Source organism: Phacochoerus africanus, chromosome 8 (assembly GCF_016906955.1).
Source record: "Phacochoerus africanus isolate WHEZ1 chromosome 8, ROS_Pafr_v1, whole genome shotgun sequence".
NCBI classification, from domain to species: Eukaryota; Metazoa; Chordata; class Mammalia; order Artiodactyla; family Suidae; genus Phacochoerus; species Phacochoerus africanus.
In genome coordinates this window covers 147,305,468-147,593,825 of record NC_062551.1, presented here as the reverse complement: position 1 = coordinate 147,593,825, position 288,358 = coordinate 147,305,468, and the positions used below count along the sequence as shown (strand labels likewise).

The following is a 288,358-nucleotide window of genomic DNA, read 5'->3' as shown; positions in this document are numbered from 1 at the left end:
GTAATATTCCATTGTGTATATGTACCACTTCTTCTTGATGCACTCCTCTGTCGGTGGACATTTAGGTTGTTTCCATGTCTTGGCTATTGCAAATAGCGCTGCAATGAACATTGGAGTACACGTGTCTTTTCAAGTCATGGTTTTCTCTGGATAGCTGCCTGGGAGTGGGATTGCTGGATCAAATGGTAGTTCTATGTTTAGTTTTCTGAGGCATCTCCATACTGTTTTCCACAGTGGTTGTACCAATTTATAATCCCACCAACAGTGTGACAGGGTTCCTTTTTCTCCAACCCTCTCCAGCACTTATTGTTTGTAGACTTTTCGATGATGGCCATTCTAGCTGGTGTAAGGTGGTACCTCATAGTGGTTTTGATTTGCATTTCTCTAATAATGAGTGATGTTGGACATCTTTTCATGTGTTTTTTGGCCATCCGTATGTCTTCTTTGGAGAATTGTCTTTTTACATCTTCTGCCCATTTTTCAAGGGGTTTTTTATATTTTTTTTTTGGTATTGAGCAGTAGGAGGTGTTTATAGATTTTGGAGATTACTTCCTTGTCAGTTGATTCATTTGCAAAGATTTTCTCCAACTCTGTGGGTTGTCTTTTCATTTTGTTTAGGGTTTCCTTTGTTGTGCAGAAACTTTTAAGTTTAATTAAGTCCCATTTGTTTATTTTTGTTTTTACCGTCACTCTAAGAGGTGGATCTGAGAAGATGTTGCTGTTGTTTATGTCAGAGAGCATTTGGCCAATGTTTTCCTCTAAGAGTTTGATAATGTCTGGTCTTATATCTAGGTCTTTAATCCACTTGGAGTTTATTTTTGTGTATGGTGTTAGGGAGTGTTCTAATTTCATTATTTTAAATGTGGCTATCCAGTTTTCCCAGCACCACTTATGGAACAAGCTGTCCTTTCTCCATTGTATATTCTTGCCTCCTTTGTCATAGATTAGTTGGCTGTAGGTGTGTGGGTTTAATTCTGGGCTTTCTAGCCTGTTCCACTGATCTATATGTCTGTCTTTGTGCCAATACCACATGGTTTTGGTGATTGTTGCTTTGCAGTACAGTCTGAAGTCCAGGAGCCTGATTCCTCCAGCTCCATTTTTTCTTTCTCAGGATGTCTTTGGCTATTTTGGGTCTTTTGTGCTTCCAATCAAACTTTAAAATATTTTGTTCGAGTTCTGTGAAAAATATCTTTGGTAATTTAATAGGGATTGCATGGAATCTGTAGATTGCCTTGAGTAGTATAATCATTTTGATAATTTTGACTCTTCTAATCCAAGAGCATGGTATGTCTTTCCATCTATTTGTGTCATCTTTGATTTCTTTCATCCATGTCTTAGAGTTTTCAGAGTACAGGCCTTTTGTCTCTTTAGGTAGGTTTACTCCTAGGTATTTTATTCTTTCAGATGCAATGGTAAACAGGATTGCTTCCCTAATTTCTCCTTCTGATCTTTCATTGTTAGTGTAAAGAAATGCCGTCGATTTCTGTGTATTATTTTTGTATCCTGCGACTTTGCCAAATTCATGGATGAGCTCTAACAGTTTTCTGGTAGTCTATAGGATTCTCTAGGTATAGTATCATGTCATCTGCAAATAGTGATAGTTTTACTTCTTCCTTTCCAATTTGGACTCCTTTTATTTCTTTTACTTCTCTGATTGCTGAGGCTAGGACTTCCAAAACTATGTTGAAAAGTAGTGGAGAAAGCGGACATCCTTGTCTTGTTCCTCATCTCGGCAGGAATTCTTTCAGCTTTTCACCATTGAGAATGATGTTTGCACTGGATTTGTCATATATGGCCTTCATTAAGTTGAGGTAGGTTCCTGCTATGCCCACTTTCTGAAGGGTTTTTATCAGAAATGGGCGTTGGATTTTGTCAAAGGCTTTCTCTGCATCTATTGAGAGGATCATATGGTTTTTATTCTTCAGTTTGTTAATGTGGTGTATCACACTGATTGATTTGCAGAAATTGAAGAATCCTTGCATCACTGGGATAAATCCAAGTTGATCATGATGTACAATTCCTTTAATGTACTGTTGGATTTGGTTTGCTAGTATTTTATTGAGGAGTTTTTCATCTGTGTTCATCAGTGAAACCGGCCTGTAATTTTCTTTTTTTGTGGTATCCTTTGTCTGGTTTTGGTATCAGGGTGATGGTGGCCTCATAGAATGAGTATGGGAGTGTCCCTTCCTCTGAAGTTTTCTTGGAACAATTAGGTGTTAGCTCTTCTCTAAATGTTTGATAGAATTCGCCTGTGAAGCCATCTGGTCCTGGACTTTTGTTTGTTGGAAGTTTTTTTTTGTTTTTTTTTTGTTTTTTTTTTTTTTTTTGCCTTTTTGCTATTTCTTTGGGCCACTCCCGTGGCATATGGAGGTTCCCAGGCTAGGGGTCGAATCGGAGCTGTAGCCACTGGCCTACGCCAGAGCCACAGCAACGCAGGATCCGAGCCGAGTCTGCAACCTACACCACAGCTCACGGCAACGGCAACGCCGGATCGTTAACCCACTGAGCAAGGGCAGGGACGGAACCTGCAACCTCATGGTTCCTAGTCAGATTCGTTAACCACTGCGCCACAACGGGAACTCCTGGAAGTTTTTAAATCACAGTTTCAATTTCAGTACTTGTGACTGGTCTGCTCATCTTTTCTATTTCATCTTGGTTTAGTCTTGGAAGACTTTACTTTTCTAAGAATTTGTCCATTTCTTCCAGGTTTTCCTATTGGTGTATATTTGCATATAATAGTCTCTTATGATCCTTTGTATTCCTGTGATGTCTATTGTTACTTCTCCTTTTTCATTTCTAATTTTATTGACTTGAGTCCTCTCTCTTTTTTTCTTGATAGGTCTGGCTAAGGAGTCCTCTCTCTTTTTTTCTTGATAGGTCTGGCTAAGGGTTTATCAATTTTGTTGATCTTTTCAAAGAACCAGCTTTTCATTTCATTGATCTTTTCTATGGTTTTCTTTGTTTCTATTTCATTGATTTTTGCTCTGGTCTTTATGATTTCTTTCCTTCTGCTAACTTTAGGCCTTGTCTGTTCTTCTCTCTCTAGCTGCTTTAGATGTAAAGTTAGCTTGTTTATTTGAGCTTTTTCTTATTTCCTGAGGTGGGCTTGTATTGCTATAAACTTTCTTCTTATAAACTTTCTTTTGCTGCATCCCATAGGTTTTGGATTGTCGTATCTTTGTTGTCATTTGCTTCTAGGTATTTTTAAATTTCCTCTTTGATCCATTGGTTGTTTAGTAGCATGTTGTTTAGTCTCCACTTCTTTGTGTTTTTTGCAGTTTTTTTGTTGTTGTTGATTTGCCATTGTATAGCATCGTGTTTGGAAAAGATGCTTGATATGATTTCATTTCTCTTAAAGTTACCAAGTGTTGTAGCCTAGGATGTGATCAGTCTTAGAGAATGTTCCATGTGCACTTGAGAAGAATGTGTATTCTGTTGCTTTTGGATGGAATGTCCTATAAATATCTATTAAGTCCATCAGGTCAAATGCTTCATTCAGGGCCTGCATTTCCTTATTGATTTTCTGTCTGGATGACCTGTCCATTGCTGTAAATTGGGTGTTAAAGTCCCTCACTATTATTGTGTTATTGTCAATTTGTCCTTTTAAGGTTGTTATCAGTTGCCTCATATATTGTGGTGAACCTATGTTGGGTGCGTAGATATTTAAAATTGTTAAATCTCCTTCTTGGATTGATCCTTTGATCAGTAGGTAGTGACCTTCCTTGTGCCTTAAAATCTTCATTTTAAGGTCTATTTTGTCTGATATGAGTATTGCTACTGCAGCTTTCATTTGATTCCCGTTTGCATGGAATATCTTCTTCCATCCTCTCACTTTCATTTTGTATGTGTCCCTAGAAGTGAAGTGGGTCTCTTGAAGACAGCATATATGTGGATCTTGTTTTCATATCCATTCAGCCAGTCTATGTCTTTTGGTTGGGGCGTTTAGTCCATTAACATTTAAGGTAATTATTTATATCTATGTTCTTGTTGCCATTTTATTAATTGCTTTTTTTTTTTTTGCTCTTTTTTCTTCCCTTCTTCTCCTGTTCTCTCCTCTTCTGGTTTGATGACTATAATTAGTTTGTATTTGAGTTGATTTTTCTCATTTGTTTGTGTATCATTTGTAGATTTTTGGTTTGCAGTTATTTTGAAGTTTTGATATAAGGGTCTATAAATATATGAGATTGTTTTAAGTTGTTGGCCTCTTAATTGCAAGTGCATCACCAGTGTCCTACATTTGTACCCTCCTCTTCTCATGATTTTTGATTTTGGTGCCATAATTATGCATGGATGATTTCATATATTTACTGTATAGATACCTTTACTGGTAAGCCTTGTCATTTGTGGTATTTTTGTTTCCTGTTGTGGCCTTTTCTTTTCTGTCTAGAGAAGTTCCTTTAGTGTTTGTCATAAAGCTGGTATAGTGGTGCTAAATTCTCTTTGCTTATCTATGAAGGTTTTGATTTCGCCTTCAAATCTGAATAAGAGACTTGCTGTGTAAAGTAATCTTGGTTGGAGGTTTTTTTTCCTTTCATCATGTTAAGTATATCATGCCACTCCCCTCTGTCCTGCAGAGTTTCTGCTGAAAAATCTGCCTATAACCTTATTGGGGTTCCCTTGTATGTTATTTGTTTCTTTTCCCTAGCCGCTTTTTCAGTATTTTCTCTTTGCCTTTAATTTTGGTCAGTTTGATTAATATGTGTCTCAGGGTATTCCTCCTTGGGTTTATTTTATATGGTACTTGTTGCTCTTCCTGGATTTGAGTGAGTGGTTCTGTTCCCATGTTAGGGAAGTTTTCAGCTATTATCTCTTTGAGTATTTTTTCTGTCCCCTTCTCTCTCTCTTCTCCTTCTGGCACCCCTATCATATGAATGTTGGTGCATTTACTGTTGTCCTAGAGTTCTCTGAGACACTCTTCATTTGTTTTCAATCATTTTTCTCTTTTCTGTTGCACATCCATTATTTCCACTAATCTGTCCTCCACCTCACTTATTTGTTCTTCTGCCTCCTGTATTCTGCTGTTCGCTGCTTCTAATGAATTTTTTATTTCAGTTATTTTATTTCATACCTCTTCTTATTTAAGTTTTATATCTTGTGTCTCTTTGCTCAGTGTTTCCTATAAGTTATCCATTTTGCCTCCAGTTTATTTCCAATGTCTTGCCTCATCTTGAGTATCAACAGTCTAAAGTATTTTTCCTGGAGGCTGAGAATCTCCTCATCACTTAGCTGTTTTTTCTTTCTCCCTCATCTGAGTTATAGTTCTCTGTCTTTTCATTTTTACAGGTTTTTTGGTGTGGTGACCTTTTTACAGATAATAGAATTGTAGCCACTCTTACTTCTGGTGTCTGCCCCCCTTGTGGCTGAAGTTGGTACAGGGGCTTGCTGTAGGCTTCCTGATGGGAGGGACTGATGCCTGCCCACTGGTAGGTGGAGCCAGTTCCTATCCCTTTGGTGGGTGGGGCTTTGTCTCTGGATGAGATTAGAGGTGGCTGTGTGCCTGGAGGTGTCTTTAGGCAGCCTGTTTACTGATGGGCAGGGCTGTGATCCCACCTGGATTGTTGTTTGGCCTGGGGCTTCTCAGCACGGATGGATGGGGCCAGATTTTTCCAAAATGGCCACCTCCAGCGAAAGGCACACTGATGAATATTTCCAAGAGCTTTGCTTCCAATGTCCTTCCCCCACAACAAGCCACCTTCACCCCTGTTTTCCCAGAGGTCCTCCAAGAACTGCAGTCAGGTCTGACCCAGATTCCTATGGAGAATTTTGCTTTGCCCTGGGACCCAGTGCACGTGAAAGTCTGTGTGCACCTTTTAAGAATGGGGTCTCCATTTCCCCCAGTCCCATGGAGCTCCTGTGCACAAGCCCCACTGGCCTTCAATACCAGATGCTCCAGGGGCTCTTTCTCCCAGTGCCAGATCCTCACACATGGGAGTTTGATGTGGGGCTCAGAACACTTTCTTCTGTAGGTGAGTCTCTGTGAACCAGTTACTTTCCATTCTGTGAGACTTCCCACCTGGGAGGTATGTGGTTGCTTATATCAGGTAATCGCCCCTCCTACCTCTTGATGTGCCTCCTTTTTGTCTTCTGGAGTAGGATATCTTTTTGAAAGTTTCTGGTCCATTTGGTTGAAGATTGCTCAGCATTTGGTTGTAAATTTTGTTGTTTTTAGGAGAGAAGTTGATCTCCACTCCTTCTATTCTGCCATCTTAATCCCATCCAGTAATATTTAAAATTCTTTCTATCAATTATTAGTCAGTATCCTGACTCAACTCTGTAAGATTCTTTTTTTTTTTTCTTTTTAGGCCACACCTACCACATATGGAAGATCCCATGCTAGGGGTCCAATCAGTGCTATAGCTACAGGCCTACACCAGAGCCACATCAACTCCAGATCCGAGCTGACCTACACACAGCTCATAGCAATGCCTTATCCGAGCCACCTCTGCCACCTATACCACAGCTCACAGCAATGCCAGATCCTCAGCCCACTGAGCAAGGCCAGAGATTGAACTCACGTCCTCATGGAGAAGAGTTGCATTTGTTACCAATGGCCACGATGGGAACTCCCCGAAAGATTCTTTCCTTTCCCTTCTTCCTATGCCTTCTACTTTCCATCTCCTGTCAGTTACACTTTCAGGTTACCTGTTTTGATCCATCTCTTCTCTGAAGGCTGACTCTAAACATTAAAAACTAATATATACTATTTTCATATTTATACCTATGTAAATATCTTTCTCCCATTGGTTTTAGAAGTGTGCTAGACCACACCTTTCTTTATGTGGTCACCGTCTGATCTTATGGCCACTTGAAAGAGAATATACTTTATTAAAAATATCAATGAACTCTTATTTTCAGTGCACACCATTATTTTATTTTGTTTCACATATCAACATGATTTTATTGTACAGATTTTTTTCCCAGGGTTTTAAATGCTATTTTTTTCTCTTTCATTAAAAAGCCCAAGTTTTGGAGTTCCCAATGTGGCTCAGTGGTTAACGAACCTGACTAGCATCCATGAGGATGCATGTTAGATTCCTGGCCTCACTCAGTGGGTTAAGGATCTGGCTTTGCCTTGAGCTGTGGTGTAAGTTGCAGACAAAACTAGTATCCCTCATTGCTGTGGCTGTGGCATAGGCCAGCTGCTATAGCTCTGATTCGACCCCTAGCCTGGGAACCTCCATATGCGGTGGGTGCACCCCCCCAAAAAAAAACCCAAGTTTTAAGCTGTCATATTGTCACCTGATGTAAAACACAGTTCCCAGCCTTCCTCAGTCTCGTATGATGTGTGGCACTTCTAGCCAATGAGACGGAACCAGAAGTGTGGTGTAGGACCCCCCTCACAAAGCTTTTTAAGGAAACTGACTCAGCAGCTTTTTGCTTTCTGCATTTTCTCCTCCTCTAAGCCTATAGCTATGACAGTTAGCATTACACTATTCATCTGAGTATGAAAGCAAAATGCTAGGGCAGTGGGACAGAAAGTTAAGTCCCTAGATCCAAAACAATAATGTGTAGCTATCCCACCAAGTGTACATTGCCTGCCCCTGAATTTCTTTTATGTGAGAAAGTAATTCACCTCTCTTCTGTTTAAATAACTTATTATGTTGTCTACTACATGAAGCAAACCTAATTCTATCTGATATAGATTCGCAGTTTCCAATATCCTGTGTCTTCTTCTTTGCTTTTCTGAGTATGGTCTTGCACTACTTTGTAATAGTATTGCTTATTGTTTTATAGCCACTTTCTAAACCTTTCTATGTTTAGAGAATTCCCTACTTTATGAATCTTGATAGGAGGAAAGAGGCCACTTCACTTTATGAGAGCTGAAAAGACCAAATAATTGCAACTAAGTCATAAACTTTTGCTAGAACATCGTAGTTAATTGCATACAGAAATTGGAAGAATAGAGAATGTGAAAAACCAACCCAATTCTTAAAAGTCTTGCTCTAAGGAGTTCCCATCGTGGCGCAGTGGTTAGCGAATCCAACTAGGAACAATGAGGTTGCGGGTTCGATCCCTGGCCTTGCTCAGTGGGTTAAGGATCTGGCATTGCTGTGAGCTGTGGTGTGGATCGCAGATGCGGCTCGGATCCCACGTTGCCGTGGCTCTGGCATAGGCCAGTGGCTACAGCTCCGATTTGACCCCTAGCCTGGGAACCTCCACATGACATGGGAGCTGCTCAAGAAAAGGCAAAAAGACAAAAAAAAAAAAGTCTTGCTCTAAGAGGGACACACATCACTTTTCACTCACATTCTAATGACAGAGACCAATCATTTGGATTCACCTAGAGAAAAAGTGGCAGAGAAGTACAGTTTCTGAATAAAAATCTGCTGTAAAGAAGGACTATAAATTTTGGAAGCCTGTTAGCCAACTCTGACATAATTTATAACATTAAATATTTTGATATACTGTAATGTATTATCTTTTCTTTTTTCTTTTCCTTGTGTGTTTATATATAGGTATGTGAACTTACTGTTGATGTTCTTGGCCCATCTTTCAATTGGGAAATACATTTGAGAAAAATGCATTTTCTCATTAGCATCCATGACCTCTCTATATCAGTGTAAGTTGATTTTTTTTTTTTTTAGGGCCGCACCCACAGCATATGGAGGTTCCCACCTCAGGGTTGAATTGGAGCTATTCAATTCACAGCCACAGCCACAGCAATGCCAGGTCCTAGCCACATCTGGAATCTACACCATAGCTCATGGCAACACCAGATCCTTAACCCACTGAGCGAAGCCAGGTATCAAACTTGGGTCCTCATAGATGCTAGTCAGATTCACTTCCCCTGAGCCATGACAGAAACTCCCAAGTTGACTTCTAACTGTCATGTTTTTGAAATTTTGCTCCCCAGCTTGTTATTAGTTTATGAATTATATTTATGATTGTTTTGGTTTATAGTATAAATGCATATCAACTCTTTCAGTTTGCAAGTTTTATTCTTCCTTGTTATTGAGTATGTTCTATTTTTTCCTCAGAGATCAAAAAGCTCTACATTAAAATATTCCTATGAGTTTTTATACATTTCAGGTATACAGTATTATAGGTTGGCATGTCTATAAACTACAAAGCGATCTTCTCCAAATATCTAGTTATCATCTATCACCATAGAGTTGACCCCCTTCACCTATTTCACCTCCACTTTAACCTCCCCTTTGCTCTGATAACCACTAATCTGATCTCTCTATCCATAGGTTTGTTTGTTTGTTTTCCACTTCTTTTGTTAAGATTTTGTATATGAGTAAAATCATTCTATATTTGTCTTTCTCCATCTGAGTTATTTCACTTAGCATAATACCTTCAAGATACATCCATATTGTCACAATGACAGGATTCCATATCATTTTATGGCTGATTAGTATTCCACTGTGTATATATTACATTTCCACTGTGTATATATTACATTTTTATCCATTTGTCCATCAGTTCTTCCATATCTAGGCTATTGTAAATAATGCTATAATGAACACAAAAGCTATAACTTTTTGAATTAGTGTGTTCCTGTTCTTTGAATGAATACTCAGAAGTTTTATACCTGGGTCATATGACAGTTCTACTCTTAATATTTTGAGGAACCTCCATACTATTTTCTACAGTGACTGCACCAATTTACAGTCCCACCAACAGTGTACAAGGATTTCTTGTTTTCCACATTCTCTCCAACATTTTTATTTCTTGTCTTTTCAGTAATAGCCATTCTAAAAGTTGTGAGGTGATATCTCACTGTGGTTTTGATTTGCATTTCTCTAATAATTAGTGATATCAGAATATCTTTTCATTTATTTATGCCTTCTTCAGTTTCTTTCATCATTTCTTGTAGTTCTAAGTGTACCAGCCATTAAGTTCCTTGGTTAAATTTATACCTAGGTATGGTCTTTTTGATGCAATTGTAAATGAGATTGTTTTCTTAATTTTTCATTCTGATAGTTGGTTATTAGTGTACAGAAGTGCCACGGATTTTTATGTATTAATTTTGTATCCTGCAACATTACTAAATTTATTTATTAATTCTAGCATTTTCTTAATGAAGTCTTTAGGATTCTCTCTATATAATATCATGTCATCTGCAAGTAGTGGCACTTTTACTTCTTCCTTTCTTATTTGGATGCCTTTAATGTTTTTCTTGCCTAATTGCTGTGACTAGGACTTCCAAGACTATGTTGAATAAAGGTGGCCACAGTGGGCATCCTTGTCTTATTCCTGCTTAGAGGATAAGCTTTCAGCTTTCATCATTGACTACGATGTTAGCTGTGGATTTGGCATATATGGCCTTTATTTGTTGAGTTTACCTTCCCTCTATAGCCACTTTGTTGATCGTGTTTATTTTATTTATTTATTTATTTATTTATTTATTTATTGCTTTTTATGGCCACACCCATGGCATATGAAGTTCCCAGACTAGGGGTTGAATCAGAGCTGCAGCTTTCAGCCTACACCACAGCCACAGCAACACCAGATATGAGCCACATCACAACTGCCACCTATATTGCAGCTTGCATCAATCCTGGATCCTTAACCCACTGAGTGAGGCCAGGGATCAAACCCACTTCCTCATAGACTCAGCATTGTGTTCTTAATCTGCTATGCCAAAACGGGAATTCCAGGAGACTTTTAAATACTGCTTCAGTCCGTTCAGATTTTTTTAATATATATAATTCAATTTTGGAAGGTTGAATATTCTTAGGAATTTATCCTCATTTTCTAGATTGTCCAATTTGTTGGCGTACGAGTGTTTTTAGTAATGTCTTTTGATCTTTCGTATTTCTGTGATATCGGTTGTAACTTTGCTTTCATTGCAAATTTAATTTATTTGAGTCCTCTCTTTTAAAAAATTTTTTCCTTGTTTTATTTTTCTCATTTTTAAAAATTTCATTGAAGTATGGTTGATTTACAATGTTGTGATAATTTCTGCTGTTCAAAAAGTGGAGTTCTCTGTTTTTCTCATCTGCCCAGTTAAAGTTTTGTCAGTTTTGGTTTTTTTAAGAATCAGTTCTTAGTTTCATTGATAGTTTCTAGCTTTTTTAGTCTCTATTTCATTTATTTCCTTCCGTCTACTAATGTTGGACTTCATTTGTTCTTTTTTTTTTTTTCTAATTCCTTCAGATATTGTTTATTTGAGATTTTTCTGATTTCTCATGGTAGGCCTATATTGCTCTGAACTTCCTTCTTATAACTGCTTTTGCTGCCTCCCATAGACTTTAGTATATTGTATTTCTGTTTTCATTTGTCCCTAGGTATTTTTTATTTCTCCTTTGATTTTTTTAAATTTTTTAATTTTTGGTTTTTGGGGTTTTTTGGGGTTTTTTTTTTTTTTTTTTGCTTTTTAGGGCCACACTCATGGCATATGGAGGTTCCCAGGCTAGGGGTCAAATTAGAGCTGCCAGCCTATACCACAGCCACAGCAACACAGGATTGGAACTGTGTCTGTGACCTACACCACAGCTCAGAGCAACACCAGATCCTTAACCCACTGAGTGAGGCCAGGGATCGAACCCACAACCTCATGGTTCCTAGTTGGATTCATTTTCCCTTTGCCATGATGGGAACTCCTCTCCTTTGATTTCTTTGATGACCCATTGATTGTTCAGTAGCCTGTTGTTTAATCTCCATGTTTTTGTGGGTTTTCCTATTTACTTCTTTTTTTGTTTGTTTGTTTGTTTTTTGTTTTGTTTTTTCTAGGGCCACACCCCAGCTTACAGAGGTTCCCAGACTAGGGGTCAAATTGAAGCTGTAGCTGCTGGCCTGTCCCACAGCCATAGCAACACAGGATCCAAGCTGCATCTGCAACCTACACCACAGTTCACAGCAATGCCAGTTCCTTAACCCACTGAGCAAGGTCAGGGATCAAACCTGCGTCCTTGTGGATGCTAATCAGATTCGTTTCCGCTGAGCCACGGCAGGAACTCCCCTGTTTACTTCTTATAGCAGTTGATTTCTGGTTTCATACCACTGTGGTCTGAGAGGATACTTGATAGGATTTCAGTCTTCTTGAAAGTATTAGGACTTCTTTTATAACCCTACATGTAGTCTTACTTGGAGAATGTTCCATGTGCACTTGAGAAGAACATGTAATCTGTTGCTTTTGGGTGGAATGTTGTATATTTATTTATTAATCCATTTTATCTAATATGTCATTTAACTGCAATGTTTTCTTGTTGAGTTTCTGTCTGAATAATTTTTTCCATCGATGTAAGTGAGGGTGTTAAAGCCTTTACTATGTTGTACTTCTTTCAACTTCTTTAAGTCTATTAATATACACTTAAGTATCTTGGTGCTTTTTTGTTGGGTGCATACACATTTATAATGTTTTATCTTCTTTCTGGATTGACCCGTTTATCTTTATGTAATGCCCTTTTTTTAATCATTTATTGCAACTTTTGTTTTATACTGTATTTTGTCTGATATGAGTATAGCTATTCCAGTTCTCTTTTCATTTCCATTGCATAGAATATCTTTTTCCAATTCTTTGCTTTCAGTCTGTGTTTCCTTTCTTCTGTAATGAGTCTCTTGTAGGCATCCTATAGATAAGTCTTTTTAAAAAATTCATTCCGCCTTTCTATGTATTTTGATTGGCAAATTTAGTCCATTTACATTTAGAGTTATTACTGCCCAGTATGTACTTATTGCCCTTCTGTTAATAGCTGCCTGTTTTCTGTTCCTTTCTTCTTCTCTTTTTCTCTTTCCTGTGATTAAGTAGTTTTCTTTCACGTTATATTTCTTATTTTTGTATGCATGCATTTCCTGTAAGTTTTTTCCTTGTGGCTATTGTGAGTTTCATATATAATATTCTGTGTAAATATGAGCCTGTTTTAAGTTAGTAGCATCTTAACTTTGAACACAGTCCAAAGTTTTATCTTTTTTTCATATACCCCACGTTTTATCTTTCGATGATACATTTCACATCTTTTTATTTTATGCATCCCATAGCTAATTATTGTAGTTTTAGTGAATTTAACTGCTCCTGTCATTTAACCTTTATGCTTGTTTTATAAGTGATAGATCCACTACCTTTATTATATATTTACCTTTTCCACAGAAATTTTTATTTTTGTATATTTTCTTATTATTAATTAGTGCCATTTCTTTTCATCTCTAAAGAAGTCCCTTTAATGTTTCTTGTAAGGACAGCTTAACAGTGAACTTCTTTAGCTTCTGCTTATCTGGGAACCTCTTGATCCCTCCTTTAGTCCCGAATGATAACCTTCCAGGGTAGAAAATTCTTGGTTGGAAATTTTTATCCTTTCAGCACTGTGGATACGTTGTGCTACTCCCTTCTGGCCTATAAAATTTCTGCTGAAAAATCTGCTGATAGCTTTATAAGGTTTCCCTTGCATATAACAAGTTGTTTTTCTCTTACTGCTTTCAGTATTCTCTCTAATTATAACTTTAGAATTATAATGTGTCTTGGTGCATGCCCCTTTGGGTTTATCTTATATGGAATTCTTTGGGCTTCCTGAACCTGGATGCCTGTTTTCTCCCCCGGTATAGGAAAGTTTTCAGCCACATTTTACCAAATATTTTTTATGGCCTTTTCTCCATTTCCTCCTTCTGCGGGTCCTATGATGTGAATGTTATTGCCCTCAAGGTACCATAATTTTCACTTTTAAAATTCTTTTTTTCATTTTGCTGCTCTTTCCAGGAGAGTTTGATTCTTTTGCCTTTCAGCTCACTGACTCATTCTTCTACCTCATCTAGTCTGCTGTTGAATCTCTCTAGTGTATTTTTCAGTTGTGTTATGACTTCTGTTTGGTATTTTCGTATATTTTCTGTCTCTGTTGCAGTTCTCACCTTGTTCATCCATTCTTCTCCTGAATTCTGTGAATATGTTTGTGACACTTACTTTAAACTCTTCATCAGATTGATTTTTATTTCCATTTTGTTTAGTTCTTATTCTGAAATTTTTGTCTCATTCTTTCAATTGGAACATATTTTCTATCTCCTCATTAACCTAATTCTCTGTTTCCATGTATTGGGTAAATTATCCATCTCTCCCAGCTTTGAAGGAATGACCTTGCTTAGAAGATGTCCTGTGGGGCTCAGAAATCCAAGTTTGTCTGGCCATCAGAGCCAGGAATTCAAGAGATGTACCCTATGTGGGATGGATGTGCCCTCTTGTTATGGCAGCTATGGCTGCTACAGTATAGACAGGGCTGGCATCTGGACTGGCAATGGGCTTGGCTGCAGCTGCTGTGGTGCTGTGGTAGGTAGGGCTATCCCCTGAACCAGCTGCAGGTCAGAACTGTGGCTGCTGAAGGGCTCTGGTAGGTGTGCTGGCTCCCAGCCAAGCATTAAGGTCTGTCCAGGACTACTGCATGCACTGGTATTTGGCTTATTGCTCCAAGGTGTGAGTCTTGGTTGAGGATCAGGAGCAACTAGGGCTTTCAGTAGGGTAAGCCCTACTAGCACTAACAGGTTTGAGAGAGAATTCCAAAATGGTAGCCTGAGATTGCAAAAATGATTCCTGTCAGTGTCTTAGTCCCCATGGAGCATTCTAATTGATTTCTGCCTCTCTGGTGCTTCAGGATTAGTAAGTAGGTCCCCTTCACTGATGATCCATGCACTCTTCAGTCTGGTGTTTTTGCACTGGCTTTAAGGTCAAGTAAGTCTGCATGAGCCTTCAGTTCTATACGTTTACTGGATACATTCCCTATTGGTTTTCAAAGCCAGGTGTTTTGGGGGCTCATCTCTCCTCTGCAGGATCCAGGGGTTGAGGTGCCTGATGTGGAGTTCAAAACCCTTGCTCACCAGGAAAAAACTCCATACCTTTGTGATCCCTCCTGATTGTGAATTGCTGTGGCTGGAGTGTGGTTTTTTCCCCCTTGTTGAGACTGTATCTCTGCCTCTCCTACCTGTCTGGATGCTGTCTTTTTACCCTTTGCTGTGGAAGCTCTGTTCATCCAGTTTCGGGTCCCTTTCCAAGGGAATTTTTCCATGTGCAGTTGTAGATTGATTGTGTCTGTGGGAATAGGTAAGATGGCTCTTCCTACACCACATTCAAACAAATACCAGACATAAGTAACAGACTGAACAACATAAAACATAAAAACTATCTCTATAGTCTTTAAAATAATTAAAATTTATTTTAATAAATAGCATGAGGTAAGAATTGTGATTAGTTTTTTTCCCAGAGTATCCAATTTCTATAACACCATTTACTCCCTTACTCTTCTTTATGTATTAAGTTTTTATACATACCAATATCAGCATCTGGGCTTTTATTTATTTATTTATTTATTTATTTATTTATTTGTCTTTTTGCTATTTCTTGGGCGGCTCCCGCGGCATATGGAGGTTCCCAGGCTAGGGGTCCAATCGGAGCTGTAGCCACTGGCCTACGCCAGAGCCACAGCAACGCAGGATCCGAGCCGCGTCTGCAACCTACACTGCAACTCACGGCAACGCTGGATTGTTAACCCACTGAGCAAGGGCAGGGACCGAACCCGCAACCTCATGGTTCCTAGTCGGATTCATTAACCACTGCGCCACGACGGGAGCTCCCTTTTTTTTGGGGGGGGGGCTTTTAATTTTTTAATTGACTATTCATTTTGAATCAGTACTTTACTGCTTTTATTCACTTTACTTTAATTTTTAGTGGGCAATTTCCACCAATAGTTATCTTTTTCAATAACTGCTTATTCTTATCTCCTCCTTTTTCCAGACAATTTCTAGAATTATTTGGATAAATTCTTTAAAAGTACACTGTTGGTTAAAATTTTATAAAGTTCATAAAATTATTTGAAAAAAAAATGACATCTTTAAAACACTTAGTCTACCCATCAAGGACAGAAATCTGAGTAAATGAATAAGATTTTCCAAATCCTGAAACATTTGACATGGTTCCTCTTTCTTCACATTCTGTATTAAGCAATTATTTCAAAACTTCATTTCTAAACAGCCCCCAAGATGGAAATGACTCTCATGCAGAGGTTCACTGGTTTACAACTGAGGAAATAAGAAACATGCGTTGTTCCAATTCCATGAGCCAGCTCATTATCTCTGTAGATTTGTGTCCATAAACTCAACACAATCATTTTCCCTTTTTCAGAGAGGATAACATTTTCTCTTTGGCCAGCTTCTATTTATATGTTGGAGTAAGAAGATTGTATCATGCGTGTTTAGTCTTTTAAGCATAGTTTAAAAGAGGAATAAATCTTAAACCATTAGCTCATAAACAAATACCAGACATAAGTAACACACTAAACAACATAAAAAAACAAGTGAAGAGAAATTCGTACAGTTTCAAAACCCAGGATCTACATAAGAAAATAAAATGAGTGAGTATAAAGAAACTAAAACATGTAATCAACGTTCAGCCCAGTGACAAAGGGCAATTTTTTTTTTCTTTTAATATCCCCTGTCCTTTGCCACTATCCAAGGGATGCACACCAATTTAGTTTTCTACTCTGATATAGAAGAGGACCTCCAGTATCGTTCACTTGGCACTTTGTCCATGAGTCAGAGACCCAATGTAGGATTGAATTACCAGGGGTATTCATTTGAGATCAGAGACTAGGGAAATAACCATAGAAATAGATTCAAGTTCCACTGAACTCTTTGGAGGTGAATTCATATTAGAGTTCATCTTTGGAGCCACTGTTCCCTTAACACCCACAGTGGTATTAGCAGGCAGAGATGAACCAAATGTGGGTTTGAAGCCCAAATACAAATACTGCTTCCTTCCACCCCTCAATTTCGGTATTTCTTTCCTGAGTGAATAGTTACATAGACTGCAAGTCCCTTTGGGGAAAGGAGATTCATGGTAGTCACACGGCATGTTATGGCATGATCCTCACCTCTTTCTTCTTTACCTTACCTTCTTTACCTTTACATTCTGTCTTCTCTTCCTTCGGGAGTTCTAGGTCTCAGAGATAACTTGAGTCTGCAAATGAATGAGAGGACGTGACCTTACAGCAGTGGCTCACATTAAGCCTCTGTTTAACAGACTTGATGTGTTTCGTGTCATACGAATCAAGACTTTAACGGATCATCTGTTAAAATTATTTCTGCGACCCTATGATTAATTAACCTTATCTGAGATATTCCTTTAGCAGTTTCTCTAACAGGGACTACTGAGCCCATGTTATCCCCTATGTTAAAGACCATCCTTACTCTGTCATATGAGCTTGGTCAGTCTGGGCTCCAATTTCTCTCATAGTTAGAACTCTTTTGATTACAGGTGACAGAAACACACTTTGAAAAAGCATAAGCAAAAAATTGAATTGATGTACTTCATGTGTTCATGAAACTGAGGGAGGCTGAAGGCAACTAGAAGGTGTGTCTTGATGTTTTTAGGAACCAATCAAGCAATTCTGCTTTGTCTCCAATTGTCAATTTCATTCCTTCCTATGGTGAAGAACATGGTTGTTTATGGCTCTAGATTCACACCTTAACATCTTGGGGAAACAAAAATATTACAAGCACAAGCTGAAAAACCCCTAGGAAAGGATTCTGAATGGTCCAGCTTGAAACATTGAAGCCAGGAAGAGTTGAAAACCAAGCTGCTAGGTTTGAACCCTAAAATACTCATTCACTTACTAGTTTTATTATATAGGGGAAGATACTTAACCTCTCTATACTAAAGTCCACTTATCTTCAGAAGAGTAGTTATCTCATAGGGTTTTTGTGAAGATTAAATGAGTTAAGTTGGATAAAACATCTAGAATAGTGCTTGGTGTATATGTTCAAGCATAAGTTGTGTGCCCACCTCATTGACCAGGGAGAATGTTTATTGCCAGAGTGCCTGGGTAGAACAGATATGGCTGCTAAAGCAGTCTGCACAAGGAGAGCCCATCTTCTACATCCATTTGTGAATGGGTGTCTGCTCAACTGCATAACAATCATAGCAGAGTCTTAGCTCTACCTGGGAGAAGAAAAGATGTAGCTGTAGCTCCTCAACAAAAGGAAGAAAAGTCCATGCATCCCATACAATCTTGGAAGCAGGAAGCGATGGAAGCAAATGACTGGGCCTGCCGCTAAGGACCAGGCTCTGCCACAGTGTGCTTAAAACAAGGGAGTAGTATAAGACTGAAAGCTTAGCATATAGGTGCAGCAAGCTGGAGAAGTACCTTGTGTGTCCAGCAAAGACAGGGCCTCCTATTACGTAAATGACATATAAAAGGAAATGAGAAGAGGGAGCAAGTGCTGAAAGTGACTGCACACATACACAGTAACCTTGCCCAATGGGAAACATGGCTCAGTGCCCTTCCTTGAATCTAACCAGTCAGATTAGCAACTCTTCCATTACTGGAGACAGCATAGCAAGGAGGGTAGGTAAAGACAGAGTAATTCATTGCACTCATTTTTAATATATAATTATTTTCAAATCTATCTTGTCTCTGATAGCATTCATGGATCTCTCTTCCACATTTGGGATTGATGTATAGCTTCCCTTCCTTCTTGTAATTTTTAAAACTATTATTTTTAAATTTTAATTTGAACGATTCAGAGCACTTTAAGATTCACAGCAAAATTAGCAGAAGTTACACAGATTTCCCATAAACCCGTTACCTCCACATCCGTGACCTCCCCCTTTTATTGATATCCCCTACAAGAGTGGTACATTTGTTATAGTTGATGAACCTACATCAGTACATCATTATCACTGAAAGTCCATAATTTACATTAGGATTCACCTTTGGTATTGCACATTCTGTGGGTTTGGATAAATTTATAATGACATGTGTCCACTATTATAGAATTGTACAGAGTAAATTTACTGCCCTAAAAATCCTTCTCCTACCATAAACACGGACTATCTCTCCATTCATTGAGTTCTGCCTTGATATCTCTCATCAGATTTTTATGGTTTTCCTCACATTTGTCTTGTACATACTTTGTTACATTCGTGCCTAATTATTTCATTTTTGCTAATGTAAATGTTATTGTTTTTAATTTCATATTCCACTTGTTCATTGCTGATAAGTAGGTAATTGACTTTTATATGTTAACACTGTGTCCTGCAACTTTGCTATGATTGCTTATTAGTTCCTGGAGGTTTTTGGCATTTCTTTCAGATTTTCTATGTAGATAATGATATTATTTGAGAATAAAGACATTTCTGTTTCTTCTTTCCCAATTAGTATATCTCTTTATTTTCTTTTCTTGTCTTATTGCATTAACCAGGACTTCCAGTACAATGTTGGAAAGTAATGATGAGATGAAACATTTTTTCCTTGCTCCTCATCATAGTGGGAAAGCTTCAAGTTTCTCACAGTTAAGTATGATGTTAACTGTAGGGTTTGGGTAGCTATTCTTTATCAATTAGAGGAAATTCTCCTCTATCCTTAGTTTACTGAGAGCTTTTGTCATGAATGGGTGCTGGATTTTGTCAAATGCTTTTTCTGTATCTGTTGATATAATCATGTTTTTCTTCTTTAGCCTATTGATATGATGGATTACATTTATTGATTTTTGAATGTTGAATTAGTCTTGCATATCTAGGATAAATCTCACTTGATCATAGTATATAATTCTCTTTATATATTGGGGTTTTTTTGGGGTTTTTTTTTTTTTTTGTCTTTTAGGGCTGTACCAGCGGCATATGGAGGTTCCCAGGCTAGGGGTCTAATCGGAGCTGTAGCCACCAGCCTATGACACAGCCACAGCAACATGGGATTTGAGCCTCATCTGCAACCTACACCACAGCTCCTGGCAATGCCAGATCCTCAACCCACTGAGCGAGGCCAGGGATTGAGCCCACATCCTCATGGATGCTAGTCAGGTTCATTAACCACTGAGCCATGGCCGGAACTCCTACATATTGTTGAATTTTATTTGCTAATATTTTGTAGAGATTTTTTGCATATATATTCATGATAGTTATTGTTTGTGGTTTTCTTTTTCTTTTTTTTTTTTTTTTTTTGGTCTTTTTGCTATTTCTTTGGGCCTCTCCCGCAGCATATGGAGGTTCCCAGGCTAGGGGTCCAATCGGAGCTGTAGCTTCCAGCCTATGCCAGAGCCACAGCAATGCAGGATCCAAGCCGCATCTGCAACCCACACCACAGCTCACGGCAATGCCGGATCGTTAACCCACTGAGCAAGGGCAGGGATCGAACCCGAAACCTCATGATTCCTAGTCGGATTCGGCAACCACTGCGCCACGACGGGAACTCCTGTTCGTGGTTTTCTTTCTTGTAATGTCTTTGTCTGGTTTTAGTATTAAGATAATGTTTGCCTTTCAAAATGAGTTGGGAAGCATTTTTTCTGCTTTTATCTTCTGAAAAATATTGTAGAGAATTGGCTTAATTTCTTCCTTAAATGTTTGGTAGAATTCACCTGTGAACCAATCTGGGTCTCTAAATCACTTTTTAGATTTCATTGAATTAATAAATATTTCTTTATTAATTGAACTAAATTAATAATTTCCTTATTACTATGAACCAAACTAATACTTTAACTTTCCTGAAAAATTTTGCAATATTGAATGTGAGATATGGGTGACTGAGTTAATTTTTCTATATTGTATTATGGCTGATTATCCCAACAAAATGTATCTACATATTCTCCCTCTAATTATTATATTGTTTTAAAATTGGAATATATTAATTCATTTATGTCATTCATCCATTTTTAAATTTTTAAATTATATCCTTCTCACTCCTCAAAATAATTTGAAGTAATTTCATATGACATGAACACAGAAGATCATGAAAACAACAGTGATAAATTCCTGTAAGAGTTTAATTTTTTTCTGGAATCTATTCCATTCAATTAAAACTTTTCTGCCCTTAAAACCACGTATTTTGATTCATTGTCATTTCATAACGGAAGACAGTAAAGTATAATGGAAAAAAAACAGGCTCTGTAGGCAAAATGTAGAAATATTTGTATCCCTTTACTAGCCCTTTAATTGGGAGCTCTCCAACGTTCAGACTTCTCAACTGTGAGATGAAACACCTGAAGCCTTTTTTGGCAAGAGGCTATCTGTAACTAAATCCAAAAATAAATAAATAATCTTTAAAATGTATGTAACACTAATTCATCTCTGATCAATCTAATAGTGTTTTTATGATGAATAAATCAGAAAATGTATGTGAAAGTACATTACAAACTGTAAAGCACCAAAAATTATTCAGTCATTATACTGATACAGCGGGTTTTAATCTAGTTGATTTTTATTATCATTTAAATGTCTGTATTCTTGAATTTTCATTTTGCCAAGGGACTTGTCATATTCAGTTAATCTTACTATATAAAGTATCTCATGGGATATTATGAAGTGGTGTTCCATTACATACATATTAACTTAAAAGAATTCTTATCTTAATAACATTATATTTCCCCAAGGTCCCAAATAAGAGTCAGAGCAAATATATCTATTTATTACTTCATTGTTTCTCCCAAAATGTTTTCATAATTTCTTTGAAATAAATCTATCTGAGCCCAAATAATATTTAATTGTAATTTTCAGACATCGATTTTTCATCCCATTTCCCACTTAGGTCACTAGCAGATAGTAATTTATTTGTGAACAACCATAAACTTTGACAGCATCATCTAGGAAGCAGAGCCTGAGATAAAGATAAATTGCTGAAATTTGGGGAGGCACAAGTCCAGAAAGTAAAGCAGAAAGGGCTAAGTGAAGCAAGGAAAGAAGGGATGCAATGCAATGAGACACTTCACAGTGGGCTACAGGAGGTGTAGCTTATGCTCAGGATCGTTCCTGAAGGTCAAGGAGGAGCCATACCTCCAGATGGTCCCAGGGTGATAAAAAGAGAAAGTTATTTGCACAGATCTCTTCAGTTTCTCATTTCCTATTAGTCAAGGCGTACCCCATAGGAAAGTAATGCTCCTGTACGTCTGTGTTGTGTCATCCAGCCTTACAGGGAGCCCAGAAAGTTAAAATGCACATTACAGAGCAGCGTCACATCCAAGTGTGGAAATGGTGAATAAAAACAGTAGCATGTTGTGTGGGTGTGTGACACAGGCAAGTCAGAGCTGCAACTTGGTTCCAGGAAGCTTAGAGAGGTTAGCAAAGGTGTCACAGGCTGGGAAGTAGGTGGCATCATCATCAGAAAGAAGCCATCAGGGCACCTGAGGAGGTGCACAAGATTTGATCCCATATAGATGTGTAGGTGCTCTAAATCATGATAAGATTGGTTGTGAATTATTTCTAATTTACTATCGTTTAGTTTTATAGCCAAGGATTATTAAAATCTGTCATCTCTAGATGTAAGTATTGTTTCTTTTCTTCTGTGTTTTCATTTCTTTTAATTCTCAAATAATTATTTTGTCTCATAGTAGGATGGGTAGAACTAGGAATAGAATTTGTTCTGATATTCATTCCTGAGAAAATAACTCTGTTGGGTCTCCATCAACCATAAATGTTGACCTTCGTTTTAAATATACATCATGTAAATATATATTTATATATATATATATATATATATATATATATACCTACAGGCATTTGTATTAGTTTTAAAGACATACCTATTATATGTCTTATTAAATATAATAAAAAGTTCAGGAGTTCCCATCATGGCTAGTGGAAACAAGTCTGACTAGCATCCCTGAGGACACAGGTTCAATCCCTGGCCTCACTCAGTGGGTTAAGGATCTGATGATACCGTGAACTGTGGTGCAGGTCACAGATGTGGCTTAGATCTGGTGTTGCTGTGGCTGTGGAGTAAGCCAGCAGCTGCAGGTCTGATTTGACACCTAGCCTGGGAACCTCCCTATGCCAAGGATGTGGCCCTAAAAAGACAAAAAAAAAATTAAAAATTTAAAACATTTAAAATGTTCAATGGCATAGACTTTCTTAATCAGTTTCCTTTTTCTTGGTGTACAACTCAACTCTCTTCCCCAGCCCCCTTGTGACTCACCCAAGTAGTAGGCAGGATGTGGGCAGGTCTAGTGTGATCCTCCACGTTCTCTCCCTTGGCTTGCCAACTGACTGAATACAAAAGATCCAGCAGAGGAATCTCAGGCCGCAAGGAAAGTGTACCCCTGGATGGAAGTGGCCCCCTGATTGCCTCAGTGGAACAGAGCCCTGCCTATCCCCCTTCCCATCACACCACACACATACTAGGCCAAGTGTGATGTGAACAAGAGATAAATCTTTGTTAATCCCCTGCTTTTGGGAGTTGTCATAGAGATTGCCTAACCTCTCCAATAAACTTTCCAAACTTTTAAAAAAAAGTTTTCATGAAGAATGAAGTTTCATAAAGTTTACTGGATGACTTTTCAGCGTACACTAAAGTTCTTCTTTGTTTCTTGCGGTCTTTTCAGTTACTCTGCCTTTGGCCAGTGCTTTCTTTTGGCATTTTAACCTTGCTTTCACCATAGGGTTGTATTAGATAATGCCTAAAATAAATTTTGGTCTATTCCTAACATTTTAGCTGGGAGTTTTTGTTATTTGTTTTTAATTACTGTCTCTGAGAAGTAGTATGGCATATTGGGAAATGCCTCATTTTGGAGCCAGAAAGATCTCACCCTGTATCCTGTTTCACTCAACCACCCCAGTGAGTTTGCCATTTAACTGATCTAATTCAGTTTTTTCATCTGGATAATAATGCCTACCTTAGAAGCTTTCTGTAAGTTTTAAATAAGACGTTGGAGTTCCTGTTGTGGCTCAGTGATAACGAACCCGACTAGTGTGCATGAGGATGTGGGTTCGATCCCTGGCCTTGCTCAGGGGGTTAAGGATCTGGCATTGCTGTGAGCTGTCGTGCAGGTCGCAGATGCAGATTGGATCCCATGTTGTTGGGTCTGTGGCATAGGCTGGCATTTGTAGCTCCAGTTGGACCCCTAGCCTGGGAACTTGCATGTGCTGCACATGCAGCCCTAAAAAAAAAAAAAAAAAGAAAAGAAAAAAGAAAAAAGAACTAGATAAATAGATAAAACATTATATATGAAATACCTGATATATAGAAACTTAACAAATTATAGTTATTATTATTATTCTTAATTTGACCATAGTTAATTCTCTCCCTTACTCTGTCTCTCTGTCTCTGTCTCTCTCTCTCCTCCCTTGTGCCCTTAGTAGACTTTGGAATGTGTGCGCACAGAGAAGATAAGTACTATGTTCTGTCTAGATTTCCTCAGGTCAGTCGATTAGTATTCTCCTCCCTCTGATGTAAGACTCTTGACCCTTAAAACAGGTGTTCAAAATCTGAAACCATTTCTTGCTGATTGTAGCCCACTGATGTTATAAATTGCCTGAGATTGTGTATGAATTTATGAACCCCTAAAATTAAATGTGTAGTATTTTATGGAACCATATTTCCTTGGGTGAAAGATATAGCTTTGATCAGATTCTCAAAGGTATCTCCACCCCCCAAAATATGAAGAATCATTCCAATAACCCATCATGTCTCTAAACCACCACTCCTCCAACTCCAATCATCATAATACAAGCTATTTGCCCTGGAAATGCAATCAGTCAGATGTTTTGGTGGCATTTGTATGCTGATCACCACTTCCATTTGATATTCTGTCTTTCCTTGACATCTTGAAACTCTCTCTTTCCTTTCCTTTTGTCCTCCATCTATCTCTTTGAGCATTCTTCTATCTCTGTATCTGGTCTTGCTTTCTCTAGATAGCCTCTGAAAGTAGCTAACAGCAGCAGCAGCAGCAGCAGCATTATTATTATTATTTTGCTTTTTAGGGCAGCACCCATGGCATATGGAGGTTCCCAGACTAGAGGTCTAATCAGAGCTACAGCTGCCAGTGTACACCACAGCCACAGCAACATCAGATCCCAGCCATGTCTGAGACCTACACCATAGCTCACAGCAATGCTGGATCCTTAACCCACTGAGTGAGACCAGGGATCGAACCTGCAACCTCACTGTTCCTAGTCGGATATGTTTCTGATGTGCCATAACGGGAATTCCAAAAGTGGCTAACATGGTAATCATTTCACTCCAGCTACCTTTTCCCTTGACCATCTCTTCCTATGACAAATTCATTTTTACAGCTCCTAATTTCACCTCTTTGAAGATGACTTCTAAACCTGCCCTGGAGAAATAATCTCTCTTTCTAGCTCTAATCCTCTCTCCCAACTGCCTGTTCAGCAGTTTCCTGTGGCTGATCTGCTGATGCTTTGCCTCACAAGTCCCAGAGCAGACTCTTCAATAATCCCCAACCCAGTCTTCCAACTTCTTTAACTCTGCTAACAGTATCACTTTTTCTCCTGACTCTTAGGATTATAATTTTGAAGGCCCATCTTTCTCTTCAGTCCTATTGCTCTATTATATCAATCAATTGCCAATTGACTCCACAATGTCTCTTCAATTCATTCCCTCTTTTCAAAGAGGAGACACATTTATTCTCATCTTTACCATTTGAATAGCAGCCACTCTAGTTCTGACACACATTTTCTTCTCACTTTGACCATTAGCTGAGTTCCTATGCTCGCATTGCCCCATATATCACCAATCTATTCTTTTCCAAAAAGGTTACCCTACAGCATAATTTTCTTATTTTCCTACTGAAAGCCTACCATTGACAGTTTATTATCCTTCTGAATTACACAACATCGCATCCTCTTGCCCATCACAATAGATTATGTTACATAGCTACTACATAGCTTTTCAGCATGGACTCTGCACTGGAACAGGCTTGGGTTCAAATTTTAGCTTTGACATTCCTTAAATAAATATGTAGAAGAGATCTTATGCAATTTATGAGCTTCAGCCTCAAGAGGCCTTGAGGACTCCATTCTTTATGCCTGAAAACCAAAGACTATCCTGGGATGAACCCTAGCTAGCCTTCTGGAGCAGCCATACGGAGGAGAACCACAGCTTCCTAGCTTGGTCCTCCATCTGATTGCCAACTAGTACATGCAATTGAGGTCATCTTGGACCATCAAGCTCCATCTAATCCACAAGCTCACTATAAGCTGCCTGAGTGAGTCCAGGTGAGACTGGCCAAAGAACCCCACCCTACCCCCAAAGACCCCACCCTTCCACAGTTAAGCCCAGTCCAAACTCTCAACCCACAGAATTGTGAGCTAATTAAAGCCACTACGTTTTGGGGTGATGTATTAAGCAGAAAAGTTAATTGATATTCCATCTCACAGGGTTGCTAGGAGTATTCAATGAGATGCTACACGTGAACATGTCTAGAACGGTGTCACACACCGCAACAGACAGCTATTACATTCCACTTATTCTATAAGCCAGGCTAACCTGACTGTTCAGCTGTTACCTAAACTCATCCTATTTCTCGTCTCTGTACTTTGCTTATGAACATTAAGCACTGGAAAAGGTACAGGCGTACTTAGCAGTTATTGTGGGTTTGGTTCCAGACTGATGCAGTAAAGCAAATATCACAATAATGCAAATCACATGAATGTTTTGGTTTCCCAATGCATGTAAAAGTCCTATTTTCACTACACCATAGTCCATTAAGTGTGCAATACCATTATGTCTAAAATATGTATATAGCTTAATTTAAAAATACTTTATTATTAAAACAAAAAAGAAGCAGACTCACAGATATAGAGGACAAACTAGTGGTTACCAGTGAGTGGGGAGAGAGAAGGGGGAGAAGCAATATACAGGTAGGGGGAAAAAGGGGTTATTATGGGATTACATGAATTCATGTGGGTGAAACTTCTGAAAAGTGTAAAGCACTATAGAATTTAAGGAGTCTTTCATTCAATAAAAAAAAAATTTAAAAGAATAAAATCCATGAATAAATAATAAAAACCAATCATAAAAATACTTTATTGCTAAAAAACACTAAATATCATTCAAGCCTTCAGCAATTGGTAATACTAACATCAAAGATCACTAATCACAGACTGTCATACCAAATATAATAATAATGAAAAGTTCAAAATACTGCAAGAATTAGCAAAATGTGACCCAGAGACCTGAAGTGAGCAAATGCCATTGGAAAAATGGTGCCACTAGACTTGCTTACCCCAGGGTTGTCCCAAGCCTTCAGTTCCTAAAGAACACAGTTATCTGCGAAGCTCAGTAGAGCAAGGTATGCTAGGATTCTCTCTCTCAGGTGTATTTCACCCTACTCATGATTCAAGCCTCATCTCAAATGCCTCCTTCTCCATGAAACTTTCTGAAATTTATGACTAGAGAGGAGTAGTAGAACGAATGGGACTTTGAAGACTCCGATTTAAATTCTATCCTACCACTTAATCAGATATGAAATCTTGATTACTTTTTTAAAAAACTTTTTTGAACCCTATCTTCTACACTTATGAAATGAGTTATTCTTAGGGTTAAATGACAATAGAAAGCATGCAGCATTTTGAGTCTAACCTGTATCATCCATTCAATAGATGGTAGCGCCTTTCTCCAAACCCCTCCAGCTCTGCCCCCTAGTACATAGCACGTTCTACATTTGGCTAAATTTTTAAGTACTTATTTTATACTCTACTTAGGTTAAAAGTGTTTTATTTATCTTGGAGTATCTCAAATAGTAATTTGCACATGGTAAACACTCAATAAATATTTATTGCATTGAAATTTTTAAATTGCCAAATTATGCAAGCAGTGGTAGTGGAGGAAGAGCTCATTTTCACCGGGTGGTCAGGGTAGGATTTGCAGAGGACTTGAATTCAAACAAGTTTTTAAAAACAGAAAGGATTTAGAGAGATGGAGAAGAGGAAAAGGGAATTCCAGGACGACGTGAGTGAAAACACAGAGTTGGAACGTGCATGACTATTCAGGAGAGAGTTAGACTCTAAGAGTCTGACTGCAGCTTCAGACTGGATGGCAAGATAGAAATATTGTTCGTTCCATTATAAAAAGCGAGGTAAAGAGCTGGAGAGTCTGCCCATGGGATACCGATCCTAGGATGGCTGGGAAGCTGGGATGGAGATAGACGTAAAGACAGTGGATTCCTGACAATCAAAATAGGACTGTAATCCCTGGAGGCGAAGACCACCTATCTACCTGCTTTGGCTGTCTTTCAAGGTTTATTGTCTTCCCAATTATTTTTCTTTTTCAACTTTCTCAAACTGATCATTGAATGCATCTATTGGAAATGGATCTTTAAGTCAGTCTGCCTGTCAACATTTCAAGAGGAAAAGTAGACTTGCCCTCTTAAGCTGTGCAGCTCTGAAACTCAGACCCTGCCCAGGGAAGACCTGGCCTGAGCCAGAGCGGGCAATGCACAGGGAAGCCATCGGATACGTCCATTCCTCCTGGGAGCCTGGCCTGGGTAAGTGAAGCAGGAGGGAAGTAGGGAAGGGAGGCAGGATGCGTGGACACAGTCAGCGTGAGGCAGGATGGAGGAGGAACTTAAGATCCAAGGACAGGTGTTCCCGTTGTGGCTCAGCGGAAATGAATCTGACTGGCATCCATGAGGTTGCAGGTTCGATCCCTGGCCCTGCTCGGTGGGTTATGGATCCGGTGTTGCCGTGAGCTGTGGTGTAGGTCACAGATGCGGCTCAGATCTGACGATGCTCTGGCTGGGGCATAGGCCGGCAGCTACAGCTCCAATTTGACCCCTAGCCTGGGAACCTCCATATGCTGTGGGTACAGCCCTAGAAAGACAAAAAAAAAAAAAAAAAATCCAAGGACATACCATCAGGGGTAGAGAAGGTGGGCTAAAAGGAGTGGTGAAGACAGGAGAACAGGAAGGAAACATAAGCCTGGAGAGGCCTTAAATGTGTCCTGCTTGCTAGCACATGACTGCAAGTACAAAAGTCGGATCTCTACAACTCACAGAAAGGCCAGGCTCCAGAACATGTGCAAGGGGGCTTAGAACAGGGTCTGATCCATCAGATAAAGGGCAGAAAACTTAGTTCTAGTCCATTCTAATGTCTCTGCTCTTTTTCTAAAATTTTCTTTCTCCCGAAAATTCGAATTTGCCCCCTCAATCCAGTTCTCCACTGAACCTGACCTGAGCGTTCTCATAACCTTAGGGTTAGCATACATCAGCACATACTTAGTTAAACTGTTGGTGAGTGCAAGACTACTACTTAGAGCATTTTATATCATTTCTGTTCTTATAAGTCAGTTTGGCCTTTGGAAACAATTTTTTTTTCACATTTCTGAAAAGCTCGGTGTTTATCATAACTCTCTCAGTAGCAGATGGCGGAGAAAACACACCTTTGATGCCATCTCTCTAATCCCTAGGCACTCCTAGGAAATACAGAAATCTATTTTTAATGCAACCTTTGTTGACAACTGGGCATATCCCTCAGAAATAAATGAATCTGGGAGGAAGTTTGTGAAGACAGGAGGCTGAGTCCAGAAAACAACACAGGCAGAGGTTAGCTTGTGAGAACTCTTGCTTCCTTCTTGGCAGCATGTGTCTCTGCAATATTTCTTTAATGGCTAGGATAACGACAGTGTCTTAGAAAACATTGTGTTCTGGAGTATAAAAACAAGGAGGAATAAATGCGAATAAAACACCGAAAAAAAACCTCTAAAATCCTCTAAATAAAAAATAATGAAAAAGAAAGCCTAGATTCTGAAAACGAGACACTGGAATCACTGGGAGTAGCTGGAGGAGAAGAGGCTCTTTATGGAATGCTAAGCAGGCCTGCCTCCCACTGTGTATCATTAGCCACATCTCTAGGGCCGAAGGAAAGCATCTCAGATCTCCCTGCTGCTCTCCGCATCTCAGCCAGAACTATGGCTGTTTAGTGCCTTGGCTGACTGGTCTGACTTGCCCAAATCAATTGTCCTGCTCTGATCTGAACCTACAAACCTTTCTTGGCATTCAAGGCTGGACTCCAGGGTCACTTCTCGGCTCTCTAGAAATCCCTTTGGCACAGGATGTAGGTGGGCATCTCAGGAGTTTCTTTAGGGTCAGTTCACCACAGATGATGCTTACAGACAATGATTAGCAATCAAACACAGCCCAGAACTACAGATAATATGATTCCCTTTCGGTGAAGTTCAAAGGCAGACAAAACTAATTCATGTGATAGAAGTCAGAAGTGCTACTACTAGGGATGAGTAGAAACTGGGAAAGAGCCAGAGGGAGCCTTCTGAGGTGTTGGGAATGTGCTAGATCTTGACTTGAATGGTGCCTGCATGAGTGTTAGTGTCGTTAGAAATTCATCGATTTATACACTTAAGATTTGGGCACTTTGCATGCAGCTTCCTCAAAAAATTAACCCTAGAACTGGCATATAATCCAACAATTCCACTTCCAGGAATATAGGAATATATCACACAAAGATTAAGTCAAAGAGATATCTGTACCCCTATGTTCATAACAGCATTATTTATAATAGCAAAGACATTGAAACAACCTGTGTTTATCAATAGATGAATGGAAAAGAAATTTGTTTTATATATACATATATATATACACACACACACATGTATATACATGCATATATATTGCACGTACACACACAGTGGCATATTATTCAGCTCTAATGAAGGAGGAAATTCTGCCATTTGTGACAACATGGTGAACCTTGGGGACATCATGCTAAGGGAAGTAAGTCAAGAGAGGGAAAGGCAAACACTGTATGATCGCACTTACATGTGGAATCCAAAACAAAACTTCATAGAGCAAGAGGTCAGGTTATGCTTATTAGAAGCAAATTGCATGAAAGTGGTCAAAAGCTGCAAACTTCCAGTTGTAAGATAGATAATTACTAGAGATTTAATGTACTACATAATGATTATAGATAACACAGCTGTGTGATTTATATGAAAGTTGTTTAGATAGTAAATCCTAAGGGTTCTCATCAAAAGAAAAAAAAATTTTGTATCCAAATGAGATGGTGGATGATGAATCTTAACTTATTGTGGTAATTATTTCACAATATATGTAAGTCAAATCATTAAGCTGTACATGTTAAACCTATAGATTAAAAAAAAACCCTATAGAGTGCTATATATCAATTATATCTCAATAAACCTGGAAAAAAAGACTTGGGCACATTATGTATGGCACTCATCAAATTCTTAAAATTTTTAAAACAAAGGTTATATTGACAATCTAACTAAGTATTTAAGAACATGACTTTGGAGCCAGACAAATTTCGCCTCAAATAATTCTATTTTCTTCATTTAGTAGTGAAGAAAACCTGCAGCCATTACTTTATATCTCTAAGTCTTGGTTTCCTTATGTGCAAGAAGGGATGATAGTGTTTCCAGGGTGTTATAAGGATTAAATGAGTTAATTGAGCAAAATTCTTGGTATATGGTTGGGCAAAGTGTGAAATCTGCTAGAAATGGTATCTATTGTTAACAGTCCTATTGCTAGTACCACAGTAATCTGTGATTAAGGAACTATTATTAAATAATAGTACTAGTTTTATTTATAATCATTAATGAAGTACTAATTATATTGAGGAATTGTTCTATTGGTGCATGGCAGGAAAAGACTTTGGGCAAGAGAATAGTATCTTAGATTATACCTGGATGGCAAACGCATAGACTGTTCCCCTTGTGCCGGGTCAATGGTAAGCATTCCCTTTTGGTCATAACACATTCTTATTCTGAGTTCATCAACTTCAGAATCCTTCCCAAGTGCACTCCAGGCAGGTAATACCAATCAACTGGAAGTGATAATGGCAATGAACCTCTCAGCCAATGCTGATATTTACCTAAAAGGCAAGAACAAGACCTTATGTGACTGAATGCTTGATAAAACTTGTCTGAAAATGCTCTGATGAGGTAAACTCTATAGGCCGCGAGATTAACAGCCTTCGTTAAAGAAGGAAGTATTGAGGAACCAGGATATACTGGCTAGTAAAAGACACTAGGTGTTTGTTAAAAGTAAGCCATCAGGTGGACGTAGCATCCGAATCACTGGCAACCAGAGTCTGGGATGTAGGACAGAGGGCTGGTGTTGTTGAGGAAAGCTGGAGCTACTTGCCATGAAAAAGGAGCAAATGGGGGAGAAACTGAAAACCAATAGCAAACCAAGACTAGAGATCTAGAGCGGCATGAAATGAAGACAAGACGGTAAGTGGAGGTCAATTTAAGGTTAGAGGCAGAAAACGTGAAGTTAAGTCACAACGAGGTCATATAAAAGAAGTGTAGCCAAGACAATCATTAGACCAAAAGCTAGAAAGACAGGTGTGGACCAGCAAAACATGAATTTGGGAGGTGTTGCTAAGGTGGAATATTAAGTTTGCAATGCCTCTTGAATACCCAAATAGAAATGCCAAGAGACTTGAATAGTCAAGACTGAAGAGGCTGGAACTGGAGAAATGAATTTAGGACTTCTCAGCATAGTATCATAAGGCACGGCCCTAGAGTTCCCTGGGGGCTCAGCAAGTGAAGGATCTGGCATTGTCACTGCTGTGGCTCGAGTCACTGCAGTGGTGCAGGTTCGACCCCTGGCCCAGCAATTTTCACATGCTGTGGGGTACAGCCCCCAAAAAGAAAAAAAAAAAGATACCGAATAGGAGAAGACACTAAGTTAGGAAAATATGAGCAATCGATGACCCAGAACAAAGTGAAGGAAGTGATATAACTGGAATCTAATATCCAGCACAAATGAACATCTCCTTAGAAAAGAAAATCATGGACTTGGAGAAGAGACTTGTGGCTGCCTGATGGGAGAGGGAGGGAGTGGGAGGGATCGGGAGCTTGGGCTTATCAGACACAACTTAGAATAGATTTACAAGGAGATCCTGCTGAATAGCATTGAGAACTTTGTCTAGATACTCATGTTGCAACAGAAGAAAGGCTGGGGGAAAAATGTAATTGTAATGTATACATGTAAGGATAACCTGACCCCCTTGCTGTACAGTGGGAAAATAAAAAAAAAATTAAGTTAAATTAAATTAAATTTTAAAAAAAAAAGTGAGGGAAGTGAATTCAGAAAGTGCTTTGAGTGGGGTCAAGCAGTCAGTAGATAAGGACTCTACGTTCCCCACTGGATTTTGCAAGATGGAGGTCACTGACCACCTTGACAAAAGCCATTATCAGTAGAGCCGTAACTACAAAGCCTTGATTAGAATGAGCTATAGAGAGATTTGGGGTTGTTAAAATGAGAAGAGATGAAATGTTAAAAGAAGTTCATGAACGATAAAGTGGCATGCATACAAGAATTTTGTTACCACAAATCATGGAGGCAAAAATACTTAACCTGAAATCTTAAGGCTTGTTGGTACAGATAAGTGAATGGGTAGTGGATAAAGATAGTCAGGTGATGACAGGCGGATAGTGACAGAGGCACATCTTAAGAACACATTAAAGCTGCAAAAACAGTTTGTCTTGCTCCCTCTGGCCCAAGACTGTGCCCTATGAGGAAGCAGCTGAGAGTGGTTGACAAGTGCAGTAAAACCAAGGCAGATCTCTGAGCTGAATCGGTGCATCAGTAAATGCAGAATTTGTACCTTTGCAGGTTCAAATATAAACTTAAGCAATAATCACTGTCTTCAGGAGTTCCCGTCGTGGCGCAGCAGAAACGAGTCCAACTAGGAATCATGAGGTTGTGGGTTCGATCCCTGGCCTTGCTCAGTGGGGTAAGGATCTGGTGTTGTCGTGAGCTGTTGTGTGGGTCACAGACGAGGCTCGGATCTGACATTGCTGTGGCTCTGGCATAGGCCATAGGCTCCAATTGGACCCCTAGCCTAGGAACCTCCATATGCCGTGAGTGCGGCCCTGAAAAGAAAGAGACTAATAATAATAATAATAATAACCACTATCTTCAGACATTAAAATTTGGTTAATTAGAAAGCCATGGACATTAAAAGAAAAGAAATAATGGCATTTGCAGCAACATGGATGGACCTAGGTATTTTCATGCTAAGTGAAGTTAGACAATGAGACACCCAATGGCATATGCTATCACTTACATGTGGAATCTAAAAAATGGACACAATGAACTTCTTTGCAGAACAGATACTGACTCACAGACTTTGAAAAATGTATGGTTTCCAAAGGAAACAGGTTGGGGGTGGGGGAATCGGCTGGGGGTTTGGGATGGAAATGCTCTAAAATTAGGTCATGGTGATCGTTGTACAACTATCAGTGTAATAAAATTCATTGAGTTAAAAAAAAAAAAAAAAGCAAGCCATGGAATCTTCCTGTAACTGTGGATAGTAAATTTGATAATCCATCTAGCACTTTCTTGGGCAAAGCGAGTTATGGATTCCTACTTAGCCCTTCAAATTATTTACTATTTACTCTTAAAATATTATCTCATGCCTGCTACATATAAGGTCCTCTGAGCCAATCTCTACTAGTGAAAATATAGACCAGTCCAATATTTCATAGCATAAAATACAACACTTGTGAGAAACTTGTAACTTTAAAATACTGTTCTGATGAATTTAAGTTCCTCAATAGGCTCCATCCCATTGGGTAAAAGAAAAAATACACTTAAGTGTATCCATCAGCAACATCACTATAGGTTGAATTTGTTTCTTTAATTTAAACTTACTGTCTTTAAAGTAACTACTCACGTTTCGGGGTGCCCTCTTTTGCCCTTCTCTCAAGGTCAGTCTTAGTTGGAGGATAACTTGCCTGTTCTTCTGATGATAGAAGGGCTCCTAATGCCCATCCTGTCCTCTGGGTCTTTGTCAGAGGCAGTGCAGCTGCTCTGCTTTGTCCCTACATTTGGCTGTTACCCACTGCTCCCGTTTTCAGCCAAAGAAACATCTGGGCTCCTCAGTAATGGATCCAGCTGTTTTTATCCTCATATGTTCATGCCTCTGGTACCAGTGGCATCTTGCTACCCTCTCTATCAAGTGGCACGTTTTCTAGTGCTCTCTTGGGACACTCCCCATCCCCCCGCCCCTTCCACCACCACCAACCTCTAGGCATTAGGAATTCTATAGAGGAAGAATTTGGGGCCTTCTGATGTGGCTCATGCCCCTGCTGTCTTCCTCAGCCTTCTCCAGGTAGGCAGCAAACCTAGGAGTTCTCTCTTTGCCATCCTGGGCTCCATGAGACACTAGGAGAGATTTGTCTCCTGCATTGCTGTGCCTCTCTGCCATCTCTGAGTCACAGCTTGATGGCACTGGGATGATTGCCAGGCTACTTCAATCAAATACATGTGCTTGGAGAAGGGCTGCTATTGACTGTGTTTAGAAAGGGGGGGGTGGAGTTCCCGTCGTGGCGCAGTGGTTAACGAATCCGACTAGGAACCATGAGGCTGCTCAGTGGGTTAACGATCCGGCGTTGCCGTGAGCTGTGGTGTAGGTTGCAGACAGGGCTCGAATCCCGCATTGCTGTGGCTCTGGCGTAGGCTGGCGGCTACAGCTCCATTTAGACCCCTAGCCTGGGAATCTCCATATGCCATGGGAGTGGCCCAAAGAAATAGCAAAAAGACAAAAAAAAAAAAAAACACATGTGCTTGTTTTCAAGTTACTCCTCCACCCTCATGTACTGGGGTTTCAGACCAGAGGTGCAACCTGGCACCTATCTTCCCCCTCCACTTTACTCTCCTTTCCTTTTAGGCCCTATTTCTTGGCATCAGAAAGACTGGTTTTGGGGTCTTGTTTTGTTTGGTTTTTGTCCTTTTAGGGCCTCACCCAAGGCATATGGAGGTTCCCAGTCTAGGGGTCTAATCAGAGTTGTTGCCGCTGGCCCACACCAGAGCCTCAGCAATGCCAGATCCGAGCTGTGTCTGAGACCTGCAGCTCACAGCAACGCCAGATCCTTAACCCACTGAGTGAGGCGAGGGATGGAACCCACAACCTCATGGTTCCTAGTCGGATTCGTTTCCGCCACGCCACGAGGGGAGCTGTTTTTTCTCTTTTCTGTCCTCTACATCCTTTCCTCCTCCTCCCCCAGGTGATTCATATGGCCCCTTTTCTGAGGCCAGAATGGCAGATGAAAACTGGAAAACCAAGAAGGGGAAACTCAGGGAAATATTTTTTCTTTTCTTTTTTTTTTTTTTAGAAAACAGCATAATTGTTCTAAAGAACTGAGTATATGAGAGTTGCTTGTCCTAAGGAATTCTATAAGCTAACTGGAGAGGTAAGAGAATACGTTAAAAAAGAGGCAATACATGAGTTCCCGTCGTGGTGCAGTGGTTAACGAATCCGACTGGGAACCATGAGGTTGCAGATTCGGTCCCTGCCCTTGCTCAGTGGGTTGACGATCCGGCGTTGCCGTGGGCTGTGGTGTGGGTTGCAGACGCAGCTCGGATCCCGTGTTGCTGTGGCTCTGGCATAGGCCAGTGACTGAGGCTCCGATTCAACCCCTAGCCTGGGAACCTCCATATGCCGTGGGAGCGGCCCAAAGAAATAGCAAAAAAAAAAAAAAAAAAGAAGCAATACAAAAGCTACAGATGTTAGAGTCCATCCAGAGGTGGGCTTGGCTGGTAGAGCTGACTGGAAGGCAACCATGGAAGCCCCCTCCCTAAATGCTGCTATAATGGACCACCTGGAGAACACTGGGGGAGAGGGGCGGGGGGGGGGGGGATTCAGCAGATTAGCAAAATTCTCAGAGAATTCTGGGCAGTAACTATTCATTGCTTTTTTCTCCCAGAGTCATACTGCCCTGAGCAAAAGGAATTTTAGACAGACTGCCACTTAACAAACTGATAAATATGAACTAACTCCAGCCTAGTGGAAAATATTCTTTATTATTCACATCTTATTTTCAGCTGAGACATAATAAGGATGGGGCACATTCTTCAAGAGTTTTCCAGAAAGGAACTTGAGCTTGCAAGGTCCATTTAGGCTTTTCCCTATGAAGGAATATCCTTGTACAAAGCTATATGTCTATGGCTTATGTTTTGATCGTTCTTCTCTGGGTATTTGTTACTGTGTTGAATGCAGTCACAGCTATACTCCTGGTAATTAGATTTTTCTTTTTTGTTTTAGGTCCACACCACGGCATATAGACATTCCAAGGCTAGGGGTTGTATTGGAGCAGCAGCTGCTGGCCCATGCCACAGCCACACTAATGCCAGACGTGAGCCGCATCTGTGACCTATGCCACAGCTCATGGCAAAGCTGGATCCTTAACCCATTGAGTTAACCTGGTCAATCAGGTTCTTAACCTGCTGAGTCGCATTGGGAACTCCTAGATGTTCATACTTTAATAATACATTAATTCTTCTTCTCTTCATTATTTTTTTATTCAGTAAGTTAGGTCAATATAATATCAAAAAGGAAAATTAAAAACCAAAGAAAATGTGTATGTATGTATGCATATATATAGTATATATATATGTATATATATCTGTGTATCTTTATATGCAAATGCATAGTATATATAACATAAAATATAGGTATGTAGTTAAAAGTGTGTGTAGGTATAAGTATGAAATATATTTACATGACATATACATACATATAAATACACATATACATATCCATACATATACATACTGGGTAAATATAGAAGTACTTAGGTTTATATTGGTTTTGTAAAGTACATACCCACGTTTGAGGCAAGTACAATGTTTTATGCCTCTGAACCTTTGCAAACATTGCTTCCTTCAGTCTGAAAGTTTCCTCCAATCTCGTCGCTTTCCAAACTTCTGCTGATTCTTCCAGAAACAGCTCAGGGTCCACACCTCCAGTCTGGTGCTGTTGTGCTGGATTTCCCCAAAGAATGTCTTCTCTGTGTGTTTTCATCCTTTTATACAGCCATCTCTCCTTCTGGACAATGAGCTCTTTAAGAGCTGGAGCTGAGTCTCATTCGTGTTTGCTCAGCCCCAGACCCTAGCCCTTGGGCACATACTAAGCACTCAATAAACATTTTATGAATGAGTAAAGGCAGCCTGGGAAGAATAATTAAGACTTTGATGTAAAGGGCCAGAAAGCACCTCTCCACCCCCACCCAGGGCGGGAAGGGACTGGAGACTTTTTCTAAGCAGGGCTGAAAGGATGTTGGCCTGTTTGGGGAAGGAACTTGGAGGTTGGAGACCACCTACTTGGGTTAACACGTTGGGATGCCCTGCAAGTAGTTTTTGTGTCTAGACCTTCGAAAAGGAACGTGATAATAAGTGATTACTTTTGGAAAGTCAGAAAAATCCACAAGAAAGTCAACCTCTCTGAGTCAGGTGTGTTGGCCGTGGCTTTGGACACCCCTCCACCTACAACATGGCCACTGCAGGTCATAGAACATTCCCAGGGCCTCATCATTTGTAAGGGGAGAGGACACACAAAGAATAGTGCCTGTCTTATAGGATGAGGAGGAAAGGCAAAATTTTCCCTCAAGCGCTTTCCATGATATTTTAAGTGTGAGTCAGGGGCTGGTCAGGAAAACTGCAACTACGTTAAATCTTTAGACCAGAGGAAATGTCATGTAGGGACTTCGTTACATGGGGGAATCAAAGATCTGAAAGCCACAGAGAGAAGGTGAAGAGATCCAGGGATCAGCCACAGCAGGAAGCTGTGACCGTCCCTACGTTGTGGAGATCAAGGGAGAGGCTAGTGTTACGAGGGGCTCAGAGCTGAGGTCACGCAACAGACGATGAAACCATGTCCAACAGGAACTGGAGCCACGGGGGAGACACAGCTGCTCTTGGCGAAACCGCTAAGCACATCAGAGAGATGAACGCAAATATCTTGGCTTCCTTTTCCTCTGCCCCCCTGCCTTCCACCAGCACCCCCATGTCTGAACACAGGGCTCAGCCCCTTTGAAATAAAAAGCCAAGTAGGAAAATTGGGAGAAATGGATCTGAAAGCAAACACACCATTCATTTGCACCATCAGTTGGGCTTAGTTTTGGCTGTGAGGGGCAGAAAATTCAAACTAACAATGTTTTAAATAAGGTAGAAGCTTGTGTCTTTCTCACATGAAAGCCCAGGTGAGAACTTCAGGGTGATTATGACATTTCATAGCATCAGAGACCCAGGTAGCTTCCATATCCATGCTCCCTTGTGTGTGGCCATGACTTCATGGTCCAAAGGGGATGTGTCCATGTTTCAGGCATCAAGATGGTAGCATGGACATGGAGTTCCCCTCATGGCACAGCAGAAACGAGTCCAACTAGGAACCATGAGGTCGAGGATTCGACCCCTGGCCTCGCTCAGTGGGTAAGGACCTGGTATTGCTGTGAGCTGTGGTGTAGGCTAGCAGCTGTAGCTCCGATTCAGCCCCTAGTCTGGGAACCTCCATATGCCGTGGGTGTGGCCCTAAAAAAAAAGTGGGAAAAAGATTGTAGCGTGGACAAAGAAAAAAAGAGGAGTGTGTGTGTATGTTTCCGGTAGAGCAATATTTTTTTGAACTGTGGGTCATGACTCACTAGTGGGTCATAAAATCAATATAATGGATAACTTTAAAAATGAAATAGAGGAGTTCCCTGGTGGCATAGCCAGTTAAAGATCTAGCATTGTGACAATGGCGGTTAGGGTCACTGCTGTGGCGTGGGTTTGATCCCTAGCTGGGGAACTTCCACATGCCGTGGGCATGGCCAAATACAGTTTAAAAATACAGATTAAAAAGTGAAATAGAAGAATAGATGATATCAGGGTGTTTACCACATAGTAGGTATTTCTACATAAAACTTTTGCTTCAGAAATGTGTATGTGACTGAAATATATGTGACATGATGGAAAATGCATTTCTGGAGTTCCCGTCGTGGCACAGTGGTTAACGAATCCGACTAGGAACCATGAGGTCGCGGGTTCGATCCCTGCCCTTGCTCAGTGGGTTAAGAATCCGGCGTTGCCGTGAGCTGTGGTGTAGGTTGCAGAGAGGGCTCGAATCCCGTGTTGCTGTGGCTCTGGCGTAGGCCGGTGGCTTACAGCTCCAATTGGACCCCTAGCCTGGGAACCTCCATATGCCATGGGAGCGGCCCAAAGAAATAGCAAAAAAGACAAAAAAAAATGCATTTCTTATATAGGATGCTGTCCAAAAAGTTCAAAGCAATCATTATAAAGAAAACTCCTGGGACTGTCCCACTTCCGTTTCATTCCATTGACCAGAACTTAGTCATGTGGCTGTAGAGAATTATAAGAGCTGGCAAAGGTACTCTTTTTTTATAGGCAGCCTTTGCCTGGCTACACTGAGGATTTTATTATTATAAAACAAAGGGAGCTTTGAGCGTCAAGGGCAACTAGGAGGCCCTACCACATTCAGAATCATTGTTAGTGTTTTTACCATTGAATGTTATTAACTAAAAGAACCGTTTCACTCGGAGAGTGATTCTTGGTAGTTTAACAGTGATGACAAATTTGGTGCCAGAACCCACACAGTCTGGGTGTGGATCCTGCTTTGTCATTTAATTTTTTTCATCTACAAAATGAGAAACATTAATAGTGTCTCTCTCATCAAGTTTTTGGAAGCCTGCATGATGATGAAAGTTCCCTGCTTAGCAGAGCACATGTGCCTCCCAAGAGCTCAGGGAGCTCAGATCTTGGGTGTTTACGTCAGCTCTGGTTGGCATATGGGAGGGCACAGTCTGGTGGTACAGTTTTTCCAGCCTCCCTCAGTCCATTCCAAGGTAGAAGCAGTTATTAAATTCATGGTAAGATTGATTCATAGCAGCAGACAGGACAAGGGCCAGGAATGGGTTATCAGTCAGCAATGAGGAACCGTGGAGGCCATCAAACTCTCTGATACCATCTTGGAACTTGACCTTGGGCTTTTCACCGACAGCAGCAGATTGTTACCCACAAAAAGGGGCTCCATTTTTGATCCTTGGACTCCTCTAGGAAAGGCTTCAAGACCTGATTAGGGAAGGCCTTCATCAAACCTTGTGTTTCTCAGCTGTCCAGGCTTATCCTCCACATTCAGAGTCATGTTCTGGCAGACAGTTGGCATTCCATTATCTCAGAAGGAAATTAAGGGGTGAACTAAAAGCAACTTCCAGGGTTCAAGCAGAATGGGAGTAATAACCACAGTACCTGGTCTAGATTCTTTGTTGGAGGAATGAATGAGTGAGTAACCAAGAGAGAGGACATGTGAGCTAACTAGCTTTTGGACTATGACATAAACCTGACATTTTTCCTATTGCTGATGTAGCCCGGAAAAGACAGGTCATGTACATATGAAATCACATTTAGGTTGAATGTCTTTTCAAACGGAAAATAATTGTCTCACTCTTTCATTAAAAATATCTAACTTTTGCTTTCACCTTCTGCATATTATGGTTACTCTTTTAACACCAATTAAACACCCTCCATTGTGCTAAGTGGGAAACAGAACATGTGAGCAATAGCGTTTCTGCTCTCAAGGTGATGAGCAGAGAAACTTGGCAGAAAACTCAGTGCGAAGGATGAAGGTGAATTTGATGTTTCGATATTAATCTTATCGGGGTAGTACTTTTAGGGGATGTTGTGAAAATTCTTAACTTGGAAATATAGGGGGGAAAAAAAGCCTTCATCTACTGGCAGAAGGAAAAGTAAGTGATTTTCCCAGGTTCCTTCTTCATCTCCAAGGAATATCATGTGCCTAACCCAGAGGCCACTCTAGGCAGAACAGTTTGTCCCACATGGGCAGCTAATGCCTTTACATCACTGCCTGGTCCCTGTAAGTGTTTGAATGGTGTTCTACAAACACCAAATAGTCTCCAGATCAGTAAGAAGGCTAAATAGGAAGTGGCCAATTCAAATGTTCATTAATTGAATAAATGTTCACTATTAAGTCTCCACCATGTGTCATTTACTGCTGAGAAGGAAGATATTAAAAGGCTGAAAACAAGCTCCCATGGTGGCTCAGCGGGTTAAGAACCCAACTAGTATCCATGAGGATGCAGGTTCAATGCCTGGCCTCCCACAGTGGGTTAGGTATCTGTCATTGCCATGAGCTGTGGTGTAGGTCGCAGACGCAGCTCGAATCTCGCATAGCTGTGGCTATGGTGTAGGTCAGCAGCTGTAGCTCTGATTCAACTGCTAGCCTGGAAACTTCCATATGCTGCAGGTGCAGCCCTAAAAAAAAAAAAAAAAAAAAAAAAAAGTTGCTTTTCTCCTAAAGAAAGTGAGGAACTGACTGCCATCTGAGAAAGACAGTCAAAGCGTAACCACTGCAATGCAGAATGATAAAGGTTTTGTCTGGGACGGGCTAAGGGAGCCTGGAGAAGAGGCATTTAGGTATATCTACATGAGGGAGAAGCCAGAGCGGTCAGGAAAGATTTTCTAGGGGGAGGTGATTTGACTTCAAGCTCCGAAAATAAGAATGCCTTTGCCAGGTGGAAAGGAGAGGGAAGACATTGCAAGCAGATGAAATCACAAGAGGAAAGACAGGAAGAGAAAGAGGTAGAGCAATGAGGGGTTGTAGTCTGAGATTCTAGCGGCTGGTTTGGGCTGGTGGTGTGGGTGTGTGCTGGGAAGAGGGGAGTGGGGGGAGCGGAGAGACATGTTTAGGTTCCGATCAGTCAAGTCCTTGTGTGCTAAGATTTCCATTTCATCCTGAAGCTTATGTGGGATCCCTGATAAATAACTGAAATGGCATGATTCAACCAGGTTTTTTAAAAAAGGGACTTGAAGGATGAATTTTTTTTTTCATCTTTTGTCTTTTTAGGGCCACACCCACAGCATATGGAGGTTACCAGGCTAGGGGTCCAGTTGGAGCTACAGCTGCTGGCCTCCGCCACAGCCACAGCAACGCTGGATCCAAGCCATGTCTGTGAACTACACCGCAGCTCACCGCAACGCCAGATCCTTAACCCACTGAGCGAGGCCAGGGATCAAACCCGCAACCTCATGGTTCCTAGTCTGGATTCGTTTCAGCTGCGCCACAATGGAAACTCCAAGGACAGCTTTTAAATTTCAACCCTGATGCCCTCCCCTGAAGTCAGGCAGGAAGCAAGTCTGCCTGGTCACTGCTGTGAGTTAAAGGCAAGGACACCCAATATTAAGATGCCTGGTGCCTCCAAGTGAATAAACCAAACATGTCCAAGGTGACATGCTGAAGTAGTGGGTCCGGGGTGGCTCATCAAATGCAGGGACACTGAAAGTGAAAATCTGGGATCAGAGTGAACTTAATTGACCAGGGAAATCTAGAGTGATGAATAGCAGATGAAATCAGAGGTCTTCTAACTTGTTTTACAGGCTTAATTGCAGATTTTTAGTACCACGCTAGTAAGGTTTGCTTGGGCATTTAAGAGTTGGGGTGTGGTGGGGTGGAATGCACATACGATATACAAATAAGCATGTTACTTTTTTTTTTTTTCCTATTCTTGACCCCTGGGGCTATAGGGTGAGGTTACAATGTTCAGCCTACACCTCTGCTAGTTGGAATTCTAGAATTTTCCAGCACCATGGAGACATCCGTACGAAAAGCACTGATAGGCCAACTATCTGCCTTTTGTAAAATTCCTCACTTAGAATTACTTGTTTTTGAAGTTACTAGATCAGTATCTGCCCTTGCTCCTAAGTGTGTGCAATACACTTGCCGCATCCCTGCTCCCTAGCATATGGCAAAGTCCCTGATGGAAGTAAGCGATAAAGATTTTAAAATCAGAATCCTGTTTGCCCCATTTGTCACTAAGTCATTCATATGCAACTTTAACTCTCAAGTTCAAGTCAGCTAGATGACACCGATAAAATCGGAAAGCCATGTCGTTCATGTTTTTGATATTTCAAGATGTTTTGTGGTCAGGTTCTTATGTTTTGGCTTTCATATAGACACGTGTTTATGATTCCACTTTTCTGAGCATTAGTTTTCTCCATCTCAGAATAGATTTGATAATACCAGGCTGTTACGGAGCAGGAAAGCACTGTAATTAAGAGTGATAGCCTGGATTTAAATAATGACACCATCACATGTTACTTGTGAAATCTTTGGGCAAAGAACTCAATCTTACTAAGCCTCAGTTTCCTAATCCATAAATGGGGATGATCATACCTACTAAGTAGGGTCTTTGCAAGGATAAAATAAAATAACCCATTAAAAACCCTTACCGTAATGCCGGGAACCTAGTGAGAGCTCAATAAATGTTAGTTATTGTTATTGTGACTCATAGAGTTTTAGGGATTAAAGAGATAATTCTATTGAAAACACATAGCATCCTGCCTGGGACCTAGTAAGCACTCAGAAAGTGTTGGCTATTGATATTATTTCCAAATACAGTCATGATTTCACTGTGCAAACCAAAGTTAGAGTAATTCATTCGTTTTGTTCCATCTCTTCTATGGCAGCCTTGATCTGTGGTTTAAATCTCTCGTTGCTGTTTCACTTTGTATATTTCTCATCTTGCCTCCCTAGCCAGAGTGTAAACTCAGAGCTAGCAGCACAGTTTCTTGCATATGGTAGATGCTTACCCTACAGTTATTTTGATTTGGTTTATCGATTATTCTATTATTCTTAGCTTTTAGAAAATGTTTAAACTTTAGGTAAGATGGAAAGAACTATACTGCTTACCATGTCCAATCAAGGGATTGCTAAATCCATGGAAAGAAAGTGTCATCTGATTTCAGTGTAACTAGCTGAGAGTCAGTTCTGGCTCTTTGCTTTCTAGGACTGAGCTATGTTTAAATTATTACCATTATGTTTGTGAAAAATCATGGGAGGTCTTGCTAAAGTTCTGAGGGTTTTTTTTTGCTTTGTTTTGTCTTTTTAGGGCCACACCCATGGCATATGGAGGTTCCCAGGCTAGGGGCTGAATCAGAGCTGTAGCCACTGGTCTATGCCACAGCCACAGCAACATGAGATCTGAGCCTCATCTGTGACCTACACCACAGCTCACGGCAACACCGGATCCTTAACCCACTGAACGAGGCCAGGGGTTGAACCTGTGTCCTCATGGATGCTAGTCAGATTCATTTCTACTGAGCCACGATGGGGACTCCTGAGTATTTTTAATTTTTGTCTTATTTTGGTTTTTTAAACTGGAATCTTGGAGTTCCCATTTTGGCGCAATGGAAATGAACCTGACTAGTATCCATGAGGATGCAGGTTTGATCCCTGGCCTCACTCAGTGGGTTAAGGATCTGGCATTGTGTGAGCTGTGGTGTAGTTACAGACACAGCTGGGATCCCACATTGCTGTGGCTGTGATGTAGGCCAGCAGCTGTAGCTCTGACTTGACCCCTAGCCTGGGAACTTCCATATGCCATTGGTGTGGCTCTAAAAAGGAAAAAAAAAAATCCTATGTCAGGCTTTTCCCTTAGAAATTTCAACATCTGATTTAGAAATACTTAGATACTAGATATTTCCCCAAAGAAGACATATGGACGGCCAACAGCCTCGTGAAAAAATACTCAATATTGCTAATTATTAGAGAAAATGCAAATCAAAGCTGCAATGAGGTATCACCTCACACTGGTCAGAATGACCATCATTAATAAGTCTACAAATAAAAACGCTAGAGAGAGTGTGGAGAAAAGTGAACCCTACTACACGGTTATGGGAATGTAAATTGGTACAACCACTATGGAAAACGGTATGGAGGTTCTTCCAAAAACTGAATATAGAACTATCACGTGATCCAGTAATCCTACTCCTGGGCATGTATCTGCACAAAACTTTCATTCAAAAAGATACATGCAACTCTGTGTTCATTGCAGCACTATTCAAAATAGCCAGGACATGGAAACACTATTGCAGCACTATTCAAAATAGCCAGGACATGGAAACACTATTGCAGCACTATTCAAAATAGCCAGGACATGGAAACAACCTAAATGTCCATCCACGGGTGAACAGATTAAGAAGATGTGGCACATATACAAAATGGAATACTACTCAGCCATAAAAAGAACAAAGTGATGCTATTTGCAGCAACATGGATGGAATTAGAGAGTCTCATACTAAGTGAAGTAAGTCAGAAAGAGAAAGACAGATACCATATGATATCACATACATGTGGAATCTAAAATATGGCACAAATGAACCAATGTACAAAACAAAAGACTCGTGGGCATAGAGAACAGACTTGTGGTTGCCAAAGGTTGTGGGGGAGGGAGTGAGTGGACTGGGAGTTTGGGGTTAGTAGATGCAAACTATTACATTTAGAATGCATAAACAATGGGGTCCTACTATATCGCACAGAGAACTATATCCAATCACTTCTGATAGCACATGATAGATGATATGAGAAAAAGAATATATATGTATGTATATGTATATAACTAGGTCACTTTGCTGTACAACGAAATTGACAGAATATTATAATTCATCTACACTAAAAATAATAGTAAAATGAAATAAAAAGAAATATTTAGATACTTTTGAGTTGCTGTTTAGTTCACTCAATGAGTCTGAGTAAAGAATCCCTGCCTTAAATCCATCTTCCATACAATTATAGTGTGATCTTTCTAAAATGTCCCTCCTCTGCTTAAAACCCTTTGCGGCTCCCCTTCCTGAATGGGAGAAACTACAAGTTCCCTGGCCAAGGGCCAACAGCCTCATCCACTGACCCTTCCCACTTACTGCTACAGAAATCCCAAACTTCCTTTCTTCACATTGTTTTATTTTAGTCTTTGTACATTTTTATGCCTTTTTTTTTTTAATGCCTGAGTGACCCCTGCCTGTATTTGGTGACACTCCTCAAGGGAACTTGCTCTGACCTCCCTCCTTTGTTAAATTAACTGCCCCCCCATAGTACCTGATGCCTAAGCTCCTTCCCTAGAGCATTCCATATTATATTCATTCATTCAACAACTATTTCTTGACTATTTACTATGTGCCAGGTACTACTTCAGATACCCAAGCTATGTTGGTAAAACACAAAAATCTTTGCTTCTGTGGAGCTTACAATAAACAAAAAAGCAAACATACCCAATGTTAGATAGTATAGGTACAATAGAGATAACAGGATACAGGATATAGGGAGTTTCCAGAGAGGGTGTTACAGGAGTTACGATCTCTTTCTCTTTTTTCTTTCTTTCTTTCTTTTTTTTTTTTTTCCTGGCTGTGTTCATGGCCTCCAAAAGTTCCTGGGCCAGGGATCAAACTGGAGTAGTGATCTGAGCCACAGCAGTGACAATGCTGGATTCTTCACCTGCTGGGCCACCAAGGAGGAGTTACAGTCTTTTTTTTTTTTTGCCTTTTTTTGCCTTTTCTAGGGCTGCTTCCCATGGCATATGAAAGTTCCCACATATGGGAACTGTGGCCTATGCCAGAGCCAGAGCAACGTGGGATCCAAGCCGCGTCTGCAACCTACACCACAGCTCATGGCAACGCCAGATCCTTAATTGAGCAAGGCCAGGGATTGAACCCGAAACCTCATGGTTCCTAGTCGGATTCGTTAACTACTGCGCCACGACGGGAACTCCGAGTTACCGTCTTATATGGAACTCAATGGAAGGCCTCCCTCATAAGTGAGTCCAGACTAGACTCACTTTACTAGCAGTAAAGTTCATACGGGCAACCAGTCTTGTTCATCCATGGGTCCCTAGCACCAATAAATTGATTGGCACAGAGCAAATGCTCAATAGATGCTTGTTGAAATTAACAGGAGAAAAAAAAAATTGTTGCCTTAGAAATAAGGCTATTTCTTAGAGCTCTATGGATGCCAGTTATTATTACTTCCTTTCTTCTTTGTTTCCTTTCTTTTTTTCATTCTTAGCAGCACAGGATAGAGCAGCAAAAGAACTGAGTTTAGAGTTAAACAAACCTGGATTGCACCCCAGCTTTGCTGCTTACTAGCCTATAAACTCAGGCAAGTTATTTAACTTTTCTGAGCCTCAGGTTCCCTGTGTGTGGAATCATAATAGTCATCTTGTCTTTTCTATTCTGATGCTTAAATGATAGAACATAGGAAACACACTAAGAGTTCAAGAAAAGATATATTGGGTGCCATGTATGATCTACTCTTGGCTGGGTCTCGGTTACTTACATCTATTGCTCTTATTCTCTCATGACTAGCTTCCAATTTGAAGGGGAAAAGGAAGGAAACCTGAGGATTTTTAAAATCGGCAGGAAGAATACAGAAAAACCTGGGAGGCTCTGTGTGCTAGGACCCATGCTCAAGACCATCAGCTCTTTCCATTTATTTAACAAGAAAGCACACTTGCAGAGATCTCAATTCTTGTAGAAGGTAATGAGCAAACGCTAATTTCTGCCCTGGAAGTTACTGAGTCTATTCTCCTGAGCTCTCTGAGTTCGCAGATTCAATATACTTTGTAGCCAGTTAATGTTTTGAATGGGAAGCCTGCCAACACCATTAGGCTGAGAATTTGTTGTGACCTTGACCCTCTTTCCACCTCAGAGCATGCGAAGGGGAATCGTGGTGGCTTGGAAACTCATAGCACATTTTTGGAAATCTGACTAAGAATTCCTCAAAACAGTCTGACATGGAGGTTTTCTGTGGTGAGAATCTTGGCCTGCAAGTACCGTGAGGCGGTCTCTCATTGAAGGGGCTTTGTACCTTCCAAAATATGGAAGAGCAGCCAGCTGAGGAATCTCGGTCCATTCTTCTTTAGCAGTCAAGGCACAGTATTGTTAGTGCTACTCTTTGCACGGAGTGAGTGATTCGTGGATATTTCCTAATTCTTTCAGTTCTTTCATGCAACATTTCTTGGGTTTCTACTTTGGGCCTAGAGATGTGCTTGACAATGTGGCAATGCAAAAGGCCATCGCGGTCCCTGATGGGTGATTCTGCTGTAGGAAGCTATGGGCCACACTTTGAGAAACATTCAGATGGAGAAAACAAACCTATAAATGCACGATTACAAGGCTACATGTTGGAGTTCCCGTCGTGGCGCAGTGGTTAACGAATCCGACTAGGAACCATGAGGTTGCAGGTTCGATCCCTGGCCTTGCTCAGTGGGTTGAGGATCCAGCATTGCTGTGAGCTGTGGTGTAGGTTGCAGATGTGGCTCGGATCCTGTGTTTCTGTGGCTCTGGTGTACGCTGGTGGCTATAGCTCTGATTCGACCCCTAGCCTGGGAATCTCCATATGCCGTGGGGGTGGAATCTCCATATGCCGTGGGAGCGGCCCTTGAAGAGGCAGAAAAAAAAACAAAAAACAAGGCTGCATGTTAAGTGCTGGAGCTTATGAAGCAGAAACAGATAATGAACAAGTGCCTAACCTGGTCACAAGCAAGGAATCCAGGGGTCTCCAGGGGAGAAGCTTAAGCTCTCAGATACCTTTCAGGGTGGTCTCTGGTCTTCTAGGGACAGGTGTGGTGGACTTACTTACCAGTCTTTTCCTCATTTTGTAGTTCAAATAGCTGCAGAGTCAATAGTGTCCTCTCTGTAAGAAGGGATGATTGAACTTGATCCTTAGAGTTCCATCGAGACAAAGGGGAGAAAAAAGTCTGTTATTAATAGAACATGTAGACTTGAACTGCAATGGGAAAGGTCTAAAATCAATTCTCAGTGTGGGGACGGTCTCTCACAAGCCACATTTCTCTGTACTCCACTCTCTCTTCACCGTTTGACTTTCTTAGCTCCTTTTAATGTTTAGCTCCCTCCTTGCTTCAGCTTGCAGAATCATATTCATGATTTATTGGGTGCTTCTATGTACCAGGTACTATGCTAAGTGCTTTATGTGCCTTTTCTCAAAAACTTTGGGTATTACTGTATGTATAGTACAGATGAAGAAACTGAAGCTAAGAGAAGTTAAGGTTTACAGAGATGATGCGGCTAATAAGTACTGTCCTTGAGATCCAAACCCAGGTTTTCTGATTCTAAAATCCATGTCCTTAGCTATCTTGCTATATGGGTGCTTGTGCCTGCATGCATGCATGCGTGTGTGTACACGTGCGCACATGCGTACACATACACACAGAGCTATATATACAACTTTTCAAGAACGAAAATTTGCTTGACCCAGCTCACCTTTTTGCTATGCCTTGAGTGCTATAGATTGGCTATCTGATTTTATAAGCTCACTTAGGTCTAATCAGCTGCCCCTGAAAGCAATCAATTGATGCTGAGAGGAGTTGATGGTAGGGCAATTAAACTTACATGCACTGGAGACATTAAGGAGTAGTTTATCAGGCAACAAACTTTTATTGGTTTATCTACCAATATATATGTGTGTAGTCATTTGTATCCAACACCAGACGAGTAGCTCAGAGCTTGCCATTTGAAGACCCAGGTTTGCACACTGGCACTGCCATTTAAAAGTTGTATTACCAAGAGTTCCCATTGTGATGCATCAGAAACAAATCCGACTAGGAACCGTGAGGTTGTGGGTTCAATCCCTGGCCTTGCTCAGTGGGTTACGGATCTGGTGTTGCCGTGAGCTGTGGTGTAAGTCACCGGTATGGCTTGGATCCTGCATTGCTGTGGCTGTGGTATAGTCCAGCAGCTGCAGCTTTGATTTGACACCTAGCCTGGTAATCTCCATATGCTGCAAGTGCAGCCCTAAAAAGCAATAATAATAATAATGATAATAATAAAAACAAAAGTTGTATTACCTTGGACAAATGATTTTATTTTTCTAGGATTTTTCCTGTTGGTGACCGAGGAAAAGCACAGGGTCCTTCCTGATTATTGAGACTCTATTGAGTGTAGGAAGGGGGCTAAACACTAGAGAACCCAGATGAGTGAGTTACCACCTTGGGGAGCTTATTTGCAGTTCACAAAACTTATGGTGGGGAGGGTCTGTAAAATGCATACTTCAAGACCCAGCCACCTCCTGAGATTCTGTTTCAGTGGACCTGAGGTAGAGCACAGGATTTGCACTGTATTGAGAGCATCCTGGGAGTTCCCACTGTGGCACAGTGGAAACGAATCCAACTAGTATCCATGAGGACTCGGGTTCTATCCCTGGCCTCGCTCAGTGGGTTAAGGATCTGGCATTGCAGTGAGCTGTGGTATATGTCACAGAGGTGGCTCAGATGTGGCACTGCTGTGGCTGTTGCCAGATTCGACCCCTAGCCTGGGAACTTCCATAGACTGCACCTGCGGCCATAAAAGAAAAAAAAAAAAAAAGCGCATCCTAAGGCTCCAGGTAATGGCGACCTAATGAGAAGCAATAGGATGGAGAAAACAGGACTTTTCAATGGATAATCAGTGAGCGCTAAGAGAGGACTGCAGAGCTGGGAAAACCAAAAGAGCAATCAATTCTGTGGGGTCTGGTGTCAGAGACCGCTTCACAGAGGTGAGGTTCAGCTCAGTAGGGGCTTGTCAGGTGGGGAGAAGGGAAGGGCTTTCAGCACCACCAGCAAAGGTGTTTTCTGAGGGTGTTGAGGATTTGGGGGCATAGTGGCTTCAATAAGGCCAAAAAGGCAGATAAGCCAGAGCACAGAGACTTGTTCGCTGTGTTTCTCTCTGATGGAGCATTGGAAACGTTTAGGTTAGTGAGAGACCCATTCAGATTTAACTTTTAGAAATGTGATTATGGAGTTCTTCAGGGGCTTAGTAATTAAGGATTTGGCAATGTCACTGCTCTGGCTCAGGTTCCATTCCTGGCCCAGGAACTTCCACATGCCACAGGCACAGTTAAAAAAAAAAAAAAATTAGAAGAAGAAGAAAAAAAAGAAAGAAATGTGACTTTGTTTTTGTTTGTTATTACTTTGGCTGTGTCCATGGTATGCAGAAGTTCCTGGCCCAGGGATTGACCCCTGCCATAGCAGTGACCCAAGTTACTGCAGTGATATCTGATCTGTAACCTACTGAGCTACCAGGGAACACCTAGAGAGGTGATTTTGGTTTCAGCATGGAGCACAGAAGGATGGGGGTGTGGTGGACTGCGTGAAGACCAGAGCCTGTAGCCATAACACAGGTTGGCCGTGATAAGGAGCTGCAGTCAGCCAATGGGATACAGATGGAGAGCAGAGGATGGATAAGTGAGATATACAGGGAGTGGATGTAGGAAGGGAGGTATCTAGTTTGGAGAGGGGGTGACATCCACCCAGATTTGTGGTGGTGTATCGATTTAGGTGGAAAGCAGGAGAAATCTAAAATGAGTTTGAATTCAAGTATATCTAGTAGAGAAGTCAACAAGCAGCTGGAATTTGGGAAATCCCTCTGAAACGGTAGATAGAGTTTTGTTTAGAAGTTTGCAACATTCTGATGTTGTGGTGATAACTGAAGGCATGAGCATTCTCAAAAAAAAAAAAAAAAGAAGAAGAAGAAGAAGACATAGAATCCCAAGAAGTAGGACTCCAGGAAGTAACTGTACAAAGCGTATGGGCGAAGATGGAGAAACCATTTTGAAGTCGTTTCAGAAGGATGGATTTGAGATGTGTGACAATTTTCGTTATAGTAAACTTGAAGAGCCAAAGATCAATAATGTTAGCTGCCATTTATCACTTTTGTTTTTTGTTTTTCTCTTCCACTTACCACATAGACTAGCATGTTTCCTATCACTAATTAATTATTATGGGCAACGGTCTAACAATAAAAAATAGAAGTTATAGGGTCATCTTGCTACCAAATGTCGGTTCAACTCTGGGATAGAAGACAACAGATAGATTTCTTTTGATCCCATCATGAATTCAAGGATCATTTTTTACAGACTCTACTTTGTGCTTGGTACCGAGTGAAGGGTGGATGATGGAGAGGTGGACTGGTCCTTGCCCTCAATAAGCTTGTCTTTGTTCCAGGATGTGTTATGTAACATGAGCACTGCAGATAATAAATGATGGTGTTCCAAGAGTCCCCTGTGCATCTCTCAAAGGGGCCTGGAATGGAGAGTAACAAAATGAAAAACGCATCGTATAGCAGAGACCACACAGACTGGGGAATTCAGAACTAAGAAACAATCACTAGACAAAAGGGACCAGGGAAAGCTTACAGAAGGTGAGTTTTTAATACAATGTAGTCAGAACAGTACAGCAGAAGGTTTTGCTGTAAAGTGAAGAGAACACCAAATTCAGGTTTGAATCCTGCTATGGCTCTGGAGGTAGCCTTCATCTTCCTGGAGGTAGCCTTCATCTTCCTGGAGGTGGCTGTGTCCTCTAGGAACCCACCAGCAGGAACCTAATGAAGCTTGGAAGGATATCGGTTTTACCACCCCCATCTCCCAGCCCATCCGCTTGTTCTAGGTGCTTCCAACAGGTGATTTCTCTGAGAGCCTGGGCCAGGAGTGAGAAGGTGCCAAGTACTCTGCCTTCCCATGTTTCAGAGGAGAGATTGTGGGGCAAATTCCACCTCAATAGTTTTGTGGGGGTTTGTTTGTTTGTTTGTTTGTTTGTTTTTGCTGTTGATGGGATCCAGTGGTTCATTTCCAAAGAGAGCCTGAAAAAACTCTGTCCTATTTAAGAGCAAGAGCCTCGGATCTGCTTAAATTCTGGATTTGCTTCTTATCCCCTGGGTGACCTTCGGCAATTTATTCCACCTCTCTAAGCCTCGGTCTTTGTTGCCTAAAATTTTGGGATAAAGATACGTACCTCACAGGGATGTGGTGGGGATTAAGGGATAATGTATACAAACCCCAGAGCACTGAGCCGGGCACACAGTAGTTGGTTAAAAAAAAAAAAAAGAAAAAAAAATCTGCTGATCCAACGATTGCTAGCTATTGTTATTAATAACATCGAAGAAAAGCAGGGAACGCACAAAAACGCCAGTCTCCTCCTTTCCCAATCTCTGCCAGGCAGAAAGCCAGCGTCCTAGAACTTAAAGGGACTTTCGATGGGTGGGATCTTGAGCGGGTGGGACCCCAGAGTCCCTCGCGTGAGGGCGGAGGCGGAGGGAGGCGGTGAGAGCCGGGGTGGGTGGCGGTCCCGGGCGACCAGAAGGCCCCAGTGACCCCCGACCCGGGCTGGGCTGGTACCCAAGCCGAGAGCCTGCCCTAGGGCCCGCGGTGTCTCGAGGGGCCGGTTCTGAGGCGGGAGCGAGGGAGAGAGAGGAGGGGCGACCGGGGAATGTCCCCGCCTCTCTCCCTGCTTCCATAAATCACCGCAGCCGCGGCGGCGGCCGCGCCGGGAAGTGCACGGAGCCGGAGCGCAGCGTGGTGGCACCAGACACCTCCCTTTCCCCAGCCGCTGGCTTTCTTTCTTCAGTGTTTTTTTTTTCTTTCTTTTTTTTTTTTTTTTTTAAACCTCCCCCTCTCCCTCCTCGCTCGGGTGGCTGCCTCTGCCTCGCAGCGCGATCGCCGCTCCTCCTCCGCGGGTGCAGCCGCCCGCCCTCGCCGCCGCCTCGCTCGGCCGGAACCCGCGGGAAGCGAAAGCTCGGCGGCTTCGCCTTGTCAGCCCCGCGGCCGCGCACCGGGTGCAGACGCCGCGGCTCTCCCCGTCTCCCTCCACCCCGCGGGGGCCGCGCCGGCGCCGGGGTCCCGGGGACGACTGGGGCAGCCGCTTCCTCTCCGGCCGCGGCCGCGGGAGCCCGGCGATGGTGGCCGCCCGCGCTCCCGCGCCGTAGCCGGGCGCCCCCTAAGTTTGGGAGCCGCCGCGGCGCGGGGAGGCGACTGCAGAAGGGCGAGAAAGTTTTACGGGGTGCGCCGAGCGGGCCCTGGGCGCACCTCCCGGGGCTCCCTCCCCGCTTCTCGGTGCCTGGAGCCCGTCGGCGGGGAGTGGGGGAGGCGGCATGGCCCGTGAGCCGGAGGAAGAGGAGGCGGCGGGGGCCGCTGCCCTGGCCCGCGGGGGTCGGGGCTCGCTCGGCCGGGTTGGGGCGCGGCGGCCGCCCCTCTGGCTGCTCTGCTTGGCGGCAGGCTGGCTGTTGGGCGCCGGGGCCGACGCCGACTTCTCCATCCTGGACGAGGCGCAAGTGCTGGCGAGCCAGATGCGGAGGCTGGCGGCGGAGGAGCTGGGGGTTGTCACCATGCAGGTAAGGGCCCCCCTTCGCGCCCACGAACTTGCCAGGTATCCTGTCTGTCCCCGCGCAGAACCCGGTCCCACCCCCAGTCCTGGTCCCCTTGAGTGCTCACCAACGTCGCTGGCATGCCCAGAGCCCCCTTTTCTTGTACACCTCTGCCCTCTCCACGGACCCCTGACTACACATCAACTTCTCTTACAGGCACTTGGGCCCCCTTCTTTTTCTCCTCTCCAGAAGCCCCTGCCCTTTGCACCGCACCCACTTTCCCCGCCCCCCCGGCACAGCTCCATGATCTCGACAGGATTCTCGGGTTCCCTCACACCTCTCTTACTAATTTGCACGAATTACCCCGCCGTCTTGTGTTACCCCGTCACCCCTGCAAACTCCCCTTCCCTCTTTGTGTTCCCATCCCTGGGCAGACGGCCCCGCCTGGCTCAGACGACCTTCTTTCCCCTTGACCACCTCCTCGGGTCCCCCGACCGAGGCCCACCGATGGGCACCGAGAGGGAAGGCACCGCCGCGTGCGCAGCTGCTCCAGGGCCACCTGGGTCCCGGCGGAGCGGCCGGGGGCGTGGACTCCGGGCTCCCTTTCCCGGCCCGGGTGCCCTGGGGGAGGGGCTGGCTTGGCAGACTCCGGGTAGATTTGCAGACTCGTCCCGCGTGGGGGACTTCTTTGGTGCTTTCCGCTGTTGCTGCTGTCGGTTGCGGGCTGTCCGCTCTCTTTTTTTGTTGTGTGTATGCCTTTTGGCGGGGAGGAAAAAGGGAGCATCGTGGCTAAGAGTCGCCTTTCTCTAAATTGTTTACCAGGTCCGTCCTCCCCAGGAGAGGAAGAGGGGGGGCTAAGGAAAGACTGCCCGAGGCTAGTAAGGCATCCTGAAGATGTTACTCTTAAGAACAGTAGTAAAAAAAAAAAAAAAAAAATGGCTAAATAGCAACCACCTGGAGATTCCATCGCGCCCTTTTTTTAACCTCCTTGGCCGGAAAGGCCCGCTCCATTAGGAGGAGAGGCAGCGAAGACATCCCGAGTCTGAAACCTTTGCTCTGTCTCATCCTCTTGCCTATTCTAACCGCAATAATGGTGATGAATGTGGTCTTCGAAAGAGCGACGTTTCCAGGAATGTGTTCTTGGAATAGGTTTCTGATTTCGAGTCTATGGTGACCACCCTTCTACCTCCCACCGCGAGAGGTGTTTTAAGTCACTTGGGATTCAGGTTTCTGATTTTTTTTTTTTTAAACCTCCCTCCCTCATCCCCCACCCACCACCCGAGTCCCTTCCCAGCATGATAGCGCCGTTCCAAGGACTTTTACCACTGTAGTAAAGGATGATTGGTTTTCTGTTTTTGTTGAGGAGCGAAGCGAGGTTCAAGAGTGGATGGTTAGCCTGAAAGAGAATTCTGTGTTTATTTGTAGACACCGGCCCTGAAGTGCCATAGAGTCTGATTCTTCTTCATTTGCATAACAGTGGACAAGCTTTTCAGATAGGTCATTTAACTTTTCTTTGCAGATCTTTTAGATCCAGATTAAGCTATAATTTTTTCCATATGCCGTTTCTGATTTCTGGTGTTTGCTGACAGAGTTCTTAGGAGTGAAGTGACTTTTAGAGGAAATGACACTAAAATGTTAAGAAAAAACTAGGATTCTTTTTTTTTTTTTTTCCCCACTGATGACTGTTTAGTTAAGGGCACAAACAATTGTGTATTTGCATAGAGACCGTCTTTGAATAAAGGGAATTTAATACATTTGCAGTTTTGGACTGTGCTTGTAAGATTAGTAGATATTACCTTCATCCCATTATCAGTCTGGACAAGAGACTTGAGGGTGCCCCCCACCCCATCTTCCTATAAGCTTAGGACCAGCTTTTTCTAAGATGCCGACAGTAGTTTTACTGTTTCTCACCCGATCCTTGACAAAAGGTGAAATCGGATCCCAACACATTGTCATTCAGGTAGGGATCCAAAGCAAATGTAGTTTTAAAAGGCTTCCCTGGTGAAAAAGAGACACTTTAGAAAAAAAAGCTCTGAGCAGTGGGGGGTTTGTGCCCAAATGGCCCTTTATCTCCTCCCAACTGGCCTCTTTCTAACACCTTTGCAACCTCATTGTGGTAACTGGCCTCCTGGGGACAGGGTTTTGTCTGGCAAAATGTGAAGTGGCTTCTCTCCTTTTTTGAAAGGAGCAGCACTTACTGTATTTAAATTCCTCTTCTCGAGCCTTACATTGATCTGCCACTTGCCTCCATCTGGGAAAATTGGGGAGAGTTTTTTAATTTTGTTAGACTGCCAGCTTTTCAGGGGAAGGAACACTTATAAAATAACATCTAAGGCAGGTTAGATTTCTGGCCCCCAGAACAAAGGTTGCGAGCCTTACATTTTCCTCTATAAACCTCTGGGAGTTGCTCAATGGGCCTGAAACTATGTGGGTTTAGTTGCCTAAAGTGCAGATTATGCAGTCCCCCCCTTGTGACATGCTGGATTTTATAGCTGTGGTGCTAGTCTGTTGCTCAGAGGTAGGTAGACTCCTTTGGGCGTTAAGGTGAGCAGGGTCAGACGTCCATCCTAGATACGAGGGGGTTGGAAAGAGATGAGGTCTCTTTGCAGGAAAAGAATGGCCTCCCTCGATTAAAGGATTGACTCCTTTCACTTGACCTTGGCGTTTCCAGCACAGGGCAGACCTTTCAGGACAGCATCCTCTTTGACAAGAAACTTTGCACAGGTCCATTTAGACATTAAAAGCCTATTCCCAGACTTTTAAGTTGCTGCTGCCGAAATTCTCCAAAGACCGCTTTTAATTTTGAGAAATTGCAAAAGCAGCTCCCAAAGGAGGCCTGTCGCCGCCTCTCGAATGGCAGCCCATACCGCTCACAGGAGGTCGCAAGGAGTAATTTTACAAAAACAAAACCCAAGCCTTCTTTCAGCACCGTACTTTTCCCATGGCATCGTTTTTTGTGCTTGCTGAGAGAGAAGACAATTTGAAAAGCGGTCTATCTTAAAGATCTCAGAAAGGTTTTTCTCATGGAGGCTTGCCTGCTCATGTTTTTTTGGATGGGATGGTTCCTTTTTAGGAATGGACAAAATTAAAAAAAAAAAAAATCTCTAAATGATTTACATCACCTAATTTTGCCAGTGCCCTGGGAAAGCCGCCACTGAATACTGCCCCCCTGGCAGCAGACCTCATACATCATGGGTAAAAGTCAAAAACCTAATCATCATCTCCTCAGGGGTCTGGTGGAGTGAAGCCATTGACATTGAGATCTGGGGAGCAGAGTGGCTGTGTCCTGGGAGCCTTGGCTCTGCTTTTTCATTCATGCCACAATTTTTTTTTTTTCCCCCTAGTCAAGGCACTCATGGAATGAAAAGAAACTCCATGTTGGGTAGTTGGCAACCTGGGTTCCAGCTCAGCCACTTTAGAAGTCAGGGGAGGTTTATCTGCAAAACTGGAGATGAGCGATTTCTTCCTGAAGATTTGCACCGTGGGCTTCGTGGAAATACTGTGGGTGAGGGTCCCTGTTGGTGTGAAGCTGGCGCCGGGGACTTGTGATAGATGTAGGTAGTTGTTCTTAAGAGGGGAAATAGTCATTGAAAGCTGACTGGGCACAGAGCTCTATGGCAGGCAGGTGTTTGGGGGAGTTACAAGGAGGTGTAACAGCCACAGCCCCTTCAGGAGTTTTCCATTTGGAGGAGGAGGTACGATGGCACAGGTAAAACAGCTAAGCAACAATGCCTGCTTGTTAGAAGGCATATCTGGCTCTGGGAGCCATTTCACCAGGCACTTATAGGGCCCATTTAACATTATATGACAATACAGGCTTCCTAACAGCAAGGGCCTGGCTTACGGCCAGGGTACCCGCCTTGATGTGAGCTCTCACTCAGCTCGGCTGGGCTGGGCATAGCCCCTGTGAACTTGGCAGGCATGCCAGCAGGTTGGTCAGACAGCTGCTCTATGAGGCCTGGTTGCTGGGGTGGGGGTATGGGGGGGAAAGGGGGAGGGTCCTTCCTGTAGAGGCAGAAGAAATATCACAAGCACAAACTAGAGCTTCAGCTCCAATGGAAGAAAGCAGCAGCCAGGACAGATGTGACTTCAGGAACTGAAGGGCCCAGTAGGGGTGAGGCATTGACTGAAAATAGAGGTCAGTGTTGTCCATAGTGGCCGAGGCTGCATGTGAGAGGGGAGGCCTTCTTTGTGGGCCCTGGAACAAGTGTTACCTAAGTTCATGGTTCATCTTTGCGTCCATTCAACAAACTCTGGGGGAGGCTTCTCTTCCACGAGGAGCCCTGGGTTAGGCTACGCTGGGGATACAAGCTAAATAAGGCCTGGTCCATGCCTGGAAGCTCTCAACGAATGCCGCAGACAGATACAAAAGGAGGTGCTGTGTTATGGGGGTTAGTGAGAGGTGCAGAGGTGATGGAAAGCAGTGGGCTGGAGTTCCCGTTGTGGCTCAGTGGGTTAAGAACCCTACTAGTATCCATGTGAATGCAGATTCATTCCCTGGCCTTGCTCAGTGGGTTGAAGGATCCGGTGTTGCTGTGAGCTGTGGTATAGGTCGCAGACCGGCTTTGATCTGATGTGGCTGTGGCTGTGGCGTAGTCTGGCAACTGCAGCTCTGATTTGACCCCTAGCCTGGGAACCTCCATATGCCATGAGTGTGGCCCTAAAAAAGACAAAAAAAAAAAAAAAAAGCAGGCAAGCAGTGGGCTGGTGATACATTGGAATGAGGAATAGGGCATCATGAAAGTACAGAGGAGGGCTTCCCCAGTGAACTGTGTGCACACAGAGGCGAGTCCTGAGAGGAGCAGCAGCCTCCAACATGAAGAGGAGAACCAGATCTGGGAGTTCCCCTAGTGGCGCAGTGGTTAACGAATCCGACTAGGAACCATGAGGTTGCGGGTTGCATCCCTGGCCTTGCTCAGAGGGTTAAGGATCCGTGTTGCCGTGAGCTGTGGTGTAGGTTGCAGACGAGGCTTGGATCGCACGTTGCTGTGGCTCTGGTGTAGGCCGGTGGCTACAGCTCTGATTAGACCCCTAGCCTGGGAACCTCTATATGCCCAAGAAAATGGCAAAAAGACAAAAAAAAAAAAAAAAAGAGTAACCAGATCAGCACTTCACCAGACATTTCTACTGCCCTTTGGTGATACTGGACAGGGTAGTTGGCATATCTTTTTGTTTGTTTGTTTTTGTCTTTTTTGTTTTTGTTTTTGTTGCTATTTCTTGGGCCGCTCCCATGGCATATGGAGGTTCCCAGGCTAGGGGTCTAATCGGAGCTGCAGCCACCGGCCTACGCCAGAGCCACAGCAACGTGGGATCCAAGCCTCGTCTGCAACCTACACCACAGCTCACGGAAACGCCGGATCGTTAACCCACTGAGCAAGGGCGGGGACCGAACCCGCGACCTCATGGTTCCTAGTCGGATTCGTTAACCACTGCGCCACGACGGGAACTCCTAGTTGGCATATCTTAACGCCTGAATAGGGGGGTAGCTGTGACTCTTATACTTCTATGTTGAGCCCCATGTCTTATTTCTCTGGCCATCACACCTAGAGCTTCTGTGGGTGTTGGACACAAACGTCTCAGTGGCTCTGGTATAACTGTGTGCTGATTTGCAGTTGGGTTTAGGTAAGATGTGCATTTGCCCCTTCATCCCATCCATCATACCAGGCATGGCATGTTTTAACGTTGATTCGCATGTGTACGTAGGCAATCGAGAATGTTTTAGGGAAGAAAAAAAAAAAATCACCTGTAGGTGCAGATAATGCTGTTTGAGTTGATGCCACATATGCGATATAAGCTCCGGGGAGAAAACCGAGGCCTTCACCTCTGAGATGGAACATTTGGAGTAGAAGAAAACTGACCGTCGGTGGGTGACTCTGAGTTGAACTTGGTAAGAACAGAGTGCAAGGAAGGCATGTGGAATCCCTGCTGTTGGGCCACCCCTGGTGTGCTTCGGACTTCCTCCCCTTCCTCTCTGCTAATACTTGTCTTTGCTGGCATCGTTGCCAGTGCTTAGGTTTCTCCTACCAATTGGACTTAAGTCTGGAGGTCTTGGGGGAGGGGAAGGAGATGGTTTTACACATTATAACTCAGTGCTATTTCTGGTTGCTGCTTGAAGAGTTCCTTCCTTGAGCTTAAGTGGCTGAGCAGACAGGAACCTTGTAGAACGCTGGAAGTTTGGTATTATGTGCAGCGGGATTTATTTTGAGTCTGCTTGAACCTGGCGTAAAAATGTTTTGGAAGCCAAAACATAAAGGGACAGCAGTTTTGACTCAGCTGGTTATTCACTAAGTAAGTTTCAGCATGTTAGCAAATTGCTCTGAACTTCAGTGCCGTCATGCTTCATTTAGTTAATGGAGGGAAATATCTTCTGACACAAGGTCTGACATGGGAACAGTCAGTAAACAGAAATAAATACGGGACAGCCTGTTTGGTGCCAGGGCACAGAACCTGGAAGGCAATACGCATGTAACTCTGGAGCCCTGAATGAAACAGAAAACTAATCGGTAGAACTTGCAGACTTTGGTGTGGTCAGTCCTCTGGCCCAGAGGTTACCAAAGTGTGCCGCATGGACCTCAGGGATGGGATGCAAAACCATCCTGTGGGGTTTATGAAGAAAATGGTAGGGCTGCTCTTCATAGTTACTTATTTACCCTTAAGCTTTTTTTAATACAAGGATTTGAAAAAATAATACAGAGGAAAAGAGAACAGCCCAGAATGCTCTTGGGGCGTTTGCTTGTGACTCAGCTGGTTGAGGATCTGGCATTGTCACCCAGTGGCTCTGCTTACTGCAGTGGTGTGGGTTCATTCCCTGGCCCAGGAACTTCCACATGTCACAGGTGTGGCCAAAAGAAAAAAAAAAAATGATCTCGTGGACAGACTGGTTTCATCTCTGCCTCTGCCTCCACCTACTCTTCCCCCTCTCCCCAGGTTATTTTGAAGCAATTTCAAATATCATACAATTTTATCCATGCATTTTTATTGCATCCTCATTTAATTTCTGCATTCATGTTCTTAATGTGCATAATATTGGTGCACTTGAATACAGAATTTGCAATCCATAGATACAAATATTCTGAAGGGCATCATTTTGTTCAGGCATTTTTTTTATAGTGACGTGCCAGAACAAAATGATGGCTTTGTCCCCTAGCCCTTTGCCAATGGTTGCAACCTCTACTCAGCAGCCTCCTTTGCATTCCAGATGTAAAGCCCAAGATTCTTTGGGGATGCTCCCCTGGGACCCTTTTTCTCTCCTGTGCACATGCCATCTGGCCCTCATTGCCATGCCTGGCTTTCCCCTCTAGGCTGTGTGACGTTCCTTGCTTTCTTAGTGGCTGGCCTTGTAGTCTGAGCACATGTGTGTGACTTATCCATCGTGGACTCCATCTTCTTCTTCTTCTTCTTCTTTTTTTTTTTTTTTTGTCTTTTTAGGGCCACACCTGCAGCACATGGAGGTTCCCAGGCTAGGGGCCAAATTGGAGCTGTAGTCTCTGGCCTACGCCACAGCCACAGCAACTCAGGATCTGAGCCATGTCTGCAACCTACACACCACAGCTCACAGCAACGCCGGATCCTTAACCCACTGAGCAAGGCCCTCATGGATGCTAGTCAGATTCATTTCCTCTGAGTCACGACGGGAACTCCAACTGCATCTTCTTACTCCTGCTTCCTTTTCCAGAGAAGGAAGGTGGGAGTGAGACAGAAACAAGGCCAAACAAGCTGGCAGAGGGGGTGGGGAGGGAGGGAGGTCGAAGTGGAAAAGCTGGAATATGTAATTATATAATATATAATGTATGACTGTCTTCTGATGAGTCCCTCGACAGATATGCAGATGCACTGGGTGCCTTGTTGGAGAATCCAGGCAGAGTGCCAGGGGAGTATGGGATGCCCAGGGCTTTCCTTCCAAGAGTTCACATCTTGCGTCTTATCAGGGAGGCTAAACCAACTTGAATGGGTTAAGGCACTGTAGAAAGAAATGCTTAAATATGGGATTAAGATGACACTCAAGGCTGGTAAGGCTAACATTTCCAGCCGTCAGTTAGAAACAGTGAGGCCGGCCTGGCATAGGTCAGTAGGGGACAGTGTCGGCTGTGTGTTGTAAATGGGAGGTCATGTGCCAGGGCTGAAGGGAGGCAGGTGCTACCAGCATCTCCAGCCACTACCCGCTATTCCCTCAGCTCTGGTTTTCAGAGCTGCTGGGTATCTGCATCCCCAGAGCAGCTGGGTATCTGAATCAAGATGAAACCTCTCACTTCTTAAGATGTTGGCAGCTAATTCAGATTCAAAACAAAACAAGACAAAACAAAAACACCATGTGGGCCAAGCCAAACATGTTTGTGGCCTGGATCAGGCCAGAGGCCCCCACTTTGCCGTGTCTGGATTAAGATTACTGAGTGCACTTCAAGAGGGGAAATCAGTGCTTGTGCGTCAAGATTTTGAGGAAGCAAGTTTCTGTATAATAGAAAAGAAAACTTCCTGATGGAAGAGTTTGAAATTGGATCGCTTTAGGAGACGAGCTCCCCGTCATCATAACTGTTTCAATAAGGAGTCATTGAATGGTTATTTGGTGCCAGGCATCATATTAGCTCTGAGATATCCATCAGTTCATTTCCAAGGCAATGAATGGTGTGAAAAAGGAGGTTCCAGATGCTTGGAGAAAGCGTGTCAGGGATGTTAACCCATCTGGGGGTGGAGAAGGATTCCGGAAGGCCTTTCAGCAAAAGTAGAAGGAATAGGAGTCGCTTAGTCAGAGAGCGGAGTTCCCGGAAGCCTCCTTTGTGATGGTACCTTCCAGAAATGGAAAGGTTTGGGTTTAGAGAGCTAGACGGGGAAAAAGGATACAGGAAGGGGTCAGAGAAGTAGAGAGACGTCAGGTTGTGGGGTTCTTTTGTGTCCGTGGAGACATACGGCTCGTAACAGAACACCCAGTTCACACTGCTCGAACCAGAAAGGAATGTACTTCCTTATGTGCTCGAACAGTCTGGGCCAGACCTTTGGGCAGGGCTAGAGTTGGGCTCAGACCATGTGGCCCTAGTCTGTTTCCCTCTGCAGGCCTCCTCTCCTAAACAGGCTCTCCCGCTTTGTCTCAGCATGGCTGGCAGTAGCTTACTGGTGTTTTGAGTTGGGAACTAGAAGCTGCTTGCATTTGGAGGAGATGTGCTCTGGGGAAGAGAGATTCTGAATCTGAAGAAAGTGGGAACTTGGTGTCTAGAAAGCTCAGCTGCATGATTTGAGAATGCAGGCACCACCTGCAGCCACCAGCTCCCAGGGTCTGCTCTGTGTCTAGGTCTGCCTCCCCCAGTCCTGTTCCAGGAGGGCCTGCTTTGCCTACTTCTGCCTGGCCTCTGACTTTGGCCCCCGGGGGGCTGCAGGTTCTCCCAGACCTGTCAGATCCACAGATCAGTGGGTACCATGAGAACTGGGAAGAAGCAGCGAGAAAGCCACATCTACTGCCCTCCTTTTACAGTGGGAAGTGGCTCTGGAGATCATACCAGTGGGCCGTGGTAGACTTCGAATTCAAGTCTTGGTTTTAGGACGCTTGCTTGTTTTGTTTTGTTTTGTTTTGTTTTTGAAAATTAATTATTGTTTAGGGCCGCACCTGCAGCATATGGAAGGTCCCAGGCTAGGGGTTGAATCAGAGCTGCAGCTGCTGGCCTACACCACAGCCACAGCCACACGGAATCTGAGCCACATTTGTGGCCTACGCCGCAGCTCACAGCAACGCTGGATCCTTAACTCACTGAGCGAGGCTGGGATGGAACTCTCATCCTTATGGTTCCTAGTTGGCTTCGTAACCTTCTGAGCCACAAACGGGGAACTCTAGGACTCTTGTTTTTTGACCTTTTCCACAGTACTATCCCAGGAGACCTCCATTTTTCCAAGAGAAGATTGCCTTAAAATGGAAAGGAAACTTAATTAAGAACTTTTACATTCCTCTTTTGAAAAAAAAAAAAAAAGTTGGCTTAGTTCTTTTATGGTTGAGAACATAAAGCTGATAGTCTAATTTGACAGCTGACTTTTTTTAAGTTGTTGTTGAAATACCAAGAAGTCAGCGAGCCTCTAAAGAAATACAAAAATTCTGAGACTTACCGCAATGATGTTAGATATTTTTAGATATTTTTAAATGAACAAGTTTAAGGGGTTAATAACTGTTTGTAATCATGATGCTGTACCACCCAAATCATTTTTTAATAAAAACGGGGAAGCATAAAAAGAAAATGAAACTTTCGGGGAGGAACAACTGTGGTTGTTTGGTATTTGTTTATGTAAAACTATAGGAGAAAATTCCACCTGTAATTTTCAGTCAGTGCTATTTTGGAATTGAATTTCAGGACTTCATGTCTCTTCCCTTCTTATTCAAATGTGAAGTTCTTTGTTTTGTGTGTGTGAAAATTGTAATAGTATCATTACTCTGGAGGGGTTGTTTATTTGACTTGATAATGAAACAAAGTAAGTGTCATCTGAATGCCTCTTAGCTTTGCCCTCTTTGTACCAAGTTCAAAAGGAGCTTCCCCTGCTTCAGATTTACATAGTCACATGATTCCTGGTTAATTACAGTTAGAGAAGTTCCAACGCTCAAATCGCAGGGTGGGTTGACTGAAAAGGAGCTTCTGGTCCCTATTTCCCTGGAACTAGTATGCTTTATTGTCATCGTGGAGAAGCCAGTGGCGGAAATTCTTATCTGTTGTCCTGGTTCTATTCCAACCATAACAGTTATTTTAAAGACTCAGTCAAAGCGCAAGACGACAGCACTCCCCCCACCCCATTCCCCTTGGTTATTATTATTATTATTATTTTTTTTATTTTCACACGCCGTATTTTAAAAGATACTTCGAGGCCCTGGTAGAAGGGCAGTGAAAATCGGCACGCCGGCGAGAATGAATCTGAATTTTTAATTAGGCTTTGAGTTGTTTCTTCAAAGTGCGGAGACATCATTAGGGATGTAGGTCTTGTTGCATTAGCAGAGACTGACATTTCACTTCAAACGGGGAGAGTGCAGCTGTCCTGTGCAGATAAAAGTTGCCAAGTGCGGAATAGCAAGGTGGATTGGTAGATAATTAGCTGTCCCCCATTACTGCAGTGGGGAAGAAGCCTGCCAGTCATGGACAGGAAGGAGGAATTATTAGCGGGAGAAAATCCAAGTGTGTCATAAAGCAATTTGGAATCTCTTCAGCTGTGGCAGAACTGATAAGGCGTATGTTACAAACTGAGTCTAAGTATATGATGGCCAACTTTTTTTTTTCTTTTTTTACAAGCCTAAATTCAAAAGAGGAATGGCCAGAAATTAATGATCCATAAATACCCTGAAGTACAGATTCACCAGGCTGCCCTGACTCTGCATATAAAATAATTAACCAGCTTAAAATAGGCTTCATATGTGCATGTCACTTGAAAACAAAATGAGAAGGGTGCTATGCAGGGGGAGAAGCATCATAGGGAGGCCGTAAAGCCTTGGCAATTACTGTGCTGTGTATACCCATGAAAAGATATTTGAAGTAGAAATTTTGAAGTCTGTCACCTCCCTGATATGAGTTACGTTATTTAGAAAAGGTGTTTATGGCCTTACCTTATGGGTAGAGGACATGTTTGTGAGCATTTGAATATTGTTAAAAGTTTTTCTGTGATCTTTGCATTCATCTCTGGGACATGAGAGATGCAGAAAAACCTGTTGAGTTTCTTATCCATTCTCAGACATTTTGCTAACTCAAACGAAACTTTGTGGGATTTTTTTGGTCCACTGGATTTTTCCCTGGGCCCCTATCTGGATCCTGAACTCCTTTGCCTAATTCCACCCACATCCACCCATCTATGTGTCCATGTATACATGTATGTGTCTACCTATGTATCCATGTATAATGGCCACACCTGCAGCTTATGGAAGTTCCCAGGCTAGAGCTTGAATTTGAGCTGCAGCTGCCAGCCTACACCACAGCCACAGCAATGCTGGATCTGAGCCACACTGCAACCTACACTACAGCTTTTGGCAACACCAGATCCTTAACCCACTAAATAAGGCCACAGATCGAACCCACATCCTCACAGAGACAGTGCCAGGTCCTTAACCCACTAAGCCATAAGGGGAACTCCTCCACCCACATTTATTGATAGGCTTTCTCCAGAATCTGTGTCTCCCCTGGCAGCTCACCAAAAGGAGGTGCCGAAGTGGTCACGATGCCTCGTGCTGCTTGGTTGTGTCCTCTCTGAATGAGAGCTCCCCTTAGCGGCTGCAAGAGAGCCCATTCTCTGCCTTTTGCTGCTTGTTCTGTTCTCCCCCTTGGGGGCTCTTGCTGGGTTGTTGCTGCCCTGAGTGGTTTTGGAGAAAATCTGGAGAGCTGAGGGTTTTGGCAATGTCAGCTATTGGATCCAGAGCGGATTTCACTGACCTTACCTGAAATGGGGGTATGTGTCCCTTTGTAGTTGAGACTTTCTGCTGATTTGTGAACCATCTCATTTGTTATAGGTAGGTATCCCAGAGTTAGTATAAAATCAGATGACCAAGGACGCCTGGAAAATTTTATCTGTATACGTGTGTAATCAGTTAATAACTGTGGGCAAGAGTTGCAAACAGTAAAGCTTTGTACAGATGAGAGTTATTAGAGCATGAGCGCTCATAAGAAAGAGCCCAGATCTGTTCATCTGTACGGTCCTGGTATGTTAATGCTGTCTCTGGCATGTGGTGAGGACTCAAAAAATGTCTGGACTACAGAAATTGTGTGGCCATCTTTAAACTGTGGACTTTGTAACTTTCTAATACTATTTAGCTTTTTTTCCAATACTAAAATTTAGCTTTTGCTACTATGTTCATGTGTCAATTTCATGTCTACTCTAGACTTAAGTGAAACCTATTGAGCCTGCACTTGGTACTAAAGATTTAAAATGTTTCAAAGGAGTGACAGTGTCTAATGGAGTAAGCACACTAGGACTCTATGCATTAGTTGGTTCTAATGTCTAATTTATTCATGTAAGAGAAAGCTGAGGTATGTACATGTGGGGGACATTTAGAAATACAAAAAAATCCAAAAATGTGTGTGTCCTTGCAGATGATGTGCTTAGAGCTGCTTTATCCTTAAGGTTAGCCAGTTAGTATTTGCTCAATAAATATTAATTAAATGAACTATCTACCAGCTACTATGCTTGCATTTGAGTTCATGACTAAAAGAAGAGACAGGATCTCTCTTCTTATGGAGTGTACCACCTGCTAAGGGAAATGAACATTAAAGAAGTAATTATATAAATTATAAAGTTTTGGAGTAGTAAGATGAAACAAGGACTAATAGAAAGGCTACCAGGGAGATCCTTTAAAAATGCGTCAGGGGAGTTCCCATTGTGGCGCAGCAGAAACAAACTTGACTAGTATCCATGAGGATGCAGGTTCGATCCCTGGCCTCACTCAGTGGGTTAAGGATCCAGCATTGCGTGAGCTGTGGTGTAGGTTGCAGACATGGCTCAAATCCCATCTGGCTGTGGGCTATAGCATAGGCTAAAGGCTACATACAGCTCCAATTCAACCCCTAGCCTGGGAATTTCCATATTCGCAAGTGAGGCCCTAAAAAAACCAGCTAATAATAATAATAGTGATGATGATAATGATGATGTGTCAGATAGGAGTTCCCACTGTGGTACAATGGGATCAGCAGTGTCTTGGGAGCACTGGGATCAGGTTCGATCCCCAGCCTGGCACAGTGGATTAAGGATCCAGCGTTGCCATGGCTGTGGGTTAGGTAGCCGCTGCTGCTTGGATCTGATCCCTGGCCTGGGAACTCCATGTTCTGCAGGGCAGCCAACAAAGAAAAAAGAAAAAAGTCTGCCAGATATGTTACGTCTCTGCTTAAAGTTCTCTAAAGGTTCCCATCTGACTCAGAGTAAAGTTCAGAATTACAGCCAATGTGATCTGGCCTCTGATAGCTTTGGGGCCTTATTTCTTAGCTCTCCTCCCCCACTACCAAGCACCTATACTTCTCCTCCCCCACACAAGGTTCCTCCAATGATCTAAGCATACACTTGCCCCAGAGCCTTTGAACTTGCTGGTCCCTTTGTCTGGGAATAGCAAAAAACAAAAACAAAAATAAAACCAACAACAGCAAAAAATCCCACAAAAAAAAATTTCAAAAAAAAAATTCTTTTCATGCCTATGTTCTTTAGAACAGGACCCCCCCTTGCCTCTCCTCTGCCTCTCACCCTGTTCATTTTGTTTGTCACACCCCCTAAACCTCTCACGGGTTAGTGTTGTATTGTTCACTGCTGTTTTTTTATGGAATGTTGCTTGGTACTTAGAATTACTTGACAAATACTTAATGGACAAGGTAAGTGGGAGTGACAGCTCTGGACTGGATGGCAGAGGAAGGAATCAGAGGAGATGATGGAAAGGAGTCAGGGGAGCGGTGAGGGGGCGTGGCTAGCATGAGAAGGTGGAGCCAATCAGAGAGAGCCGGAGGGCTAGCACTGGAACAGGGAAGAGCCCGAGTAGAGGCTGGACTTTGGCATTAAGAATTGAAAGAAAGCCAAGTGCCAGCAGAAAGATGATGCAAATGAGGAATCTGAACCTTATTCCTAGTCAGTGTAGGTATAACGGCTTCCCTGTAACTCTTTGTCTTGCCTTTACGGGTAAGGAGCCACGCGAAGGATGCGTGGTGAAAGATGCTGATCTGTAGCGGTCTGGAGGATGGCGAATCTGTGGCGGGCCATTTGTTTCTCCCTCCCGATTGAGGAAGAAGGGGAGAGGTGGGATGGGGAGGGGAGACTACCGTTTCATTAAAAATTTAAATGTGAGAAAAGTGAAAATGTAGCTTCATTGTTTTATACCTAGAAATTAAAATCGTATTCCCCATGCTGTTTCTTCTTTGAATTGGAAGAAAAACTTGTAGAGCAAACTCTGACTACAACAATGAAGTCATATAGTTACGATTCAGATGTACTTTCCCCTATTGTATGACATTTATTCGTTCATATAGATTTATACACAGTAAAATGCACTGTTTTTCCTCCCTGCAGACAGCAATGATCATCACTTTTTAAATGTGGCCTTGATGTTGTATTTATTTTATTTTTTATTTTTTTTAGAGTTTATATGCTTTAAATAAATGTTGGTAATTTTAAGCTTTCTCAGCCTCTTCAAAAATGACACATCAACACTTCTTGCTCTCTGGGATGAAGCCATAAAAATACCATTTCCAAAGAATAGATGGGCCCTATTCATGGACAAAGTACTTTGAATGTTTTACAGAATTACACTTTTAGATTTGCATCACAAATCTCTAAAAATCTGTACTTATTTAAAGCCAGAGTACATCTGGAGACAAAAAGTCAACATTAAACTCGCCTTGAAATTTGAGAACCAAATCTTTATGAAGTGCATCAGATATTTTTTTTCACTTTAAACATTGTGAAATGTACATAACATAAAATTTGTTTAACCATTTTTTAGGGTGCAGTTCTGTGGCCTTAAATGCGTTCTCATTATTGTACAGCCATCACCACCATCCATATCCAGAGCTTTTTTATTTTCCCCAACTGAAACTCTGTACCCATTTGAACAATAACTCCTCATTTTCCTCTCCCTTCAGCCCCTGACAATCACCATTTTCTGTCTCAGTGAATTTGACTGCTTCAGGTATCTTGTAAATGTGGACTCCAACAATATTTGTCCTTTTGGGACTGACTTATTTCACCTACCAGATGTCTTCAGAGTGCATCCATGTTATAGCATGAACCAGAAATTCCTTTTTTAAGGCCGCATAATACTCTATGGCAAGTATACATAATTATTTTGTTTGTCCATTCACCCATAGATGGTTCCTTGGGTTGCTTCCACTTACTGGGCTACTGTAAGTAAGCTACTATGAACCAGGGTGTATAGATATTTGAGACTCTGCTTTCAGTTCTTTTGGGTACATACCCAGAAGTGGAATTGCGATCTCATATGATCACTCTGTGTTTAATTTTTTTGATGGATGCTAATATCATTTTCCATCGTGGCTGCATCATTCTGTGTACTTGTCAGCAGTTCATAAGAATTCTAATTTCTTCACGTTCTTGCCGATACCTGTATTATTATTATTATTTATAATGGCCATGCTAATGGGTGTGAAAATGGACTTTTTTGGAGTAGGGTTCCATGGATTTTGGTAAACATACATCATGTAATTCTTACCACAATCTAGATACAGAAGTTTCATCACCTTCCCAGATCCTCTAAGGCTGTTTCTTTGTAGCCAGTCCTCCACCCCTCCCACCACTCCCCTCAACGCCAACCTTGAACTCCTGAAAACAATCTCCATCTCTGTAATTTTGCTTCTTCCAGAGTAGCATATAAATGGAGGCATTGTAGTAAGCATTTGGAGTCTGGCTTTTTCAATTTAGCATATTCGAAATTCATCCATGTCGTGTATATGAATAGTTGATTCCTTTTCACTGCTGAGTAGAATTCCACTGTGTGGATGTACCACAATTTGTCTATCCAGTCACCACTTGAAAAACACTTAGATTGGGGGAGGGATCATAAATCTATAAATATTCCAACTGTAAACATTCTCATACAAGTTTTTGTTTGAATATAATGTTTCGTATTTCTAGGGGTGAGTTTACTATGTTATGTGTATATTAAGCTTTTTTTTTTTTAGGAACTGCCAGTCTGTTCTCCAAAGGGGCTATTTCGTTATGTATTCCCAGCAGCAATGGGTAGAAGTTCTGGGGGCTCCACAGCCTCCCTGGAGCTTGGTTGGGTCAGTCATTTTAATGTTAGCCATTGTAAAACACGTGAAGTGGTATCTCACTGCTGTCTTAATGAATAGTTCCCTAGTGAATAATGGTGCAGAGTATTTTTTTCATGTGCCTGTTTGCTGTTAGTATACCTTGTTTTTAGTGAAATGTCCAAACCTTTGCCCATTTTTAAAAATTGAGTTGTTTTCAGAGTTCCCGTTGTGGCACAGCGGAAACGAGTCTGACCAGGGACCATGAGGTTGTGGGTTCGATCCCTGGCCTTGCTCAGTGGGTTAAGGATCCAGCACTGCTGTGAGCTGTGGTGTAGGCCGCAGATGCAGCTCTGATCTGGCATTGCTGTGGCTCTGGTGTAGGCCAGTGGCTACAGCTCTGATGAGACTCCAAGCCTGGGAACCTTCATATGCCATGGGTGTGGCCCTAAAAAGACAAAAGACAAAAACAAAAAATTGAGTTGTTTCCTTATTAGTCCTTATTTTTAAAAAACCAATTTACTGGTTTTTAGTAAATTTGTAGATTTGTACAATGATCATTACCTCCTAGTTTTATATATAACATTTCCATCACTCCCAAAAGTTCCTACAGCCTGTTCATTGGGGAGTTTTCAGAGGTACTTTTTAAAAACTATACAGGTACACTTTTAATTTTCCTTAAAATTAAAAGTGGCAAATACCACTGCTATAAGTGCTTTTTTTTTTTTTTTGTGACATTGTGTTCACTAGAAATTTTCTTTCATAGCTTAAAGAATAAGATTAGGGAGTTCCCGTCGTGGCACAGTGGTTAACGAATCCGACTAGGAACCATGAGGTTGCGGGTTCGGTCCCTGCCCTTGCTCAGTGGGTTAACGATCTGGTGTTGCCGTGAGCTGTGGTGTAGGTTGCAGACACGGCTCGGATCCTGCGTTGCTGTGGCTCTGGCGTAGGCCGGTGGCTACAGCTCCGATTCGACCCCTAGCCTGGGAACCTCCATATGCCGCAGGAGTGGCCCAAAGAAATAGCAAAAAGACAAAAAAAAAAAAAAAAAGAATAAGATTAGGAAGGATTTGGAAAACTAAAGTATTCCAGGATGAGGAAGAGTAAAGTATAATCTAGGATAGATAAAAATCTTTCAATGAGAGTTGGTGGGTTTTGCAGTTCTGTTTTCAGCGAAAAACAAAGCATCACGTGAGAGTTTTGGCTAACGCATTAGATTCCTCGATTCCATCAGTCAGCCTGTGAGTTACTATTGATTGACCCCCTGTGAGGCCTCAGCATTGCTCTAGGTGTGGGGTACAGTGACCAACAGAATCGAGTTCCCTGGAGAGGCTTGCATTCTGGACCCTGGTCAGGTCTGCACAGGCATTAACACAGGCTAATGTGGCATCCACGGATACCCCCTGGGGGAGCTGAGACTTGGATGGGAGGGGGGAGGAGGACCGGGGAGGAGCAGGAAGCACCAGGGCCTGAGAGGAGAATGCGTTGGTGTGTTTGAGGGGCTGAGAGGAGGCCCCGAAGGAAGGTGGGAGTGGAGGAGGAAGAGGAGAGAGGGTGGGAACCAAAGAGAGTGAATTTTATTCTGGTTGAGATAAGATGCCATTGGAGGACTTTAGGCACGAGAGTGATGGGGTTGTTGTTAACGTTTGCTTTAGCAATATTCCTCTGGCTCTGGGGTACCCAGCTTGTATGTGGTGGGGACAGGGGTGGGGAAAGGCAGAAAGGGAGACCACGAGGCAGGTAATGCCAAACGTACCTTTGAGATTTCACTTGAATATGACAAAATGGTGTTATTTGATGCTTGACATGAACAAAGGCCCACTGGGCCAAGGCCGTGATGTGAAACAAAGTAGAACGGCTGCAGATAGAACAAAGATTCAAGAAAGGAAGACTTACTTATTAGTACAGAAAATAAGAGAAAATATTGGAGATCTTCCTATGCACAGGTACTCTGCCAAGTGATTGATCATCAAAGGCAGTTGAGATCTTAACTTACCAGCCACATGACTTCTCATAAGTCCTTTCTCCTTCATAGCCTCAGTTTTCTCACTTTATAAGTAGAAAAATAGGAGTTCCCGTTGTGGCGCAGAATTAATGAACCTGACTAATATCCATGAGGATGTGGGTTCCATCCCTGGCCTCACTCAGTGGGTTAAGGATCTGGCATTGCCGTGAGCTATGGTGTAGGTCACAAATGTGGCTCAGATCATGCGTGGCTGTGGCTGTGGAATCAGCTGGCAGCTGTAGCTCCATTCAACTCTATTCCACAACCTCATAGTTCCGGGTCGGATTCGTTTCCGCTGCGCCACGATGGGAACTCTGACTTTCATCATTTTGACGGATCGCCCTTCTTACACTTTTAATCATTTACTGATCACCTTCATGAAACATAGGATGGACTTGATGGTGTCACGTGAGTATGATAATCTGACTATTTAGTCTATTTGGTTGGTAGAAGAATCCAAATCCATTAGTTTAGAAGGCAATTCTAATAATTTATGTATTGGGATATACGTTTAGCTTTCTGTGAGGTGATTATGGTTTGGAATTGTTTGGAATCACCCATGCTGGTGGAGTGTACATTTTATGAACATTACTGATACATCTTAATATGCTTTGTAGAGAGAGTTATGTTTCTAAGCACCTGCTAGCTGATGCTTTGTAATTTGTGTTCTGCAGATCTCAGATTTTTTGAGCAATCTCTATATGCCCATCCCTAATTTTTTGTTTGACCGTGTCTCTTCTGCAGTGATGTTTAGAAAAAGTCATGAAGCAAATTGCTCCTTCAGAGTGTGGTTTTCAAACACCCTGCTTTTAGTTCATTTAGTTATTGAAACTACAGAATAGTTAATATATTTTCAAATGAACATATTAGATTTTAATGAGTTTTGAGAGATTTATAGTTACAAGAACAATTACCACCTGTTTTGGACAAAGTGGTTGGGACTTCATTGCTTAGGAATCTTGCTATGACATAGGAAAATATTATCAAGGAGGTGCAGTAGGAAAAGTATCCTTTTTTAGTTTACCCTCCAGAATTTCGTCTTCTATTTGATCTGACTCAGTAGTTATAGGACTTGAATGTTAACACAGGGAACTTCTTGTTGAATTTCCATTTACCATGTTCATAAATTGTTGAAGTAAAGGTTTGTAGTGCCATTCCCAAAATATCTGACCAAGAGATGTGAAGCCTGCTAACCTAAGTGCCATTGTTTCTCCATCCATTTGTTTAATCCACTTAAAAGGTGCATGCAGTCTACCAAGCCCTGTGCCTTATTCCATAATTTTAGGTACCTTCCATTTCATTCCAATTTCATTTTTATACATTGGTTGTCTTGGTTACAAGACTAAGATCAAAACTGTACAGACATGGGACTATTTCTTCTTAGCTTTATCATCCCATTAGAATTTGGTAAATGCTTTTTTCCTCGAAACATTCATATCTCCCAGCATAACCCCTTTGAAACTTAAAAAATGATTCTTTTTTTTTTTTTGCCATTTCTTGGGCCGCTCCCGCGGCATATGGAGGTTCCCAGGCTAGGGGTCAAATCGGAGCTATAGCCACCGGCCTACTCCAGAGCCACAGCAATGCCAGATCCGAGCTGTGTCTGCAACCTACACCACAGCTCACAGCAACGCCAGATCCTTAACCCACTGAGCAAGGCCAGGGATCAAGCCCGCAACCTCATGGTTCCTAGTCGGATTCGTTAACCACTGCGCCACAACGGGAACTCCAAGAAGTGATTCTTGTAGCTAAACAATTGAGCCAGGAAAATTAACTAAGTGATGAAATACGTAACCCTTCGTTTCACTGTATCTAATGTCTACCACTGCCTAGGCATTCTTGTAGATGCTGAAGACAGAGGAGTCAACAAAATATATTCTCTGCTCTCCTGGAGCAGACATTCTGCTGGGATGATGAGTAAGCAGACTTTCTACTGGGAACAGCAAGGGGACAGGGGATGGAGGACGAGTGTCAGCTCAGGGAGATTATGTGAGTGCAATGGTCGAGACTTGTCTGATGGGGAGTTCCCATCGTGGCTCAGTGGTTAATGAATCCGACCAGGAACCATGAGGTTGTGGGTTCGATCCCTGGCCTTGGTCAGTGGCTTAAGGATCCAGCGTTGCCGTGAGCTGTGGTGTAGGTCACAGACGTGGCTCGGATCCGGCGTTGCTGTGGCTCTGGCGTAGGCTGGCGGCTACAGCTCTGATTAGACCCTTAGCCTGGGAACCTCCATATGCCGCAGGAGCAGCCCTAGAAAAGGCAAAAAGACAAAAAAAAAAAAAAAAGACTTGCACACAGAGAGGTCACATGGCCTGGGGGAATTGTCTGAGGGATTAATTTTTTTCAGGCTAGTCTCTCCCAAGCCACGTTTCTAATTTATGGCATTTTTCAAAGGCTCACAAGTGGCCTGTAAACAATTACTGTGCCTTACCCTTCCTCTGTGTGTTTCCTATCTGTCCTTCACCTGGATTTTCTTTTCTTTTTTCTTTTTTTTGAACTGGGACTGCCTGGGATTTACCTTTTTCTCTGATCGCCTAGGACTATTTTAACAGGAAGGGGGATGCTCTCCTTCTTGTAGGTTGTGTGGATGTGCTGCAACCTCAAAGGCATTTTTCAGTAGGGCAGAGGCACCCAGAAAGGTGACAAGAGATGTGAATTGTTCCAGCGCTCCTCAATTTACACACAATCTGGCTTCCAAAGCTCATTGGAAGCCTGTTGTTTCGAATAACATTCACCCAGAAGGATTAGAAAAGCAGTCCTAGTTCCCAGGCCAACTCCCAAAAGTCGTTTTGGAAAAGTCTTGGATTTTAACCCAAGCTTTCTCACTGCCCATCAGAGCCTCAAGTTCCTCACTGTAAAAATTGGGGGGTGGGTACCTTTGTGATTGATTATGGGATTAAAAGAGAATACTGGCAGAGTGCCTGATGCCATGGCTCTTAAGTGTTAGCTTTTCTTTATGAACCGGGCTGTTGCTGGGTCTTGAGAATTTCATGCTCCACCCCTCACCTCTAGGGTTTGAGCAGCAGTGAGGGTCCTGGATGTGTGTGGGGATGAGAACTGAGGAGGATGACCCTTCTATGTTATTAAGGTCAGGGAAGAAGAAAGTGTTAATAGAATGTGATTAGCTACTATTGGTTGAATGTTTGCCATGCACCACATACTGTGCCAAGCACAGGGTCAGGTTTGGCTATTATTATTTAACTAAGACATAGCCCAGTGGAGCAAAGTTTGTTGCCAAAATGTCTGTTCCTAATAGCTTTGGCAAAAGAAGGTGGTGGTTCTTTAGGTACAAATGGGTTTCAATCTCTGCCCACTCCCTCTCCCTCCCCCAAGTTGGCCCCTGTCTTACAGATCAAGAGTAACTATTTGGGGACATTTTTGTCTGTCACAAAGCAGTTTCAGCAAAAAGGAAGATGGCTTTTCAAATTCCCAAAGGGCAGAACAGCCTTCTCTCCGGTACTGCAGGCCTGGCTGGGCTTGGTTTCCTCTCGAAATGTCTCCCTGTGATGTTATAACTTAAAAGATGGAAGGCCGTTTGATCCAAGCCCAGGATTTGTTGGCTACAGGGTTTTTGTTAATAGAAAACACTCCTGCACCGCTGGGGGGGCAGAAATTAAAGCACATACTTCTCCCTCTTTGACCTCCGAACCTTTGCCATTTACATCAAACACTTGCAGGGAGAGAAGGCTAAATTACTAATCTGTGATAGCTCCCTCTCTAACAAGCCTCACTTTAAACTTGGCATTTTCTCCTCCAGCTGATGAGTTTCCATCTTCTCCGAAGATGTGTGTGTCCTTTGGACATCCGAGGGGAGGAAATGCACTTTGTGGGAAATACAGTGCTTTGCTGACACTGTCTCCTCCATTCAGTGAGTTTCAGAAGCATCTGGTCTCTCAAGAACAATGACAAAGTAGTTGTGCAAAGACTAAGCAGACTTGGCTTCCAAGCCTCAATTTCTCTGCCCATAAAATGGGGAGTACTAGCTACCTCAAAGGACTGGGTGAAGATCAAATAAAAGCACGGATAGGAAACGTTCTCGCGTTTCAGATTTGACCTCTTATTCTCAGGGAGTGTTTGCAAATGGGAATGGGAACATGGGTGCAGAGTAATTTTCTCTTTATTTTTTAAAAAATTTAAAAAGTCGGAGTTCCCTTTGTGGCCCAGTGGTAACAAACCCAGCTAGCATCCACGAGGACATGGGGTCGATCCCTGGCCTTGCTCATTGGGTTAAGGATCCAGCACTGCCATGAGCTGTGCTGTTGGTCACAGACACAGTTCGGATTCCGAGTTGCTGTGGCTGTGGTGTAGGCTGGCAGCTGCAGCTCCAATTTGCCACCTAGCCTGGGAACCTCCATATGCTGCAGGTGTGGCCCCCAAAAGCAAAAAAAAAAAAAAATCAAAAAATTGAAGTGTAGTTGATTTACCGTGTTTTAGGTATATAGCAAAGCCATTCAGCTACACACACTAATATATATAACATTTTTTTCCAGATACTTTTCCATTATAGGTTATTACAAGATATTGAAATCAGTTCCCTGTGCTGATTGTTTGGTGTTTACCTGTTTTATATATAGTAATGTGTATCTTGATCCCCAAATCCCAAATTCCTCAATATTTTCTTTAAAAAGCTCCTGCCCATTCATTTTCAGTAAACCTTCAACCCTTTGAGGCCCTCATGTAAAAATTAAAAGATGGAATCTGGAAACCTTCGCTTAAATAACTTTGAAAAAGTAAATAATCAAACCTATCATAACAGTCCACAGTAGCCAGTGTGATAGGACTTAAATTTATTCCTCTGTTTTAGGGCTTGGGCAGGGATTGCTTTCAGATAATCCAAACTATAAATGTTCAGTCCACAAGTGTCAAAATCCTTTACACAGTAGCTAGAGCAGTAGGAAATGTGGTACCTTTCTTCAAAGACTGCCCCCTCTTTAAAAGAAAAAATTTTAAGACGAATTGTGAGGCACTAGCTTTGTTGGGTTGGAATCATATACTCTGAGTTCCTTAAAAGATGTTTCCTTAGTTTTCTTGCTCGACTTGAGGTGGTTTGAAACTCCAGAACTCTCATAATTTTCCATGAGCGTAAAAAGATGGGGACAGATTTTTAGACGTATAGAATAAAAAATGAAAAGCGTTTTTCAGCGAGGTAGCATTTTTCATCTAGGAGAAAGAGGAGGGTTGAGAAAATATTCCTTAGCTGCAGGATAAACAGCCTGTTTGGGGAGAATGTTTTATCTTTAGTGGACGCCCCTGGAAATCTTTGTTGCTCGAGGAATAGGGCACTTTTATACCTTGAGAGAAAAGATGGGGACAGACAGCCTTTATTCTGAGAGCCTGGAGTAGGGTTCTCTCATTCATTTGTGTAGAAGAGGCCTTTCACCAGTGGCTCTGGCCTCCATGCCCCTTTCCCAGCCTTGATCCATGGGTTATACAAGGTCTTTGCACCACACCGAGAGGATCCTGGCTGCTGGTCCCTCCAGGCTCACCTGACAGAGGTGCGTTTGCCTGTTCACCACAGGAGCTAACTTCCCGGGTCTGAAATTCTCGGTCACCCAGGAAGAGGAGGCTTCCTTTTATGGAGTACTCCTTTTTTCTTTAGGGTTAACCCGAGTGTAGACGACAGCACTGCTTGCCGGGACTTTCTGGGTGTGCCGTGCCGTTGTCTTCTAGAAAGAATACCATCTTCAGTGCCTGTTTTGTGAGCCTTGTTTAAGGCTGGTGAGTCACGGAAGGCTGCATGACGAGCACGCTGGATTTATCCTTTAGGACTCAGCTCTGGATGGCCTTCTCCAGAAAGCGGGTGCTTTTCTTACAGTTACAATATTTGGGTCGAGTATTGCCCCTCTGTGACCCCTTCCCCTGTGTGCTGCCTATGGGTAGAAATGAAGTCTGCTCTCCCTGAATCCTCAGTACCTTGCAGAGAGGCCAGGACAAGGGTAGGTGACAGTTTAAGTGCTTAAATGAATGAGTGAATGAATGAGGAAGCCCCAGGGCTCCACCTGAATCTCTCAGGGTCTGTTTCTTCACTCACAACAAGAGAGTAAAGAATACTGCACAGAGCCATTGTATCAAATGAGCTGTTTCTTTCTTTTTCTTTTTTCTTTAAATATTTATTTATTTATTTTTGCTTTTTTAGTGCCGCACTCGAGGCATATGGAGGTTCCCAGGCTAGGGGTCTAATCGGAGCTACAGCTTTCAGCCACAGCCACAGCCACAGCCAGGTAGGATCTGAGCCGCATCTGCGACCTATATACCACAGCTCACGACACTGCCACTGAGCGAGGCCAGGGATCGAACCCGCAACCTCATGGTTCCTAGTCAGATTCATTTCCGCTGTGCCACAACGGGACCTCCAAAATGAGCTGTTTCTAAACTCCCTTTGTGAATTATTAAATAATTTACCTATCTTACTATACGAGTTCAGAAATACTTTTTTGAGGGAAATAGCTGGTTTATCTTTTTGTACATCTGGGCAAATAAAAGGACATTCCATTTATTACAAGGGGTGGACTTTGTTCTTTGTGCAACAATTTCATTCTTATCCAAGAAGAACAAATGATGAGGAAAAAATGGAGGGAAACGTGTAATATTGGTCGTGCAGCCAGTGATGGCCCGTAAGTGGTTTCATAGATTAAAAATATAGTTGGGCACCTCACTTAGAATGGTAGGTATTCTGAGAAAATGTGTCATAAGTTTTATGGGAACATGACTTATTACATTTTATACCTTCTAATTCCAAAGATTTGAGGAGCAGTTTGGAAAGTGCGTATTACTATATAGCGAATTGTTAGACCTGCCTTCCCATGACTTAAACATAACAAAGGAATACTTTGGATGTGTAATGACCCAGAGCTGGGCAGGATAAGAATGCAGGTGAAGGAAAGGAATTGTGCAAGACACCCCACGAGCTCAACCTTGGAATCTCAACCTTGGAGTCTGGTTGGGTGGTTTAGGCTACACCTTCTTTTCCCCTGGGAATTATCTAGCAAGGGGAGGCCCCCTGCCACTCATTTTGTCTTCCTTTCTCCTTGCCACACACACCTTTTCTCCTCCCTGCAGTGGGTTTAAACTCATTTTGTGGGGGCCAGTTTTGTGAGCTCGTGGTCCTCATACTCTCCTTCCAGAAGGGTATATGCACATTAAGAGGACGCATTTAATAGACTCTGCAGCCTCTATAAAAAGGATGCTTTGTGGAAGAGAGCCTTTTGTGTATTTCTCCATCTCTGGGCGGTTCCTGGGGCACTTCCCAAGTCTCCCCCGACTCCTAATGGGGGGGGGGCGGGGTGGAGACTTGCTCCAGAATAATGGGACAAAGGCTTGGAGAGGGGAGGGCAGAGGCTGAGCTGTGGAATGCAGAGACCCTTGGGCTTGGCACTCCAGAGCTGAGCATCTTAACCTTTTCTCTTCTTACCCCCAACTGGGGATTTTGCATTTTCAATGAGGGCCCCCGCTACTCTGGGCTCTAGTGAAAGTGGATCACTTTAAGCCCGCTACAATGGTAGCGTCTTATCCTCTTAGTTAATGCTTTAGATGACTTTTCTTTTAGAGCAGGTAGGGGTTTGTGAAGTGACCCTGTCCTGGCTTGGCCTGCTAAGACACATGCAACTTTCTCCTCTTTCCCAACTGTCTTTCTTTCCCTGCTTTTCTCTTAACGTGAAGGGCATTTTTACTTTGATATTTGTGGACAAGTCAAAGCCATATTAGTGACATATCATGAGCGGTTGTCCCCAGAATTTACTTATAAAGGACAGCCACTCTCTGGTTCCCAAACAACATCTCAAAGCTTTGTGAGACAGAGGGTTTTTACTCTTTCTTTATTCTGACTATTTATTGTGTAAGGTCAATTCCAGAATGGAACCAAGTGGAAGCTGCTTTCCTTCACTGCTCGGTACCTACCAGGAAAACCACGAGGATGATGCCTGATATTATTTTCCTTTCCTAGCAACTTAAAGAACTAGATCTCCTAAGGGAGACATTTTACTGGGAAGTGGGACTTAGCAGTAGTGCACGTTTTAGGGGTACCCTTTTATGTGCCAGGCATTATGCGAAGGGTTAGAGTTCTGTTTCAAACGCAGTGCCTTGCGGAGGAAGATTCAACTGACTTGTCCAAGTTTTGTCATATAGCGGAAGAGGTTGGATTCAAATCCATGGCCGCTTCGGTGAATTGCATGAATCGATGGGGCATTTAACGAGTCCCTTTGTATCTGCTGTCTGCATAGATCTTGTTTCTTTGTGTAGGGGGCTCTAGAGAATACGGGAGGGGGTTACCCGAGAAACTGGCGTTACTGTAGTTCAGTCAAAAAGAAATGTTGAACAGATCCAGTGGTTGAAGACACATCTGTTTAGTTCATTCCTTTGTCTCAAGTAGGCCTGTATTCCTCCTGCGGAGAGAAGAGAACGTACAGAGAAGTAATTTGAAAACTGGAAATGGACGCACATGTGAAGTGTTATTGTCATGATCATTAGGACAAAGAGACAAGAAAAGGGAACTTGAGAACCCAATGCCAAATTCTAGTATCAGACACACTATACAGTGTCTATCCTGTACTCTGGAATGCCCTCCTATTATGTTAGGAACCACTCTCCTGTGTAATCTTAAATTTATTTCTTCTTGGCCTTCTCGGTGGAAACAGACAGTGGCTGCTGTCATTATACACTGTCTCTTCATCCACCTGAAAGACTGTTGTCTTCCGAGGGGTTGCCATACAAAAGGGTGTGTCCTCGTGACCTTGACTGAGGTTGGGAGAAGGACTTTGTCCCTCCATTGTTGACTGGGAGGGAGATGGAAAGAGGAGAAATAGTTTCCTTTTTATTTGACTCAGACCTAAGAGAATTAGCATTTTGGGGCCCATTTTGTTTGTTTAGTTTGTTTGTTTTTTCTTTTGTCTTGTTAGGGCAGCACCCATGGCATACAGAGGTTCCCAGGCTAGGGGTCGAATCAGAGCTGTAGCCACCGGCTTACGCCAGAGCCACAGCCACAGCCACACCAGATCCGAGCCGCATCTGCGACCTATGCCACAGCTCATGGCAATGCTGGATCCTTAACCCACTGAGCGAGGCCAGGGATCAAACCTGCAACCTCATGGATGCCAGTCAGATTTGTTTCCACTGCACCACGACAGGAATTCCCCTGGACCCATTTTGAACCCAAGTTACTATAAGTTTTCAACTCTAGCACGGATGTCCTCAAATGTCTCCATCGCAGCCTATTTTTTTCTCCCTCTTTTTCTATAAGCTTAGGGCTGCGTCTCCACCTCTCCATTCCTTCCTAGGAGTGTCTTTCATAAGGAAATAGAACAAAAGTTGGAATACCTAAACAAAATTTTTTAAAAACATGCACAGACGTCTCTCCCGCTTGTTGGCTGAGACCTTGGTAGCTGTAGTTTGGTTTTACTCTAATATATTTGAATAGCTTTGAGTGTACTGCCAGAGGCAAGAGGGCACTTAATACCTTTGCATTTTATAATGATTTGTTTGCCGACCTGGCTGATGTCCCAGACAGTGCATCCTTCACATCCTGGGTGGTTGTGAAAGTGACTTGATGTTTGGTAATTGTTTGAACTACTTTAGACCTATCCTTTGAAATAGGTAAGTTATTTCACTCCTGCTCTGCTCGTAGGCTCAGGGTTCTATGTGATGTCAGGATTTTGCAGAGTTGCCTCACCTTAATTCTGATTGAAAATGTTTTGATTGTTTTTTTTTTTAAAGCTTAGTATCATCATCAAGTTCAGCTAGCCTGGAACAGCTAAGAGGTGGTGTGCTGGGGAGTCAAGGGAAATCTAGGGGTCTTTTAGGTAGGAAACTATATTCTACATCTGGGCTAGAGTTCCTCCTGTAATCTACTAGATAGTTCCCCTGGTCTAATTTTCTGGGATTATGTATGCTAACTCAAAATGTCCCAATTTTTTGGTAGCCAAAAGCATCACCCTTACAGGGCTTGCTATTGAACATCACAGCTTGCAACATTCACCGACTTCGGGTGAGAATGGCATGGACCATACTATAGCATCCTTTTTCCTACCTAATAAGGATCTCAGTCATGGACAGTGGCGTCCTGGGAATTGCAACTGCATCTCTCAGAGAGATGAAGTGAGTCAGCCCTTTCCAGCTGAGCCAAACTGGGAAAGCTTTATTTATGGGTCAGTTTACAGGTCAATGAAATCATATGGCATGGACTACCTTCCTAAGGAATAGTTGTGCATGGAAGCCCAATTTCCTCAAACCTAGATTTTTTTTTTCCTTAGAAGTTGCCTCAAAAGCCGGGGGGGGGGGGGGGGGAAGCTTTGCCTAAGTGGTTTCCTGTCCTTAAGGTTTCCATGGAGAGAGCATTTTCAAGATTAAAGGACTCTAGCTGTCATTTTTAACCTGAGGGGGTCTTAAGATATATGTTTCAAAGCAGGGTGGAAATTTAGCGTTAGTTGGGTTTTTTTTTTCCTCCCAAATCGTGTGTGTTTGGGCAAATTTACTTTTTCTTCCCAAATGCTGCAGGAGTCTAGGAGTAATCAGCCCCTTGGCTACTGATTAGTTGTTAGCTTTGCAGTGAAGAGAGAGGAATAATCTGATTTTACAGTGCCTCTATCGTCAGAACAATGGCTGAGCTTTGTTCTTTCTGTTGGCTGTGATGCTGCAGGGCTTTGGCTGGCGGTGGTCCTTTGAGGTTCATTCATGTAGCCAACAGTTTTAGCCCCTACTAGGTGCTCCATAGTGCCTTGCGAGGTCTTGGAGTAAATATAGAAAAAGACGCAAGTTCTGTATCTGCATACCGTGCTCATGGGCTGGGCACCATCTAAGAGTTCTTCCTAGTTGTGGATTTTTTTCTTCCAGAATTCTAGCCAGCAGTGGTTGGCAAGGACAATAGAGAAGGGCAGGGAAGGAGACCCTTCTCCAGGAAAAACAAGGAGGGCCCAAAATCTGGTGAAATTAACATGATAGTTTTGAGAACGGAGGCGATTTGGAATCATGTCGTTTGGGGATGCAAAATACCTAGAAAAGAGCCTGGAATTGGCAGACCTTCAACCCTGACTTAGTCTCTTGATGATCTGAAGAGCCCCCTACACCTCGTAGGGTTTGAAATCTAGTCTAGGCGCAGACTTAGCCCCTGGAAAATTCCCTCTGCCCCTTTTTGCTGCCCCTGTGCATCCTGTTGTGATTTTGGTTCTTTTCTCCCCAGGGACTGACCCTTTCGACCCTTTGACAGACCTTCAGGCCTTCTCATTTTCTCTAGAAAACCTTCCCCAGTTCTTCTAACCCTGGGGAAATACACCCCTAAACAAGACTGCATTACACCCGCGAGGAGCTAACCGGCAGACAATTAGACCAGCAGCTGCATTAGCACAAAGAGGGCCACTGGGAAAGCAGAAGGGTCTCCCAGTGGCATCTGGACATTGACTAGTACAGCTTTGCACCGTAAGTATAGGACCAAATACAGTGCCTGGCACAACACTTGTGGTTCATACACGGGAACTATTCATTTCCCCTCTTTACCGTCTCACCCTTTGAAGTGGGAGTACGCTTCATTTCCTACAACATTCCATTTAAATCTGTGTTTGATCATATTTTGCAGCAACACTCGATTTCTTTTCATTGTCTTTCTGAGACTTCAAAAGTTACCAAATCTTTACTTTTTTGTGTGGGAAGATGCCTTCAGCATTAACTTCCTCCTTTTAAAGAAAGGGAATCTAAAGCTTGGAGAAATGTGGCTCCTTGCCCACATTGGCTCAGGTAATTGGTCACGGGGTCCAGATTAAAAGCCCAAATCTCTTGACTTTTGATCCAGTGGCACTTGAACCACAACACATCACCTCTTAGAATTTGAAACGTGAAACAAGATGGATTCTTGGGCCTCACCTTCTTGGCTCTGTGGTCTTAGATGCAGAGCTTATTACTTGATTTAAAAATTGTTTTCCAGGAGTTCCCGTCGTGGCGCAGTGGTTAACGAATCGGACTAGGAACCATGAGGTTGCGGGTTCCGTCCCTGCCCTTGCTCAGTGGGTTAACGATCTGGCGTTGCCGTGAGCTGTGGTGTAGGTTGCAGACAAGGCTCGGATCCCGCGTTGCTGTGGCTCTGGCGTAGGCCGGTGGCTACAGCTCCGATTCAACCCCTAGCCTGGGAACCTCCATATGCCGAGGGAGTGGCCCAAGAAATAGCAACAACAACAACAACAAATTGTTTTCCATTATGGTTTATTACAGGACATTGAGTATAGTTCCCTGTGCTATGGGAACTCGTAAGACCTTGTTGTTAATGCATTCTCTCTCTAATAGTTGTCATCTGCTAATTCAGACACCCACTCCATCCTTTCCCCGGCCCTCATCCCCCTTGGCAACCACAAGTCTGTTCTCTGTTCTCGAGTCTTTGATAAATTTATCTTTGTCTCATAGATAAGTTTGAATCATGTTTTAGATTTCACATATAAGTGATATCATATTTGTCTTTCTTGTTCTTACTTCACTTATGATAATCTATAGGTCCATCCATGTTGCTGCAAGTGTCATTATTTCAGTCTTTTAAGGGCTGAGTAGTATTTTGTTGTATATATGTACCACATCTTTTTGTTGTTGTTGTCTTTTTGTGGCCCTACTCATGGCATACAGAGATTCCCAGGCTAGGGGTCAAGTCAGAGCTGTAGTTGCTGGCCTGCACCACAGCCACAGCAATGCTGGATCCAAGCCGCGTCTGCAGCCTACACCTCAGCTCATGGCAACGTCAAATCCTTAACCCACTGAGCAAGGCCAGGGATCAAACCCACGCCCTCATGGATGCCAGTCAGATTTGTTTCCGCTGAGCCACGACAGGAACTCCAGTATCACATCTTCTTTATCCGTTCATCTGTTGATGAACATTTAGGTTATTTCCATGTCTTGGCTGTTATGAATAGTGCTGCTGTGAAAATAGTGCTTTTCGTTGTGATGTGCATGTATCATTTGGATTAGAGTTTTGTCCTGATGTATGACCAGGAATGCAGTTGTTGGATCATGTGGCAATTCTACTCTTAGTTTTCTGAGGAAACTCCATACTGTTTTCTATGGTGGATGTACCAGTTCACATTCCCACCAACACTGTAGGAGGGTTACCTTTTCTCCACACCCTCTCCCGCATTTGTTACCAGATATGTTCATGATTCTCTGATCCCTTATTTCCCTGTTAGTATTGGGAGCTACAGCCTGGTTGTCTACTGTGTCATATCTTTTTGAGTAAGGTGTCAGCCACTCTGTGAGGCTGACTTAAAGTAGAATCATGGTTTATGGTAATGCATGTTGATCATTTTTCTCTCTTCACTACTTAAAGAATGGAGCAGAGTACCTTAAAATAAAGTTTAAATTATTTCAGTCTTCTTTTACCCAGCCTTCACAGGCTTATTAAAAAGAACTGACCCGGAGTTCCTGTTGTGGTGCAGCGGAAACAAATCTGACTAGGAAGCATGACGTTGTGGGTTCAATCCCTGGCCCCGCTCAGTGGGTTAAGGATCTGGCATTGCTGTGAGCAGATGTGTAGGTTGCAGATGTGGCTTGGATCTGGCCTTGTTATGGCTGTGGTTTAGGCTGGCAGCTGTATCTGCGATTCGACCCCTAGCCTGACAACCTCCATATGCGGTGGGTGTGGCCCTAAAAAGCAAAAAAAAAACCAAAAACAAACAAAAAACAAAGGAACTGGACACCCACCCCCCGGAAAGGACTGGACAATATCCTAATCCAGTGACTCCAGCATCCTGTACTGGCCATCTCCAGGCGTCTTTAGGTTTCTTGAAGTTGTTATAAGTAAGCCTCTAGACAAGCGTGTTTTACCAGCTGCTTTTTGGACAATTGTTGGTCGGTTTTTCCACATTGGATGATGTTGATGATGTCCAAAGAACTGACCAGTCCCTTGTTATGGGCTGATTCCTATCAGTTTTCTTGACCATTGCCTTAAAGGCACCTGAGCCTCCATAAAATGGCCATTTTAACAACCTGAATGACACTATTCTTTATTCACTTGTCATCATGTGAAAACAATGGGTGTGAACACAAAATAAATGACGGGAACTCAATGGTAGAAGAGAAGCCACAGAGGAATTGTCAGTGCCTCACACATATCTGTAGAAAGCCCGAGAGCTTATAGTGTGCAGGGCTCTGTTAGTCAGCAGAGGGTAACACTTGGAGGTTTTATTCTGGGCTCTGCAGAATTTAGGGAGCCCCTGAACTTGATGAGAAAAAATTGTAATGCAAACCTCTAATGGAAGCTTAGCACTTCTTTTCATGTGATGTGCTCTAGTCCTAATAGTATTAGTAGTACCTGGTACTTTTGCCACCAAAATAAGTCAAAGATATTCCAGAACCTGTTGTCAGTATCACAGATAAAATAACCTGATCCTCACGACTTTGAAGTTACAGTCGTTGGTAGATACACTGCTGGATCTTGTTGATGACTGTGTTATTTATAGAAGCACACATTATTGTATCATAAGTTAAAAAACATTGTAGAATCATTTTCTTTACAATCCTGTATGGTTTTCTTTTATGCATTTAAACAGATGATCCTGCAGTTCCCGTTGTGGCTCAGTGGTTAGTTAACAAATCCGACTAGGAACCATGAGGCTGCGGGTTAGATCCCTGGCCTCGCTCAGCAGGTTAAGGATCCAGCATTGCCATGAGCTGTGTGGTGTAGGTCACAGATGTGGCTCGGATCTGGCATTGCTGTGACCCTGGTGTAGGCCAGTGGCAATAGCTCTTATTAGACCCCTAGCCTGGGTACCTCCATATGCCGCAGGTGCAGCCCTAAAAAGACAAAAAACAAACAAAACGGCAACAACAACAACAAACACATGATCCTGAGAAGAGTTTCACACAGATCACTGGCCCAGGGCTCTGTGCACACAAAAAAAGCTAAGAATCCCTGGCCTGGAGTTCCTGTGTTGACTCGGTGGTAACAAACCCCACTAATATCCATGAGGACGCTGTTTTGATCCCTGGCCTCTCTCAGTGGGTTAAGGATCCAGTGTTGCTGTGAGCTGTGGTGTAGGCTGGCAGCTGCAGCTCTGATTTGACCTTAAAAAACAAAAGGCAAAGACAAACAAAAAAAATGATAGGCTTCAGTAATGAACACACCCCCTCATCTCAGTGATAAACATTTCTTGCTTAGTTAATGTCTTGCCGGGGTTGAACCTCCAAAGAGGTGCCTTGCCTCTATCTTGAGACCTTAGCATCACAACTTGGGCTTTCTAGGGTTTTCTCAACAGGGCAAGACAGACATGGAGAACTCACCTTCATTCTTGTAGACTTGGGGCAATGATACAAGTCAGTTTTAAAACACAAACCAGTCATCTTTTGATGGGCATTCTGAATTAGGATATGAAAGAATTCCATAATGCCCATGTTCCTCAGGGTGGAGTGCTAAAGCGAAGGTCCGGGCCAGGAATCCAGAGTCATTCACCCCTTTTCTGTGGGACCTGCATGACCATTCACAGTGAGTTCCTAGTGAGAAAGACAGCAGTTAAAACGTGTACATTGGGAGTTTCCGTCGTGGCGCAGTGGTTAACAAATCCGACTAGGAACCATGAGGTTGTGGGTTTGGTCCCTGCCCTTGCTCAGTGGGTTAACGATCCGGCGTTGCCGTGAGCTGTGGTGTAGGTTGCAGATGCGGCTCAGATCCTGCATTGCTGTGGCTCTGGCGTAGGCTGGCGGCTACAGCTCCGATTCGACCCCTAGCCTGGGAACCTCCATATGCCAGGGGAGCGGCCCAAGAAATGGCAAAAAGACAAAAAATAAATAAGTAAATAAAAATAAAGGCATTAGTTTAAAAACAAACAAACAAAAAAACGTGTACATTGCCAGCACCTAGATACCTCCCAAGAGAGAGACTTCTTTTCTTCATATGGACCTACTTGTGTGTGTGTGCGTGTTTTTAAATGTTGTTGGACTGTAGTTGATTTACCATGTTGTGTGAGTTTCAGGTGTACAGCAAAGTGAATCAGCTATCTCTATGTAAGGGATATATGTCTCCATTCATTTTCAGGTTCTTTTCCCATGTGGGTTATTACAGAATATTGAGTACATTTCCCTGTGCTGTACAGTAGCCCTTGTTGGTTATTTAGTTTATACGTGGTAGTATGTATATTAATCCCAAACTCTAAACTGATCCCTTCCCCTCCCACTTCCCCTTTGGTAACCAAAGTTTTATTTTGAAATCTAAGTCATATTGACATGTACTGTTGGTAGTAACAGCTTTGAAATGCTCCAACAGTGCCTCTAATGGGTGAAATTCTACGTCAGTTTCCCGCCTGACAGCTCCCCTATTTTGACTTGAGTTTCAAAATCCATGAGTTTCTTCTCCTTTACTGGTGTGAAAGAGGCCACTTTGAAGTCCTGGGTATATACTCGCTGCCACAAGTCACTTCTGATCGCAGTCCATTGGCCATAGTTGGTCATATAACCTCACCTACCTGCAAAGGAGCTGTGTATGTGGGAGAACACCCAGGCGCTGCAGTAGGTAGCATGTATCTCTTTCTGAATGGTGTGCTTTTCATTGACCAAAAGCGTCCAATATTGTATCTTCCAACATTGAAGGTGCCTAATATCTACATTCTAAATAGTATTCTTGATGTGGTCAGTAAACAAAACTCAGAATTGAAACTTCATAAAATCCAACATAATAGTTCTTACTCTAATAAAAATTAACCTATTCCTATGTAGACAGTTAATTAGACCTATAGTTGAGCTACCGCTTACAAATTAAGATTCTCTATCCGCCCCTCCCCCCATTATATTAAGGCAGACATTGCAGTCAGCCCACTTCCACTGCATTTTTCTAGGGGAAAGAAATTAAAAATAGGAACTTATGACCAGAATAAAAAATGGTCTGTCTTGATCTCTGCCTTTCTTGCAGTTCACAACCCCTTTTTTCTACCAGCTCCATCTTTATTTTATGTATTGTTTCTCTTGGGATAAAACCAACTTCACCCATCATGACCAGAGGCCTTTAAGTCTGGTTGGTAGCTGCATTCTTGGATTTATTTTAGTTTAGGTTCACTACTTTGAACTGATTTATGTCATTTTTGATGCCTTCAGCAGTTAATTTCTTATTTTAACTAGTTCTTCTGTAAGAAAGTACTATCTGAACAGCTTCTAGAAAGTACTTCTACTTCTGGCCAAAATTATGTCTGGTGAAATTACTTCTACTTCTGGTTTGGGGGCACATAAAGACCAAAGCATAGTAAGAATAATATAAATAAAGACTTAAAAAACTGCCTACCAGTTCTGTTCTCTCAAATCAGGGACTTTCTCCTTGAAAGGTATAGGAGGATATATATTCTACTTTTCTCAAAGCCTGGTGAAAAAGAAATAGCAGTGATTTCCAGTTAGAACTTATCAGCTTCATTTTATTTTTAATGAAACAAAGCCAGTCTCATAGGGGCATAAACGTAGATTTTTGAAAGAGGAACTAGGCAGCCTTTATGAAGCTAGTCGGAGAAAAATTGCAGGCAAGCTTGGCCTGGATGCCTCTTTCCTGGTACTGATTAAATAAACTCAGTGACTAAATGACAAATAAAAGTTCTAGAACTCAGGGGTCATTGCTAAAAGATGTCCTTTTTTTCTTCGCTATAGAAATTGTCCAAATAGCAAGTTAAAACCAACATAAGCCTTGGCTTGCTTTAAAAATATTTAAAGTGTTTGTGTTTTTTTTTTTGGAGTTTCCGTTGTGGCTCAGTGGAAACGTATCTGACTAGCATCCATAAGGATGCAGTTTTGATCCCTGGCCTTGCTCCATGGGTGAAGGATCCGGCATTGCTGTGGCTGAGGTGTAGGCCAGCAGCTACAGCTCCGATTCAACCCCTAGCCTGGGAACCTCCATATGCCGTGGGTGCAGCCCTAATAAGACCCCCCCAAAAAAGTTGTTTTTGGATGTTTTCTTTTTTAAATCTAAGAGAAAGAAGCAGCACAAATTCTTCCCCCTTTGGAAGAAGGAAGATGCACGACAACCTCAACAGGACAGAAAGTAGGGCAAGCGGGCTCCTTTCCCACAACAGAGCTGTGAACTTGTCCTGTAATGTACACTTCATAGCTGTCTGATTTGAGCAAATCCTCCTGAGCCCTAAAATTGAGTTGTTGTATTGCTTCCATGTTTTTTGCCAGCAGTTATTTAGACAGAACTGAAACATATTAACCATGGGTTGCGTTCCCCATTGTCCTGTCTGGCACTCTCTTTCCATCCAGAGTGTACACTGGCGTACATTAGATCACTAAGGGGCTCATTATGACTGAATTCCAGCCAGGACTTCATTTCCTAAACACATGTGCTTGCCTGGTATTGCTTGTAGGCCTTAAGCTCTATTTTTCCCATGTGTGTGTGTGTGTGTGTGTGTGTGTGTGTGTCTTTTGTTTGCAAAGAATAGGTACAGCAAGAAATCTTTCTAGATTATGTTACAATTTTTGTTTCTCTTACACATTCCCTTATGTGGAAGGGATTGTCAAAGAGAAAATCAACTCTGTCTACTAAATGTCAAAATTGGGTTAAAGCAGAATACGTTAAGGAGAGTTGAGGATTTGGAAGTGGAAGAGAACAAAGTTAACGACAATTAAAACCACTTCCCGTATATCCAAACCCAAGTGAGAGCCTTAAAACTGCCAGTGAATTATGGAAATTGAACTGAAAAAGGCTTTGGTTCACTGCATCTGTAAAGAAAAAAGTTAACGACAATTAAAACCACTTCCCATATATCCAAAAAACTGAAAAAGGCTTTGGTTCACTGCATCTGTCCAAGTATTTTCCCGTTTTGGGTACACGGATCTCCCCGTATTCCTTGGTGCTGGTGGGAAAACTTGGTCAAAAATGATAATTACTTTTTTTTTTATTTAGTTGCACACTTTTCAAAAGGCAATAGCAAGTATTCATTAATTTCCATCTGATAGAACTGAACTTTTTTTTTGTGGCTAAACAATTGAAACAGGAAATGACCCGAGATACAGTTTCCATGACACCCTGTCACTTGGATCCAGTTTTCCAGAAGATGAAAGACCAAAGCCGGCTTTTGATAGTGAGTAACTAATTGGACTGGCTGATAGTGGGAGTTTTTTAATGTGAAAAATAAAGGAGAAAAAACTGGAACAGCTGTGTTTTGGTACAGTTGTCTAATCCCCAGATAAAACACTCCAAGGACATTGAAATTGAATAGTGCCTTTAGTTAAGGGGAAAAAATCTAAAATCTGTCAAAGCAGTGGTTTACTTTAGAGAAAATACAGAATATATTTGTGTGGAAAAAGCATAAAACAACAACAAAATAGAAGTTTTATAGAGCCAAGGTACTAAGTGGGGCCCTTTAGAAGTAATCTTTGTTAATGCAAAGTAGGATTTCATATAAGATGTCTTGATGCACTCTTGCAGGTGAAAAAAGAGACTACCTGCCAGATGACCTTTTCAGTCCAAACTTTCTGCACATGGTTTTGGTAAGGTAGTAGTTAGAGCTGATAAGATTTGTTGGGAGGACCAAAAATGCTTGTAACTTACGTTAAAGAAATTGAGACATCCAGGTAGAAATTTTCTTATTGGCCAGTTCCTCCCCTCACACCCCCCCCCCCCAACACACACACACATAGAGTTAGGCTTCAAGGGTATTTTGCAGCTCAAGAGCTTCTCTGGAGAATTAAATGTGAAAAATCCAGGGTTGGTTGGAGTAATAGGTAAAATGTCCTGTATACCATTGGGAAAATCATTGGTTGGGAGATTTGGGTTCTAATTTCCGGCCTTGCCAGCCATCCTCCCCAGTGACCTGAATCTCTTTGGGACTCTATCCTTTCCTCTTGTAAATAAAGAGTTTGGAGATAGGCCATATAGCTCTGTGTAGGCCAAGCTAGGACAGCTCCCAACGTCGAGGTAATGGTAATAAAGCCTAACAGAAATGCATATGAAAAGGTTAAAATTAAAAGATGGCGAACACATCTCTTTTACTTAAGAGACTGCATCTTACCACAGGCAACAAATGGCATATATTAGAACTCTTTTCTTACATTTGAATCTTGAGGACCGTGGTCTTTGAGTTCATGAAGTTTCTAGTGATCCTATCTCTGTCAGATTTACTGCTGTTGGATTTACCTGTTGGGGGTAATTCTTTCATTTTGTATGTGGGTGCTTCTCCTTGGTTCCATTTTGCTTTCCAAACTAAGCAGAAGGGTGAAAATGGAACTCTTAGGACAGTTAAGGAGGCAGGGTGTGGTAGTAGAGAGACTACTCTAGGTATAACCAAGGGCAAATTACCTATTGCAAATTTCCGCCTTTGCATATTGTACCTGTACCCACCTCTGGGCAGAATGTAAGTTGCCGGAAACATCCTCCCCCCTCCCTGCCCCCATTTATAATCCCCAGCCCAGTACCTGTCCCATAGAAACCCATCAAACGTTGGCATGGATGAGAACAAAGAGATGCTAGGTACACCTGGAGCACACAGTAGCTGCTCAATAAATGGTAGTAGCTCCTATTTATACTTTCATTTCCTGGAGGCTGTGGGTCTCAAAGCAACTCTTGACACCAAGACTGCTAATTTTTTTTTTTTTTTGGGGGGGGGGGAATTGTTCATCCGAAAGAGTGTTTCCATTCTGAGTGTAGGTCAGATTTCTTCTAGACCTGCATCTTACCTTCTGAAACCAGAGCTCACTATTTATCATACCAGGGATTTTTAAGCTCAGCGTGTCCATGCCAGAATGTCCCCAGGGCAGGGGGAAGGGACAAATTACAGGACAGTCCAGGGCCACTGGTGAGCCCGCGGGCAGGTACCTGGCGGGGAAGGGCTGGGTGGGGTGGGTAGGGGGATTGGTACTGCCAGGACGGCAGCACCAGTTTGACACCCTTTGAAGAAAGGGCTCCAGTCCTTTCTTCCTGGATGCAGGCTGGTGGTAAAGTCCAGCTAGAGAAATACAACTGTACTGTTGTGGGGCCTGGAGGGGAGGGTACTGGGGAGTGATTCAGCGATCTTGGTGGCTGTCCTGGACCCTTGTGAGCCAGGCAAAAGTCTCCTTTGGTTTGCTCAGAACCCGAGCCAGGTGCTGAAGATCCGCGCTCAGTGAGGCGAACCTCCCCCTCCGTCGCCCACCACCTCCCACCGCCCATCCCCCAGAGCCTGCCCAATCCCAGTCGTTGCCCTGCTTGCGGGTCACGCGCATCCCTCCAGGACCGACCGCGCCCCGCCCCTCCCTCGGTCGGACTCGCGTGGTCTCCATCCCGCCCCCACTGCGAGGGGCTTTCACCTTCCCCCCAACTCCCCACCCCCAACCCTGTGGCTCTTTCCCAGGTCAGCCGCCCCGGGTCCGCGTCTGGGGTTGCAGTTCTTTGTTCCCTCCCTTGGGCTTTGTGCAGCTCCCCGCCCACCTGTCCACCTCCTTTCTCCCCTCAACACTCTGTCCCTTGAGGTCCATGCCAGCCCCTCGCTGGCCCCTTCTCCTCTTGGGGATCCCACTGATCTTTGCCCAGGCCACCCTGAGGCTGCCACCCTGAGGATGGCGACCTTGGGCCGTCACCTTCTCTTCTGCCGCTGACAATCCTCGCCACGCCTCCTCGCTTTGGGCTGCATTTTATTTTTTGAACCAACGTTACTGAGGGAGGAGCAAAACAAAACAAAAAAAACAGGCGCTTTTTTAAATGGGAGGGGATTTTCTCCGCAAAAAACGACGGTGAATCGGGGCACTGCAGGACAATTGGAGCCTTTCACTGGTGTGTGAACACGCCTATTAACAGTGCCAGGTGGCAGTGATTCTCTGGCTGGTACACGGGCCAGAAAAGAGCCAATGTTCGGCTTCACCTGTCTGAACCAAACTACCACCTGCCACTCACTCATTTTACTTAATAAGTACTTAACACTGTGCTTGGGGCTGGGCTGGGCTCTAGGAATACAAAAAAAAAAAAAAAAATTACAGAGGCCAGAGCTTCTCGTGGATGCAGACAGGTAATGTAAATAACATTTACTGAGCACTTACTAAATACTCTCACCTGCATGTGTGATGGAATCTTCCCAGTGTTGCCACCAGGCCCCGTATTGCGATGGACCCTCTAATTACAGTTCAGAAGTGGACGAACCCAACCATTACGCCAAACAAGACGAACAGTGGTGCAGGGTACTGAGTGCTTTTGATGTGTCAGGCAGTGTTCTGAACAGTTTATGCATATTAATGTCTGTAATCTTCCCAACCATCAATGAGGTGTAGGTGCTGTTTGTCTTTTTGCCATTTCTAGGGGCTGCTCCTGCGGCACATGGAGGTCCCAGGCTAGGGGTTGAATGGGAGCTGTAGCCACCGGCCTATACCAGAACCACAGCAACGCAGGATCCAAGCCACCTCTGCAAACTACACCACAGCTCACGGCAAAGCCGGATCGTTAACCCACTGAGCAAGGCTAGGGATCGAACCCGCAACCTCATGGTTCCCAGTTGGATTCGCAAACCGCTGAGCCATGATGGGAACTCCGGTTATTATTCTAATACAGAAGAGGACATGGGTGGGGCAAAGATGAAATAACTTGACTCAGGGGCACGTGCTAGTGACCGCAGAGCCAGAAGTCAAACCTAGGCAGGCTATAGGTGGGTTTAGTGGGAGGAAGTGGTTGTTTCTACTTGGTGGGGGGGCGATGTGTCAAAGATTCAGCCAGAGAGAAGGTGACCCTTGTTCGGAGTGTCTGGTGTGTCATGATTGTGTTCCTGCTCAGTACACACTGTGCTTGTTTATAGAAACTCAACGGGTACCCAGAAAATGTTTGAAAATGGAGATGGAGCTAAATAAATGTTTAGTATTTTGGCTCGAATTTTTCCTGATTGAATACTTCAAATTGCCCATTCTTTGTGGAAGTTAACTACCCCTATTAGAGAGTATTTTTGTTGTTGCAGCAATGAGGAAAGTTATAGTTCCAGCGTGGCTGAAAACCACAGATAGGAGCAAAATTTGCTTTTCAGTTCTTTTTATGACCATGTGCTAGGGAAGGAGTTCAACTTACTCATCTATAAAATGGGGTTTATAATTAACTACTACCTGTGATTGTGAGATGTACTACTTTAAGATTCTAGGCAGGAAGGTTTGGAAGCTCATTACTTGTAAATTAGTATGTCTGTCTCTCATGCATCCGGCTCTGGAGGTTGTTTCTGATGTGCTAGGATGAGACAGGAACACACTTTCTCTAAATTTCTCCAGCTAGAAACAGTGCCTTTCACTCTACTCTTTGTGCCTCTGTTACACCCCTTACCATGCCCTTCTTCCTGTCTCACCAGACTGGGTGCTCTTTGAACCAGGCACCGCCCTCATCTTTGCTCCTGAGTTTGAGACTGCATGCAGCATAGGCTGATTGCATTGAACTGATGGGCTGCCTGATTAGCGTTGAGATGAAAAGTGGTATTTTTCACGTTTGCCCTTCTTTTATTCTCTGGGGTAGAAAAGAAACACCTTGCAGAGACCTGGGGAGAGCATTGGCTCAAAGGCCTCTTAGGGAAGAGGTGGGGCAAGAGAGTGGCGGAACTGCAGTAAGAATCTGCTGACAGCCCAGGAGATAGAAAATGTGGAAACTCAGGTTGAATTAGGAAGATGAGCCAGAAATAACATAAGGAGCTTTCAGGAGCTGTGTGTGAGACTGGAACTTGAGCTCCATGGGACATAGCAGAGAGAAAATAACTTCTTTTTGATATGTCAAAAATGTGATACTGAAAGAGCATATCTTTAAGAGTCAGGAAACTTGAGTTCTTCCTCTAGTATATGCCTGGCCAAGTCACTTCACGTTAGAGCCTTCATTTCTTTACAGTGGGAAAAAATTTTTTTTTGCAACACATTTTTTTGCAGAAATTATATAACAATGCCTATAGACACATGCCTGCGTTGGTGTAAAGGACAACGCCAATACTGGTGTGGAGGTGGGTGAGAGAGCGTCCTGCAGAAGAAGGGGCGCTGAATTTCGCCTCAGAGGACTTGAGAGCATGTGGTCTCTTTCTGTGATCTCAGATGAGCAAAGGATTCCGTCTAAGCCTCAGTTTCCTCGCGTGTAAGATGAAGCCATTGCCTACCTTCCATGTAATAGATGTTACGTGGACGTTGAGACTGCTCTGGAAAACTTGTTTCAGGGATTAGCATTAAGTGTTTGCTGCTCTCCCCCTTCGGCTGTGTTCCTGCCAAGTTCACGGTTGCTGCTTCCCTCACTGATCAAGTGGCGGGCTAGGTACGGCAGAGGTGTGGCTATACCACACTCAAGTCTCCTGACCTGACGCTCCCAGGTCTGACCCTGGTTTACCAACACAGACTTAAACAAACAAACAAACCCAAACCTCTTAAGCCCAAGACAAGCTTCTCCCAGCTGGATTAGTTACCTCCCCGCTTCTCCTTTTTATCCCTGGAAAAGGTCCTGAGCTCCCAGTGCCTTGCCCTGCCTTTAGTGTCTCTCACCATCTCTCCCCCTAGTGATTGGCTGCTGCCACTCTCATCTTTGCCACCCTAACAACAAGAAAAAGGAAAAAGAGCTTCTTCCCACCCCCCATTAAGGCTTTTATTGCTAATTATAAGAGAGAAAGCAATAGGGCATCGCAGAAACACGGCTTTGAGACAGGACTCGGTTTAATGAAGTTCATGCTCTCTTTCTCAGCGGCCTCCTTCCGAACTCTGTGGATGGAAAATGCTCTCTGCTTTGATTTCTGAGGGTTGGGGCTCATCACCTCTTTGAACTGTCATCAGCAAAGGCCTTATAACTTCCTCCATTGTGGGGCCTTTCATGGCTGTGGTACCCGCCCCTTGTTGCCTGTGTGGCGTTTTCATTTTTTAGAGATCTCCAGATTGGTAATAACAAGTTCACATGGCCTCAGCTCTGTCCAGGGGAGACTAATTGCAAAGCAAATCCCAGGCCGTAATAAGAAATTGTTGAAAGAACACCCTCTTTAATCCTTTACTTGGGCCTCGGCCACTTACTATTAAAAAGGTAGATTTGAATCAACTAAAGATGAACAGCTTTAGTTCATTTATCTTTCTTGGCTTAAGAAAATGGGTAGGAAGGAAAAGGGTCTTCGGGTAAAACACTGAAGTTACTCAGTTATTTTCTTAGGCTTTATTTTTCTTTGACCATGAAATTGGCCCTAGGGTGTGCTTATTAAAGTAGAGCAGTTTTGTTAAATCTCCAAGGATAGATGAAAATCACTGCAATATTATATATTAATGTGAAGTTAAGACTATCGGGTACATTTTATGAAACCATCTTTTTTGAAAAATCTAATATACACTCGTTTTAATGTTAGCGACATGTGCATCCTGTCTGAGATTAATTAGTACCAGGAAAGATTAAGACATAGTAGAGACAAGGATTCTCGAAAAAAGACTCTTAGATGTATGTTGTGTTGCACAACTACTGTTATGATGGTTAAACTGAGGATTACAAAGAAATGATGTCTTCGGAAAAACGCATTTTTAGTACTACAACACTGTAAGTCAATTATACTCAAATAAAATAATAATAAAATTTAAAAAAAGGAAAATTCATTTTTTAAAAGGTTGTAGAAAACTGACAATCTGGAAACTACATGTTCCACATACACATGTTTATGACAGAACAGTGAAGAGGGATTAGAATGTTCATAAAAAACCTCTATTTAGGGCAAGCCTAGGGTGCTTATTAAAGCTGCTTTTTAAACAAATTTTTACTGGGAGTTAAGAACCAGGAGTTTTGGATGGATTCTCATGCTGGCACTTGACCAGCTGCATGAATGAACTGAAGCAAGTCAGTACCTTGTCTAAAAAGGAATGGGGAGGTGTGCTAGAATTGCCGTAATGGGATTGTGACGAAGATGCAAGCAATCTTTGAACATCTGTTGCTGTTTCAGCTGCCCTGCATCCCAGGCACCCTTTCTGAGGAAGGGCTAACGACCTTTTCTCCCTGCTCCATAAACAGCTGTGGTGCTCAGATAGTTCATGTTTTAAGATGATGGCGAAGAGATTCCAGGGGCAGGACAGCCTGGGGGAGGGGGGGGGCTTCTAGGGAAGCTGTTTTAGTGATCTCATCTCCTTGGGCATGTTCGCAGTTAACTAGCCTTGCTAAGTTCCTGCCCTCTTCCTTTTCCCATTAAGTAATTCCCATCTTGATTTTTTTTTTTTTCCTTCCTGGTGGTAGTCACCATCCAGCATTGTACAGTTTTTCAACTATAAAAGCTTAAATTGGTAGAGATTGGCTCACTGGGTTTAAGATTCAGGCAAATTCAGATCGTCTCAAGTGCCCTTGTAAGTCTGCGTGATTGTCATGTCATTTAAATGAGATACTGCACTCACATTGGAATGCTGTGGGACCCTGAAAGTTAAGTGCATTTGTCATTTGTTCTTCCTGAGGGTCAGCTCTGTGGCATGAATATGGCTGTGCAGGACTGTTTGGGATTTGGAATGTCAAAGAAAGGGCACAGGATCTGGTAATGGTTCTGGCCATGCGTTGAGAGTCCATGTTGAGCCAGAGAATGCAGGATATTTTTCTTGTGCTTTATAACAGTGTGGCAGGTAAAGTGCACAGCTGTTTTGTGACTGTCCTTATTTTTAGTATACCTTAAGTCTCTAACTCCAGGGCACCAAAGCAGATTGGGGGTAAAGAGAGTTGAGAGAAGATGACTCATGTTTACTGTGTTCCTATAGGTCAAGCACTATATTTTAATCTGTATTTTTCTTTTTTGATGCTACTTTATTGTAGAGATGAGGCAAACCGCATTCATTGAGAGGAAATCTTAGTAGCTTACCTAGGATCAACCAGCAGTTTGAGGGGAGAGTGAGCATTCCTTTTTCAAGGCTTTTATATTTCAAAGTCCAGGCTTTTTCCTTGCTCTTCATGCTAGGATAACGGACAATAAAGAAGGACGTGGAAGAAGGGAAGACTTGAGAAGAGAAGAGAGGTTGCCTAGGAAGATAAACAACCATGGGGTTCTAGAGATAGATGATGGAGAAATCAAGGATAAGGAATTATAAAAACATGAGGCTGGAATGGACTTTAAAGGCGTAAAGGCTGTCAGCCTCTCTAGATGCCCTCACCTCCATCGAAGTGGTTGCCCAGCCTCTTCCTGCAGGAGTTGATGGGGAGCACCTTCCTCCATTGGATGGTCGGTTCCACCTGTGGACAGCTCTGGCCATCAGGAAAGTATTCGCTGTGAACCCCAGGACTTCTTTTGGCTCCAGCCTGACCTGTCTACCTGCAATAACCTCTTAGCAATTACAGACAGTCATAAGCACTCTGACTCGATAAAGCCAGGCCCCAAAGTGGTTTTGAACCAGTTACCCAGCATCGAATTGCCTTGGTTTGAATCCCAGCTCCTCTGTTTAAGAGCTGAGGCCCCGGAAAAGTCCTGTGTCCTCTCTAAGCCCTCATTTCCTCATCCACACATGGGGGCCACCTCATCCTGTTGTTGCATCGCATGAGATAAAGCATATGACACAGTCACTGGCGCCTAGTGAGGCTTTTTGTAAAGGTTTGTAAGATTACCGACTGTTACTACTGGCCATGACTCTCAGAGGTAGAAATTATGTCTATTTCCCAGATCTTGGAAACTGATGAAGAACCTTCTGATAAAAGCAAGTGGAAACCTGACATTCAAGGGCAAATGATTCAACTTTTGCTCTTTTCATCTTAACACTTCCTACCACTCCCTGACTCTAAACAGAGAGAAGGTATTGCAGGCCAACTGGAGTCATAAAAATAAATAAATAAAACACCCTACAGATGTAACAGTCTTGGGCTAAATTCAACACATCCACACCTCAAATGGCTATGCCTTATGCCTTCCTTTTTTTTTTTTTTCCTCCTAAGGAGGACTTTCCTTTTGAACTGTTTTTTCAGTCATTTGTGTTCTCTATTTATCAACACATGGATTAGATGTCACTACATATAGTTGTTTTGAATAGCTAGTAATAGTCTCTTTGGGGAGCAAAATTGTGTTTTTCCGTGTATATATGTGTTGTGAATTTGACATGAGATATGATTAAGGTGTTTTTTTTTTAACTTTTCCACTAAGTATCTCTCGGATGCCGTCATAATTAGGTTCCAGTGTGTATTTTACAAAGGATCAGATATACTTGGTTAGCTAAATGTTAAACTGTGGCCTGTGAACATTTTTGCACAAGTTCATGCCACACAGAGGCATAAATTTCCATCCTTACTGTGTACTATTCTTCTGTTTACAATTGTTATCAGTTTCTAAGAACCTGGCACCAGAGTTCAAACTTGATTCTACTGCAAGCTGGTTTACCATAAGTAAGCCACTTGAGACGGTCTGCAGATTGGCTGTAATATGTCTTACCAGGGTTGTTTTAAGGCAGGTTTTCTCAGCCTTGACACTGTTGATTTGGTGGTAGTGGTGGAAGCCTGTCAGCCCTGTGCATTTGAAGCTATTTAACATCTCTGGCCTCTACCCACCAGATGCCAGCAGAAACCCATCTCTCCCCCAACCCCATCTCAGTTGTGGTAACCAAAAATGTCACATGTACCCTGGGAGGGGGAAAAATGGACCCCCAGTGGAGAAACGCTGTTGTGTATGTGAAAGCCTGTTGCAGGCTGAGGAGCTGTCAGATAACTAACTACTAGACATTTTATAATGTATCTACTCAAGGTGAAGCACTGTGCTAAGTGCTGTGAAGAATGAGACTTATCCTAACCATGTGTAAGTTACGCTCCCTCCTTCTGAGCAGTTACGGTGGAGGGAGGTGATGCAACGTAGTACTTGATAACTTTGCAGGGTTCAGTGAATATATCAGAGGCAAGGTGGCACTCGGCGTTTGGGTTAGACCTTAAAGAGAAGAGCAGAGATGAAAGGGACTCCAAGAAAAAAAACCAGGGCTTCATTTCTAGTCTTGTGAGAGGTTGCCCATCAGAAAGCGTGAGTCAGGAGTTCCTGTCATGGAAATGAATCTGACTAGCATCCGTGAGGATGCAGGTTTGCTTCCTGGCCTTGCTCAGTGAGTTAAGGATCCAGCGTTGCCATGAGCTGTGGTCACAGATGCAGCTTGGATCCCACGTGGCTGTGGCTGTGGTGTAGGCTGGCAGCTGTAGCTCCGATTCGACCCCTAGCCTGGGAACCTCCATATGCCACGGGTGCAACCCTAGGAAGACAGGGAACAAATAAGGACAGAAAACATCAGTCAAGCCGGCCTTAAAAGATTGTGGTAAATGACCCACCTAAAGGAGAGAGTTGCTAGTCAATGGAAGGCAGTTGTTAGTAGCAGTCATATTCATCTGGTGTTGACAGAACTTCCAGTTTTTCAAAAGATGTTGAAAAGCCAGATTTTTGTTAAATATGAAGTTTCCTGAATTTTCAACATTGGTTCAAATGAAAACAACCATGACATTGTGCAGGTCCAGCGAAAGATGGAGGCACTTCAAGTTAGGTGGCCGGTTTGCAGCCTCTGTTCCAGGTAATCTTTTGGTGGGTGGGTGGGTGGGGCTTCTCTCATCTTTTCTCTTTAAAGAAAAGAAAAGAAACGGCTAGAGGAAAAGCTAAACTGGTAAGTTCCTTCTTACTGTACACTATTTCTTTCCACCTGTGTTCTACTTTCTGCATTTGAACTTTAGCTCTCCAGATCAAGTTTGGATCTGAAGTTTTGACCTGGCTTCAATAACATTTTTGGAAAATGCGAGCATCCTTCACTTAAGAATTCTCCAGGGTCCTCAGCTAAAAGTGAAACCTGGAGTGGTCGCCAGTAAATGCCTTTTGTAGCCTTGGAAATTCAAAGTGATTTATCACTTGGTGGTAATAACTGGAGATCTCTACATATAAAAAACGAAGTTATGGGTAAAGAGGCCAAAAATAACAAGTATAACCATATGGCTGTTTTTAAGAGGTGTCCATATGGCCATCTAGCTAACAAAGCCTCTTGCCAGTTTGTGAGTTTTCTTTTCCTTCTTTTTCTTTTCTTTCTGATCTTGCTTTCCATGAAAGTGTTTTAACGTTAACACTGTAAAGAAGGAATTTCTCCTTTTACTCTAGGTTTTGGGAAACTGAACTATAGGTGGGGGAGGAATGTATTGTTGGAAGAGCTAGATTCAGAGTTGGCCATAGGGTGATTAACATTGACCTCAGCAGCAAAGCTATGTGATAACCCCTATTTAATGTTCTTCTAAGTCTTTAGAGATGGCTTAGCTTTTTAGGATGGTGGCCAAGTTCCATGTCTGAGGCTAGATCAGCATGCCATCTTTATCTCAGGGATGATATGCGAAGTACTTCACCAAATGCCTTGAGAATACCAGGGTGTATGTAGGCTCATAAATGTTTTTTTTCTGATTTTTTTTTAAAAAATTACTGTTGACTTCCAGTGTTGTGACAATTTCTGCTGTACAGCAAAGTGACCCAGGCTCACACAGACACACACACAAACATAAATATATATTTATATATATGTATGTACACACACACACATTTTTTTCTCATATTCTCTTCCATCATGTTCTAGCCCCAAAGATAGAATTGTTCTATACATTAGGATCTCATTGCTTATCCATTCTAAATGTAACAGTTTGCATCCCCTTACCCCAAACTCCCCGTCCATCCCACTCTCTCCCCCTCCCCCTTCGCATCCACCAGTCAACTCTCTATGTCTGTGTCTGTTTCTGTCCTGTGGGTAGGTTCATTTGTGCTATATTTTAGATTCCACATAAAAGAGATATCATATGGTGTTTGTCTTTCTCTTTCTGACTGACTTCACTTGGTGTGAGACTGTCTAGTTGCATCCATATCGCTGCAAATGGCAATCATTTGTTCTTTCTTATGGTTGAGTAGTATTCCATTGGATACATGTACCACATCTTCTTAATCCATTCATCTATTGCAGTTTCTACTTGTAAAGGAAATGACATGCTTTGGGCTGATTTGTTCTTGGAGAGTCCTTATGTGTCCTTAGTAATTATAATTATATAATCTATAATTTTGCTGAGAAAGAGCATGAAGGTGGCTAGTTCGTGGGCTCTTGAGCTCATATGTTCTTCCTTGGTCATAATGGAGATATTTTCCCTGTGCTCAAGTTTTCCAAATCTCGCTGTTGGCATGTTGGTATCCATGTGATTTTTTTTTTTGGGGGGGGGGTCACATTGTTTCAAACACACAACATAGAAGGATAAAAATTATGGCTCTCCATTAATCTGAATGGTATGGATTCTTAGATTTTTTTTTTCTTGCTTTTATAATGAGCTCATTAATATAAACTGCTTAACTGTTTAACAATGTCTTACCTTTATTAAGCAGTGTACTTCTAAAAAAATGATTGCTTTGGGGTATACTTTGGAAAACAAGTGGGGAGCTGTGGAAGTTTTACTGTCAGGTTATAATGAAAGCACGAAAAAATACAGACCCTACCACTTTGTGCGAGAGACTGAATTTAACTTACCCCAAGAGGTCTCCTCAAACCAGATATATTTCCAGTCTGATTGGTTTGACATTTGTCCAGGACCTTTGGAATAAAAGCTTATGCAATTAAAAATGAGCATGCATTTCTGTCCTTGCAAGTTCAGAATATCTCAAAGCATTCTTTCCCCTTTAAATCATTTGACTACCAGTATTTGTGAGTATGGCTTCCTCAAATGAGGATGCTACTATGCAACAGCACTAGTTGTGTTGCCTGAACACGTGCCAGTTCTGTTCCGATGGAGCCTCGGGGACTGCTTGTTAGTACCCTGGCTGCCTGGGCGAAAGGGTAATATAAAATTAATATATGAAGAAAGCCCTGTTATCTGACACTCTTGGAGGATGCAGGTGGTCTGAAGTGGTGTACAGAAATTAGAGCAACATGCTAATCTCTCTGTGTGTGTGGAAAAGTGACTGGGATTCCTGGTTCCAACTCTGGGGTTCACTATTTTTCATTTAAAAATTGGGAGCACATTGCAGGGTCACCCCTTCCCCTGCCTAGCTCTACCTTCTGGATTTAAAGCATGTATAAAGCCTGAGATTTTGCAGTCCTCAGTTGGGGGAATTTGGGGTGTGATTCCCAGAGGATGCGGTGGAAGAGATTGTTAATGGGATTCGCACATACAGATCACAGATATCTGAGAAAATTCTTAATTTATTCAAGCAGTCTTCTTCTTGATAAATAGCATGTACACTGGACAGATGCTGAACACTTTCAGATCAATTCTCAGCTAAGGATAATGTAACACTGTTCCTTTGTTCAGCAGTGTAGCCCCAATTCTTAAATACCTATCCTTTTCGTATTTTTTTTTCCCCTGGTGATTTGGTGAGCAATTGTCAGTTCACTTTCCGTTTCCTTTTAGCCATGGCAGCTCCAGTTGGCGTTAAGTGTCCATGAGGTCCATGCAACTCTGTGGCGTCATTTCTCATGAGGTTCTAGAGTAGCTGGTTTGCTGATCTGCCTCATCTCTAGACAGGGAGCCTTACTGTCTCATGGTCCCTCTTACTGTGTTTGTCACCACAACGCCCAGCGTGGACCTGGCAGCTACTAGGTGTTTCATAAATACTTGTTCATTCATGGACAAGCTAAAGGTTCTGGAAGTGAGGTTGTCAACATTGGAAAGACGGAAGGACCAAGTAATGAGCCAGTTCTTTTGTTTTGTGTGGTTTGCTTGGTTTTGTTTTTTGCACTTGCATGAGCGTTATCTCATTTAATCCTTAAAACAATCTTGCACGATAGGCATCATTCTCTCCATTTCATCGATTTTTACCTCCAATCAGTCTTGGAACTGGTTAGGAGAATGAGTCTGGATTGAACCCAGGTTTTCATCCTCTGGATTATTGTTCTTGCCACTAGACAACAGAAGGGTATCCTCCAACATAGCAATGTTTCTAGGAAAACTTACTTAGACTTTTCTCTCTTGGAATTGACTAGAGCATTCTTTTGCTTTCCACATCCTTCCCCCTAAAAAACACTGGTGGAGTTCCACCAAAAAGAAAACCATGGACTTGTCTAGAGGAGCTGGCATAGCAACTATAGCCTTGGAGTTAACTGAAGGCAGGGAGACCTGGGTTTTCAGTCTGGCTTCTCTACTTCTAGCAGTGTGACTTTGGACAAATCATTCATGCTTCGATTTTCTCATAGGTATTTTGGGGATACCGTTAGTACCTATTTCACAGGCTTGTGGGGATCACAGGAGATAATGTTGGAAAGCGCTTGCTGTGTGTCTGAGACATTTCTCAATAAATGCTACCTGCTGTTGTTTGTTAGCACGCAAGGTACCTGTTACTCATTCATTCAGCAAACATTTGAGTGCCTGCTATGTACTAGGCACTCTTGCATCCTACCAGTTCATCAGTTAACAAAAGTCCCTTTTGGCATGGAATTTACTCTCTGGTTGTCTTGCAGGGGAGAGCCAGACAGTAGAGCTAATGAATGTTAGAAAGTACATTATATTGCGTGTTTGAGAGTGGCTAATGCTGTTCAATACAAGAGAAGTAAAGTGGGGTGAAGAGGATCAAGAAGGTTTGCCGGGGCCTAGGTGGCCTTAGGAGGTTGCCACGAAATAGGGTATTCACCATGGGTGTCATTGAGCAAGTGACACTCGAGCCTGTGCCTTGAAGGAGTTTGCCATGCGGATGTCTGGGAGGAGCCTGGCAGAGGGCTTAAGGTGGGGGTGAAGAGCCAGGAGGCCAGGGTGGCAGGTGGACAGGAAGGGGGATCCCTTCGGCTTGAGAGGGCCCTGTGAGTAAAGGGGAGCAACTGGGTTGGTGGTGGTTGGGGCGGGGGGGAGGTTCTTGAGCGGAGGTGTGACAGGCTTAATTATCATCACTGTGTTGCTTCTCATTGGCAGGAGGGGACCAGGGCAGTGTAGCTCCTTTCTCCTATTAGCTTAATCTTTTACTCTTTAAATATGTGGGGGAACCGTGTATTCCACCACCCCAGGGTAGCTGCCCTGCCTACTCGGTATCATTGATTGAACTTGGCAGTCCTGCGGCTATAATGGTTGTATTCCTTGGGAAACAAAGGAAGTGATTAGATCTTAAGAGGGAAGGAAAGTAGCGTCCTGTGGTAGCACAGCTTGTGCTCCTCTTTGAACCTGACTTGATGTCTTCCAGGCCTCTCGTACTGATCCAGGAAACCTTTGTAGAGGATCCTGGGAGGTGTTGGTTGGTTTAGTGTTTTCTAAATGTTTGTATCTCCTTACAGTGAGGAGGATCCACGATGGAGGAGGAGGAAGAGCTTAAGTGTAGCAATTTGTCAGCTCAAGACCCAGGCTTAACTTCTTTCATCCAAGATAACAGCAGCAGACATACTTTCAACGCACACACATGGGGCGGAAACTGTTTCTGTGCTATGTCTTCAGGGAGAATCAATGACTCTTAAACCTGGCTTTTGGCATCGCAGATCATCTTCCATTATTTCATTTGTGTTCTCTGACGCTCCCAAATTAATACACGATCAGTTTTTTGTTTGTTTGTTGTTTGTTTTTTAAATGCGTGTCCAAAATACCATATGATATCACTCATAACTGGAATCTAATATCCAGCACAAATGAACATCTCCTTAGAAAAGAAAATCATGGACTTGGAGAAGAGACTTGTGGCTGCCTGATGGGAGGGGTAGGGGGGAGGGAGTGGGAGGGATCGGGAGCTTGGGCTTATCAGACACAACTTAGAATAGATTTACAAGGAGATCCTGCTGAATAGCATTGAGAACTTTGTCTAGATACTCATGTTGCAACAGCAGAAAGGCTGGGGGAAAAATGTAATTGTAATGTATACATGTAAGGATAACCTGACCCCCTTGCTGTACAGTGGGAAAATAAAAAAAAATAAAAAAATAATAAAGGCGTGTCCAGGAATATGGTGATATTCGGGAATGGTAGATGGGATGGAAGCGGACCTTGATGCAAAACACAGGCTCACATGGAAGTGGAGTCAGAAGAGCTAAGTCCCGCACCTGGGTCTGTGAACGTAGTAGCTCTGTAACTGTGACATCTGGGTCTGAAATTCATTGTCTCTGATGAAGGCACACGTGTCACTTCTGTCTCACCGGATTGGAACAAAATGAGGTATACAGATGCCCCCAAGTTGCTTGAATTGGGACTCCTAATGTCGGGAACTACTTCTCTGGTGAAGTTATTGTTTGGGGGACCAAAAAAGGGTGGGATGGTTATTATTTCACCTTTTGCAGAGAGTATCATGACAAGCATGGGTCTGCCTCACCTCCTGGGCGTTGGAAGTTTGGGGCCTTCTTTCACGTTATGCACAACCTACTTACTGCACTCTGGAACCCCAGATAAGGGCTTGGGCTAGTCCATCAGCCTGGACCTTCCAACCTACACCCTAAATAGACTGTCCTCTGTCTCGTGGGCCTAACTAATATCTTTTTTTTTACCCCTCATAATGTTCCATCTTGGACCCATTATGTTAATTATTTGCGGTAATTTTGGAGATAGGCATCACTTAATCGAGTTAAAGCTTTACAAGCGAGGGGTTACTCATTAGCAGGACCTTTTGAAATCTTGTTAACCCCTTGTTACCATGTGATGATAGACCTCATGGAAGAATGCGCCCCAAAGTCTCAGAGACTCAAGTAGCTTTGTGGCCTGATTGATAAACTTTTTGCCTTCAGCAATGGAAATGGGAGAAAATTCCAGATGCTAAATAATCTGGGGCCAGCAGGTTGAGGCAGTGGAACCTTTCGTTTGAGGCACAGCCAGAAATTGCTACAAGAGTCACATCAGATAGCCTAACGAAGTCTGATTTCAGAAATGGAAGCATGTGGAACACCTTAAGAAAAATTATTCATCCGCTCCAGGCTTCCGTTTCCTTATCTCTCAAATGAAAGGACTGACTAACTCAGTAACAGGGAACTCAATTCCAATACTTTGAAAATACTTACCAAACTATTTAAGTCTGAATTGACTTGTTTTTTCCCTTCCAGCAAAAAGTTATCAGTGCCTGCCCATGAACTGTCAATCAGATCCTCTGAACAGCTAGAGTTAACCAGAGTTAGAACACTGAGTTGGTCCAGTTCCAGGACAAACCAAAATCTTGATGTTTTAGCTCATCTTATGATAGGCAGGGTTTTGACTCCACCCCCCCCCCAAATAGCTCTCAGTCATTGCCACCTGCCATCAACCGACTTAAGCCAGTTTGGTTATGTGCAGCCCCTCGGGCTTGTAGAGGGGGGTAGGTTGTGATAGCAGCCAAATTATGTGAGGGGAATGAGGTTTAGCTACTAGCCTGCAACCCTGCCACCTGGTTGTAACTAGAGCAAGTCTGAGCCATGCTTCCGCTGCACGTACAGACATGGATTAACAGCCAGATATCAGCCAGCGGGCATGCAATAGTTCATGCAGAATCACTCTGCATGCCTGATAAAGTCCCAGCTCTCTTCTTTTCATTGCTCTCATCACCAGCTTGCATGAAAACTGCATTCCGAGACCTGACAGCCCTCCCTGGGAACATTCTCTTATCCTCAGTAATCGGCGTCGAGCAGCTAGCCGTCTTCCCACCGTGGCTGGCCTGGGAGCCATTTAGGGAACAAGCCTATCAAGGCTGAGCAGGCCTTTGTTCAGGAAAAGGTAGGGGTTCCTCCAAAGTATTTTTGGCCAGGCCTTATACTTGGAATATTATCTTTCCTTTCACCAGGGAGGGCGCATGTCTGACGTTTACAGTGCCTGTTCATAAGCCAGGCGTTTCACCCCTCCCACCCCGATCGACCTCTGACATTCAAATTGGCAGAGGGTCTGGGGCTGATTAACGTGGATCACGGAAACATCCGCAGGGCCTTTTTTTGGTGTATGGGCTTCGGGATTAGAAGGCCAGTTGCCTACCCTGGAGAAGGCCTTCCTGACTGTAACACCAACTGCATTTGGGTTGTAGTTGAACCTAACTCACTCACACGTGATAGCACGTCCCCTGTACCGGATTATTGCCGAGTTAATTAGGCACTGTCTTTAGAACCCAATGGTAGGAACCGCTGTGGCTAATGGCACTCTGTAGGAGTTCGACTTTTGAAATGATTTGGCAGGATTCCTTTGTTCAAAAAGCCTTGCTTAACTTGCACATACTCAGAACCACCTCTTGTCAGCGGGTGGAAAGTCCTGTTAGTTGCCACTTACCGAGCACTTCTTATGTGTCGAGTTCTTTGTCTCCGTTGTCTCCACCAATCCTCTCATCTCCTCTGGGAAGTAGAGACTCAGCTCCATTTCACAGACAGAAAACTGAGGCTAAGAAAGAAAGGCAGTGGAACCCTTATCTAAACCAAGGTCTCTCTCCGTCTGTTGGGCTGTCTTCTTACCCCTGAATTTGTTTCTTATTGCCCTGTAACAGATTGCTCCAGACTCTGTGGCCGAAAACACCAGTTGACTATATTGCAGTTTCTTTAGGGCAGAATTCTAGGCATGACCTGGCTAGAGTCTCTGCTTAGGGTCTCACTGGACTGAAAGCAAGGTGTCAGTTCAGAGTGTGATTGGCATGTGGGCTTATGTCTCACCTTCCAAGCTCACTGGGAGAACTCACTTCCTTGAGGGTTGTAAGACCAAGGTCCCGATTTTCCTTGTGGCTGTTGACCATGGGCCACTCTCAGTTCCCACAGGATGCCTACTACCTTGCCAGGTGGCATCCATACACAGTCTACCTGATGGGTGTTGTTTCCTTCTAGGCCAGGTGGAGTGTGCCTCTCTGATGCCTCTTCTGGCACTAGCCAGAGAGAAACTCTGCTTTTAAAGAAGGTTCATGTCATTAGGTTAGATTCACTGGATAATCTCCCTTTTTGAAAGCCAACTGGACCATAAAACATAACCTAGGAGTTGCCACTATGGCTCAGCAGTAACGGACCCAACTAGTGTCCATGAGAACGCAGGTTCCAAACCTCGCCTCACTCAGTGGGTTAAGGATCTGGCATGGCCATGAGCTGTGGTGTAGGTCGCTGACTCGACTTGGATCCTGTGTTGCTGTGGCAGAGGCTGGCAGCTGCAGTTTGGATGGGACCCCTAGCCTGGGAACCTCCTTATGAGCAAAACGTCAGTCCCAAAGATACTGCATGTACAAACAGGGGCCAGAAATCTTGAGGCCATCTTAGAATTCTGCCTTCCAATCCCTGCTCAGAAATTATGATCTAGAAAGAAGAGAGGGAAAGAAAAAGAGGAGCTGGAGCTCTACCCAGGGTTAGTTCCACAGCGGGAGCTCCTAGTCATGAGGGATGAAAGGGACCTACTCGAGGTTGCAGGTACCTAGGTATGGAGACCCAAGGGGATCAATTCCTTGTGCTTCACCATTTTGCTTAGAGCCGAACCCTAAAACACCGTAGAGTAACAGACCTTGGAATATGGTCTAAGCAAGAATCAAATGAGCCTTGGTTGGGAAAGAGGGCTTGATATCCTAGGTAGATGGATTTTCTTTTGTTTCACAGAGCGAGTACTTGGTCAGCAGGATACCTGCTTAAATCTGGTCACTGCTTTAAGAACACTGAATGATAGCTTTGTATCTCTAATGGTTACATCGTGGTGCCTATAACGCCCCATTCTGTGGGCTTTCACTTTCTTGATGGTGTCCTTTGATTAATTTTGATGCAATCCACTATATCTGTGTTTGTCTTTTGTTGCTCATGTTTTTAGTTGCATATCTAGGAACTTTTTGCTAAATCCAAGTTGATGAGATTTGCCTTTATGTTTTCCTCTAGAAGTTTTGTAGTTTTAGCTCTTATGTTTAGGTTTTTGATTCACTTTTTTTTATTTTTGTATAGGGTATGAGGTATCAGATAAGGGTCCAACTTCATTTGTTTACATGTGACTCTCCAATTGTCCTAGCACCATTTCTTGAAAAGATCCTTCTTTCATCATTGAATGGTCTTGGTACCTTTTTCTCAAATCAATTGGCCGTAGATGTATGGATTGGTGCAGGTTCTTAAAAACCCATTATGTTGCATGTTCTTGTGTGGGAAGGTAGGTGAACAGGACATAGGAACTGGTACTATAGTTGTAACTTGCAAGTCTGACATTTTTTAAAAGATTTTTTTTTTAATTAAAGTATAGTTGCCATACAATATATTTATTTCAGAGGTACAACAAAAGAAAACATTTCTACAAATGTTCTTGGGGACCAGGTAGAATGCAGGAGATTTGGGCTGATGTAATAGTTTCTTCCTAATTGTGAAAACGCAAGTGAGGCTAATGGCTTCCTGTATTTTGTTCTGTCAGGGCCTCTTTTCTAAGTGAAAGAATGTTGCATCTTGGCTGCAAGAGAGAGGATCCTTAGTAGAGAGTGGGATTATCTGAGTGATGCTAGGCCCTAGATAGCGGCGTGGTTTTAAAACAAAATCATAGGTGGGGACCGCCTGTCCATCACTGATTTCACTAGGTTAGTAAAGGCTCTTAATTGTGTGGTCGAATGAAGGTAAATTTAAGACTCTTACTGTTCTTTAAACCTATTAAGAAAAAGAGTTCTTGTTTGTGAATTTAATATCTCATCACTTCCTAAACCTCACCAGGGTTAAATCAAACCTTAAAAATGTCACAAAAGGTTGGATAAAATTTGTCACAGGTTGGGAGTTCCCATTGTGGCTCAGCAGGTCATGAACCCGACTAGTATCCATGAGGTTGTGGGTTCAATCCCTGGCCTCGAACAGTGGGTTGAGGATCTGGCCTTGCCCCAAGGTGCAGCATAGGTCACAGATGCAGCTCAGTTCTGGCGTTGCTGTGGCCTAGGCCAGCGGCTGGAGTTCCGACTCGACCCCTAGCCTGAGAACTCACAAATGCTGCAAGTGTGGCTCCAAAAAGCAAAAAAAAAAAAAAAAAAGAAAGAAAAGAAAGAAAAGAAAAAAAGAAAGTCACTAATTTTTCTTTTTTTTTCTTTCTTTCTTTTTTTTTTTTTTTAGCTTTTGTCATTTTAGGGCCACACCCACAGCATATGGAGATTCCCAGGCTAGGGATCCAATCAGAGCTGTAGCTGCAGGCCTACACCACAGCCCCAGCAATGCAGGATCCAAGCCTCATCTGCAACCTACACCACAGCTCATGGCAACACCAGATCCTTAACCCACTGAGTGAGGCCAGGGATTGAACCTACAACCTCGTCGGATTTGTTTCCTCTGCACCCCGACAGGGACTCCAAAAAATTTTTTTTAACTAAATGTAACAGAAGTCATAGATTACTGTGATGTCCTGCTCTTCAATGCTGCTCCCAACCTTCCTGGTGGAGCTTCCCAATCTGTAAAATACAGCAATTGAATTTGAGCCTGGCTGGATATTTGATGGTATTCAGGAATTAGGAATACTGTTACTAGTGGACTACTGTGATAATGGCATTGTGGGTTTTTTTTGTTTGTTTGTTTGTTTTTTACGAAAATAGTCTTTATCTTTTAGAGTTTTAGACGAACTATTTGTGGATGACATTCCTGGGTGTCTTTAACTCACTTCAGAGAGATTTTAGTTTGGGGAAGCGGGCCTGTGGGTGAACAAGACTGACTGTGAGTTGGTTGAAGCTCTGTAACCGGTAGGTGGAGGTTTGTTACTGTTTGTCATCTTGTATAGGTTTTCTATAATGAAAAATATGGGTTTGTTCATTTTCGATACATCGGTGGAAGCATTTGAGGGGGCATTTCCTTTCGGAGCTGCGTTTGCTTTACAGAGAAGTGGGTCTCCCGAGTTCGGATGCTCTTGTCTACACACACTGCCATGGAGCAGCCTTAGGAGCAAAGGCTCAAATGTACATTTCTCCGAGGCTCACCCTAGAGGCTTTCTGGATCCAGCTGAGGTCTGTTAGGTCCCTAATAGAATTCATCTGTTGGCTGACAGTGTCCTTTTGGCTCTGTATGTTATAGATGCTAATCTACTGTGCTCTTTATTTCACAGTTATGTAAGTTTATTTGTTAAAGCTTTTTAAACCCATGATTCTGTAAATCTTTACACTTTTTTAAAATGGAAGTTTATATAGAAAATATACATGTATATGTGTATAGATTTGATAGCTTAAAAAAAAAAAAAAGGACAGAAATAGTCTATAGAGAATTAGGCCATTTGGGGAGTTGAACTATATTCTTTTCCAGTCATTGATTTGGCTGTTTGTAGAAGAGACTTTCACATGTTTTATTCTTTTTTTTGCTGTCTTTCTAATGGCTGGAAGCCTCAGTCAAGGCAGCATATGAATCTTTATCCAAGAACGAGATTCTTGCGTAGAATTGTCACGGCTCTGTGTTCAGAGGACGAAGGCCTTCAAGAACAATGTCGAATTGAAAAATCTGTACAAAAAAGGACACCATCTGGAAATTATTCTATGCTTTATTCTTTAGCTCGTATAATGAAACACGAGCATTCCAACTTCTCGTAATTGTTGAACTTTGTGATGTAGATGGTGCCAGGCTCCGAAAAGGCTTGTAAAGGTTTTGCTAACGTTTTTGTCTTGCTTTCATGTGCTGACTTTTTTGTTTTGTTTTTACATATTTTCAGTGAAACTATCTGTGCTGTTTTAGCTAAAAGGAGGAGTAGCGTGGGACAGCTGTAGATTATTTTACTATTTGAATAATTATACGTATAAAAATGAACATTGACCACTGTGAATAATTTACATGTAGGAAGACTTCACCTTTTTCTAGACGTGCGCTCACTGTAATGTTGTGTCATATTTGGCTCCATGTTCAAGATCACATGGTACCACGCTTTGGGATTTTAACCCCTGACTGCCTGACATTGCCTATATTATTGGCCTGTTTCCTAGTTCATGGGACAGGCGTAGGAATAACTCACTGTTTAGCACCTAACTATGTAAAAAGTACTCTTAAATACTCTTGTGTTTGCCCACCTACTTACCTGAATTTAGGAGAGAAATGACAGCTAGTAATTTATTGCAGAATCCAAAGAGGAGTTCTAGAAAAGGATACTTTCTAGAGATGACTTTCTGTCTATTGTAGGCACAATTGAATGGCAGAATTCAGGGGGAAATTATCCCCAAAATATTTTAATCCTGTATTTAAATGACAAAAATAACCTACGTTCAATGCAGGAAAAACTCTGCAAGCAACGACGTGGATGGTGATAATGGTAGTGGTCATTACAGCTTTATTTACTGCGCTTCTTATATCCCTGGCAACTTATGGCTTTCCATGCATTGTGGTTTGTTGGTTTGTTGGTTTGTTTGTCATTTCTTGGGCGGCTCCCATGGCATATGGAGGTTCCCAGGCTAGGAGTCGAATCGGAGCTGTAGCCACCAGCCTGTGCCAGAGCCACAGCAACACGGGATCCGAGCCGAGTCTTCAACCTACACCACAGCTCACGGCAACACCAGATCCTTAACCCACTGAGCAAGGCCAGGCATCGAACCCGCAACCTCATGGTTCCTAGTCGGATTCGTTAACCACTGAGCCACGACGGGAACTCCGGTTTGTTTGTTTTTTAAAGACAGCAATGGGAAGAATGAGAGACTTATTTTTCCTACTTTCCAGATGAGGATGTTGAGCCAGAGTGACCCTGTAGCTAGCCCAAGGTTGCATTGCTAGTAGGTGCAGAAGCAGGATCTGAACTTTTTGCCAAAGAAGAGCTTGCTTCTCTATATTCTATGTCTCCCATACACTGTCCACCAGGGCACCGTCTCAGTGAATATCTGTCTGTCTCCTCACTCATTTCTCTTTGTGGATGACAAATACTGTCATATTACAAAATCATGTCATTTATTTTGTATTCTTTTTTTAATTGTTATTTCCCCAGAACATTATTTTTTTCTACTGCACAGCATGGTGACTCAGTTACACATACATGTGCACATTCTTTTTTCTCCCACTATCATGCTCCATCGTAAGTGACTAGATGTCGTTCTCAGTGCTACACAGCAGGATATTTTGTGTTCTGCTTCAGAATTCTTCTAAAATGCCTGTAAACCCAGACAGGTCTCCTGTCAAGAATGGCATTGAGAGATTCGTATTCACAGTCAGAGAGAGCGGGCATGAAAATACCACCCTCTAAGGGCTTCAAATGACAGGGGTACTGAAAAAAATCTCTCAATGATTAATACACCGTCAAAGAACGTCAGCTAGACATTGACCCCAAATTGGAAAACTAATAACTTACCTGGACCTTCTTTTCCTCCCCTTTAAGGTGACTGGGTCCAATGAGAAGCTCGCAAACATCTGGTCCAGTTTTGACATGCAGGTTCTCAAATGAAAACCGACGTCCCTATCCTGGCGTCTTTGCTATCACACTGCAGCACTGACGACCAAATACAGTAGCCCGAAGTGCTTAAATCTTTCGAATTATTGCTGTTCTTTAGCTGCAGATGTAGGTCAGACATGAAGGGGGCTGGCTGGCATTTCAATATTTTCCTGAAAATAAAGGTCATCTCCACCTAATTGTTCCCACATGCGCAGGGTTGTGTAACTGATTCGCTCTCTCTCTGGACACTCTGGGTTTGCTTTAGGTAATGGCAACACTGCATTCTTCAGCCTGCCTGGGAGGTGCCCCGGAGAGACCTGAATGCAGAGGCAGAAGGAGGGAGAACCCTTCCTTCTACGTGGGCAGACCGACCCTTAACCGCTACGAATTTGAGGACCATTTATTTATACTTTAAAGATAATTCTTACATTTTGTAGCTACTCGATGTTCACGTAATCATAGCCCTCTTAGGACTGTAAGCAGCAATGTTTGTGTTCTGGATCCGGCTGTGGGCTTGCTTCTAAAAATGGTTTTACTGCTTCTGAATGATGGAAGAACTGGAAAGAAGGGCCTGTGCATTAAGTGCTGCTCACAGGGCCTAATGAAACCCTCCCTCCCTGTTGCTTTTTTAGATGCGTGGACTGTGCCACTTCCAGGACTTGGGGGTTAAAGATGGGGATTGGGACGCTCACTTGAGGCAAGCCACACCCCCACAGAACCCACAGGCACTGGGTGAGCAGGTGGGCGTCCCTACAAAGGTGTCCACCCCTCATAGAGCCTGTGTCAACTGTCGCGCCTTTTTAATTTTAAGACTCCACGTGGGATGGGTTCCAGAGCCAGCCCTGAGGTGCAGGCAGGATGCCAAGCATGGGTGGCTTCTCCCCTCAGCCGCACCTCTCTTTTTTCCCTCCTCTTTGGCTGGTGAAAAATGGTCCGAACTGATTCATGTCGGCCCATGTCTGTGGGGACCCATGAGGACCTCATGACTCTTTTGAACGTGGGTTGAGAAAGAGACAAGCAAAAGAGGTTCATGACAATAACAGTGTTATTCCCGGAAGAAAAACTTCCAGCCCTGCTGTGACTTGTTTGGGCATTTGCAAAGTCCTGAGAGGGCCAACAGTGCTGTGATGGGGTTTCTTCTAGACTCCAAAGAGACTCGGGGGCGGGAGGGAAAGCAGCAAGGAAGTGAAAGTTTCTGAATCCGTGAAGGGAAGCCCCTTCCCATTTTACACATGCGAAAGCCTCTCCACTTATATTTATTGATTTTCTGTGTAAAAGCCTGCTGTTTTTCTTCTGGGGGCCTGGAGCCCACTCTGGGAGAGGCCCAGTTCCTGGGGAGATGATTTTTTCCTGTCCCCTCCCTCCCCTGACAGCCTTTGACTTGGGTTTGCATCACTGGGTGGTAGAACCTAGGCCTGAATTATCACAGTTCTTTCAGAAGACCTCCAGGGAAAGGGCAGCCACATATATCATTTAGCCAGAGAATCATGAGTAGATTAATTAGTGGAACTTTTCTAGGCAGTTAGTAAACCTAAGGTATGGAGATCCTGCCTGATTTTTCTTGTCCAGTAGTGGGATGGAACAATGTAGAGAGTTAGTGATGGCTTGGTTTTTTTGTTTGTTTGTTTGTTTTTTGCATCTTGGACAAAATTGATCGGAAAAATAACTTGATGCTTATTAAATGGCATAAAAAAGGGTGAGTACGGGACAGTGGGGCAGGATGGGGGCAAATGCAGATTTCTTTGCGTGCAAGGAAGTGGGCTACTGTTTCCCCGTCTACCTTTCCATCTCTACAGATCAGGGTACAGGTCAACACCCCGGAGTGCAGCCCCTGTGACATCTCACACAGCAGTCCTTTCTGGCCTGGCTAAAGTATGCTTCTTTTACTACCTAGACGGGGTGAAGCCACTAGATTCCTTTATTTATTTTGTTTTTTAGGACTCCACCCATGGCACACAGAAGTTCCCAGGCTAGGGATCAAATCAGAATTGCAGCACCCAGCCTACGCCACAGCCACAGCAATGCCAGTCTGAGCTGCGTCTGCAACCTACACCATAGCTCACAACAACGCCGGATCCTTAATCCCACTCAGAGAGGCCAGGGATCGAACCTGAATCCTCATGTTCATTAGTCAGATTCAGAACCGGTTGAGCCACAACAGGAACTCCTTGGTTCCGCTGGATTGGAGGCATCACAGCAAATCCGTAGGGCGTTTGGTCCTGCCTTTCTTAGGGAAGCCTCCTGATCGTGTGTTTGGTGTGGTAGCATTAGGAACACACTTTGACACAGTGATGATGTGAAAAATCATTTCGTGCCGTGGCATCGGCTGAGGTTTTAAGATCTGGAGGAACTGAATTTTGACCAGGTGCAGTCCAGTTTGATAGATTTTCTGAGTCTTGGAGATTTTCTATTCTTTTTTTTTTTTGCTTTATACTTTGCCTTGATTCTTCTTTTCATCATCATTGAAAACTGATGTCTTTTCTCTCTGGTTAAAAGTAAAGCAGATTTTATGATCCCTTATAATATGGATCCCTTACAACCTCTAAAAAGATGGAGTTCCTGTTGTGGCTCAGCAGTCACGAACCTGACTAGTATCCATAAAGATGTGGGTTCGATCCCTGCCCTCGCTCAGTGGGTTAGGGATCTGGCGTTGCCTGGAACTATGCTATAGGTCGCAGATGCCACTCCGATCTGGTATTGCTGTGGCTGTGGTACAGACTGGCAGCTGCAGCTCCGATTCACTCCTAGCCTGGGAACTTCTATATGCCACAGGTGCAGCTTTAAATTTAAAAACAACAACAAACCTGTAAAAAGACTGTTTTATTTCTTGTGGTAAGGGTCAGCCAGTACTGACTACCACGTGATCTGTGATGTTAGCATTACTAATTCCTTACAGAAGTCAAAATGGGTTTGCTAAGTAAGACTCCTGCTTAATGAGGGTCCAACCGTGAGCCCCGTTTCTCTGTTGTCATCTTGTTTTGTTAATTGGCTCAGCACTGTGGAACTTCAGTGTCTCTGTTCCTGCTAGTGCTGACTTATCATATCGTTCTGTGTGTTAACGTATGTTGCACGATGCCGAATGGATTCTGGAAAGGAAATGGGGGTGCCTTTCTGAAAGACTATCTCCATTTATAATGTGAGCTGCACTACAGAATTCTACAATACTTAATAAACCTGGCATTTAAAATCCTATCTCTCACGTGGTCTAATTATGTGGATAGATATTACTATCTGCATCCTAATGTGGGTGAAGTCTGAAGACTTTTTTTTTTTTTTCTTTACTGTTTCTGAAGGGAGGTCCAGCTAATTTTCTGCGAATAAAATAAGAAGTATTTTGGAGAAATAGGTTGACATTTAGCATTCTGGTTTGAAATCCCTCTGACTGTTAAATATTTAATATGCTGCAAAGCATCCTTAAAAATTAAATATGAATGAGCTTTAGAAAACCTTGCAGTGGTATAAAAAAATTGAGATTTCTCCCTCGCCCCATTTCAAGTGTGAGTGTCTGCCTAGGGAATCTTAATTATTTTTAATGAAGATGACATTCCATATTTGATCAGCATGGGAATGTCCTAAATCATGAAGTTAATGTAAATAGAATCCTTCTGAATAATATCACAGCAGAGATTTACTTTGAAATAAATTATTAGTTTTGTCTCTGGGGGTTAATCACTCTGCTTCTTTTTTATTTTTTGTTTAAAGTGAAGAATAAACTCCAATGACCAGAGAGAAATTCCTTTGTTGGAAAACAAAAATGTTTTTCCTGGTTCATTGCTTTGCTAAAACTAGTGCTTCTCTTTGTAGACTTACGGGACTTGGAGTATTTACTATGACATTTTCGTGGAATCGCTGAAGTGTGATTGTTATTACTGTTAGTATTCAGGCATTACTTTCTTAACGTAGATGTTTTAATCTCATATAATTTTTTTTCCTTTTTGCAAAATAGTCTAATAATTGATAGTATTCCTCTAATTTAATGGCATGGGGATTAAATAGACTTTGGATTTATTTTACGTTGTTGACATCTGACATTTAAAAAAAAAAATCTGTATTTTCTTGCCATACTTTTTTGCCTTTCGTTGAGCAGTGTGCTGTTCCAGTTGCATGCTAAGTATCAGTTTTGAGTGGGGCAATACATGGGGCTCTAGCCTTAGCTCTTACTTTTGTAAAAGAGGATAAGTCACGTGTGTTTCCAAAAAATGTTTTCAATTAAGTTCCTTGAAGTTTTTTTTGAGAAACCCCTTTTCTAAAAGAAACAGCTTCTTATTTGTACCCCATCTCTTTGAAATGGACGGCACAACTTTCAGGAACTATGCTTCTAATTTTTTCTGCCTTTGCAAGGATTCTAGCTACTATTGCTTTTCTCTCTCTTGTTTCTTTCATTTTGTCCAGGTAAAACTTACACACTAAAAATGGACCCTGTCATTGCTGGTCCTGTAATTACCCAGCTTCCAAACTTCCTTGGAATTTTTAATGGTTCCATACTCCACAGCTAATCAGCGACTGACAGGTCGAAAATGCCCCTTGTATCCGGTTTCCTTCAGTCCTAGACCTATCACCACATCTCTTCCTGCCTCCCCCCTTGTGGGTATATTACAGTAGCAGCAACCCAAGTTATCATTTATTGAATACTTAGCATGTGATGGCTACTGTGTTATTGAGATAAATGAACTATTAATTTTTATTAATATAATTAATGATATCTAATTAATAATAATAGCCCTATGAATTAGAAATTAGGGGGAGCAGAGGAGAGACTTAGGGCTTAAGTAATGTACCCTGGGCACTAATAATTGGCAGAGCTGAGATTTGAAGCCACAACAGCCTTTGACCCTACTGTGTGCGTTCAACACTTTATCCATTCATCTGTTGATAGACGTTTAGGTTGTTTCCATGTTTTGGCTATTGTAGGTAAATAGTGCTGCTAGGAACATACAGAGGCATGTATCTTTTAGAGTTATATTTTCAGCTGGGTGTATGGCCAGGAGAAGGATTGCTGGATGATATGGCGACTCTATTTTCAGTTTTTGAGGACCTTCCATACCGTTTTCCATGGTGGCTGCACCACTAACAATGTAAGAGGATTCCCTTTTTTCTCCCTACCCTCTCCAACATTATTTGTAGACTTTTTAATGATGGCCATTCTGTGAGGCGATACTTCATTGTAGTTGTTTGTTTGTTTTTTGTATTCTATTTTATTTATTATTATTTTTAAATTAAAAAAAATTTTTTCCTCTGTACAGTATGGGAACCAAGTTACACATACATATATACATACTTTTTCCTCCCATTGTTGTGTTGCGATGTAAGTATCTAGACATAGTTCTCAAAGCCACACAGCAGGATCTCATTGTAAATCCATTCCAAGAGCAATAGTTTGCATCCGTTAACCCCAACCATTGCAGTTTTGATTTGCATTTTCTCTCGTAGTTAGTGCTGATGAGCATCTTTTCATGTGCCTATTGGCCATTTGTATATAAGAGTAGCGACTTTTAAATACTAGGTGAAAACTTAGCTTTAAGAAATGACATTTGAGATGAAAGTCAAAGTCATGGATAAGATCTTAGAAATCCCAATGTATACATCTGGGGGGGGGTAGTTAATTAGAGATCAAGTTGAAAAATAGTGAGGATATAAAGGGAGACATACCTTTAACTTTATTTACCTGGTTAAGGTAAAGAGCAATACAGATTTTTTTTCCTCACCATTGTTAATGGGTCACCTCTTTTCTGGAACAGTTAGTTGGAACTAATAAGCTCATTCCACCTTCTCTTTTTTTAGGAAAGAAGAATGAAGCAAAACAAATACATCTTTTTCTCATTCTTAAAATAATGTTAGGAAACCTTTTCGGCAATTAATTGGGTATCATATCCAGCCAGCTCTCTAACACAGAACAAGTCTGGTCATTGCGTGGAGTGTTTCTCCACTGGCTTCATTCCTTAAATTTGGTGTCGATACTCTGTAGATAAACTGAAAAAGCACCCTTATTTAATGCCTGCCCCATACCTCTTTGAAAGGAGATACTGCAGAGGCCTGAAAATCAGACAGCTACAGAGAATCCAGTTCACTGCGGTCTAATGCAGTTCTTTTACCACAAGCGAATGTTCACCTGCCTGCATGTTGTTTACACATTCTTCTGATTATTTATTAGGGTTGAAAAGATTGAGAGGGAGGAATCCAGGCAAACATCGAATTTGTCAGGAACCGAAGCCCAGCAAATGCCTTGATGCCTAGCACGTACCCCTGCCTTCCACTGTCCCTTTGCTTTCCACTGGTGACTTGGGGTCACTGAGAATGGATACAAGGCTATAAAACTGCACATAGGCGTGAATACATGGGCGTGAGACAGAGACAAGAAGAGAGTAAACTGGAACAATTACAAAGACGGCCTTCAAGAACTTATTTGGGGCTGGTAAACAAGGTGAACAAAACCTGAACTCTGGCAGCACTGCTATCTGTAGAAATGCGTTTGGAATGATCTCAGCTTGTTGATTCGCTTATTACCCCCCCCCCCATGTCTCTTTATTGTTCAGACATAAAAAAGGCTGAGCGTGCATATAGCCTGATGGGCTTGGTTGGTGATTCTGTTCTCTGTGGCTGGAGAATCTTCTCTGACATGATTTTGGTTAATGCCCGACTCACAGCGTTACCTAAATACTGACAGCTTCTTTGGGACATATTAGAAGGGAGCAGTACACTATACAGTCAAAGACATGCCTACTATGTGCTGGGAATTCAAAGATGACTGAGAATCGGTCCTTGTCTTCTAGAAACTCACACGACATTGGGGGTGGGAGTAGAGAGGTAAACTAATAGCTGTAGTGCATGTTGTCAAGTTTCAGAATAATGGGATGCCCCACTGCATAGTGATCAGAAAAGACAAAGACTTTCAATGAAGATGAAAAATTAAGGGAGCCTTAATGATGAAAGGATTGAGGAAACTGGTGCCAAAGTGCATTCTGGGTGAATTCCCAGTAGGATATGTTTCTCTCATTTATGTGTACAACTTGGGCTCCTCTCATGGATTCACTGACTGAGTGGTTCTGAGTGCTAGGGACATTGGAACAAAACAAAATTCCTGTGCTCATGTAGCATACACACCAACAGGGGAAGACTGACGGCAAAGAGTAAAATGTAGGACATGTGAGATGTGATGAGAGCTACAGGGGTCATTATTTTATATAAAATGGTATTTGAGCAGAGCCCCGGGGCAAGAGGGAGTAAGTCCATCCAAAGGCAATGTGATTCAGAGAGGGAAAACAGGACGTGCAAAGGCCCTGTGGCTGGAAATTGCTCTACAGGTGTGAGGAGCAATCAGAGGCCATTGTGTCTGGAGCCAACTGAGAGTGGAGAGAGGGCAGGAGAGAAGTCAAAGGATGCCCAGGAACCAGGTCAAGGTCCTGGACTTTTTCTCGGAATGGGCTGGGAGGCCACTGGAGAACTGGGGACTGGAAATGACAAGAGCCCTGGCCTTGGACATACCTGAATTCAGATCTCCCTCTGCCACTTTTACTAGCTCAGTCTGATCCCTGTGTATAAAAGTAGGTTTATTCTTACCTTGAAAGCTTGTAATGAGGAGGTAGAGGGGTACAGTGGTAGAGGCGTGGCAGTCTCCCTCTTCATGGTAGAAGAGGGAGATAACAAGAGGATTTATTTCTATTCTTCAGTTTCTTAAGAATGAGAATGAGAGAGGAACATGGCAGGATAAGGGCAGCTCTGAACAGAGCTCCATATTCAGGGTTTGCAGACCTGGGCTGTGCTTGCTCCCTATAGGTGAGGACTAGGCCAATTCCTGGGGAGCTATGGATCAACCCTGTGTGTAGCAGCAGCTGGGCTTTTCAGAGACTGAGAGCTGTCCAGCTCACCTCCAGTTTTGAAGCAGTATGTTGATAAATGCAGAGTTGGCCAAACAGTTACCAACACTGTCATCTTTTAAATATTTCTGTGTAACAAATTAACTCGTGTGCAGTATAATTATGTCAGTTGGGAGCTCATTTCAGTGTGTATTTCTTTTCTTGGACATGCAGTTTTTTAAAAAAAATTTTTATTATCGTTGATTTGCAATGTTCTGTCAGTTTTTGCTACAGCAAAGTGACCCAGTTACACATAAACATATATTCTTTTCACATTATTCTCCATCATGGTCCATCACAGGTGACTGGATGTGGTCCCCTGTGCTATACAGCAGGATCTCATTGCTTATCAACTCCAAATGCAATAGTTTGCATCTACTAACTCCAAACTACCAGTCCATCCCACTCCCTCTCCCTCCTCCTTGGCAACCACAAGTCTGTTGTCCATGTCTATCAGTTTTTTTCTTCTCTGTGGATAGGTTCATTTGTACCATATACTAGATTTCAGATATAAGTAACATCATATGGTATTTGTCTTTCTCTTTCTGACTTACTTCACTTAGTACAATAATCTCTAGTTCCATTCACATTGCTGCAAATGACATTATTTTGTCCTTTTTATGCCTGAGTAGTATTCCACTGTATATGTGTACCACATCTTCTTAATCCATTCATCTGTCATGGACATTTAGGTTGTTTCCATATCTTGGCTACTCTGAATAGCGCTGCAGTGAACACAGGATTGCATGTATCTTTGGTGAAAGTTGGGCATTTTTTTGGGAGGGGGGTCTTTTTATTTTAGGACTGCACCCATGGCATTTGGAGGTTCCCAAGCTAGGGGTCAAATCCGAGCTGTAGCCACTGGCCTATTCCACAGCCACAGCAACGCCAGATCCAAGCCACATCTGTGACCTACACCACAGTTCACGGCAACGGCAGATCCTTAACCCACTGAGCAAGGCCAGAGATTGAACTTGCATCCTCATAGATACTAGTCAGATTGGTTTCTGCTGAGTCACAATGGGAACTCATGAATGAAAGTTTTAAAGCACAAATTTAGAGAAGACTGTGTGTGCATGGTGTTCTCTTAACAGGATGCATGTCCAAAGTTGTATCATCAAGACCTTTTTCTTTCCATTCTGTGACTGTGTAAAAAGTCTCATTAGGAGAAGAGATCCAACATAGGGTTTTGGGCTTTTGATGAATTTGAGTCCCCAAGGCCCAAAAACCGAACCCACTAATCAACCTTCCCACCATCTCCCCTGCTCTGTGCATGAGGTCCTAATATTCCCTGTTGGATGCCGAGACTGAGGCGTCACATAACTTTGTGTTGTGTTTGGATCAAATGTGCCTTCCTCATGCTGGTCACGACCTACAACATCCACAGCACCTGTTTACATCTCCCTCTTCTCCCTTGGGTCCCATCCCTTCTTCATCCCTTGTTGGATGGGGCAGTCTTAGCGTCACATCATCCAGATAACTGAGCTGGGCTGTGATGGGAAGGTGAGCCCTCCCAGAATGTTTAGCTGGACAAGATTGTACAAAGGAAGCTCCTTAGCTGCTCCAGCAGTTTGAGGGACCAAGAGATTTTTTTAAAAAATTTTTTAAAATTATAGTTGATTTACAATGTTCTGTCAATTTCTGCTGTACAGCAAAGTGACCCGGTTTTATATATATATTCTTTTTCTCACATTCTCCTCCATCGTGTTCCATCACACGTGACTAGATATTGGTCCCTGTGCTATACAGGAGGATCTCATTGCTTATCCACTCTAAATGCTGCTATAGTTTGCATCTACTAACCCCAAATTTCCAGTCCATCCTACTCCCTCCCCCTTGGCCACCGCAAATCTATTCTCCAAGGCCATGAGTTTGTTTCTTTTCTGTAGATAGGTTCATTTGTGCCACATATTAGATTCCAGATGTGAGTGATCTCATATGGTATTCTTTCTGACGTACTTCACTTAGTGTGAGAGTCTCTAGTTCCATCTTGATCCCAGATTCAAGCCCTGGCCTTTAGGGAAGGCTTGAGTGGTGGGGAGAGCAACCCCACCCTGCGTGGGTTGGATGTGTGGCTTGGGAGGAAGCTACCTTATCATTAGTTATAAAACAGGGATACTCAGGCCCACCTCCCAGGGTGGTGGTGAGGCAGAGACATTGCAAATCAAAGTGCTCCTTCCTTCTTTTCTTCCTCCAGTCTTCCCAGGAAGTCGAAGCTTAGTTCATCTCTACTTTTGAACTTGGTGGCTTCAAGGCGAGAGCAGCTGTTAGTACCTACAGATGTGGAATATAACACCCCCCCACCCCTGCTTTTTCCCTCTAAGTGGTCAGCAGTGGTGGGTATGTCTCCTTCCTCCTCCTTCCTTCTTCTCCCTTTTTTCTGTTTTATCAAAATACTTCCTTTCCCCAGACTATCCTTTATACTCTGTGGACATGTGGCTTTATAAAGAAATTCAGCAGAGGGAGATGATTATTGCTATTTCAAGGCGATTCAGTTAGTAGTGTTTTGATTTGAAAGCTTCATTAGGGCAGGACTTTTTTTTTTTTTTGTCTTTTTGCCATTTCTTGGGCCGCTCCTGTGGCATATGGAGGTTCCCAGGCGAGGGGTCCAATCGGAGCGGTAGCCGCCAGCCTACGCCAGGGCCACAGCAACGCGGGATTCAAGCCGCGTCTGCAACCTACACCACAACTCACGGCAACGCTGGATCCTTCACCCTCTGAGCAAGGCCAGAGATCAAACCCGCAACCTCATCGTTCCTAGTCAGATTCGTTAACCACTGAGCCACAACGGGAGCTCCTAAGGTAGGACTTTTTAAACAGTGATTAGTAGGCTACCCTTCATCAGGATGGCCTTAGTGATGCTTACAAAATTGGGCTTGTGGATCCGTTATCTGTGGAGGTGGGGGCCCTGGGAATCTGCATTCCATTCTAAGCAAACAGGATTTGCTTTGTACCTCGAAAGTGTGCTAACCACTGCCTTGGTGATAGAAATCCAATTAAATAATTTACTGAGCACCTACTGTGTGCTCTCCATCATGTTCCTCCCATAGCGAGTAACTGAAGGCCTCCCGGCTGTGACCATAGGTAGGTGTTGAGCTACAGTGGACATTACATAAAGTCACCCACTGCCAGGGCATCATTCAGTGGCTTGGGGTACACTGCCACCGTTGCACAACCATCATCATCCTCTAATTTTAAAACGTTTTCATCATCTCCAGAAGAAACCTTATTTGCATTAGCAGTCACTGCCCAAGGGTAGATATTCTTACGCCCATTTTTAGTGGCCGAAAAATGGAGGCTCTGGACATTGAAGCAACATGCTTCCCGCCCCTATAGCACAGAGTGAAGCTGAGCGCCGCAATCCACTTTCCTGGCTTCCAAAACCCATGCTTCTTCCACTATGCCATGCTCCCTTCCAGGAACTCAAGACAAATTATAAATATTTACTTGGTGGGGAGAATAATTTGAGGTTGTGGTTTTATCCTTGTTTGGTATGTTTTAGATAATATATTTTCCCTTCCTTCTGGCTTTGTAGGGTAAATAAATAGGTTTTAGTTTGTAGTTCGCTATGCAGCACTGTCTGATTTTAAAAGTTACATGAGGAATCGGCATGGCTGGAAGCCAGGAGAAACCAGCCTTTGGTCCTGTTGTGACCTATCAGATACCTTCTCGAGACTTGCTCTCCTTCTCTGTCCAATGAGGAAGTTGTCCCAAATCTTTTGTTTATTTATTCATGAAGCATTTATTGGACATTTAATGGTGGTTACCCTGGATGCTGGATGGTCAGAGAAAGCGATGACAATTTTAATACTGGCTCTGCTTGGTTTGGCAAAAACATTTGATCAGACCCTGTCCAAGCTTGTCATCCACTAGTTTTAACGACAGACCGAGTAAAGTGGTGATGATCCATCACTCTGTTCTCTCTCTCTGGGCTCGGAGGTCTGTTGCTGAAATCCCCATGAGGAAATTGGGCTCAGAAGGTTTGAATAATTTGTGCTGGTCACACAGCTGATGGCTGGAGTCTGGATGGTTCCAAAGCCCGGACCTGCATCCCCACACTCCTCTCCACGTGAGCAGGAGTTGTTCTTGCCCTCTCTGAGGTCACTCCCAATGTTTCTAAACAAGTCCTCACAACACAATGTGAAAGGAAATATTCGGGGAAGGCTTGAAAGGAGGATTATGCTTCTGGCCTCTGTGGGGTGGCTCTGAGGAGGTATCTCAGAGGAGCCTAAGGATTCTGTTGGAAGCAGTGCTGATGGTTGCCTTTCCGCCTCTCCTGTAGCCCCTGTTTGTTTGGTAGCTACTGCTTCACTTCCCCAGTACCTGTTCGCCGAGCAATACTAGGCCAGCAAGAAGCAGCACCTCTGCAGTGTATTTTCCAACTTGAATTTCCTCCTTCGGCCTCCTCGGCCTGTTTACAAAGCCGCAGGCTCAAGTCAAGCAGAGATTTGGGGTGTGCTCACATAGGTGTTCCCCACAAAGTCTTGTCCGCAATCAAAGGGGAGAGTCACTTTCTCAAGGACCCAGCTTGCATGTGGGTTTCTAAAGAAACATGAAGAAACCAGTTTGTTGAGACTGGGAGCCAAGCTCGTCAAGGCACTGGGAGCTAATGTGAAAGCCATTTCCTGAAAATAGAGTTTTTCCTAAGTCTTGTCACCGTGGAAGGCTTCAGAAGTGCTGACTTGGAAGAGTTCCCGACATTGGGATGAGGACACGGGAAATCTCAGAAGACTTTTTTTTTTTTTTTTTTAAATTCCTGGGAATAGTTGTGCTTTTTGCAGAATTTTGCAAAGTTACTCTTTATTGAGCTCTTTTTGTGTGGATGGGAGAAGTGCCATCCTTGCACGGAACCTCACAAAACCCCTCTGAGCTCGCTATTATCACCACTTCTGTTTTACAAATTAGGAAAAGGGGCACGTCTGACCTCTCCACGACCACCCAGCTGGTAATGGGGGATTTTTTGGGTTTTGCTTTAAATACCTTTTCACCTTCCTTTTTTTTTTAGCCTTAAAATCTTGAAGAAAAATGTTGACCAGCATTTATTTGTTCATTAAAATTATATTGTGCATCAGAGCCCAGCGACTCATTGTTCATTGAAATGTTAGTTAATGATTATTGCTGAGAATCTTGGCATGTCGAGCTGGAGCCATTACAGGCTGGCCTGTTACCATGGTATTCGATATGCGTGACAGGCACCCTGGCTGGGAGAGCCTGAAAGAGGATACAGTCTGGAAGACCTGGGAGACATTTGTGTAATCATATTAGCATCACATTTATTCCTTAAAGGCTAACTCCTCTGATTCATGTCTCAGGGTCCACATTTTAACTCCCCACTCTCAAGATTGGATTTCTCGATTTAGAATTTCATCTTAAACTATTCATCCCTTTCATACTTGGCCTCTCCTCCTGCAACACATTTTAGAGATATGGTTATAGCATTTTTCTTAGCAATTTAAGTCACATTTCACCAGCAAATATGATTTTGGGGGAAACATCCATTTCATACGGCAGAAAGACCTAGCATCTGTAGATTCTCAAAAGTCTGGCAATTCATATTTCAATAAGATTCCAGCACAACACTAGACTAGAAATTTTAGGGTCACCAAGTTTTTTATGTAATCTAACCCCGTTTTCCATTTTATAGGTAAGGGAAACTAGACTGAGGGAAGCTAAATGACTTCATCAGGCATAGAGCTAGTTTGCAATTTGACATTATTATTAGCTTTTGTGATAAATTTTGATTTATAGTTTCTTCCTTAATGATTGTTCTAAAAAAAAAAAAAGCTTCTCTTTAAATAAAACACTAGGATTGCATTTATAGGAGTTCTTTCTATTTGGATACTGAATAGGTGAACATTTCATTTGGAAAACATCCAAAACAGGTTTACAGTAGCCTATTTGGGAATGTCCAAAACTAGTCTTCAACTCAGAATGCAACATGGCCACTGCGCTTTAAACCCACACGGTTGGTTTTCATTAAGTTATGTTTAAATTATTTTTTGAACAAGTATTTCTCCACCTCATTCCACGACGTTGCTCTGTGCGAGTGCTATAGGGGTTGTAAAGTGGAATAAAACAGTCCCTCAGTGGATTTTATCATTTTACAGAGGAGATAACGCCCATGGGAAACTCGAAGGTCCTTAGGGTGTCATTTGAAGGATCAAAGAGGGTGCAGATCCTTTGGTTCCTCAAGTTGTCAGATATCTTTGGGGTAATAACTGGTTTGCCTTTTTTTTTTTTTTTTTTCCCTTTTGGTCTTTTTGCCTTTTCTAGAGCTGCTCCCACGGCATATGGAGGTTCCCAGGCTAGGGGTCTAATTGGAGCTACAACTGCCTGCCTGCACCACAGCCACAACGGTGCCAAATCCAAGCCACATCTGTGACCTACACTCCAGCTCACGGCAACACTGGATCCTTAACCCACTGAGCGAGGGCAGGGATCGAACCTGCAACCTCATGGTTCCTAGTCAGATTTGATAACCACTGAGCCACGACGGGAACTCCAATAACTGGTTTCTAAATGGACTAGATTTTTTTTTTCTTCATGAGAAGGCTTAGCACAGTGGAGGGAAGTGGGTGCTTGGCTTCGAGCATGTGGAATATAAACATTCTTAAAGCGCCTATTTCATCATGTCACTCCCCAGGTAAAAATCATTTTAACAACTCTTTATTTTTAAGCAAATAGACATTTATTCATTTGCTCATTCAAAGAAGTATTTACGAAGTGCCTGCCATATGTGTAAAAATCCAACTCCTCTTCCTGGCCTGACAAATCCCCACAGTCTAGCCCCATCATTTCTATTCCATTTAGTTGTTTTAGTTCCAAAAGCCCCCCTTCCGCAACTGACTTTGTATTATAATTCCTGACTTTGGGGTCTCTCTCTCTCTAGATTGTGACCTTTTCTAGCATAGAAACAATCTCTTTATCTTTGAACACCCAATTTCCAAGTATACAGATAGCCCAGTGCTTAGTCTGTTTAGAGGGTTTTCTTGAGGTCAGAGGATCTAGAATGCAGGGTCCACATGGACAGGGATTTTGTTATGCTCATTTTTGTATCCTTAAAATCTAGAATAGTTCCTGGCCCAAAGCACTCAACACTTTGTGTTTGGTACTGTGTGGCAAACTCTCTGAATGCTCTAAAGTGCTCTCACCCAAGCTTTCCTTCTTCCTGTTTAAATCTGACCTCAAATTCAAGCCCCAGTCCCATCTCACCAGAGTCCTGCTCCCCTCCCCTCATGAACTCCGACAGCACCCTGGACCTGTGCCAAACGTACTGAGTTCATAAGGCGTCTGTATTGTCCTGTGCGCTATTACTCTTTGCTGCCTTTTTTTTCCCCCCCCCAATTCTTTATAGGGCTGCAACACGGCATATGGAAATTGCCAGGCTAGGGGTCAGATCAGAGCTGCAGCTGCCAGCCTACCTCACAGCCACAGCAATACAGGATCAGAGCTGCATCTGCAACCTGCACCACAGCTCATGGCAACACCAGATCCTTAACCCACTGAGTGAGACAAGGGATCGAACCCGGGATGCCACGGATACTAGTTGGATTCATTTCCACTGCGCCACAATGGGAATTCCACACCTTACTTCTTAATCTTTAATTTCTTCTCCCGAGAGAGTACGTTGCTTAAGAACATGGAGCTAGATTTGACATGGTTTCTGGCCTTCCAGAAAGGACAGGATTGATTTACGGGATTATTCATTTAACATAGTCATTAGATCTGGAAGTTTAGGCATTTTAGGGTCTCCAGTTCCTTTTGTCCTTAATGGTTGGATTCCCAGGTCCCTGAGCATTTGTGTGGGTTTGTGTCCATACATAATACCAAATAGCGAAGGCTTGTACACTTAAAATGCCCCCCACCCACCGAAGAAGAAAGGCACAGCCATTTAAACACCACCTTTTTTTTTTTTTTTCCCTTTGAGGTGAAATTTTCAAAAACCTTAATGAAGATGTAGCTGGTAGGGAGGGGGGTAATTAAAAGTTAGGAGAGTGGAAATTTGGCACCATCTGCAAAGCTTTCGGGCACCGCAGCTTTCTTCCCTGTCTGAGAGGCTGCCATGTGCGTTGTCATATTACTTATAGTCAAGTTACACTGGTGAAAGGCTGAATCTCTCTAACATGTGGAACTGATTTACTTGCTCTTTCCCTTCTTATCCCCTTTGAAAACCAAAACAACAACAACAAAATTCAATAACCCTTCAGAAGCTTTATTGCATTTTAGGGAAGTGTTTCCATCTTGTTTTGCCTGTCTTTGTTCTCTGGGCTCCTCTTTGCCCACCGGCTCTCCTGGTTTAAATGCTACAACAGGAAATCAAGTGATCGAGAGGAGAAACTTTGCTTGTTCAAGAGACGAGATTACTGCTTTAGATTTTCCCTGCTAACTCCGACCGCAGGCTGTCCCTTTTCCCCTGTAATTTCTTTTGAGGGCTAGGGTGGACCAAACCGACAGCCCTTTGTAAAGGTGACACTCATCACCGACTTAACGATTCTCCCACAAGACTTTTTTTGGCTATTCAAGGCTCACGTTGGTTTGAAACATGTTAAGTTCAATGCCATCAGACGCCCTGGGAATTCATTATTTGAGTTCTTTTGCAGACGTGAAGTATAAGAGGGGCTGTGTATGTATATACTTAGAGCTGAAAAAGGACAGGGAAGGAAAAGCGGAGGTGAGGGGGAAAGACTCTGTTAATAGATTGTTGAGAGAAGGGGAACAGTTTATCTTAAAGAGAAAGGATATTTCCTTCCTTTTTGCAAGCTAGTTGAGTAACCAACTAAAATAATGCCTGGATTAACAGACACACATTAATGCTTGTTTAATGCTTAAAATGAACAAATGCACTGTGCTAAGGAATCATGGCATGGGCCACTTGTCAAAGAATTTACAACAAAGCCAGAACCTGGAAATCCAAAAGAGTGGAAGGAAGTAGGCTAATCAGTGGTTGGTTTTTACCAAGTGGTTAGGCGATAGCTTTTTTTCCCTTCTTCTTCCTTAGCATATGTTCCAAGTTTCTATGGTGAACATAGTATTTTCATTGTAGCATAGACTATCTTTGCTCCAGAAGTTCAGAAAGGGAAGCGATTACCTTTGGGAGGTTGTTAAGAATGAGGTGGGGGAGTTCTCATGGTGGCGCAGTGGTTAACGAATAGACTAGGAACCATGAGGTTGCAGGTTTGATCCCTGGCCTTGCTCCGTGGGTTAAGGATCCGACGTTGCTGTGAGCTATGGTGTGGGTTGCAGACGCAGCTCAGATCCCACATAGCTGTGGCTCTGGCATAGGCCGGCAGCTACAGCTCCAATTCGACCCCTAGCCTGGGAACCTCCATATGCCGTGGGAGCGGCCCTAGAAAAGGCAAAAAGACCAAAAAAGAAAAAGATGTGGGACTTGAGTTGGTAAATATTTATACAGGTATTTTTGTTCCCCTGTACCTCTGTCATAGAATAACTATCATTAAAAGAATATTCTTAAGAAATTGACAAGGACAAAATGAAATAATGGTATAACAGTCAAGATGGTTTGGGTAATTAACATGGTATGTGAAATACATTCATAATGTTTTAGTGCAGTTCACATAAATTCATCTTCACATTTTTGTAAAGGTATGTAGAGTACCTAGGACTAGAGAAGCATTGGTTTTTATCGTTTTTTATATATAGCAACCTTAGAACAAAATAAGGAAGTCTGTTGGGCAGGACATGTGCGTCTGGGGTACCATATGCACAAGGTCATCTATTGTGTACTGATTTCGTTTTGTTTTAAATTCCCAATCTAGGCCTCTTCCTCTGCCATGGTTTTCAGTACCTAAGCATTTCCCTTTGTCATGAAACTGGAACAGCCCCATTTCTTGCAAGTCACTGTGGTATTCATGATCGAGTTTTTATAAGTGAGGGTCAAGCTTGAGACCCTGCAGTTATTTTTTCATCTGAAAGCTCTCAAGGTGATCTAGTACAAACAGTTCTTTGTAGATAGAGTTCGGTTGTATCTCTGAGTGTATGTCGGCCCCCCCCCCCCTTTTTTTTTCCGAGTGTGTTTATTCCTCTTTGAAAAAAGTTTGTCGTTTATCCATCGTAAAGGAAATTCGTGCTCCATTTTGAGATTGGGAGGATGGGGATGAAAGAATCCATGTTCTGGTTTCATCATTCACAGGCAAGCCCTGTTACTATTTTGGTCACTTTCTAGAGTTTACTATAGTTTTCTCTATTGAGACAATGTTTACATAGAAATGATACATAAACTTTGGAGCTAGGCAAATTTTGCACCCGGATCTGGCCACTTATTTACAATGATCTACATTTGGGCAAATGAAGAGTTCGCAGACCGCCAGTTTTCTCATCTGTAAGATGATGAAATAGTAGTGACTATGAAGGCCTGTTGTGAGTATTAAGTGAGAAGATGCTCTGCCAACACCTGAATCCACCCCAAGGCCCTTGTGAAAATGCACAGTAGCGCGCGTACGTGTAACGTCCCCCCCTCACACATGCATATAATTAGAATAATATTTGTATATTTAAATACTGATTTTTAAATGTTAGCAACAAAAATCATCATAAACATTTTTACTAACCGCATAATGTATGTTTGATTGGATGAAGAGTAATTAATCAATCCCCTATTCTTGGACATCTAGGTTACTTTTTATTTCCCTTTTCAGTGGTAACCTTTTCAGTACTCCTGATAAACTATTTCATGGAAGTTCTCAAGCCAGGGATGGAGTCTGTGCCATAGCAGTGACAGCACTGGATCCTTAACCCACTGAGCCTCCAGGACTCCCAAAAATCACAAGTTTAGAGGTTTTTTTTGTTTTTTTTTGTTTTTTAATGCTGGGGATTTATGCCACCAGATCTGTGATCTCAGGGTGCAGAACGATGAGCCTCCTTAGAGAATGTCAATTTTCTGGACCTTCCATATGTTTAGCAGTGTGAGCTTAAATCAGATGACTTCTGACCTCAGCAGGAGTGAACCCTTATAACCTATAAAAGTTTATTCATTGCATATGTTGAGGGGAGAATAAAGTCAGGCATATGTTTTCTTCCTTAAAACATTTAAATTAAGTTGCCATGTACTCCCTGTCTGGTGATTGTTGGAGTTGGTTTTGATGACCACACTTTCTTAAGTGGTTAATGTTGGTCAATCTCTCTCTCTTTTTTTTTTTTTAGGGCCACGCCTGTGGCATATGGAGGTTCCCAGGCTAGGGGTCGAATCAGAGCTACGGCTGCCAGCCACAGCCACAGCCACGCCAGATTCAAGCCACGTTTGCGACCTACACCACCATTCATGGATCCTTAACCCACTGAGTGAGGCCAGGAATTGAACCTGTGTCCTTATGGATGCTAGTCAGGTTTATTTCCACTGAGCCACAGCAGGAACGTCATTGTTGGTCAATATCTTGAGATAACAAAAGTGATCTATATTTAAAGACCCCCCCCCCCACCTTTGGCCATAATTCCTAGAATAGTAGGAAGACCAGAGTGGAATGAAGCTATTAGTGAACCGTCAGCCAAATTGGCTTGTGACAGAGACCTGTAAACATCAAGAGAATATAAGCTTTTGAATAAAAATCCAGGCCTGCATTTTCTTCGCAGAAACCAGGGAGGGAGCCCAACAGAATCTCATTAGGCTTGTAGAGGTATTTATTTATTCACTGTGGTTTTATGCTATACCACTCATTTAAATATCTAGTTAAAATTTGGCAGAGCTATTGGAAGAATGAAGGTGGGGCCAGCCGTCTGGACTGACCATCTTATTCAGCACTCATGTAATTGTTCCTGTTTCAGTTAAATGGAATTCTCTCGCCATCTGTTAAGCAGGCGCAATTAAAGAGAGAGGTTTGGGAGGGAAAGATAGTAGGGAGGGTGGATCGGTGCAATGAGGATCTGGGGACAGAGAAAAACTAAGTAAGATCAGCCCTTAAGAGGTAGGGAGAGTAGTAGGCTACACACACACACACACATGCATGCACGCATGGGTGGGCACAGAGCAGATGTCTTTTTTTCTTCTCTTGCATGAGAGGTAGAAGAACTGTATTCAAGTGTTACATGACTCTTTAGTTTCCAGCTTCATTTCGGATGAACCTTCTCTTTGGGGTAAGAGGAGGAAGGCCATGCTCAAGGAATAAAAGAACGGAATATCCAAAGAGGAGATGTGATTAAATTGTGTGATATAAGTTTAGAGCATCCAGCTTGGATGAGACTCAGGTAAAGACACCTTTTTTTTTTTTTTTTTTTTTTCCTTGCTGAAAATTCAGGTTAGGGCAGTAGCACTGGATGGGAAGCTAAAGAACTAAGTTGTGTTACATACTTAGTGTTTGAGGGAGCAATTAATATGTAGCCTCAGGGAAGGCTCAGGAGACCTTGTCTGTGAATTGCTAGGTGAGTCTCCAGTTTTGGTACAGTCCGGTTTCATCTGGATTGCAGATTGGGGTGTAGTTTTTTTTTGCTTTTTTTTTTGAGTATTTATAAAAGCCTAGTTAACAGATTCTTATCCTATTTTTGAAATGCATAAATGATTTTTTTAAATGTACAACAACATTTGACTAGTATATAGTTTAAAGAGACTGCTTAGAATGTATGTTTAAAGTAGATTTATTAAGTACAGCATACACACAGCCAAGTGCTCCCTCATAGGTGTACAGCTGGGTGAATTCTTACAAAAGTGGGCAATGTATCCCCGTAACCAGTGCCCAGATCAAGAAGCAGAACATTTTAGCATCCCAGAAGCAGGCTTCGTGCTCTATTCTGTTCACTCTCGTACCAAAGCCCCGGCTTCTAAGTTTAGCGTGGTTTTGAACTTGATATAAAATGGCACTCTATTCTTTGTGTTCTGGTGTCTGGCTTCTTTCATTTTATGCTTGTGAACATCATCGTGTTGATGTATGTTGCAGTTGTGTGTTCATTTTCATCGCATCTGAATATTCCACTATGTGAATACATAGTTTGTTCAATTGCTGATGGGCATTTAGATAATTTGCAGGTTGAGGCTATTCTGAGTAGCACTGCTGTGAACTTTCTTAAGCTCTTCTTTTGCTAAACGTGAACACATTTGTGCTAGGTATATACCCAGATGGGAACTGCTGGGTCAGAGGATATGCATATTATTAACTTTAGAAGATACTATCGGTTTTCCAAAGTATGTGTTTTAATAAAGGAAAGGTCAGTTTTGTCTTTAGATCGGAGTGCTCAGTTGCCCTGAGCTTCAGAATACGACATCTTACCGTTGTCGTGTTCTTTTGATTATGGAAAAAACCATAACTGATAGAAAGGAGTCAGTAAACTCTTTCTCCTTAAAATAACTTATTAAAACTCTTCACCCGTTTTAATGATCTTTTCACTCCTGCGGAGTGTAGTGTTGCATCTGGTGTTTGATGAGACTGAGAAAAAGTAATGGGCAAGAACAAGCAGTATCTTTGCCTTTACGTCCAGGGGTTTGTACACTGAGGAGATTGACTCAAACGCCCTCCAGATTGTGCTCCTCTTAAGAGTTCAAATTTCAGGAATTCCTTTGGACCTTCAGGGAATTGGAATAAGAGAAAGTGACAGCTTGGAAATAGTGTGGAATGCCCCCCCCCACCCTAACCCCCTTACTGTGAGTAAATCCTTAGAGAGGACAAACAAGCCAACCTTTGGGATTGCTTGTCATGTCCATGTTTTTGGACTCTTGATGTCCATGTTTTAGGTTTTTTTTGGTTTTTTGTTTGTTTTTTTCTCCAATGGACTTGTCATGTGCATGTTTTAGTTTTTTCCATTTCAACTTTTCAAGTCTTTTAACAACCAAGAAACTCTTGAGGTCACCAAAATGTCATCTGGGTATATCATTTGGAATTCCTGGCTCTCAAATGAAGAATAAAATCCCCAGAACACTTTGTATTCTATGCCTTACACAGTTTTAGATAGCAATAGAAAGTAAAGAAAGACCAAATCTTTGGGATTTTTTAATTACTCCTGATGTCAACTATACACACACACACATATATATACAAATATATATATAATTATACTAGCACATTATATATATCTTCCTTAAAATGAAATGGATAGAAAAAACTCAAATCCTTATTGATTTTTTTCCTGCTATCAGGATTCCTAGATTATCCTGAACAAAAAGGTGATGTGAATAAACTTAATGGCTTTACTGGAAGCAGTGCTTGTTTTTAAACTGAAGATCTTGGGTTTAGACCTCAACACTTGAATTTTTTTTACCTGCGGTACATTTTGTAACTTCTGCGCCACAGTTTTCAATCTGTAAAATTGGTTTCAGGTTGCCACCTACCACATAGGGTTGTTGTGAGGATCAAATGTCATTTATGTGAAATTGTAAACTATGAAAATACTAAGCCTAATAAGCCTTTGAGAGCTGGGCTTAGCAGGCCCTGCATTTTAAGAAACACTATTACTGTCCATTAAGCCAGAGCATAATGGAAACTCACTCTAAACCTTGAGATCTTGTGCACACAATAAGCCTGTCCTTTTAACCTTGCATCAGACGTGACTGGCTGACCTGTTTAGTTGTGAGTTACTTATTTAGGCTCTGCTGGCCTTTCACTAACACCCTCCCCACCCTGCCGCCATCCCCCGGGGAAGGAGAAGGGCAAAAAGTTGTTTACCTGGTGATAGCTCACTCCAAACTCTTACTCTAGCAGGTCATCTTTCACTTCTGGGTGGTTAGAGGGTTGTATAAAAGAGGTAGTTTATAGGATCACCACTACCCATATTTGTAACTTCTCTCTTTTAAAATTTTCTTTTACCACTGATATTTATTAGGTGTCAAGCATATAGAAATGCTTACAAGCCATAGAAAGCTCTGCATAAAAGTATTGGCAACCATCCTCAATAATCATTGAGATAATAAATGAGTAAACAAGGAGGGAATACAGCCTGGCAAACACTTCCTGGCTTGTATTCCTTATGTCTACTGAGGAATTCACCTTTGAACAAAAAGAAGAGGGAAGGATCTGAGGTTCTTCATTAGGCTTGGCCCTTGGTGGATGTTGGTGTTGAGCAAAGGGTCTGGTTGGCTTCCCAGGACGTGTGTTACTCCATCAGTCTCTTCTCGGGAAGCACCTTCCAGGATTAAAAACAGATAATGTACCAACTGAAAGACGGCTGCCAGAAATAAGAAATTGGCCACACCCATCCAGTTCTGGAGACACTACATGAATTATGTTAAATTTTGGTAAAGGTGCACCCTTGGAACCAAAGCGGGTTGTAAAGATCAAATTATGTAGAAAAAGAGAAAATGGTCTGGGAATGTAGCTGGCAATGACATTGACCCAGCCTCTAAAGCATTGTTGTCCTAGTGAACTAAGTTCTTCAACCCCGTAAACTAGGGATGAGGGTCTGCAAATTCACAATCCTTTCTCCAAAACGAGGTCTATTTTGGAATTCAAAATCCTGATGCCCCTTGATGATGAAACCCCCAGAGTGAGATCTAAAGCAGAACCCTATAATCAGGTCCATTAATACAAAAATACTTACATCAAGTGGCTTAATAAAGATGATGAACACACATTAGTTCATTAGGATTTACTGCCAATAGTTCAGGTTATGCTGTATTTTGCACACAAACGTGTTAAACGCAAAAGTTTTGGTTTTTGGAGCCTTTTTGAATTTTGGAATCACATAAGGGGTTGTAGATCTGCATTATGTTTGGGTGTCAGCTTCTCACAGGAGGGTTTTTCACATGTGTCGAGCTACCATGCAGCGCCTGTCCATGAGACCATAGGGTTAGTAGCACCATAACTGGAGGCACACTGCTCGGGTCCAAATTCGAACCTTGCTGAATAACTTTGAGTGAGTTATTTAATTTCCCGGGGTCTTAGTTTTTCATCTCTGGAGCTGCAGTAACTTTCTTATAAAGATTTTAAAAGATATGCATATGAGGTACATGGTGCATTGCATTAGGCCTGCAATAAAATACGCTTCCCTTTCCTCATCTATATAATGAAGATAGTAATAGAGCCTGTCACAAGGGTGTTTTATGGGACTTCAGTAAGTAAATAGATGTAACATGCTTAGAATAGTCTCTGCCCCTCAGTAAGCACTTAATAAATAATAGCCAATGTCATTATACCCATTACTAAAAATCTGTATCCTTTCCTATCAACAGAGTCATTTTTAGGGGAAAAAAGGACAATAAACATCAGTTGAATGAAAGAACGGTGCTTTGAAAAATTATGATAAGTCATCATTTTCCAGAGTGTAATTCCATCGCATTCCTTCTCAGTTCTTCCCAAATGTGTTTGCTTCCCTTCCCCCAGACATGCCCCATCCTCCTCCACCCCCTTCCCCAGCACCTCAGTCTTCCTTCATTTGCATAGCACTTGATGAACTTGGCACTTGCCTTCCTCACCACAACCATGCAGGTGTGTTAGGCTGTCTGGGAAGCTGTCCCAGATGCTGACAAACCCTTGGCAGTAGGATAGAAGGGAAAAAGGGAAATTTTGGCTGACATCTCCAGGTCTCACTCCTTACTCATCTGGAGAGTTGCAGAGGTATCTTGAAAGTTTAAGGATAAATGATGAAGCTGCCGGGTTTTCTTTCTTTCTTTCTTTCTTTCTTTCTTTCTTTCTTCTTTCTTTCTTTCTTTCTTTCTTTCAAGTCTCTAACAGATACATTTCTTGGATTCTCATATTTTTAATCTGTTATAGGCTAATCAGTCATCACAAGATGACTGGTCCATGATGCTGGGGTGTGGTGAAGTCGTAAGTCTGCAGGGAAGTTACAAATGCAGGCAACATCTGCAGAAGCGGGTACTGGTGAGGCAGAGAACAGTGGAAGAATGTGTGTGCCACAGTTTGGACTAATGTCTTGGCAAGGCTCTCCTATTTCCTGACATGTAAGAACTGGATCCTCTTAAGGCCACACATATTTGGCAAGCCCTGTTGTGTTACTCTTTCAAGGGGCTGCTTGGGTAATGAAGGTGATAGATAATATTGGATAGGTACTGGTTAGACAGGGACACGAGAATATGGGGGGGGGACCCCTTTTTGAAGAGCTTTATTACATTAGATTGTATGTCTGTAAACAATTACAGCGTTCAGGGAGTGCAGGATTTAAATGAGAAACACGACTTTGTCAGATTATACCAGCCGGATAAAATGGCATGGGCTCCGGAAATCTATAATTAAATGTATTTTTGAAAATGAAAAATACGGTGTAACATCTGGTTTATTTCACTACAGAAGTGCCTGGGTATTGCTTACACAAGTATGATTGACTTTGGCTGATATTTGGATGTCTCTGTAAAAGCAACTATTTTGAGGAAGATTTTTTCTGCTTGATTCTGTTGGTGTTGTAAACAGATGATTCACACACACATTCGTATAGAAAATGGCTGTCTTGTTGGAGAATCTCACATTGGTTCATTTTCCTTTCCTTGCAGCGGATATTCAACTCCTTTGTTTACACCGAGAAAATCTCCAACGGCGAGAGCGAAGTACAGCAGGTAAGGGGTGATTTACTACTTGACATTCTCTGCCTTTGTCTTGCTTTCGGATGTGGCTCCAGGTGAGGTTGTCTGTGGCTCTCTGGCTATGATTTTCTATACATCTTAAGCAAAAGGGTGACAGCCTCCCCTTTGAAGTTCTTATAAGCAATTGAAATAATGGTTATATAGAGGGTTGCCTGCTATTCATGTTAGACTTTGAAAATATTATATAGTTTCTTTTTATTGTCTTGGGAATTCCTAACCACTCAGTTTTTTAAAACATTATTAGAGATTATTTCATCTGTAGAAAACGTGTCCAGGCTTTGGAATCAGACAAACCTCAGGTCCAATTCTGGTTTTCCCATTTACTTGATGACCCCCCAGGAAGCAATCCCGTCTTTTGAGCTAAGTTTCCCAACCTTAAATCAAGGGGACATAGTAATATCGGCCTGATGAGGTTGTGAGGATTAAATGAAGGAATGGCAAATTAACCAAGAATAAGTGAAAGGTTCTTTCATAGAGGCAGCTCAGTGGATGTTGGCTTTTTTTTTTTTTTTTTTTGGTGGTGGTTCTTTTATTTTTCTCTCCTCTTCTTGTATTCTTCCTTTGCTGCTTTTCCTCTCTTCTTCTTTCAGCGCTTTGTGAGGTCAAAGAGTTCTGAGGCCAGATTCTACTTACTTTATTTATAGCTGGCTTCAAATAGACTGCTTCCTAAATTAAAACAGAGCATTGGTGAACTTGGTCATAAATAATTGATCTGTGCTTGAAAAGAAGAGTGGTAAAGGGGATTCTGGGTTTTAATTTCAGCTAATCCACCAACTTCATTACACTACGTGACTGCCAACTGGTAATTTGAAGCCAGGTTGGAAACTTAAGTAAAAAATAGGACCAAGCTAAAAAGTGTGTTAGCGGAGTGCTTCCTTGGAATAAAAAGAAAACTTTAAGGAAAATATGTAATAAACTCTCTGAGATGCTGCCTTTGTCTTATTTATGGAAAACTGCTTGGCTTGATCTGAACTCTGGAAGTGCTATGCAAGAGGAAAAAGTTTTGCAAGTATCATTAAAGCAAAGTTATTTATAGGATATTTATTTATAATAAATTACTGTGGTTTGATCCTGAAGTTCAGTATCTCCTATTTATAGACATTAAAGATTTCTATTGGTGTCTGCAGGTTAAATTTAGAGGACATAAACTGTTATGTATGGACCCCTTTTCTTAGCTTTAGCTATTTTTAAAAACTAAGGACCCGAAATTGCAGTGAATGTGGTTTGCTGTATCAAAGCGTACCTTCCTAATGCCTGTCTTATTTTATTCCAGCAAACTGGAAAGTGGTTTAGGGTCATGAAATTTAAAAGAGTTTTTAATAGGGGAAGGTTTCTACACAAAGCATGTTCGAGGAAACTCTTGGGGAGACCAAAGGCCATTTGATAACATTTTAAAGAAACTGATCCGGGGGTATCGGTTTTGCTGCTTTTCTTGAAGTAACAGATACACATTCCTCCTTCAGCTGTTTTTCAACATGAAAATTGTTTAGTTTTCTTGGACTGATGTCATAGCTTTATTTATCTAGCTATGAACAAGTTTGGAAGCCTTCCATAATAATTTTTTAAATTTATAGCAGCTGATTGAGCACTTAGAGAACCCTGGTGATTTCAATATATTATCACATTGGTTTTTCCATGTAACCTTGAAGTAAAGAATACTTTCCTTATTAGAGATGAAGTAAGTGAAACCCCAAAAGGTAGAATAATTTAGCCATCATCTCATGACTAAAAAAGAAGAGAGCTGGTTTTCAAAATAAGTTTGACACTTAAGTTATATTATCTGTGTTTTTATTTTAACAAAGTCTATTTTTAAAACCTATATTTTCACACAAAATAGAGGTCTCTGAACTGTCTTTAGCTGAGTAAGTCAAATGAAGGAAAGTCACCACCACATGCTCAATTCTGACTCTCCTCTCTTTGTCAAAGAGATCTGTTTTATATTGACCCAGAATGTTTGGGTTTTTTTGGTCTTTTGTCTTTTTAGGTCCTCACTCATGGCATATGGAAGTTCCCAGGCCAAGGGTTGAATCAGAGCTATAGCTGCCAGTCTACACTACATCCACAGCAACGTGGGGTCTGAGCTTCTTCTGGAACCTACACGACAGCTCACGGCAACCTTGAATCCTTTAACCCACTTGGCAAGGCCAGGGATCGAACCTGCGTCCTCATGGGTACTAGTTGGATTCATCATTGCTGAGCCACAATGGGAACTCCCCAGAATGTACTTTTAACTTTTCTCTAAGTTCTCCTGTCTCTCTAGAAGAAGCCTGAACAAAATAGCTCTTATGCATCCAGTATTTCGTAATGATCTAATTCAGTCATTATCCTCTAGCCTAAATTTTAAAATACCCAGGCCCTGGTTAATTTCTGCTTCTGCAACAAGATTTCCAGGCCCTTTCAGGCTTCCGGTCACTCTACTTATTAAAAGCTTATATTTGCATACTTACCGTTTGGCTCTCACTTCAGTATTATGATGCTTTTGTGGCTTGAAGAGGACAGGAGTTATCCCAAGTGAGAAAACAGACTCTGACAAATTCTTGACTTTGTTGCTAGCTGCCCAGGAACTCTGGGCCCTGTGATCCTGGACAGGACCCAGGATGAAACCTTTAGGGAAAGGCCTGCCTGTTAAGTTTCCAAATCTCTAACACATCCCTCATCACAATGGCCCACACTCTGATACACATTATCTCCTCGAAACTTTTTAACTCCATAAAACAGGTGGGGTTATGCTTACGAATCCGTTTCAGAAAGGTCAAGGATCCCTTCTAATCCCAGCCAGGAACTGAGCTGTCTTTTTAGAAATCAGGAAACATATCAAACATGTAAAGAGGATATAAAACATGTATGAGTGGAATAAAGAAATAACACATTCAAATGAACATCTCAACCTATCACCCATATAAGAAAGAAAGCATTGCTAGTGCTTTCAAAAGCCCTGGCGTGACCTTCCCCGGTGGTACCTTCCTCCCTCTCCCCAAGGGTATTATGTCCCGATAATTTGTTAGCCATTCTTTTGCGTGCGTGTGTGTATGTGTCTGAGACATACATATATCTATCTCCCCAAATTCATTATTTGACTCTTTTTGCTCTTGTTATATACATCTTAAGGGTATTGTTTATTTATGTATCTTGCTACTTTACCCGCCATTATATTCCTTAAAAGCATCTATGTTCACATCTGAAGCGAAGATGCATGTATTTTCAATTCTGTGGTGTTCCATTAAATATAGTTTATTTATGTATCTGTTTGTCTGTTGAAAATGTTTGGGTTGTTTGTAGTGGGTTTTTGTTTTGTTTGTTTGTTTCGTTTTTCTCCTGTTCATATCTCCTGGTACTTTTTTCGGTGGAATAATTCTTTGAATTGAAGGAATATTATTGTCCCAGCCTCTGTCAATGAAATGCTATTTTGTGTGTGTGTGTGTGTGTGTGTGTGTGTGTGTGTTTTCCAAGTGCCCTAGGTGGGGAGAAGGACTGTTGCGCTCAGGTGGACATCTCTTCTCTAGCGTAGAATTGCTGAGTGCCAGAGCATTCAACGTGACTGGATAATGCAACACTGCATCCACGGTGGTTGCCACGGGTTACCTTCCTGTAGACAGTGTACTAGAAATGTGCCACTCTATGTACCATCTTCATACTTGGCATTATTGAATTTTAATCTTTTGCCAATGCGGGGTACCTTAAATTTTATGTAATGAGTTTAATTAGGTTACTAATGAGATTGAAATGACTTTGTACATGTTTTTTGTTCACCCTGTGTGTGTGTGTGTGTGTGTGTGTGTGTGTGTGTGCGCGCGCGCGCCTTTTCGTTGTTCTATCAAATGTCTGCTAATGTATTTTGTCCATTTTAAAAGTTCAGATGTTGGAATTCTCGTTGTGGCTCAGCACGTTAATAAGCTTCTACATGCTGTGGGTGCAGCCATAAAAATTGAGCTGTTTGTTGTTTCTTTTAGAAATTTAAACATTCTCTACAGGATCTAGATCAGCTCTGTCCAAGAGAGCTCTGTGATGGTGATGGAGAGGTTTTGTATTGGCGTCAATCAAGCAGGTGCTAGTCACATGTGGCAACAGAGCACTCGAAATGTAGCTAGAGCTACTGAGTAATTCAATTTTAAATTTTTTTAAACTTGAATTTTAAATTTTTTATTTTAATTTTAATAAAATAGCCTCATAAGGCCATATCAGATTCTTTTGCAGATTTATGTTTCATCAATATGTTCTCCCAATGTGTGGCTTTTCAGTTGTCTTTATGATAGCTTAAAAAAAAGTTGAAGTTTTAATTTGAATAGTTTTTTTCAAATCAATCTTTCCCTTTTGGATCTCTGATTATTGTGTCCTATTACATTCCACGCCAAAGGTATAAAGATGTTGCCTTTCTCGTTTGGCTTTTATCCACCTGGAATTGATTTTAGTGTTGGATGTAAAGTAGATACTTAGTTTCTTTTTCCCCTGCCCCAGGTGTATTTTTATGTTGTTACACTATCTATTGAAAATTTGTCTTTTTTTGTTCATTTATTTTCAGTCATTAGTCAAGTTTCCACATATGTGCAAGTTTGATTTTTTTTTTTTTTTTTTTTGGTCTTTTGTCTTTTCAGGCCCACTCCCGCAGCATATGGAGGTTCCCAGGCTAGGGGTCTAATCAGAGCTGCAGTTGCCAACCTATGCCACAGCCACAACAACACAGGATCCAAGCTGCGTCTGCAACCTACACCACAGCTCACAGCAACGCCAGATCCTTAACCCACTGAGCGAGGCCAGGGAATGAACCCGAAGCCTCATGGTTCCTAGTCGGATTCGTTTCCACTGTGCCACAATGGGTACTCCAAGTTTGATTTGATTCTGTGGGTGTATTTACCTATTAATGTGCCAGTACCGCATATCCAAAAGGGTAACACCATCTCCTTCACTTATTTTTCTTAAGAGCCTCTGTGGCTCTGTGCTGATATATAAGAATTTTAGACCTTTGCTCTTGCATGTGAATTTTAGAATCGGCTTTCATTCTAGGGTGACTGAAAACCCTATTGGGATATTTTTGGTATTACCATAAATCTTTAGATGAATTTGGAGAGAATGTCTTTACTCATGATCTGTCTCTCCAATTACTTAGTAAGTCTACAGTGTATTTTAGCACAGTTTTATAATTTTGTTCACAAAAGATTTGAATATTGATGCATGTGGGATTTATTTTTCATTTTTTCTTTGTTATAAATATATCTTCAACAACTGTATTTTTCTAACTGTTGCTGTTAATTTCTATGTATTTATTTTATATCTAATTATCTTCTTAAGCCATCATTATTTCTATGCAGATAATCATATATGCAAATGAGATAGATTTGATTCTCTCTTTGTAATTTTTATCCTTTTAATTCTTTTCCGTGTCTGGCCACACTGGCCTCCGGAAAATATTGTATACGTTTGGTGATAGTGGCCACCTATGATATGTATTATTTTCATTGTTCAGTTTTATGTGTATGCCAATTTTGATTATCATTGCTTCTTTTATCTATTTTTTAAAACTGTTTTCAAATTTACAAGTATCTGTAGAGTCTTTTTAGTTTCCAGCTGTCTCTTCTTCCCCCATGATACTGAGAGCATAGCTCTTCAGGTTTGGTTTTATGCAGTGTCTTCTACCCAGTTTCCCATCTTGACCCAGTCTTGAGGTTTCTCTCTCATCTCTGACGCCCTGTGCTGCCATCCAGGTGGAAGCTCAAGGTCTCCAGGTTATGCCCAAGTTTCAGGGTAGAAGCAGGGTCTGCCACTGGCTTATTTCCCAGATTTGTGGCTCTTCCCTTGTGTGGACACTTAGTGCCCTAAAGGTGGTTTCCACTTTCATGCAGGACACTAACTTCTTATCAAGTGTAAGAACAATCACAACTGCCTCTAAGATTTGTTTGATAAGCTGGTAACTAAAACAGATTATTCAAAGTAGATTCTTGACCTACGTCTTCTTAATTATAGCTCACAGTCTTGAGTTGGAAAGAGACTACTTCTTTATGCATGTTTTTGTATGTTTCATGGTAGCTTGAATATTGACTTGCATTTTCCATCTGTCATTTTTCCTTTGGGGTGATGAAAACTAGAGCCTCATGGCTTCTTGCCTCCTCCTTTATTATCGAACCATACTGAGAGTTGGCTCTGACTTGTGCGTACTCTGTAACCTGGCAGTAAATCTAACATGTTAATATAATTCTGGTGAGGGGAGAAAAATAATTAAAACTAATAAAAAACACTTAGTGATTCTTGACTCTTACCACAACACTCTCTATGGGATATAGATTTTTTTTTTCCTTGCTTTATTCTCATTATTTCTTTTAAATTAACCTTCACCATGTGGTTCTAAATGGCCTAACAATGTGTTTTAAATCTTTAATTAGTTCAGTATATGTAGTTTCACTGCCAAAAAGCTATGGCAACAGCCTCAGGAAAATAAAAACCCCAACCACACATTCTTGAGTGGAGCACCTCCCCAGCCTCCAGTTTTGAATACTTGAAAAAATCAAGTTGTGTGAGCACAGAAGGGCATTCTGTGAGTTGGAACCTGCATCAAGAACAATAATTTTTTTGGCGTTCCCATCATGGTGCAGCAGAAATGAATCTGATTAGTATCCATGAGGTTGCGGGTTTGATCCCTGGCCTCACTCAGTGGGTTCAGGATCCGGCGTTGCCATGAGCTGTTGGTGTAGGTTACAGATGTGGCTCGGATCTGGCGTTGCAGTGGCTGTGGTGTAGGCTGGCAGCTATAGCTCCAATTAGACCCCTAGCCGTCGACCCTCTATATGCCATGGGTGTGGCCCTAAAAAGACCAAAAAAAAAAAAAAAGAAAAGAAAAGAAAGAAAAATAAATTTTTGATCAAGTGCCCCTGAAGATGTAGCAAAACATGGTCCATAAGACACAAAGCAGTGAAGGAAAAAAAAAAAAAAGGAGAAAAAGCTTCTGGGTGCACTTTATTGAATCACTAAGGAAATCAGAGCTACCTTGGGCATGTTTCGAGAGTTTACTCTTTTTCTCAAGTGCTGCGCTAGTATGATTTATGTTAACAATTTGTTTAATGAAATGGCCAGCATATTTTCATAATTAATGCAGTATTTTTATAAACTATTGATTGCTGGTAGTTGCTGATTTTAGAAGACTTCCGAATTCTTTTGAAAAGGGTGAACTGATGTAACTGGGTCCTTATAGATGAGATGTACCTGACATTGGGCCAAGGGCATTCCTCTAACCATCTCCTCTCTGCTATGGTATCAATATTCATTCTTCAGGGCCCCATCCATTAGCACATAAACATGCTGCTCCATCTTAAACACACAAACCAACCCCCCTTCTCTTGACCCCGTCTCCCACTCCAACTACTGCCCTCTTTCTTTCCTTTTGAGGCTCAGCCATCACAAGAGGTGTCTATACTACTAGATCCAGTTCTGTCTAAAACCTTCTCTGGCGCCACCAGTCCCACAGCACTGCTGTCTTCAGGGTCACTGGTGACTTCCGCCTGGCTGCATCCAGGGTCCTCACTGAATTTCATTAACAGTAGAACTGACAGTTGATCCCTCACATCTGCCTTCATGACTTTCCCGACTTAGGTCAGCAGGGTACCACACTTGCCTGCGTGCTGTTTCTTGGCACATTCCTGCCTCAGGGCCTTTGCACTCAGTCTCTTCTAACAGGTATCCTCGCTTCCTTCACATCTTTCCTCAGGTATCACCTTCTAAAAGAGGGGACCCCCGCATTTATACCTGCAGCCCACTCTGCTCGCCACTCCTGGTTTTCTGTTACTTTTTCTCTACCCCTTAACTACTTTTTTCATTTTTGGGTACTGGCTTTATAAAACTAGCTTGGAAATACTCCGAACTCCTTTACTTTGGAAAGAGTTTGAGGTTGGTGTTATTCCATCCTTTGATGTTAGGTAGAATTCACCAGAGCACCATCTGGACCTGGAGTTTTCTTTGTAGGCAGGTTTTTGATCATCCAGTTTCTTTAATAGCTATAGGTTTTGGGGTTTTCTGGGTGGGGGGAGGTGGTTCTTCCTTTTAAAAAATGTTCTTATCTCACTTTGCGTCAGTTCTGGTAAGTCAACTTTTTTCCCCAAGACATTCATCCCTTTCATCTAAGTTGTCATATTTGTTGGCATAAAGGTATGTATAATATTTTTAATCTCCTTTTAATATCTGTAGGCTAGGAGAATAATAGAGAACAATCAAAAACCAAAATGCTGTTTCTTTGGAAAAAAAATCAATAAAATGGATAAACTAGGTGAGGAAGAATGAAAGAATGAATGGGAAAGCAAATTAGTGATAAGCAGTTTTTCAAATCTCAAACTCTGCTTTCTTTTCCTTGTTTTTTTTCTGTTTTCCTTCCCTATATTTCAGGTTGAGCTCTTTTTCCTCTGAAATCAGAACTTTAGTTCATTGATTTTATTTTTTTTACCCCTTTCTTTTTATAAATAGAGGAATTTGAAGCTATAAACTTTCTTCTAAGCACTGCTTTTATTGTGTCCCACAAAGTTCGAATCAGATGTTTTTATAGCATCAATTTTTAAAACATTTTTTAATTTCCCTTGTGATTTCATCTTTGGCCTATGGATTACTTTGAAGTCTGTTGTCCAGTTTCCAAAACATTTGGGGTCTTCTCAGGTACTTACATTGTCACTGATCCCTATTTTAATTCCACTGTGGTCAGAGAACATACTCTGTATGATTTCAGTCAGTCTTAATTTATTGAAATTTTGGTTGTGGGTTTTTTTTTTTTTTTTTTTTTTTTTTTGCTATTTCTTGGGCCGCTCCCACGGCATATGGAGGTTCCCAGACTGGGGGCCGAATCGGAGCTGTAGCCGCCTGCCTACGCCAGAGCCACAGCAACGCCGGATCCGAGCCGCATCTGCAACCTACACCGCAGCTCAGGGCAACGCCAGATCCTTAACCCACTGAGCAAGGCCAGGGACCAAACCGGCAATCTCATGGTTCCTAGTCGGATTAGGTAACCACTGAGCCATGACGGGAACTCCGAAATTTTGGTTTTATGGCCCAATATATAATCTATCTTGAGAGAATATACCATGTGAACTTGAATAAATAAATATATATGTATATATTAATATATATGTGTATGTACATATATTCTCCAGTTGTTGGCTGTTATGTAGTTTCTGTATCCATTAGGTTAAGCTGGTTGGTCATTTATTTTAGGTTTGATTTTTATTTTGTCTAATTTTATCATTTGCTGAAAGGAGGATTCATATCTTCAACTATAATGGTGGAATTGGATATTTTTCCATGTATTTAATTCTGTGCCTTTTTATCTTCTGTATTCTGAAGTTTCATTATTGGGCATATATACATTTAAGATTGTTAGATCTTCCTGATGAGTTATTTTAAAATTCTATTCTTTTCTTTTTGAGGGGGGGATACCTGTGGTATACCTAAATTATTGGGCCACGGATCAAACCTATGCCACAGCTGTGACCCTAGCCGCAGCAATGAAAACTGGCAGAGCCTTAACCTGCTTCACCACCAGGGAACTCCTGAAATGTTATTCTTTATCTCAGATGATAATACTCTTTCCTTGAATTTTGTTTTCTCTGATATCAACATAGGTACTCTTAGCTTTTATATGATTACTGTTTTTGCGTGGTGTAACTTTTGACAAGCATTTACTGTCTCTGTCTCTTTTGCTTAAAGTGTGTACCTTATAGACAGAATATAGTTGAGATTTTCTTTCTATTTTTTTCAGCTATTCAGACAATTTCTGTCTTTTAATGGGGAATACTTAGCCAATTAACATTTAGTTTGATTGTTGGGTTTAGGCCAACTTTTTTTTTTCCATTTTCCCTATTTTTTGTTTTTTAGCTCAATTCCACAGCTTCTTTTGAATTTGTAAATATTGTTTTGAATTTTATGTATTTTTAAATTACTCAGTGAGTTTTATACATTTATAGTTGTACAGCAGTCATCACAACCAAATTTTATAGCATTTCCATCCCAAACATTGAATTTTATTTTTTAGCTCTATTTCCTTATGTATTTTAAGTGTATGCTCCAGAAATTACAATATATATTCTTAACTAATTAGAGTCTCTTTTTTTGGGGGGGGGGTCTTTTTAGGGCCACACCTGCGGCACAGGGAGGTTCGGGGCCGACTCGGAGCCGTAGTTGCTGGCCTACACCACAGCCATAGCAATTCAGGATCCAAGCTGTGTCTGAAACCTACACCACAGCTCACAGCAACACCGGATCCTTAACCCACTGAGCAAAGGCAGAGATCAAACCTGTGTCCTCATGGATGCTAGTCAGATTCATTTCCATTGAACCAGGACAGGAACTCCCCTAATTACAGTCTATTTAGAGTTAATATTCTGTTATCTCACCTAACATCTAAAGCCCTCACAAGCTTATTGGTTCATTTTCCCACTACTATCTTTATACTATATACTTTGGATATTATTATGTCTACAAATATTACAAACTGGAGTTCCTGTTGTGGTGCAGTGGAAATGAATCTGACTAGGAACCATGAGGTTGCAGGTTCCATCCCTGGCCTTGCTCAGTGGGTTAAGGATCTGGCATTGCCATGAGCTGTGGTGTGGGTTGCAGACTAGGCTTGGATCCCATGTTGCTGTGGCTGTAGTGTAGGCCGGCAGCTGTAGCTCTGATTTAAACCCCTAGCCTGGGAACCTCCATATGCCATGGGTGCAGCCCTAAAAAAGCAAAAAAAAGAAAACCAAACTGCACGAGTAAGTGTTATGCTTTGGGTTTAAATTTTCATGTGAACTTAATAATAAAAGCAAAAGAAAAGAAAAACAAATCTCTTATATTTATCACTTCCAATGCTCTTGGGAAATTTTCTATGGATACCAACTTATACTAAGCCTGAAGAGTTCCTTTAAAATTTATTTACAGTGCAGATGTCCTGGTGACAAAATATGCTGTTTCATGATTTTTTATACTCAGAAAATGTTTTCTCTTAAAAGATGTTTTTGCTTGAGATTGAAATCTTGATTGGCAGTTTTTTAATCTTTCAGCACTTTGGTAATGTTCCACTGTGTACTGGATTCCATAGTTTTTGATGAGAAATCAGTGAAAGTTATTACTTTGCATGCGTTGTTATCCCCCACCTCCATCCCATGGCTGCTTTTACAATTTTTCTCTATATCTTTAGTTATGAGAAATTTAACTATGGCTGCCTAGACAGAGCGGTCTTTATATTTATCCTGCTTGGTGTTTGACCTTTCTGAATCTGTACATTTATATCTTTCAACAAACTTGGGGACCTTTTGACCATTGTTTCTTCAAATAGTTTTTCTGCTTCATTTTGTGTTTTCCTTCTGGAACTCAATTATATGTATGCTAAATCTTTGGATATTTTGCTGTAGGTTCCTGAGGTGTCTCTTTGACCTTCATATTAGATAATTTTTATTAATTTTTAACTTCAGTTACAATATCTCCATTCTGCTGTTGACCTCTTCAAATATGTATTAAAATTTTATTGATGTGTAGTTGATTTTCAATGTTGTGTTAGTTTCTGGTGCACAGCAACGTGATTCAGTTATACATATCCATGTTCTTTTCCACTATGGTTTATTACAGGATATTTTATAGTCCCCTGTGCTATACAATAGAACCTTCTTGTTTATCCATTCTGTATATAATAGTCTGTATCTGCTATTCCCAAGCTCTCAAAACAACCCTTTGCTACCCCTTCTCTCCTGGCAGCCACAAGTCTGTTCTCCTTGTCGGTAAGACTGTTTCCGTTTCTTAAATCACTTCATTTGTGTCATATTTTAGATTCTACATATAAGTGATATCACAGAGTATTTGTCTTTTTCTGACTTAACTTCATTTAGTATAATAATCTCTATGTCCATCCATGTAGCTGCAAATGGCACCATTTTATTCTTTTTATGGCTGAATAATACTACATTTTGTGTGTGTGTAATATATATAGTGTGTGTATATATAAATATATAGCACATCTTCTCTATTCATTCATCTGTTAATGGACATTTCAGTCATTTCCATGTCTTAGGTATTGTGAATACTGATGCTGTGAACATAGGGTGCATGTATCTTTTGAATTAGATTTTTGTCCTCATATATGCCCACGAGTGGGATTACTGGATCATATGGCAGTTCTACTTCTACTTATTTTAGGCACCTCCATACTGTTTTAGTGACTATACCAACTTACATTCCCACCAACATTGTAGGAGGGGTGACTTTTCTCCACACCCTCCCCAGCTATTTTATTGGTAGACTTGTTAATGATGGCCATTCTGACTGGTGTGAGGTGGTACCTCATTGTGGTTTTGATTTGTATTTCTGTGATGATTATTGATGCTGAGCATCTGTTCATGTGCCCATTGGCCATTTCGATGCCTTCTTTGGAGAAATGTCTTTTTGAGTCTTCTGCCCGTTTTTTGATTGGGTTGTTTTGAGTTGTATGAGCTGTTTCTATATTTTGAAAATTAAGCCCTTTTCTCTCAGTCTGTGAGTTTTCTTTTCATTTTCTTTTGCTGTGCAAAAGTTTTTAAGTTTGATTAGGGCCCGTTTGTTTACTTTTGCTTTTATTTCTATTGCATTAGGAGACTTGACATTGATACGGAAGCATAGATATAATTTACGTCAGAGAATGCTTTGCCTGTGTTCTCTTCTAGGAGTTTTATGGTGTCATGTCTTATATTAAATAAGTCTTCAAGCCATTTGGAGTTTATCTTTGTGTATGGTATGTGGATGTGATCTATCTTCATTGATTTACATGTGGCTGTCAACTTTCCCAGCACCATTTCCTGAAGAGACTTTCTTTTCCCCATTGTATATTCTTCCCTTCTTTGTCAAAGATTAATTGACTGCAGGTGGATGGCTTTATTTCTGGACTCTCTAATCTGTTCCATTACCCACATGCTTGTTTTTGTGACAGTACCACACTGTTTTGATTACTGTAGCTTTATAGCATTGTCTGAAGCCTGGGAGTTTATGCTTCCTGCTTTGTTCTTTTTCCTCAAGATTGCTCTGGTAATTCTGGGTCTTTTATGGTTCCATATTAATTTTAGGATTATTTGTTCTAGTTCTGTGTAGTATGTTCATGGGTAATTTGATGGGGTTCCCAATAAATCTGTAGATTGCTTTTGGTAGTACACTAAGTTTAGCAATATTCTTCCAATCCAAGAGCATGGGATATTTTTCCATTTTTAAAAAGTCATCTACAGTTTTATCAATGTTTTATAGTTCTCAGCATATGTTTTATATCTCCTTGGTCAGGCTCATTCCTAAGTATTTTTATGTGATTTTAAAAGGGATTTTTTTTTTCTTTCTCTTTCTGATATCTCCTTGTGTAAAGGAATGCAACTGATTTCTGTGTGTAAATCCTGTATTCTGCTACCTTGCTGAATTCGTTTATTAGTTCTAGTCCTTTCTGTGTGGATCTTTAGGATTTTCTATATATAGTATGTCATTTACATATAACAGTTTTACCTCATCCCTTCCAATTTGGATAGCTTTTATTTCTTTTTCTTCTCTCATTGCCGTGGCTAGAACTTTTAGTACCATGTTCAATAGTCGTGTTGAGAGTAGGCATCCTTGTCTTGTTTTTTTGATTTTAGTGGGAAGACTTTCAGGTTTTCACCATTGAGTATCACGTTGGTTGTGTATTTGTCATAAATAGCTTTTATTATGTTGACGTATGTTCCCTTTATACCCACTTTGGTAAGAGTTTTTATTATGAATGGATATTGAATTTTATGAAATGCTTTTTCCTTACCTGTTGAGATGATTGTGTAGTTTTTGTCTTGTCTTGTTGATGCGGCTCTTGTCTTACCCTTTTGTCAGTGTGTCACATTGGTTTGCATATTTTGGACTATCTTTGTGAACTTGGGGTGAATTCCACTTGGTCATGGTGTATGATCTTTTTTATGTATTGTTTGATTTTGTTTGCTAAAATTTTGTTGAGAATTTTTGCATTCATATTCATCGAAGATACTGGCCTTTAGTTTTCTTTTTTGGTAGTATCTTTGTCTGAATTAGGTATTAGGGTGATGGTGGCTTCATAGAATATCTTTGGGAGTGTTCCTTTTTCTCCAGTCTTGTGGAAGGGTTTAAGAAGGATGGGTGTAAGTTCTTCTGTGTATGTTTGGTAGAATTTGTCTGCGAAGCCATCTATCTGGTCCCAGACTTTTGTTTGCAGGGAGTTTTTTTTTTTTTTTTTTTTTTAAATTACCTGTTTGATTTCATTTCTAGTGATCAGTCTCTTCATCTTCAAATGATCTATTTATTCTTGATTCAGTTTTCATGGCTGTATGTTTCTAGAAGGTTGTCCATTTCTTCTAGGACATCACATTTGTTGGCATGTAATTGTTCATAGTATTTTCTCTCTCTCTCTCTTTTTTTTTTTTTTGATATCTCTGCAGTATTCCTTGAGAATTCTCCTTTTTCATTTCTTATTTTGTTTATTTTGGTTCTTTCTCTTCTTCTTGGTGAGTCTGGCTACAGGTTTGCCAATTTGATTTATTACCCTTTCAAAGAACCAGCTCTTGGTTTTATTGATTTTTTTTCTATTATTTTAATCTTTATTTTAATAATTTCCTTTCTGATCTTTATGATTTCCTTCCTTCTGCTGACTTTAGGTTTTGTTTGTTATTCTTTTTCTAATTGTTTTATGTGGTAGGTTAGGTTATTGATTTGAGATTTTTCTTGTTTCTTGAGAAAGGCCCCTGATACTGACTTCCCTCTGAAGCTGCTTTTGCTCATAGATTTTGTATGGTTATTTTCATTGTTATTTGTCTCAAGGTATTTTTTAGTTTCCTTTTTTGATTTCATTGTTGACCTGTTGGTTTTGTAGCAGTATTAAATTTTTTCAAATTTATTTTTAAGCTCTTGGGTTTTCGTTTGTTTCTTTCCTTTTTTTGTTTGTTTGTTTGTTTGTTTGTCTTTTGTCTTTTTAGTGCTGCATCTGCAGCATATAGTGGTTCCCAGGCTAGGGGTCGAATTGGAGCTGTAGCTGCTGGGCTACACCACAGCTCACAGCTGGATCCTTAACCCACTGAGCAAGGCCAGGGATGGAACCCATGTCCTCATGGATGGTAGTCGGGTTCATTAGCCATTGACTCACAACAGGAACTCCTCATTTGTTTCTTTTTAATAGATTCTGCTTTTCTCTCTTTCATTCATTGCAAACCCATTTTCCTTTGAATCTTTCAGCCATAGATAAAGTAGCTGTTTTAGAATCCTGCCTGCTGATTCTAACATCTACAAATGTTTGAAGTTAATCTCTGTAATGGTCTTTTCCCCTGAGAATTGGTCACACTTTGCTTTTTCTCTCTGTATGTCAAAAAATGTAGGTTGTGTCCTGGAGATTGTGAAAAACTCTAGAATCTATTATATTCCTGTGAGTTATGTTGATTCTGTTTGCTTTAGCAGGCAATTAACTTGGACACAAAACTGCCAATTTATCTCTTTGTTAACAGCTCAAACCTCAGCTCATTTGTTTATCCTTAAATGCAGCTTACCCCATACATGTATAATGTAAAAATCTAAGAATTTTCCTGCCACCAAAGGTATTTCAAAAGACACTAGCGTCATAACACGTCTAGTTTTTCTTAATTATTTTTATGAATTGTTATTTGACACTGACAATTCTGTCTGAAATTTTTAAAGTTTAATGTTTCATTCCACCCAATACATTCACTGGAAGAGAGTGAAGGAGAAGCTTATTGGTTTTATAAGAAATTGATACTGAACAGGTACTAATACTCCAAATTATTATTTTATCGGTGTATGAACTTGAGTTCCCAGTCATGAAGAATTTGGATCAGTTCAAAGCAGTAGATTAGGATCCATCTGAAAAGCAGGAAATAGATTTTACACCAAATTATATCCTTTTATTCAAGAGGGAAGAAAGATGCTCAGTAGGAGAACAATTTACATGTGGCCTAAAAACATAAAAGAGCTCTTTCTTCAAAGAGATTATGAATAGAGAATCAATTCTAAAGAGATAGCATTTTATATACTCAAATATAAATAACCAGTTCTAACTAGCATGATGTTTTAGAATCTTACAGGTGGAAGGGACCTCAGAGAACATGGGTACAAGGCCAGAAAAGTTAGAAAACTTTTCTCCATTTTTTTTTTTTTTTTTAAGTGGGGGTAGCTCCCTTGTAGCTTAGGGTGGAGAACAAGAGCTTCATCTTTTGCTTTGACAAACTTGAATTCCATGCAGGACTTTGTCATTTACTATTTTGTTTGGTTTTTGGCACGATTAACTTTTCAGTCTCTTTGTCAATTTTATCCGTAAGATGGAGATCATCGTCTGTCTTGCAAGATTGTTTGAAAGATTGTATGGTCAGCTCAGAGCAGGTTTTCAGTATTTTGTGTTCAGTGTTCAGAATACGATAGGATGCTAGAGTATGAATATAAGTGTACACCAGTGAGAAAATTACTGTTCTTAACCTGCTGTTTAATCCTGCTAGATAAGGCCCAGAAGGAAAGAGCTGTAAACTTTAAAAGGAAGATTTCCAAGAGAGGATGATCATAGAACAACCCCAGAAGAGGACTAGTGGGAAATGTAAATAAAAGCTGTACTACCTGAGGAGGGTCCCATTGTGGCTCAGTGGTAATGAGCCTGACTAGTATCCATGAGGATGCAGGTTCAATCCCTGCCCTCACTTAGTGGCTTAAGGATCTGGCGTTGCCATGCACTGTGGTGTAGGTCGTAGATGTGGCTCAGATCCCATGTGGCTGTGGCTGTGGCATAGGCTGGCAACTGTGGCTCCAATGCAACCCCTAGCCTGGGAACCTCTGTATGCCACGGGTTCAGCCCTAAAAAGCAAAAAAAAAAAAAAGGCAGAGTTCCCATTGTGGCACAGCAGAAACAATTCTGACTAGTAACCATGATGTTGTGGGTTCAATCCCTGGCCTCGCTCAGTGAGTTAAGGATCTGGCATTGTCATGAGCTGTGGTGTAGGTCGCAGACGCATCTCGGATCTGGAGTTGCTGTGACTGTGGCATAGGCCTGCAGCTATATCTCCAATTTGACCCCTAGCCTGAGAACCTCCACATGGCATGGATGCAGCCCTAAAAAGCAAAAAAAAAAAAAAAAGGCAGAGTTCCCATTGTGGCACAGCAGAAACAATTCTGACTAGTAACCATGATGTTGTGGGTTCAATCCCTGGCCTCGCTCAGTGAGTTAAGGATCTGGCATTGTCATGAGCTGTGGTGTAGGTCGCAGACGCATCTCGGATCTGGAGTTGCTGTGACTGTGGCATAGGCCTGCAGCTATAGCTCCAATTTGACCCCTAGCCTGAGAACCTCCACATGGCATGGATGCAGCCCTTAAAAGGCAAAAAAAAAAAAGGCTATGCTACTTGAGAAATGTGAGACTGGACATGAGATTCATATTGGCTTTCCATTTGTATCCGTTCTGTATTCCTACTTCCAGAAACTCTCCACAGTGGAAATGTTTGGTTATGTTGAACTGTGCACTGGATCACAGGAGACACAGGGACAGCTGTTAGACAAGAAGAGCAGGTGTGGAATCGCTGAGCACATGGGTATCTTGTCTTTGAATTCTGGTTCCCTGTGCCTGGTACGAGGTAGGCACTTAATAAATATATATGCTGAAAAAAAAAATGACTGGAGATAGTCTTACACCTCAGTTTTCATATTTTCAGAATGTAGATTTGTTTGGAGACTGCCCCGCCAAGTGTAACAGAGTGTGGTGATGCCCGGCAGGCTCTCATTTTGTTTAGAGTTACCTGGTGAAATATGTTCAAGGCTCAGACTTGTTCAGACTAGAGGAATCCTGGAGGCGGTATGGATTCCCTTCTGTCTTTGCCCCCAAACGTTCCCCCATCTTTCCACAGGGGATTTATTCTGGCAGCGTTCTGGTTTACTTCACCCCATCACCCAAATCTGTGCTTGGCTCTGTGTTTATTGTAAGTATTTATTAAATGTTTGTTGAATGAGTGAACCAAAGGCCCTAAATCTGTGGGAAGGCAAAAGAAAGTCTGAGGTGTGTGGAAGCCACCCAGATGGGGAATTTAGAGTGAATTAACTAACCAAGGACCAGAGCAAACAGATGACTGTTCTCTCAGACCGGATCCCCAGCAAGTTTCTCTGGCTCGTGTTTAGATTTCCTCAACCGGAAATCAATCTAGGTCTGTTTCAGCTCTTACTCTTCTTGGTGTGACGCCCCAGAAGGGAAGTTATTTTTTAACAGAGAAATTCTTCTCCTGGGCTACCTATCAAAATCATTGGGTTTCATGGCTGTTAAGATGAATGGTGATCTGTCATTTCAGAAAGATGGTATGATAAGGGGATGTGACAGTTTTCATATTTTTGTGGTTTTCTGTTTCCTTATGGTTTCCATGTATATTTTCTCATTTTTATTTTTTAAAGGCATTGTAAAATGTCCAGGTATTATTACCCCATTTTTAGATGAGAAAACTGCATTTCTAGGAGGTCATCGTAAATGGTTCAAGGCTTCAGTGAGCTAGTAAAGTGGCAGAGACAGATTTTATTTATTTATTTATTTTTTTAAGGGCCACACCCACAGCACATGGAGGTTCCCAGGCCAGGGGTCTAATTGGAGCTACAGCTGCCAGCCTATACCACAGCCACAGCAATGCCAGATCTAAGCCGTATCTGCAACCTACACCACAGCTCGCAGCAATGCTGGATCCCTAACCCACTGCGCAGGGCCAGGGATCAAATAAATGCACAACCTCATGGTGCCTAGTCTGATTTGCTTCTGCTGTGCCAAGACAGGAACTCCGAGATCAAATTTTTAATCCTCCTTTTATGCTTTCTCATGTTATATTGGCTATGAAAATAATCACCATTTATTGACTGTGCATCATTAATCAAGCACTGTCCTTACATCTTTCTTGTAGAGCCGTATGGCTTGTTCCCTTGCATCCTTTCAGTCTTGGTGGGGTGCTACCTCTCAGGAAAGCCCTTGACCACCCATTTATAATTGATATTAATTGTACCCACCTTTATTCTTAGCACTTTCTTGCTTTATTTACTACCTTATAATTTTGCACTTAGGACTTACATATGCAGTTTTTTCATTGTATATCGTTTGAAATAGAATTTAAGGCCTCCTGTAAAGGATGGAGATTTTTGTCTATTTTCCTTCCTTGCTGCACCCCCAGTACCATGAAAAAGTATCTCAAGGTAGAAGGTAGTAGGGTCTCAGGAATTATTTGTTGCATGAATTCATAATCCTGAAAAACAGCTCTACAAGTTTCCCTGACAAGGAAAATGATACCATAGAAATATCTTGTATAAGGTCACTCAACTCAAACGTTGGAGAACCTGATTGGGGATTCTAGTGATACAGACTCAGTGCTACACTGTGTATTTTCAAGATATTATTTCCTAAAGTACAAGGGAGGTACTGCAGAGGCTGTTATAGAACATAAGGGACCTGGTTCTGTCCTTTTCCTCTCCATTCCCCCCTCCATCAATTTTTCTTACTTGTTTGACATATCGAAGTTTCATATGAGATTTCACGGGGGTTTTTGAATGGTCAGTCCATCACTTTAGGAAAGATTTACAGACCATTTTGCTACATCATGCTGCTTCCCCGAAAAAATCATGCAAGTTGACTCTGAATTTGTTTTACCAAAAATGCAAAAAAAATTTTTTTTGGTTAGAGGATACTCCTCAAATTTTGGAAGAGAATAAGAAAATATTAAATACTGGAAATGCTTTTGTAGCAGAACGAAAATTTGTGGGTTTTATTACCTCTTCCAAAGATACAGATCGAGGAGACCCACACTCCTGAGCATGGGGACCTTGCCAGAATAACTCACAGTGTAAGACTTGATAGATGCTGGGGAATGAATGCATAAACTAGTGCATCGTTAAGGGGGAGATTCTGAGCATACCTCTGGTAAGTGGTAGACAGTCGATGAAGTCAGCAAACATTTGTTGAGGACTTACTGTATACTTGGCTTTGTAGGAAGAGAAATAGAGCTTATCCCAAGGACAGAGGTAAGGCACAGGAGACGTGTGTTGCATATATTTGGTATATCTTGCTAATCTCTTGCAGGTGATGGCCCAAAGGACAGAACTGTCCTCTCTAGGACAGTTCTGAGAGACAGAAGGGCGGTATAAATGCACTATGGATATCATGTAGGGTGGCAGTATTTTTGATTGAAATTACATTTGCTTTTCTAGAATTCTAGTAAGTGGGGCATGGGTACAAGAACTAGTATGCACCTAGGTGGTGTTGCATTTTGCACAAGATGATTTACTAGACCTGATGCTTCATGTTCCTTTAATAAATGCTGCTTCACCTAAGTTATCTCATTAAAATTTTACCACTACCTTTGTGTCACAAGTAGAATTCCTTTCCCTGTTTTAGGGTTGAGGAAATTGAGGCTCAAAGATATTAAGCAATGATGCCCAAAGTCATTCTTGGAGTAGATGATAGGACCAGAATTTTATTTTATTTTATTTTTATTTATTTATTTATTTTGTCTTTTTGCCTTTTTTAGGGCCGCTCCTGCGGTATATGGAGGTTCCCAGGCTAGGGGTCGAATCGGAGCTGCAGCCGCTGGCCTACGCCAGAGCCACAGCAACGCGGGATCCGAGCCATGTCTGTGACCTACACCACAGCACACAGCAACACCGGATCCTTAACCCACTGAGCAGGGCCAGGGAACCTGCAACCTCATGGTTCCTAGTCGGATTCGTTAAACACTGAGCCACAATGGGAACTCCTGGACCAGAATTTTAATCCATGTGGTCTAATTTTAAAAATCCATATTCTTAATCACTGTGCTATGTTGCTTTTCATACTTCTTCTGTTGCTGCTCTTTTTATGTTTTCTGTTTTTAAGAGGAAGGTGGTTTATTCTCTCCTGAGAGTATTACACATTAACCAAAGTAAGATAAATCATATGTCTAAACATTGTAAGTACTCTGATGAAAACTCAGCTTCCAAATGAGGAAAAGATGGTGTTTAAATGCTCAGTTGACATGGGCCAAACGGTGGTGGGGGTGCCTTCTGCCTTTTAGCTCTAATAAATCACAAGTCTATAACGTGTGCCTTATGAGGAAGAGCATTTTATTACTAATGGATTATCCTGCAGGAACATAAAACAGATATAAATATAAATGAAGTCCTTGATTTATTTAAGGAGATGACTCCTGTGTCTTTTTCTCAATTCATCGTTATTCCATTAATAACATAACCTCAGGTCACTTGGTTCAAATTTGTGTCGTTATGGAACTTCTATGGGGCTATTGATTTTTTTTTTTCTTTTATTGGGATTTGGGGGTGGGTGGGTAAATAAAGAGCACTCCTAAAGAAGGACTTCTAGCTAATTGAGTTAAAAAAAAAAAAGCTGCAGCTGTCAGGCTAGTACCTAGGGTTAAGTGTAACGTAGTGAGCTTCCTTTCTGCTGCACATGAGTAGACGTTGGTATCTCTTTGGAATTGTTTAATGGAGAACTGTGGTTGGTACAGGTTTGGTTAGTGCAGTTTCCATGGAGAAAGTAGCAAACATTTAGCTACCTCGGAACTCCCAGGTTCTTTCCCCACATGAAACTTTGACAGTAAGCAGGGAGGGATACTTAGGGAGCTGCCCGCCAGCTTCTTCCTAGAGGGGAAAAAAACAAGGTGGGCCAGGAGAGAGAAGGTAGCTTGATAAGAAATGGCAATTTGGAATTTGAAGTATTTAACTATCTTGTTTATATTTTCAGGAAATTATACATGCAACATACGCTCCATATCCTTATATATATTTGGAAGTTCAAATAAGTGCGTAGGCATGCATGAAAGCTTTAATTCCAGTACTAAATATAGACCAGTGATTTCAGGGGTATGTAGTGTACTTTAGCCGATGTATGTGCCTGGTGTTCAGATAAACTGAGATAATCCCACCCTCTTCCCCTCCCTCTCCCTCACACACACACACACACACCCCTCCTGAGTACTCACACATTATATTATAATGCTCTGTGTATCTATTGTTGACATATACGAATTGTACCCTGTGCATATGTTGGCAGGATTTACAACACAGCATTCATTTGTACAGTTGTGTATACACACTTCTACCAATTATAGGAAAAAATGCAATTCTCTATACCTCCCACCACCACCACCCACAGGTATTTAAGGCTTGAAAATTACAGCTACAGGTTTTTTGTGCTGTTGTTTTGGCAGATACCCAGAGTACTCCATTTCCTCATTCTGTTAATTCCCACAGCCCAGTTTGTAAAGGAACACACGAAAGGGCTGGTACTCTTTCTCTATCAGTCAGGGCGGGGTGGAGGCGGGGTGGAGGGAGTATTGCAGGCACAGCTGGAAAGCACAGGCTGCAGCACAGAGAGGGGCTGGCAAGGCTTTGGGGCAGGGCAGGAAAAGACATGTAAGCTCCCACCACGCTGCGCCTCTCTCCCTGCTCCAGCTGGAACTTCGGCGCCTCGCTTGAGTCCGCCGTCCATATGTGCACAAATGCCTTCTTTCAGTGACACAGACCCTTGCAAAGTCTGAGCCTGGGATTCTGGCTCAAACACTCCAAGCTTCATTTAAGACGAAGGGAAGAGATTGCGTCTCCATCCTCATTCTAAAACTCCAGAAAGACTTCATCAGGAGAAATGAACATGCCATTAAACGTGGAAACAATTAAGCCCATTCTACACACACTTTTAATATCTCGAGGTTGGATAGTATAGGGAAATGCTGGTGAGAAGATAGCAGCTAAGATTTCATTAAATCGTCACCTCTGCCCTCCAACTCCATTTTCCACGTGAAAGTACTGCTGCTCCTACTAACAAAAAGAAAAAAAAAAGGAAAAAGAAAAAAAAGTTCAAATCATCTGCACTGGTAGAATGCATAAGCAGAAACCCAGAGTGTATTTTGAAACGTAGCAAGCAACTTAAAAGCAGGGACCAACTTATCCCTCATTTATTCCTTGGTACAATAGGAAATACGTATGACAAGGATGCAAAGGAGTTAATTGCTGCTAATGTCAAGCACCCTGAATTGGCCAAATGCTTTGAAAATCTGGTTCCATGAAATAACATGTGGTATTCAGATTGGATGCTTACCAAGAACTACAGCTTTACGTACAATATTAGAAGATTCTGGGCAGGTAAGGAGCATGTTGGAATAAGTGCTCACGGGCATTCTCACTGGGTGTTACTTAAGCAGCCTTTCATCTTTTTATATGCTGCAAAGTGCATGCTGGCTCTCTGCAGATCATTGAGAAGTGTCATTGTCACATCCTCGGACACCCATGTCAGGCACCATAGAGGAAGGTGTGGGCGTGAGTCCTATGGAAGCAAACAGCCGGAGAAGAGCACACATACCCCGGTTCTTCTGTTTGCAGTCCTCTCTGTCACCAGCGAGGGGATGAGAAGACCTTTCTAAATCCAACAGTGAGTTCAAGAATGACATCAGATGCAGCTTGACATCAGATGCAGCTTGGCCGGGCGACACCCAGAGTAGTTCAGAGAAGGCTGTAATAAAAATGTGGTGGTGGAGGCAAACAGTCCTCATTCCTCTGGTGTGGAACCCACATGGGAAACATTTTATGTTGGTGTTTCTAGCAACTCTTCATTGCAAGACATTTCCTGCTAGCATCCAACATTTGCACCTCATCGAAGTGGTCTATGTGCGTGCTGTTGTTTCTCTTAATTATCCTTTTAAAAAAGCAACAGAGTTCCCTCTGTGGCACAGTGGGTGAAGGATCCAATGTTGCCACCGCTGTGGCATTGGTTGTAGCTGCAGCTCGGGTTCAATCCCCGGCCAGGAATTTCCATATGCCATGGGTGCAGCCAAAAAAAAATTTTTTTTAAATAAATAAAAGTTAAAAAGAAGAAAACATAAACTTTTCTCTCTGTATAAGTACTTGGAGCTTCAGGCCTGCGTTATAAAGGCCCCCTAGACCTCAAGGGCGGTTTTGCCACCACGCAAGTATCTCGAAGTTAAAGCCAACAAGTGCCTTTCCTGTCTATCGAGACAAGCATAGTACAAGCTGGTTTCATTGCATGATCTTGGACCAGGGGAGAGAGTCGTTCTGCAGCCTAAGAGAGTCGGGCCATACCGAAGACTCAGGTGATTGTTGATCGCAACACCAGTTTTCAACAGCTGAAGAAGTCAAATGTTGGTAGGATGCTGTCACTCGTACTGTTATTTTTCCTTAGTTTTAAAAGGACTCTATATGGTGGAAAGTTGTTACTCGAAAAATGGAATACACTGCACATTAGCCTGTGACGTGCACAGGGAGAGTGTGACATGCACATGGGAGAGTGTCTGCTGCTGTTAGACCTGCGTATCAGCAAAGTCCTGCAATGGCGCAATATCATCTTCCATTGGAAAGGTAAGTCAGGGTAGCTGGTTATTAAGAAAAGGGAAATAGTAACATCTAGGTGTTTTTCAGTCGTGTCGCCAGTCTATCTTCCCAGGAATGGAATCTACTGCGTTCTTGGCCAGGTTGAGGAGGAGGGCGTGTTTAGTGGCAGAGTTTTGTTTCCCTGCCCGTCTCATCTTTCCACTTCATTGCTGAGCTAATGGACACTCGCTCGCAAGTATTTGACCCGTATGCCCTCCAAGGACCCATGAAGAACCCCCACACACACTCTGGTCAGTTGGCCTCTTACTGGAGCTCAGGTTTTGTCCTTCATGTATACAGCGAACATTTCCTGAGTCCCTGCAGTTGTGCCAGGCTCTGGCCCAGGCTGCAAGGTTGGTTCGGGATAATGAGAAGTGATGTGCCCTGGGGGTGGGGGAAGAGAGCCTGGGCTCCTGTGAAGCTGCAGGTCCCCAGAGCCCTCCCAATGGACCCCAGTTCCCTTAATGCATCCCCACCCCACCCCGTTACCTGCGGTGCTTCTAAGCTAGACTTGGTGTTGATGCGCTCAGCCAAAATACTTTTACTCTACGTAAGAGCTTTACATGGTAAGAGTAATGGGTCTGGGTTTTCTTTCCTTTTCTCTGTGTCCTTCATGGACCGCCAGAGAATTCTTCTAAGTTCTTGAACCCAGGGTATTTTAACCCCTTTCCTCCCTGATTCACGAACTAGGAAAACTGATCTCAAACGTTGTCATGTAAAACATGAGATTCTTCTCCCTGCTGGGGCTCCTGTTCCTCCCCCCTCGCCCCACTTTACAGCCTCTTGATTCTTTCGAAGGTTAAGACTAGGTTAAACTGCTTTTCCCTCCTAAAGGAACAGGCTGTAAAGTTTTAAGGCCTGAGCACTTGCTTATTTTGGTTTAAAGGAACCTCCGCCCATGGGCTCCTATTACAGAGCGAAGTGGGGAGAAGTGGGTTGAAGTCCATGCTTCCTTTTGTTTCTTTTGTTGTGATCCGGTTGTTAAGGGTAAAATGGGGTGAACAACAGGGCAAGAGCGCATTGAGCCCTGGCGTTGAGAACCTTGGCTTTCTGGAGGCTTGGCTTGGTGTTTCCATGACTCTCTTGGAATACCCAACACAAACCGCTGCCCGCACCAAACCCCATCATAACCTTGAAAGCAAACCTGCATTTTGCTTTGAGAGAGAAGCTGTTTCCCGAGCTCAGCCTCCTACAGCTCTCTGGCATGTCAGCACTTGCCTTCTGTTTTTTCCATCTCACTCCCCCTCACCCCCCAGCTCAGTGACAGGGGCCCCACCTCTCCCAGGATCTGGGTATGTGACCCTGGAGCCCAGACAGCCTTGCACATAAATCTTCCTGGTCCACCTGCAGTTCGTCTGTCAGCGGCTGCCCCACTTCTCCGTTGGATGTGCGATTCCCACACATCCATCAGACAACCCTGAAGCCCCCTCGGGCCATTGGAAATTCAGACTAGCCCCATCCCACCCCTGAGCCTTCATCTCTCCTGTCCTGTGGCATGGCCTGCCATGCCTAGGCCATTGCATGCTGCCCCCCGGGCTGGTAGTGAACGAGCAGCCATGCCATACCTATGGCCAGTTGCCATCAGGGTACCTTTCCTGGTGCTCCTTATTCAGCAAGACTTATTCCAGAGCCACTGATATAAGCCAGGAGGCAGGTGAAGATAGGGAATTGGATGAGCCAGAGTTTCTGATGGGCTTGAACCAGAAATAGACAATATTCCTATGGTCGTCGCCCTTTGTTGAACTGGAACCAGGTTATTCCGATATGGCGGTAATACTAGATTGTCTGAGGGGAAATGACTCCAGTTATGCCTGCTCTTCTGGATGTGAGGTGCGCGTGAAAGAAAAATGCATAGTACAGTAGTTCAGCGGTGTGGAATTGATCTAATTATTTTATTAGCTGAGTGTCCTTGGGCAAGTTCATCTATCAGAACTATCTATAAAAATAGCATTTAATAAGTACCAGGAGTTGTGAACATTAATAAAGACATCCCCTAAAATTGCCCTTTGAGAGTGCCTGGCACATAGTAAACAATCCTTAAATGCTCACCATTGTTATGTGTTGGTTTCTTGGGGGAAATGGAATCTTTGAAGGAGGAAAGATCAACCACAGGTGGCGCAGATGCCAAGTCCTAGGCAATTTGGGGAAAGAAGGGCTCGAGAAGGCTTCAGAGAGGTAATAGTGGAGCTGGGACTGGAAGCACGAGTAGAACTTAGATAATTTGATCTGGGAGAGTTCCCATTTTTTCTGCCATTTGAGGGAGCTTGTAGCAGAAAGGGGATGGAGCCCCGGATTAGAAGCAGTGGTGTCTTTGTTTTCTGCACTTACTCAGCATGAGCTTGGGCACACCACTGCGTCTTGATTTCCTGATGGTAGAGACAGGGCAGGAATATCTGTTCTGCCCAACTCCTGCGGTTGGTGGAAGGCACACATGAGATGAGCCTTGCAAAAGGGCTTTGAAAATGGAAAAGTGTGACACAAGAGTCAAGGCATTATTAGATCCTCAAGTTTAGAAAAGGAGGATCCCAGAGGAGTCCTGAACTACCTACGACCATAATTATACAACCTACAGGCCGCAGGGCTGGGGAAGAGGCACCAAGGGCCCTGCTCCTATGACCAAGGTCCACCCAATGATGGTAACAGTGACGAGGATAGCAAGGACGACAACAGCAAAACAACCCTCTCCAACGCTCATTTGGCACATATAGTCCGTTAGACACGCTGCTAAACCCTTCATCAACATCATCCCTCTTAGTTCTCAGACAATGTCATGAAGCAGCTATTACTGTTTCCAGTTTAGAGGTAAATCAGTTGAGGCTTAGAACAATCATTTGCTTGATTCCACTTACCTAGTAAGTGACAGGGCTGGATTTAACTCCAACTTATGAGACTCCAGCGCTTAAGCTCTCTATGCCGTTTTGCTTTGAATTTTTAAGGGGGGGAAAAATGCTTTTTCCCCCCACCCAGACCCTGTGCATGAGGATGTGCAGGAGTCAAGGCCCCTGTGCATTAACCATGAGGAAAAAAAAAAAAAAAAAAGGTTATTGTTCAGGTAGTCCCTTTCCCGTGATGTAAGGCTCTAATTGGGGGAAATTTAGACTCCACAGTATTTCCTATCACCATCACGCGCTCATCCTAAATCCAGAGATGGAATATAGCAATGAAAATAACCCCTGGTACGCATCCCAGGCTTTATGTAGTCATTGTCTCATTGAAACATCACAAGAAGCCCTTGAAAAACCACACGATTCCTGCTTTCCTCAGGACACCCAGGCTAAGGGAAGTCAAAGACCTTGCCCCAATTCTCCGCTAATAATTGGGAGAGCTGTCTGGAATATCACTACTGATACTAATAAAAATAATAGCAACTGTAGGGTTTTTTTCTTATATCTTGTAGAGAGTATGCAACATGAAACAACGTGTCCTTGAACTTTGCCATGCGATGGTGTGATGTTCAGAGATGTTAAATATTTGCGCTTGCGTATACTTGAAATCATGTCTTTGGTGAAAGAAGCAAATTCTGAACCTGGCAGGAAAACAAAAAGGTTTATTTTCGTGGAGTAATAAGGCTGGCACCGAAGGAAAGGGTCATCAGCTGTTAAATGCTTCGCGCAGCACAAAGGTTTTTGAATGTCACATGTTAAGCTCTTCGACATTCAATAGGAATTTTGCTCTGAATCTCCAGTCCCCTAGAGTACCCGTCCTGTCTGTGCCTGTCAGCCTCAGCGTTAGGTGTTTTAAATAAAGCTGTCCCTAACATTCAAAACTGCTTCTGGCCCTTCCTTTTAGGAAAGGAGCATAAATAAAATGTGTACGATGCCTTTGCATTTTGTTTTCCTTTACCTTGTTCTAACCATGTGCCCAGCCCACCTCCAGTCTTTACAAGTACAAAGCTAAGGTAAAAAGAGCTTTAAAAGCGGGGGTGTGTGTGTGTGTGTGTGTGTGTGTGTGTGTGTGTGTGTGTGTGTGTGGAGGGGTTGCGGGCGGCTCTGGGGAAGTATGCAAATGACAGAAATGTCTCTGGGAAAATTAAGGGAAGTGAAATTCAAGGAAGAGATTCATTGATGTTGTGATGAAACGTTGTCACTGGAGATGATGACAAATTCGAATCCGTTCCCATGGGGACCGGCGTGCTACCTCCTCATCCTTTGACCCGTGGCTGGATGCTGGCTGGCTGAAGAATTGACCCAAAAGATGACAAGATGGTTTTAGTCCCGTCGCCTCATCAGCATTCAGGATCCCCTTAGGGGATGAAGGGGAGAGGATAAAGAAGGATAAAAGATGAAAGCTGAGCTGTGGAAAGAAAAATGTTTTTAATTACACTGAGGAGGATTGTGGGTCCACCTGTAGCTTTTTTGTTGAGAATGTCCTTTGTTTTCTCTTGACGGCAGGGATCATGGCAGGATACAGACCCAGAATCTGTCTGGCCTCTTGGAAGTTTCCGCCTTGGTAGCCGGTCCTCTTGAGTTTAAAAGATACATTCAGGACTTAATCTCTCTGTGGGCTGTCTTTACTCTAATAAATTCTGTTAATGCTTGCCGAGCAACCTAGATTTGGTTGACATGCTAAAAGAGATTGCTTTGAGAGAAGGAAAAGAAGACCCCAGAATGGGGCATGTGGTGTCTATAGCGAGTCACCATCACCGTCCTTGTCCCAAGGGCACACAGAGGTCATCTCAGGCAGTGGAGTCACAGGAGGCCTGAGCACCCCCGGGGAGTCCAGAGATGCTTAAGCTCCATATGCCTCTTTTTTTTTTTTTTTCCCCACACATAAAATGGGAATTACAATTTCATCTTTCTACTCTATAATGACAGATAAATCAATTCAGGTCAAAACCCAGAGGAAAATGTCAAATCCTGAAATTCACCTCCTGAAGGAGAGGAAGAGGTACCTTCATTCTGTTCTCCTTCCAGGTTAGAAACCAACGATCCAACACCCTGGAGGAATTAGAACAATTTAAGGTAGTTTAGTGTAACTCCTACCACAGTAGTCGGGTGATAACAGACCTTGTTCTGGAGGATACATTTCTTCATATGCAGCCCCAACCCTTTTTCATGGTACTGGTAGAATTCAGCAATTCTAAACTTCTTCAGAGTTTTGATTTTCATAGGACTTATAAAGAATTCTAAATGAAATACTAACTATTAAAAAATCTACTTCTTGTTATAAAGTCTTGAGACTCTGTGGCTTAGAGTATTCTGCCGAGGATTTCAGAGCATTTGTCAAAATGGATTTGAGAAGATATGGGGGTGGGGGAGTTTGTCCGTCCGTGCATTTACAGAGCGCAGCAGTGTTCCGCAAGGGCCGAAGCTTTGGCTCTGAAGCAGAATACTCTTGGCTTTGGACCCCGGCTCCACTGCTTCCTGGCTTTGTGACCTTGAGCAAGTTATGTAACCTTCAGCGTGCACTTGCTCGGGCTCCTTGAAAGATTAGATGAATATACGCTTATGAGGTACTTATAAGCATGCCTTGTACATAGGAAGCCCCCAACAAATGTTGGTGACTAATTTTTTAAATAAAGCAAGATGGGACTGACAACATGAAACACTGAGGAGTTTCTGACCACAAGGTGCGAATCTAAGTGGAGAGAGCTTGCTTGCTTTTTTGAGACCTTGGTTAATTGCCATGTGTCTCTGGGGCTGCTCGTAAGTTCCTGCCTCCACCAATGAGCAATGCAGCCTGAGGCCCATCCTAACCAGGAGGCCAAAGGCAGGTCCCCCCCACCCACCCCCCATTCCCAGGCAAGGCCTCTCTCCCATCAGCCAGTACCCACCCCCATCCAAGGAACACTCAGTTCCACAGCGAGCCCAGTCTGCACCTTGACTGATTATGTTAATAGGAGCTCCATTCCTCAGTTTATATGACTTTAAATTTTAAGAATTTAAATGACAAACCGCTGTTGTGACTACTCTTCAATTTGGTTTGTTTGGGGCGCCATAGCTGAGCAGGTAAACACAGGTTTTTGTTTGTTTGTTTAGGGCCGCACCCATGACATATGGAGGTTCCCAGGCTAGGGGTCTATGCCGCCAGCCTACAACACAGCTACAGCAATGAGGAATCCGAGCTGCATCTGCGACCTACACCACAGCTCATGGCAATGCTGGATCCTTAACCCACTGAGCGAGGCCAGGTATTGAACCTGTGTCCTCATCAATACTAGTCAGATTCATTTATGCTGATCCTCCCACACAGGTTTTATAAACCAGATGGTTCTGAGTTTGAATGAGTGGGTGGGTTCTTTTATTTTGTGGCTCATCGATTTAAAATGACAGTACCTCCATTTTGGGGTCCTGTACCTAGTATATGGGTAAGTACCCCTATCCAGCAGCTATCATAATTTTATGAAGAATTCTGAAATCTCTTTGCACTCCATCTATAATTCACAAGCTAGAGTCTTGATAATTCTGATAATTTAGAGGCAGTGCTTCCATCTGAGCAACTTTGCTTAGCTCAGCTTCCACGTGTTTATCTTAGAATGGAATTCAGCCTCCCCGAAACTCAGTGATGTAAACAACTGATTCTTTATGCCTACAGATTCTGTGGTTCAGGTATGGTAAGGATGGCTTAACTCTGTTGCTTGATGCCCGGGGCTTCATCAGCGAAAACCAGGGGCTGGAACTATCTCGAGGCTTTTTGATTCATATCCGGAGCTGGGGCTGGGATGACTTGAAGACTTAACTCAGCTAGAGCTGCCAACCAAACACTTAACCGTGGCCTCCCCATGTGTCTTGGACTTCTTACAACACTGGTACTTGAGCCTATGCCAAGAAAGACAGGCGGAAGCTGCAGAGCCCTTTGTGACCTAGGCTTACAAGGCTTCCAATTTCCATAGCATCACCTTCTCTCAGCTCTTCTGGCAGAAGCCGTTGGAAGCCTACCCAGATTCAAGCAGTGGGAGCAAAGGAACCCCCACCTCTCCATAGAGAGGCATCGAAGCCAATTTTTATAAAATACCTGGAATTATGGCTCAATCTGGGACATGTTGGGGCTTTTACTTTCTACCTGTAGCAAAGTAAGCCGTGCAGTCTTTATTCCAACTCTTTAACTCCGCCTTTGTAGAATGAAAGTAGCCATAGCAATATGTAAACAAATGTCTGTGTTTCAATAAAACTGTGACCACTCAAATTCCAATTTCAAGTAGTTAGCAAGGATCACAAAATACCCTTTCTTTCATTCATGTTTTGGCCACGCCTGGGGCATGTGAAAGTTCCCAGGTCGGGGATTGGACCCAAGCCCCAGCAGTGACAGCACCAGACCCATAAATTGCTAGGCCACCAGGGAACTCCCCAAATCCCTTTTATTTATTTTTATTTATTTATTTATCTTTTTAGGGCCACACCTGCGGCACGTGGAGGTTCCCGGGCTAGGGGTGGAATCGGAGCTGTAGCTGCTGGCCTACGCCACAGCCACACCAACATGGGGTCCTCGCCTCATCTGCGACCTACACCACAGCTCACAGCAATGTCAAATCCTTAACCCACTGAGCAAGGCCAGGGATCGAACCTGCATCCTCATGGATGCTAGTCAGGTTCGTTAACCCCTCAGGCATGATGGGAACTCCCCAAAATACCTTTTAAAAATTACATTTAAAAATGTAAGAGTCATTCTTAGCTTATGCAAAAACAGGTAGTGAGCCAGATTAGAATATCACAGTGAGCTAGATCTGACTTTTTTAAAGTTAGAATTCTCCAAATGTGTAGAAGAAACCCTTGAGTATTCCTCTAGAGTTTATGTTTGTATATGTGTGAGAGAAAGACGGAAGTGTTCGCAGTTTCCCTTTTCCTTTTAGAAGTGGGTTTGTGAAGATTTTGTTTGGTATTTTAGTCGTTTTAAGCACACCTTATATTTATTCTGTTACAGAACATTTGTCCTCAAGCGCAATGAAAGACCATCCTTGTAGGTGGGGAAATTAATTTTTAAATTAATTTAAATTGAAATTAATTTTTAACTTAATTTTATTGTGGGCCTTAAAGAGAAAATACATATTTTTGGTGGTGGTGTTTTTAGCCATACCTGTGGCATGTGAAAGTCCTCAGGCCAGGGATCGAACCCTTGCCACAGGGGTGACCTGAGCCACAGTGGTGACGGTGCCGCTGGATCCTTAACCCAGGGAGCTCCATTTGTTGTATGTTTTAAAAATAAGTATTCCATGTTTGTCAAGATGTTACAATCTTAGACCAAAAGATAAGGTCGAGGATGCTCTGGGGTATATTTCTTTGATCTTTATTCATTCATTAGTTTTGTCTGCTATAATTGCCAGGTAGTGTAGTAGGTGCAGAAAATATAGAGAGAAACAAAAGCATATGTAGTACCTTCCCTTACAGAGCATACAGTCTAGTGGGGTAACCAGATGTTAAACAGATGATAACATGAGGGGGTGTATAACACTCTGAGAATATATATCAGCTTTTAAAGATAGACTTGTTCCTGTCATCCTCACCTGCCCATTGACTCTGAAAGTCTAGGCAAAGAAGGTTTTTGATTAGTGTAAGCTGCTGTTAAACACATGGGTATATGTACTGATAGTGAGTAGTCCTGTCTCTGTATTTGGGTTACATTTTGAAGAATTACCGGTATATTTGATGGCCTCTTTCATATTGCTTTGGGAAAGGAAAACCAAGGAATGAAATAGAAATATATAAACATTGAGATTTCTTAGATTCGTTTCCTTCGTAAGAAATCATTTCAAATGGGGGCAGAACTAACCTAGAAGAACAATTTGGGACCTATTGGCTGAATTACAAATTGGAATTACTATTATTATTGTCATCATCATCATTGTGTTTTGTTTCGTTTTTAGGGCCACATCTGTGGCATATGGAAGTTCCCAGGTCGAACTGGAGCTGCAGCTGCCAGCCTACACCACAGCCACAGCAATGCTGGATCCCCGTGCCACTGAGTGAGGCCAGGGATTGAACCCACATTCTCATTTGCTTCTGCTACACCACAACGGAAATTCCTGGCATAATTATTTTTGAGTTTTTTTCTACATTTGATTTTCTCAAATTAGGCACCATTAACTTTGGGGACATATAATTCTTGGTTATCAGGAGTAGCCCTGTGTGTTGTAAGAGGATCCTGGCCTCCACCAACTAGATGCCAGTAGCACCGTCCACCAAGTTGTAACAGTCAAAACTGTCTCCAGACTTTGCCAAATGTCCCCTTGAGAGGCACAACCACCGGTGGTCTTGATTAAATTGGGAAGTTAACTGTATCTATACATTTTATTGCAAAGACAGCAAGAAAAATGTGATTTTTTAATTTTTATTTTTTGCCAGTCTGGTGGCATATGGAAGCTCCCGGGCCACGGATGGAATCTGAGCCACAGGTGCAACCTACACAACGGCAGTGGCAATGCCAGATCCTTAGCCCATTGTGCCTGCCCGGGGATCAAACCTATGCTTCCACACAACCCAAGGAGCTACAGATATGGTGCCGGATCCTTAACCCACTGTGCCACAGTGGGAACTCCCTACATTTTTTTTTTTGTTTTTGTCTTTTGTTGTTGTTGTTATTGTTGTTGTTGTTGCTATGTCTTGGGCCACTCCCCCGGCATATGGAGGTTCCCAGGCTAGGGGTTGAATCGGAGCTGTAGCCACCAGCCTACGCCAGAGCCACAGCAACTCGGGATCCAAGCCGCGTCTGCAACCTACACCACAGCTCACGGCAACGCCGGATCACTAACCCACTGAGCAAGGGCAGGGAGCGAACCCGCAACCTCATGGTTCCTAGTCGGATTCGTTAACCACTGCGCCACGATGGGAACTCCGTCTACATTTTTATTAATAGTAAAAACTCTAGCTCGGGGAGTCTTACTGCAGGTAGACTTGTTAGTTTTTTAGACACACAGTTTGTCCTTTGAAAATGTTGAAGTGGATTTGGACAACCCATTGCCCCATTAAACATTACACTCATCCTCTTACGTCTGGAAAATTTTCTAAACTTCATAGTTTGTACAATATTTAACAAGGCTGAGAACCTCCATTATTTAATTGAAACTTTGAAAGTGCTCAGATATCCCCGGAAGAAAATCACATTTGAAAAATGGCTTGAAAATAACAAATAAAGATGCTCTGATTTGGCTTCATGTTCTCAGCCTGTAAGCTGCTGAATTGTGTGAGATGCATGACCCAGAGGAGGTGATTAGTTCCCCTCTGGTGTGCTGATAATGAATAGCTCTACAAAACCAATTAGCTATAATTCTATCAGTCATTTCATTTGGGTAACGTTTTGTTTAAGGGGAAGAAAAACACACCATTTTCCTTGGAGATCTGTAATTAAGCTGTGATATTTGGTGGGAACAATGAAGGAAAAAGCAGTATGCTTAGCAATTTGCTTTTGCTATTCCCATATGGAAGTCTATTATGATAAAGCGTTTATGATGAAGTGTTCTGTTCACCGCAGTTAGGAAAGACATTTGTCCACGTGAAAGGTGTAACAGACCAAGCACAAGGATATTTCTAACTATACATTGTGTTTTGTATGGATATCTTCATTGTACAACTTCTGAGATTTGCCATTCACGTGAAAGGCTTTAAATGGCGCCCCCTGGAGTTGTGTGGCAGAAGACACTGAATGTCACTTCCCTTCCTTCATATAGTTTCCCCCTGAAAAACCTGTACGAATCCAGAACCATGAATAGTTTTTACTTCCAATCACTATTGTTGCTCGAATTGTACCTCCAAATACCAAAAATCATGCCTGCAATGATAGCAATAGACTTTGTTTTCCTTTCTCCAGCAAGGCATTTTATGGAAGAATATTGTCCTATTTGTATTTGAACATGGGAGACATTTTTAATGTATCATTCTCTATTATCAGATAGAAGTTATTATTTTATCACTATGTGAGTATCCTTCTGTGACTTCTGGGCATTTTGCAGTTTTTGTTTCAATTTACACAGTGAAATAAGACTTGGGTGTGTGTGTTTTACCTGAAGTTTAATACATGTAGCTTGTGACACAAATGAATTAGCTTATAGGAAAAAGTACAACGGGTTATTGGCCTTTCCATTTATTTTGCTTATTCTCATCCCACAGCTGGCCAAAAAAATCCGAGAGAAGTTCAACCGTTACTTGGATGTGGTCAACCGGAACAAGCAAGTCGTAGAGGCATCCTACACAGCTCACCTCACCGCTCCTCTCACCGCAATCCAGGATTGCTGCACTATTCCGCCTTCCATGATGGAGTAAGACTCAGGGTCTTTTTGTTGTCGTTTTAATCAGGAATTGAATTGCTTTTCGTCCATAGTCTAATACCTGTTTACTGCAAGATAGATGCTATTCCTAGCTTAAGAAGCCCCTCATCTTGACATAGATAAGTAATTTTTAAATAAGTGTGATTATAGCGAGGACATTCCTCTCCTGCTCACCTCTTTGTCAGGCTGGAATCCAGGCTCAAAGGTATGAAGTATTGTTTGAGTACAGAGTTGACTAAGTCTAGAAAATTGCACGTGTTAACCAATGGATCATGAGTCTGATTCCGGTAATTTGCTTAATTTAAAGAAATACTTTCCTTCTTCGATAAGAGTAAGAAAAGTTCCCAGGGCATATTTTATAGTGCCTTTAAAACTACCAAGGTAGATGTGGCTTCAGATACTGTTGGAAGAGAATTAGTATCTGACTGGTTGAGGATACTTTTATTTCTTGGCATAGTGATATCTGGAGGGGGGTAGGGTCATGTGATGCTGGAAATTGTAGCAGAAAGAACACTTACCTGAGGAGACAAAGAACTTAATTTTGATTTGGTCTCTAATGAGCTATGTGACCATACCATGTTACTTAATGTTTATTTTTATGCACAGTTTTCTATCAGTGGCTAATAATCTTTATTATACCAGTTTGGAATTTGCTGTTGAGAATGACCAAAAAAATGATAATAAAGTTTAAAAATTATGAGTGTAAATGTTCGCTATAATTAGTATGTATCACCCTTCTTTTTGCACAGCAGGTGCTCTTAAAACTGTGCAAGTGGTGAAGAAGGCATTGTCTTTTGGTGGCTAAATGATGCTTTGCTTCTGCAAACAAGTTTTTACTTGTTATAGTTTCTTAGCGGGCTGTGTAGGTAACAGAGGATGCTCAAGTCATTTTATTTCTCCATCTGTGTGAGGTTAGGATGAGCCTTTTTCTCTGACTTATGCTACCTGCAGCCTAGAGAAGCTCATATTGTTTACCAAATGGAAGATGTATACAATTTGGAATGAGACTGTCTTGAATACAAATCTTAGCTTCAGAACTTAGTTCTCAGGTGTCTCAGCTATTTGATGTCTCTGATCCCATCTGTCTCCATCTCTAGAATGAGAACAATAATGGATACCTCACAGGGTGTTGTGAGCGTTCAATGAACTCAGTTGTGAAAGTACGTTGCAAATCAGAATGTTCTAAACAGAAATTAGCCATCATCTTTACACGCCTTCATACCATAGCGAACATTTCATGTTTTGTTTATTAGGTTTCATGAAACAAGATGTCCTTTTTTAATGCTTGGGGTATCTGTAACTTAATGTTTTAGATAGTTCATCTCTAATCTGAAAATGAGGGTCTAGTTGGGTTTTGAACCAAAAGAAAAACCCATTTCCTGAATGAGAGAAAAGATATTCTAGTAAGGAAGAAAGGTCCTTAGAGCTAGAATAACGCTTCAAACAGTGGTTCTCAGGCAGCATCCTCCACCCCGGCCTTATTCCCAGGGATATCTGGCAATATCTGGAAGCATTTCCTGTTGTCACAGTTGGAAGGCAGGGGCAGTTGCTACTGGCATCTAGTGAGGAAAGGTCAGGGCTGCTCCAAACATTCTATGATGCACAGGACAGCCCCGCAAAACAAAGAATTGTCTGGCTCACATTGTCAGTGGTGAAGAAGTTGCTTCCGAAGGTGGGAGAGCTTGGTGACTTCCGAAGTGGAACTGTAGCAAGGAATCTCTCCAGGGAAAAGGTAAATGGGAGGTGGGGGGAGGCAATAGGAAGCCACGGAGTGAGGCAAACTGTTGAGTTACTTCTTGAAACATTACTAGAAATTCAAGAGGTGGGAACTGTAGCTCAAGGTGAACCCAAGAGCTTGAACTGACTGGCCTCTATTTGTAAATCTACTCCAAATGTCACCTTGCTATTACTTTCTAGTAATGTTTCAAGAAGTAACTCAACAGTTTGCCTCACTCCGTGGCTTCCTATTGCCTCCCCCCCGACCCATTTACCTTTTCCCTGCAGAGATTCCTTGCTCCCCCATCTTTCCTTCCCATGCTGACTCTCCTACACCTCTCTTAGAGTGGAGCACTGGATTATCACATGGTGCGCGTGGAAGGTCTGCCTCCTCTGCTGCTCTGGGCACAGAGTACAGCTCATCCATCTTCACCCTGGGACCTTGTAATCATGCTGGATTACTCTTTGTTGGAATGTGGAATGATTTGAATGTGGGGCTGAGTAAGTGGATGTTGACGCTCAAGAAAATTATTGGGTGAGGGCCAAATACTGGTCATAATTAATAGGGCAACATAGGACAACAGCGGAGAGGTGCTGTGGTTCCTCAAAGCAGAGACGGTACCAGGTGGATAGCAACGCAGAAGATTCTGTGAACTTTAGACGTGTACATCTTGGAGTTCCCGTCATGGCGCAGTGGTTAACGAATCCGACTAGGAACCATGAGGGTGCAGGTTCAATCCCTGGCCTTGCTCAGTGGGTTAAGGATCCGGCATTGCCGTGACCTGTGGTGTAGGTCGCAGTCGAGGCTTGGATCCCGTGTTGCTGTGGCTCTGGCATAGGCCGGCGGCTACAGCTCCAATTGGACCCCTAGCCTGGGAACCTCCATATGCAGGGGGAGCAGCCCTAGAAAAGGCAAAAAGACAAAAAAAAAAGTGTACATCTTGGACTGAGAGATTATCATACTAGGTCAGACGGAGACAAATAGTATATATCACTTATATGTGGAATCTAAAAAATAGTACAAATGGGGAGTTACCAGTGTGACTCAGTGGTGACGAATCCAAATAGTATCCATGAGAATGCCTGCTAGTATCCATGGCCTCGCTCAGTGGGTTAAGGATCTGGCATTGCTGTGAGCTGTGGTGTAGGCCCGCAGCTGCAGCTCCAATTCGAGCCCTAGCCTGGGAACCTTACACATGCCACACATGCAGCCCTCAAAAGCAAAAAAAAAAAAAAAAAAGGCAACCATACAGAAGAACCTATTTACAAAATAGAAACATATATATATGCAAAAGCAGAAACAGATTCAGGGACAAAGAAACTAAACTTACGGTTACCAAAGAGGAAGTGAGGGAGAGGTGAATTCGAAGTATAGGATTAACTGATACTACCATTTGTAAAATAGATAAACAACAAGTCCTACTGTATAGCCCCGGGAGCTATACTCAATATCTTATAATAACACATAATAGAAAAGTATCAGAAAGAGATAGCGTGTGTGTGTCTGAATCACTTTGCTGTACACCTGAAACTAACACAATGTTGTGAATCAATTATACTTCAATTAAAAAAAGACAAAGGAGGGAGTTCCTGTCGTGGCTCAGTGGTTAACGAATCCGACTAGGAACCATGACGTTGCAGGTTCGACCCCTGGCCTTGCTCAGTGGGTTAAGGATCCGGTGTCACCGTGAGCTGTGATGTCGGTCTCAGATTCAGCTCGGATCCCACGTTGCTGTGGCTCTGGCGTAGGCCGGTGGCTACAGCTCCAATTCGACCCCTAGCCTGGGAACCTCCATATGCCGTGGGAGCAGCCCAAGAAATGGCAAAAAAAAAAAAAAAAAAAGACAAAAGAGTGTTTATCTTATTTGATCTGGTCATTTGGATGAATATCACAAAGAAATAGACACATTTATACAAATAAATTGGTAAAGAAAGTCACTGTAATGCCATTTAGAGAAAGAATATTGTGAATACCCTGAAATTTTAATGATAGGAGATTAGTTATTATTCATAAAAGTGATAACATGATAAGATGCAGCCATGCTGTCGAAGAGAATTGTCTGACTTCTGAAAACAGCCATACATGCATGCGCCCATGTACATATGCATTAAAATGTTTTGGGGTAAAGACAATGATTTCCCTCTTGAATGTGCCGAGATAAGGGTTGCCGTCTGAGGTGCAGGCCATCTGAGTATTTGGCAAAAAAAAAAAAAAAAAAGTGGTCTACCTTTAGGTGGATAAAATAAAACATAAAATGTAGTTTCTGCCCTCCGGGAATCTCTCCTTTAGTTTAGTTTCTCATCCATGAGACCTCAGTTAGACTCTTAGAAGGACGAGCTGAGTAAGCAAATGAGTATGAGAGGCTAGACTTGTGTGTTGGACGTGGGATAGAGACGCTCTGGAGCTGCCGTGAACCTTCTCCTCACTGGGCGTAATTGACAAGCCAACCACTACCATCTGGGGTGAACCTTGTAAAACCAGAGCAGTTCTGATGAATAAGCTAAGTCATCAGAAGATGTGCAGGTGAACATAAAACAGGTTCCCTCTGGCGACATGTTAAAGAGAGATCTGATCACAGCTGTCTGCAGCCCAAAGTGCCAGTGACAACTACCCTTTTCTTAGGCTGAGTCTTTTTGGCTTACCCAGAGCCCACTCACCAGGGAAGTGTGTGTAGGTATTTCTGGAGCGAATGCTGAGCTGATGCTTTTCTGGCCATTGGTTGAACTCAGACACTCTCTAGAATTAAGAGGCACTCTCCCCTTTTAATGAGGATTCAAAGATGGCAAAGTTAATAGGAAGTTTTTTGTGTCAGCGCAGGTAGGAATGCTTAGCTGCCTTTCTTGCAGTCTCTCCTAAAATGTGTTCATGTGCATCTTCCAGCCATTGTGGTATCCCATCAAGCACATTTTTAGTCTCTCTTTCCTATATTTCAATCCCTCCAAGAAAGTCTATATTTTCAGTCTCAGGGAGTCCATGTTGGAGTTCCGTGCAAAAAGGAGGAACTCTCAGTCTTGGGAAGCAATTTAAGGACATGACTAAAAACAGTTTATATTATCCTCTATGTCAAGAGAGACTGTTTTCTTATGGAAATAACAAAGTTGCTTTTTAAAATAAATATTCCTGAATTTTAAAATGCATTCAAGGAATATACTAAATGAATGTGACCTGCATTCTAAAGGTGATCCATAAGGCAATGAGTGAAGTCAACAGAAAACGGACTCAAGATTATTGAGAAAAGTCCTTCCAAATTGTAAGATTTTACAATTCTACAAAGCAAACTTTTTTATTCCTTTGAAATGGCCACATGCAGATGCATTAATACCGCTATTGTAATAAATATAAGCAACTTGACTTGAGATAAGGGATTGCCAGCCAGTCTTAGATCTGGATCTTATCCATTCTTAAATATCCGGGCCCTGCGAACATTGTTTAAAACACCACACTGGCCCAGTAGCCCTTGAGCTCTCTGCTACTAACATTGTGTAAGTATCTGTGGCTTATTGACCTTGCTTCCCAACTGTATTAAAGATGAGGTAGTATTAGGCCAATATTTTTTATGACTGATTTCAGCCAATATCTAATTTTTATTTTTTGCTTAAGGCCTAGAATTTTATTTTTACTGACTTACAATCCACATTTGATTTTTGTCACGCTTGATAGTGCATATTTTAAAAAAATAAAATGCCCAATTCTAGAGAGCAGCTTTAAAGTATTCTATTATAGAACACTCTGCAGACATACACCCTGCCGGTTATACTATGATGACAACAGATAGAACCTGCAAAACAGAAGAAAATTGATTTTTCAGAAGATTTTGCTACTTTCCTTCTCAGACCAGTCAACTCTTCTTACTCAGGAGCCCCGGATGTTCTTTTGTTCAGGGTCCTGTGTAGTGATTAGGTATTCCATCAATATTTTTTGAAGGAAGGATCTGAAGAGCTAATAATCTCTAATGTAGAAATAAATAGACTGTGGCTTAATCTAAGACAAACAGACAAACTCATTTTCAGTGGTGTCACCATAAATAGCATGATTTTGAGAATGAGCTCATTTATTCTTGGAATTTAATTAACAGCCCCCTTTGTGTTATTATGGGTTAAGCACTGAGGGTCCGGAAGATCCCGGGCAGCTCCTTTGCAAGGGTTACACAGACATACAAACACATAGTAAGGCTCTTGGGCTATATTTGGCCTATAGATGTGTTTCTCTTGTCCTCACAAGAGATTAAGGGTTTTCAAATTTGCAAGTTTTGAAATATGTTGCTAACATGTAAACTATGGGGTAAATTCTACATTTTAAAAATGCAAATTTCTGTCCTCTAAATTGAGATCTGGCAGTGGTGGGCTCACCTTCCCAACAGGCAAGAGCCAAGCTATGTAAAGAGCAACTCCCTTTGAAATCAGAGCCTGCGTTCTCCCCTTCAACACAGTCCCCACTGGTCCCTGTCGCCCAACACCCAACCCATTCCCAGCTTACATTACCTGTGTGGCCTACGTTTACTCCCAATCTGAAAAGCGTATATACTTTTTTTTTTGGGGGGGGGGTGTCTTTTTTGGTCTTTTTGCCATTTCTTGGGCCGCTCCCACGCCGTATGGAGGTTCCCAGGCTAGGGGTCTAATCGGAGCTGTAAGCACCAGCCTACACCAACTAGAGCCACAGCAACGCAGGGTCTGAGCTCACGGCAACACCAGATCCTTAACCCACTGAGCGAGGCCAGGGATCGAACCTGCAACCTCATGGTTCCTGGTCGGATTCGTTAACCACTGAGCCATGATGGGAACTCCAAGACTATATAATGTTAATACAAGTTTTAAACATCTTAGCCTTGTGCATTCCCTGATAGGCTATCTTAAACATGCATGCTCATTCTGCCAGGTTTAAAGAATATAGCTCCCTTATGTATAACTCTAGGAAAATTCATCCCTGAAAGCTGGCTCACCACAAAGGCAGGGTTCTGCTGTGCACGTCTGAAGCTATTATTTAGTCAGCAGACCCTGCTAGCCCTTGACTTTTACATAAACCAATCAATAATTTTATCTTCCATATCTTTCTTCTTTTCATGACCAAGTTTAGTTTATTCTCAAAAATTCAAGAATGAGTTAACATTAGAAAACCTATTTTTTTTTTTGGTGCAGGAGGGCTTTTTTTTTTGCCTTTTCTAGGGCTGCTCCCACGGCATATGGAGGTTCCCAGGCTAGGGGTGGAATTGGAGCTGCAGCCTACACCAGAGCCACAGCAATGCGGGATCCGAGCCACGTCTGCGAACCACACCACACAGCTCACGGCAACGCCGGATCCTTAACCCACTGAGCAAGGCCAGGGATCGAACCCGCAACCTCATGGTTCCTAGTCAGATTCATTAACCACTGAGCCACGACGGGAACTCCTAGAAAATCTACTTTTGAACTCAAATGAATTTTATTTATAGTTGCATGGCCATCACCACAACCCTGTTTTATAACATTTCCATCTCAAACCCCTAGCCCATCCCCCCCACAACCTGTCTCCTTAGGTAACTGGAGTTTTTCAAACTCTGTGGCTCAGTTTCTGTTCTGCAAAGAAGATCATTGTATCCTTTTTTTAGGTTCCACATAAGTGAGAGTATATGACGTTGGTGCCTCACTGTCTGACTAACTTCAGTTAGCGTGACAATTTCTAGGTCCATCCATGTTGCTGTAGATGCCATTATTTCATTCCTTTTTATGGCTAAGTAATATTCCATTGTGTATATGTACCACCTCTTCTTTAGCCACTCCTTTGTCGATGGACATTTAGGTTGCTTCCATGTCTTGGTTATTGCATATAGTGCTGCAGTGAACATTGGGGTACATATAGCTTTTCAAGTCATAGTTTTCTCTGGATAGATGCTCTGGAGAGGAATTGCTAGGTCATATTGTAATTCTATCTTTACTTTTATTAGGACTCTCTGTCCTGTTTTTCATAGTGGTTTTACCAATTTACATTCCCACCAGCAGTATTGGAAGGCTCCCTTTTCTCCACATCCTCTCCAGCATTTATTGTTTGTAGAGTTTTAGATGATGGCCATTTGACTGGTGTAAGGTGATAGTCTTCCATATCTCTTTTTGTTCTTCTTTTTTTTTTTTTGCTTTTTAGGGTTTTAGGGCCACGCCTTTGGCACATGGAAGTTCCCAGGCTAGGGGTTGGATGGGAGCAACTGCCGCCAGCCTATGCCACAGCCATAGCAACGCGGGATCCAAGCCATGTCTGCAGCCTACACCACAGCTCATAGCAAGGCTGGATCCCCAACCCACCGAGCGAAGCCAGGGTTCAAACCTGTATCCTCATGGATCCTAGTTGGGTTCTTTAACCCCTGAGCCATGAAGGTAACTCCCTTCATATTTCTTACTCCATTTCTCTCCTTCCTTCTCCAGCACCTTTCTTCTGTAGGTGTTCCTACTTGGTAGCATTCTCTCTCTTTTTTTTTTTTTTGGTTTATTTCTGTCTTTAAGAAGACAGGAATAGTGAAGGAGGAACTACTGTGAAGACATGCTTAGATTTTTTTATTTTTATTTTTTTGCATCTCCGAGTGGGATTCATTGCTGTTATCCTCACTTAATTAATGCTTGTTAAGTGAATAAGCAGGAAGGGAACTGGCACTAAGGCATCTAGGCCAGGTATGGGATGAACACAGTAATATCCTGATGGAGCTGCAGTAGGTAAGCAATTTGTTTCCAAGGCTGGGAGACTTCAGCTGTGTAGAGAATTCGCTCATATCCGTCAGGGGATATGTAAAAATCTTCATTGATTCCACAACATGAAGAAACTCTAGGAACTATTGTGAAATTGGTTTCCTGCTATTTTACAAGGAGCTCTTGAAGTTGGGCATCCACTAAGCTTGGTAGTCACTGGGGAGGGCACATAGGACTCATCTCACTTTCTGAGATCCCAAATTTAATGCATCCTTTGGCTGGCATCCTCTATAACTATATGATGTCAGGAATTAAGTCTTGTCACTCAACATTATTAAGCGTATTGTGCTTCAGATAAAGCAGCTAACATGGGTTTGGATGGAAGAATATGGGCTCCTGATTACAATTCTCATGAATAAGCCCCTATTATAATTCTCTGTTAGTTAGGGTTCTCCAGAGAAACAGAACCAATAGGATGTGTGTGAGAGAGAGGAAGACAGATTTATTGTAAAGAATTGACTCACATGATTGTGGAGATCAAGTCCAAAATCCGCAGGGTAGCCCAGCAGGCTGGAGACCCAGGAAAAGTTGCCATTCCACTCTGCTGGCAGAATTCCTTCTTGCTTGGTACAAGATGTATGTGTCAGTTTTTCATCTGTTAGGTCCTTCAGCTAACTAGTTAAGACCCACCCACAAGTCCACTGATTTCAGTGTTAAATCTCATTCTGATAATCCATTTGCAGAAACATCCAGGATGGTGTCTAACTAAATATCTGGGCACCCTGGCTCAGCCAAATTGACATATAAAATGAATCCTCACACCCTCTTAGAGAAACGATAGAAAATTGAACTGCAAAACCTACCTTGAAGTTGAATTTTTATCACCCTCAGATTTAGATTGGAGGATTCCAGACTCTCATTACTGGAACTTTCTAGTGTTCTCCTAGACAGCTTCTCTTAAAAAAAAAAAAAAAAAAAAAGTTAATGCCCATGCTAATGAGCTGCCTGTAAGAGTGTAGGCATTTGAATAAGACTTTATCCGTATAAATTGGTTATATATTTTATGGTATGACTTAGATGTTGTGCAAATTTCCTTTTTTTTTTTTTTTAAAGTTAAGGTCTATTTATTTATTTTTACAGCCACACCTGAGGCATATGGAAGTTCTTGGGCTAGGGGTCATATCAGAGCTGCAGCTGCAGGTCTTCACCACAGCCACAGTAACACCTGATCCTTAACCCACTGAGCAAGGCAAGGGATCAAACCCGCATCCTTAGGGAGACAATGTGGAATAAACTGCTGAGCCACAATGGGAATTCCAGATGTTGTGCAAGTTTCTATGCTCACATTTTTTAAGTTCATTAAGTATTATTTACATCGCAGGAGCTAGAAATAAGTTAGAGAGGTGTTTTTTTATTTTTTGTTTTTTTTAGGGCCGTACCCACGGCATTTGGAGGTTCCCAGGCTAGGGGTCCAATTGGAGCTACATCTGCCAGCCTACACCACAGCCACAGCAACATCAGATCCAAGCCGAGTCTGCAACCTACACCACAGCTCATGACAATGCCAGATCCTTAACCCACTGAGCGAGGCCAGGGATCGAACCTGCACCCTCATAGTTCCTAGTCGGATTCGTTTCTGCTGCACCATGATGGGAACTCCTAGAGAGTTATTTTTAATTTTGATGATTAACATGCTGACCCATAATGTTCTGATTCCTATACTAGGCTCCTTAGGATTCTTTAGGGACTTCAGAGCATCGAGTCAGGGTTTGCGATTGCTTTTTTTAAAAAAACTGAACTCAAATATGAGCTTTCTTTCATTTTTAAAAGGAGGCGAGCCTCTTTTTAAATTTTTTATTTTTAAATCAATTCAGTTTCCCATGGTGGGAAAGAAATATCTTGAGCAGTAAAGACAGTTTTCCTTTCAGTTTAAGTTCACTTGCGATACAGATCGTATCATAGGAATGTGTGCTAAGACTAGCTAAACCTCTGCTCTTCCAATTTGCTGTGTGATCTTGGAACGTTCCCTTAACCCTTTTAGTCCACAGTTTTCTCACTGTTAATTGACCCATTTGAGCTATACTCCAGAGAGCCAGCTCTCAAGATTCATTATGGGCAAGCTTCTCCTGCTGCCCAAATTTCTAAATTCTAGATTCATCAAGAAATTTGTCTTCATCTTTTTCAGAGCTACCTAGGGAAAAAAAAGATAATATGCGGCAAGACCTATGGAGGTTGAATTACTCATTTATTCGGGTTTTTTTTTTTTTTTTTCTATTTTAGGACCGCAGGTGCAGCCTATGGAAGTTTCCAGGCTAGGGGTCAAATTGGAGCTACAGCCACAGCAATGCCAGATCTGAGCCACATCTGCCACCTATGCCATAGCTCGCAGCAACGGCGGATCATTAACCCATTGAGCAAGACTTCGGATTGAACCCGTGTCCTCGTGGATACGAGAAGGGTTCCTTTCCGCTGAGCCACAATGGGAACTTCTTTTCATTAATTTTTAAAAATGAATATTTATGGAATGGTTTATGGAAGAATCATTTCAGCTTAGTCTTGAAGTAGGAATGGAATGTGAACGTATAGGAATATGAAGAAGTTTCCAGGAGAGAAAAGTCAATTTAAAGAAAGCCCCATGGAAGGACATGTCCAAGAGAACTGAAGAGGCCATTACGTCCGGGGGGAGTGATGGGAGAGGCAGTTGAGAAGTTAGATTAACATCAGATGGTGGAGAACCTTAAATGCTACACTGAAGAACTGGACTTTAGTCAGGGGACTTTCGCGTCTATAAATGAAATGAAGGACCATTCTTCGCTTGCTTCTGTGTGTCTTTGAGGCTTAGTAGATGCTCAGTAAATCCTGATTGCTTGAAGGAGAGAATTTCAAATTTTGAGAAAGGGAATGAAATGATGTTCCCCTTTAAGGGGGTTTTACTTGTCAACCATGTAACAGCTAGAAGACCTGGTCTGATTTTGTTTATGTAGGCAAATAGCAAGAAGAAGTCTGAACTTGGCTGTTGGCCTCCACTGTCTTGGGGGTTGGAAAGGGGAGGAATGGAACGGGTCTGGGCTTGGTTCTGGGTCACCAGGTTCTACATCATACCTCTGTTCTGTGTGCCCTCTCGTCTTCTTGTTACACTTGAATTCAGGCACCCTATCAACTTGGTAGTTATTACCTTTTTTGAACAGGTTCTCACTGTTTATTTTCTACAGGGGGTTTGTGCCTGGTGGTCAGCTTGATTTGGCCTTCAGTTTTGAGGGTGGGTAGTGATGATGATGTCAGAATTATTAAACTACTTTACTTCCAGGTAGAAGTTCAAGTACTTTTATGTGGACTCATTATTGTTGTCGTTTTCTTCTGGGTATTATTCCGATGTGATAAGCCCTGATGGGAAAATTATGTAGATGTGGACTTAGTTAACTCAGTTATTAGTTAGATTTAATCAACAATAATAATAGAGATGAATAATTGTTCTAACAATACTAATGATTGTATGCAGTGTGAAATTAAAAACACCATTTTCAAATATATCTCCCTTTCAACTCAACTTGTCTGTATCATGTTCAAGGCAGGTAGTGTGCAAGACATTGTATTAGATACTACACACACAGAGTAAGCTAAGCAGACGGTGTCAAGTGTCGTGAAAAACCCAAAGACTGTTTCAGAAGAAAAAGTGATTCTGAACAGGCACCTCTGAGCACTCAGGCTTGGTAGAAAGCGGTAGTTGAGGTTTGTAAGAGTAGGAACCCTGCAGACAGGTCTAGGCTCAAAAATCCTTGGTCAACTGGAAAGCAGTAGTTTTCAAAGCAAAGAAAGGAGAGGATCAGATCTGAGATTTAGTCACATTCACTAGCTGGGATAAATTGTGGTGGAAAGGCAAGTTGCTTGTTAAGGTGGTCCATCCTGAAGATCCAGGAGAAAAGTAATGACTCCTCAAAGAAGGACTGTAGGAACACAAAAGATGTCCTGGATGGTGGTGGGTTACATAGAATGTTTCCCACAGGCAGGGAATATAGAATATATAGATTCAGGAGTTCCCGTTGTGGTGCAGCGGAAATGAATCCGACTGGGAACCATAAGGTTGCAGGTTCGATTCCTGGCCTAGCTCAGTGGGTTAAGGATCCAGCGTCACTGTGAGCTGTGCTGTCAGTCATAGATGCGGCTCGGATCCCACGTTGCTGTGTCTGTGGCGTCAGCCAGCAGCTACAGCTCCGATTCAACCCCTAGCCTGGGAATTTCCATATGCCACAGGCTAAAAAAGTCCCCCCTCCCCAAAAGAATATATGGATTCTTTAAATTAGATTTTATTGGATATTTGGGTGGGAAGGAAGATTTTTTTTTGTCTTTTGTCTTTTTGTTGTTGTTGTTGTTGTTGTTGTTGCTATTTCTTGGGCCGCTCCTGCGGCATATGGAGGTTCCCAGGCTAGGGGTCGAATTGGAGCTGTAGCCACCGGCCCACGCCAGAGCCACAGCAACGCGGGATCTGAGCCGCGTCTGCAACCTACTCCACAGCTCACGGCAATGCCGGATCGTTAACCCACTGAGCAAGGGCAGGGACCGAACCTGCAACCTCATGGTTCCTAGTCGGATTCGTTAACCACTGCGCCACAACAGGAACTCCAAGGAAGATTTTAATACATGATGCTAACTTTTAAATTGAGCATATCTGAGGAAAGGCATTTGTTAACTTACGAAAATATGAGCAATCCCATTCCTGGACATATCTTGGAGAAAACATACTTCAGAAAGATACATGCACCCCCGTGTTCATTGTAGCACTATTTATAATAGCCAAGACATGGAAACAACCTAAATGTCCATCATCAGAGGAGCGGGTTAAGATGTTGTACATAAACACAGTGGAATATTACTCAGCCGTAAAAATGACAAAATGGCACCATTTGCAGCAATGTGGATGGACCTAGAGATGATCATTCTAAGTGGGTCAGTCAGAGAAAGACAAATATCCTGTGATGTCACTTACAGGTGGAATGTAATAAAAATGACACTAACAAATTTATTTATAAAACTGAAGAAAACTCAGAGGTTTTGAAATCAAACTCATGGTTACCATTAGGGAAACCGTGGTGGGGGAGGGATAAATAAGGAGGGTGGGAGTAACATATGCACAGGACTGTGTATAAAATTGACCATTAACAAGGACCTATTTTATGACACAGGGCAATCTACTCAATACTCTGTAATAGCCTATAGGGGAAAAACACATGGATATATGTATAAATGTAACTGATTCACTTTGCTGTACACCTGAAACTAATAGAACATGTTAAGTCAACTATAAAAAATTTTTTTTAAAGGGAAAAAGATAAATTTAAGAGGAAGATGAATTCCGCAGACACATCCTGATTTTAATTTCGAGTCACTGGTGGATCATTCTGGGGAGGTGTTTGGCAAACAGTTACGTTTATTCCATAGCATCATTTTATTTTCATTACAAAGTTATTTTCACCCCTACAAATATGTTCTATGGCAGCTCAGGAGGGAGGACAAAGTGGAAACGTATAGTTTTAACATTGTGCTAATGCACCGTTCCGTTTGATGTTTTTGCTGACCCACATGTGGGCAAATCTTATTTTTTTTCCCAGCCCTATTTTAAGGTGGTACCCATGAAAATATTATAAAAAAAGCTTAACCCTACATATATCTTATTTCTTATTAGTACAGTTCTCATGAAAAATAAAGCACTGTGACTTAGCCAGGTGCTTTTGAACAAATGACTCTTGTTCTTTGAGTAACACGAGGTCAAATAAAGAGACAAGCACAGAGTTTAGGTTTATTGAAGGTGCTGTTGTTTGCCCTCAGAAGATGTGTTTTGTGAGTTCACCCTCAACGTACTAAATGGTGAGTCTCAGCCTTTCAAGTATTCTCCCTGCCGTATCTCCCATCCTCATCTCCTGTCCACTTAACAATTAGGGTTACGTCCAGGCAGGTGAAGTGTTGCAGTCTTTACAGATATTGGTATCAGAAGGGCTTGTGTGGAGCTCAAAATTCAGCAAAGATTTTGCGGAATGCTTTGCATTTCAGAAGGCCTACTCAGCTACAATATTTAACGTCTGTAAAAGAATGACATCTGTTTACTCTTTAGTAAAATGCTTTCTTCTGTCAACACTATTTTGCTTATGTTACCTTCTCCCTGTGAGCCTCTCAATAGCTGGTGGTATCCAACCCCCCACCTCCTCCCTTTATCAGATGAGGAAGTGAGGAAGTGGGTTCGGAGAGGCCGGGTCAGGACTCAGGGGAGCTGGGTGTGGAATCCCGGTTTCTTGATTGCAAATCATTTCTTCTTTTAATGATAAAATATTTTGACCAGCAGTAAAATCAGAATGTCTTATCTGTTAATTGAAATGCTAAACTCCATATTCCTTTTTAGAATGTCACTTGCGGCTATTGTTATAATGCTCTGATGTTTCTAAATTGGCTCCATATAAAGCGCCCATAGGCTGCTTCGTTTGTTTCTCAGTCTTAAAACAATGTTCCTGCAGTAGTTTGTGTCATTTCCGTGTGTCGGAGGCGGCGGCGGCGGGGTAGGCAAATATCTTAGCCTTTAGCTATACACCCTCATAGCAGAAAACACCTGCATTGAAGTCTGCTGACAATCCTGCTTTCTCGATTTTCCTGTGTGACCTTCACTGAAGGATACCCAGGAGACCTGCCCCACTGCTTAGAATACTGATTTTCACCAGTGGCCTTTTAGGGATTTTAGGGAGTGTGGTCTTGCAGTTTTCCTTCTTGCTATCTATCTATCTGTCTGTCTGTCTATTTATCTGACATCTGATCTCTAAAAGAAACTGCCCAGTAGACTCTGCCAGCCTGAAGAAATAGACCCTATTGCAGCAGAAGACTTCCCATGAAGTTTTCGTGTGTTTTATTGTGCAAAAACATCAGCGTTCTCAAAGAAGTTCACGATTTTAAAATCGCTGTGTCTTGCAGTCTTTCTTGGAGACTCACATGGGCCCAGCTACCTTCACACTCCTAGCTGCATTCACTTTTGAGTATTGGGTCCTGAATTCCCTCCGAGGCCACCCTAGACATAAGCAGTCCACATCTTAGGTTTCATGTTCCTTCTTCAAAGCAGGGAGATTTGGACATGCCGTGTCTCTCCAGGGCATGTGCCTGAGAGATTCGGCCACTTCCACTACAAGGTCACCGGCTCACTCTGAGGTTCTTAGTGCTTCGCTTTGATGTCTGTGACACACCACTCCACAGTTGTCTGCTGTTGACGAGGGACCCAGTATGTGTGCAGGAAGAAAACACAAATTTACAAGCTCTGGTCTCCAGTCCTGGCAAGTCTCAGCCTTTGATTTTCTGCATATTTTTTTCATTCAGCTTTTACTAAAATTGTACTCTTTATAGGCAGAGTCTGTGCCGGGCTCTAGGATAAACATGGAAAAGGACCTCTCTCTTTATATCTTCCTAGCAAGGGAGAAAGTATATAAGTAAATAACTGAAGTGCGTTAAGTCCTTGTTTGAGGTCAAGCGGTGGGGTGGACGAGGGGGACCGGGGAACGGCGCAGAGGGAGCCTGTGGTTCACACCGGCCTCTGTGCACCTGCCGGTTAGATTTTATTTTTCCGAATACCTTCCTTTCTTTTTTCATGCACCTCTGCCCCAACCTGGTGACAAGGAAGTTAAAGGATAAATGCTTAATGTGGTTGTGGATCTATGTCCCAACTCCCCCAGATGTCCCCTGTGCCATTTTCCAAGCCGCATGAGAAAGCAGCTTAAATGGGATCTAGAAGCAAGACACGGATCACAGCAGGGCATCCGATCAGTGATCTGCTGTGGTGGGGAACTGGTTAAAAAAAAAGAAGTGTGGCCGGTTTGAATGATACTTAGACTTTGATAGAGAGGGAGACGTTTTATTGCTCTAAAGCCTGGCCTTCCAAGGGATTTGAAACCAGCCTTGGTTCCACTCTGGCTGAGTTTCTGAACCCTGAAGGTTTAATCCTTATTACTGATAAGAACAGAAAGAATGCGGCTTATCTCTTCCATCTCTACAGCGATGGAAGGAAAAACCATTTCTCGGAACATGATTACATGTTCTTTGACAGCTTTTCAGTTTGCGCATTAATTTAGGTGTTTGAATAAGTAAACTCTGTGGGGGGGGAGTCGAGTATCATTTACCTTATAAATGTGATCATTCCTTTTTGAAGTGATCCCACTCTTACCCCCTTCCTCCACCATTCAAACAGAGTTTAAATATTTGCCAGTGCAGATGTTTGATTTTTATCTTACCTCTTTCTTTGTTTAACTTTATTTTCCTGGGTGGTTAAGTGGAAGATAAGGGGGTTCTTGTTTAATTCTTTTCAACTGGTGTTGCTCAAATATTTGGAGAGCAGACACTTCCCGGAGTGAATGAGCCGGGACTAGGTTGAATGGAGGTGAAATGAAATGTCACCCTGTCATATCTGAATCAACCAGATTATGTTGGACCGTTACTAGGACTTTGGTGGCAGGGGGATTCCAAACCTTCTTTTAAAGGCATCTGTAGCTACTGGTCAAGGGGGCTTGCCTTCTTGGCCTCCCAGAAAAACGTGGGATGCGGTTAAAAATGGAACCTGGTAGTTCAGTGGCTGGTGTAGCAAGGGTGTACCTTGAGCTGGGAGCTCCGTCAGAAGCCTCACAACATTTGCTCCACACCTGCTTCACATCCGGTACCAAATTTTGCTTCCACAAGACATGGTGTGTATTTGTGAGGTCTCTTTAAAAACCACTTGCACCTGTCTTTAGCAGGGATTAAAAATGTGTGCCATTAGCTGTCATTGTATTGGCTTTATGTGCGGACTCAACTACTATCAGTGTAAACCTCGCTCTTCTGAGATGTCCACGGGGATTTGCTTTTTAAATCATTACCTGAAGAATATGCCTTGGAACAGCACCACACTTCCCCAGCGCCTTTGGAATCCACACTGTGGATGCGGTTGCGGCGTGCTCTGTGATAAACTGGGCAGACTTCACTGGAAATGTTGAGGAGAACCCAGGATTTTAAGTCATTTGCCTGGCAAATCACCTTCCGGAGGAAATTTAAACAAAGACCAAGCAAGAAAGCGATTCAGGAAGTAAACCCCAACTGGTGTATGTGTCTCTCGCCTTTCTCTTTCTTTCTAAACTGGGACTCCACTGAAAAGTTGATTTACACTGTGAATCGAGGCTGAATGAAATCCAATTGGAACTCACTTGAACACTGTTTTGATGTAAGATTCAAAGCTTCTGCAAATTTATTTTATCTTCTACATTTGCTGATCTCCTGCTTGTAAATCCTGTTGAAGGAGAATAAAAATGACTGCAGCCTGATGGGAATTAAATGTCTGAAGTTCAAAGCAGTTTGCACATCAGAGCAAACGTCAATCAAATGAACATCTTGCAAGCCAGGCAGGGAGTGAATTTCTCCATGGGGAAGAGATCAAAGTGGGAGTCACAGTTCTGTTTTCTCCCTCGGGATGCAGTTTCGATCAGTTGTTCATGAAAGTAAATCCAGAAGGAAGTTTTTTCTTTCCTTCTTCCTTTCTTTTTCTTTTCTTTTTGTTTGTTTGTTTTTTTTTTTTTAACTTAGGGGTATAGGAAAGATGGAGTTATTTCTCTTGAAACTAAATTTCAGGCACTGGTTTTATCTTATGAAAATAAATACGGAAAGCACTCCTAATCCAATATCTTCCCTTTTTCGAGTGAGAGTCTGCAGGAGATTTATATAATAGGATTGTCCTCTTATTATTATTACTTTTTAAAAGCACAGATATAAAGATTAATTGCATTGCCTGCATATTTTACAGGAAAATCTATCATTTTATCAGTGCTTGACCTTTCCATAAACCTGAAATCTTATAAATGGGACTGGCAACTAATATACTTCTCAATGGAAAATCTTTTCGGCAACCCTTGAGAGAAACATGTTTGCATAATGTATTCTAGGCATGAACTTCACATTTCTCACAGTCTCCAAATCAGGGTAAATAGCACATTTCTTTTTAGAAGTCATTTTCTTTTTTTCCAAAAGGCACATGTGCATAAAATGCGCTCCTGTCTTCGGCAAGGCACCTGTCCCTCTGGGGCCTGGAGGTAATGAATGTAACAAGGATGGGCAAGCAAGTTTTGCTTCTGTGTTTGGAATCCAGAAGAGAAGCAAGCATTAGTGAGTGTGGGTGAGTGGAAGGTGGTGAGGTAATCACAGGGATTTTGCTCATGTAATGACATCTCCAAGGGACCCACCAGCCCGAACGCACCGTGCTCCTGTATCTCTTCAGCCCCCTCCCCTGTTGACACCTGCTTCCTTAGCCTGCAGGTCACATCAGCAGCGGTGGCAGCCATAGACACAGAGTAAGGCTTATTTCTAGGCATTTCATGATGACTCTAGCAGGGAGTAGATGCTCCCCACATGTGAGAGAACTCAAGATGATGGAGACAGTTGTGTAACTGTTGTCACTTAAAGAATTCCATCGAGCAAGATGCAAGAGAAAGGAAGAGACTGACTCAGATTTTGAAAAACTTAATGGTTACCAAAAGAGACAGGTTGTGGGTGAGGGATGGGCTGGGGGTTTGGGATGAAAATGTTCTAAAATTGGGTTGTCATGACAGTTGTACAATGATAAATATAATAAAATTCATTGGATTTTTAAAAAATCCTTAGTAGCGGGGGAGAAGCAAGAGAAAGGAGAATGGTTGTCACGTCTCTGCATCCTTTAAATATCAAAACGTGGGGCTTGATAGGAATAAATTAACTTAAAACCACCAGCATTCACTGTGTGTGGATTACCCAAGGAGCAAGAATTTCATCTGGTTCTGAAATGAGGTAGCAATCTGTTTCATCCTTTACCAGTAAACTTCCAGAATTCAGATATCTGTGAGCTAAGACAATAGGTCAAATATCCCTCTGGCTAAGATTCTCCTGCAAAGGGGCCATTTCATTCTCGAACATCAGGAGTGAGTGTATGTGGCGGGGGGGGGGGTTTCCTCCAAAAAAAGAACTTCTTCGGGTATTTTATATTTAATTTAGGGATGGAGTTTGGTCTCTGGAAAGCTGCATTTCAGTGTTAGGTGGTTGTCCATGGTATTATCCAGCATCCTGAATTCGTTGTCCTATGTGAGAACTTTTCAGAATTTGGTGGAATTTTCACCTTCTTTGTCTTTTCTTATTTCTATTCTACCTTTGTTGTATGTAAACCATTTGTTTAAGGTCATCAGATGACCAGAATGCCAGCGCCTTTCTCTCAGAGGGGAAAGTTGGTACCAGGAAAAGGAGAGCATTGCTGTGAGCGGACCCAGACCTGCTGTATCACTTCTCCTGGAGAGGATGGTCATACTCGCCCTACTGTCCGTCTGGAACCTTTGGATGCCATTATTGCCTTGAAACCTCTTAGATTTCAGTGGTGAATGGGAAGGGAGCTTGAGGCTTTTCTAGAGTGAAATAATAAATAGGCAGCCCAAAGTGGTCAATTTCATAGCTCTGCCAGTGGTGGACATTTTTATTTTTATTTATTTATTGGACATTTTTAGAATCCAAGTTATCTACACTTAAGAGAGAACGCCTGCCTTTAATATCTTCTTCCTCTTCTGCGTCATCTTCATCCATGGAATTCTTTCTCTACAACTATCCACTGTGAAGCCTTATTTTTAGCTACTGTCATTTTCTACTAAGTTAAAAAAAAAAAAAGGTTTCTTCTAAGCCCCACAAGCTTTCAGAGTAATCTTTTCCTTTGAGAGAAGTGAATGAATTCCACGTTACCTGTTGTACATAAGGTTAATGAGGATGGATTGATTGATTGATTGAGATTCAGTGTAATGTATTCATTATGAATGAGAGCTTGAATATATGTTCAGCTCTTGGTTCTGTTACTTCTCAGCTGTGAAGCTTGAGTTTCTTTCTATATGCATATACGTTTATATTTATTTATGTGGATGTGTGTATATATGTGTGTATTTTACTGAAGTGCAGTTCATTTACAATGTTGTGTTAGTTTCAAGAGTACAGCCAAGTGATTTTGTATACATACATATTTTTTTTCAGATTCTTTTCCCTTATAGGTTATTACAAAATATTGAGTACAGTTCCCTGTGCTATATAGTAGGTCCTTGCTGGTTATCTAGTTTATATACAGTGGTATGTATATGTTAATCCTAAACTGCTAATTTATCTGTCCCCTGCTCTTTGGCTTTGGTAACCATAAGTTTGTTTTTTATGTCTCTGGGTCAATTTTGGATGTAAGTTCATTTCTATCTTTTTTTTTTTTTTTTTTAGATATCACGTATAAATGATATCCTACGATCTTTGTCTTCACTTGGCTTGCTTCACTTAGTAGGATAATCTCTAGGTGCAACCATACTGCCGCAAATGGCACTGATTCATTCTTTTTATGGCTTAGTAATATTCCATTGAATAAATATACCACATCTTCTGCATCCATTTACCTTCCCGTGAACATTTCGTTTGCTTCCATGTTTTAGCTCTTGTGAATAGTGCTGCTATAAACATTGAGGTTCATGTACCTTTTCAAATGATGGTTTTCTCCAGATATATGTTGGCCTTCAATTTCTTAGTGTTCAAATGGAGATAATAATAGTATTTTCTTCAGGTCTATGAATGTTAGATGGGTTAGTTTATGTAAAACACTTAAAATATTCTTGATATAATGTAACACAGTAGCTGTTAACTGTTATCACTGCTAACATGTCTAATACTAGTTATTATTATTTATTAAATGTTTGCTATGTTTCAGGCTTTTAAAGCCGTTTTGTGATTATGAAATAAGTACTATTTTTATCATCATCTTATAGATGAAGAAAATGGAGGCTTAGAAAATGCAAGTTTTATGCATGTACTAGAAAGCAATAAGCAGTTTATTTATTTTGTCTTCTGCCCTTTTAGGGCCGCACCCACGGCATATGGAAGTTCCCAGGCTAGGGGTCGGATCGGAACTACAGCTGCCAGCCTACACCACAGCCATAGCAACTCAGGATCTGAGCTGCATCTGCGACCTACACCACAGCTCATGGCAACGCCAGATCCTTGACCCACTGAGCAAGGCCTGGGATTGAACCCGCAACCTCATGGTTCCTAGTCGGATTCGTTTCTGCTATGCCACAACGGGAACTCAGCAATAAGCAATTTAGAAGCAAATTCCAATCCACGTCTGTGTGCCTCTGAGGCCAGGTTCTTGATCATGACATAGCATGCTTTGCCAGAGCAGCAGTTCTTGTTTATCATAGATGTTCTATGAATATGATTGAATAAAATATCCAGAGCTTTCCAGGGGCTTGGCTTTCTGCGCTTCTGCAGTAGTCAGCCACCAAATAAGAAGAAAGCGTAAGGAGCACTCTTCATTCCTAGCAATGCCCTAGACCTGAGAGAAATATAAATCCTCAAATAACTTCCAATCCTACTGACAGAAGTAAACCTTCTCAAATATGTGAAAGGCTTTAGAGAAGATTGGGAGTTCAAGTGCTGCATGGTAGGGTTTAAACAATGAGGCTTCCATAGCAAAATATCTTGACTTTGCCCCCCACCCCCCTTACCTTTATTTAGTATCTGGAGAACGCAAAATAAGATCATTTGCTCATTATTTATCATAAATCTTATGTTAGAATCTTTTGATATTTTATTGATATAAGCAGAATCTAAAACCAAGTAAGATCATTTGCTCATTATTTATCATAAATCTTATGTTAGAATCTTTTGATATTTTATTGATATAAGCAGAATCTTGGACATCAACCATGTTGACATTATGGTTAAACCTGGTTACAAAAGATAATAAAAAATTAGGGAAAAGAGATATAAGCCTGAACGAAGATGCAGCGCGGGACTAGTCCATCTAGAGGAGAAAGGGCTCATGGCAGGCTGGGACAGACAAGCGAAATTCCTGGGAAGAAGATAAGAAGAGCCTGGCTTTGCCGAAAGGCCTCAGTGCACAAGGGCGAGCAGCACAGTTGGGTCTCAACAGAAAAACATGTGTCCGTGTTAAGGGACGCGTCTGACTACAATCGTAGGTTGGGGGCCAGTGGGAAGAGAGTTGGGCCAGTTACTGATGACAAGCACTGCATTGTAAAACCTTTTATGACCGACAGATAGTCACTGAGCACCTACTTTTGTTAATGTGTTACTTCCTTTTTTTTTTATTGTTATAAAAATGTTTCCTTTAATGCTCTCAGAGATGATCTTTTCAGTCCAGAAAGGAAAACAACCTGTAAAAATAGTTCCCTGGTCTCCCTGGTCCCAGGAAGTGACCTCTCATTCCACAGTGGCCCAGGGAACCTATGAGGTGCCGGTCCCCTTTAGCAAGTTCTTTCTTATGTGTCACTTAAATGAAGCAGTGTGACGTTTCCATGTGGAGCAGTGGGTTAAGGGAAGGGCATTGCCGCAAATCCAACAGGTTCGATCCTGGCCCGGGAACTTCTGCAGGCTATGGGCGTGGCCAAAAGGAAAAAAACTCTGTAAAACAATAAAACAGATTTATTGGATGTTCCCTCCGTGGTACAGTGGGTTAAGAATCCAACAATCTGACTTTCAGCATCTTGGAGTGCAAGTTTGATTCCTGGCCCGGTGCAGTGGGTTAAAGGATCCAGCGCTACCATAACTGTGGCGGAGGCCAGCAGCTGCTGATCAGATCCCATCCCTGGCCTGAGAACCTGAGCCATAGATGTGGCCATGAAATTAATTTTTTTAAAAAAAATGAAGCAGTGTGGTGTGTGGCTCATCCTTGGACAGGGAGTTGGGTAATAAGGTCAGGTCTCTCTTAGGTCCTTGATTTGCTATGTGTTCCTTGGTGTACCTTTCCTCAATGGTGAGGTAGACAGGTCTAAAAAGGGTTTGTCCTTTGCGCAGCTCAGTCTGGATGTGAGTTTCAGGCACACCTAATAATTCCTCTGTTCTCTTGATTCAAATTGGAAGACCCTCTGACCCTCATCTCTGAGGCGTGCAAGGACGTCCCTGGGCTCCCATTCCTTTCTTTCTAAAGTAATCAGCAGGACAGGGTTGGAGGACTTCTCATCCCTATCAAATCTTCAAAATCGCATTCCAGGTCCACACTCCATACTTTCGGAATCAGATTCTCCAAGGGGAGATCCCAGGAATCTGCATTCCAACATGCTAATGTGGCTAGACTTTCAGTAACTAGGAGCCGTTTATCTGAGTCATGGTCCTCCCTTGGAGTTCTGGAGCCTTCTGGGCAAGCCCACCATAGGGCTAAGCTCTGGCACAATGGATGTTCATAGAAGATCAGTTACGGTGAGCACCTGCTTTTGGCAAGAACAACGCTAAGGGTTATGTCTACGCGGTGGTGAATAAAACCAACAAGATGTGGGATCTGTTCGGAGGTTCTTATCTAGTCATATAGCCTGATCCATAAAAACCCACCCTTTAAAAAAGTGTACAAATGGAGCCATACGTTTAAAATTATGGGTCTTGCTTTGAGAGAAGATGGAGACACTTGACATAGACAAGAAGTCACCCACAATCAGAATAGGCCTTTCTAGGGGAGTGATAAAGGCACAAAGACCTGAAGGGTGATTAGGCAGATAATCAAGAGAACCTTCTCGACTTCCATTGTCCAATATGGTAGCCACTATTCAGTGACTGTTTACCTTTATTTATTTATTTTGTCTTTTTGCCTTTTCTAGGGCCGCTTCCCTTGTGGCATATGGAGGTTCCCAGGCTAGGGGGTGAATTGGAGCTGTAGCCACTGGCCTATGCCAGAGCCACAACCATGCGGGATCCGAGCCACGTCTGCAAGGTACACCACAGCTCACGGCCACGCTGGATCCTTAACCCACTGAGCGAAGCCAGGGATCGAACCCGAAACCTTATGGTTCCTAGTCAGATTCGTTAACCACTGCACCACGACGGGAACTCCCTGTTTACCTTTAAGCTAAGACTAGGCAACGTAGAAAATTTTAGTCTCTCAGTTACTTTAGCCTCATTTGCAATGCTCGGTAGCCACACGTGGCTACTGTATCAGACAGCATAAAAATAATAGTTTTCATCGTCTCAGAGAATTCTCTGGGACTGCCCTGCTCCAGATCAGGGTGGTAAAACAAATCTGGCACACCACCTGTTTTGAAAATTAAGTTTTACTGGAACACAGCCACACTTCACTCTCTTATAAATTCTCTTTGGTCATTTTCGCAGCACAGTGGCGGTTGAGTCGTTGTGGCAGAGACCAGGTTGTTCACAAAGCCTAAATATTACCGGTCTTTTATGAAAAAGTATGTGAGGGAATGCTTTAAGGTGGATATGTAGAGCAGGGAGAGCAGGTCTTGCCTAATGCTCCTCTTGCTTCACAGATGTTACTTGCTAAAATGAGAGCGGGACAGTGGGATGCTGTTGCTTTGCCAGCATGTACATCGGCAGCTGCTGATGTATTTAATCTCTTCTTTTCTCTCCATCTGTGGCTTTTGAGGCAACAATCTTCTCGTCTAGACAAACTGGAGCAGGTCCAAGCAAGAGTGACCAACGCCATTGAAGCAACTGTGTCCTTGGAAGCACAGTTGACAATTTTAATACAATTCTATCCTGGATGAGAGGCTTAAAAGGTCTCCTTCTCTGAGATGATATGTATCAAAACAAAGTTGTTTAACTTTTGCCTTGGAACCCAACACATCATTTGAAAACTTAGCCGCTTGACATTTACAATCAGTTCAATTTAATATTAAGTTCTTTTTTCTTTTTGTCATTTTGTTATTTTAGGGCTGCATCCACAGCATATAGAGCTTCCCAGACTATGGGTTGATGAGAGCTGTAGCTGCCAGCCACAGCCACAGCCACAGCCATAGCCACAGCCACAGCCACATGAGATCCAAGCCATGTCTTCTGCCTACACCACAGCTCACAGCAATGCAGGATATTTACCCTCTGAGCAAGGTTAGGGATCGAACTTGGTCCTCATGGATGCTAGTCAGATTTGTTTCCAATGAGCCACAATGGAAACTCCTAATATTCTTATGTATTATAAAATCCAGAAAATCTAAATTCATATGGATATTGAAGTGATTCTTAATTTTTAGGAGTGTATCTCTGGGGTTATAAAGCTTCTCTACCTGTATTTAGGGAATTTCATTAATGATATTTATCATCCGAGATACACATTTTAACATGAGTTTTTAAAAACCTAATTTCAAACTGAGTTTATTTGCAGGTGACTCTTAGAAACTTCATGAATCTTCTCAGTATCTGAAATTGCAAACAGGTTATTTAGAAGTTCAAGATTTTTCTCTTTTTTAATTTCTGGAATAAATTCACTTAAAAATACTCTTAGTGATTATAGGAGTTCCCGTTGTGGCTCAGTGGTTAACGAATCCAACTAGGAACCATGAGGTTGTGGGTTCAATCCCTGGCCTTGCTCAGTGGGTTAAGGATCCAGCGTGGCCATGAGCTGTGGTGTAGCTTGCAGACGCAGCTCAGATCCCGCGTTGCTGTGGCTCTGGCAGAGGCCGGTGGCTACAGCTCCAATTCGCCCCCTAGCCTGGGAACCTCCATATGCCACAGGAGCGGCCCAAGAAAAGGCAAAAAGACCAAAAAAAAAAATACTCTTAGTGATTATAAATGAGTTAGTACATTTTTCTTTTCTTTCTTTGTGGATTGTTGTTTGTTCGGGCAAATGACATCAAGTGATTGCATTAGTATTATTGATCAGCTACTATCCTGAGTACTGGCATTGTTCTAGCTTTAGTACTAGCGTTACACTCCCACTGGAAATCAGGAAAGACCTTGGCCCCTTCTACATTACAACCTGGAAAATGCAGGCTCCGTGTCATTTATCATGAGAGGAGCTTTGGTACATTATTTACAATCTTTATAACAGCTTTGGAAAATGCTTTTTTTTTTTTTTCCCATTAAAACTGGGGCTCAGACGAACAATTTGTGCAAGGTTACACATTTAGTGTTCACAGAGCACGGATTCAAATCTAGATCTTTCCTAGTCCACAGCCATTCTTCTCTTTCACAACTGTCTATGTTTGCTCCTGGTCATTGGTCATCAGACAGGATAACTTAAAGAACTGTTTCACATTTCATATAAGAGCTGAAGTCTGAATTTTTGTCATTCTAGTTTTATTTTGTCAAATGCATTGTGTGATTTTAGCAATAGTTTCTGACTCAAATTCAGTGGGGGAAAAGCTAGCTTGAAAGATGATTTTTTTTTTTATCTCCTTAGAATTGAACGTAATGTCTAAAATCTTCTAGATGCAGTTGTTTTTACCCACACTGTTCTAAAGCGATTTTTTGTTTGTTTGTTTAAATATTTAAATTGTAGTTTTACTGTTTATAAAATCGTCTAATTTGTACATAATGTGAACTGTTACTTCTGTTGGTTACTTTTCTGGATTGAAGAGCCACCAGATACGTGTTGCTAATTCTCTGCTATTGTTTCAGATTTGATGGGAACTTCAATACCAATGTATCTAGAACAATTAGTTGTGATCGACTATCTACTACTGTTAATAGCCGGGCCTTCAATCCAGGACGAGACTTAAATTCAGGTCGGTAATCTCTCTGTCTTGTAAAAGTGAATGATATTCCACCACATTCAAACTGAGTAAATTATTGGTCTAGAGATCTTCTTGAAGTTTTGAGGAAAACAAATATATACTTTAAATTGGATATTCCTTTCTGGAAATGTGAGACTCAGAAGGAAAGGAAAAAAATCGAGTGAACATTATTGAGCATTTACTACACGTCTCTAAACATATGGAAGGTGTCGTGTAACTTGCATCTATTATCTCATTTTTTAAGCAGTTTTACATTTGTATTTTTAAATGTTATTGTAGAGACCCAGTTGTCTCTGTACTTAGGAAGTGTTGAATTTCATTTGTATTCCCTATTTATAGTTTTTAATTTGTTCATTTGTGGGGTTGTTTTGGAGGGTTATTGGGGTTTTGGGGGGGTTTTTTATTTGTTTTGTTTTGTTTTTGAAGAATGATTCGAGAGGTTTTTGACTAACGCACAGTGCCATGATGCTTTAGAGTCACCCTTCGGTATCTGCAGGCAGTTGGTCCTAAGGGGCCCCCGTGGGTACCAGAATCTGCAGGTGCTCAAGTGCCTTGTATAAAATGGTATAGTGTTGTATGTGCAAGTTTTGCACCGGTGGATACAGAACGATGAGCTGACCTTTCTTTCTGGTCTTCTTGGAAGTCAGTCATATGCAGTAGTAATACTACTAGGGCGCCTGTAGTTATTACAGGTAGTTACTATATATGCGTAGTTATAGATAGCTTCAGAGTGACACCATGGCTGTGTTTTCTGGCTCTGGCATAGTAGTCTGCATTTCTCACTCTATTTGTCTGATTATGTGCACTTGTTGATTGATGCCCCACCCTAAAACCTAAAGCCTTCACCTTTTTTTTTTTTTTTTTGGCTTTTCTACTGCCTCATCCGTGGCATATGGAGGTTCCCAGGTTATAGGTCTAATCAGAGCTGTTGCCGCTGGCCTACCCCAGAGCCACACCAACGCAGATGTGAGCGGCATCTGCAACCCACACCACAGCTTATGGCAATGCCGGATCCTTACCCACTGAGCAAGGCCAGGGATCGAACCCACAACCTCATGGTTCCTGGTCGGATTCATTAACCACTGAGCCACAGTGGGAATTCCGGCTTCACCTTTTAAAAGCTGTTTGTTTGTTTATTTTGTTTGTTTGTTTGTTTTTTAGGGCCACACCCCATGGCATATGGAGGGTTCCCAGGCTAGGGGTCAAATAGAAGCTACAGCTGCCAGCCTACCCCATAGCCATAGCAATGCAGGATCCAAGACACATCGGTGACCTATACCACAGCTCACAGCAATGCCAGATCCTCGACCCACTGAGCAAGGCCAGGGATTGAACCCATGTCCTCATGGATACCAGTTAGGTTCGTTACCATGGAGCCACAGCGGGCACTCCTGGAAGTAACTTTAGTAATCACTTACCAGCCACAGTCCTAGGATTTTACCAAGGAATGACAGAGTCTCAGAAGGAGCCTAAGATGCCCAACATTCCTAGAGAGAGAAAGGATTTAACCCTTAAACATGAAAAACTGTATTTCCAAGTTCCAGGTCTCTTGGGGACATGTAAAACCCAAGAGAGAAGCCAGAGGACCAGAATATTTATTATTTTTGATCCTCAACCAATATTGGTCCAGGGAAAGAATTATAGTTATCCAGACCAGGTTATCTATCAGGTCTGGAAAGAAAGAACTGTAAGCTTTGTATCGCTTACCAATAATAAAACTGTAACTGCTAGCTAAATCATTCAAACAAAGTCTGTCAGGCACGTATCATCTAGATCAATATATAATGAATCCAGTCATTTAAAAAAAAAAAAATTGGTCAGAGAATCTGGAGTCCTTCTGGTGCAGGGGTGTTTACTATTAGAAAGGAAGCTCAATGCAAATACTTTCCATAAAATATAATTGAAGAGAGTTGAGAAGGCCATGGAATGGGCAGAGAAAATGAATTATGGCAGATTCCAAAACTGGAACAGGACAGAGAGCTGGAACTTGAATCTTCAGGTTCCCAGGTTCAGTGTTTGCCCTTTTTCTCTCACTTGTGCTCAGTAGCACAAGACATACAGCTGCGTCTGAAGACTTGAGGTTGAAATAAAGGCAGCCTTTCAATAGAATCAATTTAAATGTGTCCTAGAAATACACATCGTAATCCAACTTTTTGTCTAAGTAAAATTTGTATTTGTATACTACATGTTGACTTATGGGCTACTTGAATTAATAAGAAATATTTAATAAAAGATTTTTCTTACGAAAAACATATATATGTGATCTAGAAGGGCTCACACACAAATGTTAATAGTTATCTTTTAGTGATGAAAGAATGGAGTATTTTTACTTTATTAATGTTCTGACTTTCAACGTAAGCATGCCTTGAGTTTAGAACTGGGAAAAATAAAACAAGAAGGAATTATTGACCACTTTCTAATGTATTTTTACTCCTTTCTGGTAGGCAACACCTTTCTCAACACATCTTTGATGGTAGATCCTCAGTCTGAGGTTCTCGATGAAGCTCTGGCTGTGTCATCCAGACATTTACGTGTAGGCTAGGGCAGCCTGAGGGGGGCAGATGCCTACTTGGGAGCCGGGACCCCGCTCTTCAGTGGGCCATTCCATGAAGAATCTGGAAGCTGCTGCAGCCAGGGAGGGCTACATTCTCATTGCCTTATTTGATATCTGTTTATTGTTTCTTATCATGAGCATATCATTGAGATCTATCTCCATTATTAATAGTCATGCCATTGTCCCTTTTTCTCAGTGAATACAAGAGCCATTTTGCCAGGTCGTAACTGCCTACTCACTAACTGGAATGAAGTAGCACAACAAGAATTCATTGACTAACATAAAAAAGAAAGAAGGAAAGAAAGAAGGCATTCCCATTGTGGCTTATTGAACCCGACTAGTGTCCATGAGGATGTGGGTTCCATCCCTGGCCTCGCTCAGTGGGTTAAGATTTTGGCGTTGCTGCAAACTGCAGTGTAGGCCACAGATGTGGCTCGGATCTGGCATTGCTGTGACTGTGGTGTAGGCTGGCATCTATAGCTCCAATTGGCATCTATAGCTTAGGAACCTCCATATGCCGCAGGTGTGGTCCTAAAAATTGAAGGGAGGGAGGAAGAGAAAAAAAATTCATTCAACAAATACCTATGAAGTACTTTCTACATGATAAACATGCTTCTTTGTAGTAGGTCAGCTGTAAATAAACTGGGAACCAGGGCACAGGGATCTTAAACAAGATGCTGGTGAATGCTATGGAGGAAAAACAACCCTTGGTGTCCCAGGGTACACTTGGCTGGAGATGGCAATGCAGTGCGAGAGAGACGGAGTCTTTCTCTTTTAAATAAGGTCTCCCCCATGAGATCCGACTAAGTGGCTTTCCAAACCACAAGGAGAAATGGAGAACGTGTATTCCAAGAAAGGCTTTGGGTAGGGGAAATGGTGTGATCACACACAGCAAGGCCCCAACAACTGTGGTTCAGTGAAGAAGATGAATGTAAGAAAATGAAGCCATGTATATATGTATGTGTGACTGGGTCCCCTTGCTGTACAGTAGCAAATTGACAGAACACTGTACACCAGCTATGATGGGAAAAATAAAAATCCTTTAAAGAAGAAGAAAGGAAGGAAGGAAGGAAGGAAAAGAAAATGAGGCCAGAGAGCTAGGTGGGGGCCAGATTCCCAAGAGCCTTCCCTCTTGCCCTGAGTGAGATGGGAATTCCAAGCGGGTGGCAGCAGGGCGGTGGGCAGGAAGGAAAAGGATCAGCAGAGAAATGATATGATGTGACTTGGGTCCAAAGGCTTACAGGCTGTTGTGGCGAGAACAGGCTCTAGCTAGGCTGAGAGACCATCTAGGAGGTTATTCCAAACTTCAGTGGCAGATAATGGTTGCCTTAATAGTCTGGTAACACTCTTGGGAGTGAGACGTGGTTGGATTCTCAATACACTTTGAAGGCCAAACCAGTAGGATTTTCAGATGAATTGAATGGGGGATGGGAGGGAGGGAGCAGAGGGGGTGAGAATAAGAGTTGGAAAGGACGTCCACGATATCTGACCTTATCAACGAGAAGGGCAGAGTCACCATTTACTGTGATGGGGAACTGGAGGAAGAGCAGGTTTGTGTGGGAGGCAAAGAATCAAGATTTCAGTTTTGGCAAAGTTAAGTTGGAGATGTGTGTCAGTTACCAAATGAAAATGTCTCATAGACCACAGAATATACAAGTCTAGAGTCTGGGGAATGGGCCACCCTGGAGATGTATCCCTGAGATTCATTGTGTATAGGTAATACTGAAATCAGGAGACGATAAAATCATGTCGCAAGTGACTGTGGGTTCAAAAGACAAGCGGTCCAGGGACTGAGTCTTGGGGCCCTTGACCAGTAGAAGTCATTGAAATGAGGGGAAGCAGCAAAGGAGAGCCAGGGCTTCCATGTCTGTGAAGCTAAATGATGAAGGTGTTTCGAGAAGGAGGAGCTAAGTGCTAGGTAGGCCCAGTAAAATGCAGGCTAAGAAAACTGACCACTAACTTGAGCGATACGGGGGCTATTGGTGAACTTGGCAAGGGTTGTTTGGTGGAGCAGTAGAAGAGAATGAAGGGCTGATCCTCACTGGTTCACACTCTTAAAACTGGAGGAAAGGAGGTGGAGACAAGAGGTCCATGAACTCCAGAGTCTTGTGAAAGGAAAGCTGGGGGCCCATGTGGCGTCAAGAGAATTTATTTATTTATTTAATTTTTCTTGCTTTTTAGGGCCGCACCCGCAGCACATGGAGGTTCCCAGGCTAGGGGTTGAATCGGAGCTGCAGCCACAGGCCTACACCACAGCCCCAGCAAGCCTTGTCTGCACCCTACACCATGCTCACGGCAACGCCAGATCCCTAACCCACGGAGCAAGGCCAGGGATCGAACCCACAACCTCATGCTTCCTAGTCAGATTCGTTAACCACTGAGCCACGACAAGAACTCCAAGAGAATATTGGAGAATTGAGAGAAATTTTCATAAGGTCCTGTGCCAAAGGGAATGATCCAGTAAAGTGAGGAGGAAAAGAGACAGTCGTTAGAGCCTTCTCCTTGGTTAGGCAAGAGCTGGTGGGATTCCAAGGAGACGATGGAGAAGCACAGAGCATTCATTCTTGGGAAGAGGAAGGAAGAAGACTACGTGTGTGGAGATGCCCATAATGACCGAGGTGGTGCCGGGAACTTGGGGGTATGCCTTTTGTAGTGATTTTGTTTTCTCTGAGAATTAGAAAGCAAACTGGGGCATTCCCATCATGGCGCAGCGGAAACGAATCCGACTAGGAACCATGAGGTTGCAGGTTCAATCCCTGGCCCCGCTCAGCAGGTTAAGGATCTGGCGTTGCCGTGAGCAGTGGTGTCAGTTGCAGATGCAGCTCAGATCTGGCATTGCTGGGGCTCTGGCACAGCCTGGCCGCAACAGCTCTGACTCGACCTCTAGCCTGGGAACCTCCATATGCCACGGGTGCAGCCCTAAAAATTCAAGAATGAGAGAGGGAGGAAGGAAGAAAGGCATCTGTTGAGAGTGAGGCCAGGTGGAGCAAGCTCTGAAGACCTATTAGTTGTGCTAAGATTCTCTTCTGTGACTGAGGCTTTAGCATAGAATAGAACTCAGCTGCACAAATAATTGAGGATCCTGACAAAACGCTATTATTACTTCAGTTTTTATTTGTCAATCGAGAAGTGGGGAGGAGGAGGATGGTCAACGTGAGGACATATGTAGTTCAAGATCAGAACTTGAATTCTGCTGTTTCCAAGAACCTGTCTCCAGCACAACGTCCTTCCTAACAAGAGCTGTTCTCGGCACAGTTGACGCAGCTAGATTTACAAGCAGTTTTTGGCAGGATCCAGGTATTTGAGAACTGACCTGCTTGTATTTGTAGTTTCGTGACATTCCACCAGGCAGTGGCTGTATCCCAAAGTCCACATTCTTGAGCAGTCATTTGTAATATGAGAAGAGTGGTGGATGGTGAAGGGTGACCTCAGAGCTCCCCCTTTTCCTCCTCCCCAGCGCATGCCCCTCTTCAGAGCAGAATTAATGTGCTTCGGAGGCTATCGCATGTCTGATATTTACATCTGTAAGATGTCCAGCCCTAGGCTCTTTCAGACTGTATATAATCCATCAATGGGTCCCTAATTGATAACACAGTTTCAGATTGCCTCTCAGACTAGCTGGAAACAGACTCACATAAATTGTAAACCATTCTTAGCCTCATGTATCCAAAACTGGGTCATGTGTCCGACCGTCCAACACACATGTGTATTCTTTTTCTTAAAACCACCCCCGCCAGATTTTAGCTCTCTAAATTGACTCCTTGTCCCTGATTCCATTCAAATAACTAACGTTTGACAGTGCGTGTGTTATATTACGGTGCGGGTAATGTTTTGCTCAGGGTCCTTCCTGCTTTTATCCCTAGTTTCTCACTTTCTCTCTTTTTTTTAAAATGCCTGCTGAGCTATTTTCTTGTCCGTAGCCTGATCCCTAAAGAGAGTTTATTTGAAGAGTCCAAGGAAAGCTGCCTCGTGCTCTCTTGAGTTATGCATTTGAGGTGAGAGTCGAAGTGGAAGTTAGTCGTTCTCACCAAAAGAAAAAGCGTCTGGACTTTATTGTGTTTGATTTAAAGAGCATTTGAAGTTGCAAACTTCCATCTTGATCGAGTTGCCGTCTTCATTGAGAAATGGGATTCACGGGGTGAAAGGGCCATTTGTAAGTCACGTTACAGCAGTAAATGCTGCAGGAGGTACAGGTGGGCACAGCCTGTGGACTGTGCTGATTTCAATGGCTTCATCACTTCCTTGTGTGAATGACAGAGATGGGATGTGTGCTGCATGTTTTTTCCTTAAAACACCTTGAAAATGATCTGTTAAAATGCTAATACCAATGCAGCGTAAAGCTACGTTCTATCTAAAAACCTAAAAGAATAAAAATCCGGAAATTAGGACTTTCTAGGGGTAGCTTTTTATCCCTAGTAACCCCGGTTTCATGAGCATTAGTTTCAAAAGATGCAGTAATTATTTGTATACCACCTCTTTTTTTTTCCCAGTCTTTTTAGGGCCACACCTGAGGCATATGGACATTCCCAGGCTAGGGGTGAAATCAGAGCTACAGCCACTGGCCTCTGCCACAGCCACAGCAACACGGGATCTGAGCCACATCTGTGACCTACACTACAGCTCAGAGCAATGCTGGCTCCTTAACCCACTGAGCAAGGCCAGGGATCGAACCTTCATGTTCATGGATGCACAGAGCCACGATGGGAACTCCCATAACAGCTCAAAATTATTCTGTCACTTAGAAATCTTGAGTCCTTTTTTTGTTTGGTTTGGTTTGGTTCGGTTTTTTGGTTTTTTAGGGCTGCACCTGCGGCAAATGGAAGTTCCCAGGCTAGTGGTTGAATTGGAGCTACATCTGCCACATCAATGACAGATCTGAACCACATCTTTGACCTACACCATAGCTCATGGCAATGCCAGATCCTTAACCCACAGAGCAGGGTCAGGGATCAAACCTGCATCCTCGTGGATATTAGTTCAAATTCTTAACCCACTTGCCACAAGGGGAGCTCCTAGAAATCTTGATTCTTGAGGTTATATGATTCTTTTTACATTCATGACTGGAGGTATATATGTTTATACACAAGATTAAGTACACAGAGGGTCCTCTTCTTCACCTGGATTCCCCTTCAAGCTCTGTTCCAATCATGAGAGCTACTTCAAAGTCCAGTATTGTAATTTCTCACAACAACCCTCTTACACTGAATTTAGCAGATTAGCCACCTATATTCTTATATATATAGAATATATATATACATATATATACACACATACACACACACACACGTACTTTCTCCAAAATTCCTACGAGGAATCATAATGGATGTAGCCTGGTTTTGGATTTGTTTTTTCCTTAGCAGACATATTTGGAACATTCTTTTGTATCTGCCTAAATATACTTGTAGATCATTGCAGTAATGATTGTGTGACCTGGTTGAATGAACCCTTTTGCTCCAGTTCGGTATTTAGATTGTCCCAGCTTTTCACTGTATCATTGCTCCCTTGGAGAATTTCAAGGGACCCTCCACAGTTTCACTTGACGGCTGTGTAGTGATGGATACGTAGGCTGCTTTCCCAAACCTCGATCGTCTTTTCGTTTCTAGGTTCTATGCCATGGTTCTGTGCCATTATCCCCTGACTTCTCTTCCCTGTGCTTTTTCATCGTTCTTCTGGAGCTCCTTTTCCCTAAGGTAGATGTCCCCACCCGTCCTCTCTTCACCACCTCCCTCCGCTTGCAAAGTGTTACCTCCCTGAATGTTCTTAAGTTCAGGAGCCCCCCAGCTCCACCCACATGCTGCTCTATTCTGGATCTCTGTCTCCAGCCCTAAGCTGTTTCTGGGGTAGTTTATTGAGTCACCAATAGCTCTCTATTATCCTTTTTTTTTTTTTTGCCTTTTCTAGGGCTGCTCGTGTGGCATATGGAGGTTCCCAGGCTAGGGGTCAAGTTGGAGCTATAGCTGCCAGCCTACGCCAGAGCCACAGCAACGTGGGATCCAAGCCGCGTCTTCATCCTACACCACAGCTCACAGCAATGCTGGATCCTTAACCCACTGAGCGAAGCCAGGGATCGAACCCAAAACCTTATGGTTCCTAGTCGGATTCGTTAACCACTGCACTATAACGGGAGCTCCTCTATGACTATCCTGTAGCTACCTCCAAAATTCAACAAACAAACGAGAGCAATCTGGAGGGTATCATTGGTATCCTTCTCTTTACTATATGAGGAATTCTGTCTTGCCTTTTTCTACCCCATACTTCAGGCTTTAACAGTTTTGACCGTAAGAGAACATGAGTGATCAGATATATGTTGAGTATTTACGAGACACCTCACTAGGCATTTACCTGCGTGTCCCTCTTCCTGCTCATCGTACCCCCTTGTATCATAGGTCTTGTTATCCTTTTCATTGAAGGGGAAACTTGGCTTAGAGTACCTTGAATCCCCTTTATTTCTTCACTCCAATGCCGTAAACTTAAGTCTTCATTGCTTTTCAAGAAGATAAATGAGTGGAGAAACTTCCCAAAAGGTTTTTCTTCTTCTACTCTTTCTCATTTTCATTACATCCTGAACTTGCAGGTATTTTGAAAATAGCTGCTCTAGGAGTTCCCATCATGGCTCAGATGCAATGAATCTGACTGGTATCCATGAGGACACAGGTTCAATCCCTGGCCTCACTCAGTGGGTTTAGGATTTGGTATTGCTGTCAGATGTGGTATAGGTCACAGACGTGGCTTGGATCCCACATTGCTGTGGCTGTGGTGTAGGCCAGTGGCTACAGCTCCAATTCAACCCCCTGGCCTGGGAACCTCCATGTGCTGCAGGTGTGGCCCTTTAAAAAAAAAAAAAAAAAAAGAAAGAATAGAAAAGAAAGTAGCTGCTGCTGTATAACTCCATTTCTCAAAAACCTCTGATGGCTTCCTTTTACCTCTGAGATAAAGGCGGAACCCTTTTAGTTTCACCTTCTGCTCCTCTCCTCCTCCATAAGCCCTCTGCGCTGTATCCCCAGGGAACCACTTTCATTGCTTCCCATCCCCAGCTTCTATCACTCCTTCGTGCTTTGCTCTTATTATGGGGTCACCCTAGTGTCCAATGCCTGCCTTCTCTGACTGGTAACATAGTTCTCATTCCTTAGAGCCCAACTTCTTTGTCATCTTCTCTGACCCTCTAGGCACGAATTCCTTGTCTGTTGTAGCAGGTTGGGTGTACCAGGAGGCAGACCCTGAAGTGGAGATGGGCAGCCTGTGGAGAAAGGGAAGGAAGCAAGATTGAGCAGGAAGAGAAGATGGGTGAGGTACAGCCTCAGCAGAACCCTCAGCCACCCCCAGAGGAGCTTGGAGCTGAGGGGACCCTTCAGAGTATGTCGGCGCAGCTACACTTCTTTATTATCTTACTCTTGCATTTTTTTTTTTGTCTTTTTTCTAGGGCTGCACCCATGGCATATGGAGGTTCCCAGGCTAGGCATCTAATTGGAGCTATGGCTGCCGGCTTATGCCAGAGCCACAGCAACACGGGGTCCGAGTCCCGTCTGCGACCTACACCACTGCTCACAGCAACACCAGATCCTTAACCCACTGAGCAAGACCAGGAATCAAACCCTCAACCTCATGGTTCCTAGTCAGATTTGTTAACCACTGAGCCATGACAGGAAATCCTAATTTTTATTTTTTTATTATAGTTGATTTACAATGTTCTATCAATTCCTGCTGTACAGCAAAGTGATCCAGTCACGCATATATATACATTCTTTTCCTCACATTATCCTCCATCATGCTCCATCACAAGTGACTAGATATAGTTCCCTGTGCTGTACAGTAGGCTTTCATTGCTTATCCACTCCAAATGCCATAGTTTGCATCTACTAACCCCAAACTCCAAATCCATCCCACTCCCTCCCCCTCAGACTTTGGCAAACACAAGTCTGTCCTCCACGTCCATGGTCTGTTTCTGTTTTGTAGATAGGTCATTCGTGCCATATTTTAGACTCCACGTATAAGTGATATCATATGGTGTCTTTCTCTTTCTGACTTAATTCACTCAGTATGAGTCTCTAGTTCCACCCTTGTTGCTGCAAATGGCATTACGTCATTCTTTTTTTATGGCTGAGTAGTATCCCATCATATATATGTACCACATCTTCTTAATCCATTCATCTGTTGACTGACATTTAGGCTGTTTCCATGTCTCTGCTATTATGAATGGTGCTGCGATGAACACGTGGGTTGCATGTATCTTTTTCAATGAACGTTTTGTCCAGAAATATGCCCAGGAGTGGAATTGCTGGATCATATGGTAGTTCTGTATTTGGTTTTCTGAGATAGTTCCATACATTCTTGTACATTCTTATGAGAGGATTTTAACTGTGTTGGACATCTGTATCATGCTCCTTTTATTTTTTTGTATATCAAGTGCTCAATCCAGGGCCTTGCCCCTAGCAGGTACACAATAAATGGTTATTGAATGAGTAAATGAATGAATAGAACTAGGATTTTCTTTGTATTTCTGTTGTGCCTCTCTCTCTCCTTTTTTTTTTTTTCTGCCACACCACAGCATGTGAACATTCCTGAGCCAGGGCTCAAACCTGTACCATAGCTACAACTCAAGCCACAGCACTGACAACACTAGGTCCTTAACCCACTCAGCCACCAGGGAACTCCCTTTTGTTGTCTCATCTTTATAATGGAGTAATCAAGACTCTTGAAAGGACCTTAGTGAAGAAAAGAATGTATTTGTGATGTGCTGTGAGTCAGCACCGGTTTCCTTAGCTTCGCTTAATATCAACTCAGGTCTCAGGTCTGTAGAGACAGACTATCCAGAGGAATGGTATTATTTGTGTGACAGTGACTATGCTGATGTCAGACAGGCAATACACAGAAGAAAATCCATCCACTGCTTCTTGGTTCCTGCAAAACCATTTTATACTTTTGTCTTATTCTTACCATGGATACCAAGGAAAAATATTCACTCAGTATTATAGAGGAGAAACAGACCCAGAGAAGTTAAACTGAGCTCCCTAAAGCCAAACAACAAAGTGTTGGTATTGATGTGACTAAAAGTATGTGTCCCAGTGCAATGGGCTCCTTACAATAGACACCTGAACAAAAAGAGACGTCTCCCCATCACTGACCGTATTCTGCCTGCTGATGTTTCAGACCCTTTATATCAAAGACCAAACCTACATTCTTCTTTCTTCCCATCCAGACCTCCTCCTCTGCCTGTGGCCCATATGTCAGTTAGCAGCAGCTTCATTTTGCTCGGTACCAAAGCCAGACACCAGAACCAAGCCTGACTCCGCCATCTCTCTCCCTCACTGCAAGGCTCTCTTAGGTGACAGCTTCCCGGTAGTTACTGTGGCAGACCCCAGGGTGATGAAGCCAGAATTCCTCCCCTCAGAGAGCTCACAACCTAGTCCTCTGTGTGTTGGGGACACTAGGAAGGAGGAGGGAGATCAACAGGCAAGTACTGTTTTGTTCCCTAATGATAAGTGCTGAATGATAAGGTGAGCCTTAGCGTGATAAAAGGTAAACCCGAGCCAGCTGACCCTGACCTTGAGACTGCGTTGAGCCTTAAAACACAGTAGGTATTATCCAGGTGATGTGCTTGTGACAAACACATTTGCCATTGCAGAGTCTGTGAAAGAAAGAAAATAAAGGGAGGAGGGAAGGAAGGGAGAGGAGAGAGGAAGGGGAAAAGGGAAGGAAGGGAGGGAGAGGAAAGGGAATGAGGAAAGAGAAAAAAAAAAGGCAGCCAGAACAGATTACTGGGTAAGAGGGAATAACTAATAGAAAATGAACATAGCACTAAGTCAGATTTTCATGGGCTTTGTGTATCAATCTGAGGGCTTTTTTTTGTTTTGTTTTGTTTTGTTTTTTAAAGCTTGAAGTCAACCAGCTGCCAGACTTTAGGGAGGGCAGGCACGAGCCCTTTGTGGGGAATATGAACGGACGGGCAGTTCACCCAGGAGAAGAGAAGCCTGGGGGTGGACTTGCTCATCCAGAAGCAGGAGGAGGCACTGAAGGGGGGCCGGGGTGTGAGCAGAGGTTAAATGCGTGGTGAATGGGATGGGGGGAAGCAGAGACTCCCCGGAGACCACCCTTCCAAGTTGCTTGGCAGAGAAAAGGTGTAAGGTCACTGATAACTAGCAGTAGACCCTGTGCTGATTTCGGATTGCACAGTGGGGAGGGTTTTACTGTTAACTCTGCTGATCATAGTTTCTTAAGTTAGGACAATTTAAAGATATTTATACACTGAAGACAGCGAGAGAGTTTAAAAAGCAAGAGAAGCTAAGGCACAACGGTCAGGACAGTGGAGTTTAATGTCTCGGTCTAGTTGTCCCAAACCTGGCTGATCATCAAAGTCACCTGAATTAATAGGTCAAAAATACCCATTCTTGGAGTTCCCTTGTGGCACAGTGGGTTAGGGGTTGTCACTACAACAGCCCAGATCACTGCTGTGGTGCAGGTGTGACCCCTGGCCCAGGAACTTCCACTTGATGCAGGCACAGCCAAGAATAAAATGAAAACCTATTCTTTGGCCCCCAACCCAGACCTAGGGGGGAGTCAGGATGAGGGCTTGGTGAAGCTTGGGAACCTGTAGGTTTCAAAAGCTGATCGGCCAGGCCTGAGAACTCCATCTCTGTTCATTTTCTCTTTTTCCCTCTGTGACTGTGTGGAAACAACCTTGACCTTTGGATCCTCTGGGAATGGTCTACCCAAAGGAGAGGGCAAAGCAGTAGATGCTGTGCTGATTTCAGATTGCCTCAGAAATTTATTCTGGGGTGTATGAGCCCATGACCAGGCTGTCTCAGCAGAATCAAGGACAGAGCGGATGGGTTATTTGACATTGTATAGTTAGCTTAGAATGGACACGACGAGCTGTGAACTTGGAACAGAATCAGAGATTTGTGGATGGCCTCTCCTTCGTATTTAGACTGAAGTAAATGCAGTGAGATGGCTGGGTCAGCTGCTATGACTCTAACTTTGGCAGTGGGCTTTAGCTAACATCAGTGTAGCAGAAGAATCAGAGGGCTCCGTGGCCTGGATCCCATTCCAGGCTCAAAGCTTAAGTCCCTCTTCACGCTGAGCCAGAATATCCTTAGTTACAAAACAAGAATAATAGTATCTCTTTGGTAAACCTCCACATTCTGGCTCTTGCTAGCTAGGGAACATTAACTTCTATATGCCTTGGTTTCCTAAATAATAAAACTGACCTCATAGGGTTGTTATAGGAATTAACTTAGGTAATACGGAAAAAAAAAGACATAGCCCAAGCGCCTGGTACATGTTCAAGCACTCAATACGCTTACACCTTCTGGAACAGCATGAATACTATCTGGAGGTGCATGAAATACGGCCCCTCCAAATGCAGGGTAAAGCGATACTCAGGAAGTGAGTGAGGAGTAGGAATTAGAAAGGTGTGATAGGGTATAACGCCAGAAATTTTGTTTGGAGTCCTCAAGATGTATGTTTATTTCCTTCCCCAAGATTGCTATTACACAGGATATTGCTGAAAGGTGCTGTGTAATTTCTGGGCTGTCGGGGGAGTATGTATGTTTTTGTGTGTCTGCAACTCCTGTGTATTTAGGACAGCTCTTGAATTTTACATTTGGCCGGCTGTGCGAGGCAGGCAGCTCTGTGCGTTTTGCTGAGCAGTGTTGGACCGGGCGTCAGAACGCGCAGAGTTCCTCGAAGTGAGAGCCCAAGCTTTCACTGCAGTGGATTTTCCTTTTGTCCCTCCCTACCTCTGCTGGAAAACATTATTGAGAAATGTTACTATCACAACCCAACCACAAGTGGTTTGTAATCCGTCTCTTCCTCATTGGCCCGGTGCTTGAAGCATGAAAACTAGGCAGGCAAGGAGTTTGGGAACAGGCTTGGTCTGGTTTTGGCTGGAGAGACCTAAGAACCCGTCAGACGTAGATGATAAAATTGGAAGGAAACTATGTGGGGACCGTGGAATCTGGGGCCCATTTGTTACAATTAGCCACAGACAGTTCAGGACACTGTGGGCAGGCAGATCTTGAGAGTCAATAGACGGGAATTCAGGAGTGCCTGGAAAGAGGAAAGGCAGAGCCTTTCAGCTGCTTATCTGATAACAGTTTGTCAAGGGGAAAATAAGCCAGTGGGTAGGCAGAATTGTTGGTCTCATAATTAGCACAGGAAGCATAGGATTGTTGAAGGAGCTGAAATGGGTAGAGCTTCCCTTTCAAGAATCAGGAGCATCACGGGGAGCTTCTCATTCTTTGAAGGCCATATGAAGTGTTCTTCACCATTTTCACTTAAATGTTTCTTCATTTGGACTCTCGAAAAGTCTTGAATCGCCATTAATAATCCCATAGGACTGACCTACAAGCCTCTGAGCCAAGAGGAAGTGAGAAGGTATGTCCTTTTTTCCTTTCACAAAGCTGATGAAAGCTCTTTCTAAGTGCAAATCCACCTACGTCCTTTCTATTGGCCTCCATTCTTTACCCTCGTACCCCTTTTTTCTGGGTGTCTTTTTTGTCTTGGTAGGGCTGCACCTGCAGCATATGGAGGTTCCCAGGCTAGGGGCTGAATGTGAGCTCCAGCTGCTGGCCTACACCACGGCCATAGCAAGGCCAGATCTGAGCCACATTTGTGACTTACACCACAGCTCATGGTAACACCAGATCCTTAACCCACGGAGTGAGGCCAGGGATCGAACCATCATCCTCATGGACACTAGCCGGGTTCATAAAGTGCTTGGCCACAACGGGAACTCTGTCTCTGGGTTGTAAAGGGTCTCCAGGCACATCTTGTCCCAATCTTTTCAGGTGAGGAGACTGATGCTCATGGGGACAGGGGTGAAGAGAAAGCCTTGGCCAAGATCATCATTCACGGGGTCACTCAGCAAACACTGACTAGGGGTGTCCTACAAACTGGGCATGTGCCAGGCTCTGGGAATGTGATGAACCAAATTGACTTGGCTCCTGCCCTCCCACCAGCACTGACCGCTCCTCTGCGTGAGAGACATGAAATAAATAGCTACAAAAACAAATACAGCAAACTTTCCAGTTTTCGCTGTGCAGGAAAATACCAGGGGTTGTGAGGGGGGGTAAACACTGAGCATGCTCAGAGAAGCTCTCTGAGAATTGAAGAATTGTTCCGGGTCTAAGGATCACCAGGTGCAAAGAGATTGGCATATTTGCAAAACTCAAAGACGTAGCTCTTAATGTTCCATGTAGTGCGTTGCAAAGGGGAAAGGTGAGGTTGGGGAGTAGGAAGGGGCCAGATGGTGCCAGCCTGATCCGGTTTGCATTTAAAACTAGGCATCGTTAAGTGGGTGATCTTTTGAAAAGTTGAAAGCAAATCAGTGGTGGGATTTGATTTCCATTTCAGAAAGATGCCTTCGGATGCTGTATAGAGAGTAAATTGAAGGTCGGAGAGCGTGCCAGCCAGAGATGGGACATTAATCCCCTGGCTTCTTATTCCTGGTCCGTTCTATTTATCAGGGTCTCCCTTCTAGTTCCTAAGTGCCAACTTGAATTAACTAGAAAGTGCAACATAGCTCTGGGCTCAGGTCCCAAGGGCTTTCTTATGCTCGCTCAATTCTTTTGGCCACACCCACAACATGCAGAAGTTCCTAGGCGAGGGTCGAACCCGCGCCACCGTAGTGACCTGAGCCACAGCAGTGACGATGCCAGGTCCTTAACCCCCTGAGCCACCAGGGAACTCCTGGTTGCTCAGTTCCAACATTGAGAGAAAAAGACACATCAGGCTTACATCTCTATAAACTGCTGAGCACACACAAAGTAACTAAGAGTTTCTTGCTCTATATTTCTCGTCAAATACAAACTCCTTTCATTATCTACAACATGCTGTTTTTTGTTTGATGTCACATAGTTCTGAGGGCTGCAATTACTATCAACTCTACCTTCTAAGCTGTAGCTTATGTCTACCATTTTCCAGGTAAACCAGCCTGTGGGGTCAATGGTGAAGCCCCTGGCATTGGACTCCCAGCTTGTGTGTTCCAGCTGTGGCAGTTCAGAAGCTAGTTTTTTTTTCTCACAAGATTAAATGTTCATGTTAGCCTTATGTCTTATTTTGAAATCATTCCTTTTTGTCAAGTGTCTCATTAATTTTATTTATTTAAACTGTCTATTTACAAGTGAAAGCAACTGATTATTTTGATTGAGAATCATCCACATGTTTATATATTTATTCTGCCTCTCAAGAAGTACTCAGTGGTGCTTTTTATCTCTTGATTGCTAATTCATTCAGCGTGTATCACTTATTGACATGTAGAAGCACTGCAAGAGCCAGGACTTCAGAGGCAGGCACTTAGGTCAAATAATGACTCTGCCCTTATGGCTCTAAACAAGGTAGTTTTGTTTATCTGTAACATGGGTATAATAGCAAATTTAGTCATTATAAAAAATCAACATAAATATAAATCTGGTTTGTTCGATGCTTAATTTTCACAATTTTATCAAATCAGCTTCAGTGGGGTCTAATTAACAATTAATAAATTTCACATGGGTAGCAGAATACAGTGATCTGTTTTGACATATATAGTCCCATGAAATCATCAGACAAGCAGGCTTTTTCTCTCTCCGTTTCCTATTTTTGTAATGGTTTCATTGGCAGTGGTGTTGGGAGAAGGGAGTTTAACATTTCTTGCTCTATATTGATTTAATCATAATATTTATGTTTCCTTAGATTTGGCATTAGAGGAAAGTTAGATTTTAGAAGTTACTGAACAAAAATATCAAAACGTTCAACAAGGAGGACTTCCGCATAGATCTTCCCAGCCTGTGTGCTGCAGGAATCATAGAGAATGTGCACGTCCCGATGTGAAAAGACCTGGGAATCACAGAGTTCCCTGGCTGTGCAATGGCTTAAGGACCTGGCTTGTCGCTGGCTCTGGTTACTGCTGTGGTCCAGGAACTTCCTTACATCCCAAGCATGGCCAAAAAAAAAAAAAAAAAAAAAACACTGGGTATCTCTGCTTCAGGGGTATTGAAATGGCTTCGATATAGCTCTCACTGTCCAGGATCTTTGAATCTAAGGATGGTGGTCCGAAAAGTTACCGGTAAGGACAATACTTCTAACTAGAAAGCGGCAAGAGGTAAAAATGCCGGCGAAGTGTCATAACCTCTGTCTCGCGGGTTAAGCATCAGTGAGGAAAAGCCATCCAATGCACCCTTCACATGTGTCTGTTCGAGGTAGGTGTGCAGAGCAGTTTAGACAGATACACACCCCGCCCACTGATAACGTAAAGCCTGGTGTTGCGCATCGTGGTCCGACAGGTTGGGCTTCTGTCCAGCTCTTTCCGGGAGGGCTTCCCGCATTTCTGAGGAAAGGGCGCGTGTGCAGGACCCCAGCCCGAGCTATCCCGTGCTCAGACCACCTTTCTGACTCCTATGAATGGGGGAAGCCACCTCTGGGTTGCCCGCATAGATAACAGGGCTGCTGCCATCCACCTCCAGGTCAGGCAAGGGCCCCCCCTGGGGTGCGCACCATCATGACAGATTGATTGCTTCTGGGCCCTGGGATCCTCGTTGCCATCATAGCTGTCCTCTTCCGCTAGTGCTGAATAGCAGATGAAGTTTAATCAGATACCAAAGGAATTCTCAGCAGGAGGGTTGAAGGAACCTTGCCCGGTGCTTAGGCTCTAGTGCTTGGAATGCTTATAAGGAACCAGAATGATGTTTTGTGGTAAGGCTACATGTATCATACACTGTGTGAATTCTGATTTATGTTTAAAACATGTGTGCTCTCATTGGCTTCCCTTTTAATAGTCTCCCTGTGGCCTGTTTATTGTTACAGATGTTACTTTGAAATGAGGTCACCGAGCTTTCCTTTACTTCCAAAGGCAGTGTTTGCCTTTTTATTGCGGGGTTGGCTGGGCTGCCTGGAGAAGAGCTAACATGAGATCAAGGTTAATGCTCAGACTCCCGGGAGACGAGGTGGAGAGATAACCTCTTCCATGGTTACCTGCACTCACGCCAGACATAGGGCTCCAGAAAGAGGCTGGTCAGCTGAGTCCAGGTAGTGACCTCGATCCGGTCACCTGGCACAGTGGAGAGGGGCCGGGCATCCTGGTCCTACACTAGCTCGACTCCCCTCTCATCTACTCTGAAACCTCAAGCACATCCGCAAGCCTCTCTCAGCCTGTTTCCTCATCTGGAACCTGGGGAGAGTCACTGTTTACACCTAGGATTTTTGTGCACGTCGTGGGCTCTAGCTCCTTGGTGTGTGTCGGGCAGGGCACCTGCCGAAGGCCTGAGGCACTGAGCGTGCCTGGGCCCCCCACGTAGTACATTTTATCTGGAGTCGTTGAAGGACCACTGACCTAGTCCGGCTTGCCACGGATGTTTGCAAGGATACTTTGAACATGTCCTTTGAGATGTCTGTGGCTGCTTTTGCACCACAAACCAGTGTTTAACAGTTGGGATAGAGGCCACGTGGTCTGCAAAGCCAGGTCACTGACTACCTGACCCTTTCCAGAAGTTTGCTGAGCCAGACTAAAGGATGGCTGTGTGACATTCAGAGCTTAGTTTTCATCAAATACACCTCATACTTTTCTTTTTTTGCTCCATTTTCCTCTATATAGTTCTTCTGGTGTATTGCTTATTACAGGAGGGCTGGTTTTCTGCTCATCTTTGTATGTCTCGCAGCATGTAAAGCAGTACCCTACGCGTGTAGTGTATATTACACAGGTGAGTCGGCATGGGACAGACAGGGCATCAGAGAAGAGAGAGAACTCTGATTGCAGGAGAGGATAGAAAGGTGTCATGGAGATGTGCAGGCAGGGTTGCCCACAAAAAGAGAGCTGCCTCTCCAGCTGCAGACCAGTCACACTTAGGAAGGGAGGCCATACCACGTGCTGTACAGAACCCCAGGAGCCAGGATACCCAGATTTGAATCCCAGTTTATTTTCTCATCTCCAAAGTAAGCAGTATAATACCACATTAGCCCAAGGGCTGTTTTATGGATTAAATGAAATAACGTAATGAAGAGCCTCTCTTCCAGTGCTGGCACATTGGAATCATCCTGTAAGCTATCTGATCATGATTCTGGCCTTTCAAGTACCATCGATGCTGTTTCCCTCATTACGAAGCGAACAAGGTCAAGGCCACAAGCCTAGTCCCTCTGGAGACGAGCCTATTAATATCACTGATTTCCCCAGTTAGAGAACATACCCCAAGCCAGCAAGTACACACTGGCCCAACAGGGACCAGCCCAGTGAGGAGAGAGATTAATGCAAATGAATCATTCATGCTGGAAAAATAATCCAGGATCTGTAGTGTCACCATACAGTGCTAAGAGTAATTGTTCCCCTTGACTGAAACATTCATTGCCTTTGCTATTCATGGGGTATTTTTTTAAGGGATAGAAAGAAAATGTTTAGTAGAAAATTTATAGCCTCATATCTAGTGGGATTTCTTCATACTCCAAACCATTTATGCAAAACAGATGCCTGAGGCGCAGTGCCTGCGTGCACCTGTGGATGTGGTGGTTGTATTTCTTCTCCCCCCCTCCAGTTCTTGCAGACAACCTGAAATCCAACCCTGGAATTAAGTGGCAGTATTTCAGTTCGGAAGAAGGAATTTTCACTGTTTTCCCAGCACACAAGTTCCGGTGTAAGGGCAGCTATGAGCATCGCAGTAGGTATGTGGACTTGGCTTGCCCAAGTTTTAATTACTGCGTAAGAGTAATCTGTGTAAAATATAGACTTCTCATTCATACACGGCTCTGCCTCCAAACTCTGGTTTCGGAAGGAAACTCGTTCTGAAATGATTTCACTACTTCACATATGTGGGTGTGGAAAAGCTGGGAAAGGGCAAATGATGAAGCCCTGAGCTTTTCCAGAACTATCTAACAAGCCAAGTAAAACGAGGTATTTACTAAAGAAATCAAACATTTTGAAGCCTCTACACTGTTTTGAGACAAACAGTTCGACTTAACAGTCTGCCTTTGAAAAAGTCAGACACTTTTGTTAAGAGACAAATGATAATCCTTTCTCTTAAGTGCAGCCCTAGCCTAGGAGACTTTACAGCATATCTCAGAACAGAGTTTGTGATTCTCCACTTTCCTTTCTGTGATAATGGGCTCAGCCATCCTTTTGAAATTTACATGCACGCCTCAGCTACTCAAAAGTTTTCTGGCCAGTCCAGAAAACACGGGATTAAGGATCGTTAACATCCTGCTTTTCTCAGGAAATGACTTGAGATGCTAACCCCTGAGCCAGAAGGGCGGTAATGATGAGATGATTTGCCTGACAAGACAGCAATTTACAGAACCCTTTAGGCCAAGATACTTTTGAATCCCTGCAGTTTTCCTTTTGCAGATGTTTGATGCCACAACTGCTGGAACTAGTGCAAGATGCCCTTTTTTCATGCCTTTTTTTTTTTTTTAAATCTTTTGTCTTTTGTCCTTTTAGGCTACACCCGCAGCATACGGAGGTTCCCAGGCTAGGGGTCTAATCAGAGCTGTAGCTGCCAGCCCACACCACAGCCACAGCAACACCAGATCCGAGCCACGTCTGCAACCTACACCACAGCTCACGGCAACACCAGATCCTTAACCCACTGAGCAAGGCCAGGGATTGAACCCACAACCTCATGGTTCCTAGTCGGATTTGTTTCCACTGCGCCATGACGGGAACTCCTTCATGCCATTTTTTTTTTTTTTTTTGAGTCTAACTTAACTGCTGTTTTAGCTTCTCTCCATCTTTAAGTCATATCTCTTCACTAATTTTATTGTGATAATCACTTCATGATGTATGTAAGTCAAACCACGCTGCTATACACCTTAAACTTACACAGAGCTGTATATCAATTACATCTCAATACAACTGGAAGAGGAAAAGAAAAGGTATCTAAAATGTTCCCCAAGGAAAAACATCTTCTGTACTTTTCCTAGAAAGACATTTGCTGTATTTGTATAGTTCCATACTTGGAAGTCTTGGAGATGGTACCAGAATCTGTGACCTTTTGGCTTCTGGTCTGCCTTAACTCTCCGAGAGGCCAAAGACACCAGAAACCATCTAATTCTCATTTACTTCTAAGAAGAGCAATTAGGTGGCATTCTGCTTTTAATGAATTGCCTGTGAGGGATGGGCCAAAAGGGAAAGCATCACCTTGTCACACGTGACCATCCACCTACACTCAGAAGGTTTCATCCATCTCTGCCCTAAATATGCATTAAATCAGTCTTCAAGCCTCTGTTCCATTGGCTCCTCATAGATTGCTCTTGTCATCTCTGTATCTGTCCTGCTCTCCTCCGAGCCCTTTACAAGTTCTCTCCATCCTTTGACGTGGAGTGGGTTCCCAGAGCACACCAGAAAGGAGCCCATCACATTATGAGGACTGCTTCCCAGATTTTCCAGTTAAGGCTGCTATTTATGTAGCCTACTGAAGCAGCGTAACAATTTATTGTGATAATGTGAACATATATTCTGCTTTTCATTTATGTGAGTTGGAAAGAAGGAGGTAAGTCCAAAAAAAAAAAAAATCTACTCACCTCACTTGAGAACCTACTTTTTTACTTTTCTGTAGCCATCTCTCCTGGATTCTTTTTATCCCATTTCCCTACTTGGCTGGGCGGTATGGACTCGTGAAAATAACGTAGTACTTTAGAATTAATGTAGGACTTTTGGCTTGAGAACAATTAGTGTCAGCTTGACCTGATTTTGAGATTTTTTTAGTACCTCGCCTATATTTCTTCATTTGTGCCCAGGCTTTTGTGACTCAACTGGCATCTAACATTTCACAGTTAAATCTAGTGTTTTAAGGGTATCAATAAAGGAGAGAATTCTCCCGAGGCTGATTTGCTCTCTTAAGCTCCCTCTAATTTGTTCCAGCTTTAAAACTGTGAATAGAGACCTCATTAAACCTCTTCTCACAAACCTGCCCGCACTGCACACAAGCCCAAAGAAGGCGGTTTTGAAGGAAGGCATTTCTCCTCTGCAGAACCCCCCCCCCCCGCCCCCTTTCCTCAATGTGGGCAAACAAAAACCTGGCAAGAAGAGTGGCTATCACAGGCTTGGACCAATTTGATGGCACAATTTTAAATGCTCAGATAAGGGGCCTTTTGGTGGCTGACCTGTGTAAATTGCTTCAGGACAAAAAGGAAAAGGGCCCTCGCGCAGTGGCCTTTGTCTGGGGAGAGAGAAGCCAAACCTGCTATTTAGAGCTGCAGTGTGCGCACAGATGATTGGCTGGCTCTGTTTTAGCCACGCCCCCTCGAAATCGGCAGGGGAGGACCCAACCCTGGCCTGGGGACTTTTTTCTCCATGCTATACCCTCTCTGCCGCCAGTGGGGCCACCCCTGCCAGTTCCTGTAGCAGGATGTTTGGGTACCCATCTGCAGCATCACCCCCCTCAGCTCGGAGGGTGGACTTTCGCAGGTGCTGACAAAAACCAGCCTTCCAGACAGTTTGCTTCTTAAAACCTTCTCCCAGTACCTTTAATCTTTGGAAGAAAAAAGTTATCGATCCCTCTTCTGCGTACACACACACACACGCACGCAGTTGTCCAGAAGTGTTGTTGTTGCAATGAAGTTTCTCCTGCCGTTCTGGTCTCTCCATCCTTGTGCCACCCCCACCCATGGAGACCAGCGTGCCCGCCCTTGGGTAGCGCTCACCGCTGTGTTGAGGCCTTTCATCTAAACCAGGACTGACCCCAAAAAGCTTCTTCTTCTAGACCTATCTACGTTTCTACAGTCCGGCCACAGTCAAAGCACATAGTAGTCATCCTGGACCATGGAGCGTCTGTCACGGACACCCAGCTGCAGATCGCCAAGGATGCTGCCCAGGTCATCCTCAGCGCCATTGATGAACACGATAAGGTAACCATGACTCTAGTGACAGCCCACCTTCTCCGCCCTCCCCCCCATCTTTTTAAAGGTACTTTTCTGTTTTCGATTTTTTTGGTTGGTTGGCTTTTGGTTTTTTTGTCTTTTTTTAGGGCAGCACCTACAGCACATGGATGATCCCAGGCTAAGGGGTCTGTAGCTGCCAGCCTGCACCACAGTCACAGCAACACCAGAAGCCCCATCTGTGAGCCCCATCTGTGACCTGCACAAAGGCTCACAGCAATGCATGATCCTTAACTTGCTGAGCAAGGCCAGGGATCAAACCTGTGTCCTCATGGATACTAGTAGGGTTTGTTACCGCTGAGGCACTGACGGGAACTCCTTGATATGTATTTTCAAATCCACCATTCAAGATGACTTTGGGAAAAGAGAGTGGTTTGGTTTTTATTCTAGTATTTGAGGAAGCAGCTGCCAGCACGGGTTCCAATCTCTTTTTGAAACCATCCCCACCAAACTGAGTCTTAGGCTTCCTGTTAAGACCTCTAATTAGCTATGACGTTCACCCTGGATGTTATGCTGAGGGAGGAACAGGGCGAGGGCTTAGATGCTGATGGATGTCTAGACTTTATCTCAAGATTGATGAGAAGTAAGGGAGAAAAGAAGGCTACTAGAGCCTTACTAATCTCTGTGACACCACAGAGATAGGCATGCTTACAGCTAATGATAATCTATTACCTGTGGACATTTTCTGCTTCATCATTTTGACTTTTCCAGCACTAAGGTTTTACTCACTCATCTTGCTGCTTAAAACACCCACTCTGTGCCTCTTACCCTTACCCCCACCTCCAGCTGAAAAATCAAGAGAGTACTTGCCAAGAGTTTCCTCCACGTGAAACACTGTTTTTAATGTGCTAGAGCAACACCGTATTTATTGCTGACTTCATCTTGGAACAAAAACCGAACTCAAGTTCCCTGTCCTATACCGATACTTAACTAATCCTCTTCAAATTTGATACATCAGTGTCTCCAGGCATTTATTTATTTTTTTGTTGTTTTATTTTTTTGCCTTTTCTAGGGCTGCTCCTGCAGCATATGGAGGTTCCCAGGCTAGAGGTCTAATCGGAGCTGTTGCCACCGGCCTATGCCAGAGCCACAGCAACGCGGGGATCTGAGCCGCATCTGCGACCCACACCACAGCTCACGGCGATGCCGGATCCTTAACCCACTGAGCAAGGCCAGGAATCGAACCCGCACCCTCATGGTTCCTAGTGGGATTCGTTAACCACTGAGCCATGACGGGAACTCCTCCAGGCATTTATTTTTAAACACCCCAAAACTGTTCTGGAGGACTTCTCACACTTCGGGCTCACTTTTCCAACATGTCAAAAACTTTTCCCCGGCAGACCAAGAAGTTGTTTTTGTTTGTTTGTTTTTCCTGCAGATCTCTGTGTTGACGGTGGCAGACACCGTCAGGACTTGCTCGCTCGACCAGTGCTATAAGACGTTCCTGTCTCCAGCCACCAGTGAGACAAAAAGGAAAATGTCCAGCTTCGTAAGCAGCGTTAAGTCTTTGGACAGCCCCACGCAGCACGCCGTGGGATTTCAAAAGGCCTTTCAGCTGATTCGAAGCACAAACAATAGCACCAAGTTCCAAGCAAGTAAGTGCATTTGCTCAGAGGACTCAAGCCAGTAGATAAAGGATGGCAATAAAAATATACTGCAAATTGATCACACAGCCATGTCTAGAGGGATTTTTTTCCCTAAACCGACGGGTTAAAATTTCCTTGTGTTGTCATCATGGTCATCTAATACTAGGATCTTATGATTTTCTCATCTTCTCCCATCAAAGGTACCCCGTCTGCACGATTTCTTCACTCTCTCTTCTTCCTGCCCCTTTATTAAGAACATACCCCCGTTTATTTCCCAGGGGAATGTCTGCATCCTTTTTAATGCTAATTGTCAGCCTTGCCTCCTTGGTGACTTAGAGTGGATGTCTGCTTGTACTCATATGCACAGAACTGGGCAGCCTGAATTCTTGCCTTGATCCTTCCTTTTTCTAACCAGCTGTCATTTAGCCGAGCACAGCCCTTCAGATGTACAAAGGCACTCTAATTTAATTTTCATGTATTAAAGAAAAGCTGGAATTAGGATGCATGCTATAGGAAAGGAAAGGATATTTGATATAAGACACATGCTTTGAAACTGCTGAAAGGAATCTGTGTCGTTTTCTCTTTTATATTCGCCAATCTGTTTGTAGGTTGTTTTTTTAAATGAATGTATCCTATTGAGATAAATGTAAAGAATATAAAGCTCTTCCGTGTGTCTGCATTAAAACTAAGACAGCATAGATCAGTGCACAGCTTATTGCCTGGCACACAGTGGGCCCTTGAAAGACAGAAGCGACTCTAATTGTTACAACTAGTGATGGTAGGTGGCGTGTCGGCTTGATGTTTCTGTATATTGTTTTCTCACAGTTCATTATCTCAGTGTTTCCATGGGTCAGGGATCCTTGTGTTGCTTACTTGCTTCTCTGTTTCGGACGCCCAAGGCTGCATTCTAGGCATCAGCTAGGTCTGAGTTCTCATTTGAAGTTCAGAGACCCGTTCCAAGCTCAATAGTTGGCAGCATCCGCTTCCTTACAACTGTAAAACTCATGTCTACTTGCTTCTTCAAGGCCAGTAAAAGAGCATCTTTTCTTTCCTTTTTTGGGGGGGAGGTGGATTTTCCCACTCACAGCATCCAGGCCAGGGATTGAACCCTCGCCACAGCACTGGATCCTTAACCCACTGGGCCACCAGGGAACTCTGAGAGCATCTTTTCATCAATCCTCTCACACAGACGCTCTTTTAAAAGGCTTGCCTGATCTAATCAGGCTCTCACTCCCTTTTGAATTAATCAAGTTACTCTCCCTTGTGGTTAACTTAAGACCTTAATTACATCTGCAGACTCCCTCTCTCTTTGCCATAAATGGAGCACAATCACAGGAATGCTGTCCCACCAGGTTTGCCATATTCTTTTGGTCAGAAGCAGATTACTGGCCATGCCCACACTCAAGAGGAGGGGTCATGCAAGGGTGTGGGTCATCGGAGTCATCTTAGAATTGTGCCTACAGCCATGGCAAGCACTAGCTATCACAGACCACTACTACAGGCTGGCTGAGTGTAAAATTGTCCACAACTCAATATGGACAAAGGACCAGACGGACCACTCAAGCACTCAAAATAGATGGGCTAGTTGGGCAATGCCATTTAGCAGGTGCCATTTTCCTGTCAGCATTCCTCACCAAAAGGGCTCCTTCTCTTTGATTCTTTGGTCATCAGACCATCTTTAGAAATTAAGTCCAGGGAGTTCCCGTCGTGGCGCAGTGGTTAACGAATCTGACTAGGAACCATGAGGTTGTGGGTTCGGTCCCTGCCCTTGCTCAGTGGGTTAAGGATCCGGCGTTGCCGTGAGCTGTGGTGTAGGTTGCAGACGCGGCTCGGATCCCGCATTGCTGTGGCTCTGGTGTAGGCCAGTGGCTACGGCTCCGATTGGACCCCTAGCCTGGGAACCTCCATATGCCGCGGGAGCGGCCCAAGAAACAGCAAAAAGACCAAAAAAAAAAAAAAGAAATTAAGTCCAATTTTGATGACTGCACTATTGAAGCAATGGACAGAAATGTGAAACTGGCAGCGGCCAGGCAGGGAATGTGAGTCAGGTGACCTTGAGGTAGGGTCATGAGGATCATTTGCAGAGCACAGTAAGCTAGAGGGTGCATGCTCCATCCAAAAGGCAGCTGCTTTTCTGGTCGGCCTCTCATTGCCTTGCCAGAATGCCTGTCCAGGGCTGGCAGTGAGTTAAGGATCCAGCGTTGCCGTGAGCTGTGGTGTAGGTCGCAGACATGGGTTGGATCTCACATTGCTGTGGCTCTGGTGTAGGCTGGCAGCTACAGCTCCGATTAGACCCCTGGCCTGGGAACCTCCATATGTTGCAGATGCGGCCCTAAAAGGACAAAAGACAAAAAAAAAAAAAACTCAAGTGTTCATTTTAAGTCAGGAATTTATCACACATCCTTTGCCATGGATGATGGTTTGCCTCATACTTTAGATTAACTGTATTCTCCCTGTTAGGACGTCAAGTAGTATTTTTTTTTCCATATGAAGCTTAAGTGAGCTGTTGAGCACCTTAAAAAGATGCTTTAAGTTCCTCAGAAAACTTAAAACAGAACTACCATCGTATGCCGGCAGTCCCACTCCTGGGCATCTATCTTGACAAAACTCTAATTCAAAAAGATACATGCACCCTTACAATTCATAGCAGCACTATTCACAGTAGCCAAGCCATGGAAACAACCTAACTGTCCATCGACAGAGGAGGGGATTAAGAAGATGCGGTATATATGCAATGGAATATTGTTGTATCCATACCAGCAGTAAAAAAGTATGCAATAATGCCATTTGCAGCAACCTGAATGCAACTAGAGATTCTCATACCAAATAAAGTAGGTCAGAAAGAGAAAGACAAGTATCATATGACATCACTGATATGTAGAAACTAAAAGATGGCAGAAATGAACCTATCTACAAAACAGAAATAGACTCACATCGAGAACAGACTTGTGGTTGCCAACGGGGAGGGAAGCGGAAGTGGGATGGACTCGGAGTTTGGGGTTAGTAGATGCAAACTACTAGATTTAGAATGGGTAAGCAGTGAGGTCTTACTGTACACCCAGGGGACTAGATCCAATCTCTTAGAATAGAACATTATGAAAGATCGTATGAGAAAAGGAATATATACAGTATATTTTTTTCACATATATGTATATATGAGACTGTGTCACTCTGCTGTACAGCAAGAAATTGGTACAACGCTGCAAATCAAATATACTTTAAAATAAGAGGAGTTCCCGTCGTGGCTCTGTGGTTAACGAACTCGACCAGCATTCATAAGGACGTGGGTTCAATCCCTCAATCCCTGGCCTCACTCAGTGGGTTAAGGATATGGCGTTGCTGCGGCTGTGGTATAGGCTGGCAGCTACAGCTGCGCTTCAGCCCCTAGCCTGGCAACCTCCATATGCCTCTGGTGCGGCCCTAAAAGACAAAAAGACTAAAGATAAAAAATAAAACAATGAAATACAATAAAAAAGAAACTGAAAACTTAAAAAATATATATAATGTATAAACAATTAAGTCCTACTATATAGCATAAGGAACTATGTCTAATCTCCTGGGTTGGACCATGATGGAAAATAATGAAAAAAAATAATAAAAATTTGGAGTTCCCGTCATGGCACAGCAGAAATGAATCTGACTAGGAACCATGAGGTTGCGGGTTTGATCCCTGGCCTCGCTCTGTGGTTTAAGGATCCAGCGTTGCCGTGAACTGTGGTGTAGGTCACAGACGCGGCTCGGATCCCACGTTGCTATGGCTCTGGGGTAGGCCGATGGCTACAGCTCCAATTAGACCCCTAGCCTGGGAACTTCCGTATGCCACAGGTACAGCCCTAAAAAGACAAAAAATAATAATAATGATAATAATAATTTACAAGACTGTATTTATAACATTGGAAAAAGACTGACATCTAGTTTAAAACAAGGGGTATTCCCTAGCTTCTGATATTTTATTGCATCAGCTTTCACTTCCTAATTTCTGATAAATAAATATACAATTTAAATTTACAGTTAGTATTTATTAGAGAATTATTCAAACATCAAAAGTATCTTTACAATTTGCTGATATATTAAGTCAGTAGTGATTATTCAGTTCTCTGTAATAAAGGGCACTTCACTGTCTAAAATGAAAATTTACAAATGGAAGCAAATTCAGTCATCAGTTGTTAGGATAATTATTTAAAGAGTAACTATATTTGGAGTTCCCTCTGTGGCACAGTGATTAAAGAATCCCACTGCAGCAGCTCAGGCTGCTACAGAGGTGTGGGTTTGATCCTCAGCCTGGTGCAGGGATCCAGCATTGCCACAGCTGTGGCATAGGTCACAGCTGCAGGTCAAGTTCAGTCCCTGGTCCAGGACTTCCCCCCATGCCACAAGTGCAGAGCACAGCCATTTAAAGGGGGGGCAGAGCTGTTCCTGTTGTGCCTCAGCGGTTTACAAACCCAACTAGTATCCATGAGGATTTAGGTTCAATCCCTGTCCTTACTCAGTGGGTTAAGGATCCAGCATTGCCATGAACTGTGTCGTGTAGGTCAAAGACTCAGGTCAGATACCAAGTGGCTGGGGCTGTGGTACAGCTCATATTCAGTCCCTAGCCTGGGAACCTCCATATGCTACAGGCGCAGCCCTTAAAAAAAAAAAATTAATAATAATAAGGGGGGGAACTATATTCATTATCTATTCTGGGTAACAGATTACCTAACACTCAATGGTTTAAGACAGTGAACATTATCTCAAGATCTGTAGGCCAAGAATCTAGGCAAAGCATACTTGGGTGCCTTTGGTTAAAGATCGTTCATGAGGTTGCAGTCAAACTGTTGGCCAAAGTCACTGTCAAGCTCACGTCCAAGTTCACTCCCGTGGTTGCTGGCACAGTCTTTCCTGAGGGCCTCAATTCCTTGCCTCTCTGTAGTATAGCTCACAACATGTCCTCTGGCTTCCCCAAGAGATGGCACACAGGTGGAAGCCACCATCTTTCTGTAACCTAATCCATCTCTTGACATCCCATGACCTCTGCTGTATTCTGTTCATAAAAGGCAAATTGTTAAATCCAGCCCAGACTCAAAGGGAGCCCACACAAGACAATATCATGAAGTGGGCTCATCGGGGCACCAATGTGGGGGTTTGCTACCACACAGGAACTCTAAAACAACCTCAGATAAGTGACAGCAATAAGAAACTGAAGAACTAAGCACATACTGCATCAATCATGATTTCTCAAGCAGAAGGTAAACTTCTATATAGGATGTCTTAAAAATCGATACTGAGTCAGAGAATCTCAGATTAGGAAGGCCAGCTCCTTTCAAGGTTCAGCTCTCTTCCTTCCGTCCGTTACCACTGGCATCTAGCCTTTGCATCGCTCGTGGTAGGAAATGCACCACGTTTATTTTTGAGTAAATCCACTTGAAAGTTGTTTCACACGGTGCTAAAATGACTTCTCAATTACTCTGCCCATTAGCCCTAGTCGGAGAATCATTTTACTCTTGAGTCATAGATGCCACTTCAGGCCAGTGCCAGGGTGTTCGTTGTGTGTTTGTGTTGACATGTCTTTCTCTTTTATCCTCTATTTACCATCACCCTTCTGCATCACTCTTGTAAACAGTTAGTCCTCACACCACCCCTGGGAAGCAAACACTGTCATTATCCCCACTGTGTTGTCAATAAGGAAATTTAGGTATAGAAAAGTTAAGAAACCTGCCTAAAGGGACGCAGACACTGCTTGAAAGCAGCCAGGACACAGGCAACTCAGCTCCAATGTCCATGTTTTTACTGCTCTCTCACATCGACGGGTTTTAAAAACAAAGGAGCTTTTGGAGCCCCTGAATGTAGAGACAGATAACCTTGCAAGTCTCAGGAGTCCCTGCAAGAACCACCTTTTTAAAATCTAGCCCCCCGCCCCCAAATGTATCTTCCTGGTGAAGACCCCGAATCACTGAGTCTTGAGTCAATCAGGTTCCAAAGCCTCTGTTTCAGAAGGCAGGAGAGGTGTCTGTTTGGTTGGTACATTTCCACAACCGTGGATGCCTGAAGAAATTCGCCTTCTTTGATCTGATAAACTCATTAGCAATAGCTCCTTCCCCAACAGTGGGTAAATGAGGCCTTGTGGCCCATCACGGGCGGGATGGAGAGAAGCAGAGGCAGGGAGATGACGGAAGGGATAGGAACGCTGGGTCGGCCAGGTCCTCAAGACAGAAAGGCCCGGGGGAATTAGAAAGGAAACGGAGTTACTGCCTTTAGCTGGACTCCCTTGTAATGTTCCGTTTGTATGTGTTTGTTTAGATACAGACATGGTCATAATTTACCTGTCCGCCGGAATTACATCAAAGGACTCTTCCGAAGAAGATAAAAAGGCGACTCTCCGTGTCATCAATGAAGAAAATAGCTTTCTAAACAACTCCGTAATGATTCTCACCTATGCCCTCATGAATGGTAGGTAGTGTGCCGAGATTCTTTTCTTTCGGATGAACGGTCTCTCCAAGTGCATGCTGCTTTCAAAACCTTAAGAGCCTTCATGATGTGCTTTGATGAAGGGGATCAGAAGCCACTTCCGTCCCAAGCCCGTCTTTCTCTTCCTCACTCGGGGACCCAGCGTGCATGTTAGGATGTTCCTGTCTCTTCATCTCTCTCTCTCTCTCCAGCCAGCCCCTCGTGTCTAAACCTTGTCCAGTTATGTGCTCTTGCCCAGGATTCTGTACAATGCCATTTTTTTCCCCTTCTTCATATTCTTGGATTTAATGCTCTGTGGGGGTTATTAACTTACCTCATTGGGTTAAGCTGCAGGAAGCCGAAGCACTGACTTAGATTCTTCAGTGTAACCAGGGCTGTGAGTATCATATTTCCCTGCAGAAGCACCACCTGGAGCCTCTTGGGCCACTTTCTCCAGCTCCCCTTCCTTAGCGGTGGCATGGAGATAAGAATTATCTACTTGACAGGCTTGTTGTGAAGACTAACCCTGAGGCACAGTAAACACCCAGGATGATACCAGGCTCTTGCTAGGTGCTCATTAAGGTTGGTTTTGTTGCTGTTACATCAGCTGGTATGTGCGAGGGTTTAGGAAACTGGCAATGTTGAGGGAATTTTTTCCTCGCACAGTTTAACTGTCGTCCAGTCTAACGACAGCTCAATTTTCTAGCCTCTCGGCTGCATCGAGTGTCCTCACCTATGCGCACACTGCTCTTTGTCCTTGTCTTCCCTGGACCCCTATCCTCAGTCTTCAGGGCGGCCCCGTTCGCTTGTTTTAAGAGATTGTGTCTTGATCGAGCTGTGGTCTTTTATTTCCCCTCCCCACTTCCTGATTTCCACACAGAACCAGGTAGCTTTAGGGACACTGGTTCCCATATGGAATGAGGATAGCCTGGACACTGATTTTTTTTAAATGCAGATTCCCAGGCACTGTCTACAGATTTGCATTCGGACTCACTAAGATGGGGTCCAGTGTGTTCTGGCCAGCGTGATGGTTTTCCAGACATTCTGTGGACCACACACACATGGAAGAACCCAGGAACTGGGGTCTAGGGGTTCTCAGTTTCAGTCTCTGTTTGCTAGCCGTGTGGTTTATGGCACGTTAATCTCTTGAGGACCTCAGTTTTCTGTAAAAGGAAAAGAATAAAGTCTGCATAGGGTTGCTGTGATAATAAACATACAAGATGTGTTCGGTTTCTTGGGCACCTACCATACACAACATAGTGCACTGAGGTTTTGGAGCTATAATACACACCTCTGTCTTCAAAAAGCCCTTAAGCCAGTGAGGAAGACAGCCAAGGTGAATGAATTAAATGCAGTAGTACAGGGAGTTCCTGTTGTGGTGCAGTGGAAACAAATCCGACTAGTATCCATGAGGATGAGGGTTTGATCTGGCCTCACTCAGTGGGTTAAAGATCCAGCATAGCCGTGTGCTGCTGTGTGGGTCACAGATGCAGCTCAGATCTGGCATTGCTGTGACTTGGCGAAGGCCCGTGACTACAGCTCCAATTCAATCCCTAGCCTGGGAACTTCCATATGCCATGGGTGTGGCCCTTGAAAGCAAAATGTAATAAAATAAATGTAATAGTACAGGAGTAAGGAAACATAAAAGGGAGAATTCACATCTTTTCCTTTCGATTTAAAAGTCTGCCCAGGCAGACACTGAGTAAAGACATTTTCTTGCTGTCACTCATCTCTTCACTGGTCCTCGATCTTCCCACTGGAGTATCTTGTGCAGCTGCTCTGCCCCGGATAATTTAATTCTTTAAAACTTCTGGTTATTTCTCTCTAGCCACTCTCATCTTTTCTCTTTCTCCCCTTAATCTAGCCAGATACACATCCTAACTACAAGTTTCCCACCTAAGAGGTATCTCTGAACATTATTCACAAAGGTTGACTTACTCTGTCAGTTCAAATAGGGAAGCAGAGCCCCTGTGAACATTTTGGTGGAAGAAATGTATTATCAGAGGGTATACACTTGGTGGGAGTGTAAATTGGTACAGCAGCCACTGTGGAAAACAGTGTGGCAGTTCCTTAAAAAACTAAAACTAGAGCAACCGCATGATCTAGCAATCCCACTCCTAGGCTTATATCCAGAGAAGAGAAAAACTCTGATTTGAAAAGATGCATGCACCCCAGTGTTCATAGCAGCACTATGTACAACAGCCACGGCATGGAAACCCAAGTTCCCATCAACAGATGATTGGTTTGCGAAGATGTGGTGTCTATACACAGTGGAATATTAGCCATAAAAACAAATGAAATAGTGTCATTTGCAGCAGCATGGATGGACCTACAGACTACCATACTAAGTGAAGTCAAGTCAGACAGAGAAAGACAAATACTATATCACTTGTATGTGGAATCTAAAAAAAGAAACAAAATAATACAAGTTAAACTATATACAAAATAGCAATAGACTCACAGACATAGAAAACAAATTTACTGGCAACCAGAAGGAAGAGGGCATATGGGAAGGGATGAATTAGACATAATGGGATTAGCAGATTCAAACCACTATACATAAAACAGATAAGCAACGAGGATTTACCATATAACATGGGGAGCTCTACTTACTATAATAACCTACAAAGGAAAATAAGCTGAATGCACACATACAAAACAGAATCACTGTACACCTGCAATTAACACAATATTGTAAATCAACGACACTTCAGTTTAAAAAAAAGAGGGGTTCCCGTTGTGGCACAGCGGGTTAAGGATCCACTGTTGCCACAGCTGTGGTGTAGGTTGCAACTGCACTCAGATTTGACCCCTGGCCCAAGAACTTCCATGTACAGCTTAAAAAAGAGAAGAAGAAAAGAAAAAAGAATGAGAGGGTACACAACGGTGGGGAGAACGGGAAGAGTAAAGTTGCAAAATGAGGGCTTGACGCCACACAGTTTATGAACCAGCTTTGTGGTCTGGGTGAACAAGTCGGAGCTGGTGGGGGTGTCTGGAGGCTGGGACCATCAAAGTCCACTTAGGAGGTCTGGTGGAGAAGCCCGTGAGAGGTTTTGGCTCTTCGTGGCTGCTACCCCTGAGAATTCTCAGTGAAGCATCTCGGGCAGCCTGGGATGACCCTGGGTGCGCACACCAGCAGTCGGGCGAGGAAACTAAACCCAAATCAGAGGAGGGGAAAGAGCTGGAATGTTCCGATCCCTCTGTGCCTGTTTCTTAAACGTCTCGCAGGCCAGCTCTCAAGTCTTCCAACACTTCACATCTGGCCACCTTTAACTGGGAAGCCTAGAAAAAGATTTTGGGGAACATAATTGCTAGCATTACCATGTAGATGGTAGAATAATCCAGTCTGCCATGCTACGGACCCTACTGCCACCCCTGCACAATATTTCATGTTGCAGTGACATAAAATGCCCAGCCTTTGATATCCCACACGGTGCTTCTGTGTCTAGTAGGTGTTCCTGTTTGTTACTTTTCTTGTATGTCTTGCGAGAGCCACGGGTACATGACAAAGAAAGGAAATGTATTTATTCCCTTGAATTGTCTCCTTTTATCATTCACCCCTGTGAGCTTCTCCAGGGTGTAGAATCAGCGATCAATCACCTCTTTTGTGTTGTCTGCTACTCTGGAGTATACCTCTCCCCTCCCATCTCAATTCTGTGTCAGGCAAAGGCAACAATAATCTGATTCTGACTTTCCCGTAGCATTGCCTAAGTGGAGCAAAATCCAAATTATTCAAGTACCATGTGTTAAGAAAGAAATTATATCCTTTACATCCTGCTATGATTTTAGAAATGCATGTTCAAGGGCTTATACTCCCTATTTAGAAATGATAAAATCACATGAGGTAGGTGAACCACGAACTCCAGATTTTTTAATGACTGAAACTGTTCAAGAACATGAGACAAAACCTTTTTTTAAAACTCCTTGGTAGACTCTCAGTAGTGACCGAAATTATTTGATTTTGTTTACGGTGGTACCCATATGGGATCAGTTACTGATCCTTTTGACTGTGTTCCAACAATAGCAAATCAAAAAATTTTTAAGAAGTTTATTAAATTTATTTTTTGTGCTATAGATTACAGATGTTGTAGAACAGTACATCCCAGTATGCCCGAATCTTTTACCAAGATTTTAAAATTCTTCAAACATAAAGAATATAAGTAAATCAAATCCAGTATTATCCTAACAATATAAAGCATGAAAACATTTGTAATTAAAATGAGCTTAAAGAAAGAGGGTTTGGAGGCATCACTAAATGCAATCCATAGTTCTTTCATTTCATCGCATGAGACTTTGGCAAGAGTTTAACAGGCAGAGGTAAGAAATGAAATGGTAAACTTCTATCCTTTAAAACTCTTACAGTTTCATCTAATTTAAACTACATGCAGACTTGTTAATGACTACTTTTGCTTTCAAATATTAAATTCTAAAAGTAATTTAAATTTTATCATTAAACTTGGCGGAAAGACTAGCCTTGCTGAATGGGGCGCTTTATTTACTTATGCGTTTTTTTATCACTGTCTTTTGAAGAATTCCTTGGCCCTCTTGACCGGCTGAGGAAAGACCATGCCTCTGGCTTTGTTCCTCGGCAGGCACTGGTATCTGTGTCCCGAGTCTGGGTTGTCTCTGCAGTGACCCGTTTGGCATTGCAGGACCTCATCCAGACCCTTATTAGATCGAAATGGCAAGGTTATTAAATGGATTTACACCTCTTGTGTTTTACACTGCCTTCCTTTGGCTTTCTATTTCAGATGGGGTGACTGGTTTGAAAGAGCTGGCTTTTCTGAGAGATCTGGCTGAACAGAACTCGGGAAAGTACGGTGTCATAGACCGGACAGCCTTGCCTGTGATTAAGGGCAGCATGATGGTACTGAACCAACTGAGTAACCTGGAGACCACCGTGGGCAGGTTCTATACCAACCTTCCCAACCGGATGATTGATGAGGCTGTCTTTAGCCTCCCCTTCTCTGATGAGATGGGAGACGGTGAGTTTGGAGAACACTTTCTACTAAAGGAAAGGGAAGAGAAATGGATTTGAGGGAAACGGGGACTTTTAAATGCTGTTCAGTGTCTACCATGTGAGCATTAGGGGTCTGGGCAGGCTTGGGAGTGGGCATCCCTTTCTCTGGTGCATGCATTGCAGTGCCCCTGCCATTGGTCCGATGGCACCATGTTCTAAGAGCAGAAATCCCCAGCCCCGTTTCTTCCTCATTGACCTAGGGTCCGTCAGTATCACGGGTACATCTACCAGGGAAGCTTTGTGAGGATCCCCCAATGGCTAAAAGTTAGTGAATTTGGAACAGAAGAGTAGCTTTGCATAGCAAGCGGTAAGTAAAACTCAGCAGTGCTTGGGATTCAGACTCAAAGGCAAGGCGACAGATGCAGGCTTGACACCAAGAGGACTTTAGACCCCACTCTGCCACCTAAATTGTTGTCCTAGGTAGTTTATTTCATCTCGTAAGTTCACATTGGCTTATCTATTAAAAATGTAATGATAGCTTTCATGTAATAAATCTTTTAGTTTATAAGGGCCTGGCATACCATTCAATAATAAGTACCGTTCTTGTTGTATTTATGTATTTATTATTTTACTTTTGTTATTATTACTATTAGATCATCATTATCTTGATGTCACAAGTTACCCATCATAGGAAGTTGGGTACAGTGCTTAACCTTCATGTGATTAAATTGTTGTTCTTTAAAGTGGGTGAAATACTCTCTCCCTCAAGGCAGTGGTGAAAATTAAATGCCCTGCAATATGTAAAGCATCTAGAACAACGCCTGGCCAATAGTATGTGCTCAGTAAAAATGCAGTTTTTTTCTTTCCTGCTTCATACTCTTTCTTATCCTTTTCCACCACATCCTTCCCTTGCTTCTTTCTTAATAGAGAAGATTGAAGAGACAGCTAGTCACTGGGGAGACAGCCTCACCACACGAGATCTTGTTTTTATGTTCCACTGACTAGGAACTTCCTCTAATAGATATTCAGAGAAAACTCATGTATCAAAGTAACAAGCCTTATAGAGACTGGGTTTTCTAGAAATTTTCGCTAAACATGTTCTTTCTTACAAGGAAGAAATATGGTAGCCACTGCTGCACTTCAATATTTTCTCTGTCCTTTTTCTGGAAGGGCCCACGGGTATGAATAGAATAGAAACGCCCACCTTTAGGTAAGGTCATTTCTTTTAGAAGGAAATGTCAGGTCTTAAATGTGAGGGACCTTGTATGCCCTTCACCACCATGACTGAGGGCCTGCCAAGCGTTGTGTCGGGCCCTGATGGGTTAGGCCCATATCTCACCCTCCACCAGCATTGTAATCTGATAAGAGAAAGACAGACCAATGGATCATGATCATTCTGTGTGAAAGGAGCAGAGACATGTAGAAACTGAGTCCTGTACAAGCGCACAGGATTATGCCATCAAATTCTGTTACTGTTAGTGGCACCAGGTAGAGTAGGGCCCTTTCTGAAATGTACTCCACCACCCAGAGAGCCACTGTGAATGCTTTAAATTAAAGTATGTGCAAGCCTTCATTTCCCTGTTGGCTGATGCTTTCCAAAGTTTAATCCTTAGGGCCTGTTTTATGAATCCTATGTAGGGGTTGCAATGATGGGTTTACTGGTCTTTTGCACTCCTACTAGAGGGAGTGCATCATTTTCAGCTTTGTATTTTCAGTCCTTAGAATTACTGGGTGACACCTCCTCTAACTCCGTGACAAGGGGACACTAAGTCTAGGGAAACTCATGTTTACATGGCTCTAATTCAGAAACCCCCCCCCCCGATTAAACTGTCAGTTACTTGATATATTTCTTTTAAAATGCAAGTCTAGAGAGTTCCCTGGTAGTCTAGTGGTTAGATCTTTGTACTTTCACTGCTGAGCACTGGGTTTAGAAACTGAGATCCCACATCAAGCTGCTGCATGGCACAGCTGGGGGGGGGGGACTTAAAAGGGGGAAACAGTAAATAAATTAATTGAATTAAATGCAAGTCTAGTCTCTGTGCTTTATGTTAAAGTAGGGAGGACATTGGGGAATTTCATTAAATGTAGTAAGAGCTTAGCATACATTGCCACAACGGGATAAAGAGTCTTCTGTCCAGATTGATAATTGAAAAGTAAGACTGTGTTTCTTTTATCAGGCTTTTTCTCAGCGAATCTAGAGGAGAATAGAAGCCTGAAGTGAGCGTGTGGTTTCCGAGTATTTGTGGGGTACTTTACTGCTCTATGAAAACGGCTTTAATCTTAGACGAACGCCCAGGGAGATGTGGCATGCAGACTGTGACCCCTACCTCTCTACTGGCTGTCACAGCGCTGCTCTCGTCACTTATAACCCCTTTGTCCGGGGGTACCTGAGCCAGAACCTCCTCCAAAATGCATTTTTCAAACCTTCTTGGAGTTCCCTTGTGGCTCAGTGGTAATGAACCCGACGAGTATCCATGAAGATGTAGGTTCGATCCCTTGATCTCGTTCAGTAGGTTATCTCGTTCATTGCAGCCATGAGCTGCAATGTAGGTCGTAGACACGGCTCAGATCCCGAGTTGCTGTGGCTGTGGTATAGGCTGACAGCTGCAGCTCCAATTGGACCCTTAGCCTTGGAACTTCCATATGCCACAGCTATGGCCCTTAAAAATTTTTCTTAAATAATAAAAATTAAAAAAAAAAAACCTTCCTAAATAACTATTATTTTTAAAGGCTTTAAAATTAGTAGCATTCTACATGTTTTCTCTTTTTTTTTTTTTTTTTTGCTGTATCTCATTTCTTTATAGTTGCTCTGCAATGTTCTGTCAATTTCTGCTATACAGCAAGACGACCTAGTCATACATATATATACATTCTTTTTCTCATTTTATCTTCCAGTCATGTTCTATCGCAAGTGATTGGATATATTCCCTATGCTAAACAGCAAGACCTCATTGCTTATCCATTCTAGATGAAATAATTGCATCTGCTAACCCCAAACTCCCAGAATTCTACACATTGACTGCTTAAAGAATGCTTCTGAAATTATTCTAGACACCCACTGCATAACTTTTCTTTTTTCCTGTCTTATTGAGATATAATTGACATATAGCATAGCATTAGTTTTAGGTTTACAACATAATGATTTGATATATGTATATATTGCTAAATAGTTACCACACTAAGCTTAGTTAATATCTATCACCTCACATAGTTACATTTTTTTTTCTTGTGTTGAGAACCTTCAAATATGCAATACTGTATGGTCAACCCTTGTCCCCATACTGTATGTTACATCCCCAGAAACTACTTTACAACTGGGCATAACTTTTCACAAGGTTCTTCAGTGTTGTAGCCACTTCTTCCTACCAAGTGATACATTTTTTTTTTTCTTTTGCTGCTGCCCCAAGGCATATGGAGTTCCCAGGCTAGGGAGCCAATCCAAGCCCAAGCTGCACCTACACCATACCTGCAGCAACACCCAGTCCTTAATCACACACTGTGCTGGGCAAGGGAATCAAACGAATCCTGGCACTAAAGAGACACTGTCAGTCCCATTGTGCCACAGCGGGAACTCCACAAGTGGTACATTTAATTGGCCTTTGCAATCCCAGCAACTCAGTAATACTTTGAATGGACGTTAGACACAATTCTCTCTGTAGAAGTTAAGATGATCTAAATCCCTTTCCTGGGTGTTGATAGAATAGATGTCTCATAGGCGGCTAAGGCATGAACATGTCATCAAGCACAGGAAAATACAAGAGCACGATGGAGAGAAACTAGCCATTTTTTTTGTTCTGAGTTTTATGTAGCGCCATGGGACTGTAGAACTGCTCGGATCCTAAAGATCGCTGTCTCAGCTCCCCATCTGATACACGAGGAGACGTGTTCAGAGGGGTGGCACAACCTAACCAACTCATTAGTAGAAGTAGCGGGGAGCTCAGCTGGCCTGCTGCTCGGGGACGTGCATTGATCACTAGCCACACCATCTCCTGTACATCCTCCGCCTGCTTTTTCTTTCCCTTCTTCTGTTGCTTTTGTATAGTGTCTGAGCTAAGAATGGTTTCTATATTTTTTTAAGTTTTATTGAAACAAAGCAACAAACAAGTATATGCAATAGAGACTGTATGGCTCACAAAGCCTAAAATATTTACTATCTGATCCTTTGTATAAAAGTTTACCAACTGCTGGCCCCAGTGATTAGAAGTACTTTTCCTTTGGAACCTTAAAATCTCCTTTAGCTACTCGGCGTTCTAAGTGGTCAGATAATAAGGTTCTGTCCTGTTCTAGATCTTTTTCTCAACGAAGTCCTCTTTTTTGGCAGGATACATGAATAAAATATAGCACCTTATAAACTTTCCTTTATCTGTAATCTCTTTCATTAAATAACCCCTCGAAATTAGGATGGCAGTTAGTGCTCTGTCCTTTAAACAGACGTGAAATTCAAGGCTCGAAGAAGTTAAATCCAGTGTCACAGGAGTGGATACATAAGGGACACAGCTGGGCTAGAACCCAGATATTTAGATTCCTCCTTGTCCAGTGGTCTTTCAAATTCAGCTGCACCTTCCTCACTTCAGGAAGTAGAATGCCACACTAAGTGCTGCTGATGTTTGACAGTGATCTGAAATGACATATCCTCTTAGGTGAAAAAAATAGTGGAAAATGTACAGATCATCTCCATGTAAGTGAACTAAACTATCTGAACCCTCCACCTCCCCCCCCCAAAAAAAGACTCTCTTTTCCCTCCTCTCTGACTCACCTGTGCTGTCTGCAAGGGCAGCGCTTGGTTTCTGGATCCACAGGAAACCTTTGCTCAGAGTGGATTGAGATGGCCCTCACAGTCCCCTTGAGAAGAGCGCTGGGCGTCTTCAGTGCCTTCTCCACTATCTTTTGAATCTTTTTTTAAATTATGGTTGACTTACAGCAAAGTGACCCAGTCATACAAATATGTATACATTCCTTTTCTTTCTTTCTTTTTTTTTTTTTTTTTGCCATTTCTTGGGCCATTCCCATGGCATATGGAGGTTCCCAGGCTAGGGGTCTCATCAGAGCTGTAGCTGCTGGCCTACTCCAGAGCCACAGCAATGCTAGATCCGAGCCGCATCTGCCACCTACACCACAGCTCACGGCAACACCAGATCCTTAACCCACTGAGCAAGGCCAGGGATCGAACCCGCAACCTCATGGTTCCTAGTCAGACTCGTTAACCACTGCGCCACGATGGGAACTCCTGACATTCCTTTTCTTATATTATCTTCCATCATTGACTGTGCCAAGAGCTTGGCCATTCCCTGTGTTATACCTTAGGACCTCATGGCTTATCCATTCTGAATGAATTTTGTTTGTTTTTAACCCATAGGTTTGATAATGACTGTGAGTAAGCCCTGTTATTTTGGGAACCTCCTTCTGGGAATTGTTGGCGTGGATGTGAACCTGGCCTACATCCTTGAAGATGTGACGTATTACCAAGACTCTCTGGCTTCCTATACTTTTCTGATAGATGACAAAGGTAATCTGCTAAAATTTAATTGTAGGAAGGAATGATTTCTTTAGCATCCTGAAGAAATAATCTGTAGCTATTCTGATCCTAGCAAAGTGGGAAATGATAGTCCTTGTAGAAAAAATGTGCGACCAAGATTACTCATTTGTCATAGAACACCACAGAGATGGCAGAATGAAACTAAAAATTATACATTTGTTTCTTTTGAATTTTGTGTTGAGGGGTAGGTAATAGGTACTTGTATCCTCAGGAAATTAGACTTGAGGATTGAATAACACATAAAATGTGATCCTTGGGGGCTTTTGGTTTTTTGGTTTGGCTTGATTTGGTTTGGTCTTGTCTATACTGTTTTCTTCAGACTTGCTGGCCCTACGTTTAATGGAATAGGCTAGAATATTTTACGAAATGGAAAGCAAATGAGCAGTACCTCCAAAATATTCTCTCTTTTTATTCGACAGATGTTTTGGTCATTTAAGACATCTTTCTACACTTCAGGGACACCTAAAACAAAGTCAGTTTAAATGGACAGGTGTATTACAGACCGAGGAGTTGAGTGCTGGGCCTTGATCCCAAAGGAGCCCCCATTTGAGACCTGTGAAGGGCACCTTGTTAGCATCAGTACTTCCTCCAATATGTTTCCCATAGCATGTTTCTTTGTTTTCTTATTTCAGGGTATACACTTATGCACCCATCTCTTACCAGACCATACTTACTCTCAGAACCCCCCCTTCACACTGACATCATTCATTATGAAAACATCCCCAAATTTGAGTTGGTTCGGCAAAATATCCTAAGGTAAGGAGAAGGGGAGGGTCATAGCCGTTCGTTTTCCTCCGAGAATAGGACCCACTGGAGTCACATATGACCGTTTATAATAGGATATAAAATACATATATAAATTGTTTTAATGTTATCAAAAGGGTACTCCGTAATTTTTCTCTAAGAAGGATAGCCACGGTTTTTGTTTATTTTGTCAAATAGGTAAGGTCCCTTAGGACCATCATTTGGGGAACCCATCTCATAAATCAAATTCTTATGTTCCCATTGCCTTTAGTTGCAACATCAGGTATATCTTATCTCATTTTTTCAAAAAGACTCCAGTTATGCCACATTGGAAAATGTTGGCAGACTAAGAGGTGAAGTTGAGGATCAGCTGTAGAGCATGCCAGAAAATAGCTTGGCAAAGTAGTGCCCATTCCAAGTAGACAGCACAATCATCTCCGGCATTTTCTCCTGCAATAAGGAACAGATCGGGTTTTTTCCAACCGTGATACATTATTTTGGCAGAGGGTAACGTATCGAGAAATGGGTCTTTGTGCTCATCGGTTGTAAACGAATGACTGAGTGGTTTGAGACAAGTCAGTCTCTGGAAAGAATTAGAATTGGGGGTGGGGGCAGGGAAGAGAGCAAGGAAGGTTGCTGGCTCCGAGCCAATGGGTGCTTTTGCAGATTTGAAAGTCTCACGTTCTCTCTTTCAAACGCGATGAGCTTCATTGCCTTTCAAAATCGGGAGGTGGCCATTGACTCCCAGCATCTTCCCGGCCTTTAATTAAGTGCTTCATTTTATCTTTTGCCTGAAATATTTCATGTTGTTTGCCAACGCAGCCTCCCTCTGGGCAGCCAGATTATCGCGGTCCCTGTGAACTCCTCCCTGTCCTGGCACATAAACAAGCTGCGGGAAACTGGCAAGGAAGCCTACAATGTCAGCTACGCCTGGAAGATGGTGAGTGAGAGGAAGGCCGCCTTCCCGAGGAGCTTTGGGGCTTCTCATTCTTCTTCCTCCTGGTGCAGGAATTCTGCAGAGCTTCTGTCTGACGATGCTACTCATCAGTTTTAAAGGGATTGGACAAAGAAGAGGATCCATAGAAATTGTATATTTTTGTTTTCTTTGGTTGATAAAACCAGTCATTGTTCATGATGAAGAAATCAAACCATATACAGAAAATCTAAAAGGTGGAAAGTGAACTCTGCCCTGTCCCTTGCAGACTTTGACCTCCCATCTCCCAGAATTAACCCCTTTGATCACATTCCAGAAAATGGTTATCCAGACACAGGCCTGCACTTCTGTATTTCTGTGTGTGTCTCTGCGTCCGTGTGCACACACAAACTGTAACAGCTCTGTATGTTGGTTGCATTATATAGATGGCCCAGATTTCTTTAAACAACCCCTTATTAATACACATTTAGATTGGAGTGTGTCTAGTTTGTTTTTATCATTTTCTTTTTCTTCTCTTTTTTTTGGGGGGTGGGGTTTTGTTTTGTTTTGTTTGTTTGTTTTTGGTCTTTTTGCCATTTCTTGGGCCGCTCTCGCCCCATATGGAGAGTCCCAGGCTAGGGGTCTAATCGGAGCTGTAGCCACCGGCCTACGCCAGAGCCATAGCAACGCAGGATCCAAGCCACATCTGCAAACTACACCACAGCTCATGGCAACACCAGATCCTTCACCCACTGAGCAAGGCCAGGGATCGAACCCGCAACCTTATGGTTCCTAGTCGGATTCGTTAACCACTGAGCCACGACAGGAACTCCTCTTTTTCTTTTCTGGTTGTAAGGGCCAAACCTGAGGCATGTGGAAGTTTCCAGGCTAGGGGTTGACTCAGAGCTGCAGCTGCCAGCTTACACCACAGCCCCAGCAACAGCAGATCTTTAACCCACTGAGCAAGGCCAGCGATGGAACCCACATCCTCATGGATACTAGTCAGGTTCTTAACCCACTGAACCACAACGGGAACTCCTGGTTTTGTTGGGTTTTTTTTTTTTTGGTCTTTTTTGCCATTTCTTGGGCTGCTCCTGCAGCATATGGAGGTTCCCAGGCTAGGGGTCGAATTGGAGCTGTACCTGCTGGCCTACACCACAGCCACAGCAGCGCCAAATCTGAGCCACATCTGCAACCTCCACCACAGCTCACAGCAACGCCGGATCCTTAACCCACTGAGCAAGGCCAGGGATCGAACCCGCAACCTCATGGTTCCTAGTCGGATTCGTTAACGGGAACTCCGGGAACTCCTGTTTTTATCCTTTTTCAACTCAGATCAGGAAGGTTGGAAGTTAAAAAGAACATGAATGCATACATATCCTCTTTGGACTCTCTCCAAGGAGAAGAAGCGTTTAGATTAGAATTTGGATTATTCCCAAGCATCACAAGCAGACTGACAATTTGGCCCTAACTGTAGCATCCACTTCAGCTTTCTGAAGAATCATAGAGAAATAGAATCTAACACACACTGTCCATCTAAATTATGTTTTTGTCCTTTACTCCCTCTTCTGAGCAGAGTATAACAGTGCTCTCATCGGGCCCTACATACTGTAATTGACCAAAGGAAGAGCAGACTTTGATTGTTATCATCAAATATTAATCATTAAACTTAAAATGCAGTCATACTTGAGATTCCCTTGGCAGGCTGCATCTGGAGCTTCACCTGTCATTGGCTCCAACTGGCTCTGGTTCTTCAACCCTTTAAGAACTGCTTATTGAACACTGTGAGCTAAGAAGCATAAGAAGAATGATACTCTCTCTGCCCTCATCAAGCATCCAGCTTAGCAGTGGATGCAAATAATTCAACCACTCTGAACAATGTCTGCATAGGAATGATAGGAATTAGGAGTTGCCAACATGCCTTTACACATGACTCTCCTCTGACTTTCTTGTTTGGTTCTTAAAACATCAGATGGCAACAGTGATCTCTAAACATGGAGATGAAAGTAAACAAAATAATAAATGAAACCACTTGAGAAACTTACATTTACAAGCCTAAGGCTACCGATATTTTACTGATAATACAGATTTGGAACAGGTTAAAGTCTGTTTTGAAACTCTCCAAGTCAGCTTGTTTTCAGGAATGTTTTTGAGAATAATTGCACCGTCTGCCCTTATTATAAGTATACAGTTTTTAAATAAAGACCAGTTGCTTTTCACATCAAAAACAGTGAGTCAGACACAAGAATTCTGAATTTTAAAAATACTTTTATATTTGAAATAGGCGATTATTTACCTATTTTATCGTGATTGAAAGCAACTCGGTTACATCCTGGGAAAATAGCTACATTAACATTTGTTGGCACCAACAGAGAAGAAAGGAAATGGAGGCATTTTAAGACTTTCTTTGTACAATGAATATACCTAATGTTAGCATTTTGAAAAGAAGTAGTTTCTTCTTAAGAACAGCCATTCTTCAGTGATACTGGTAAATTCTGGCCACTCTGCTCAGCCAAATGGATATAATCATGCAATCACTTCAGGTAGAAATGTTCAATTTCTCAGACTTCTGAAATTGTCAAGAACATCACTATTAAGTAAACAAAATTAAAGAGGTAGAGTTCCCGTTGTGGCTCAGCAGGTTAAGAACCCAGCTAGTATCCACAAGGATTCAGGTTCAATCCCTGGCCTCAGTGGGTTGGGGATCCAGCATTGCCACAAGGTGTCGTGTAGGTCACAGCCGTGGCTCAGATCTGGAGTTGCTGTGGCTGTGGTGTAGGCCGGCAGTTGTAGCTCCGATTCGACTAGCCCTGGAACTTCCGCATGCCACAGGTGCAGCCCTTGTAAAAAGGAAAACAATTGAATAATTAATTAATTAATTAATTAATTCAAGAGGTAATAAATGAGTTTGAAGGCTTGTCTGGTTACCCAGCAATAAGAACAAGAATTTTTCAGCTGTCTTTAGTTAAACTTTGGGGGGGGGGGGGCGCAGGGGCGGAAATAGGTACTTATCTTGTCCTCAGGAAGTAGATTCTTTTACTAAATATAATTTAAGTAGGTTTAATTACATTGATAATAATTGGTGAAACTGCTTAGCATCCAGAGATAGATCAGATACTGAATTATTTCACTGAATTAATTTGAATGTAACCTAGGAGGATATGTTAGCATCATTAAGAGATGACTCCTCTGTCACTGTGAAACCCAAGTCCATCTTGGAGCATTGGAGCAGGCTGCATGCTCTGATAGAAGGCTATATTGACTGTCGGAAGGTACTGCAATATTCCTGTGTTACACAGGCATGATTCACTTCAGAACATGAATCCCAAGGACCATCAGTAAAAACAAACCAAACAGAAAACACTCCCCCAGTCATGGAGAGTTCTTCTAGGTAGATTATACATAGTTCCTTAATGCAAAGACTATTTCAGCTAAGAACACAATAGGAAGATTTGTTTTGAAATCTGTTTTCTGGGAGTTCCCATCATGGCTCACTGGTTAACGAACCCAACTAGGATCCATGAGGACGCTGGTTCAATCCCTGGCCTTGCCCAGTGGGTTAAGGATCTAGCATTGCTGTGAGCTGTGGTGTAGGTTGCAGACGAGTTTCAGCTCCCCAGTTGGTGTGGCTGTGACATAGGCTGGCAGCTGTAGCTCCGATTTGACTCCTAGCCTGGGAAGTTCCACATGCTGTGGGTGCACCGTAAAAAGACAAAAAAAAAAAAAGAGAGAGAGAGAGAGAAAAGAAATCTGTTTTCCTTTCCAGTTAAGAACAATTTATAAGGTTTTACTTTTAGATACCAGGGGTAAGTTTTTTTTCTCTTACAGAATTGACCCAATTATAAAATTAGATATTCTGGTCATTCTGGTAAAGTTTTTGTCTTTTGGTTCCTTAGACTATGGAACACAGGAAATAAACTCAAAGCATGACTGTGCGATGGGAAGAGGAGTATTATGTAAATGCCACTTCAGAATGCCACTCTGTTGCTTCCTAATTTGTTAGATAGAGGAAGAAGATTTAATTTGCTAATCTAGTTGAATATCTTTGGCAGCGGTACTTGAAAGCAATTCCAGGAAGATGCCAATTTTCCCTGTGTGTAAAAATATTTTGCAACCATCCTCACAAACCCTACATTACACTTAAGTCTAACCACCCTGGTTAAAAATTTTCTCCTTGATCAATAAGTAAATCCTTTGAGCTGCTTTGGTTCTAAATATCCCTAGGTTCTGACTTGGCTGGTTATTGCTCTTTTCATTTATTTATAAACCATCTTTTAAGTAGATTCTATTCATCTCCTAATAGAATGGACCTCTAGAAGTTTACCTTCCGTGTGTGTGTGTGTGTGTGTGTGTGTGTGTGTGTGTGTGTGTGTGTTTGCTTTTTAGGGCCCCACACACAGCATGTGGAGGTTCCCAGGCGTTGAATAGGAGCTACAGCTGCCGGCCTGTACCACAGACACAGCAATTCAGGATCCAAGCTTTGTCTGTGACCTACACCACAGCTCACAGCAACACCAGATACCTAACCAATTGAGCGAGGCTAGGGATCGAACCCGCCACCTCGTGGTTACTAGTCGGATTCATTTCTGCTGCACCACAACAGGAACTCCTAGCTTTCTTATATTTTTAAATCAAGGAGCTAGTACAAAGTAGGTTGACTTAACTTTTGAGTCTGATAGACATTTTTTCCACCAAATTTTATTCAAGCATCAGTTTCTAGGAGCAAAGTGAATTTGAAAGTACTCCTGTCCCTACATATGAGCTTAAATTAGGCCCATCTACAACACAGGTGCCTTTCCAGGTCCGGAAAAGACAAGTCAGGCCAGTTTTGCAAGGGAGCCATAGAATTGGCTCCGAATCTCAGATCCTAGTCACCTCTAGCTGGGAGAAGGGAAAGCGTTCGCTGGGAGTAGAATGCGTAAACCAGATTCTGTATGAGCTGCATGTGTGAAGTCATAATTAGCATTTAGAATAGGCAGTTCTCAGGACACTCATTGCAGAACCAACTATATATTTTAAACTGCATTTCAAACCCAAGCAGAAAGAAGTATTGCATTCTTATGCCATGTTCCAACTTGCAGCCATCAGCTTAAATAAGCAGAAGAGGACTAGGGTCACTATTCAAGGGACTATTTTCTTTTTTGGTTTTTGTTGTCCTTGTTTGGGTTTTTGTTTTGTTTTCTTCTTTTTAGGGCTCCACCTATAGCAGACAGCATTCCCGGACTATGGGTCAAATCAGAGCTGCCCGCCTATATCACAGCTACAGCAGCAGTGGGATCCGAGCCACATCTGTGACCTACACCACAGCTCAGAGCAACGTCAGATCCTTAACCCATGGAGCAAGGCCAGGGATCAAATCTGCATCCTGGAGTTCCCATTGTGGCTCAGTGGTTAATGAATCCGATTAGGAACCAGGGTTCGATCCCTGGCCTCTCTCAGTGGGTCAAGGATCCGGCGTTGCCGTGAGCTGTGGTGTAGGTCGCAGATGTGGCTCGGATCCCGTGTTGCTGTGGCTCTGGCGTAGGCCAGCAGCTACAGCTCCGATTCGACCCCTAGCCTGGGGACCTCCATGTGCCAAGGGTGCGACCCTAGAAAAGACAAAAAAAAAAAAATCTGCATCCTATGGATACTAGTTAGATTCATTTGCACTGTGCCACACCGGGAACTCCTCAAAGGGACTATTTTCTATTCCCTTCATTAGCTCCATGATTTTCTGTTACCTACGTTAACTTTCCTCAATCAAGAAGGAAAATAAAACGTGTAATCCTTTGGCGGGGCTCTTTCTGCCCATCTTCATGTCTTCCATTCACTCATCGAATATTTTCCTGTGTGGATTAGAAGGCAGAGATGATAATGTAGGCAAAGTCACACCCCCAGGAACGAACGTTCATGTTCTGTACTCAAATTTCTTTTATTTTTCCAGGTCCAAGACACCTCCTTTATTCTCTGTATCGTGGTCATACAACCAGAAATACCTGTCAAACAGCTGAAGAACCTCAACACTGTCCCCAGCAGCAAGTTGCTGTACCACCGGCTAGACCTCTTGGGCCAGCCCAGTGCTTGTCTCCACTTCAAACAGCTGGCCACTCTAGGTAAAGCCCAGCCCGTCTCCGCTCCCTCTGTGCTCCTCCTCATCGCAGCTCACTACGAGCGGCGGTTCGAATCCAGCAGTTGAATGCCTGTGGTGCCCATGTGACGATCCCCCTGCAAAAACAATCCGAGGCCTTGCCTTGTATCGGGTGCTCCATCAGACCCTGAGAGGAGGATTTGTGGGTGGGTGATGCATTAAGGATGACCTCTTAGAAGGCACTGTCAAGGATGTGAGGGAAACAGGCCAATCAAGGAGGAGAAGTCAAATGAGAGTTTGATTTTAGGTGAAAGTCCAGCCTGAACCTAGTCTGCGGTGTGGAGGTTGCTTTGGAGTGTACATTTCATTGCAGAATTTTCCCAGGCTGAAGAAAGGGAGCGGGACTTGCCTTAGTCACATGCAGCTTTCTGCTAGTGCTGGGCAAAGGGGTCTTAGTGGCCCAAAGAGTGTCCCTCCAAGGGAGTCACTCGAGGCAAGCTCAGATACGGGGACCCACGGGGGATCCTGGGTAGAAGGTGGAGACGTGGTAGAGGTTGACCAGGGGCCGCATACCTGTATATCCTTTTAGCATTCTACAGCTAGTCTTCAAAAGAGCTGAGGAAATAGGCCCATAATTCAAAGGTAGCAAAAAGGAATTCATATTTGTTATGTGCCCCGTGTGTTACATCATCATTTGAACTGACCTATTACAGGTGAGGATGTTGGCTTTAACAAAATGCGTAACTTTTCCAAGGAAACCAGGCTGAGATGAGGTTCATGCTTCTCCAAGCCTGCAGCCGCCTCTCACTGTGGGCCGCCCTGGGCCAGGCACATATGAGGTGTCTGTGGAGTATGTTGTCGGTACAGCCCAGTATCCTTACAGTGCCGTAGAACGGGCATTCTCTCTTTCACTGTTGAAAATACTTAGGGTATGGAATTGCCATCATGGCTCAGCAGAAATGAGGACACAGGTTCGATCCCTGACCTTGCTCAGTGTGTTAAGGATCTGGCATAGCTGTGAGCTGGGGTATAGGTTGCAGATGGGGTATAGGTCGCAGATGTGGCTTAGGTCTGGCATGACTGTGGCTGTGGTGTAGGCTGGCAACTACACCTGCAATTTGACCCCTAGCCTGGGAACTTCCATGTGCCACAGTTGCGGCCCTAAAAAGCAAAAAAGAAAAAAGTAAAATACTTAGGGTTCAGACAGTGAATATGAATCATTAGACAGCTGGCAAACCGAGTAGAGGGGGCACAGATGGGAAGAGAGCCAAAGTCCCTTGTCTCTAGGTTCCAATCTTGGGTTTTTTTTGGGGGGGGGGGGAGATTGCCTTTTATTTCTATGCAAAAGAGCACATGTGTCTTTAATTCATTTGATTTTATGGCTGCACCCATGGCCCATGGAGGCTCCTAGGCCACAGACTGAATCTGAGCTGCAGCTGCAGCAATGCCATATCCATTCACCCACTGCGCTGGACTAGGGATTGAACCTGCACCTCCACAGCCACAGGAGCCACTGCAATCGGATTCTTAACCAACTTTACCACAGCAGGAACTCCTAATTCATATTTTTAAGAACTGCTTCCTGAAAAGCTAAGATATGCATGATTCTTTTAGCTACTATGGGAGCTAGCTGAACAGTACTACACTGCTGATAAAAAGGTGGTCACTATTTTTAAACAATACAGTGAAGTGCAGCGGTTTTTCTTGATGAGACAGAAGCGCAAGCTTGGGGGAGGAGTGGGTTTTTGTTGCTGTTATTGTTTCTTTTTGGGCTGCCCCTCAGCATATAGCGTTCCCACACCTGGAATCAGATCCCAGCCGCAACCGCAGTAATGTCAGACCCTTTAACCCACTGTGCCAGGCCAACGATCAAACCTGTGTCCTGGCACTAGGAGATGCTGCCACTCCCGTTGCACCACAGTGGGAACTCCAAGCCAAGATTTTTTATTTCCTTTGGATAATAATGCCTTATACCTATACTGTCCAATATGGTAACCACTGGCCACATGTGGCTATCGAGTCCTTAAAATATGACTAGACCTGGAGTTCACATCATGGCTCAGTGGAAACAAATCTCACTAGCATCCTTGAGGACGCAGATTTGATTCCTGGCCTTGCCCAGTGGGTTAAGTATCTGGCATTGCCGTGGGCTGTGGTGTAGGTCACAGACTTGGCTCGCATCTCACAGTGCCGTGGCTGTAGTATAGGCTGGGGCTACAACTCCGATTCGACCCCTAGACTGGGAACTTCCATAGGCTGCAGCTGTGACCCTGAAATGACCCCCCCCCCACAAAAAAAAAGACGACTAGACCAAGTTGAGATTTACTGAAAATGTATACTTTCATACTTAATTTTTTCATACTTAATTTTTTGCATTGATTACATGTTAAAGTGATAAATGTTTTAGATATATTAGATTCCACAAAATAAAGTAGTAAGATTAACTAGTTTGCTTTTGCTTTTCTTGATGTGGCTACTGGAAAATTTTATTGCATTTGGGGGTAGCACTGTATTTTAGTTGAACAGTGCACCTTGCAGAGATGCTCAGAAAATGAAGAGCTTATCAACTCCGGTACTTTACTCAGGACTATCGGTCTGATCCTGGGTCACACAGACAGTGTCTAACTTTTACTGGGTGCTCTTTCCCCTGTGCCCACCCAGCTTCACTTTGGCCGTAGAATGCCAATGTTTAGAGGGGTCGCTGAGGGCAGTTTAGTATCAGTAATGAAATGAAGCAAGATAATTGAAAATTTTTTTTAAAGAAATGGAAAATAAGAGAAACAATAGCAAATGAGTGGTTTCCATCTTTTTTTTTTTTGTCTTTTTGCCATTTCTTGGGCCGCTCCTGCGGCATATGGAAGTTCCTGGGCTAGGGGTCAAATCGGAGCTGTAGCTGCCAGCCTACGCCAGAGCCACAGCAACGCAGGATCCGAGCCGCGTCTGCAACCTACACCACAGCTCATGGCAACGCCGGAACCTTGACCCACTGAGCAAGGGCAGGGACCGAACCCGCAACCTCATGGTTCCTAGTCGGATTCGCTAACCACTGCGCCACAACGGGAACTCCTGAGTGGTTTCCATCTAATCTCACTCATGACAGGGATTTTTGAGGCAAGGTTTTAAATACATGTCAGAGCTCCCTCCTTTCAAGAGACCTGAAGGAAGGGACATTTTCTTTCTTGGTGCACAAAGGGAAATTTTAAGAGTACACCATCCAGTGCAGTTAAGTACACTAGTATGTATATACGTGAGTCTTGGACATGAGCTGTATGCCTAGCTCTTAGACCTTAAGCTTCGGGTCCTCTATCTGGGTTTTTTTTTTCTCTCCTTCAATCCATCTTCTTGCACCAGCCTTTTCAAAAATGCCCAGTCTCTTTCCCTACAAGAAACACCCACTCCCCACGTTCTCGCTTCTCCCCTTCTCCTGGCCCATCTCTGGTCGCTGAGGTATTTCTTGTATTCTTGTGTTCTTTTTCCTTTTTTCTTTTGGCCTTGCCCATGGCCCATGGAAATTCCCAGGCCAGGGATCTCACCCACACCACAGCTTCAGCAATGCCGGATCCTTAATCCACTGTGCCACAAGGGGACTTCCGTGTTAATCTTATTATTTTCCTCTTTTTTTCTTTAGTCTTGTCTCTCCATCTGGGTCCTAAGCTCTTGGCATTCCAGGACAGTTCTCTCTGTCCCTGGCACATCTTGCACAGGCAGCCCAATGAGCATATGCACATGAATTCACAGCATGCTCCAAGCAACCTCTGGTTTTCTTCTTCTTGATATATACAAAATAGTTATCTCCCAGGCTATACCAAAATTATATGAGAATTAAATGAGACAGCATTCCTGGAAGCAGCATCTTCTGGTACAGGCAGACTAGGTAATTCTGATCCTTCCTGCTGAGTTCAACCAAAAATCCTTTCAAAAAGTATCCAAGAACTAACCTGATCAGTAGTGGACAAAGTCCAGGAGAATATAAGAACCCAAAGAAGAAAGCTAATTCTCAAAGCTGCTTTTACACAGCACATATTTACCAATCCAGAAGAAACAGCTCTGAAATTAGCTTTGGATAGCTTCTTAGGGTAAGGGAGAGAGGCAGAAATCAAATTCAAGGTCTCAAAAAGGTAGCGACTAATAAGTGAAACTGTTCCCTTCCACCACTGCCACATGCATGCTTTTAGCAGAGGTCCCAAAGGACTACATCTTTAGGGTCAGGGTGAACTGGAACTAAATCTGCTCATAACTTGCAATTCCTGTGGTCTGAGTTGTCTAAGGAACCTCACGTATTAACTCATCATGGACCAGGCGAGTGCCAAAGTCTCACTGTAAAGCACGTGAGCCAGCCTCCTGTCTCCTTGCTGGGAATGGTTTCTGCCTTATCATCCTGCCTCATCCTGGGGTGTGGCACCTGACAGAATCAAGCAACAGTTCTTTCTGGAGGAAGATATTCCCATCCTGTTGGGCCTCAACAACTCTTGCAACTTTGTGTTTAAGTACAATGCCCAGCACAGTCAGAGATAACCAGGCCACAAGCAAAGAAGACACCATGAGTGAAAACTAACAAAAGCAATGGGAAAGGACCTGCAAATTTAAATGACAAAGGACAGGTGATAGTGCTTTCTACAGCTTTTAAAAATATACAACTGAAGAGTAGAAAATTTCAAAGACAAAGATGTAAGGTTTTTGTTTCATAACATTCATCAGGAGGATTTCTGGGCTTCTTCTCTTAGATAAGACCAACAATTAAATACGTATACGTTAGCTACTCCATGAACACAGCTTTTGTTTACATCATGTTTGGTGTTCCCCACCTGCGAAAATAATATTTTTTAGTTGGTTTTTGCATCAACTCTACTCTTTTTTTTTTTTTGTCTTTTTGCCATTTCTTGGGCCGCTCCCGCAGCATATGGAGGTTCCCAGGCAAGGGGTCTAATCGGAGCTATAGCTGCCAACCTACGCTAGAGCCACAGCAACACGGGATCCAAGCTGCATCTTCGGCCTACACCACAGCTCACGGCAACGCCGGATTGTTAACCCACTGAGCAAGGGCAGGGAACAAGAAGAATTAATATGTACAATGCACTTGACATGTGCAAACACTATTCAAAATGTTTTAGCTATTAACTCATTTGCTTTGCATATATTAACCAATATAATTCTCACCATTACTCTGTAGGTTGGTGTTAATATCCATGCCCCCCCCCCCCACGCACAGTAAAGCACCACAAGTATTACTGTCACATCACACAGCCAGGGAACAGTGGAACCCAGGTTTGAGCCCGTCTGGCTCCATGTCATGCTACTTCCCTGAGCCTAATAAGTGTGAGATGTTATATGTAGTTCTGAACTTGTTGAACATTTGCCACTTTCAGCACTTACATCTCTTCAGGTTCCCACATGACTGTAAGCTCCCTGTAGGGAGAGCTTTCTTCCTTCCCAGCTCCTTTCGGTGTGGAGGTCTTTGCTTTCCTTACGGAAGACTTTAAGCCACCGCAGCTGGCAGGTTGGCAGAGCCTTGGTCATGTCTTTGTTGGAGCCTGAGATGCAGGCTCCGTGTTCTCAGGCCTGCTTTGTTTGCTTCTCTTTCAGAAAGTCCAACTGTCATGCTGTCTGCTGGCAGCTTTTCCTCCCCCTACGAACACCTCAGCCAGCCGGAGACCAAGCGCATGGTGGAACACTACACAGCCTATCTCAGCGACAACACCCGCCTTATTGCCAACCCGGGGCTCAAAGTGAGTGCTGGCCTGGGACTCCATTTCTGCAGTGCCCCCTCTGCAGGCCCAGGGGTCGGGGGGAGTGCTGGCAGTGCCTCTTTGAAGAGGAAAGCCGGGCTCTGGATCTGTGCCTCTCAGCTGGAGAGCCAGAAAGGCAGAGGGTGGCCCAGGGGACGCTGGATGGCGATGACCCTTCTGATGGATTAAGAAGCCCTGTGGGCCAGATGAAGAATCTCTTTCAGGCCTTAGATGCACTAGGGATTTTCTAGGTAGGGGGTGTGAGTTAGAGACCAGTGGAACTTTCCCAGGGGAACGAAGTAAAGTGCCCCTACTGTCTGTTGAGATAAGTACGATGAAGTATAAGAAGCAGAGATTCAGTTGGGGGCGGGGGGCGTAGGGGGAGGGGCATGTGTATGTGTGTGTTTAATGCTGCACTATAGGATCTTTCCTCTTAAACATGGACAGCCTAGCTAGGATGAAAAATTGAGGGAATCACACATCCACTGGCTATATTTCAGTAAGCTTTTGTTTTCATCAAGTTTGGCTGTATCCATCTGCCGTGGCAAGATTTTTAAGAAGTAATTGGGCTTGGCTTCTCTGCAAGAGAGCTTTGGGAAGCTCTGCCAGCAGGCCGTTCTCTTTTCATGTGAGTCTTAAAGGATCCCTGCTATGTCTTCCTTTGTTTCCCAGTTCTCTGTCAGAAATGAAGTAATGGCTACCAGCCACGTCACAGATGAATGGATGACACAAATGGAAATGAGTAGCCTGAATACGTACATTGTCCGCCGTTACATAGCAACGCCCAATGGCGTCCTCAGAATTTATCCTGGTTCCCTCATGGACAAAGCATTTGATCCCACTCGAAGACAATGGTGAGTTTTCGGGGCTTCCGTGATCAAAGGTTCCCCCCAATCCTGAAGGGACATGATAAGTACATATAATAAAGCAACTTCAGGTGATCATATTTAAAGAAGATACTTTGATGGCAGTGAAAATCTGTTTTTGAAGAGTTTTTTAAATGTAGTATTAACAATAGCTTTGTGGGTTTCCTCTGTCAACAGTGTTTGTAGCTCTTTGTGGAACTTTTGAGATGGAACTGCTTTATGCTTGGCCATTTCAGTTCCTAGCAGTTTGTTCCCCACCTTGTAGGTAGTGTCCACAGTGGTGACACTGCCTGTGATTATGGCACCCAGTTACAGCTCTTATGTGACCTATGAAAAATGGGGACACATGAAAAACACCTTGTTATCTCTGGGCTTTATTTTTACTCTGTCTGTCAAAAACAAAAGCTAGTCAGGTGGTAAAACAGCATCCTGGGCATAAAAACAGGATTTCTAGTCTCCGGCTGCTTATTAACTGAGTCATGGTGAGTCGGCTATTATTGTGACCACCTGTTCCTCCATCCTTACCAATCCAAGGTGCATTTTAATGTGCCACATTGAATTTGTTTCTATCTCTCTTACTCATTTTTATTTTAGCCACTAAAACATCTGTACTAATAGAGCGTATTAAAAGTTCACATGTATATTGAATTCAGTGTCTTCTTTAAAAGAGAATTTCAGATTTTCTTGACCTCTTGTGTTGACGCTACTACCATCAGACATAAAAGGTAGGGATCCTTTTGAATAGGAATGGAACCTAGACACAGTTGACAATATGTTTTAGGGTTACAAGCTCTCTTTTCTTTGACATTTATAGAATGTGCTTCATGCCCTAAAATAACGTGACTTTCTTTCGTCCCCATAGGTATCTTCATGCAGTAGCTAATCCAGGTTTAATTTCTTTGACCGGCCCTTACTTAGATGTTGGAGGAGCTGGCTATGTAGTGACCATCAGTCATACAATCCATTCTTCCAGGTAATAGTTCCATTAATTTTGGGCTCAGCTCTTAAAGCACTTCAAGGAGATTTTGAACATTTCAATAGAAGAGTGGACACCACGAATTAGTGGCAAAAGTTTGACCTCCGATGGGAGGGAAGCTATGGTTTGAATATCTTCTCTAGCTGTGTCATCTCGGATTTCCTGCGCTTCCTCCTCTGGTCTGTTAAAAGAAGACAATACTTACAAGATTATCGTGTGATTGCGTCAATCAAAAGTGCTTAGCCCTGTTTTGGCCATGAGGGTGCTTGGGAAGAGGATTGAAAAAAAAAGATGTTCGATTCCGTAGAGCAGCCGTTCCTAGAAATGCCAGTCCTAAGTCAGTCAAAGAAGTAGCACCAACGGCCTGACAATTATTACTATCAGAGAGTGTTTTCCAGGCACAGAGTAGTTTTAGTGAAGAAAAAAAAGCATCAAGGCATGAGATGGTTACCTTTTGTATTTGGCTCTCTTTAGAATTACACAAGAGGTTGTTGTTTTTGTTGCTGTTGTTGTGGTGGTGGTGGTTTTGTTGCTGTTTTTACTTTGTCCTTGCAGTCTCTTGAAAAATGAAAAGGCATTCTGAAAAAAATTGATCTTCCAGGAATGCTCTAAAATGTCAGTATCCCTGTAAATATATTTAGGGCGTTTTATATTTCAGGCTTTTGAGGTTTTGTTCCTTAAGCTATAAATGTCAGTGAAATGCTGGGTGGAGAGGCAAGTCAAACATGTTGTTTTAATTCCTGTAGCTGTTTTTCCCTAGCAACCGAGAAAGGCCATATTTTGACTGGTATCTGTAATGATGCTTTAAAATTTATGGGAGACAGCTTTCCTTGCTTAACTTTGTGCTTTTCACCGGTGCTCATTATATGTCAAATGATTGACATTCCGTATTCTTCGAACGCACGCTCATTGGAAACAGGACTGTGTGGAGTTTCAGTATCATGAGCCGGGCCCTGCCGCCAGCCAAATGTTGGTTTCTTTTCAAGATGTGGTTATCTGTTTGGCTCCATCACATATAAACAAGTAAATATTCGTTTAGAACAGATCTTTTCCATGTTTTCATTAACAGACCATCTGTAAGGCATACGCCTGCTATTGTCTGAATAGCAAAACTTGTCATCCAGCCCATATATTCTAATCAAGTGAGCGCAAATTAAACAAAGGTGCTTTCTTTGAATGGACAGCAGTCACCTCGATCTTCGATGATGGTGACATGGGTCAGAATCGGGCTCTTAAAGATGTTCTCGTGGGAGCTGGAAGAGAATGCCTACCTATGTGTGTGCCTTTCTCAGTCTTTGCCACTCCAGCCAGCTTTTTCCACCTGCCACTTGTGATCAAGAGCCATTTGCTTTTCTTCCTACAGGCTTCTTTTTGTTGCACAGGTGGGGGCGTGGTCCCAGAGAGATGCAGATTTTTATGCTCGTATGCATATTTTTGCTAGAATTTAAATGGGTGGAAGAATTTTCATTTAGCTAATTTACAGATATTTATGGCGTCAGTCCAAATGAAGCATGATGGAAATATCACGGGCTTTCAAGTTGGAGAAAACTCTGGGTTCGATTCGCTTATGTGGTTACTCTTTACAGAGTGTTTAATGTACGGAAGTTTAGCTGTTCACATTTAACAAGAGGTAAATATCCCTTTAAATCCTGAATCCTGTCCATCAGTCACCCAGTGAGAGTGTATTGCAGGAATAAGTGTCTGTTCTTGCCGCGATCAACCCACCATCCCTTGGACTTGAGCATTTGAACATTTTCCTTAGCAGAGCGTGTTTTTATTATTTAAAGCCATGTATTTCATTCACCATAGTTTAGAAAGTAAGTCACCTACTGCTCTGGTTTTGAACCAAAGCAACTCTAGCTTTAATGGATGTAATCAGAGGCTCTAGAAAGGTACTTTTTCCTTTCTTTCTTTTTTCTTTTCGCTTTTCTTTTTGTTGTTGTTGTTGTTGTTGTCTTTTTTGGTCTTTTTATGGCTGCCCTTGTGGCATACGGAAGTTCCCAGGCTAGGGATCAAATTGGAGCTGCAGCTGCCAGCCTACACCACAGCCACAGCAACCAGATCCGAGCCACATCTGCTGCCTATACCACAGCTCATGGCAATACCGATCCTTAACCCACTGAGCAAGAACAGGGATGGAACCCGCATCCTCGTGGATACTAGTCAGGTTTGTTATCGATGAGCCACTATGGAAGCTCCAGAGGTACTTTCAAATGATTTCCAGTGATGTGCCAACTTAAGAACCTACCCTCCTCCTAAGATGTGATTCTACTCTGAAAAAGCCAATTTGCCATTTACTGTTTGTATGACTGTAAGCAAGTTCCTCTTGGCCTTGGTTTATTCACCTGTGAAAGTGGGATATTAGGGCCTGTCTCAAATGAGCATTTAGGGATTACATTAGGTGTTCCCTGGCGGCCCAGCTGCTTAAGGACCCAGCGTTATCACTGCAGCAGTTTTGTGGCAAGGGTCCGATCCCTGGCCTGGAACTCCCACATGCCCCAGGCATGGCCAGAAACAAGGGGTCGGGGGGATGACATTAAATAATATGTGTGAGACTCTGTGTCTAACACAGGATCGGAGTCAATAAATGTTAAATACTTTTTAAGTTATTGCTATGGTCCATGACTCCCTGAGCCTCGTACGTAAAACAGGTAATAACGCCCAGGTGGAACTGATATAATGAGAATTAGAGATGATACATGTAAAATGCTTAGCTTGCCCATGTTGAGTCCCAATACGTGAGATCAATTTTTATTATCATGCTATTCATGCTTTAAATAACTGGCGTTTTAATAGGTCAGAAGAGAGACCTTATAACTTATGCTAATATTCAACTGCTCAAGAAGCACTCGTGTTCAGAAGTGACTGGGCTGTGATTTTGAAGACAGGTGTCTCAATGTTCACTTATCAGTTACTTATAGTAACGACGCTGCGATTCTTTCATCAGCATTATTAGAGCCCCGAGAATCCATGTGTGCATTAAAAAAGGATGTAAATACAGTAGAGAGGGTGAGGTACAGTCAAAGATTAAGGGACTGGTCGGTCGAGTCTTTGGCAGCGGACATCTCCCCACAGTGCTGCAAGCAGCATGGACCATTGTGCTGGGAAATGTAGACCTGGTTTGATTTTTCTGGGGTAGTCTTTGTGAGTTGCTATGGCAACCGTGTACATTTTTCAAATGCAGGTGAAAATATGAATGCTAGACTTCAATGGGCAACATATATGCTTTTACTTCAGCATATTGATCATACGGGAACAGATGGCAGTCATACAGGAAAATTTAGAACCAAAATCAACTTGTCCCTAAAAACCAGCATTGTATCTTTTCACTGAGGCAGCCGAAGTGTTGTAGAAGGAACCAGATTTCATACTAGTCTCTAAACCAATCAATCAATCATCTTCTTTTTAACCATTCTAAGCCTAATTTTTCATTTCTAAAATGGAGAACTATCATTCCTTTCTGATGTCTTCACAGGAAATTAAAGAAATGGTATGAAATTGCTTAGAAATTCTTGAGTGCCAGGCAGATCTAAGGAGGCAGAAAACCTAGGGGTTTGGTGTTGCCGCAGCTGTGGCATAGGTTGCAGCTGTAGCTTGGATTCAGTCTCTAGCCTAGGAACTTTTCCGTGCCATGGGTACTGCCAAAAAAAAAAAAAAAGAAAGAAAGAAAATGAAGGAAACAGTTAAGGGGATCATATGGGTTCCTTGTCTAAAGGTTTCCTGCTGGAAGGAATCATAATAGCCAGACATCCAACCTCCTACCTGATACCTATCCCTCCTACTCTGTATTCTTGCCAAAGAATAATCCAGCTGTTGCCTAAACATCTGTATTCAAGACTCGCCATGTTCCACGACTGCCCATGTTTTGGGCTTGTGTTGTTTAGAGAGTCCTACCTTTAATCCTAAATTTTCTCTCAACAAATTTCCATGTATTGGCGTTCCCACTGTGGCTCAGCAGTAACAAACCCGACTCGGAACCATGAGAACGCAGTTTCCATCCCTGGCCTCTCTCCATGGGTTAAGGATCTGGCCTTGCCATGAGCTGTGGTGTAGGTCACAGATGTGGTTCAGATCTGGCGTTGCTGTGGCTGTGATATAGGCTGGTGGCTACAGCTCTGCTTCAACCCCTAGCCTGGAAACTTCCATATGACATGGGTGTAGCCCTAAAAAGACCCCCCCAAAAATGTCCATGTATTGTCAGATCAGTCATTTAGTTAATTGTTCCTCTAGGGTTGGAAATTGCAGAGGAACAGTAGGCATATGTTTCTGATACTCTACAAGGTCCTTATGACTGAACAGAGCTTTGACCTTTAAATCAGACATGCCTCTTACTCTCATTGGTCTTTTTCACAGCACACAGCTGTCTTCCGGGCACACGGTGGCTGTAATGGGCATTGACTTCACACTTAGATACTTCTACAAGGTTCTGATGGACTTACTCCCAGTGTGTAACCAGGACGGTGGCAACAAAATAAGGTAAGCCCTTCAGGGACACAAGACCTCTCTACGTGCAAAATAACAAAGAAAGGGATGTCAGGTATCTTTCGCTAAAGGCCAACCGTGCTGTCATGGTCAATACCAGCAACTGAGTCCATTACCTGGATGTGTTCATTCTTTGATTTTTCTAAGATGCATGCCATTTATGACGGAGACAAATAGATTTGGCTTCTAACAAGGAGAGTCCATGTGGCACAGAATTCTCCAAAAGGTCTTGTTTCTCTAGGAATCAGTCATTACAGGTTTCCCCTATCGTGGGGGCTAGAAAGACCAGAGGGTACTCTTGGGTAGTACTTTTGATGTTAACTTAGTTACTAAACCAAAACCTTTGTGAGGTTTTCAGCCGCTTAGACTGTTCCTTTGTACATTTCCCCAGAAAGAGGCTCATAGAACGGAAAGTCTTTGCCGCCTGAATTTCATAAGAACATGTCTGATCAAAGTAAGGGCATCCCCTTGATTTAATACAGGCCCCTTTTAAAAATAGCTTTCTCATTTCACTCTCATGGCCCACGCGTCATATCACTGCTACATTTCACATTGGCCCTTAACAGGGAAATGCAGGATTTGCGGCAAACTGTTATGATGAATAAAGAGTAAAAAAGAGCAGAATCTAGCCTTGATTAGAGCAGTTCTAGCTTTACTTATCGGTGTTTCCGTCAAATATATTTTGTATTTCCCCTGCATATTGTATCTTATGTATGTTTGTTCATCGAAAGAAAAGATTATATGCTTTGCTTAAAATGTGTCCCTATAAATACTCAAGGCTGCTGCTTTCAGACTCGAGCTCCCCAGAAAAAAAGGGAAAACGTCTCACTTTATACATTCTTGCAAAAGATCTTTGAGCTCATCTTACTTAGACTGGGTGATTGCCTTCTGTACAAAGTAGGTGAGTGACCTCATCGTCCAGGATAAACTATATGCCAGTGACCCAGAGCCCCAAGAAGAATGTGTCTGTCACCTGACTGCCAGCCTTCCTCTCTTTGTCCATGAATATTTATGGAGCGCCCGAGATACATGTAGTTTGTGTCAGGGCTAGAAAGACGCTCTCAGCAGCTTATAAGAACGAGGAATGTCATTGTCTTGGCACAGGTGCTTCATAATGGAGGACAGGGGTTATCTGGTGGCGCATCCAACCCTCATTGACCCCAAAGGACACGCGCCCGTGGAACAGCAGCACATCACCCACAAGGTATTTGTTGCAAAGCTAGAGCCCAAGTTCTCCAGCGGGCTGTGGCTCACGTATCACATGGCCTCTGCCTTCCGTTCTGCTTAACCTTGACAGGAGCCCCTGGTAGCAAATGACATCCTGAACCACCCCAACTTTGTAAAGAAAAACCTGTGCAACAGCTTCAGCGACAGAACGGTCCAGAGGTTTTATAAATTCAACACGAGCCTGGTGGTAAGTCGATTGCCCAACCCTCTCGTCTCCCCTCCGGCTGTGGAATGTGGGTTATGTCCGCATGGTGGTTGCTTCTGGCTGTTTCATTGCCTGGGAATCAGCGTGATGGGATGGGACAGGACCTTAGCCCCGCTCCCCCATTTGACACTTGCGGGATTTCAAGCCCAGAATGGAGAAGTGAATGTTTCAAAGTCTCATGCTTGGTATTTTGGTTTTTTTGTGGAGAGACTCACCCAACGAAAGCCCTTTGAAAAGTCTGCTGAGGTGTGTTCCTGCATCCTGTGTAAATACATGTGGTCCTCTCTCCTTGTCGTCTAAAAATTATTCAGTCTCCTTAAATTCCTCAAGCCAGGTGCGGTTAGTTCTTGGTCATCCACCCTGTTAGATGAGAGCCCTCATGTAGATCATCCCCCAATTTTTTATTTTTTTAGCTTAGGATACTCTTGTGATTTGAGGTGCTGCGAACTTACCTAGATACAGTTAGGTATTTATTTAGAAGTACTTCTTATTTATTATTTCTTTATATATACTTATTATTTAGATAAACCTATTTATTTGTAAATACACCTCGCTGAGAGAAAACTAAAATGGATAATCATAGAACCAACATTCAAAAAAGTGTTCACGGAGTTCCCGTCGTGGCGCAGTGGTTAACGAATCCGACTAGGAACCATGAGGTTGCGGGTTCGGTCCCTGCCCTTGCTCAGTGGGTTAACGATCCAGCGTTGCCGTGAGCTGTGGTGTAGGTCGCAGACGCGGCTCGGATCCCGCGTTGCTGTGGCTCTGGCGTAGGCCAGTGGCTATGGCTCCAATTCAACCCCTAGCCTGGGAAACTCCATATGCCGGGGGAACGGCCCAAGAAATAGCAACAACAACAACAACAAAAAAAAAAGTGTTCTCAAGGAGTTCCCGTCATAGCACAGTGGTTAACGAATCCGACTGGGAACCATGAGGTTGCGGGTTCGGTCCCTGCCCTTGCTCAGTGGGTTAACGATCCAGCGTTGCCGTGAGCTGTGGTGTAGGTCGCAGACGCGGCTCGGATCCCGCGTTGCTGTGGCTCTGGCGTAGGCCAGTGGCTATGGCTCCAATTCAACCCCTAGCCTGGGAACCTCCATATGCCGAGGGAACGGCCCAAGAAATAGCAACAACAACAACAACAACAAAAAAAAAGTGTTCTCAAGGAGTTCCCGTCATAGCACAGTGGTTAACGAATCCGACTGGGAACCATGAGGTTGCGGGTTCAATCCCTGGCCTTGCTCAGTGGCTTAAGGAGCCACCATTGCCGTGAGCTGTGGTGTGGGTCGCAGACGCAGCTTGGATCCCACTGTTGCTGTGGCTCTGGTGTAGGCTGGTGGCTACAGCTCCGATTAGACCCCTAGCCTAGAATCTCCATATGCCACGGGAGTGGCCCTAGAAAAGGCAAAAAGAAAAAAAAAAGGTATTCTCAAGAAGTAAATGCATGCACAAGTCATTCCATGTGTCATTAAGAAATTGTTAACAGCGAAATTTCCCCTTGCTGCTCAGCGGGTTAAGAACCCAACTGTTATCCATGAGAATGTCTGCTCAATTCCTGGCCTCGCTCAGTGGGTGAAGGCTTCAGCGTTGCTGCAAGCTGCAGTGTAGGTCACAGATGCGGCCCAGATCTGATGTTGCAGTGGCTGTGGCCCAGCCCGGCAGCTACAGCTCCGATTTGGCCCCTAGCCTGGGGACTTCCATATGCCGGAGGGGCGGCCTCCAAAGAGAAAGAAAAAGTGATTGCAGAACCAATGGCCTGAGAAGTAGGAGAGTTTTAAAAATGCATCTGTTAAGACAGTGCATTCAAAGGAGGGGAAGTCATTGTTACCCTGCTGAACCCCACACCCATGCCAAGGAGTCCTTTCTCTAAAGGAGACTTTGGCAAACATGAGTGTCCACAGAGGGAAGCCGTCAGGTGAGGTTGTCACGGCAGAGTCTGCCTTACTCTGTGTATCTTCTATCATCTGTACGATGAGTTCCTGAGTCTTTAGCAGACAAGCCAGAATACTCCAGGAGAAATTTTGGAGAGGTCCACATTTTCGTGGAATATGAATTCAAATAAATTCTCAACAGCCCAAGTTATTTCAAAATGGAATTGGCACATTCCTGGTTATTGGAGCTAATAGGCTGAGACGCCTGTGTTGTTGCTTGTACTGTGAAGGTGGGCATCTCTGGCAGCGGAGAAATTGTCTAAACCTCCAAGAACCCACTCCGTGCCATGATTCCCAGAGTGAGTGAGTTGGGTTACGCTCACCATGCACACGTAAGGGATGACGGGCCTGGAAACAAGCATGAGATTCAGTAATTGGCATATTACCTAGGACACGTGCCAAAAAATAACCACACTGACCCCTACAACGCTGCTTTAGAATCCTCGGCTTTTTGATATTGTGGGCAAATAGAGTATTTCACGAAGCTGGCTATCACACTTTCTGATGATAGAACGAAAAAAGGATGCCTGCTTTAGTTGGATTGTTTGAATATTCTAGAAGCAGGAAACTGGCCTCTTTAAAGCATCTTTGGGTTTTAAATAACTGTATTATTCTAGAAGAGAAGTTTATTATCCAAGGGAAGGTGGGGGAATGCATGTTTTTGGACTGATTAGGTTTGCCTTTGAGTAGATTTTAAACTATTCCTTACCTGAAAGTTGTCTTTCACTGCTTCTTGCAGTTATTTTAATTTTGTATTATTATGTGTTTAAAAAAAGATGATAAAACCGACTATAAAAATGTTATCTATATATGCATAGATTCAAGAATTAATAATATGTACACAGTGTTAAAAGAGAACTATCTCTGACTAGTGGTAATCACAAAAAAATTTCTCTTTTCCAAATTTATAATAATGACTATATTACTGTTGTAATCAGAAAGAAATGAAGTTTTATTGTAAGTTCTTTTCAGCAGTTGGTTGAAGGGTTGTTTCCATGTTTTTCTTTCCATTGTTGTCTGTCACTTCTGACACTTCTGTTGTCTATAGGGGGATTTGACAAACCTTGTGCATGGCAGTCACTGTTCTAAATACAGACTGGCAAGGATCCCAGGAACCAATGCGTTTGTCGGCATTGTCAACGAAACATGTGACTCTCTTGCCTTCTGTGCCTGTAGCATGGTGGACCGGCTGTGTCTTAACTGCCACCGGTAAAAATGGGATGGGTCATATTTTCTGTTTTCCACACTATTGAATATTTTAACTGATGCCACAGCAAAATATATATAAAGGAGTTTCCGTCATGGCTCAGCGGAAACGAATCTGACGAGCATCCATGAGGACGCAGGTTCAATCCCTGGCCTTGCTCAGAGGGTTAAGGATCTGGCATTGCTGTGAGCTGTGGCGTAGGTCGCGGACGTGGCTCAGGTCCCGTGTTTGCTATGGTGTAGGCCAGGGCTACAGCTCCAATTCTACCTTAGCCTGGGAACCTCCATATGCCGCAGGTGCGGCCCTAAAAAGGTACATGTATAATGCTCAGATGCGTCCTAGAAAAAGGGAAGTCCTGGTTACAGGTGCATTAAGAGCTTTGTTATTTGTAGCATCCTTGTTCAAAGAACAGTGGATTGAGGCCCATTGCATGTTTAAACCTTTGGTGATAACTTTCTTTTACTGTCCCTTTTAACTAGCACATGGTGTCTTTATTTCACTGCCCTCAGGGCATGTACAATATAGTTTATCCACCTTCTGCATGGTTACTTTATCTTTGCTTTTCAGAATGGAACAAAATGAATGTGAATGTCCTTGTGAGTGCCCTCTAGAGGTCAATGAGTGCACTGGCAACCTCACCAATGCAGAGAATAGGTAAGTAAAGCGGCGTGTGCGTGTGTGTGTGTATGTGTGTGTGTACACTATGTGTTTATACTGGGAGCATACATATACTGGGAGTTTTGTTTACAAATTTGCTTTGGGTTGGAAGTATAAGAAGGTGATTCATTTTAATGATGGAATTGTTCTGTGAGCCGGTTTTCAAACTCCCTAGTGTCTTGAAATGAAGTCTCCTTTCAGGTTTAAATATAAATGCGACACAATTGTTGAGTGTATGTCCTACTTGAAAAAATATGAGACTGTTGCAAGCATTAACTGAGTGCCTCATGTGCCAGATACTGTATGCCCAGTAAGTCATTTAGTTTCCAAATTAAGCCTTTGATAAGCAGGTAGAAATCTTTCACACGTGCATGCTCACACATAATACAGCATTGTTTACATCAGACCGGATTGGCCCAAGGTTTCTTGTAGCCAAGTGGCAGGGCCAGGGTGCCGTCTCAGATCTGGGTGGTACTGTCAGGAGCCAAGGTCATGGAGGGTTTGGAATGTGGGTGGTATCGATCTTGACTTCCGGACTTCCTCCTGCATAGAAACCCAAGCTGTGAGGTGCACCAGGAGCCAGTGACGTACACAGCCATCGACCCCGGCCTGCAGGATGCTCTTCACCAGTGTGTCAACAGCCAGTGCAGTCAAAGGATGGAAAGTGGGTAAGCAGCGCCTGGTGCTCATGCCACGTCCACATCGTAGCGGCGGGAAGAGAAACTAGCCAAGACTAGGGACGGGCAGCCTCATTGAGCTTTTCCTGCTGATATTTCTCATTCCCACTCTTGTCATTTTTTAAAAAGTGTACCAGTTTCGTAGATCGAAAACTGATTTTTATAAGCCTTTTATCCCCCAGCTTCAGGGTTACTCAGTTTCCACTTGTTACAGTTCCTTGGCATGTGTACCATATATTCGTAGCCTCATCTGTGGATGGGAAAGTTCTTCAAAGAGGAGGAGGAGGAAGAGAGGAAATGGCACGAAGAGCAAGGGCAGGAGCCAGGGGTCCTGGAAACAAAACTGCACTCTGTGTGTGACACATTGAAGCTCCTCAATTATTTTTTAGAAAGCAGATATGCTTGGAGTGCCTGTCGCGGCTCAGTGGTTAACAAAGCCGACTGGGAACCATGAGATTGTGGGTTCGATCCCTGGCCTTGCTCAGTGGGTTAAGGATCCGGCGTTGCTGTGAGCTGTGGTGTAGGTCACAGACACGGCTTGGATCCTGCGTTGCTGTGGCTCTGGTATAGGCCGGCAGCTGCAGTTCCAATCAGACCCCTAGCCTGGGAACCGCCATATGCCACGGGAGTGGCCCAAGAAATGGCAAAAAGACCAAAAAAAACAAAAGAAAAAGAAAGAAAGCAGACATGCTTCCTGGCAGTTTTGAGAACTAAAAACTTCGTGTCCCCAGCTCCCTTTGCCTCCTCCCTAGGGTGTTTGGGACTAGTCTGCTGCAGGTTGCCAGCCATCTGACTAAACAGAGCTAGTGGGTAAAGGGGGGCAGCCAGTCCTCCTTTTGGTATATATTTTAGCAAAGGAATGGTAGGACATGGGATAGATTCATTTGACGTGGTGTGCAATAACCCAAAACCAATTAAGCTTGCGGAACACTGTGTATTCTCTTAGAATGTCATAATGCACATAACGTATTGAGAAATTAACAACAAAGAAATCTGTTTACCTTATGCAGTATTTCCCAAACTCCTGCTTGTTTCCATGCCCGTCACCCCTTATGTGTGCACGGTGAGCATAACTCACTCACTTACTCTGAGAATCGTGGCACCGAATGGGTTCTTGGAGGTTTAGATGATTTCTCTGCTGCCTAGAAGATGCCCACTTTTACAAGAGAAGCGATAGCCAGGAATGCTCCAATCCCATTTTGGAATAACTTCGGCTGTTCAGAAATTATTCTTTTTTTTTTTCTTTTCTTTTCCTTTTTAGGGCCGCACCCATGGCATATGGAGGTTCCCAGGTTAGGGGTCGAATCAGAGCTGTAGCTGCCAGCCTACACCAGAGCCCCTGCAACACAGGATCCGAGCCGCGTCTGCAACCTACACCACAGCTCATGGCAATGCCGGATCCTTAACCCACTGAGCAAGGCTAGGAATCGAACCGCAACCCCATGATTCCTAGTCGGATTTGTTTCTGCTGCACCATGACGAGAACGCCTAAGAATTTATTCAAATTCATGTTCCCCTAAAATTTGCACTTCTCAAACATTTCTCCTGGAGTATCCTGGCTTGTCTGCTGAAGACTCAGGAACTCATTGTACAGATGATAGAAGATACACAGAGAAAGGCAGACTTTCATATGACTGCCTTCCTCTGATTATGCTAGACCTGGGGGATGCTGGGCCAACATCTAACAAGCCTTGAGGCCACATGGTCTTTGAAGATCATTTTGAGTCCTTCCGCCCTCATTCATGCATGATGTGTGGATTTCATGGTTTCTTTCACAGAGAGCAGTTCTACTTCTCTCATCCCCAAGTTGTTGAGGGACATAAAACAGGGCTTCCTCGGGCAGACTGCTGCCCTCCTCCTCTTATAAGGAAAGGAACTGAAAGCTCAAGGAGCCGCAGCATCCTGCAGTGAGTCATGGCCCTCCCAAGAGCCGCCTGCGCCCAAGGCTGCGTGCTCTCCCCCTCCTGACAGCGCCTTCTGCAACATTCAGCATCGTCTTTCTGGCAGGGACTGCTTTGGCGTGCTGGATTGTGAATGGTGCATGGTGGACAGCGATGGCAAGACCCACCTGGACAAATCCTACTGTGCGCCCCAGAAAGAATGCTTCGGGGGGATTGTTGGAGCCAAAAGTCCCTATGTTGATGACATGGGGGCAATAGGTATGTTTGAGGGGGAACCCAAAATATTTTGATACTCGAATGCATATTTTCTTGCCCCTCTCCTAAGACAAAAATCTTAAAATGATTCTCCATCCTACTTCCCTGATTCCTTTGCCAGTAGGTTTTAGTCGCAAAACCGAGGCAAATAATGACTTTCAAAGCTGGCTAGATATTTTGTGCAGCAGAGTGAAGGGCCATCTTTCCTGCCGAATTGTGCAAGCCTGGAAATTCGTTTCCACAGAGCTTGTTCTGAGAAGTAGCAGGTCTGATTTCTGCATGGCTGAACTGCGGAGTTGGTTTGAACGCGAATCCCAGCTGTCCAAAGCGCGGGGCCAGTGGTGGAGTGACCACGGCCCCTCCGTCCTGCAGCTGCCTTCCCTCACCGCTTCTGAAGGCAGAAGCCCTGTGGCTCCAAGTCAGTATTTCAGGCCTTGGGGATAACAGAAGCCAGTGCTATCCAATGCCCAGGATGGCTTGAGGCGGAGGCGGGGTGGGGACCGTGATACTCTTAGGAGGATCCATGCTGGGATCAGGCCCCGAGACCTCAAAAGTACTGCTATGTGCCTCCCCTGAGATTCTCCTTCTGGACTGAACACAAGCTCCTCAGGCTTGGTTGGCAGGTGAATAGATATCTAAACCTTTGGCTCACGCTTCATTCTAACATCTCCCCGCAGTAACCCATCAGTGGAAAAAGACGGGAAGGGGTCTGAGGTCACATACGACGGTGGGACCAGGTTAGGACCTGGATGAAGGGACCATGCTCTAAGAAGTCACCTTTTTTTTTTTTCTTAATGGTCTTTTAGGGCCACACCTGTGGCATATGGAGGTTCCCAGGCTAGGAGTCAAATCAGAGCTGCAGCTGCCGGCCTACACCACAGCCACAGCAAGCTGGCATCCGAGCCTCATCTGCGACCACAGCTCACGGCAACGCCAGATCCTCAACCCGCTGAGCGAAGCCAGGGATTGCACCCACATCCTCATGGATACTAGTCGGGTTTGTGAACCACTGAGCCACAGCAGGAACTCCCAGAGGTCACTTTATATGCCCACGTGCAGGTTCACACTGAAAAGCTCAAATGGTGTTTTAAAAGGAACTCGTGAGCTTTGAAATGTGATCCTTCTGGGGAGGTCATGTGCCTGACCCACTGAAGTAAATGGTATCAGGTGAATATGTGCTGAGAGACCCACACCGCCCGCCCTCACCTGGGTACTAAGAGTAGCCCACACCCCAGAGCTGAGCCCCTCAGCTGGGCACTACATGTATAAGTGATACTCCAGTCTCCTGCTTTTTTGGGGGACTTTTTTTAGGGCTACACCTGTGGCACATGGAAGTTCCCAGGCCAGGGGTCTAATCAGAGCTGCAGCTGCCAGCCTATGCCACAGCCACAGCAACACCAGATCCGAGCCACCTCTACGACCTATGCCACAGCTCATAGCCACACCAGATCCTTAACCCACTGAGCGAGGCCAGGGATCAAACCCACATCCTCTTGGATACTAATCAGGTTCTTAACCCACTGAGCCACAATGGGAACTCCCCACCCGCTTATTTTCCCAGGCCTTGCCGATCGCGTCCTTGTTCTGCCAAGCAGCCACCATCGAACTTAAGCACCAGGAATGAAAGGCAGCCACTATGCCCGTGTCCTGATGGGTGGCCTTAAAGGAATGCAAAGCTTAAGGCAGCTGATTCTACATCTTCACTAAATCCCTTCCCTCTGTCTCACCCCCATCCCCAGCATCCCCCTCCCGCGGGAAAGCTTTACAAAGGACCTCTGTTTGTTTTAATGAAGGTGATGAGGTTGTCACGTTGAACATGATTAAAAGCGCCCCAGTGGGCCCCGTGGCCGGAGGCATCATGGGCTGCGTCATGGTCCTGGTCCTCGCTGTGTACGCCTACCGCCATCAGATCCATCGGCGCAGCCACCAGCACATGTCTCCTCTCGCTGCCCAAGGTGAGCTCGAGATGACTCCCAAAGCTTCTGAAGGAGGCAGCAGGCTTCCTGGGGAGGCTGCCAGGCCGGAAGAATGGGGACCCATTGGAAGCCTTTACGCTCCTGTAAGAACAGCTCTGTGTCTTCTGCTCCCGTGGAGTCGATTCTGAAGTCTCCAAAGCCTGCTTCTCTCTTTCCCTCCCAGTTCAGTCTTTAGGGCCTAAACCCCACAAGCCCCATCTGACGCCTCAGAAAATCCCCAGATCCTCTTGTCCTTACACAGCTTTCGCCCACCACGGCCGGCCTCCGGAAGAAGCCAGTCGGGGGGCTGGGGTGCGAGTGGGAAGTAGCATTCCTCACTCGGCTCAAAGAGGCTGCTTTTGCTGTTCCAGAAAGACAGACCAAAGATACCTCAGATCACTATTGGCAAGAAGGTGAATCTCTTCTATTTACAGCTGTTATTGTAGCGTGTGAATGGAAACCATTCAAAGGAACTTCTTAGGAGGGGATAAGTACGGGAAGTCAGATACAGAATGATTCATTGGCAACCATGGCTTCTATACCAAGAGTTAAATGGGGCATCTCTGCTCCCTGGCAAGACAAAACCATGTAATGACCATCCGCATCCTCCCTAAAAGCCCGAGGGATGTGTTCCCCTGACCTCTGTGGAGATAAGACTCATGCATGATTTTTCTGAACTTGGTCAGACGCCTGGCAGCCGTCATGATAAGCTGATGCTGGACTCTTTCACTGTGGTCCCAGCCCTGACCGGGGATCCTGGGATCACATGGTCTGACTTGGTAGCAGAGCTCTTGGTAAGATCCGGTTAGAGCCAGGCTCACTGTCTTCATCCAGGATTCCCCCAGGCTCGGCTTTTCAAGGATGCTGTTAACATCAGCGTCATCAGCCGTGGTCTGAGACCCCTTCCTTCCCTTTCTGGCACATGAGGAGAGGATTAAAGATCTCTTAGCCTCAATCCACTTCTCCTCTTTCTGGCTTCAGAAACCGATCTCAGGTGCCCCTCCTGATGCATCACCTCTTGTTCTCCCTCTTGTGATTCCTGCTTAAAACAAATTAGATTCCTCCTTAAAACAAATTAGATGGGGCGTCAGTTCATTCCCACTGGAACGCTGTCGCCCAGCCATCACACGAGCCCTATGCAGGGTCTTGACGTGGGTGACGTTTTTCGATGACATAGTCGTGTTTCTCTCTTTTTAACGACGGGAAGAAATGTCAGTGCGTATGTCCAACCTGGAGAATGACAGAGACGAAAGAGATGACGACAGCCACGAGGACAGAGGCATCAGTGAGTATCCGGGCGGGCTCTGCAGACCGTGTCAGAGGAGGCTAATCTGTAACAGAGAGTCTTTTTTTTTTTTTTTTTGGCTTTTTAGGGCCACGCCTGCAGCATGTGGAAGTTCCCAGGCTAGGGGTCCAATCTACAGCTGCCAGCCAACATCACAGCCATAGCAACGCAGGATCCAAGCTGCGTCTATGACCAACACCACAGCTCATGGCACCGCTGGATCCTTAACCCGCTGAGCAAGGCCAGGGATGGAACCTGCATCCTCATAGTTACAGGTCATTTCCACTGAGCCAGGATGGGAACTCCCCAGATAGTTTTTCTTGTGTTGAAGCTTAAGGTGCTTTGATATGATGGGATTCTTTCCCTGCCGCCCCTTCTCTCCCCGTTTTCATCAGAGTTAAAGCATAGGCATTGGCTTTGTTTTAGGAAAATCTCAGAAGTTTTCATGATGTTCTTTGTTGCATTAAGTGCTTTGGTCTAAAACACCTCACCCTTCCTTCTGTTTCTCTTCCTCATTACTTTCCAACATAGTATTTTAGAAAGGGAATCATCAACTCTGCGTTTTTTAAAATCCTTAACTAATGTCTACAGCTTTGGGGGAGGTAAACAAAGCACTTTCTACATCAAAAGAGAGAGTTCCATTCGTGTTGAGATACTCTGGCCTTCACTGTTTAGTGTATGTCTTTTTCATTTTGTTTTGTTTTTGCTTTTTAGGGCTGCACCGGTGGCATATGGAGGTTCCCAGGCTAGGGGTCGAACCAAAGCTGTAGCTGCTGGCCTACGCCACAGTCACAGCAACATCAGATCCAAGCCACCTCTTCGACCTACACCACAGTTCACAGCAACGCCAGATCCTCAACCTACTAAATGAGGCCAGGGATCGAACCTGAAACCTCATGGCTACTAGTCAGATTGGTTTCCACTGTGCCACGACGGGAAGTCCTGTTTGGTGTCTATCTTGCTGGTGCATGTTGGAGAGATGTAATTGGGGATCTCTTGCTGCCCCAGTCCCAAAATCAACTCCACTGACCCTCAGAATTTTTGAAAAATGGCTTATTCTAGCTTCCCCAGGAATAATTCCCCCACCGAGTAAATGAGCCTGCTCGGGGCAAGCGCACTGGACGATCCTGGCCTAGGGGTGACTAACCATCCTTGCCTTCCCACAGTCAGCAATACTCGGTTTATAGCTGCGGTCATCGAACGGCACGCACACAGCCCAGAAAGGAGGCGCCGCTACTGGGGTCGCTCGGGAACAGAAAGTGATCACGGTAAGGCCTGGCTTCCTGGTGCTCTCGTGGGCCAGTGCTCACACCCACCCTGCTCTCTCTCTCCTGTTCTGTGCTCGGTAAATGATTTTAACAGCGTTTTCCAAAAAGACACATGCCACCATGACAACATGAGCCCCAAGGGAGTTTTGCTGATGGCTCAGCGCCCCCCCCCCCCCAGGTGTAAAGAAGGTGACCTCTGGGCCACACAGGTCCCCTCCTGGGTTTTCTCCATAAATAAGGACTCAGGTCGTCCAGTGGAACTTGCTCACCGCCCCCACCTGATTCTCAGTAAACTGGCATCCTCAGAGGTCCTGCTGCCCAGCGTTGCTGGTTGTCAAACACCAGCACCACCTACGGCTCTCTGGGCCTGGCGAGAGTCCACGCCATCCTCTGGCATCCCCCGCCCTGACCTTCTGCCTGGCCTGGAGCCTCAGGGAAGCCTTCACCAAAGAGACAACCCATGCATTGGGCCATGAAGGAGGACTAAAGAAAAGTGAAGGGCAAAAGACAGTAGAGGCAAAGAGATTCTTATGTACAAAGTCATGGGGGTGTGTAACGGGCCTGTAAGATGCTCAGGAAGGGTCAGAGCTGAGTCGTGAAGAGATGCTAAATAGTAAATGAGCTACCAGTTATCCATGCACATTCTGTACCAAAGGCATGGCCACCACATGCCTTCCCACCTCCCCGATGTCCACATGGCTTGTCACAGATTACAATAGGTGTATCCTTTTTCTTTTTTTTTTTTTTTTTTGGTCTTTTTGCTATTTCTTGGGCCGCTCCCGTGGCATATGGAGATTCCCAGGCTAGGGGTCGAATCGGAGCTGTAGCCGCCGGCCTACACCACAGCCACAGCAACGCAGGATCCGAGCCGCGTCTGCAACCTACACCACAGCTCACGGCAACGCCGGATCGTTAACCCACTGAGCAAGGGCAGGGACCGAACCCGCAACCTCATGGTTCCTAGTCGGATTCGTTAACCACTGCGCCACAACGGGAACTCCAAGGTGTATCCTTTTTCTCTAGACATCCCTGGTCCTGTTCCACAAAAATATAATAGAAGTATAGGTCCTTGCCTGCAGTTGTCACGTCTTTTTGTTTTCCATCTAGCTGTTCAATTTATGGAGTTCCCATCGTGATGCAGCAGAAACGAATCCGACTAGGAACCATGAGGTTGCGGGTTCAATCCCTGGCCTCGCTCAGTGGGTTAAGGATCCCGCATTGCCGTGAGCTATGGTGTAGGTTGCAGATGTGGCTCAGATCCTACATTGCTCTGGCTGTGGTATAGGCTGTCAGCTGCAGCTCTGATTAGACCCCTAGCCTGGGAACCTCCCTATGCCATGGGTGCAGCCCTAAAAAGCAAAAAATAATAATAATAATTTTCCAGAAATCTTTCTTTTCTTCCCAGAAGCAGAACTTTTTTAGTGCATATATAGTTCATTTATGCTTTTTCTATTCTGCTTTCACGACATCCACCCGAAAAAAAAAAAGAAAAGAAATGTCCTCAAGCAGTGTGCTCCCACACCTGTGCTAAAAGATGCAGGAGTGGGTTTCGTCAAAGCAACCTCTGTCGCCTTTTACACAACAGCCAGGTATTCAAACTCCCTTCGGAAAATAGGAGAAGCCAGACTTCTGATTTGTAAATTGGAGACTCTTAATTTGGGCTCGGAATGACACTGTTCCCATCAACTAAATAGAAACTCAGGTTTCTATGGAGAGTCAAAGCAGAACTTAAATTTCTCAGTTTCTTTGACTTTCTGCCTTTTTTTCCAGGAAGGAAAAAAAAAAAAAAGAAAACCTTTGAACCTGCATAAATTCATTCTGCCAGGCAGTTCTGTGCCTCTCCTCCTTTGAATAACAAAACAGGTTTGAGGCTACTAAAGTTCAACAGAAATGATTTCTTATTCAGCAGAAATCCTGAGTCCCTTCCCTCGCTTTCTCTCGCCCCTGATGGAAGCGGCTTCAGCACAGAAATTGGAACGCTGAGTGGCATTTCTGGCGTTCCATTCGCTCTGCCATTGTCTTAGTAAAACGGCATACGAAGCCACAGCTGAGATAAAAGCAATGGTGTGGTGTCAGGCTCTGAAAGCCAAGGAGTCTGGCTAAGGGCTTGCTTGCTTTCATTTTTCACAATAATTGGATCCCTGGTATCCCCAAGGAATGAAAAATAGGTTGTCGGGCAGACAGAAGGCAACACCCAAAACGGTGGAAAACACTGACATTCCACCGAATTCCAAATGTGCCACAGAATCAATACATTTGGTGTGCTGTCACATCCCTGAACCCGGGTGGCAGGTCCCTCAGAGGGGCGACCTCAAGTTGAAGTCCCTGCGATGCCTAGAGGAGGAGCCGTCGGTACACGCTAAAACCCGACCATCTGACCTGGTGGTTTCATGGCGCGTGACTTGCTCTGGCACGTGTTCTTTGGGTGAATGTCCTGGGCCTCTGCCCCTTGCTGGGCCCAGTGGAGAGAGGCAGGGAGCGGAGGGCTTGTCTGGAATCCCACCTCTCCCCTTCTCCCCACGTTGTGAGACCTTAGCGAAGCTCCTTGAACCTCGATTTCCTAATAAGTAAGACAGGATTAGGCATTTTTCCCAGGTAAAGCTGTCATGAGGATTCCGTGAAATTCTATATGGCAGACGTGAGCTCAGGGCTCACATCTCACCTCCATACCTACTTCTGCCCACAAGGAATTCACAGTCCATCCCGAAACCGTACAGGCGTGCATGTATTCACAAGACTGATTAAAAAGCTGAATGTGACGGCTTCCTTAAAGAAGTGGAGCGATGGCGATGGGGACCTAGTACACTTTTATCTGTACGAACATCATGGATGATCCAGGGGGCAGGAGGCCTTGGTGCCGGCCTTTGAACCGGTAGGATGGCGGTGCCATGGCTCTTGGGTACCCAGTGAGTGTATGTTCACAAGTTCTTGGGTCCAGTGCAAAAAAGAAAAGGAAACCTCAGAGGAACAAAATATCTAAGTACTGAACAGACGAGATTTTCATGAGGGGTGATATTCCTAGAATTAAAACCAAACGGCAACTATTACATATTGGATAAGCAACAAGGTCCTATTGTATCGCACAGGGAACTATAATCAATACCCTGAGATAAACCATAATGGAAAAGAATGTGTGTGTGTGTGTGTGTGTGTATATATATATTTTATATCTATATCTGAGTCACTTTTCTGTACAGCAGAAATTAACACAACATTGTAAATCCACTATATTTCAATTAAAAATTGTTTTTTTTAAGTTTTTTTTAAAACAAAAATATCTTTATTATTCCTTAAAAAAAAAAAAAAAAATTCTGAATGTTCCCAAGCTAAGCTTGGAGACGTCAGGCTGCGTTTTAACTAGAAATATTTCATGCGGCCAATAGTTTGGTATTTTAAAGGAATCTCATTTTAATTTTTGTATCTTAAAAAAAAATTGCTCAAAATAAGAATGGTTTTTGAAAAGGAGAAAAATTTTTGTCAGTATTCTAACACCACTTAGAATGATTGTTTCCCACACTCGACTATTAACCGCTATGCTCTATTTGCCCATTATTTTTGCTGAAAATGTGTTCTATCTAATCACCAACTGGCTTAGTTTTAAGTTGAAAACCACCAATATGCATTTGCTCCTTGTGATTCTGCTTTGGTTACTGTCTTATTAGAAACTTTATACAAATGTATATTAAGGAAAGTTATTTGGTAAAAAGGAGATTTTTTTTTCCCCTAGTGGCATAAATTCCAAAAGAAAAGACAAATACCGAACATTGAAAAGCTGGTCAAAAACTGCCTAGTACACCACAAAACCATTTTCTGGAGCTGTACGGATACTCTCCTGCAGTTACTCACTGTGACCACAAGGTGGCGAGTGAGTCCCCTGAGGGACCTAACAACCCTTGCCATCAAGAGAAATTTCTTAAGCACCTTCAGATAAACACATCAGCTGACTGCCACAGCGCAAAAGCCTAATGTGACTCTTTGATTCCTAATGGGTGCCTGGCCTCCTTCCCAAAGCCTGTTTCCCCTTGAAATTAACTTTGCGGGAACTTTTCTGCATACACCCTCTGAAGAGTAAAGTTTTTCTTTGAAAGTATTTGTAAATATCCTCTGTGTTTTAAGTAGTGCTGCCTCCTGCATGCACTGTCTTGTGCATCACTGTTCCCAACGCCCCCACAGAATTGCCTGGCGCTGAGTAAACACTCAATTAATTTTCTAAGTGAGAGCATGTGTTTGGCTCTCTCCTCCTTTTCTGCCATGTGCTGCTCCCTCCCTCCCTCCAGATTTCCATCCATTATTAAGATGGGAGGAAGGCTGAGTAAGTGACGGAGGGGTTGAGCAATAGTGTCACCCTGAGGGAGTAAGACAGAGTGGCCTCCGAGGGAGGGATTCACTTTGGGAGGGTCTCTGCTGGGGTTCTCATCAGAAAGCATTGGGAGAAATGGGGGTGCCCCAGAGCTGGCCTGGCGACGGCTGCACCATCACCACCACCCTGGATCTGTGACCAGCCTGGTTCTGAGCATCCCTGGACTCTTAAGTCCGAATGCTGGAGGGGGTCCAATGAATCCGAGAGCATCTTCATTGTTAGATGAGACTGGGAAATGTCACACCAGACAAAGCCACAGATCACTGCTAAATTTATCAATGCCATCACTTTAGGAAATAGTTATGTGGTGTTGGTTTTTTTTAATTAAGCACCTGCTTTGAGTGAGGCATAAGTCCTTCTACTTTAAGAAGGCGTTTACTGCTGGACAAGACAGCCCTGTTTTTTGCATCTAAGATAGGGATGTGCACAGAATGCCGTTGAAGCTCACAGAAGGGACAGCAGAACCCCTGTGGGTGGGTATGGCTGGGTGGGGTGGGTGTTGGTTGGGAAGACTTCCCGGAAAAGACCTTCAGATGGAACAGGAAGCACCATAGCAAGACGAGAGAAGGGGGGAGGGGGAGCCAGGCAGAAGGACCACCATGCATTGTATAGCATGAATGTGAAAATGAGCTGTCAGTTACAGTGGGTGCTTGTAAATGAGCAGAGACAGGAAGGCATCCAGGAGGTATTGGGAGGCAAAATGAAGACAGCCTCGCACTAAAGCCTGGCCAAAAATAATCGACACTGAGATTTTTGCTAAAACTTGTCTCCTAGTCCTTGAGTCCATTATGTGGAGAGCACTGGTAACTGAGGTTTTAGAACCCACATTTCACTCTAGCGTTAGCACTACCGAAGCTGAGAGGCTCATTCTGGCTCCTAATCTCCTAATCTTGGGTAAAAGGGTCACTGTTCCCCCAGCCTCGGAACCCAGAAATCTGGACCTTCTCCAAAGGTGTTAACCCTCCCGGCATCTTCACCAGTAATTCCCTCTGGTCACCAGAGCCAGCCCTTCCCTGCGCCTGAATAGTGGCCTGCTCCTCTTAGACACGCCCCCCTCAAGGGCTTTGCCATCTCTTTGGGCTGATGCTCCAGCCCTGACTTGGCCTCTGAGCCTCAGATCCCTCCTTCCTTCTGCCCAGCCTCCTCGCTGCCGCAAGGAGTGTTTTTAAAGCAGACGTTCTGTCATTGCCATCCACCCCCCACCCCTGGCCCAGCCCAGAGTTATCGAAGCCCCGACTCATAGCTCTGAGCAGCCCTCTGGACCTCATCTCAGCCGGCCTGTCCAGCCTCCTCTTAGCTCTTCCTCCCACACACAAAGCTCTTCCCCTTCCTCACGTCCACGGAGCCTGCCATCCTGCCACGTCTCTGCACAAGCTCTTCTCCCTGCCTGCAGTGCCTTCCACCCCTTTCTGTGCCTAGGGACCCCCTTCTGTCCCGTAAGGGCCACCTTGAGTGTCCCCTCCTCTGGGATCCTAAGCCAAGTTGGTGGGCTTTGGTGCTCCTTTGTTTTGTGCCTGTGTTTCCCCTTCTTGGCTGGGGCTTCACAGAAGCTGGGGCCTCACAGCATCCCTTTTTCTGTCGAGCCCCCAACCTGGCATCTGGCACCATGAGGGCACTCAGTAATAACAGCCACACAGCCACAGACTCCCCCTCCTCTGCCCTGACTTACAGCTGGTGTGCCTTTCTGGCTGGGTATCTCCACGTGTTACACATACACTTTCAAAATCAACACGTGCCAAAGCAGGATTCCTTTCCTTCCCTGAGACTCGGGATCTCCAAGTCTCACTCATCCTGACTCTGAGTTGCAGCCTCCTTAGCCACCCCTTACTCTCAAGCCCCCCGCATCCAAATTGCTGACCACCTCTTATCGTTCCCACCCCCGAGATGTCTCACCTATCCTGTAGTTTTAATTCCGTGTCTCTCCTGAGCTGTTGGAATAACTTTCCAACTGCTTCCCTCTCTTTCCTTTGTAGTCGCCCTCCAAACTGCCACCAGAACTCTTCTTAAAATACAGAAATGAGTTCCTTGGTGGCCTGATGGCTAAGGATTTGGAGTTGTCACTTCCGTGGCGCGGCTTCGATCCCTGACCTGGAAACTTTGCATGGCACAGGTGCAGCCAATTAATATATATATATATTTATTTATATACACACACACATATATATATTTAAAAATTATCATGCTATATTTTTTCTGGTCTGCCCCAAATCTTGTATTGTCTCCCCATTTTCTATGCTTGGGTGTCACCTTTATAATCTGACTTGAACTCACCTTTTTCTGCCTTCCACCTGCCCGCATCCCCAGTGACCTGCTGGCACTCATCCCAGCAGTATAGGAACAGCCTTGTGTTTCTACACATCTTGGTCATGTTCATCTGTTGCCTTGCTCCTATCCCCTTAACTAAACTCCTATTCATCTGTTTAAGCCCAACTAAAGTTTGAGTTCTTCTGGGAAGCTTTCCCTGTCCCCTAGCCAGAATTAGGGGATTCTGTGCTGGATTTTGACCTCCATTCTAGCAAGTAGCATTATCTGCGCAAGAGTAACCTCACTTTGTAAGTATGCGTCTCTTAGTGGGGAAATCCTTTTTTTTGTTTTTTTATCTTTTTGCCATTTCTTGGGCTGCTCCAGTGGCATATGGAGGTTCCCAGGCGAGGGGTCCAATCGGAGCTGTAGCCGCCAGCCTAAGCCAGAGCCACAGCAACGCTGGATCCGAGCCACGCCCGTGACCTACTCCACAGCTCACGGCAACGTCAGATCCTTAACCCACTGAGCAAGGCCAGGGATCAAACCTGCAACCTCATGGTTCCTAGTCGGATTCGTTAACCACTGAGCCACAATGGGAACTCCTGGTGGGGAAATCCTTAAGGAAAAGAGACATCCCTCATTCGCATTCATACTCTCTCCTTTCAGCCTTGTGATGGACTTTGATAAATGAATCATTGACGTGAACTATGCTTGTCCTTATTTTATTTCTTGAGCACTAGTTTCTGAGCTTCTTGTGCAGGGATCCAGTTTTCATCTCGTCTCCTGCAGTGCCCAGCTCAGTGTCTTATGCGTAGTAGATGCCCCATAAATATTTGTTGAGTTAGACTGAGAGAATTCTGTCATTGAGCAGCATTTCATTGAGACAGAGAATCACCTTTCTCATGTTTGCATGAAGCATGCGTTTTCAGCCACAAACTATTCCTGCTCGGCAGTATGCAAGCACATCAGTTTTGCAGCCACAGATGTGACCAGCACTACCCATGGATGAGTGCTGATTGATGCTAACTATAGATGCAGCGGAAATATTAATGAGCTGTCACTTCTCAAAATTCTTAAAGGGGATTTTTTTTTTTTTTGCAATATTTAAAAACACGCCAAGGCTCTTGGAATGGAATCCTTTGATCAGCAAGGGCATTTTCTTTTGAAATATGTATTACTTAGAATACTAAAAGAAATTAATCTTTAAATACAGTGAGCCAGCTTACACAGAGAATAGCTGATTCCTTTGCTCGTTGCTCCGGGCGTGTGTGGCGTTAGCGTTCTGTTAGGCACTGAAACTCAGGCTAGTTCCTTAACCTGTCTGATCACCGTCTCCCTCACCTGTAAAACGGGTGTTAAAACGGACAGGACATCAGTGCCTGCCTTGGCGCAGGTGCAGGTGATGGTGACAGCTATTTTTGTTCTTACTGTGGCAATACATTGAGGCATGTTGCAGTGCCTTTTTTTTTTTTTTTTTAATTTCCTCTAAAGTAAAAGATAGCCATCATCTTATCTCAGGGAAAAGTAGCGCAGGATATTTCCCCACGTGTCTGTTGTGGTGATCTACAGATCAGAAAGGATTGGGGTGCGTTTCGTTTTTGTTTTGTTGGCGTGGGGGATGGGTTTTTGTTTACAGTGTCTGAAACGATCACGTGACTATGTGTTTATCGTGGAGTAGTTTTCAGACAATGGTGCGCCAAAGATCTCTTTTTAAAGAGTCCTTCGGCGTCTGCTGAGGGCTTGCAGACGGTGTCGCTTCCTAGCAGGAGGGAGGAGCTCTTCCCAGTGTCCCCACCTCTGAGGTGACACCTCCCCGCACCTGGCAGCTCTCAGCCGCTTGTTTGTTGTGTTCGCTCTCTAGGTTACAGCACCATGAGCCCCCAGGAAGACAGTGAAAACCCCCCGTGCACCAATGACCCTTTGTCGGCCGGGGTGGACGTGGGAAACCACGACGAGGACTTGGAGCTGGACACCCCGCCTCAGACAGCCGCCCTCCTCAGTCACAAGTTCCACCACTACCGCCTGCACCACCCCACGCTGCACCACAGCCACCACCTGCAGGCGGCCGTGACCGTACACACTGTGGACGCGGAATGCTGACCCCCGCACCCCCATCTGAAAGGTGGGATCTGGGAGCTCCCGAATATCCTAGCGGGAAACAGAGCCAGCCTACCATCCAGGAGAGCCCCTTGGGTTTGCGCGGTGTCCAGAGCGGTGTCACTCATCTTCCTGCCCGTTGGCACGTCCCGACACGAGAGGAACCACGGCCCTATCACATCGGTGAGGGTGCGAGGGTGGTTCTGAAATGGAGGGGAAACACGTCTGATGAATGAACCCACCAAGATACCAACGGAATGAACAGAAGGCAGACCTCTAAACAGAGACGAAACCTATAAATGCAGCATTGGGAACCTTTCGTCAAGCTGAGCCAGAGGAATGTTCCGAGGAGCCAGAAACATTTTGGCTCTCCCTAGCTGGAAGAGAGAACCATCTGCTCCACCAGACACTGGGAACGTGGCACATCCCGAGCGCAGTGCGCGCTTGCAAGACTTCCCTTGGTTTCTGAGCGGTACCTGGATACCACGGTTGCTATGGAACTCGCGCTACGCTCTAAACGATGCATCTCAAAATTTCTAAGTAAAGGATTATTTTTCTACTATTTATTGAACTTTCAAACACTCTCAAACTTTGGGGGAAAGACAAGGAAACACATGAGAAATCGTCCCTAGCTGTTTTGTGTGTAATGAAGTGTTAAGGAGTTCTCTTTCTTATTTAACTGATACCATCCCACTGCCTCGCTCCACAAAAGGGGAAAATGAAGAAATCTGTCTTTCTGATTTGTTTACATACATTTTCTTTAGAACGTCATGTCATGGAACTACACATCTGGATTTGCAATGCAGTATTCTTTCTCTGTGTTTGACAGAGGCGGGGAGGGGCAGAGGAATCTAGCTTTTAAAGAAATGTTACGTTTCTTTTTAACTCATTCCCACTTCCCATCATACAGTGCTTTTCTTAGGTTTCGCAGAACCCCAGCCTCTCAGCTAAGGGAGGCTTGGCTTATGGTCCTTGTTTTAGAGACTATAAATTTTAAAATGTCCCACTTTGATTCCGGGACTATTGAACACAGAAAGGAAGAAGTATGTCAAATTCAAAATTCTGATTCTTAATCAAAGATTTCTTTTGAGATCCTAGTTAAAAGCTGCTGCCAGTTGCCCAAGAAGATACCCACCAAACTGCTTTGTGGTGTATACCGAGGTGAATCAAATCTGGCTAGTAGAACATGGGGCATTGTAACTTTAAAGTAGTGTTCTAATTACAGTGATGTATTTTAGATTCACATTTCGTGATCCAAATATGTTATAAAGATATTCTTGCACCGTGTGTGGTAAATCTCCGTTTATATGTAGTTGGAAAAAATTCACTGATGTTTTAATGATAGGGTATTACGATATAATGTAAAGTAAAAAAAAAAAAAAAAATTGGTTCTTCAGCCGTACAGAAAGTAAACTATATGTGTGCTATCAGGAAACCTCTTCATACTGTGTATAAAATTGCAGTCTAGTGAAATAAAACTGTATGAATGGACAGTTTTAGTGGCGAGAGTGATTTGTTCATGGACCACTTCTTCGATTCCAACGCAAATTACATTCACTTTGTAGTGGAACCAACTAGCAGGTCAGTTGCCAGACCAAAAGGAGGCCTCCTTTCAACGCTGCAGTCGCCTTCAGGGGCTTTCTGACCGTCTTGAAGAGGCAAAGACGTTTAAGACTATTATGGGATAAAACGAGAAGCAAATAAA

At 43.1% G+C, this 288,358-nt stretch overlaps 1 protein-coding gene across 1 annotated transcript; it reads left to right on the top strand.

The window, feature by feature from the left end:
- The first annotated feature begins 53,968 nt into the window (after positions 1-53,968).
- CACHD1 (cache domain containing 1) lies at positions 53,969-288,142 on the top strand. The gene is made up of 27 exons (XM_047788785.1): positions 53,969-54,348; positions 141,236-141,298; positions 176,698-176,846; positions 203,601-203,707; positions 223,769-223,895; positions 226,931-227,075; positions 228,484-228,700; positions 234,971-235,120; positions 239,869-240,102; positions 245,434-245,583; positions 246,246-246,369; positions 247,180-247,297; positions 253,194-253,362; positions 258,921-259,063; positions 259,736-259,917; positions 260,792-260,902; positions 265,259-265,381; positions 266,492-266,591; positions 266,685-266,801; positions 269,796-269,956; positions 270,522-270,608; positions 271,163-271,279; positions 273,296-273,447; positions 275,238-275,399; positions 276,607-276,684; positions 277,851-277,952; positions 286,418-288,142. The coding sequence occupies exons 1-27, from the start codon at positions 54,109-54,111 to the stop codon at positions 286,654-286,656; spliced, it is 3,867 nt and encodes a 1,288-aa protein (XP_047644741.1). The 5' UTR covers positions 53,969-54,108; the 3' UTR covers positions 286,657-288,142.
- Positions 288,143-288,358: the final 216 nt, after the last annotated feature.

Coding starts and splice junctions, on each gene's coding strand:
- CACHD1 (XM_047788785.1), top strand. CDS start 54,109: ATGGCCCGTGAGCCGGAGGAAGAGGAGGCGGCGGGGGCCGCTGCCCTG. Junction 54,349..141,235: donor TGGGGGTTGTCACCATGCAG/GTAAGGGCCCCC, acceptor CTTTCCTTGCAG/CGGATATTCAACTCCTTTGT. Junction 235,121..239,868: donor CACCTATGCCCTCATGAATG/GTAGGTAGTGTG, acceptor TTTCTATTTCAG/ATGGGGTGACTGGTTTGAAA.